At 50.2% G+C, this 279,801-nt stretch overlaps 9 protein-coding genes across 16 annotated transcripts in view; 7 read left to right on the top strand and 2 right to left on the bottom strand.

The window, feature by feature from the left end:
• CDHR5 (cadherin related family member 5) overlaps positions 1-10,580 on the top strand; it is a 12,344-nt gene extending 1,764 nt beyond the window's left edge. Inside the window, exons 4-14 of the mRNA XM_061371018.1 lie at positions 202-294; positions 412-510; positions 1,916-2,026; positions 2,353-2,529; positions 2,902-2,992; positions 3,842-3,939; positions 4,499-4,705; positions 5,716-5,832; positions 5,996-6,068; positions 8,433-8,590; positions 9,444-10,580. Coding sequence (XP_061227002.1) covers positions 202-294; positions 412-510; positions 1,916-2,026; positions 2,353-2,529; positions 2,902-2,992; positions 3,842-3,939; positions 4,499-4,705; positions 5,716-5,832; positions 5,996-6,068; positions 8,433-8,590; positions 9,444-9,941 — 1,722 coding nt within the window. The 3' untranslated portion in view covers positions 9,942-10,580. The remainder of the gene's footprint in view (positions 1-201; positions 295-411; positions 511-1,915; positions 2,027-2,352; positions 2,530-2,901; positions 2,993-3,841; positions 3,940-4,498; positions 4,706-5,715; positions 5,833-5,995; positions 6,069-8,432; positions 8,591-9,443) is intronic.
• Positions 10,581-17,609: 7,029 nt separating this feature from the next.
• On the top strand, positions 17,610-43,874 carry BUB1B (BUB1 mitotic checkpoint serine/threonine kinase B). Of its 2 annotated transcripts, none has more exons than XM_061370994.1 (22): positions 17,610-17,787; positions 19,275-19,334; positions 19,556-19,700; positions 20,517-20,713; positions 20,806-20,984; positions 21,090-21,283; positions 23,166-23,260; positions 26,513-26,739; positions 27,576-27,682; positions 29,022-29,119; positions 29,408-29,460; positions 30,103-30,187; positions 30,845-30,947; positions 31,616-31,899; positions 32,799-32,989; positions 35,353-35,499; positions 35,664-35,776; positions 36,053-36,214; positions 36,887-37,029; positions 38,987-39,158; positions 39,306-39,412; positions 43,399-43,874. In XM_061370994.1, the coding sequence occupies exons 1-22, from the start codon at positions 17,645-17,647 to the stop codon at positions 43,589-43,591; spliced, it is 3,198 nt and encodes a 1,065-aa protein (XP_061226978.1). In that variant the 5' UTR covers positions 17,610-17,644; the 3' UTR covers positions 43,592-43,874. The 2 variants fall into 2 exon arrangements, with proteins under 2 accessions (XP_061226978.1, XP_061226977.1); XM_061370993.1 differs by having other exon boundaries at positions 35,350-35,499.
• Positions 43,875-67,263: 23,389 nt separating this feature from the next.
• PAK6 (p21 (RAC1) activated kinase 6) lies at positions 67,264-95,252 on the top strand. Of its 4 annotated transcripts, none has more exons than XM_061370999.1 (12): positions 67,264-67,319; positions 67,581-67,779; positions 68,383-68,447; positions 73,682-73,869; positions 77,826-78,034; positions 82,925-83,542; positions 87,566-88,057; positions 88,626-88,759; positions 91,477-91,603; positions 91,838-91,963; positions 92,609-92,743; positions 94,962-95,252. In XM_061370999.1, the coding sequence occupies exons 5-12, from the start codon at positions 77,831-77,833 to the stop codon at positions 95,127-95,129; spliced, it is 2,004 nt and encodes a 667-aa protein (XP_061226983.1). In that variant the 5' UTR covers positions 67,264-67,319; positions 67,581-67,779; positions 68,383-68,447; positions 73,682-73,869; positions 77,826-77,830; the 3' UTR covers positions 95,130-95,252. The 4 variants fall into 4 exon arrangements, with proteins under 4 accessions (XP_061226983.1, XP_061226981.1, XP_061226982.1 ...); XM_061370997.1 differs by having other exon boundaries at positions 73,682-73,872; XM_061370998.1 differs by lacking the exon at positions 73,682-73,869.
• A 7,263-nt stretch (positions 95,253-102,515) lies between these two features.
• Positions 102,516-146,587, bottom strand: PLCB2 (phospholipase C beta 2). Of its 2 annotated transcripts, XM_061370992.1 has the most exons (32): positions 145,965-146,374; positions 141,572-141,649; positions 139,277-139,345; positions 129,152-129,292; positions 128,323-128,402; positions 127,667-127,720; positions 125,407-125,482; positions 124,695-124,795; positions 124,108-124,274; positions 123,783-123,929; positions 123,345-123,502; positions 121,381-121,463; positions 120,522-120,606; positions 119,139-119,310; positions 118,437-118,534; positions 117,238-117,334; positions 116,279-116,363; positions 115,649-115,773; positions 114,497-114,651; positions 113,912-114,076; positions 112,505-112,604; positions 111,919-112,023; positions 110,935-111,020; positions 110,768-110,861; positions 110,215-110,268; positions 108,244-108,454; positions 107,892-108,060; positions 106,014-106,090; positions 104,321-104,416; positions 103,804-103,861; positions 103,371-103,457; positions 102,516-102,810 (listed from the first exon to the last, which is right to left on the bottom strand). In XM_061370992.1, the coding sequence occupies exons 1-32, from the start codon at positions 146,046-146,048 to the stop codon at positions 102,538-102,540; spliced, it is 3,630 nt and encodes a 1,209-aa protein (XP_061226976.1). In that variant the 5' UTR covers positions 146,049-146,374; the 3' UTR covers positions 102,516-102,537. The 2 variants fall into 2 exon arrangements, 1 of the variants encoding a protein (XP_061226976.1); XR_009728074.1 differs by lacking the exons at positions 102,516-102,810; positions 103,371-103,457; positions 103,804-103,861; ... (14 more) ...; positions 118,437-118,534; positions 119,139-119,310 and having other exon boundaries at positions 121,255-121,463; positions 145,965-146,587.
• Positions 146,588-158,762: 12,175 nt separating this feature from the next.
• Positions 158,763-159,262, top strand: INAFM2 (InaF motif containing 2). The gene has a single exon (XM_061370966.1). It carries the CDS (start codon positions 158,861-158,863, stop codon positions 159,260-159,262), a length of 402 nt encoding a protein of 133 aa, XP_061226950.1. The 5' UTR covers positions 158,763-158,860.
• A 6,725-nt stretch (positions 159,263-165,987) lies between these two features.
• On the bottom strand, positions 165,988-245,218 carry CCDC9B (coiled-coil domain containing 9B). Of its 3 annotated transcripts, XM_061371001.1 has the most exons (15): positions 245,102-245,218; positions 229,203-229,682; positions 217,339-217,504; positions 207,489-207,602; positions 205,536-205,640; positions 204,234-204,398; positions 194,732-194,881; positions 186,021-186,095; positions 182,874-183,058; positions 181,505-181,554; positions 180,942-180,995; positions 180,410-180,503; positions 175,499-175,556; positions 174,346-175,148; positions 165,988-167,396 (listed from the first exon to the last, which is right to left on the bottom strand). In XM_061371001.1, the coding sequence occupies exons 3-14, from the start codon at positions 217,411-217,413 to the stop codon at positions 174,378-174,380; spliced, it is 1,896 nt and encodes a 631-aa protein (XP_061226985.1). In that variant the 5' UTR covers positions 217,414-217,504; positions 229,203-229,682; positions 245,102-245,218; the 3' UTR covers positions 165,988-167,396; positions 174,346-174,377. The 3 variants fall into 3 exon arrangements, with proteins under 3 accessions (XP_061226985.1, XP_061226987.1, XP_061226986.1); XM_061371003.1 differs by lacking the exons at positions 217,339-217,504; positions 229,203-229,682; positions 245,102-245,218 and adding exons at positions 204,790-204,852; positions 211,978-212,155; XM_061371002.1 differs by lacking the exons at positions 217,339-217,504; positions 229,203-229,682; positions 245,102-245,218 and adding an exon at positions 211,978-212,155.
• Positions 228,601-248,284, top strand: DISP2 (dispatched RND transporter family member 2). Its single transcript, XM_061370991.1, has 8 exons — positions 228,601-228,755; positions 235,903-236,349; positions 239,186-239,215; positions 241,203-241,326; positions 241,991-242,106; positions 242,531-242,649; positions 243,533-243,630; positions 244,506-248,284. The coding sequence occupies exons 1-8, from the start codon at positions 228,676-228,678 to the stop codon at positions 247,923-247,925; spliced, it is 4,434 nt and encodes a 1,477-aa protein (XP_061226975.1). The 5' UTR covers positions 228,601-228,675; the 3' UTR covers positions 247,926-248,284.
• A 1,453-nt stretch (positions 248,285-249,737) lies between these two features.
• KNSTRN (kinetochore localized astrin (SPAG5) binding protein) lies at positions 249,738-256,128 on the top strand. The gene is made up of 8 exons (XM_061370990.1): positions 249,738-249,821; positions 251,948-252,080; positions 252,231-252,287; positions 252,441-252,540; positions 254,184-254,298; positions 254,620-254,681; positions 254,817-254,891; positions 255,765-256,128. Exons 1-8 carry the CDS (start codon positions 249,758-249,760, stop codon positions 255,891-255,893), a joined length of 735 nt encoding a protein of 244 aa, XP_061226974.1. The 5' UTR covers positions 249,738-249,757; the 3' UTR covers positions 255,894-256,128.
• Positions 256,129-256,220: 92 nt separating this feature from the next.
• Positions 256,221-274,244, top strand: IVD (isovaleryl-CoA dehydrogenase). The gene is made up of 12 exons (XM_061371004.1): positions 256,221-256,382; positions 258,431-258,520; positions 260,431-260,482; positions 263,614-263,783; positions 265,921-266,014; positions 266,453-266,589; positions 267,490-267,586; positions 270,540-270,633; positions 271,981-272,062; positions 272,391-272,495; positions 273,305-273,377; positions 273,509-274,244. The coding sequence occupies exons 1-12, from the start codon at positions 256,251-256,253 to the stop codon at positions 273,640-273,642; spliced, it is 1,260 nt and encodes a 419-aa protein (XP_061226988.1). The 5' UTR covers positions 256,221-256,250; the 3' UTR covers positions 273,643-274,244.
• The last annotated feature ends 5,557 nt before the right edge of the window (positions 274,245-279,801 follow it).

Raw genomic sequence — 279,801 nt, 5'->3', positions numbered from 1 at the left:
AAACCATTCTATGAATGGGGAAAGGGTGGGAACAAGCCCCCTCCCTCTCTTCCCCCACTGTGGGTTGGCTGCAAACCCAAGCCCCATTCAGTCCTTCCCCAGATGTGCCCCTTGCACCATCCCCTCTGGTCACTCTTCAAAGCAGGATCTGCCCCAACAGTCTTATTTTTGTGTTTGACTCTTATTTTACCCTTTCTGCAGAGTAATTCCTTGGAAATTCTGGTGACCATTCTCAATGAGAATGACAACAGCCCCGTGTTCAAGCAAACCAACCTCACCCAAGTTGTTCCTGAGGTAAGCATCGCATGGAAGTGAAGAGGGAACTCAGTGCTGTGGGGCTAAGGAAGCATTAGCAGGGGGAAGTCTTCAGCCCATTTCACAGAGAGAATAACCACAGCAACTCTGTTGCAGGATACAAAAGTGAATGCAACCATCATAGCCCGTGGGGAGTTAACTGCCAGTGATGCTGACCTGGACACCATCTTCTATGAACTCACAACAACAGTGCAGGTGAGCATCAATGGGGGAAAATAGTAGCCCTAGAGAAGTTCTTGTGCTTAATTCAGAAGAGCCCAACTTTGGAGGCTCAGCTCACTGTACTGCATTAAGCTCTCTGACAGCTTCTGGAAGAGGTGCATCTTTTGCAGCACTCAGAAGGTTGGTTTGGATAGCAGGTGAGAGCATTCAGTATTTCAGGTATTAATCTTTTACTGCTTCTACTTTTATTCCATTGTACAGAGTCTGGGATGTTCTGAGCTGTGTCATCCGGGGAAGTGTTGTTGGGATGTTATGTGAACACGTTGGGTAGAGACCTTTGTACCTCACTGGGTTGAGGGTTGTGCCGAGTTGAACAGGGAAAGGAGGAGTCCTTGTCCTGTTTGCCAACAGTGTCCATGCAAAGTGGAGATAAATAGAGCTGCCCGAGATTCCACAAAGTGCCTTTGGCAAAGCCAAAAGCAGACTGCTTTGCCCTGCTTCTAGTTCAGTGAGTTTATCTGCTCTTTAGAGGTTTGCTTGGTAACCCTAGTCAAGGCATAAAGTTAAGGGAGAACCACAAGTGCAGGTGGTTCTGAAGTAAAATGCACTGGATGTTATTTCGATTTGGCTTTGTGGTGGCTTCCAAAGCTCTAGGCTAAGGCAGCTGACCTTGTCATCTCTGAGGCTGAGCCACCCTTCATCTGTCTTGAGCGTGGATGTGAGATTGCTTGGCTGTCATGGACCCAAACCAAAGGCAACATGTTGAGTGTAGGAATTAAATGAGGTAAAAGATGTCATCCAGTGCCTGCTGAGCAGGAAGGCAGGCAAAGCAAGGGGACTTGGAGAGGAACACTCGCAGGAGCATGAACAAACCTTTCTGACAAGACAGGATGAGGACACTGGGGCTGTTCAGTCTGGAGAAGAGAAACTCTGTGGAGACCTCAGAGCAGCTTCTGGTGTCTGAAGGGGCTACAGGGGTGCTGGAGGGGGACTCTTCATCAGGGACTGTAGTGATAGGACAAGGGGTGATGGGTTCAGACTGAAACAGGGTAAGTTCTGGTTAGATATAAAGCAGAAGCTCTTCCCTGTGAGGGTGCTGAGGCGCTGGCACAGGGTGCCCAGAGAAGCTGTGGCTGCCCAATCCCTGGCAGTGCTCAAGGCCAGGTTGGACACAGGGGCTTGGAGCAAGCTGTTCCAGTGGAAGGGGTCCCTGCCTGTGGCAGAGGATTGGACCTGGATGATCTTAATGTTCTTTCCAACCCAAACCATCCTGTGATTCTGACAAGCCAGGATCTGGCATTCTCACACTGCCCCTGTCCACGCACCTGGGTCCTCAGGACTAAAGGTCTGACTGGGATGACAAAGGCAGCAATGAGCAGTGTTTTGGTCGTGTATATGACTCAGTCTCCTAGTAAGGATTTTCCTTTCCCCCCACCAGGACACAGAAGGTTATTTTGCCATAAAAGGAATTAATAACCCAGAAATTTATTTAAGAAGAGCATTGGACTATGACAAATTTAAACTGACAACATTGCTGCTGTATGCACGGGTAAGTTCTTCAGGAGGACCAAAGAGCTTTGTTTGCTCCAGTGGCCCTTAGCTGAAGGATAAGTCTGAATGGGAGATGTCTGGGATGACAGGGGGAAGGTGGATACTGGGGTGGGGAATTTGGAGTAACCTTCCACCCTCCATAACTACACACTTGCAGTCAGTCCACCTTCATCAGCAGAATGAGATGACTCACTGCTTTAGCTACTCACTAAACTGCTAAGACTTAGAGTGGAGTTACAACAGCTAGAACCCCCTGGGCCACTGGCTTTTGCAGGTGGGCTCTTCTCTGGGCATCTCATGAGTCTGCTTTGCCTTTGGGTACAGGACAGGCCTGTGGGCAGCTCCGACACCACCCACACAGCTACTGCAACGATAAATATACTTATTGAGCAGTCGGACACCAAACCACCCTGGTTCCTACCCTGTACCTTCATTAACACGGACAACAACATCTGCATCAGCAGTCCCTACACTGGGAGGGTCAATATCTCCGAGGTGTCGGTAAGCAGCAGTGATCAAAATGTATCTTTAACACTCAGACAGTATCCAGATGCTGTTACCAGTGGATAGTGCCCAGTAACTTCCATGGGCTCATCCTGATCTTCAGTCATCAATGCAGCCTGACAGGGAGCCTTCCTCCTGGGAAGTGGAGGTTCCCCCACCCCAAGCAGCACTGCTGGTCCCTCCCCCTGCAGCACATCACAGTGAGAGGCAAGAGCTGGAAACCCCTTTGCTCTGGGCTGTCCCCCCTTTGCCCACTTACAGCCCTTTCCCAGCAATAGATGCCATCCTGCCCATACAAACCCACCAGAGCCATGCTGGGCTGGGAGGGTGCTGCAATGGGGTATGTAATGTTTTGCCTTGTTGTTGCAGAGAGAACCACTCATCCTGGAGCCGGGGCCTATCCACGCTATTGATCCTGACTACACTATAAATGAAAGGATTGTGTACAGTATTGTTGGTGGTGAGTAGAAGTTGCCACCTTCCTCAGACTGCATTGCTCATGTACTCCCTATGTTACCTGCCCAGAGCAGACCCCCTCCATGGCTGTCTAAACACACCCACAGTGCCTCAGAGTGAGGAAGAGAACTAAAGGTTTTACTTCTATGTTAACATATCTCCAACATCAGTGTTTTCATTATTCAAACACAGATTAGAGATGTAGGAAGCAATGTGTATCCCTACATCAACACAAGATGGTTTCTGTGTCTTTGCTCCTTCTGTAGTCAGAAAGAAATAAGCATTTCCAGATTGAAATGTGGCTCATATTGAGGCCAGCGTTCACAGTAAGTTGGATACATCATGCACTGAGATGCTGCTTTCTCTTCACATTATACATAACAAGTTCAGGTAGGAGATGTTTTCCCCTTAGATGCTTAGAGCTATTTGAGACTAATCTCCACCCAACTATTCTCTGTAGCTTGGTTTCTCACCTTTAAAATTGGAATAATTCTTCCCTTATCTCTCCTGAAATGCAGTTTGAGTTCAGGTTAGGGAACTGGAGACCTCAAATTGTACCAGAGGCTCTGGACATTTAGCACAATTGAAGCTGGTTATAGCTGGGCCTAGGCACTGGAAAGGCAAAGCTTTGCTGTTCTGCCTCATCCAGTTGGGTTTACATGCATCTCCTTAGTGCTTTTTGTCTGTTGAGTCCCTCTGAATCCCTGGCCAGCAGTCCCAGCCCTTGGAGCAGCCAGGCCAGGAAAGCTGCATGATGCCCTGGGGGTATGGTCACTAAGATGTGAAAGTCCATGAGTGCCAGGTGACTTGATGAAGGTATCTAATGATTGAATAGTCTTTCCATTTTCTTTAGGGGATACAGACAATGTATTCTCAGTGGATGCAGACACAGGGAATCTGACTATGAACAAAGCAGTCACTTCCCCAGATGGGTTCCTCCTGCAGGTCATGGTAAGTGTGATGGCACAGTAGACAAGAGCCCAGTGTAGCTGGCCTTCCAGGAGGCAGCAGTTTGATATCACAAGAGTCAATGACATTAATAATGATTCAGTTACACCCTTTCCTTTGGAAGGGCCTCTAGTATTTGACCAATCTTACATCAACTTACAAGCCTCTTGCAGAAGTTAAGAGGCATTTTCCCTATGTGTGGGTGCTACATCAAAGCAAATTTAACTGAACAGGGTCATCCTGCTGAGCTGAAAGTGTGGAGGAGCGTGCCTGGAAAGCTTTCTTTAGGAATGACTGGCACTTCTGTTACAGTAATTAACATTACCCTAGAGACAAGCTCCTCTTCTGGCTACAGCTCAAGAGGAAATGGGTGAGCTGAAAAGAACTGTGCGCAACATACCAAACACAAGGACTCCATAAGGCCCCTTATACAGGCCTGGCTCAAAGCTCACTGAAAGTGATGGGCAGAACCCTACGGATTGCAGTGGTCTTCAGATCAAGCCTACCCTTTTATTTCTCATCACTACTAGGAAATGGATAGCATCTCTCTCTTTCTGTCCAGGCCACACAGGTCAACAACATCCAGAAGTACTCCGTAGCCAGTGTAGAGATTAAGGTCGTCAATAAAAGTGAGCATCCACCATACTTCGAGAACAAGACCTACAGTGGGACTGCGTTCGTTGGTCTGGCCCCAAGAAACTTTGTCTTCCAAGCTGGTGATCCTTCAAGCCCCCTGATGATAACAGCAGTGGATGATGACTTCCCTGATGTAAGAAACTGAAAACACACCACATTCATTCTCATTGCTTCAGGAATAGGATCAGAAAACATGAGGAAGGGGAGGTGGGAGAGGAAACCACGTCTTTTCCTCTCGTGTTCTGTATTACATTTCCCTGGAAATTCCACCTGGATCAGAACTGCTTTTGGTGTGATATAATGTGGAGGACCTGCTGGAATACTGTGTTCTAAACCCCCAGATTTATGTAGGTGAGCTGGTTCACTGCAAAACAGAATGCAGAGTAAAGCCCAGGGTTAGGCAATGAATGGGAATGGGTCCAGGTCTGAATGAGGGCTGGGTGAAGTGTTTCCTAGAGTTTGTGGCAAGATCCCAGGAGGATGTGTCCTCCATGCCAGGTCAAACAGAGTTACCTGTGAACTGGCTTGGGAGGAGCCATCCCAAAGACAGCAGACTAGGAAGGACCTGCGGTCCTGGGCTGGGAGTTGTAACCTCCCTGCAAAGCCTCCTTTGGAGAGAGCCATTCTTGAGCAATGCACTGGGAGAAGGGACAGGAAGAGACTTCCTGATCAGCCATTCCCACCCCACTGAGTAAAGAAAAAGTTCTGGTTTTATTTCTCCAAAGGCTTCCATAACATGACTGAGGCTTAGCAGAGGAATAACAGCCTAGACACAAAGGAAGAAATGATGCAGCCCTCAGCACAGGTCTGTTCTCCACGTACATCCCTCTTTGGCACTGTTGTAAAGGCAGAACTGACCAGATTTACCAGGTTGCTTGGGCAAATGCTAAAGTTACCAGCAAAAGCTGGGTGAGACTTGGGTTGTTTTGGATGCAACACTTTGAGGATACATTCTTGACCTCTGAGCAGCAGAGTGAACACACTTGAGTTCAGCCTTTCCCACCTCCTCAGTCCAGATTCATTTACTGTTCTGCACCTTTCCTCATACTTCAGGTGTGTTTGACATGTCCTGCAAAGGCCTGTTACAAAGACATCCCCAAAGCCCAAACTGTGATTTAATCATTTACTCTTGTGGCTTTTCAGAAAGTCAACCCAAATATTGAGTACTACATAAAAAACAGCACTGACTTCATTGCAACCAGAGACGGATTCATCCTCACTAATGTGGTGCTGCAGTCCCCAGGAACTGTAACCATTGAGGTAGGGCAGCTTTCTTCATCTCTTGCTGGGGTCATGGAAGAGAGGGGTAGTGAGGTGAGGAGATGGATAAGGTATGTTGTCCACAAAGGGCCCACCGTGTACCTTGGGAGTGAGCTGGAGATCTGGGAAGTCCCTAAGCTTTCTCTTTGCCATGTCCATGCAGGCTGCTGGCAAAGACACGGTGAGCCTGCAGGAGGCAAGCACTGTGATTGTGGTGGAGGTCGTGCCTGCTGCAGGTAGGTTGAGTGTCTCTTCGGTTTCTGCTTTGTGGAGATAACTGGGGAGTCTTGTCTTCTTCTGTGGGCAAACCACCAAGGACAGGTCACCCACTGAAGTCTATGGACCTGGCCTGAGACCAACCCCCTACTTACAGGAGGTTCTACAGTGCCTGTGAGAGAAAACAACATCCTTAGGATGCGGTGAGCACATGCCTCAAAGCGCCTTCAGAGACTTTAAGTACTGCTGTGTATTGTAATGTCTTGTTATTCTAAAGCTAAATCTGGGGTTACTCCTGCTGTTCTGTGGGTCAGAAAGAACCCAGGATGTCTAATCATGGCAAAGGAGGGTTGTCCTGACACCTTGGTACACCATTGCTCCTTTTTAGCCAAATCCAGAGAAAGCTCCAATGTTATTGCCTATTTATACAAAGCAGACAGAAGCTGGCACAACCCCACAAAGCCAGGCTTCCTCATGAGGCTGGGCTCAGCTCAAGTCAAGTTTTATACTCCAGGATTTTAAGGTCTTAGCAGGAGAAATGACCCATGAGCAACAGGAGAAAGATGAGGCTCCAGACACAACCCTCCAGCTAACATCTGGCTTTGCTGATGTAAAAATCTCTCACTTCCAAGCTTCTTAGGAATAGGTCTTATGTAGGTCTTATAAATTAGTTAGATTTGAACTACTGCTTTGGATTAAGGTGGGCCAATATCACGCATTTTCACATCAGGATAGGCACTTAATGCCCAGACTCCATTGTTTTAGACAGGAATATGTGTGATTGAAGTTCCCACTTGCGTGTTCCCATTGCATCACTCTTTCATCACCACCATCATGGGGATTTCTGGAGGATAAAAATGTGGGTGCCTGGGTGTGAATTTGTCACTTCACAGCTAAAACCACTGGCTGTGTAAAAACCACCTAAAACCAATTTAAGGGTGCAGTCCAGCTCGCCCAGTTCAGGTGTCAGTACATGGAGATACAGCACTCCCAACAGATGTACCAACACCTCTATGGAACTTTTAAATGTTGCTCTTCTTATTTAAATCACATCAAGTTTGGTAACTATGCAAAAAAGTAGCTTGAAGTTGCACTGAAAAGCTCAGAGTCTGAGAGGAATTGTGCTTTATTCTATAGTCAGCATCCAGGAATGGCCTAAGCTGGGCTCAGTTCACCATTTGCCTGGCCAATCTGCAGGATATTTAACCCTGGACACTCAGAGGCAGTGCCAAGGAATGTGCATCCAACAGGTTGGAGAGTATGTTACTGAGTGTCCCGATATCCAGGGAGAAACTAGGGTTATTTTTAATATACTCTTCTTCTGGGAAGTGATAACTGTACATTGGCCTCTGGTTTGCCAGAGCAAAGCTCACGTGGATCTTGAGGTAAGTCATTCCCAAGGTGAGCCAGCTCTCACAGAGGCAGTGTGTGCTGTACAGCACAGGAGGAGTTAAGGGTGATGTAACTCCCCAGGAGGTATGATGAGGCATAGGTCCTAAACCATCACCAACTGTATTAAAGATAAACTGGGGGTGCAGTCAGATGTGGAGGGAATACTCAAAGTCCACTGTCACAAACAGGCCAGCATGAGAACAGAACTGTGATTCATTAATCATTAAACTTTCGAGACTCATTTACACTATGAAGTGAAGCTGGGACATGTAAATATGAAGAATCCAGAACCACCAAAGCTGTTTAACCCTGGGGAGGTTACTGTCTTTCCCCTGTCAGGTTGATCTCTCTGCAGATCTGCTTACACTGCTTGGTGGCTGAAAGCACAAGCTGCTCCTGAGAAGGCTGCTATATATTGCTGCAGCTACAAAAAGGCAGGGAAGGCTTTCCTGTCCTGGGGACCTTCTAGAGCTTTTCCTGCTTTTTGTGCCTCTTTATTTCTTATTTTAACATGCTCATCAGTATCAGAGGTGATGCTCTGGATTAAAGGAACTTTGGCATTTTCATATGTGTATAAACCTCACTTTGCATTCTGGTGTACATGGGTGAGGTGGGAAAGTAAAAGATGTACCTACCTTTACTTCATGTAACATCTGCTGGCTTTATACTGTCATGTGTCTATTAGGTTGGTTAAATGAGGGGGAAAAGTCATGTCCTGTGAATGGATGCTATTTCCACTTCATGTAACCTACTGGAAGTTGTAATATTCTGTGGGTGGTGACTTTAAAAACAAACCCTGTGCTTTTAGGACAGCAAATAAATGGCTTTCTGTGATATTAAATATATCCCTGCCGCATTCAGCAGCACAGGATGCTGCTTTGCCCTTCTAAAATTGGTTGGAGCATCTCCCACATTGGACTGTTATGTTAAAAAAGCTTCCATAAAAAGGTGCCATTTTTAGGCTTTGTAACACTGTTTTGTTTTTCTTGTAGCTGGAGCTGTAACCTCCTCTGATAAGGCATACACTGTTCAGGATATGGCTATCTTAGGTGGTATATTAGCAGCACTGCTATTACTTGCCTTAGTCTTCCTTGGAGTGATGATATATAAACAGTACAGAAACCCAGTCAAATACCTGATAAGGAAAAAGGTAAGTGCCTTTTTGTACCTGAATTTGAGTTACAAAGTGGGATTGAGGAGGTTTTAAGGATGGGATGGGCTGTCCAAATACTGTATGTCCATGTGAAGGTGATGAATTACTCCTGAGACACTGTTTGCAAAGGTAGCATCGCTTTGATGATGTTTGCTGTTCTTTTCTGCCCCAGAGGCTGGGGCTGTATGTAGGTAGGTGATGAGCAGACATGGGAAGATGAGGACCACGGCTCCATGGAGCACAAAATCTAGGATGAACGTGGCACATGAGAGGCAGTCTCTGAAAAACCTGTGTCTGTGGTTCATCCTCCCTCTGTGGTCAAAAGAGATAAAGGCCCCTTCACATCCTAAGCCTGGACTTAGACAGTTGTCTGTAGCTGATCTGTTTCCTTTTAGTGCTCTCGAGTCCATGGCAGGCTGGTTGCTTTGAAGTTAAGGAGATAATTCCTCTGACCAGATGCTGGTTGGTCTTTGCATTAGGATGGGAGTGTCAAGATCCTAGACCCCACTGACTACAACATGAGTCCAGAGCACATAGCTCAGATGAATACTTCATACCTCACCCGGAGTGAGTTAAGTCCCACTCCAGGGTAATACCCAAAGTGGATGGGTACAGCTCAGTACATGTTGCTGGTGTTCAGCCCTCCTGGAAAACATTCCCATGCTTATCTGAAAAATAATTCAGAAATGGGGTCGGTAGAAAATAGCTGTTCTAAGGAGCTATATCTCTCTCAGGCTTCAAATAAGTCTAACTGCAAAACAAGCAGTAGTAGCTCAGTCATTTCAGATACTCCCTCTTCCCCTGTGCCTTCTCCTTTCACTACAATCACAAGGTGTCTCTCTTTCCATAGTTCTCAAAGGAAATGCCTGGGGATTTCCAGAACCAAAGCTACAAGAACAATTCACTCCCAGATGTGAGCACCAAACAGCATGAGACACCAGAGAATGGCAGTGTTCGGTCAGTGACACATGTACTGAAGCAAACAGCATTTCCATTGCCCTTTTCCAATGAAGAAGAAATGAACAGTCCCCCAGAGCCCTCTGTAGCCTCCACCATCACCTTTGACCAGGAAGAGAAAGAGGAAGAAGTGGAAGAGACTGAGCCTAAGAAGGAAGTGAAGTCCATCCTCAAGACAGACAGGAATATGGCAGATGATGGTTACAAAGCTGTGTGGTTTAAGACCAGTGTGGATCCAGAAGCTAGAGAAACAGTTGAAGTGATTGAGGACAATGCAGTAGGTAGTGATGATGAGAGTGACCAAGATATGCAGGAGAAGGAGGAGGAGGAAGAGGAAGAAGATTATGACAAGAATGATGACCACAGAGGGCTGGGAGTGTCCTCAGCCTGAGAGCTCCCCGCCAGCTGCAGAAGTGATGATCAACAAGTCTCACACGGATGCAGTGACAGATGACAGTGACCTAGGATGGAAATAGGCCTGCACCCACTCTCCTGTCTCCTTCCCCAGAAAAAAGGGGGAGTCTAAGCTGCTTTGCTGACATGGAGCCCCTCTTTCTGCTCAGGGAAAAAGCTGGAATGCAGGAGGATGAGGTTGTCTGTCCTGCTTGCCTGAATGCAGTGCTTAAAGCCAGAAGAGATTATAGCTACTTCAACACTTTTGTGAGACCTCGAAGTATCACTTAGGATCTGGGGGATGGATGGATGTGTTTCATGGGAGCAATTGAGTTTCACAACCCAGTGCTCATCTCCTCTTGGTGGGTAAATAAGCCACCACTGACTCCTTGGCTGTTCCCTTTAGGGTGTTTGATGCCAACTGCAGGGTGTAAGGCAGGACAAGTCACCCTGACCCTGCTTCAGACTGTATCCAGAAGCTTGTTTCAGGGCTTGGCTCTGCTTTCCACCATGCCAGACTCTGCTCCAGCACCAGCAGCTGCTATGTGCCACCATTGTCCTTGTCCTGCCGGCAGCCAGGAATTCACATGCTGGGGAGCAGCTGTTTCCTCTGTCACTGATAAACGAAGGCTGATCATATGCTCTTTAGTGAAGGACTTTGTCATCAATTTTTCTCTGTCATAAAACCTGTAACTGTGCACTACTTCAGCTGTCAGGGAAAAGAAAAGCTCCTGCCAGGACCTGCCTACGAAATCCCAGGGTTATTTCATGCTCCCTGGGCTTTTGGCACAATGGGTATCATTCCAGAGGTGCTGAATGTGGGGACCAGCACGTTGTTTCCCTTTTTGACCTTGTCCAACAGGGCTCAAGGTGTTGTTTTTGCTGTGGTCCTGAAGGTGGAGGTCAGCATTGCCTCCAAGTGCCAGATGTCACCATCATTTCTCTGCTCCTCTCTTGGCTCAGATGCCAACCCCTTTGCATACCAACTTTCTCCATTCAGGAGGAGCACAGCAGGCTCTTTTGCTGGTAAAATACCATCTTTCAAGCTTACCTAGAGCCAAGATGTAACCTGAGGTGGTTCACTAAGAGCATATCAGCTCTGCTTATGAGTCCTGCACTTCAGTTAGAAAGCCTACTGACCTCTGGACTGACTTCATGTGACATTCCCAGAGCATGTTGGACCCTGCCTCTCTCAGTCCCCCCTCATCTTCAGCAATATTGTCTTCAATTATGGTCCTGCCATAGAGCCTCAGTTCAGCAAAGTGAGCATTTCCGTTTCCAGGTAGGATGGGGATTAAACTGTTTGATGGTCTGGGCTAGATTTACACCTCCCATCACCCAGTGTCTTCCCCAGCTGGCAACCAAATACTGGGGTGATTTCCACTTGTGAGAATATGCCTGTGTGCTCTGGGCCCCTCACTAAAAGAGACATTGATATAAACAATGGATCTAAGGAGGAAGTTCTTTCCTGTGAGGGTGGTGAGGCACTGGAATGGGTTGCCCAGGGAGGTTGTGAATGCTCCATCCCTGGCAGTGTTCAAGGCCAGGTTGGACAGAGCCTTGGGTGCCATGGTTTAGTGTGAGGTGTCCCTGCCCATGGCAGGGGGGTTGGAACTGGATGATCTTAAGGTCCTTTCCAACCCTGACTGTTCTATGATTGAGGTGCTGGAGTGGGGCCAGAAAAGGGCAATGGAGCTGGTAAAGGGCCTGGATGTCTCCCTGTCCCAGGGTTACCTAGTGCTCAGGTTTGCTTTCCTTTCTCCAAGGAGTGCTGGCCTTGCTGTGTGGACTTGAGCAGCTGAAGGCGGAGCCTGAGATGTGGAAAGCTTTCTTCCTTACTGTAATAAAGCTGTTTGCCCAGAAATTGCAAGTGCAGTTTGTCTGACAACAGAGGGTGGGGAGTGTGCCCTGTGTTTGCTGTGTAAGCATGGTTGCTCAGGGTTATCTTGTTGTGGTTTAAGCCCAGCCGGTAACTCAGAGCCTTGTAGCTGCTTGCTCACTCCCCCCCCCCCCCTCCACTCCCTGCTCCTGGAGGGATGGGGAGGAGAATGGAAAGCATGTAACCCCCATGGGTTGAGATAAGAGCAGCCCAGTACCTAAGGTATAACACAAACCACTGCTACCACCAATAATGATAAGGGAAATAACAAGGGAAGAGAATACAACCGCTCACCACCCACTGACTGATACCCAGCCTGACTGAGCAGTGATCTAACCCTTCTGGGTAACTGCCCTCAGCTTATAGAGTGGCCATGACGTGCTGTGCTATGGAATACCTCTTGGGCTAGTTTGGGTCAAGTGTCCTGTCTCTGCTTCCTCCCGGCTTCCCCTCCTCCCTGGCAGAGCATGAGGCTCACAAAGTCCTTGGTCAGAGTAAACATCACTGAGCAGCAGCTAAAACCATCGGTGTTATCAGCGCTGCTCCCAGGCTGGAAGTCAAAACCACAGCACTGCACCAGCTACTAAGAAGGAGAAAAGTGACTGCTACTGCTGAACCCAGGACATATCTACAGCAAATATTTCCCATGGGACTGTGAGAACTCTTCAGTAGTTGCTAACTGCCAGCATTAACACCTTAAAAGAGTGAGGGCAGAGCCTAGCTGCTGCCATGCTGATGCTACTCACTGGAAGATTGCTGATGTTGAGGGTGAAGCTGGGGGGGTTTCCTCCATGTATTTACTTTGTTCACCTCTAGCTAAAGGTCCAAAAATGAGCTACCAGCTTGCTTTGCAACAAGAATCAGCACTTATGAGGGTTCAGTGATGCTAAGAGATCATTTTGGCAATGCAGGATGGTGTCCCAAGCCAGTGAGTGGCATAACCCAGCTTCGATGGGACAAGGGCTGATGTCTGTGGAAGCAAAGCAGAAAGCTAAACTAAGAAGCGGATGTTCCACTAATGCAGCAGTGAGTGTTTGCCATCGGATGGGCTAAGGGAACACATACAGAACATGTGTTCTCTAACCCATGTGGGCATGGGAAGAGACTGGAAAGGACAGAGAAGGTGTCAGAGAAGGAGCAAAATGCAGGTAAAAGCAATAGGATGTTTACCAGCACCTCTGCCCCACCTTTCTGCAACTGGGACCAGTTACTCTTATCCCCAGTCATGTTACATGGATTGGGACTGGCAATTCCTGCCTCAGGAATTCCTGCATTAATAATGAGTTTTGAATTATTTTAAAGCATAATGACCTGCAAAGTGACTGCCTGGCATTGGGAAGGAGAACTGCTGATTGCCAGATCCCATCTGCCTTCCATGGACCAGGAAAAACATTCCTAAGAGAAATGCTGACACAGACAAACCTGGTTACTGAAAGCAAGGGACAAGTGACAGGCTCTGCTTAGTCCTGAGGCACTGGACATGTGCAGTCAGGTTCTGCTGGGCTGGTACCTACAGCAGGGTGGTGAATTTGGCCCCACTAGCTGTTACTGTGATGAAACAGGCACAGGTACACACAACACCCCTATACCAGCTGCCCTCTAAGTGTGTGAGAGCAGAAATACCTCCTGGTTTCCAGCAGCATTTTTTATAGCCTTGGAATTGCTTTAGGCACAGCTTTCCTTTCACTTTCACATTTAGAGGCTGTTCTCTGTGGCCTGTCCTTCTCTAACTCTTCCTTCTACACACTGGAAAAAGGAGAAATCCTTTTCTGCTTGTCCAGAAGCCTGTTTCATGATACCTGTGACCAATGACTGAACTGAATGGTTTCCAGCAAAAGGCAGGTCGTGTGGGCTACATTTCCCTCATTGCTGTGCCCTATGTGATCTGCTCCTGTCGTTGGCATACTGTTGTCAGCCTGTCTTCCTTTTGCTGCTGTATTTTTGGGGTCTCACATGCATTGGGACACTGATTTATGAGTTCCCTCCATTTGTAATCTGTCCCCATCTGTTGGTGCTTCACCTTCTCCTCACTGCCGTGCTTTCTCGTGCTTTTGGCCTTTTGTGTTTGTGTGAATCGTGAAATGAATTTGAATGGTGAGTACTCAGTCTGCAATTCATTGGCTATGGGTGCTCTGGCTTCCCACGCCTGTGTGTGATTGAAATCCCATCAATGTGGTGCTCACCTGCCAGGCTCCCTGCTGGCAGTTCCTCCTTCTGCAGCCCCAGCTGCTCAGTCTGCTCCCGCACAAGCTTTTGTGTTCTTTTATCCTGCAAAATTCCTACTGGAATTACCCAGAAGCTGGTACTTGCCAAGAGGAAAGTTAAACGGCAGCACTCACTAAGGCAAAAGTGCGTTCAGGTAGTGCCATCACATGGACAGCCAAAGCATCTGCCTTTTATCCTGCACAGCTTGAATAAGAAAACTGGAGCACCTCCCCTATGGAGACAGGCTGAGAAAGTTAGGGCTGTTCAGCCTGGAGAAGAGAAGCTGCATGGAGACCTCAGTATCCGAAGGGGGCCTACAAGGGTACTGGAGAGGATGCTTCAACAGGGACTGCGGTGACAGGACAAGGGGTGATGGGTTCAAACTGAAATAGGGGAAGTTCAGGTTAGATCTAAGGCAAAAGTTCTTCCCCGTGAGGGTGCTGAGGCGCTGGCACAGGGTGCCCAGAGAAGCTGTGGCTGCCCCATCCCTGTCAATGTTCAAAGCCAGGTTGTACAGGGCTTGTGTGACATGGTCTGGTGTGAAGCATCACTAGACCCCATGGCAGGGGGTTAGAACTGGATGATCTTAAGGTCCTTTCCAAACCAAACCATTCTATAATTCTATGCTCATCACAATTCTAAGGAATTAGTTCCTTCATTAGTATAACCCTGGCTTAAGAGGGTAGGAGAATATGCTCGCAGTTGTCAACAAACAACCGTCTGCGGGGGAAGAGTAGTTTCAGTGTGGCAGTGGTAGATCTGGGTTTGAGATTGCAGGTGGAAGCTGAAGGGAGACTGAAAGGGATTGCAGAGATGCCGCGGCTGCTAAAGTGATGCTTGTGACTTTTCTGAGCTTTGAGCACCCTCTTCTGGAGTAACCCACACGTAAGAAGTGACCATCTCATTGTTGGCCTCCACAGAGAAGAGCAGCAACGGCTCTTGACTGCCAGGGCAAACTGTAAAGCCGAGCTGAGAAGGTGCAAGCAGGGGGGTTGAAAAGTCAAGTAAAACACACGTTTTACCCTCAGGAAGTAACAGAAACAAACCAAACCAATTCCCAGGTGTCTGGAGGTTAATTTCTGCTAGCTCAAGTTCTGGCCCCATTTAGAACTGAAGAACCTCATTGAGTCTTCACTGACATAGCTGACATCAAGTGCATCCTTTCGTCTTGTTTGCCTCTAGGAGAGAAATGGCTTTGGCACATGGCTGATAAATGTGCAGAGGACACTTCAGGGTTTAGTTCTGAAGGGGTGGAAGATGCTTGGAGACCTATTCTGTTTGTATGCAGGAGAGCAGGAGCATCTAGCATTTATCTGAATCAATAGTGAACCCTGATCTCTGCAACCACATAATCCAGGTAATATTATTCTTAATCTCAAGGGACAACACCCAAATGATAGTCAACTGCAGAAGACTTGGTTTAACCTGATTTGCCTCGGATATACTGCGTCTTTAGCTCCAAAGGGATTCTTTTTCCTTCCAAAACAAGTCAATTTTATTCTGGTTTATACAATTTATTTGTTCATTACTTTGTTACTAAGCCCTTATAAAAGTAAAACTGACCTCAGCAGAGCGGTGAATGGAAACTTACAGAAATAGCATCAACCCCATCATGTGGATGTTGAGCGAACTATGGCCTTTGCTTTCTATAAATACATATTTTATCCAATCAATAGAAACAAAGCAGTCACCAAATAGATTCAAAGGAACAGATTTGGAACTGTGAGAGCAGTGACCCAGTAGTAATACATAGATAGACATTGTATTTCAGGGAGTATTTCGATGGTGTTCACAGCAGCAAAGGCAGTGGCTGAAGCAGAGTGGAAACAAGCACAAGATCCACATTCCTCAATAGTAAATGTCTGCTGTCTCCAAACATGTTAGAAGTTTTCCTTCCAAAGCCTCCTCCCAGTGCCTTTTTCCCCTGTTTGTGGCTCAGCAAAGTCAAATTTTACACTATAAAATCAGAAAGTTACATAAACTCACTGACCTGTGGTCAAGGTTTCACAAGATTTCCTTCACCACCATCTGACCACACACAAATACTGCGTCCTAAGACTTTTGTGTGGATGTGGTTAAAGAAGACAACTTTGATTCAACTCAAACTTGGAGGACTCTCCTTCAAGGCAGTCACTGGTGCAGAAAATCAGGATATTCATAAAATGGAAGCACTTGCTACCAGGTTTAGCTTTGGGTTATTACTTTCATCTCTGTTAACTGGCCATGATGCAGCATACATGTATGGCTCTATATCTGAGCCAGGATTCCAGAACAGAATCGAAACCAATTATCTAAAAGGGTATCTATGCTCAGAAATCTTATTCAGGGCAATCAGTAGTCAACAACAGGTGATTCACCACATAGGTTCAAAGTTTTAGAAGCACATGCTGGCCACAACATCTAAGGCTGCATGCAGACCTCAGAGCAGCTTCCAGTGTCTGAAGGGGGGCTATAGGGATGCTGGGGATGGACTCTTCATTAGGGACTGTAGTGACAGGACAAGGGGTAATGGGTTCAAACTGAAACAGGGGAAGTTTAGATTGGATCTAAGGAGGAAATTCTTTCCTGTGAGGGTGCTGAGGCACTGGAATGGGTGCCCAGGGAGGTTGTGAATGCTCCATCCCTGGCAGTGTTCAAGGCCAGGTTGAACAGAGCCTTGGGTGCCATGGTTTAGTGTGAGGTGTCCCTGCCCATGGCAGGGGGTTGGAACTGGATGATCTTAAGGTCCTTTCCAACCCTAACCGTTCTATGGATTCCATCTGCCTGAACCGTTCCTCTCGAGGCGCCTGAGGGAAACTCGCTTTCCCTTGACGCCGCGGGGCTGCGGGGCGGGCTCTGGGCGGAACCAATCAGGAAGGGCGTGGAGCAGGAGCTGGCCAATGGGGAGGAGGCTGGCGGCGGTTGGGGGTTCAAATTTTGAAGGGGGTTGGGACCGGTTCTGCCGTTACCACGCGGGGCTCCTCGGGACCTCCGCGCCCTGGCTGAGGGGAGAGGCGGGGAGGTGGCAGCGGCGAGCAGCTGGTCTGGAGCCGCTGGTCTGGAGCCGCTTCTCCGGAGCCGCTTCTCCGGAGCCGCTTCTCCGGAGCCGCTTCTCCTCCCGCTCGGTGCTAACGAGCAGCCTGCACGGGGTGGGGGAAAGGCTCCGCCGCGCTCCTCATCCCCGCCGTGCATCGCCTCAGCGCAGGGTCGAGACTCGCCTGTGCTCCCAGCCCGCTGCAACTGCTCGTAGGTGAGGAGCCAGAGGGGCCTGGCTCAGTTTACGCTGCTGCCGGGGCGCCCCTCGCCGGCCTCTGAGGGGGTGGTAGCCTCGGGGAGGGAAGGGAGCCCGCAGGTGAGGAGGAAAACGGTTTAATCTTAGTAGCCTTTGCTGCTAACATCACCTGCCTGAGGTTCCTGGGGGTAAAGAAGTGCTCGGCTCTTGTTCCGTGTAGTTCCCATGGAGGGAAGTTACGCGTGCCCAGTTGCCTCTGAAGGCTGGGGACCTGCCCGGTGTGCTGCTGGCTGCACAGAGGGAGTGTGGTGGATCGGCTAATTAAACCAGCTCTGCCGAAACTCGGTTTAGTACCCTACTAATGACTCAGTTCTGTGCTGTTTCTGTCCTTAAAACACAGGCCGTCATGTCACAGGACTGCAGCGATGAGTGGGAGCTCAGCAAGGAGAATGTGCAGCCCCTGCGGCAGGGCCGGGTCATGTCCACCTTGCAGGAAGCCCTGGCTCAGCAGGAGACCTCCATCCACACTGCTGTTCAGCTCAAAAAACAGTGAGTTGATATCTTTTGACACTTTTCCTGCCTCCTCCTCCTGTTTTATGTGTCTTATTTAACTGTACTAATACCGTAGGCATTAAGAAAAGTGTAAAAGAACTTGAGGATAGTCTGTGCTATTACTCTCCAGGTCTTTAGGACTAATGCTTGTGGGTGTTATAGACTACTGTTTGTATGTTTGTAACAGCATTCCAACAGCAAACACTAGGGAGATTCAGTTGTGTACTTTTAAATGTACTCATTAGTTAAAATAAAAGTTTACAAAGAGGAGAGTGGTTTTTTGTCTTTCCTATAGTATTCTATGGCAGCAGAGTCATTTTTAGAAGGTAATTATTTCCTACTATGAGAATCTAGACATAACACAGTTATCTCTGTATGTGTTGTCTGCATTGCAAAGGCTGAATGGCAAAGTCATCTTGGGTCTGATCTGTGTTGCACATAGTATTATATGGATACAACTGTATGACTTCAGGGGGCATCTGCATCCTAAAGCTATTCAGTTACAGTTGTATTGGCTGGTGCTCCAATGTGCATGCCCTGTGAAGGCCAAGCTGACTTTGTGAAGAGTCTGCATAGTTGTGTCTTTACTGTGTTGTCAGAATTGGAAGCACTGGTGCTTGTCATGCTGAACCATGTGGGTGATTTCCTGCAAAGTCAGCACTGTTTGTGAACACTTGTCAGCTGCTTCTGGATGTACTTTTCATGGAAAGCCATGGAAGAATTATTGTATAGGGGTTTTCAAGAGGGTTTGTCCAACTTGATTCATGTTTGTGAGGTGTGATGATTGAGCAGAGCTTTCCAGGAAGAAGGAACTGGGGAGCTCTACAGGATCAATTCAGAGTCAATGCTAAACACAAACTAGTGTTCTTATCTAACTCAAACTGCAAGGTGGTTTTATGCTTCCTGAAGGAGAAGTCATCATACTGTAGGGATGGAATGATGCACAGGATTTGAAGAATGAGACAAGATGATGGCTGCCAGTCTGGCCACTTAAATGTGTTTTCACTGTGTTCTCTGGTACAGTTCTATAGTTGTCTATCATCAGGCTTTTCCATCCATCTGTGTGTGTGTTCCAAGCTCCTTCTATGCTTAAATGAAAGATGCTTCATGCAGAAATTAACTTTCACAATATATGTCTACTACTAACGCTCCATAACAGAACATTCTGTCAAGGGAGACCATATAAGCTTTGTGATAATAAAAATTCTTGGGAATAACCTTTGGAAAGGTGCATATCTGTTTTTATTAAATACTGATACATTTCCCAGTACTTTCATTTTTGATGAAGGGTGAAAAAGTGGTTTTTTTAAATTATTTTTTTAATTATTCTAGTGTCAGTGAAAGCTCAAGTCTAAATATATGCTAACTCAGCCTTTAATACACCTACAAAGTGGTATAAGTGAGAGTGAAGATTTTAGCTTAGTGTATTAAAAGTCTCTGAATTCATACACCTGTATTTATTGGATTCATGTTTTCTTCTCTAGGGAGTTTGAATCTGAAGTCCGATTTTACTCTGGAGATGATCCACTGGATGTCTGGGACCGGTGAGTTCCCTTTTGTTTCAGAAGGAAGAATAGAAAGGTCAGATATCCTTGTACAAGGTTGGGGAAAATATTCTAGTTCAATATAAGATTTTATAACAGGCTTTTTACATCGTGTTTTAGTACTATGCCTAATTGTTTTCTAAATCTCCATGTGTTGCACAGAAACAGAAGCCTTGTGTCTTACTCAGAACTGACTTCCTATTTATATATCCCATCTGTAGGTACATCAAGTGGACAGAGCAAACCTTCCCCCAGGGTGGAAAGGAGAGCAATCTGTCTGCGTTACTGGAAAGGGCAGTGAAAGCTCTAAATGAACAGAAACAATATTACAAAGATCCCCGTTACCTTAAGCTGTGGCTCAAGTTTGTAAGTGTTTTGTTAATATTTTGGTGCTGCTTTTTCTTGATATTATGTCACTTGTACACAGTTAAGCTGGTTTTTGTAACAATAGAGTCAAAGTATATATTGTACAACTAGCTAAATATCAGAAGTATCTCTAAATGTTTACTCCTGAATTCCAGTTCTCTTTTTTAATATGATATTCAGTCCTTTTTAGGGCCATTCAGTTTGGACAGCTAGAAACTCCACAAAATTTGCTTTGGAAAACTAGTGTGAATGAGTAGATCTTGATTATTTAAGGATAAAAGTTATTAAAGATCCATTTCAGGTGCTGTATCTGCCCTACCAGGTATTTTAACTTCTGTTTTGTATCCACATCCTGGATTTAAGCAAAACCAAGCTGAGTGTGATCTGGTCTTGCCCTGTCTTGACTTTGCTATAGTTTTTGTTGTTGTTCTTGTCTTAAAGCAGCTTTTCTCCAGGTTTAGACTCCTGAGCTCATTTACCATTTCCAAAACTGCTAAGAAATATGTTGTACTTTGTCTAAAGCTGAAATAACTATTAGGAATACTAACATGATGGAGTTCAATCATAGAATTGTATCAGATAAAAAAAAAATTACTGACATCAGCTATGTAGGCTAAAATTAACAGATTGGTGATAACATTGATATAGGCATACAGACAGTCAGAGGTTTTTCTCGTTACTGTTCTTCTATGGAATACTTTTCCTTAGCCATATGTGCTGTACGTGTCCTGACCTTACAGCTGCTCCTGTAAGATTTGTATTGAAATTGGAATCCCTTGCAGTCCTCCAGTTACTAAAATACTTCACTTGTTTCAGGGAAATTACTGTAATGAGCCCTTGGATCTGTACAGTTACCTCCATAGCCAGGAAATTGGCACAACACTGGCACTACTCTACATCACATGGGCAGAAGTACTGGAGGCTAGAGGAAGCTTTAAGAAAGCAGACCTGATACTCCAGGAAGGCCTTCAGCGCAAGGCTGAGCCTCTGGACAGGCTCCAGTCCCATCACAGGTAAGCTCGCAGCTAAAGGGAAGAAGTTTTACGTGCTTCCATGAATTCCTGGTGCAGTGAAGCTGATGCTGACTTCTCCAATATGTTCTCAGACAGTTTCAGACCCGTGTTTCTCGTCAAACACTACTGGGCCTTGAGGAAACTCCTGATGAAGAAGAGACAGGTCTCCTGGGAGCTGCAGAACCTCAGAGAACCTCACTGGCAGATCTAAAAGGCAGGGGGAAGAAAAAAGTGAGAGCTCCCATCAGCCGTGTAGGAGATGCACTTAAAGGTATATTCAGTTCCTGAAGCAACATATTATTGGAAGAGTTGCATCTCTTTGTGGGATTTGCATTTGAGTGTGATAGTTAATTTGCATAAATCTTTCTGCTTATAGCCACAAACCAAAACAGAAGCTTCCAGACTCCGGCTTCTCAGCAGCTTTCCAGCAATCCAGGTTTTGCTGTGTTTGATGAAAATTCAACTTCTGGACCTGAGATTCCTGTTCTGACACCACAGCCATGGACAGCCCCTCCAGCACCAAGGGCCAAGGAGAATGAATTGAGTGCAGGACCTTGGAACTCTGGCAGGGTAAGGAGTGTCCAAATGGACTGGCAAAAAAAAGAGGAAAGTGTAAGCTGATGAATTCTGGTCCCTGAGACAAAAGTCATCTTCTTTCTCCTTTGCCTGGGGTTTGTGTCTATTTGTATGTGCACGTCTTCCTAGCTTTTTCCTGAAGAGTCTCTGGCTATGTGTAACCTGTTCAAGCTCAGCAAGCTGCTCTTGCTGGAGTAAGTTTAAAAACCTCTCTAGGGTTGTTACATCAAGAAATTATTGTTCTTGCTAACAAAGTAATAATTGGTGGAGTTGGTCTGCATGTCTAAGGGGAAGACAAGAAATAAATGTAAGAGGGAAAACATTAGTGAAAGAAAGGGAGAGAAGCCAGCCATTAGTTAATTCTGGAAGACGGAAGAGTTAAATTTGTATCTAAAATACAACCCAAAGGAAGAATTTGTTGCCTCTTCATATGAAAATAAGGCATGTACAGCATACTGTATGTCTGCTTTGAAGTGCAAGCAAGCAAAACAGAAGAGTGGAGATCAAAGAATTGGAGAACTACTGTATCAATGGAATATTTATCCTGACAGAAAAGTGATGGAAAGCAGGTTTCAGTGGTTTAAGCTAGTGCTGGAGACTTGAAAAGAAGCAGCTGTGCTAGAGGTGTTTAAACTGTTCTGGTGAAGTGGTCCAAGATGTTATCTGAAGGAGATGAATCCTATAAAGGCACTTGTTTCCTAGGCTCTTAGATAATCCCCAGTGTTCCCCTGTTCTTTGTAGATTAGAGAAGAATAGAAACTAATTAGATGATGAAAAATGTTTTAAGACTGTTGAATATATACGTTGTTGTAAGTGAAGCTTAGAAACAAAAACTAGGATGAAGGGAAGAAGGCAGATGGCTTGGAATTCATGGAAACTCCAGGAATAATTACTACCAGATCCAAAGCAATTTGATGAAGTGAATGGGAAAGTTCAGAAAGTCACAGGTTTAGTTTAGCTGAGAAGAATGAGGAGGAATTAGTGTGAAATTTCTTTTATCAGTTGCCTTGTTGAACTGCTTAACACATTCTTTCTGGTCTACCAGTTCTTCCATATCCTTTTGATGTCTGCCCTTAGAGTTGTCTCCATTCTCCCTTTAATTCAATTAGATTTTAATTAAAAGTAAAATAGGTTTGTAACTAGCAGAGAGCTGAGGATGTTCAGTGCCCCTTCACTGAGGCGTGGTGCTCATTCTGGCTTCTGTTACAGTCAAAGAATAACCTTTTCTGAATGCTTTGAGATACTGAAAGCTGCACAGAGGGAAGAGGCTTCACTTGGCCGTCTTTGCACTGGCAGTAAAAGGGACCAGTTTGAAAACTGGTGGAGAAAAGTCAGTTTGTGAAATATTCTTAGCATGTAACTTCTGCTTAAGAGTCTAGGGGAATAGTCAGGTGAGAGCAGCATGTTCTCAGACTGAATTCCATCTGTCTTCTCTCAAATAATGGACCACAGAAGATAGGGAGGTTTTGTGATATTGGAAAAGCCTCTTGAGAGGGAAATTGAGAAGTCTGGAGGTTCTTGGTGGCCAGCAGAGGGAACAGTGTCACAGAACTGGGACAGTCTTGGCTGAAAAGTGAGTACTACACCTGGAAAACAGACAGGAGCAACCAAGATTCCCAGCTTGACCAGCATTCCCTGAGAAACAGCAGCTAGGTACTGATAAGGACATGCAAGAGGCCTGTGTCTTGCTACTTTAGATGCTAGTGTTGGAAAAAAAAAGGTCTATCAGGTCTAATGTGTTTAAATAACAAAACCTGCGCCATGCAAAACCTGCGCCATGAGCCAAACCCTGAGAAAAGGGAGATTCAGAATATACAGGAATGTAGAGTCTAAAGATCAATCCTTAGGCTGTTAACACTGACTTTTCCTTCCCCAGCGTCCTCGCAGCAGTGTGAATTCTGGTCCAGAAGTGTCCTACCCACTGCCCAGTTTCACCCCATATGTGGAAGAGTCAGCTCAGCTACAAGTCATGTGAGTCTTTGCTTCAGTTTGCAGTGGGGATTGTGTTTGAGATTATCAAAGCTGCCTTGAAAACTTCCGACTCATTTTGCCAAGTAGTTAAGCCTCTAAATCTGCAAGAACTTAAAGATCTGTCAACCTGGAAGCTTTGTGCCTTAGCAGGTGACAGAGGCTTCAGTAGGGGATGCATAAGAACATGGGAAGCTGCCGATGACCTGGCTGCGCTTTGGGGAGTCCACTCCTGAAGTCCAGTGTCTGGCTCTAGGGCAAAAGCACAAGAGATTGGTGGAGCTGTTGGAGCGAGTCCAGAGGAGGCCATGGAGGTGGTGCGAGGGCTGGAGCAGCTCTGCTCTGGAGCCAGGCTGAGAGAGCTGGGCTGGGTCAGCCTGGAGAAGAGAAGGCTCCTGAAGGGGAGACCTTAGAGCAGCTCCAGTGCCTAAAGGGGCTGCAGGAAACCTGGAGAGAGGCTTGGGACAAGGGCCTGTAGGGCCAGGCCAAGGGGAATGGCTTGAACCTGCCCGAGGGGAGACTGCGCTGAGCTCTTAGGCAGAAGCTCTTCCCTGTGAGGGTGCTGAGGCGCTGGCACAAGGTGCCCAGAGAAGCTGTGGTTGCCCCATCCCTGGCAGTGCTCAAGGCCAGGTTGGACACAGGGGCTTGGAGCAAGGTGTCCCTGCCTATGGCAGGGGGTTGGAACTGGGTGAAATTTAAGTTCCCTTCTGAGCCAAACCCTTTTGTGACTCTGTGATTCTATTATTTTTTATTTTTGAGGGGGTGTGTGGAATGGTTCAGCCATGTTCATGAACAGCATAAACTCTGCCAGCAGAAGTGCTGCTTTGCCAGCACAGGTGCATATACTTCATGTTGCTGTTGAAGTAGCTTAATTAGGGATGTGACTTTTTCAGCTCCTTTTTGACATATCTTTGCTAGGAAAATATTACAGTATAGATGTGGTGTCAACTAGGTTTAGGACTTTTATTAACTACTTCGGTTTTCCACACTGACTTCTGAATTACTACAGTATTAATTCAGACTGCTAACAGCTGCAGATACCATAAGTTTTTATTCCTGCTCATTGATGAGCAGGAATACAGGCTAAGAAAGTTGGGGCTGTTCAGCCTGGAGAAGAGAAGCCTGTGTGGAAGCCTCGGAGCAGCTTCCAGTATCTGAAGGGGGGCTATAGGGATTCTGGGGAGGGACTATTCATTAGGGACTGCAGTGATATGACAAGGGGTAATGGGTTAAAACTGAAACAGGAAATTTAGACTGGATATAAGGAAGAAGTTCTTTTCTGCTAGGGTGCTGAGGCACTGGAATGGGTTGCCTAGGGAGCTTGTGAATGCTCCATCCCTGGCAGTGTTCAAGGCCAGGTTGGACAGAGCCTTGGGTGCCATGGTTTAGTGTGAGGTGTCCCTGCCCATGGCAGGGGGTTGGAACTGGATGATCTTAAGGTCCTTTCCAACCCTAACTATTCTATGATTCTATGGTTTGACTATTGCTGCTCATTATGTGGAAGCTTGTATGATAGTTATATATGCTAATTATCTTAATAGCTTAAGTTGGTATGTTTACATGAAAACACACTTACCTCTCTTATCCTAAGAGATATGTTTGCTATGAAAGCAGCCTCAAAGTGAGAGAGGCTTACTGCTGTTTTCTTGTACTTTTGCACTCACATCTATCCAGAGTTTTAGTCTGAAACAAGCTCTCCAGGTTTCCATGACAACAGTGTTGCTTAGGTCATGGACAAGTTTGCTGGTTTGCCTGAAATTCCCTTCCTGCTAGTGCAGCACTCACTGAAATGCAGATAAATCCCAGGAGATGCTCTGTGTTAGAGCAGGTGAAAAAAACATTATTTTGCAAAGCTGCTCCTCTTTTTCTGTGGCTGCTGATGGCTGTAGAATACACAGGTTCTTCCTAAGACAGAAATGGAAGAGAGTGTTTGCTGTTACAGCCAGCTTTTAGGGCTCTGCATTGTATATAATCAAAGAACATTGCAAGGTAGCGAACAGCATAGATTTTTCCTGTGGGTTTTGTATGCTGCATGTGGACTGCAGAATAGCCCTGGCCAAGAACACGGTAAAATACAGTTTAAGAATATGCAAAAGAAGTTTCTGTCTAAGCTATAACACTTTCTTACTCCTGAAAGTCAGTGATGCCATAGAATTGAATCTCTTGACATGCTGGTCTCTCAGATGAAAAGTTATTACTTACAGAAGGCAGCATCCTTATACCAGGGAAAAGGAAGGAGTGGGTGGGAACTGTGAGCATCATTCTAAATTAGCTGGAAGCAACTTGAGCAGAGAGTTTCCTTGTAGTTTTATCCATGTAGCTGGAAGTTTAAAAGCAGCTTATTTTTCTGATTGATTGCATTTCCTCATGATACCCCATAGTTGCCAAATCAAGTCTTGAAAGTGTTGAATTGAAGCTGTAAACGTGATGCAAATCATGCTGTCATTTGTCCTCAGATTTGGGTAGAAGGACCCTGGAGTGATCTTGGTAATAAACCCCTACTCACACAAGAAAAGCTTTAAAATATACCCACCCATTAGCCTTGTAACCTCCCCAATAATTTAGGGTTACGAGTCCCTTCACATGCAAAACAAACCAAATGTCCTGGAGCTGTGCACTGTTTTCTTCTGAATTAAGTATTTATCCAAACTACATCTAACACATGTTTTTAAGGCCAGTTGTTTAGATCATCTTTTATAAAGGTACAGATAATTGGTGGAGCCATCTGGATTACTGGTATGTATAATATTACAGATTCTGGTTCCTCTCTCCTGAAATTGGCTGTAGCACTTTTGAAAGCACTTTCAAGCTAAGGACTTAATGATTCTTTCCACTGTACAATGATGGGCTTTTAGTGCGTGGTTGTTTTTTGCAATAGGGCACTTAATTTCTGTTGCTCAGGATATAAAACATTCTGGTTGAGCAAATTCCCCCCTTATTGCATCTTAAATCTTCTTTTTTTCTTTTTTTTCTTTAACCTAAAATGCCAGGCTTAATCTAGTCCAAGATCTTCATTCTTTTAAGTCAGAATCATAGAATCATGTAATGGTTTGTGTTGGAAGGGAACTTAAAGCTCCTCCAGTTCCAGCTCCCTGCCATGGGCAGGGGCACCTTCCACTAGAGCAGGTTATTGCAAGCCCTGTCCAGCCTGGCCTTGAACACTGCCACTATCCTGCAATTAGCTTCTGAGATTAGCTGTGTTCTCTCCTATGCTTGCTTTTCTGTCTTACAGTGATAATAACTGTGTGTTTTCAGGACTCCCTGCAGAATTGAACCCAGCATAAATCGGGTTTTAAGTGCTCGCAAACCTGAGAAAGAGGAGGACCCACTGCAGCGAGTACAAAACTATCAGCAGGATACTCAAGAGAAGAAAGAGATGATGATGTACTGTAAAGATAAAGTTTATGCTGGAGTTGAAGAGTTTTCTTTGGAGGAGATCCGAGCTGAAATCTACAGAAAGAAAGCAAAAAAGAAAGCCGATGGTATGCTTCAGAATGGGATGACATAAAACTTTCTGGGGTGGAATCATCAAGTTGTATTTACTGCTACCAGCATAAAGATGTTGTAGGCTTAAATTTTAGGTTTAAACCAACAATCGTGTGTGCATGTCTTTTTAAACTAACATAGTAGAATAAGCAGACTGTAGAGAGAAAGGAACGTTCGGCTGGTGGGGAAGGAACATCATGGGACTGATAACAACTAAAGAGACGGTGAATAAGATCACTGTCTTCAGGATAGCAGAGTGGTGCCCAGCGTGGAGTAAGACTGAAACAGAACAGAAGCAAGGACGTATCAACTGCTAACTTAGCACTAGGACCTTGCGAGCGTGCACAAGCACTGAGGTCATTCAGTAAACACAGTGAGGAAGACTGTTGGTGACCACCAGAGACCCTCCCTCAGCAAGAAAGTGCATGCATAATTAGAATGCAAATATTATAATTAGTTCATGGAAAATTGATGAATGTGCATGAGCAATATGTGGCTGCTGTGATCAAGTAATGGGTGTGTTCACCTTTGTGAAATGATTTGTGTGCCCAGAGCTGCAGTAAAGAATGCTGCTTTCTAAAACTCCAAATTGAGACTTAAGAGTTTCTCTGACTGACTTCTATGGTAAGACTGTCTATTACTGCAGCTGCTTTTCTTTCTCTTTTTCCTGGGGCAGTTATTTAACTCTGAGGTGTAACATGTCTGACAGCTTTACATGTAAATGGGAAATGGGGAAAGAAACTGGAGGGTTTAGCACTTTTAAATGTATTTTAGGCTTTAGACACAGATGGCATGTGAAATGTGCTGTGCCATATAAGCTTTTCCTCCACAGAGGAGATACAAGCCATAACACAGGAGATGGATAAAATACAAAAGAAAATTCAGGAGCTGGAGAAGAAATTGAAAGAAGGTGATGAGCAGCAGCAACCTTGTGAACAGGTATTGTCCTCATTTAATTGATCTTTTCCAAGTAGCTACTCTTAAGTAAAAGTACAGAAGGATGAATAATACCTGGTACAGTTCTCTTTGGCTCCCACTTGTTAAACTTTTGAAAGGATGCTTCAGTGCGCTGTACACATACACCACCTAGTAAATGAATGCTTAGGGAAGTAATTCTTTAGATGTCCCCCACCTTGTCCCCAAGCCCTTTCCTTTCACTATAGGAATGTAAATCAAGGGCTTTCAGTTTTGCACTGTTACTTCACAAGTATTGTTGAGTTACTTAACTGGACAAGATCCCTTATGCTAAGGTATAAAGTTCTGAATTTTGGTAGGAAAGTTATGCCAAGTACTTAAGGGCAAATTGCTTTCTTAAGCTCTCTTCATGGGTGGCCTCCTTTAATAGAGAATCTGTAGTGCAAAAGAAGACTGGAGAAAAGCTGGAACTAAGGCAAGAAGTGAAGGGTTGTAAAGTGGTGTGGGGTAACCCCAGCAGGCAATTAAGCCACTTGCTCACTACCCTTCAGTGGGATGGGGGAGAGAATTGGAAGGGTAAAAGTGAGAAAGCTCATGCATTGAGATGAGGACAGGTCAATAGATAAACCAAAAGCTGTGCATGCAAGCAAAGCAGAATAAGAAGTTCATTGGCTACTTCCCACTGCAGCCATATGTTCAGCCATGTCTGGGAAGAAAAAAAAAAAGCAGTCTTTATCATGGTTAATGGTTATTTGGGAAGCCCAATGCCATAATTCCGAACATTCTCCCCTTCCTATGGATTTTATTGCTGAGCATGGTGTAGTACAGTGTGGAATATTCCTTTGGTCACTTGGGCTCAGCTGTCCAAGCTGTGACCCCTCCCAGCTTGTGCAACAACAGTTTTCTTACAGCTTACAAATAAAAAGTGAAAGTTAATTATTTAAAGCTTTTCCTTGCTCCCAACTTCATTAGTTGGGCTAATAAAGCATGTTCTCCTCCTCTCTCTCTCTCTTCCTTCCCCACTCCCAAAACAATGTCTTGGTAGAAAACATTTTAAATAATGAAATACAAAGCCTGAATTTAATACAAGTTATGTAACTGCTTACATATGTCTTAGTTGCAGTATAACTAAAGTCTGCTATAAGTTTTATATGGCAAAGAGAAAAATTATGCATTTTAACTACACTAAGCAGAAGAACTGACTTTTTTTTTTTCATGCAAGTGAAGTAAGTACAGATAAAAATGGCTGAAGACCACCAAGGCTTTAACAACCTACACAGAGTTATCACAATGTTCTTGGAACCTTGTTGCATGGCTTGGGATTCTATCACACTGGAACCAAAATACAGTTTTGTTTCTACAGCCACCAGAGGCAACTGAACCTTCACCTCCCTTGGAAGCGCAAGGATTTACTACTTCCAGCGAGACAGAAGTTGGGGAGAAACAGCCTCAGTTGCAAAGGTAATACAGGATTTTCTTTGCCAGCAGTGAGAATTAGTGGTTATGAGTAGTTATGAGTAACATGGATCACGAGCAGGCTATTCCTGTAGGCAGAATGGAATATACCCCTCAGCATCAGCCTGTAACCAGGATCAGTAATCTGTCTTTATGCATTTCCCTATTATTTGTGTGAGGGATCTTAACTTCTCCCAAGTATCATTGTCAGATTGCCTTGCCTTTTTACCAAGTTTACTTATGTTTCATGAAGGTGTATGAAATACAAGCAGCAACTTTGTGTCTCTTTCACAGTGAATTCCAGGTCCCTGAAGATGCTCAGCTCCAGAAGCCACCTTGTTCTGAGGGTAAATATTTCCTTTTGTTACCATTAAGGCGAAGGCCATGTTAAAGGAATTGCTCTTTCATATGAACAGCAAGATTGGAACAAACGAAACCCAAAAGTCAAGGTGGATTAGAAGAATGAAAATGAGAAGGGGCTAGTGGTGCATTTAACCGTATCTGGCAAAAAACTGAGCATCTGAGGTCACTCTGCAAGGACTTTGAAGCAGAAGAGCTTTTTTTTAATAACTGGAGAGGTTTCTTCACACTTGAATATATGCAGAATCACTGAAATCTGTAAGAGTTCAACATTAAGCTTGGTATTATCTTAGGTCCTCCTTTTACCTCTGAAGATTTGGTGGAGGAGTACAATCAGGAATTACATGTTCAGTTCTGTTGGGAAGGGTGTGTGCTGAAGAAGTTTTGCTTTTAGACTTAATTGACTACTGTTGCTGTTGACAGAGGTTATCCAGCCTCTTGATGTCTTGATGTATGCCTAGCCACATGAAAGGGAAGGGTGTTTTTTTAGTAGAGAGAGAATGTCATGTAGCAGGTCTTCATTGGCATGACAAAACCCAGCTCTTTTAACATCAATTCAGCAACTATTTCTTAATTCTATCATTTTAGGATTCTGTGATTAAATAGAGCCTCTTGGTTTTCCTTTACAGATGTTGGTTTCCTTCCCCCACAGGATCCTTCTATGTCCTTCACCATATTTGATGAATCCTCTACTTTGGCAAATCAGAATATAAGGTAGAATTATTCAAGGTTCAGATTTCAAAGGGAGGGAAACTGAAGTATCAAACCTCTTTGTGTGGCAGCTGAAATGCTGTGCAGTTTCTTATATCAGTATGGGATGGTTTTTTTGTTTATTGCTTTACTTCATTACTCTGCTTGCTAAGTCCATAATGAGGAAATACTTTCCTGTTGTTTCATAGAATAAAATCATAGAATAGTTAGGGTTGGAAAGGAGCTTAAGATCATCAAGTTCCAACCCCCCTGCCATGGGCAGGGACATGTCACGCTAAACCATCTCACCCAAGGCTTTGTCCAACCTGGCCTTGAACACTGCCAGGGATGGAGCATTCACAACCTCCCTGGGCAACCCATTCCAGTGCCTCACCCCCCTCACAGGGAAGAGTTTTCTCCTTAGATCCAATCTAAACTTGCCCTGTTTAAGTTTTAACCCATTATCCCTTGTCCTATCATTACAGTTTCTTCCCACTTAAAACTATTTAAGCTGCAATGTACATTTTTCATTCTGGAGAGCTGTACGCATTGCACATTACTGGTAGCTCTGTAGCAGAAAATGATAGACTGAAACTGTTGGTAAACTTAAATCTTGAGGATCTCTGTTGAAGATCAGAACCTTCTCCTATAAGTATTTAATGGACTGTAACTTTATCTTAGTCGTTCAGCAGATTGTGCACAGAAAAGTGCCCAGCGTCCTCTCGCTGTTCAGAAACCTTCTGATTCTCTACCTGCAAATGAAAATGTGTTGCCAGAAGCCTGTGTAAGGAAACAGTCTCTCCTACAGCAGATTTCCTGTCGCAGAGAAAACCAGCGTAGAATCTTCTACTATTGACCTGAGTGAGATTGGCTGGACAGACGTGGAGTGCCACAAGCAAGGATGTGCAGCTTCTGTCTGGCATGGCCATACTTGAATTGGGTGATGTTCAGTTTATGCTGGAAGCTTCACGGTCTTATTAGGGTTTAAGGTTGCCAATACACCAATTGCGTATCGTTCTGCTTTACATGTTCTGTGTGTCTTTGATGCCCAGCATTTTAGTTAATACTTTAATGGTTGGTCTTGGTCTTAAAGGTCTTTTGAACCTTGTTGATTCTGTAGTTCTGTTTGTTCTATGATTCTAATAATGAGCTTGTAATGGAACTGAAATAGACTTCTGCACTGCTCAGTACTAAGTAGCCTTTAGCAGTTTGTAACAGCTCTGCAGTGCTCTATAGGATAACAAAGCTACTCTTTCTAGTTGGGGAAAAAATGTGCAATTACAGTGAGGGTTTAATGACTCCATTTTAATGAGCGATGGAAGTAGAGTCTGAAGACTCTAGATCTATGTTGAAAGGTGCTGGGGTGGAAGAAAGGGGAGAGAATTGTTTAGCTTTTAAATGGAAGGAAGATTTGACAGAAAACTTTTTCACTGTCTTTCTGCTTTCTTTCAGGATGAGCTGAATGGAACTGAACATTTGGCTGAAGATGCAATTGTGACAGGCTCCTACAAGCACCAAACCATTTGTGCCAGCCCTGAGGACACGTGTGACTTTGTTACGGCTGCCCATTTGGCTTCAACACCCTTCCATGGGGTGGTAGCTCAGAGAATCCCAGATCCTGGTTTCTCCCAGAGTGTCCTGAAGGAAAACTGTCCAGCAGCTAAGAGCACACCCCCAAATCCAGAAATGGTGTGTGAGGGAGTGTACAGTGAAGCTCTGTGTGTAAATAAACTGAGGTAAGTAATAGCCAAGTATCTTAAGCCCCTTTTCCTGTCTTTGGTTGTGTTTTTAGTATTCTGTGGTTGAAGAAACAATTTCCTGAAGAGATCAGGATATACTGAGGACAGTCATTTCTCTAGCTCGGGGTCCATTTTGGCTCAAGCGGATTTAGGAGGCAATAGAAGCCTACTTGGCTTTCCAGCATTACTGCTGCAGGACTTCACTTCATGCTTTTCCTACCGAATAAATTGCAGAGAAAGTAATGAACACATTCTGTCTTTGGAACCAGAGATTAAAAGCAGACTCACCAGTTCCTTTTCTACCTGTGTGCTGCTGTCATTATTTTAGTATGTAAAATGCATCTGGTGATTATGGCTTAACTTCTACAGAGGAGAAAAGCTGGAGACAAGGGGAAAAACCTGTCAAGCAACCTGTTTCTTACTGTAAAGAAAATAGCATTCATTGGGTGGGGTTTTATCAATTTAGAACAGTTTGATTTGCTAGCTCTTGGTATGTACACACATAGACCATGCTGAAGGTGTTTGCTTACTTGGTAAGTTTCCTGACTATGACTGGAAAGAAAGAGCAAGAGTTATTTTCCCCCTCAGCTCTCCACTGCTTTAAAAGCACTGTAGGTCTGAGTTTTGGCAGTGAAGTAAGAAACAGTATTTCTTTTGTTGTAGCAGTTGTATTTAATGGGAAAGAAGATAAAATTCATCTGTAGACTAAGATTCTGAGTGTAAACAGTCAGCTAATAGGAAGCTCTGGTGTAACTATTGGTTTTCCACTTGGATAGGAAAGGACATTGTGCTAAAAAGGAGTCATGGGGTGCAGCGTATCCTTTCAGAATCATGAGGCTGGTGTTGTCTGGACATTGTATCTTCTGCAAATCTAACTAACTTGCCTTCATTTACAGCCCAATCATGGAAGCAAGCCTGGAAGATACTCGCTCGTCAGGTGGTTCTGTCTCCTCAGGATCATCTCTTTCCTCTGTTACCCAAACATCTACTATGAAATACCTGCATGTCCCTCAGAAACTGGAACTTGCACACAGCTTGCCTGCTGAAACAGCTGCTGACTCTGGAGGGGTCAGTGAAAACACTAGTGGTTAGTACAAAACTGAGTCAGACTCGCAATGAAGAAATGTTGCTGAACTATGGTGCTTTTCCTGTTTTTAGTATGTTCTGCTCTGCTTTCTGTGTATTTCCTGTTACTTTGACTTGTGACTAAGCTTGTGTCTCCATTGTCAGAGCAGCAGTGAGGTGTACAGTGAGCAAAAATACTTACATAGAAAAATTACACCCAAAATATGTCAATATTAAGGTGATGGAGAAGTTCCTTAAGGTGTTCAAGCAGGGGGGTGTAAGTGTAGTGAAGTTGAATTCTGAAGTAAAAAAGTTGGGCTGGAGAAGAGAAGGCTCAGGGGGGACCTTATTGCTCTCTACAACTGCCTGACAGGAGGATCTGGTGAGGTGGGGTTGGTCTCTTCTCCCAAAGAACCAAGAGATAGGACAAGAGGAAATGGCCTCAGGCTGCACCAGGAGAGGTTTAGACTGGAGATTAAGAACAGTTTCTTCCCCAGAAGTGCTGTCAAGCCTTGGAACAGGCTACCCAGGGCAGTGGTGGAGTCACCGTCCCTGGGGGAGGTATTAAAAGATGTGGCTTTTGGAGACATGGTTTAGTGGTGGCCTTGGCAGTGCTGGGTTTATGGTTGAACACTATGATCTTGCAGGTCTTTTTGAACCTAAACAATTCTATGACTGGACATTAGCGAACTTCTAAGACAGCTTTGTTTTGTCTTGATTGTTTCCTCTGTAATCGCACTGTGTGTTCTGGTAAGTGCCACACTGAAACAGGTGAATATGAATTTACAGAACTTATAGTGAAAGTTGCACCTTTGGCTTTACATTTGCATTCTTAACTTAGCTGTAAACTATCATGCCTACTTCACAGTATGTTTCTTTTTCCTATTGAAAGAAAACAATACTGGTATTTAAATAGTTAATGTCTTTATTTTTTCACTCTTTCTAGCCAAAGATATTTGTTCCTCTCTCTTATAAACCTTTATATTACAGTTAGAAAAGGAATGGTCATGGAAAGCCTTCAAAATCTGGCCTGTAGAATTAGGTTTGCATTGAATGATGGTTTTCAAGGTGTTTCACCTGCTTTAACTCCTTTGATTTTGGTTTATGATACCTTTGTTAGAATTGTGCATCTGATGAAGCGTGCTTGAGACCTGGCATGCAAATATGATTAGGAGAAGAGTTTTGTCACTGATACAGCAGAATTACTTTGGATAGATCTTACACTCATTTTCTTTATCATATGCTCTAATCTTTAGAGCAAAATGAAGGATCTTTACAGATTCTTTTCAGGAAAAGGCTTTTCTTCAGATGTTTTAATGGTCTTTTCTTAAACGTTTGATCATTTCTGTTGCTTTTTTATTTTGCTTTCTGCACAACTCCCTTGAACTGCAGTTCTCAGCCTGGAGGTAGTGTTTCTACTGAGGACTCCTTAATGCTGCATAGAGCAGGAAAATTACTTCAGATGTCTGTCAATGTATTCCGGTACAATAAGCCATTAATTTCAAAGGTTTAGGATGATAAGTTATTAGAACACCTATTTAGCCTTTACCCTACAGTGTTTTCTGGATACACTTTGATGGAATTACTTCCTGAGCAATATCTTGCTTGCAATGCTTTTCAAATAAATAAAGGAGTAGGTAATGACACTGATTCTCACTTTTGTAACTATGAAAGCTTGAAATGCTGTCACCCATTACTGGTCATAGTCTTTGGGAGAGGAGGGCAATAGAAGCCATCTAGTTCTGCTGTGGTTTACTCTGCCTGCTCATTTGAGGGAAGCACCTTTCTGACCACCTTGTACAGATGAACTCATCTACTGAAGGATTTTCTCTGTTCTGGCTCTTATGCAGAAAGATAAACCCAGATCTACATGTAATTATTTGTCTTCCAGGAGGTAAAAGCCATTAGATTCTTATTATTTCAGTGAGCAGCAGAGTTGGAGCCCTACTTTGTTTTCCTTTTCTAATGTAAATTCCCTGCTGTATTGAAAGCAGTAAGTTTTAATAAACCCCTTCATGTAAAAATCACAAACCGATCACTTACTCTGGACATGAGTTTAAATTCTGCCATGGCTGAGCAGATTTGCCTAATAGAAATCAGAGCTTTCTCTTGTGAAAGATAACATCTTGCATGACACCAGAGTAGAACCATTGAGACCTTAGAGGAGATGGTCTGGAAGGTTATTCCAGAGATGAGCATTATGTTCATTTCACGGAACAAGAAGCTATTGAAAAGAGATGAATTGACTTGCTGGAAGGTGATGCAGTAAATCAGTATGCAGATAGAAGGGTTCCAATACTCGAGTTATTTTTTTCTTGACAGATATAATCACCACAGAGTCTCAACACCTGGTTTCAGCTCATGTCTATTACTTGTCTTTAGTAGGTGATGATGCAACTCAGATCCTGTGGGGCACTGAACAGCGTAAGAAGCTTTTAGATCCTATGCCAGAATCACTGACTGCTTCTCCCTACTTCCATCTGGAGGCTGGCCCTCTGCCTGTCATGGAGCTTGAGAAAGACGCTGAGCTAGGTGGGTATGGCAGAACCACAGTGCAGGGGATCTGTTTGTGTTCTGCTGGCTTTGAAATATACTTCACCCTCACTCATTTTATGTGGTGTAGATGGGGAATAACTTGAGCATCCTGGGTACTTGTGTCTGCTGTGACAGCTCATGAATGTAAACTTTCATAACAGGGAATGACGCATACTGCCTCAAGTGGGAATATTGGACCAAGGAAGAAAACAAGATGTTTTTTGCCATTCCAGCTAACATTCCCCAGTTGGATACAAAGGGATTTGCAATAAAGGTAACACATGATGGTGTTATACAATGAGTGTGAAATGTTAAAATCTCCTCAGCCAATAGGAAGTAAAATATAGTAGGTTTTGTCTTAATTTCTGAATTGCATGCATGAAACTTGTTACTTCAAGTCCTCTTTCTCATTGTTTGTATAGATCAAAAAATTCTGACTGTGGAAAGTGTCATCGTTAGTAAAGTGAGGAGGAAAAAGAAGAGAATATGAAGATGAGCAATTCTCACTTTATTCCAAAAATAAATGTTCTTCTTCTGTGCCTTCTTCTAGGTGCATTCTCAGCCCATACCTTGGGATTTTTATATCACCCTTCAGTTACAGGAGCGTTTGAATGCTGACTTTGACCAGAACTTCAGTGAGAATTGCTGCTGTTACCTGTTCCAGGATGGCTGTGCTGTTTTGCACAGGGATATCAATCGCTTCACACTTGGGGTCAGTACAGCCAAAGGAAGTGCAGGTGTAGATGATATGAACTCTTGCATAGGTGCCATTAGTGAGTTGCTTGTCATTATGCTTATTGCTGAAGATGGGTTTAATCCTGCAGTCTAGATCCTCTGGCTTGTGCTTTACCTATACACAAGTTAGGAGTGTCCATTATAGCCTTAGTTGGAGCTGGTTTTGCATTCATGGATCCTGTGCTTCAGAGACAAACCTGAACCAGTTTTTCACATGTCCTCTATTCATGAGTGATAACCTGAACCAAGAGCTACATGTTATTCCACAACAATGGTTGCACCTAAAACTTGTTTAACTTGACATTAATCAGTGACCTACTATAGCCTGCTATTGTAAGGTTGTAGTGTCTTGCTGAAGGATTTACATTTTAAATAAAGCAAGAATATTTTGAGTTGTTGCATATAAGTAGGATACAAATTAAATAGTGATTTCAGTCTCCTCCTGATCTTTTGTCTACTTCTGAATAATAGTGTTTCCTAAGAGCTCATTCTGCTTCTAATTCTGGCTGGGCTGATCATAGGCAAAATCTGATTATACTGAATTTGGGGTAGGACTGTTATCTCTGTACAGATGAGTAAGAGGAAAAAAAGTGAGCTATAAATATTTCATCTAAGGCATAATAGATACATGTTTATTCCTTCCTTTCAGGATGTTATCCGTAGCTCTAAGACCGTCACAGAGGAAGTTATCCTACTGGTTGTTTATAATCTTCTTGGTGTGGTAGAGAAGCTCCACAACGCAGAGATTGTCCATGGAGATCTGAATCCAGATGTGTTCTTTCTGGGAGACAGGTTTGTCTCTTTGGATGAATGTGAGAGGAGATATAATACTCCCTTTGGCTACTTACTGCTCTTGTGCTTTTGTAACTTCCCCTCTTTAGCTGGGGAACTGGTATTGCAGTCCAGGGGTTTTTAGGCTACAGTGTGTCCTGAAGACAGTGAAGACTTTGCTTAGGAATTAACCTTTCTTGTTTATTTCTGTGGAAATAGTACACAGTGATGTTAGAAAACTTACACTACGAAAGTGGTTTGGCTATTGCCTGTGTTCTCAAGTTTAGTACTGGATTTTGGTAAATAACTTCCATTCTGGTTTTATATAGATGAAACGCAGGAGATTAGAAGACAAAAGGTAGGTGGGACTAGAATATGCAGGCATTCTGCAGCAGATTGCTCACCCTCCACTACAGTCCAGCTTGTAACGTGATGCACAGATTTAGCTTTCTTCTTCAATCAATTTCCCATAGTATGTTATTGAAGTCACATATCCCTTGGAATGTGATCTGTGAACTGAGCGTGGGAAGACAGGATCTTTTGATGCCTAATGATTCAGATAGAATTCCATTAGAAGAAATTCATTGTTCTTAGTCTTCACTGATAGATGAAAAATAGCTATTAACTTGAAATTACAGTCATCTAACAGGTATAGCAAATATATTCTACTTATAATGTACTTTATTTATATAATTTATTATATGTATGAAATATATATACTATATATAGTTAATTTATAAATTACACACATGTACTACTGAAGTTCTAATACTTTCCTCCCACACCCCAATGGACTGTCTTGCACAGCCCTCAGAGTCCTCTTTTGGAAGTCACTGATCTAACAGTGGCTGATGGGCTTTGGATACTTCCTGCTGGATTTCTCTGTAGTGAATACAAACCAAACTGAACTGCAGAAAGGGAGGATAATGCATAAACTATCCTGGGACAAGGGCACAGTGTAAGTGCAGTGCACTGTCACCATACAGATCATACAGTACCATACAGATACTCCTCACTGCCCTTCCTGTTTCTCCTTAGAGTTGGGGACTAAGGAAGGTTTATAAAAGTATTATGAAGCTTAATTCTTTCTTGTGTAAGTATTCTGAGATCTTGAGGGAGAGGGAGAGATGCTAAAGTTATGCTATTCTGTTGTACGAGCTAAGTTTTGGATAACTGACATATCAAAACAGCATCATCCTTAACCTTTTAATGCTTCCCCATTGCTTACTCTGTGTCCTGGGTTCAGCAGTAGCAGTCATTTTTCTCCTTCTTAGTAGCTGGTGCAGTGCTGTGTTTTTGACTTTCGGCCTAGGAACAGGGCTGATAACACTGATACTTTTAGTTACTGCTCAAATGTTTAGTCTGACCAAGGACTTTGTGAGCCTCATGCTCTGCCAGGGAGGAGGGAAGTCGGGAGGAAGCAGAGACAGGACACCTGACCCAAACTGACCCAAGAGGTATTCCATACCACAGCACGCCATGCCCAGGATGTAACTGAGAGTTGCCCAGAAGGGCTAGTTCACTGCTCGGTCAGGTGGGGTATCAATGGATGGTATTGTATTATCTTCCCTTGTTATTTCCCTTATCATTATTATTATTGGTGGTGGTAGCAGTGGCTTGTGTTATACCTTAGTTACTGGGCTGTTCTTATCTCAACCCGTGGGAGTTGCATGCTTTTGATCCTCCTCCCCATCCCTCCGGGAGCAGGGGAGGAAGAAGGGGAGCAGTGAGCGAGCGGGCTGCATGGATCTGAGTTACTGACTGCACTTAAACCATGACAGAGATACTGGTATGACCTCTAAACTTCAGGCTGTCACCTGGTTCTTCCCCGTCCAGGGGTAGTCCCTTCAGTAGTAGTTCTTAAGCTAACCATCAGAGGGGAGCATTGACATGGCTACGCCTCACCTGCACTACACTCACATTTCATTTCATAAACTTTGTCAGGTTGTCTTATGCTTCATTTGCTCCCTCTGCTCAGGATCTGTGATCCATTTGCTAACGAAGAGATGATGAGAGCTCTGAAGATGGTGGATTTCTCTCACAGTTTGGATCTGAGATTGCAGTCTCATGTAAGCTTGCCCAGCAGCTTTCCCATATTGCAAACTCCTCATGGACAACAGCTTCTGGCAAAATGTCCTTCTCTATACCAGGTGAGTCTGTATTTAGCAGGACATCTTAGTTTCTGTGTTTCCTTTACAAGATTTCTTATTTTCTTAAGTTACATTTTGCAAGTGCTGTGGAAAGCTCTGATCAATAAATATTGAATAAAGAAAAGTGCTTGTTTGTTGTGATTGCAGGTTGACTTGGTTGCCATTGCAGATATAGTCCATTTGATGCTGTTTGGGGATCATATGCAGGTCTATCAAGAGGATTGCACCTGGAAGATCAGCCAAAATATATCAAGGTAAGTCCTTTAGCAGGTAAAGCTGCTGGTAAAGAGACTCCTAACTTCTCTCACTTCCTTTACAAAGCTTATAAATCTGAACTTAGTGCTGTTGTTACCAAAAGCATTAGTTTTGTGGGGAGTGAAAATTTGAAGCTATTGGATATATTCCTTGTATAGTAGCATTAGTGCTCTGGAGGAGACAATTTTAAGCTGACTCTGGCCTAACAATCTAAATAATACTACTTTGCTTTTTTTGTCCTTTCAGACCAGACTGCTCTAGTCTGGTTTCACTTGTTAGACCAAGCTTGAAGTTTCTAATTTGGTGGATGCTGAGGAGGAATAAATTACATGAGCACGTTGCTTTAGAAATGGAGATTACTTTGTGTTCCTGCTTTTTTCAGTCTAGGCTCTGTTGAAGGGCTACTAAGACTGATGCTATGGTTCAGCCTGTAACACTTGCAGAAACAGCATACATGCACAAGAAGGAAAATAATTTAAATACTTGTATAATTTAAGATGCATCTGCAAGAAACTTCTTTTTTGGAAGCTGCTTTTTATCCTCAGATATTAATTTCTGCTGCTCTGTCTTAGCCACATGTTTCCTCTCCAAGGCTCTTCTGCCTTCATCTCACCTTTGTTTGTCCTTAGATGAAACACTTGTTCATTTTGTTAGTCACATCCTGCAGAGAATTTTCTGCCTTAAGGTTTCATAAGGATTTCCCAGAACACTCTCTTCATTCCAGAAGCTACTTGATGCATATCTGCATTTAGCTATATTCACATATCATAGTATATCAGCTTCAGCCACTGTGTGGATGTACTTCTATAACCATTGCTTGAAGAAAACCTACAGTTGGGGGTTGTCCAGTTCCCCACCAACCTGCACTGCTTCCACCTCCTAGTTTGTTGTATTCAACCTTTAAAGAAACAGTTCATTTTCTTAAACTGTGCACAGGGGAAAAATGCTTTTTTCTTTTCGGGCCATATATTTTTCTACTACAGCCAGTAGTTACAAGGCTCTAGTAGGCTTCTGCTGTGTACTAACTACACATGCTGTACTGTACCTGGTACCTTTTGGGTTTGCTTCCAATCAACTTACAGGACTGAACTGTGAAGAATAAAATCACCAGAAGGGATTGTTCTCTGAAGAGATGAATATCAGTGACTTACAGGTTGGCAGTAAATATGTACTTTATGCCACCTTTGTTTTAGAAATACTAAAGAAAAGGCAACTAAATCACTGATGGAGACTAATGGGTCATGGTAGTAGGTGACACTTTGCAACGTACTTTGAAAGGCCTTCATTCTCTATTGACAGATAAACTAGCATTCTCTGAGCTATGTAAATCTGACCTGCACTGAAAAATAAGACTCCTGTTTATTAATTTCCATCAGAACATGATCTGATGTTAATGATAGTTGGGTTAGAGAAGCAGGTTTCTGGCAAGAGTTGCCTTTTACTTTAAATATTATTTAATTCTACAAGTGATTACATTGAGCTGCTGCAGATCAGGCCACACAGGGCCTGAATTGGGAAGGTAGGAACAGGGTGCTGGGGACCTGATCAGGATGTGGGTATGGGAAAAGTAGCCTGGATAACTGGAGCAGGAGGAGCTGAGTAGCATGTATAGTAAGCCTGTGTTTGGAAGGATTGGGAAGGGGTCAGTTGGAAAGGAATTCTAATCCAAACTGGGGACACTGCATGGAAGGGAGACTTGGGTAGAAGGGGAGTAAGACCTGAGAAGGGCTTTGGGAGCCTAAGGAAGGAAGAAAGCAGAGCTTGGGCATGGGTTCTGTGTGGCTGGAGCCAGGCTCTAAGGGCTCATTGCTTTCTCCAGTACATCAGTGTGTAACTTTGCTTTGGAATTGAGAGTACAAACAAGGAATATCCATTTTCCATCCTGTTGTCTCCTTCACTTCTGAAGGCATGATAGGCTTAATACTCATCTTCTGTAGTTCTTTTTCAGTGCCAAGAAGCCCAAGACCTGCTTGTACAGTTGCTTTAATTACACGTTGTACTGAAGTATTATATCAGTGTAAATGGGGCATTTCTTTACATGAGAGTAAGGCATCTGCACTGAATCTTTTTTCCCTTCACACACAGATCTTTCAGTGTCTGGCTCTTATTAAGTTACATTTCTTCCAGTCAATTTGAAGCTTTCAATAAACTCAATCTCTGACAAGCAAGTTCCCTGCTGCAGGAATCTTCACCCCCCCAAAGGGGCTGCACAATGAAGCACTGCCCTGTGAGAAGAGTCAGCTCTTGTGCTTTATGTTTTCTATAGAGTGACACTTGCAACAGCCGCAGACACACAGGACTCTTTCCTGTTGCTTTTATGAGTTCTACTTTTCTCTGTAAAGCCCATGTTACTAATATCCCTTCTGCTCAAAGTGCTCTCCAAGTGACTTGTGAAGTGGCTTGCGGGTATTTTTCTGTTTCTTTAGGAGTTGGTTTGGGTTTGTTGAGGGTTGCATTGGGGAGAGAACTCTCTTAAAAGGATGGTATGAGAGTTTAGGCAGCGACAAGTAGAAAGAAGGCTTCTTGCTGACTGGTGTCAAATGTAACAACCACGACCACCTTATGTTAAGAAAGCTTTACAAAAGAGCCTTAATTATTTTCAAGCATTAAGCACATTTAAAGATGGAAGAATGACTGGTGGAGCCACTACTTTTACCACCAGTTCAACAGAATACCAAAACAGTGGAAATTGCAAGGCAAAGCACAATATAGTTCTTCTAGAGGCACTCAGTAAGCAGAACCCACTGATGGAATGAATGCAAACACTTACGCACTGTAGTAAGTACTCCTGGAAAGGCAGAATGTGAATTATGATCAAGTTTCTCTTTTCATCTTTAAGTATTACTATAATGTTGACACCCTGTTTTTCAAGGGAGGAGGTTTTAACATGTTTCCATTATTAAAGAAAGCATTTGGAGGTTTTTCAACTCCAGAAGTGTTCTTATTTTCACTATAGTATTTTGGGAAACTTCATCTGTGGAGGCTTATGTGAAGTACTATATAGAAGTTGTGTTTGCTTTTTTAGGACTCCTTTTGTCACTCATAACCTCTAAAGCATCTTTACCAACCTTTAACCTCCTCTGCTATGCCTCTTGTTTAAGTCCATGAGGAAAATGGCCTCAAGTCCTGTGTACTTAGTTTCTTGGTTAGGTGCTCTGACTTCATCATTTTTCAAAACATAAGAGTTTAATAGTGGAGGCCAGATTCCTTCTGAGACTGTGGCTGCTGCTCTGTCTGTGAGTCACACAGCAGAGGCAGATAACTTCTTCAAAAGCCTCTGTGACTCCTAGCTTGAGGGAGGGAGGAAAGCGCTTCAGTAGTCAGCAGCAGTGTGGTCTATGGACTTCAGTGTGAGACTGAAGAACAAAGGGTTAGCTCTGATATCACTTTTCTGATACTTTTCATACTGTAATGAGTCACTTAACCTTTTTATTCCTGTTGTGTGGGTATATGGGAGAGGGGATTTATTACTGTTAATTGCCTTTGAAATGTTATCTCTATGAGAGCTCTGGCAGATGGAAGGCGGGGAATAAAGGCAATAAAACTGACTGTAAACCCCTTTTCTTTCTTGCTTTCTCTCACAGCTTTCCTTTAATATTGACCTATGAACTTAGCTTGCAAATAGGGAAATAAGAGGTACCTCTATGCCTTATTCAGGAAAGGAGTCTGCCAACTTTTTTGTTTCAAAGAGTGCTCTTGATGACTCCTTTTAATTTAAAGTGTGGAAGTGATAATGGCCAGGTACACTAGAAGAGACAACCAAAAACACTTTTGATACCCCTGTGGCACAGCCCACCTCGTTAACTCTCCAGAATCCTACTGGAGAAAGGAACCTACATGTATAAACTTACCAACACATTCCTGGCTTTCCTTTATGTATACTCATGGGAGTGAAATTATTATTTCAGCCTTCCTTCTCCCAGGGTGTTTAGTGCTGAATATAAATGACATGTGTCATCCTTTTTCACTGCTCTGTTTGTTTCAGGACTTTTGACAGTGATTTCTGGAGTACACTTTTGGAAAGAATTGTGAATGCAGATGGTAAGTCCACAGTGCCTCTGCTGAGGGCATTAAAAGAGGAAATACGCGACATGTTTGACAGCAGCTTCCAAGGACGACTTTGTGAATCCTTAGCTGAACTGGGAGAAACTCTTGAAGAACTTCCTGGGATTTCCTAGAGGTCAAATCCATTTTGTGTTAGAGAGGAATTTGTTGTTAACTTCTTATTTATTTTCTTCCAAGCATGAACAGTGATTGTAGCTGGCTCTGCAAAGCTTCATTCACATTGGACATGCTAAAAGTTGTTGATGTTGCATTAGTGCACAGATAAGCTCCTAAGCCTGCCACGTGAACTGATCCATGTCTGACCAGTTTGCCAGAGCAAACTGGTTGTCACAGCTGGCCCCTCCCCTTTCTGTATAGTTTAAGAATGTGTTTTAATACCTGTTCACACCCCAATTTCTGAAATGTCTCTGCCTACATTTAGTTGGTCTTTTAATTGGTGGTTTTATAAATAAAGTTGTATTATAATAGTAACTCTGTTGTATTAAATGTTCCTGTGAGTTGGTCTCAAAGTTTTAATGTCCATGCTGGAGTGCTTCGGCCTGACTGGGAATTCATTGTGGCTGCTGGGTACAAACTTGGTGGCTGCTTTACGAACCACACAGGACTTCCTGGACACTTGAAGACAACCTGAGTGATTCTACTTGGAATATGCTTTCATGGATGATAAAAAGTAGATTGTCGTGAGTGGAAAGGATGCATGCTGAAATAATTGCTTCTCAGTGCAAGTATTCTGTTCACTTTTGCACAGGCTGCCCTTCCTGAATGGATTGAGCATCTTTCAGGGACCTGAAGTCTAAATCTGTTTGCAGGTTTTGTGGATAGATCTTTGTGTTAACCTTTTAGGCACTGTATTATTAGGGGGATTCATTAGGGACTGTAGTGACAGGACAAGGGGTAATGGGTTCAAACTGAAACAGGGGAAGTTTAGATTGGATCTAAGGAAGAAGTTCTTTCCTGTGAGGGTGGTGAGGCACTGCAATGGGTTGCCTAGGGAGGTTGTGAATGCTCTATCCCTGGCAGTGTTCAAGGCCAGGCTGGACAAAGCCTTGGGTGCCATGGTTTAGTGGGAGGTGTCCCTGGCCATGGCAGGGGATTGGAACTGGATGATCTTAAGGTCCTTTCCAACCCTGACTATTCTATGATTATTAAAATTAAAAAAGCTCCATTTTATTCAAGAGAACAGAATTTACAGGATTCAAACCCAAGATGCTGCATACCTCAAGTGTAGAGGCACTTCTTTGACTTGGGATTTACTTCCTTGCAACTTCTCTCATGCATCAAAATGAGAGTAGAAAAGTTCATCACTAGTAACTTCTTGTGCCTATAAAACTAAACTGGCTGTGTGTTTTCTTTGGTCAAGTTCTCCAGGTATGGTTCTTTGTTTGATTCTTCCCTGTTCGTGCTGCTCCAGAACTTCATTCTGTTTCTTTGAGTTGCTACAACCCATCTTCTTTCCTGTTCTTTCTTCATATGTCCCTTGCTACTCCTCTTGTTTTGACCTCTGTTTTTTTCTCTGCTTCCAGATACCCTGTGCCTTCTTTATAGTCCCTTCATGAAGGTTGTATACTCCTGTTATTCAGGAGTAGGGCCTGAATGCCCTGATTAGATATTAAAGCTTGCTTATGTAAACTGCTGCTGAAATTTGGCTGTTGCTGCCTCAAATAATGCTTCCTGTAGTACAAGGAATTAGTCAGCTGTTGAGCAAACAGATGAAATAATGATCTATCTCTAGCCAGAGTGGAAAGCAAAGATCACTGGTACATTACAGCTTCTTTAGCTCTAAAATGACTTGGGTGTCTGTTAGTGCTTTCCTTTAGCTGAAATTTGTTTTCTTTTGCTGATCTTCTACCTTCTTTTAGCCAAAGTCTGGGGGATCTCACTGTCCTCTTGCTTTCAGCTGCTTCAATTTATATCCTGCAACACTGATATGAAAACCAGCTAGCTTAGGAAGCAGATGCCCATAACAAAATATTGGTCATCCCAAGGACTTCCCAGGCAAGACATGTTTCCAGCCAATACAGAACAGCACTACCTCTTCTCCTGTTTCACAAACTTCATTCAGACAGAAAGCTTTTGAGAACAGTCTGAACACCCAGATGAGAGCTCTCAGCAGAAGTTCAGTGAAGGGAATTTGTCCTTCAGGTCTTAAACTCTATTATAGTGACTCTATTTCTCTTAAATGAAGTCTACTTTAAAGCCAAAATGCTCCATTATTACTCTTATGTTGACTTGGCATCCGTGTTCTTGTTGAGCAAAATGTGTGCTACTCTCCCCCAGTACTGTGAAATAACAAACACTTAGCAATGGCACTACACCCTTCTCCATAGACCTTACACACAAATAAAGAAGAGCAACTAGCAGCTGTAAAAAGAAAGAGCAGCATCTCCTATGCTGCTTGTTCCCAGTTCTACTCTGATGGAACTCCACATCTCTTCCACATAGGTTAATCTCTACCTGCCCTATCCTATGAGCTGGTTGCACCAATATGTAGAAAGGAGGGACATCTTTTTAGGACTTCCCTGTTGTATCTCTGTTCAAGTTTTGTTTTCCACCTAACTAGGTGCAACTATGATCCATTACATTTCTTGGACTTTCTTTCTTACACTCTTATACAGTATACTGACATTTGCAATAGCTCTGATTTGATCACCATATACTTCAATGATAACCTCAGCAGGTTTCTAGGCCTGGGCATCAGCCATGGTTTCACCCTACCCTCTACCACTTGTATTCTTTGTCATCCCTCCATCTATATATGCCTCTTCCTCTGAAGACAGGACAATTTTGACCTCTAAGCATCTTGTGGGCAAGGTTGGTCTTCTGTTTCATGACTGATCTATTACAATGCTGGCCTGTGAGGTCTTGAAGCATAAGTTTCTTTTATACAATGATTCAAGATGTGATGCTTAGGAGAAACTTGTCTAAAGTTGGAGGCAGATGCTTACTTTAAAAGGTTAAAGCAACCCACAGCATGGCTTCATGCCTGCAAATATGTGCTTAATAACAAAGGATAAATAGGTTTGATCATGTTCAGTTACCAGAAAGTAATACCATTGGCATCTGGAGAGGAAGGTGCCAACTTGACTAATGTTTCCTGGGGGAAGTGCCACACACTTGTAATCTTACACATCCCTTCTGCCTGTCTTTGGTATATGAGGAGAAAGCATTGAGCTCTTACTCAAATAAAAGTTACTTTGCCTAAGTAAATGGCTCTAAAAGCTTTCAACAGAAGGATGTTTCCTTCATTATACATCTTGGGGGTGCAACACAAGTTGTGTCGTGTCTGTCAATATGAATGTTAGTCAGACAAAGTGCCTACTGAATCTGGCAACTCTCTGGTTAACTTTCAGAGTTGGAAGAGCTCTATTGTGAATGTAGGAGATGACAGGCAGGATTCCAGCAGATGCACTATTTCAGTGTGCTAGAAAATGAATTATTCTTATAAGAGGGACTTTCTAATACATTTTTTAAATTGGAAAAAGGAATATATTTCATATAGCTGAAAGCAAGAAAAAAATCCTATCTGTGATGCCTGAGATGTTGCCATTCTTCCTCAGCCTGCTTTCCATTTGAACACAAAGATTGGTTTGCATCTGTATTACCCAGTGATACAGCAACAATATCCTGTTCTTTGGCTACTGTGGCAGTAGTGAAGTTTCTCCACTGGAATTAGTAATTTGATGCAATTTAAGTACAGTCTAATAATATGCATGATACTCCACTTGGAATAATATTATTGTCCAGATGATGCTTGTTCTGTTACCTGGGTAACCTGCAGAGGAAAGTGGTTATTTTTGATTTATGAGCAGCTTATTTCCCTGCTTCTGAAATGCTTCAGTAGCATCACAGCTGTTTGACAAGGAAGGTCAGAAGAATGGAGGTGATTTGTAACGCTGGAAATTGCTGGATCCTGCTTCTAAAGCCTGAGAATTTGGGGGTTTGCCACTTTTCTTATGATCCTTGTGCCAACAGCAGCAGTCTCAGCTTTAGATCTGTCCCTGGAGTTGTGATTGGGAAGAGCACAGGAGTCAAAGCCTGCCTCTAGTTGTTTTTTATTCCTTGCTAGGATCATGCTACAGTAAAATGTTCTTCAAAGGCTACAGGAAAGGGTAATGGTGCAGAAGAGCTGAGCTTCTAACTCGTTCAGGAATTAAGAGCAACTTGGCTGATGCTCTGAATGCCTTGAACTGCACTTCACAGAACAGCCCTGCATGCAGTAACCCACCCAAACCCCCTGATACTTTCACATGAGACCATGGAGCAGCTGGCTGCTGCTGTGGCTGTCGAAGGGTTGTGCTTTTGTTGGTACTCATAGGACACCCCCTTGCCTTTGTGTTGATGTAAACTGTCTGCTTTGCTTCCGAGATGAAGAGTTAAGTGCTATAATGTTGTCCACTTTTATATGGGCTTACAAGGATGCTGGAGAGAGACTCTTCATCAGGGACTATAGGGACAGGACAAGGGGTGTTGGGTTCAGACTGAAGCAGGGGAAGTTCAGGTTAGATGTAAGGAAGTTCTTCCCTGTGAGGGTGCTGAGGCGCTGGCACAGGGTGCCCAGAGAAGCTGTGGCTGCCCCATCCCTGGCAGTGCTCAAGGCCAGGTTGGACACAGGGGCTTGGAGCAAGCTGCTCCAGTGGAAGGGGTCCCTGCCCGTGGCAGGGCTTGGAGCTGGAGGAGCTTTAAGGTCCTTTCCAATACAAACCACTCTGGGATTCTGTGGTACTTGACTATGTCAGTGCAAATGATGAGAAAAAGCAGCTCTTGATAGTGAAGAACAGAAAAGTTATTAAAGAAGCTATAGAAGCAAAAAGGAAGAATCAGAGTTCTACAGCAATAACACTAAACCAGAACTTTTAAAAGAGAATCTACAGATAAATACAAAAAATGCTGCAAACTCTGGAACTAACTTGTTAATGTCACATCTTAAGAGATCACTTTAAAGAAGTGTGTCAGCTCCTTGTACTCATCCCCTGCTGTCCTCAAAAGGCATTTCATTTGTAGGGGCTTCAAACTCCCAAACCTAAGGTAAGTGGTAAGAGTATTTATCAGCTCAGATAGATGTATTCCAAATGCATTTATATCTGAGACTTCTCCTTGCCTGGGGACTGTATTAAATAGATTACGAAACCCACAGAGCACAAGTATGCATCTGTGACTGATACGTGATCAGAGGTGGAAGCTTGGGCTTGTGGAAGCAGGCGCTGTTACTTAACAGTAGATTGCCAGAATGAGCTAGAAGGGGCAGCAGCTCAGGAGGACAAGGAGATTGTGAGGTTCTACAGGGAGAGAATCAGAAGGGTCAGAACCCATCTAGAACTTAAATCTTCCTACTGCTGTAGAAGGTAATGGAAAGGGTTTCTCTAAATACACTGACAACAAAAGGAGGCCTACGGAGAAACATAATGGCAAAGGATGAGGATAAGATTGAGGTACTTAATGCCTTCTTTGCCCCAGTCTTTAATAACAAGACCCAGATGTTCTCCAGGTACCGAATCCCTGAGCAGAACGAAGCACCCCATAATCCAAGGGGAACGGTAAGCAACCTGCTACACCACTTAGACACACACAGGTCTATGGGGCCAGATGGGATCCACCCATGGGTACTGAGGGAGCTGGTGGAAGTGCTCAGCAAGCCCTTTCCTATCATTTATCAGCAGAGAGCTACAGGGCTGTCAGGCTGACCTCAGTCCCAGGGAAGCTCATGGAGCCAGATCATCTTGAGTGCCATCACACAGCACATATGGGACAACCAGGTGATCAGGCCCAGTCAGCATGTTTATCAGGTCCTGCTTGACCTGATCTCCTTCTATGACAACAGCATCCTGGCCTGTATCGGAAACAGTGTGGTCAGCAGGACTAGGGCAGAGATTGTCCCTCTGTACTGAGCACTGGTGAGGCTGCACCTCGAATCCTGTGCTCAGCTCTGGGCCCCTCACTACAGGAGAGACCTTGAGGGGCTGGAGCGGGGCCAGAGCAGGGCAATGGAGCTGGTGCAGGGCCTGGAGGCCAAGTGTGATGGGGAAGGGCCGAGGGACCTGGGGGGTTCAGTGTGGAGAAGAGAAGGCTCAGGGGGGACCTGATGGCTGCCTCCAACTGCCTGACAGGAGGATGGAGCCAGCAGGGGCTGGGCTCTGCTCCCAAGGAACAAGGGATGGGACAAGAGGAACCGGCCTCAAGCTGCACTAGGGATATCATTAAATTGGATATTTGGAACAATTCCTTCCCTAAAAGTGGTGTCAGGCACTGGAACAGGCTGCCCAGGGCAGTGCTGGAGCCACCATCCCTGGCGGGGGTTAAAAGGTATCTGGATGTGGCTCCTGGGGCCATGGTTTAGCGGTGGCCTTGGCAGTGCTGGGTTTACGGTTGAACACGGTGATCTTAAAGGTCTTTTTGAACCTAACCAATTCTCTGATTCTACGCAGACAGATTACACCTCCTGCATGAGCATCAGCAAATAATTCTAACCCTTTCCTCTGCGCTGCTGCTGATTTCCCAAAGAATAAATATTCCAAAACGGCTTTGGGCTAAACTGGAACTTGTGAGGTGTTGGCTTCTGCTTTGTATTAGTGATCTCCTCAGGGATGCTTCAGTGTACAACAGCTCAGTGTTCTTATTCTAAGTGAGCTATTTGTGGTCTTGAGAACCAGCGGTTAGAGGCTCTGGTTCAGCCTTGGGCTATGGGCACTGCAGTTAATGTGCTTGAGCTTAACCAGATTGTCCTTAAAGCTTATTGAAGCTCCTTTAACAGTTCCATTCTCTCAGTTCTTACTGGTTTACACTCGCTGCCCCTCTGCTTGGTTATGCCAGCAGAATGCTTCAAAACAAGGAGGTTTCATTTCCATTTGTTCTTTATCTGCTAGCATCTTCTGAATTATTGAACACTGAGTGAACACTGAGGTCAGTCAGAGCAGGGAGGAATCTGGTCCTCTCTGTTGGGTCCAGTAATACGTGTTCCCAGCTCTCCTCTTGTAATAAGTAGCATCCCAAGCTGTTTAATTATTGATCCTATGGCTCCAGCTGGTGTGGAAGTGGGATGTAGGGAGCAGGATCAGCAGCTAAGTGACACCATGCTGATGAAAGACAAACATCACTCTTCAGTTCAGTGTCTGTGCCTGCGCTTATGTGTGTTTTTCCAGTGCTTTGGATTCTCTTGATGCACAGCTCTTCAGTGTCTCTTGAATTGCACAGTTCCTTTCCTGAAGCTGAGCTACTAATGTGTTTTCATGGAGAGTAACACTTGAAACACTCATTCACTCAGGAATCATTTCGTAGGGAGAACAAGTGCTGGAGTATTGCAGAATTCAGTGGGTGCATTTCCTCGATATCCAGTCAGAATAGATCCAGTCAAAAGGCAGTTTGCACCATTCTGCCACACCTTAACTCTGCCTTCACCCCTCAGGAGCCGGCCTGGGTGAGTGCTTCACCTGCACTGTGAACCGGACTGGCTGCGACTTGTCCTTTCATTAGTCTGTTCCCATGGCTCCACAGTGCAGATCTGCTGATACCCTGCTTGAAGAGATAAGGATGGCAGGGACTACATCCAACTGTGAGCAGGCACCTATTGTGTAGTGGCACGTCCCCTGCTATGTTTGTAGGGGAGCCATGGAAGACTTCCCTTCATTACAGCTTTAGTGGAGAGTGCCATATTATTATATCATGGAAATCATCACTTAGCTCCTGTGCAGCTAAAAGCAGCAGTTTTTATATCAAGATGTAAAACCTAAGCGTCAGCTGAAAGTCTTGCTTAGCCTGAAACAGAAAACATTACTGGCAACCAGTGTGGGCAGCTGGAAAGATAAACTCTCATTTGCTTCACACGTGGGGAATGTGTAAGAGGAACAGGCCATTTGGATGCAATTATAAAAGTTATTATTCCTCCTCATCTCCTGGGAAAAGGGTATTTTTCAGCTGGAGAGCCAGACACCACCGGAAAACTCACTGGGATCCTCCTCATCCTTCAGCAGATAATTCCCACACAGCTCAACATTGGAGCCGTCTTATGGCTGCTGCTTTGGGAACGTTCACTTCTGCTACACATGCTCCATGCACCAAGACCAAAACATGGGCTTGCTTCCTAGCAGCTAAACTGCGGACAGTTTTATCTACATAAGCCATATATCCATCTACTTTTAGGCTGTCCACAAATCACTTCCTGACTTTCTCAATGACACGCTGCAGTTTCTGTGGCCTTTCACTACATGGTGTATTCTTCACTTTCTTTATGGTGTTTTCCACAGTCATCTTTCCTTAGGTCCTTTCTAGAGGATGTGTAGCAGTATGGATAGAGGGAAGGGGCAGAACAACAGGACCACGCTGTTGCATTGGAGAAGGAAAAGAGCCACAGTTTCCCTTGCTTCCTTAGGACATTCACACTGCTCCTTCTTAAAATGGGAGACAGCAAATTCCCAAATGGTGTTTGAGAAACTGGGCTTGTAAAGGCGAGGTGAGCAAACTGCTCCTCCTGAATCCTGCACTTTCATTATGGTAATAGCCAAGCTGCTGGGGCTTGTGCTGCAGAAGCTGTGGATGCATTGGCAAAGGCCTGCAAATGCTTCTGGCATCTGCAGCTTTGTTAAACTCCTCTCACTGAGACAAAGAGGGCTCCAGACTGAAGAGCCAGCAGTGCATGGGGTTCTGGGCAACTCCTTCAATTCCTGGAGCTTTCCCATTTCTAAAACAGGTATTCTACCTTGATGTCTATTTTCATATCTAAAGATACGTAATTGGGAATGTTTCGCGTCTGTGGAAGATAAATGATTGCTAAACCCAAGGTAACCCTTTGATACATGTAGTTTGCTGGTTCCCCCACTGGGATTAGTAATTTCTGTTGCACTCTATTGCTGTAGGGCTTCTGGGCAGTCATAGGGTACAACTCAACCAGTAACACTGCACCAAAACAGGTTTTGGTTTGGTATTAGTATCCAAAGAGTAAAATAGGGGAACCATCATTCTGATGCTGTTGTTTAAGTCAGGCTGTAGTTATTGTACCAGCTATGTGATGTAAGCTGTTGTCTTTGAAAACTAAGCTATTTTTTTAAACTCAGAACTGAATTTTGGACCTTGACCTGCATCTTGAACTAATTCTTTTTAGCAGCCAGCTTTTGGCCTTGTCAGATTTTGGTGTGATAAATGGTTGTGTGTTTAGTGCCATACCCAGAACACTCTTTTGACATCTCTGATAGCTTCCCTGTCACGTCCTTAAGCCATCCTTTATTCCTCCCAATTTATTCCCAATGCATTCTAAAATGATGGGGTTTGTTCATGTTTTAATTTATCATCTTCCCTGTCCTTTCTCTTCTGCTTTGCAGTTTTTATGTGCACTATATGCTTCATTACATGAAGGTTGTGTTAAAGTGCAATGGCACCCCAAAAAGTTAAGGCAAAGCCAACAGTCACAGTTCCTATTCAAAGTGATTATAAGCTGGGTGAAGCCTTTACATAAAGCAGGGCATCTGTCCCTTCTCTTTTGGTGACGTGCTATTGTCTTTCCTCTCAGAAGTGGCTGTATTTTGGGGATGCTGCAGAGATTTTGCAGCCTACAAGTTCCTACACAAACCTAAGTGGGAGATGACCTCAAAACTGGCTATGAGCTGGAAAGCAGCCTCCAGCTCTAATGAATGAAGTCCGAAAGCAATTTCACAGGCTCAGGAGCTTTTCTATCACAAAAATACATTGCTGAGACTTGTTGACAGAGACATCAAGAGCGGAACTGCTGCCTTTGCCTCCCCCCACCCCAGCAAAGAGGGGGGGGAGAAAAGCAGCTCTTTATAAATAGCTGTTCCTGTCGGATTTGTAAATTCGGTGCTTTTTGTGTCAATGACATCACCTTCTTCTCCATGGCAACTCCCTACGATGGCAAAACTGGAGGGCACCAGCGCTGAAACTTGAACCAGCAGATGAACAGGTTGATTCAAGATGAGTTAACCGAGAGAGGGTGCAGGGGGTGATGGAGGGGGTGGGAAACGTGAGCAAACAGGCTCCTGTCAGCTCTGCCTCTCTGGAAAGCTTGTGTCTGTAATGACTGCTCCTAAAACTCTGCCCCATCTCTTTCTATGAGGCCCTGTCAGGAGGAGGAGGAGGTGGGGGGGAGGAAGGCATCTTACTCTCCATCTCCGGTGTGTCTGGAGAGCAGCAAGCCCTACAGGTGACTAAGCAGGAGGAGCAGGACTGACTCACTCCTGAGTTATTTCTCCCTCCCCTTTTCTCCCCCCTTCCAGCTTTCCTGTTTGTTTTTGAGCTTTCACCCAACAGCTTGTATTTTCCCCCAGGCCCTGCTGAGAAAGAATCAGCAGCAGGTTTTCCCCTTCCCTAATGCTCACAAAACCGTGCTTGTGGTCCTCCAGGTGAGGAAAGGAAAGCCAAGTCTAAAAGCAAGAGAAACGAATTGGATGCATCCCCTTTATCTTCAAAACAAGGAAAAGGAAAAAGTGCTTCTCCTTTCTGAATGTTGTCCAGGAAATACTCCAGCGCCTGCCACGCCAGGAAGCTGTAAATAACTGGCTGCTTTATCAGACTACCTATGGAAAATACCTAATTGCCTCACTGGCAGCCCTGCTGGGTTTCACTTGATTTCTCAACCGACTGCAGTGGGGGGAAGCTATTCCACTTGCTGTCTTGATTACAGGATTGGATTCTGCTGGGTTCCATTTGGGACTCCGGTAGCAGGAACATAATGGTTACATCTGCAGAGTTTCAGCCAGCCTGAGCTGTCACTGCTTCAATCAGCTTAATAAACCCATCCTAATTTACATCCTTACGAAGTCTGAAGCCTTAGAACAGGTTCCCCCCCTCCTTCTGCGGGGATCTGTTGCTGAAATTGAGCCTGCAGAGTGTCAACCTGATGTTATATCGTGCATGGTTGGAATGGAGTGCCATGGGCTCAGGCAAGTTACGCAAGATCAGCACAACTCCCCCGGAGTTCTGCCGTCCAGAAAGGGCCATGGCACTGCATCCCAGATTGATCAGGAGCCCTTTGGTTTGCCTGAGCAATGCTCTTGGTCTGCAGGTTATACCTCTGTGGGGCAAAGAGCCTTTGATTCTCAGTGTGAGCGTTGTTATGTCTATGGACTCCCTCCCTGCCCCAGAGGGCAGCCTAAGTCAGCCCTGCTGTGATTTCCAGGCTCACTTGAGGGGAAATGCGTGTTAGCATCTCTATAGAGTAGGATCGTGATTAGGATCTTGCCTTTTGTGCAAAATGCCGCTCCACACACAGCCCCATCCTCTCTGCTGAGCTCACAGCCCACGATAAGAAAGGCCCCCGAAAACCCTGATTCACCGCATCGCAGCGTGTGCCTCCAGCGAGATCTCCGCGCTTCGGATGGGATTTAACCCTGGGCTTCCCTCCGGCCTCCAGGTGCGAGGACACCTCAGCTCGGTGGATGCCAGCAGGCGGCAGGAGGAGGAGTGTGTGGCACCGGGGCACTCCTCCACGGCAGCTGGCACTGGGGAGTGCTGGTGAGTAAGGGCTGCGCTTGCCGTGTTTGCATGAGGCTCAACGCAGGAGCTCTCGGAAGAAGCTTGGAGATGAAATCGCGGCGAGTTTCTGCCTGAAGCAAGGGATGTTTCCCGTGTCGGAGGCAAGCAGCGACCTGCACTCGCGCGGAAGGAGAGGCTCCATTCACTCCACAGGCGTTTCTCGGAGACGCTTTTTTTCAAGGTAAGACCTTTACTGCGGGAGGCGGATGGGGCAAAGGGTCCAGCATCGGGAGCTTGAAAACTGAGGTGACTCCGGCGATGCCTTTGTACCTCCCCAAGCTGCAGCACTGGGGGAAATGTGATGGCCCTGGCACTCCCTCTTTGGGCTGCGCATTTAAAACAGCCGGCAACAACTGATTTTCCGAGGTCTGAAGCTGTAAAGAAAGGGGTGAGGGGGATGCCTTTAACTCTGCCTTTTGCCTGCTTGTGTTCTAGTGGTGAATAAACGCTAGTGCCTGTGCTTCTAAATCGGGTACTTAAATAGTAGAATGACGGGTGTTGTAAGAGGGTGAATGAAAGGAAAATTGAGTAAATAGGCAGCTTGTGGTTTATTAATTTCATTTAGTGCTTTTAAACACTGATAGAGTATTTGCTCTTCTGTAGGAGGCCAAAGGGAGATGCCTCAAAGGGTTTTAATAGGTTTGGTTTGAAGACATGCGGTTGAAGCGAGCAAGGAGATAGGATATTTTTAAAGCGTCTGCTTGAAGTGCAGCTGAACAACCAGCTTACCACTGTTGAAAACTGTTTGTGCAGAGGCCAGAAAGTCGTAGAGAGCTCCTTGTCCCCGCCGCAGGCAGCTTGTTTGCAAAGGTGCAGAAAGTACCTTGAATGTCCAGAGATGGCTCTAGGAGAAGCTGCTAACACCTGAAAGTCTTCTATGGTCAATGTTCCTTCCTCCCCAGCATAACCCCAAACCTGAAACTCCTCCTCGTTGGGCACTGCAAGCTCAGGCTGTGGTCCCTGATGGAAGTCCAGCAGAGCAGGGATTTTGCAGAGGTGCTGGAACCAGGAAGGAATGCACTTGCTGAGCCTGGAAGTGCAGCGCAGGCTGTAGGCGCGAGTCCTCGCTGCCTCTTTGCACACTGATTGCATTCAGCTCCATGTTGCTCTTGGGAAAGGAGCAAGATGTGCTTGTGAAAGCAAAGCAATGTTATATGTAAGGAAGTAAAGTGTAGCTGGGAAACTTCTGCACCTCGAGCTGAGAAGGAGGTAAAAGCTTGTCGAGTCGGAGCAGTGGGATCAGGATGATCCCTGCCTTGGTGCCTCCCTTTCCCTGTGCAAGGTAAGGAATGGAGCGGTACCTGCAAGGGAAGCTGTGCTCTGGGGAGGGTGCAGAGTGGGTGGGTGAGATCACCCAGGGAAGGGTACCTGTGCCCAGTGCTCAGACAGGGAATGGTGGCCAGGAGGGTGCTTGGTGCCAGCAGTCAGTGCATAGCTTTGCTGCTGGCTTTGCCAGGCGCTGGAGCAGTTAACGCACTTGGATGCTGCTGTTGCTGCTGCAGTTTGATTCCACTTTGTAGAAGTAGTTGAGATGGGGATATTCCTGCCAGCTTCCCAGTCAGGAGTCATCAGTTCTGCCTCTGACACTTGGGGAGCATGAATGAATAACTCTCAAAACATTCATCTAGGGCAGCTTCCAAGAATCCTGTGTACTGAAGTCTGGAATACACTGTGCTCTGATTCATTATCCAGGCACAGCAAAGACTTTGAAGAGGTGTTTACCCAGCGTGGGGACACATTGAGCTTCAAACTCCCAAAGACAACCTGCCCTAGCAACTTGCAATAGGACAGCTGGAGAGGATAGACACAGCATCAGAGGGTAGGACAGCAGGGCAACCAAAGAGGGACAGCAGTAGCAGCGTGCTCTCTGCTGGTGCACAGCCAGAAGTATGGCTTGGGGGGTATGGAAGGTGCTGTTGCTTTTGGCAGTGTCACTTGACATCAATTTAAAATGGGATTCTGCATAACCAGTCTTAAGCACCATATTATCTTCCAGGCGATGGTTCTTGTATTCCTTCTTGCTGCTAGGGTTTGGTGGGATAGGGGCTTTTTGCCTTTCCTGAGAGAACAGTGGAAGAAGGGATGCACTGGAGGAAGCAAGTGGTGCTGCTGGAGAATACAAAGCGCAGCAAGCTAGCTAAAGGTGATCCTAATTGAGGAGGAGGAAGGAGGATTGGTATTTAATTAAAACTGCTGCTAAAACCCAGGCTCTTAGTAGTAAAATAAATAATAGCAGGACATGAATAATTCCTCTCGGGGGAACGGCGGAGGCAAAATTACACTAATGTAATAATAAAAGGGGCCTGGATGCTATTGCTCAGAGGAATAGTAACAGGATAGAATGATTTTTCACTGCTAAGAAGTTCAAATGTGGTTCAAGTCAAAAGGGACTGAAACCTGGTAAAGCTCCTCAGGGCTCTCAGGCTTTTTCAGGGGGCTGAGTTGTCTGAGTTACTGAACTGATGCTTTCCTTGGCAATCCCAGCAGGGGCAGGAGGCTGAACTCCTGTGCTCTAACAAATGACAGCAAATGACACTCAGTCAGTGTGCTTCCAGTGAATTAAGAATGAGTATTTCATGCCCAGGCTTGGAGGACTGAGCCATGTGTCATGCATCTGGGGGCAAGCAAGGACATTCAACCATCTTCTGCTTCCTCCTTTCCCTCCCACTCCTCATTTCAAATTGTGAAATCATTTCGGAGCTCTGTCTGCGTTCCTCAAGCTGTGATGCCCATTCTGGTAAGGTGCTTAAATAGCATCATTAACCATTCTCAACTGAGTAATATACAGTGACATGGGGTTTTTTTCCATAGCTGGCTTGCATAACGATGCACTGTGATTTTTGTGACTCTTTCCGCTTCATCCCTTTCATTTCCATGACGTCCATCTGTTTACCAGGCAAGGTTTAGGAAAAAAATGGGGAAAACCTCCCAGAGTGCAAAAAGAAAAACCCACACAAGTGACTGTAAAGGGCTTTAACAAGAGCAGAGGTACTGGGACACTGGAAGGAGAACTGCTGCTGCCCAAGGTAGGAAAGTGAGAGAAGATCCTGCTGCTCGGGGACCAGAAAAGCAGGGAGTAGAACCTGTTTCTTTTTATTTGTGTTCTCTTTTCTTTCCCCCTTGCCCCAAACTGCAAAAAGAACCCAACGAACCAAGCAACCATCCAAACCTCCCCCAAGAACCCACCAACCAACCTGAAACATCTGGCATTCTGGCTGTCTGAAAGCTGTCTGGTTTACAAGGACTGGCATGTGCTGCTCTAGTCAGGTATGGGTGACAAGATGTGCTTAAAAAAGCATCATTAACCAAGAATTCCTGTTCCTCTGGACTTGCTTAAAGTCAAGCAGGAATAGTGCTGCTTCAACCAGAGAGTACTGTGGAAACAGTGGAGGGATGCATTCTTGTTCCTGCAGGTTGCCAAGGGGAAGTAGGGAATCTGAGACATGCAGGGTACCATTTGCATCAGCAGTGCTCTGCAGGGAACAAGCACAGCCCCAAAACCCCCAAGTTTAGTCGCAGGGTAGAGTAAGGTAATAGTGGTTTGTGGTAGATATGGGAGGTAGCTCATAGGTTGCTCCAAAGAACCAGAGTGTAGCCATACAGCCCTGAGCAGTGTCATTTCTACTCAGCTGAGGCCCTGCTGTCAGCATCCTCTGGCCAGGGGCAGGTACCCTGCCAGTACGTGTGGAGATACTTGCCACACCACTGGCTAAAAAAGATGCTTTAGTTCTTAAACTGAAACACGCTGTTTCAAACTGGAAAGCAAACACGCTCAGCAGAGACAAGTGATAATGTCAGCTTGATGGCTCTGAGCTCAGTTCTTTCCCCCCTGTGAATCTGGTTCATTTGGGCTGTCTGTAGTGGCAGTGTTATCTTCCTGATGGCTCTCGAGTTTTCCTACTTTCCTCCCTATGCCTAATGGCTTACAAACAACTATGCTTTGCTTTTCTGACTCTCTGATGAAAATGTTCATAGATCACACTTATTAGTCTCTTCTAACTTTGATCATATTCATGTTACTGTGTCCAGAAGGCAGCACTAAATAGGCTGCAGAGCTTTGGTTGTGTTACTGAAAGCCTGCGGATCAGGCCACTGTCCTCTGTGTGTTTTACTCTCACCCATATCAACCTTTTGGTCTTCTTTCAAAGCTGTGACTTTTTGAGTCATTGCAGGAGCTGAAGAGCTGTGTTTAGATGGGGAGAACTGGTATGAAAGTCTTGCCTTAATCTGGCCCAGGAACAGACGGGTTAATTTGTGTAGTGGCCAGAAGGCACTACACAGAGCTTAAAATAACCAAGATGGGGATAATTTGGCTTTAAAAACCATCTGGGTCTTGATTCAGTGCTCATTAACATTCATAGTAGCCTTATGATTGGCTTCTGGAAGAATTAGGCAGGGTGTTACACTCCATAATGAGTACTTTGGGCCTTGTCCAAAGAAAGTACAAAACTGCATACAATAATGTTAGGAATTAACTCCTTTCCTGTAGCTGGGAATAAGAATCTTTCTAGGACTTGTGGAAGTCAGTGGAAAACCCCTGGTTTCCAGAGACTTTGGGCTGGATCTGAAGACCAGATGCTATAGGAGCAAGCCACCTTTGAGCTGTTGATGCCACAGCGAGCTGTTCGCTTTGGGTACACACCTAATTCATTTGTGGAGATCGGAGCTCCTGGGTGCGTAATGAAAGGTATGGAAAACCAGCCTGCAAACCTAGATGCTGTCATGGGCTATTTGGGCCATAAACTGAAAATGCATGCTGTGTTTATTTAATTAGAAACCTCACCGGATAAAGCAATGTCACAAGCAGTTTAGGTCTTGGACCACCTCATCAACCGCAGATGATGTTAGGAGACAAGACGCTCCTGTTTGGGACTGGTGCTGAGGAAGCGCCCTGATTTGTGACACTTGTCAAATATGCCCTGTTGGGTGTTAACAGGAAGAAAATACTAATTCTGCTGCTTACTCCCAAAGCAGGAATTTGCAAAGCTCTTGGGTCTTTTGTGCTCTCTTCCAAGTTCTAAATATGTTCTCCTGAAGCGTCTGCAAAATAGCAGCCGGAGTGACGTAAAGCTGAGCCAGGACCTTATTTAAAGAACACTGCCATTTATTTCTGTGTCATTGAAAGGCATGGGTTGAAACTCTCCCTTAGAACTTAGGGTCACCTGAATCACCTGCCTACTTCTCATTTGTGGTCACCTTCCTAATGGGTGGTGGCTGCTCTTGGGCTGAGATCGCTCCTTATTGAAAGAAGGGTATGGAAGAACATTCCAGATAACTCTCCGAGTCTTTCTGTAGGAAACCTTTGCTTGGGCACAACTGATAACCAGCGTGCATCAACGTTCTGAAGAACAAAGCAAGCAAATGCTCATTCTGAGTCTGAACAAGACTTGGATTTGGTTTTAAAGGTCACGTATGGAAATGAACCAAGTTAATGCTTTCTTGATTTGAACACATTTCTCTGAATTCATTTATTTATAGACTTTCTTTGGCACTGCAGAGAGCAGATGAGCAAGAAATGTGTTTTTGAATTAGGAGTTTGATGAATGATGATTAAGTAGAAGGTTAAGTGATATTTTTCACTTATTTTTATGATGCCATCTTCAGCATCTCTAGATCTGCAGAATAGGAGACATAAGACTTTATTAACAGCTCGAATGGCTGTGTCTTATGTTGCTCCTTTATAAAGTTACTTTATTATTATTATTCAGAATCTATTTCCTTTAATTAATTACTCACTTATATATATAGATGTACCAACAAGACAAGGGGAATGGCTTGAACCTGCCCGAGGGGAGACTGAGCTGAGCTCTTAGGCAGAAGCTCCTCCCTGTGAGGGTGCTGAGGCGCTGGCACAGGGTGCCCAGAGAAGCTGTGGCTGCCCCATCCCTGGCAGTGCTCAAGGCCAGGTTGGACACAGGGGCTTGGAGCAAGCTGCTCCAGTGGAAGGGGTTGGGCTTGGAGCTGGAGGAGCTTTCAGGTCCCTTCCAACCCAAACCAGGCTGGGATTCTATGCTATAAAGTGGATTGTTTTCTGGATTGCCTTGAAGAGGATTCCGGTTCAGTTGTTCCTCTATGCTTTCACCCACACAGCAGCCAGCAGGACCTAGACTTGCTCCCAAGGAAGGACATTTGCTCTGACTGCAGCCAAATGCCAGCAGGTCCATGTGGTCAGGTAGGCTGTGTGACTGTGTTCAGCTTGGACTCCATTAATCATGCAGTAGGGTTTTGGTATAAAAATGCTCTTGCAATACCAGGAACAGCGGCGTGTTTCAGTCCTTTGTAATGTGCATTGCCCGGCTGTGGGCACGTTCTAGTTCCTTATTGTGGGCTGACAGCATCTGGACAGGGACCTTTTTTCACAAGGGCCTGTAGGGCCAGGCCAAGGGGAATGGCTTGAACCTGCCCGAGGGGAGACTGAGCTGAGCTCTTAGGCAGAAGCTCTTCCCTGTGAGGGTGCTGAGGCGCTGGCACAGGGTGCCCAGAGAAGCTGTGGCTGCCCCAGCCCTGGCTGTGCTCAAGGACACAGGGGCTTGGAGCAAGCTGCTCCAGTGGAAGGGGTTGGAGTTGGAGCTGGAGGAGCCTTCAGGTCCCTTCCAACCCAACCCAGGCTGGGATTCTGTGGTTCTATAACAGCTGCACAAATGTTCTGGGTAGTTTACAGAGGCCTTTTTTAATGGAGAAAATGGTGCTTGGAAGCTTTATCATGTGCCTGGGTTCTGCTGAAACAGTGTGCTCTGTCTTGTGCTAGCATTTAGGCTGTTTAAACCTGCAGCCTGAATGAAGACTGGAGGAGAGAGCTGAGGATGAAGTAGACAAAACGCTTCTCTGACTCCTAGCAGGAAGGAGCAGAAATTACTCTTAGTGGAGGGCGCTGAGATAAACTTTGGACACTCATCCCCATTGCAGTGCTCCATGCTTCCCCTCTTCCTCACCTGCCATTCAAAGAGCTGCTCTCTACCTCTACCAGCCTTCCCCCAAAAGAAGCTTCCCATACACTGCCATAGTACAAAGCACCCTCCTGCACTTGCTGTAGGCTGGCTGCTGCTGGGAGGTGACTGTGCCACCCATTCCCTGGCTCTCAGAGATGAGCTCCATATACTCAGCTGCTTAAAGCTCTGTCATCTATGAGGGCAGTTGCTTCCTGCCTCCAGCAAGTGGGATGGGAGCTCCTGTGCTGTACAGAGCCACGTGCCTGGGGTTTGACAAGCACGAGCTTCAGCCCTCAAATTATTCTAGGCTCTTGAGCGTTGGGTTTGAGTGTCCTCAGATGTCGAGGGTGACTAATAACAGCAAACGGGGTTAGGCTTTTGCTACCTTTATTTTAGCCACCAGAAATACCCTGAATTCTGGTTAATACTTTTGCAATAGCTGCCTGACCTAGTTCTTCAGAACAAAAGCTGGAATCTCTATTCCTCTTGTGTCAGCCAGGGATTTCAATCTGCATTTCTATAGCATCTTTAAGGATTGCAGCATGCCTGAAAAACCAACAGATTAAGCCGCCTCTGTTCTGTGGGAGTTCAGTGTTGTCACAGTCATTTTGCCAGTGTGCAGAATGCCTTTCCCAAGGTGACCTGGCTACTGGAAAAGGTAGGATACGCTGAATTCCTGCTCTCACGCTGCCATGGATGGTCTGATAGTCCTGACTTTATGGGAAGCAGCACATACACCTCTTATGGAGGGTGGCACAGACTTGGCTGATGGAGCATGACGTTACCTCTATTATAACCTAATATGTCTGTGAATTTTTGCAAGTAAAAGATCTGGAAGGAGCAGGAGGTGGCTGGGAGCCAAGCTCTATTGATATTATCTGCAGGGAATGTCTCCCAAGCCACAGGAATTCAACCAGTAGCAAAAGAGCGTGTGCTGTGTGCAGGTCATCCTCTCCAGCATTAATTCCAACTCCTCATCACAGTGGGAGTGAAGGTTTTCAGAGGCTGCTGTTTTCTTGCTCTCTTTAAGCTTAATCTGCTTTCTTGCCTGTGTTCTCCATGCTCTGCTCCAGCCCAGAGGCCTCAGCCTGGCACAGTGCAGGTCCCAGTGCTGGCTCTCCTTTGCTCCACCATTGGAGTTGCCTGGTCCAGCAGAGCCTGGCTGTGGTTCTAGGAGCCTGAAGCAGCACAAACTTGCTTCTCTCATGTGACCCAGTGTAGGCTGCACTGGGTGATGTGCATAGGGTGAAAAGGGACTCTGAGCACTCCCTGCTCTGCCAGGTTGGAGTATGGGAACGTGCCCTCATCTAGAGCAGCCTGCAGTGCCCTGGCAGAGGGGATGGGCTTGCTAAAGCAATGTCCAGGGCTTCACGCTTGGTGCATTCGTTTCTTGTTTTGAATTGGGCCAGAAAAAATGGGAGCTGGATGAGACTGTAAAACCTTGGAGCCACTTCCCAGCACTGTGAAGGAGCTGCTGCAGTGGGAGTGCAGATGCAGCTGCCACAAAATCACAGAACCCCAGCCTGGTTTGGGTGGAAGGGACCTGAAAGCTCCTCCAGCTCCAGCCCCAACCCCTTCCACTGGAGCAGCTTGCTCCAAGCCCCTGTGTCCAACCTGGCCTTGAGCACTGCCAGGGATGGGGCAGCCACAGCTTCTCTGGGCACCCTGTGCCAGCGCCTCAGCACCCTCACAGGGAAGAGCTTCTGCCTAAGAGCTCAGCTCAGTCTCCCCTCGGGCAGGTTCAAGCCATTCCCCTTGGCCTGTCCCTACAGGCCCTTGTCCCAAGCCCCTCTCCAGGTTTCCTGCAGCCCCTTTAGGCACCGGAGCTGCTCTCAGGTCCCCCCTTCATGCAGCAGAAGGGGCGAATCCCCTCTCTGACCTCACGCTCTGGGGGTGCAGCCCTGCAGACAGGGGGGTTCAGGGCTCTGCTGGCTCATGGTGAGCTCCCCATCACCAGGACCCAGTGGATCCTAGTGGGATCTCCAGGACACTGCCTCTGTATTGTCAGCAATGCACAGTAAGCAGGAGGATACCCTGAACATGACAGCTAGCAATTCAAATAGTACTCTCAAAATGCTCTGCCCACCTCTGGATGCAGTAGCCTTGGGGAAGGTAGCTGAGCTGAAAGCACTTATTTAAAGCGAAACTGCCTCTGGATTGCTCCCTCCTTATCTCCAGTCCTGGCTCATGTCATGCATTGATGAGGAGACTTGCAGACTTGATTCCTATCTTGTGCTTCTTCCCACCAGTTGATGCTGATGCTTAGTGAATTTGCAACGCAGCCTTCCTCCTCACAGCCCCTTGGTCCCAGCTCTTGGTCTATGTTTTCCCTTCCCTGGCCAGCTTGCTCTGGACTTCAAGAGTTCTGAAAGAGAAGAGAAGAGGGACCACAGTTCTTTGATGGAAGTGCATTTGTGCTTCCTAGCAAATCCCAGCGCTCAGATGAGCACGGCTAGAAGGTCTGGCTCTGAACTCTGGCCTATCTCATGGATGAAATTGCCTTAGATCTTACTGGGACTTCCTGAGTGCCTCAGATTTGCTGTGCTTTGGTATTAGGCTTCTCTGGAAGCTTTGTTGAAGCAGGATACCTTTTCCCTAACGCTTTGCCCAGGTCCCACAAGCTCCAAAAGGTGCTCAAGTACGTTTCTCCTGACTAAGGTAGGACAAAGGCCATTTGTACATGGTAGAATTGGCCATCTGAAGACTGGAAGTGGCTGTTGGCACATTAAAATCTGAAAGGGGTTTTCTTTTCTCTCACAAAATTGTGTTCCAATAGAGAAGAAATGGGTTTAAATGGAATCAATCACAGCCACAGCACAGGACATGAGGTCCTGGTGCCCTCCTGGTGCAGTGACATGAATGGGCAGGGTGAGGAAAGAGGTGAGGTTTGCAGTTCTGAGTTTGCTCTGCTTTGTGTCTGGGGAGGGGACGTGGAGCATGGAATGGCCTTTGCTGTGCATGTAGATAAATCAGGCAGTCTGCAGTGCAAGCACTTAGTCAATGCACCCTGCAGCACTTCTTGCTTGCCAGTTCTGGCTGCCACAGCCAAGGCAGACAGGACCTGAATGAGCAGCATGGAGTAGAGCAGCCGTGGGAGGAGCAGGCTGTGCATGTGTGTGCTTATAGAGATGTGTGAGTAGCAGTACTTACATTACCTTGTGCGGCTCCCGAGGTAAGAAGGGCGCAGTGGGCAGGGGAAGGAGCAGAGAAATGTTTAATATTGGACAGTTGCTAAAGAGGAAAATTAGAAATGCATCACTTTTTGACTGGGAAATTTTTCTTCAAAGAGTGTAGGACTGCTGGGACCAAACTTGTGAATAAAACACCGGGAAGTGTCCTCGTTTTTCATGAAGCCTGTAGGCAGCAGAGGTTCACACCAACTCAAAGCTGCCTTGGTTTCCTCTAAACTTGGGTCTTGACAAGTAAAATCAGGCTCTTCCATTTATAAAGAACTCGTGTCTTGTTCTAGAAGGCTGCCTTAGCATGTAAGCCCATGAAATATAATCCTTATGCAAATCTGAAGCCAGTTCCAAGCCTGGGTGACTCCCTGGAGAATATAAATGACATTTCTTTGTGATGCTCCCAAAGCTATGGTGCTGTAGACATCTCCTCGCTGACTGGCACATCGGCAAAGCAGAGATGCAACAGATGACAGCGACTTTGCCCTTTCCTCCACACCTAGCAGGATTATGCTGTTTCCTCATCTCTGATCCTCCACCAGGCTGCTTCTGCCTTGCCAGTTCCATTCTTCTAGAGAAAGAATGTGTCCCCCTCTCTTGATTGTAGTTTATGTACTACTATTAACATGGACTTCTGATTACATCTGTGTACAGGGCCTGCCCTGTGGGAGACAAGCTCATCCCCAGACAGAAAGGAACCTGGCTACCTCTATTTCCTATACCCTAGGGATGCTGCTGTGAGGTAACAGGCAGGAAACCTTGGTCTCTTTGGCAGGCTGTGGCAGGCAGGGACCTGCTGTGTAATGTAGTAGTGGTGACAGCACTTGGAGGAAGCAGCTTTCCACAGCTTGGCTAGCAGGTCTGGAGACGGGGATTAGAACCTCAGACCACCAGCTACAATGCCAGGGTACCCTTTGTGTTCTCTGTATGAACCCCAGTTCTGTTCCGTCCCCGTGATACTGCTAGACCTGCGTTCCCAGTCCGTAGACCTGCATTCCCAGTCCGTAGACCTGCGTTCCCAATAGATCCGTGGCTCTGGCTGCTGTACAAAGACACTGCAGCCTAGTTAGGAGGGATGAACAGGTAGGAAGGGAAATGGGAATGGGGAAACTGGCTGAAAGGCCACTGGGCTGGCCCACCGCTGATGGACAAACCTCTCCCAGCACAAGTGGTGACAGCCTAATGGTTATCTGTAGCATGTCCTTTATTTATTTTAAGGGTGGTTCAGCAAAGGTGGCTTTTTAGGGCTTTTATCTCTGCTCTTTGGACCTAAAAGTATCCCAGGGTTAAGCCAGCATTGTCAGTTGTTTGCAGAGGCCAAGAATCCTCTCTATTTGCAGTGGAGCAGTGATGGGTTTGCTGACACGCACTCTGACCTCTCCCGGGTTGTAATCCCCAAAGCGTCCCCTAACGATGCCCCTTTCCACCCCTGCCCATCCCTCAGCGCTGCTGGTGGAGCTGCTGTCCCACTGAACGCGAGCTGCTGGTGGAACTGGCTGTTTCCAGGAGCCGGTGAGCCCCGAGGCACAGGGTGATAGCAGACATCAGCCCTCACAGCACTGACTCACGCCAAGCAGCGACAGGGGGGAAGTAAGAAGCACCAGGTCATGTGCTGCTCATCCGCAATGCAAACACATGGGTGAATTCTCCCATAGCCCGGCCATAGAGCAAGAAATCCAAGCCTCCCTGCCGGGAATGACACGGGGAGCGGGGCAGGTCCTCAAGTCTGCAGCCAGGCAACACTGGCGGAGATGCCGGATTCCTTAGAAGCTGCAGCAGCTCCAGGCCCTGGGGCTGTGGAGCAGAGAGAGAAGAGCTGACGAGCTCAGTAAGTCAGCAGGGAAGTGGGGGTGTACGAAGAGGATGGAGGGGAGCAGGAGGTGATCTCCGCAAGGCTCCGGCAAGACCTCAGTGCCCAGGTGTGACTCGGAGCTCTCTCTCATCCCTTCTAGGGACCAAAGAAGGAGAAGACGATGAGAAGGAGGCAAGGCGGTCCCAAGAGGCTCCGCTGTCGTTCGCCTTGGAAGAGGAGCCCGAGGTTTCCGTGCGCTGAGAGCCGTGTCCCGTGTGTTACCACGCCCTGAACTCCAGCTCGGCAGCTGAGGTGAAGCAGGCACTGCACGAACATGTCAGGCTTGCCTCCACCCCGTCTCCTCCTCCCGCTTGCTCCCGCCGGCTTTCCCCATCAAGTTTAGCGGCGGACCGGGGGCAGCGCGCTCGCACCTCACCTCTGCTTGCGGAGCAATGAGGAGCCGGGGGTAAGCTCCCTCCTGCAGCCCTGGGGCTCGACGTGGGCTCGCTCGCTTTAAAGCAGTAACGACCGTGCCCTAATGGCTGCTGTTCCCCTGTTTACAGGGGACTCGGGTTGTCGGTTTGAACTAACGTCTTCGCTCCCCGGTGGCTGTGCTGCTACGGCTTAACCCCTTCCCTCCGGAGCCAAGCCCGTGTTGGCAGTGCCAGCCTAGGGCAGAGCGAGAGGGGACGGGTTTCAGGGGGTCATAAACGTTTCTTCTCTCAAGGGATGGTCCTGGAAGGGAAGGAAAACCGGGAGCTGGATTCCTTTGGGAAGGACTTCACTTCATCTTTACTCCTATAGCCCAGCAACACCGTCCTCCAATCGGCTTTGCTGCATGACAGTGGGAGAGTTCCCCTCCAGACCCTTCTTTCTCCTCTCACTTGGAACTGGCCTCTACGGGCATTGTTGCAGCAGGACTGCCAGTAAGATCTTGTGGTTTTTACTTCCCAGTGTCTTTTAGGTGGACCAGCCTTTGTGTCTGGGGTGCCTGGGGTTTAGAGCCTATTGACCCTCAAGACTATGGGGAATATAGAAAGGAACATGCGTTGTTGAATCCTGCAGGGTGATGCTCTTAAAACGCCTCGATGAAGAAGGGGTTAAAAATTACCCTGGATGATGGTTGGGAAAGCAGACAGCATGTCAGGAGCATGAATGCTCATTGCCTTTATGGGAGACATAGCAGCATCTCCTCTGAGATCTCTTGTATCTGAAGGACCCTCATCATATCTTGTGAGGCCTTACTGGCTCCCTGGTTAAATCCTGCATGTGTGTACTCCTGACCTCTGGCTGCTGCACCCACCAGGAGCCTTCCAGCACGCCCACTAAAACTCACCCGCAGTACTCATGTGGGTATGGGTGCGTGAGTGGATTTTGGCTCCCTGAAAGCTGGCTCCCCTCCTCCTGGTTAAGCTACCCTGGGCATTTGTGCTGAATTATTTGTGCCAGGTAGTAACCAACATAAAGAGCAAGGTATTTACAGCTGCAGAAAGGAGCTTTGCTGATGCTTTTGCTTTTCTCTTTGCCAGGACACTAATGCTTTAATGTATTTGGGGACAGAGTACTGACAAACCAGAAGAGAAGTTTGTGGCTGGTAAGTGTGAGCTCTTGGGTGAGCTGGAGGGGGGATGTACATAGAGAAAAGGGTATTTGCTGAGTTTTCCTCTGCTTTTATGAGTTCTGTGCTTGGGTAAAACCTGAGTCAGCCCCTCCATTGGGGGAAGGATCCCTGCTGCATGACTCTCTCTGAACCCCTGTCCCACTGAAAAGTCTCATTCTCGACAGTGTGATGAAGCTGGGTATTGATTTGAATCCTCTACACTGCCTTGGTGTGTACATCCTCTGTGCTAAGTGTGAGCAATGGTTTATGTATCTAGTAGCAAAGCTGATCCAATAGGGGAAAGAGCTATTAGTAACTGGATTGGTAACCCTGCTTCCAGTCTGCTCCTTGTACAGGGGTATGCGTGTATCCGGGTCCTGCTGCCTAGGCTTGCAGAAGTGAGAAACATAACTCTTGCTTGGTCACAAAATGGTTTTGGTTGCCAGGGAGAAGCAACTATAAGAGTTTGCTGTCCTGCCTCCAATCAGAAGGAGAGCACTTCCTAACCTACTTCTCTCATGTGCTTAGGGAAATTCACGAGCAGAGGAAGGAGCGAAATATTTAGTGCAAATGGCTTAGAGCAGCTTGGACTTACCTACACCAACTGCAAGTAAAAACCCAGGCAGGTTCTGAGATCTGCAGCGCACGGCCTTTCTTGAGGGTGCTAATAGAGATGCTGGAGAAGAGAAGGCTGCGTGGAGACCTCAGAGCAGCCTTCCAGTGTCTGAAGGGGGCCTATAGGGATGCTGGGGATGGACTCTTCATTAGGGACTGTAGTGACAGGACAAGGGGTAATGGGTTAAAAGTGAAACAGGGGGAGTTTAGATTGGATCTAAGGAAGAAGTTCTTTCCTGTGAGGGTGGTGAGGCACTGGAATGGGTTGCCCAGGGAGGTTGTGAATGCTCCATCCCTGGCAGTGTTCAAGGCCAGGTTGGACAGAGCCTTGGGTAATATGGTTTAGAGCGAGGTGTCCCTGCCCATGGCAGGGGGTTGGAACTGGATGATCTTAAGGTCCTTTCCAACCCGAACTGTTCTATGGTTCTATGATTCTAAGTCTGATCACATCCAGAGCTGTGCATCAGTACATGGACAGGACCAGCAGCTCTGAAGTCACCAAGGGCAGCTGAAGCCTGACTAGCTGGTTGTGCTGCACAGCACTGATAGCTTGAGAGAGGACAGCAAGCTTCCAGGGAGGTTCTGGGTAGGAGACCTGCTTTCTTGTCTGTTGTACTAACCCTGCTCCTGCACCAGTATCGCTGGCTTTGAAGTTATAATGGACACAGCACAGTGGTGTCCAGAATTGGGACTTGGCTGATTTAAAGGATTAAAGCTCTGGTTTAAAGTATTTTCTCTGTCTGGTTTGAGAACTAACGCACTGGCATTTGGTCGTTAGTGATGATGATGTTTTGAGACCCACCTTCCATTTGTCTGGTGTAAGAGAGCAATGTGAATGTAGGGTGCTGAAAGAGATTTGAGCTTCGAGTTCAGAAAGCCCCTCAAAAATCTCAGGGAATTCCATTGCCCCTCAGGCTGAGCCATTTTAACTTAGTGTTAGTAATGAGATTCCTTTGGAATTAACTGATGAACAGCGTCACTGCAGACTACATTTATCTTTACTTGTGTTCTAAGTGCACCTCAGCTTTTAACATATGAAATGCTGTGTGAACGTTCATACTGATGGCAATGTTCTTCCTTTCCAAGCAGAACAGAGTAACTGATACTCCCAAGGAGAAGACTTGGCTGTTCTGATTTGGGTTTCCCTCTCGGGGTTGACAGCAGTGAGTAGGAAGGCACTGAGAGTCAGGCAGGTTGTGGGGTCTGAGCTCGTCTGTCTCCTCCGTGTTTGGGGCACACTGCCTGGGCTGCCGTTTTCCCATCAGTTATCCTGTGGGAATAACACGAGTAAACTGCCTCGCAGGCTGTTGACAGCAATTAAATATATCTGTGTCTCGCTTTGAGAGAACACGATGATCATAAATAAGGACGCAGATTGCTTCGTGTTGTTTGGAAGGAAGTTTAACTCTTGCATCTCTGTACTCGGGTGCTCCAGGGGATCACTGAGCTGTCTCTCCCAGCCCTTTGCTGTGCTGCTGCAGTGAGGACTGTGCGTGGCCACCGGTGCCTGTGCTGGGACAGGGCTGGGTGCAAGCCATCGGTGATGCTTGATGAGTGTGTGTGGCCACCGGTGCCTGTGCTGGGACAGGGCTGGGTGCAAGCCATCGGTGATGCTTGCTGAGTGCTTCCCTGCTGTAAGGTCTGTGCCGTGTACCCGTGCAGCTTCCCCCCATAACCAGCGTTCCAGAGGCAGCCAGGGCTGTGGTCCATGGTGTGGGAGGGAGCTCACAGAGAACTGCAGAGCGGGGCACCCCGCGTTTCAAAGTGCTTTGCTGGAAGGAGCGTGTCCACCAGATGCAGCCCAGTGCCTTGGCTCCTCCATGTGTCATATGACCCAGTATGCCAGATGTGGCCCCTTGCACTTGTCCCAACATAACCTCCTATCTGATATGTAAGATGCTGCTATTCACGTGGTTTTTCTTAGAGACAGAGCCTTAAATGTTCTTATTCTAATCTTGGTAGTATTTTGATGCTCATTTTGAATGGATCTGTCACACAAGACAGTGGAGTGAAGCCCCACAGCCTTTAATCCCTGTCTTGAAGCTTTTTGATATTCAGGATTAACAGCAAAATACAGCCACTTGTTTTTAACCCTAATGCATCCTTCATGGCAAAATGATGTCAGTAAGCCCATTGGAAATAATGTCAGTAAACCCATTGGAAACAATGGGCATGGAACAGTGAAGCGTGCATGGGTAAGGCACGTGTCAAAAGGTGCAGTGTTGCATGGTTTTTTCTCTCCAGAACAGGTCACAGCCACATTTAAAGGTATTTGAAAGGTGGGGGAAAAGGGTCACTGTTGTTTTAATGGCTGATGCCTCAGCTTTATGACTGCAGCACTCATCTTGCTGGCTGTGGGTGAGGAGGCTGTGATGAGCTGCAGCCCTCCCTGGGTGCTGCGGTGGTATTTGTTAGCTGTAACCCTCTAAAAACCCAAACCCAGATGGAAAAGGCTGATCTTATAATGAAGGAATTGGACTGCACTGGAGGTTTGGGAGTGATTTCTGGTTTCTGTCATGGTGTCAAGACCTGCGTGCTGGTGTCGAGATGAAACGTGTGGTCAGAGCACCTCTTGGCTCCCACCCATGCTATGCACCCACGTTTTCTCCCTGTGGAAGCCAGGGTGTGTTGGGCCTGGATCTGGCCTTGATATGGAGTTAAAAAGCAGCCAGGAGACATCCCTGGAAGCTGTTTTAGCTCTGCTAATCTAGATGTAGCTGGGAAGCAACTGAGCTACTCATTTCTGTCCTGTCTCGTCTGCAAATGAGCATAATAATAATTCCCTTTCCTTACCTTTAGTCTGGTCAGATGAAACCTGTGCAGGGTGGGGCCCAGCTTCAGAGACTGGCACCATGGGACAGTGACTTTGAGCTGGGATGGCGAAGGGACTGGAGAGAATGGAAAAACTAGGATTTGTCAAGGGAAAAAGCCCATTGGCATTCGGGACGCGCCTGTACTGGTTTGTGAAAGTTCAAGAGGTCTTTGCAAGTGCTGTTCTCTGTCCCGGAATGGATTTGGTCTAAAAACACACCTAAAAGTATGTCACTGAGCAGCGTCCAAAACAGGCTTTGCAAATAGGCGTTCACTGCGTTTCAGGCTTCGCTCCTAATTTATGAGCAAGGAAATGGAGCAGGAGGAAAAGAGGCAGCACCGTGGCCTTCAGACCCTGTTGAGAGCAAGCACAGCAGAAGCCATCCAGCAGCTGTGTTCTCGTGTGTCAAGCAGAAACCCACCAATATAACCAGTGTGTCTGCCCCTAAGCTCGTGTCTAATGTAATATTAATCTGTGCACTGGCATGTGTGTTTGGGCAGGATTTAGAGCATCCCATCAGTTTGCTGCGCTGCTGGTTTGCTCTAACACTGGTGGGGGCTGAGAGAGGAGGGAAAGGGAAGGACTCCACATTGGGGAAGTGACAGCACAGCAAGTGAATACCCACTCTTCCTTGAGCAGCAATGGAGGTTCCTAACCCAGGATTGCTAAGAGCAGAACTGCAGCCCGGTGTGGAAGGTGCCATGGTGCCAAGCACTCTGCTCTTAGATCCCATTTCAGATACCAGCTCATGCGCTTTCCCCCTTTTGCTCACCCTCTGTTCCCATTCCTCGCTGTGGGAAGTTGCATTGAGATCTGTGACTCCCCAGGGAATTAACCTGTCGTTTTCCTTGGTCTGCCCACTGCTCTGAACCTTTATGGCCTGTTAGAAACAGGAGTCATGTCAGAAACTTCAGGAGGGCAAGCATTAGGATTTGGGAGGTACCAAACACACTGAAGTACCCTGTGTGCATGTTCACACATACATAAGCGTGAGCACACGCATTGAGAGTGGCCTATTTAACTTGTGCTGCATTTGAAATGCATTATGTGACAGCGACCTGTGGCAGGGTATGGAAATGGTTTCCCGTTTAATTGGTGGCTTCTTTGGGATCTTCTTCATCTTCCTCCTCCAAACTCAACCTCCATAGCGCAGTCCCCCAGGTCCTGTCGGAAGGGTTGTCCTCCTCTCCCCATCCTCCTGTCGCTGTCCTGAGTGGTCTGACATATCAGCAATCAGGGGAATGGCTCCTCCAGCCCAGGGACCGACGTTATCTGCCGTGTGGGGAGGGAGGAATGCAGAGAGCAGCAGCATCGCGATCCGCGATAGCAGAGCCACAGGCACCGAGCAGCGCGGTGGGTTGCTGCAGCGAGCAGGGGGAGGGAAAGCTTATTTTTAACTGGGAACTACCCAACTGAGCTGGAGTAGCTCTGCTGCCTTGCTGTCAGCGAGGGGAGGTGTGGGGGAACACGGACAGGGATAAGTGCAGTGCATCTCTGCTAATGGTGTGTGTGACTGTATGGGGGGGTGGAGGCAGGTCGGGTGCGATGACAGTGCATGCTGCTTGCTGTGTGTGTTTGAACCCGCGTGTCTCAGCGAGCAATTCCTGCTAACGTTTATCTACTCCTGTTTTGCAGTGGGGTTGGCTCTTCCCTGTGCCCTGCTCCCCGGGTTGCCTGGCTCCCGGCCATTCCTCTTTCCCTTCCCAACTCTCAATCCCCTTTCCCTCTCCCATCCTCAATCTGCCCACCCCTTCCTCTCCTCCGAGCCTGACCCTTCTCTCTCCTTGCCCCTCCTTCCCAGCCGATCCCTCCCCTTGCTCTGGATCTGCTGGCTGGGGGATGTTTTCTCATGCTCCCTGGCAGATGTGACAGCTTTGGGAACTGTATCCTCTAGGAGCAGCTCTGTGTGGAGTTGAAAACCCAACGTGGTTTCCCAGGCAGCAGGAATGGATCGCTGAGAGAATCCCAATCTCCGACTGCTTTTGTCTTGTGGTAGTGACTTTTCTTATTTCTGTTTGTGCCATTTCGTACGGTGCAGTTGTCAGCAGTGAAGGAAAGACTAAAGTCTAGGAGAGGGTTATAAAATCAGTGTCACGGGATTTGTGCTGTTGTATTAAAGGGATGCTGTCTGCGTTTAAATACAGGTTTGGCTTGATTTACAAAACCTTCTCTGCATAAAATGTTGTTCTGCGTTTCTGACTGACTGAGAAAAGGCCTGATTTATGTATTGTATTGCAACATGCTTTAGCTGGCTATTGGAAATACAAGTAAACAGCTTGTGCATGAAAACCACAAGTGCAAGCAGACTGCTTAAATCCAGACCTTCTCAATGAAAGGCAAAACCTCCACCGATTATTGCAGTTCATTGGCTTTCAAGTAACTATTTTTAGTGTATTCCTTTCATTTGCTCTTAATGCAGTGGTACCTTTAAACCACCTGTCTGATACAGCAGCGTCTGTATAAGCAAAGATTGATGCTGACTCTATGGAACAAATGTCAGTGGATACCCTGGGGTGTGTTGGGTTTGGAGTTGATTACATTTTGCTGGTTTTAAGATGTCTGTTATAGGCAGAAGGTAGAGTCAGGCCATGTCAGCTCCTCACCCTCACACTGACCATGACATGAGTAGATGCTTCTGGCTGGGTTTAGGAAGCACGCTTTGTATAGAGGATCTAGGTGGAGTCCAGGTGTTGGCTGAATGTGAGTATACAAATGTAGTGTTTGTGCTTATGCAAACTGATGTGCTGGCACAGAGCCACTGCTCTCTTTGAGGCCAAAATATCACCTGGGCTTTCCAGATCTGCATCTTGAGTTAGTTGAGCCGGAATCGTTCTCCTTCAGGGGAAATGAGTGACATGGTCAGAGAACAGTTGATACTACAAGTGCTAATGGTTGTAACACCACATTTTACTGGCCACCTGAAGCAGATAAAGAGCAAACTTGGAAGGCACTGTGTGTTGTGCCCTGAATATCTTCTCTTTATGGAGATGAGGAATGAAGCTGTGAGACTTAGGAGCGAGAGAAGGGAGGGTACTGGTTGACATGGTACCATTTCTCTGTCTGGAAATACCCCTGTGCTGGTGGATCAAGTAGCTGTCAGGCCTGACATGTAGTCAATGATTCAGAACTGAAGCACTTGATGTAATACTACAGAGATATTTCCTGCTTTCCTTGGAGGCTGTGAAAGCTCCTCAGTAGCACCAGCTGTGGGTTTGAACAGTACTAACACCATGAGCTATTAGAATACCTTTCCTTTCCCGGGTTGTCTGTGCTTGGTTTTCCATACAGAATTGCCCTCTGTGTGTTCAAGGCCAGGTTGGATAGGGCTTGGAACAACCTGCTCTAGTGGAAGGTGTCCCTGCCCGTGGCAGGGGGTTGGAAGTGGGTGAGCTTTAAGTTCCCTTTCAACACAAACCACTCTGTGACTCTATGAATCACTGTGAGTAGCTGCAATCCAGACCTGGAGCACAGAGGCAGTTCCCATAATCTCTCCATTAAGATGTATTTGGGTTTTCATTGGAACATATTTTAAGCAAAGATTATCCTGGCTGTGAAACCTCTTCTGGGCAGAGCAGTTGCTTCCAGCATCTTCTGTAAGTGCTTTTTTACTTGCCTAACCTTTTGCTTTCCTTTTCAACTATAAGGTATCTTTAGTAGGCTTCTGCTTTAGTAGTGCAGTGGACATTGTCAGTGTGTGGTCTGTACTTTACCAAGTGGGTTTAGATGGTGTAAAGGTCCTTCTGCAACACACAAGCACTTCCCATCGCAGCCACTGCAGGCTCACGGTAACCAAACGTGAAGCCAGAGTGTCCGTGTTCTCAGGATCTCAGCCCAGCACTAGGAAGCAAGGTTGGCATTGACCTGGTGCCTGCACTTTGCTCCTTCAACAAGGTTCAAGTGGAGCAACCTGGACAGTCTTTGACATATTTCACTGTGGGGTAAAACCCTCGAGGTTTGCTGAGTTTTGAGACCAGTGTCCTCTAGAAGTGGGTCCGTGTGTCCACAATGCCTTATCTCTGTACATGTTCTGTGTCCCTGACCCCTGTGAGTATTTATTCAGCACAAACAGTGGGAAGCTGAGGTCCTGTACAGGGGAAGAGTGACCACTGCAGTGCTGAACATTACAGAGTTGAAGTGACAAAGCTTCTCTACCTGATGGCAAGCCAACATTCAGGACTTTAAGAGTATGAGTGAGAAGCAAGTGCTAAAATTAAAGCTGTCAGTGGAAAGGGAAGAGCACCTTACTGGTGGACATGATTTAAAGAAACCTGTCCAGGTTTTTCCCAAACTAGAGAGCTTTAGCACTGCACTACCTAAAAGTATTTTGGCACCGAGTCTGTTTTGTCCCATCTCTCTGATGGCTCCCATTGCCCAGTTCATCCTGTGCATTGGCAGCATCTTGAAGAGGAGATGAAGAGCTGGGGCCCATCACTTCCACTGCATCCATAGGACAGTAATACAGCAATCTGCCCATTAAATGTGTTTCTTCAACAGCAAATAGGAAAATGTAACTTGGAATACCTGTAACTTCAAAGCCATCAAACCAAGTGATAGAATAGAGAACAGCTCAGGGGAGAAGGGACCTCAAGAGACCTGGAGTCTGACCCAGTGCTCAAAGCAGGGTCTTCTTGGAGGGTCAGACCAGGTTGTTCAGGGCTTCGTCTGCAAGAGGAAACTTGCTCTTGAAAACCTCTGAGGATGGAGACTGCTCAATGCTGGACTGTCCTGTTCCTGGAACAAAGATGTTCTCCCTTCTATCCAGTTGGGACCTCTCTTGTTACGCCTCTCCTGTTGTCATCTCTGACTTCTACCACTCTCCCACTGAAAAGCCTGACTCTTCATAGGAAATCTCCCTACCTCTGAGCTGGGTCTTCATGGAAAGGGTAGCTTCCCCTCACCCCATCTTCCCTCTCTGTCTTTTATGAAGCCATTGTGCCTATCCATCGTAGCCCTCCAGTTACTCCAGCTTCCCCACCTCTGTGATTGCCTGCGGAGCTCTGGTTTTTCCTTTTCCTTTATATCTTCCCACTCTCAAAAAGCTCTAAACCTTTTGGATTTCTAGCCATCTACATCTCTTTTTTTTGGCTATAAAGTCTAGGTGCAGGTTTTTGTTGTCTCCTGTGTCAGGGTATATTTAAGTGTAGCTGCTTTTGGCTTGTTGCAGTTGTAATGGCTCTTCACACAAACTGTCTCTCTCAGCCCCCAAGGGAAAGGAGGCTTAGGTTTTAATTTTAGCTTCTTCAGCTACCTGCTGACAGGTTTGGTTTCCACCTCCCACCTCCTCCCTCTCCCAGACCCTCTGCCTTAGCTAGAAATACTGAGAGCCAGAAAGCACTCTTGTTGCCAAAGGAAGAGCTGCCCAACCCTGTTGTCTTTAAATGGGAATTCAATGTACTTTACTTAATTGGAGTAACCAGTGAGCCGACAGCCTGAGCCCTCATCATAACCACTCTGCATTCCAGGCTTGTAGTGGAATTAACACTGTTTAACTGGCTGGCCTTTAAAGCCATTTAACCCAGGTTCATATCACAGAATCAGAGAAGGGTTTGGCTTGAAAGGTCATCTAGTTCCAACCGTCCTGCGACGGGCATGGACCAGACCGTATCTCTTACAGGTATTTAAAATGCTTATATTGGGCAATATGAATTTGCAGAAGAAAGGGAAGCCAAGTGTAGGAGTTCAGCCATAGATACAGGTCTCTGTTCCTTGTCTGAAATGGGAGCACTGCTTCACAGTGGGCAGAGCATGAGAAAGGTCATGAGCTCTTGAGCAAGTCATTGCTCTCTCGTTGCCTCTATTTCCTCACCTGTAAAAACAGCTGATCAGCTCTGTTGTTAAGGTGCTTGTTCTTAGTATAGTGTAATTAACTGATACAATTGATATGTGATGTTACTGATGGGCCTATTGACGGACATGCACTGATGGCATCGCCTTCTCTGATTCAGGCACCATGTTCCGCAAGAAAAAGAAGAAACGCCCGGAGATCTCTGCTCCTCAGAACTTTGAGCACCGTGTCCACACTTCCTTCGACCCAAAGGAGGGCAAGTTTGTGGGCCTGCCACCTCAATGGCAGAACATTCTCGACACGCTAAGGCGCCCCAAGCCAGTGGTAGACCCTTCAAGGATCACAAGGATGCAACTCCAGCCGATGAAGGTAAGAAAGAAAGCCTACTCTTCCCTGTCCCTTGGGCTTCCCTGCTCCTTGGGGAGGCCCAGGTTGAGGCAATATGTATTTAACTGGGGCTAAGGGTGGGATCAGTAGGGAAATCAGTGGATAGCCAGGGCTGGGCTTGGATAACACCACCCTGAGGCAATAGTAGCTTCATGAGAAATAAGGACGGTGGTGTCCTTAGCTGGCATAGTGTCACTGTTCAAACAACCAGCTGGCTGCCTGTCACCCTACCAAGGACCTGTGAAAGCTCCCACGGTAGCTGACAGGGCCTGGGATGTGTTCAGCTGTTGTCCATGGAAGCAGAGAGGAGAATTCATGGAGAGAGCTGTTTAGCAAGTGTGTCATTCTGGTGGGTGAGCAAATCTGGCTGGTGCTGAAGTTAACAGGAAGCCTGAGTGGGATGGAGCGGGGCAGCACTAGCTGGCTGCTCATGGGTGGTGAAGTGAATGAGACACAACAGGGAGCAGGGCTAAACTAAGGTTAGGCTAAAAGGGTTTATAAACCAGTGTTTGGACACAAAGTGGGACATAGTAAATAGGAGAACGTCCTTCAAGCAAGTCCTTCAGGAAGGAGAAACAAGTTCCTGATCCCTGTATTGGTACGGGTGTATTTAGATGGCTGTTATAATGGCACCAGGAGACTGTGTTCGTAAGTGACTGCTGTGTGAGGAGAGGCAGAGTCATGATGCCCTCTTGGAAAGCGAAATGCAAGAGAGTGGCAGAGTTATTGTGCTTCAAGTCCTGCTAGCTTGTGGGAAGGTTTTGTTCCTGGTTAATAAAAACCCTACAGGGGCCTAAAATCTCAGTGGCAAGTTGTAAAATAGAGATGATGCTACTTGGATTTTAGGAGGGACATAAAAGAAAGTTTTCTGATGAATATATAGCTTTTCGTGTACAGAGGCTTAAGACATAGGGAATAAATGGGAGTGCATTTTAGTATAATGCATGCATTAATGCAAAATCAAACCTGCAATTTAAATGGCACACCAGGATCTCTGAGCAAAATGCTGGTTTAGAAAGGAAAAACTTACTCAGAAAGTGCAGGTAGAAGAAAAGAGGGAGGAGGTATTGCCTCCTGGTTTATGGTGTCCTGAATGTGCTTTGAGGTTCAAATGTAGTAGATAGGACCACGATCCAGAGAAGAGAGAAACTGTAATAAGAGACCAACTTGGTTAGATCAGGAGCTCTCTAATGAGCTTAAACTGCAGGAGGATTGCTCAGAAGGGTGGAAACTAGGTCAAGTTATAAAGGGCAGATAGAAATGTCTGTAGGAACAAAACGGGAAGGCCAAGGCACAAAAAGAGATGTTCTTCTCCGAGAACATAAAGGGCACTATGGAGCCATGGTAAGTACACAGAGGAGGAGGAGGAGGATGAAGGAAGGAATTTGTCCCTGCTCATTTTGGAAGGAAGTTAATAACAGATGACACCGTGAGGGATCTTCACACACGTTTAAGAAGTCTCCCTTAAATGTTTAATGCTCTTTCTCCAGTCTATTGAAAAAGTTACCAGTGATCAGTGGGGTCACACAATTAACACGAGCATGATGTGGTGGGAATGCAGGCTAGAGCAAAGACACGAACAGAAATGAGACTTCCTAGATGAGTCCCATGTTTTTGAGGCAGCTGGGCCTAATGAAATTCAAGGAATTGCAGATCAGTGGGAATAATTTCGACTTCCAGAAAAAGACTGGAACAAATAAGCAAGTAATCTATTTGCAAGCACTTCCTGAGCGATAGCAGGGTAATAGCCAGGAGCCAGCATGGATTTATTAAGAGCAAATCATGTCAAGCAACCCAATTTCCATCAATCACAGGGTATCGGGCTTTGGGTCAGGGAGAAATGAGAGCTCTCTCCTGTATCTTGGCTTCACTTAGGCTCCTGATACTGTACCTATGGCATTCCCAGAGTAAACTGAGGTCATTTCCTCATGTATTAGGAAAAGTCTACTCAGAAGGGTGAGATGTAACTGTCAGAATAGAAATGGGTACGAAGAGATTTATTGGAGTTCATCCGGAGTTTAATACGAGTCAGTACTTTCATGTCTGACTTCTTAAACGTGTGGATGGTAAAAGCTGAGGGGAAGTGCAAATCTTTGAGAGCAGAGATGGAATACCAGCAGTGTTGAACAACTTGAGAAGGATCTTAAACTGATACTGGGGTTCTTTACCCCACTAGGTCCAAGTGCAGATACTCTCCTAGACTGCATAGCTTAGTTGGTTATTTCTGGTAAACTCCATTTGAACAAATTCCCTTTGAATTATACCAATGAATTTAAGATTCTATATTTATTTAATTATTTATTTGAAGTGTTAATTGGCCCTATTAGGCAGAGCCCTTATACAGAGAGTTCTGGATTCAGCTATCATAGAATCCCAGACTGGTTTGGGTGGAAGGGACCTGAAAGCTCCTCCAGGTCCAACCCCAACCCCTTCCACTGGAGCAGCTTGCTCCAAGCCCCTGTGTCCAACCTGGCCTTGAGCACTGCCAGGGATGGGGCAGCCACAGCTTCTCTGGGCACCCTGTGCCAGCGCCTCAGCACCCTCACAGGGAAGAGCTTCTGCCTTACATCCAACCTGGATCCCCCCTGTTTCAGTCTGAACCCATCGCCCCTTGGCCTATTGCTCCGGTCCCTGATGAAAAGCCCCTCTTCAGCATCCTGCTGCATTAATCTGCTGCAGCCTTTGAACACAGCTGCAAAGTAGAGCCAGCTCTGGTCCTCTCTGTCCACTGAGGACTGACTTGATGGACTAGAAGGCAAGCAGGGTGACTACAGCCTCATTTTAGGAAGTTTTTAGCTAGGAGCTGGGGTGAGCACTGGAGTGGATTTTCTACAGAGGCCTTAGCATCTGCCTTGGAGACTTGTACTTGGAGAGCATGTTAGATAGAGGTCTTTACAGAAGGACTCTTGCCCATGTACTCTGGATTAACTGGCTCTGGGTGTTTGTTCCCAATTCATTTCAAGTTATCCTTTGTCCCAGTTTGCCTTAACACAGATTCATCAGTTGGAGGAGGGCCTCTTTCTCTCCCATCTGCCCATGCAAGCACGAGCAGGGGTGTGGAGGCATCCTGCTGTGTGTCCTGTGACTTGGGGGTGTGCAGATCACATTTGTCAGACTCGTTTCTGAATTAGTACTCCTAAGTGAGTGCTTTATTGCTGTAATGGATACCTCTGGCGTATCTAATGGATGGATTGGAGCTGACAGAAGCCTCTTGTCACCCCACTGATGGATCTCAGAGACGGGGTTTCTGACCATTTGCTTTTGCTATTATTTTCCCTTATCAAGTTTGGTGCAGAAGTGATGGAAAGAGTTTAAGGAGTAGTGTCCTCGGTTTGCTGTTTGCTTGACAGCAGCCATGGAGGAAGGGAGATACACGTGGTGAAGGAGGCGTATTGCTACCACAGGACTGAAGGAGAGCTGAATTCCCTGCTGCAGGTGATGGTGTGAATGCAGCGGTAGGAGTTGGACGGTCCTTTCTTCACCTTGTTTGACAGCATCTTCCCTTCTGCCTGTCACTCGCAGGGACTGATCCTCATTTTGTGCACTGCAGTGGCATTCTATTGAAATTACTGGAGCTGCTGTTTTGCACCAGCTAAGTATTAGGCTCCATGTAATTAATTCAGCATCTCTAGAAGATCCCTGGAGCTCAGTTAGCAAACAGGAGCTTGCCATCCCTCTAGGGAAGGACTTTCTTCAGGCAGAGATTCAGGAAAGAGTAGGAGTGATCTTATGCTGTGAATTTCTATGAAGAAATGAAGTATTTTGGTTCCCAGCACTAAAAAAGCTTCTGTAAGCTTTTCAGTTCCACAATAAACAAGGTAGAGCACTGCATAATACACCGGCAGGTTCAAGTGTCCTACTTGCGTTGTGCTGTTGCTTGCTTGGATGGAAGCCTTGCTCTTCATGGCTTGCTTACAAAGCGGTTGTGAGCTGCTGTGACCCTTTGTTCATCACTGTTCATTCCAATAGCTTGGCGGAGCAGAGGATGCAGTGCTGGAACAGTGTGGTCCTCACTGGTGAGGATGAGGATGCATTAGCAAAAATTGTTGAGAACCAGGCTAAGGGAAGCAGATTACAACACTGCTGAGAGGGCTTCAGGGGGAGCTGAGCCTTGTATTGGAATAGCAAGGTGATGCTTGCAGCTAGAGCATACAACATGCTGCAGAGCTTGGTGAGCCCAGGTTAGTGATGTAGCGGAGCACAGTCTCGGCCAGAAGAGTCAGGAGTGCTAAAATAACCCTGGCTAACGTTTTTAGGAGTGTTGTCCTTTATAACATGACTGCAGCAGCAGAATTCCCTGTTCCAGCTGAAAGCTCTGCTGCCTCTGACAGGAGGATGTAACCCAAAGATGCCTGGGTTTAATTCCCCTCAGTAAAGGACAGTGAAAAGAAGAAGACAGAAGAAGAGAGGCTGCGTGGAGGCCTCAGAGCAGCTTCCAGTGTCTAAAAGGGGCTACAAGGATGCTGTAGAGGGACTCATCAGGGACTGGAGCAATAGGTGATGGGTTCAGACTGAAACAGGGGAATTTCAGGTTAGATCTAAGGCAGAAGCTCTTCCCTGTGAGGGTGCTGAGGCGCTGGCACAGAGAAGCTGTGGCTGCCCCACCCCTGGCAGTGCTCAAGGCCAGGTTGGACACAGGGGCTTGGAGCAAGCTGCTCCAGTGGAAGGGGTCCCTGCCCTGGCAGGGGTTGGAGCTGGAGGAGCTTTAAGATCCCTCCCAACCCAACCCATCCCATGTTTCTATGAAAATTCTCTCTTTTCCTGTATTCCTTGAGTCTTCTTTGACCAGACCAACAAAATCCAACCTTTGCCAAGATAAACTGAGCCTGTTTTTCCAACCCTCCCTTTCCCCCCTCCCCATGTGTTTCACAGACCGTGGTGAGGGGCAGCACAGTGGAAGTGGAAGGTTACATCTCCGGGATACTCAACGACATCCAGAAGCTTTCTGCCATCAGCTCCAACACTCTGAGGGGCAGGAGCCCCACCAGCAGGAGGAGAGCGCAGTCCCTGGGGCTGCTGGGGGAGGACAGACCCCCCGACATGTACCTTCAGAGTCCTGAAGCAGACTGGGCAGACAAATATGGAAACTACCTCAATTGCAACGGTGGGGCCAAGGTGACCCGGAGGCAGACGATGTGGCCAGACTATAAACCCCGACTGGAAGGGCAGCCTCATCCCAATGGAATGGTAATGAAAGCCCAGTCCCTGGGGCCCTCCGAGTTCCAGGGTGCTGATGGCAGCTGCCTCCAGCGTGCCGCTGGGTTGCAGCCCATGCCGGCTCTGCCAGGGGACAGCGAGAAGGCAGGCAAGAAGAGCTCAGATGAGTGCTGGCCTCAGCCTTGTCTGGTCCGACAGGCAAACTCCAGGCCCTCAGGGGAGGGCAGCCCCAGCTCCAAATCAAGGGAGAACAGCTTGAAGAGGAGGCTCCTGCGCAGCGTGTTCCCCTCCTCCAGTGGCTCCAACAAGCCAGGCCCTGCCCTGCAGATGAAGGTAGAGTTTTTCAGTGGGGTTTGGTGAGGGCGATGTTGAATTCCCAGTTGCAGAGGTTGCTTTCACAGCTGCACAAATCTGATTGCAAACACCAGAGAATCATAGAATAGTTTGGGTTGGAAAGGACCTTAAGATCATCCAGTTCCAACCCCCTGCCATGGGCAGGGACACCTCGCTCTAAACCATATTACCCAAGGCCTCTTCCAACCTGGCCTTGAACACTGCCAGGGATGGAGCATTCACAACCTCCCTGGGCAACCCATTCCAGTGCCTCAGCACCCTCACAGGAAAGAATTTCCTCCTTATATCCAATCTAAACTTCCCCTGTTTCAGTTTGAACCCATTACCCCTTGTCCTGTCACTGCAGTCCCTAATGAAGAGTCCCTCCCCAGCATCCCTATAGGCCCCCTTCAGATACTGGAAGCTGCTCTGAGGTCTCCACACAGCCTTCTCTTCTCCAGGCTGAACAGCCCCAGCTTTCTCAGCCTATCTTCATATGGGACCATCTGTTATTGTTGTGATTAATGGTGGAATCAAACCAGACCTGGTCAAGGGGAATGTGTAGGGTGCCTAAGCATCACAGAACAGCAACCAGATCTACATGAGAAAGTCTCATCAGTGGAGCTGTGCTTGCAGGAGGCTGGGGACTTCCTTATTTTTGCCCCTCTATATAGTAAAGGCATAACTTAGATGCTTTGTGTGAGTGTAAATGTGCTTTTGCCATTTGGGGAATTGCCATCATTTACCATAGTAATGTATTCTTCTGCCTTTGCAAAACAGAACTGCCTCGGGAGAGCTTGCTGGCTGCAGCTCTATCTGCCAAGCTGCCTACGATAGGAACCCAGAGGACTGTCTATGGGATATCTGACCGTTGGGTTTTGGTGAGGGTGGGACAGCTCATAGCTCCATCTCCCCCAGGAAAGCTATCCTGAACGAGTGACTCACTTGAACTAGGAGAAAACCTCTGGTTCTTGTTACTGGATAGGAAATGCAGCCCTTGAGGCCACTGTTGTAATCCATCCCAGTCTAACCCAGCACTCCCTGTCCTTGCAGAGCTGTTGGGTGGTTTCAGAGGTTGGGCTGGTGCTTGGCCAGGCTCATTTCTAACAGATGTGGAGCTCCTGAACTCGGAGAGAGACAACAGGAACCAACAACACTGAGTGTTCCATAGTGTATTGTGGGGTGGGACTTGCTCCGACCTGGCTTCTTGCAGCGTGCATAAGGATCAGGCTCAAGGCTTTCAGACACAGCCTTCTCCCTGCTCATCCCCTTTCTGAGTGAGTGAGGTTTATAGGAATGCAGTTCTCGTGTAGCACAGACTGCACCCATTGCTCTTGGTGTCTCTGGGTGATCTATGCTGCTCAGAGGCCAGTCCTGAGTACTTAGAACTGACCCCTTCTTTCTTCTCTACAAGAGTGCCTTTGCCACAGCACTTTGATGAGGAAGAGCAGAGGTTACCAGTCAAACAGTGCGGGCTCCTGGGTGTTTGAATTCAACTGTGTGAGAGGAGAAGAGCAGCAAAGACCTTGAGGTTTTCCAGACCATCTCCCTGCTCCCGTGAGGGATCTCTGCTGTCACTGGCAATTGTTTCTTCTAAGCTGTTCTGATGAAAACCTTATTCTCCCCCCCAGATGGAGGCGGTGACATGTAATTGTGATGTATGAGAAACGCATCACTGGGGAGGAAACGCATGGGGGTACAGCTGGCTGAAAACGGGGAGGTGGGCGCCTTGACGCACTGCTTAGAGTCACCATGGGAAGGTCGGATGCTCTTTCCTTTCAGCTTAACACGAGGGAGGAGGAGTGGGAGGCCCAGTGACATCTCAGAGTGTCCAGACTGTGTCTCTACAGGGGCTGTCAAATGATGGGAGCAGGAAACGACGCCTGCACGTGGTTAGGCAAGCGTGTGTCAGCTCGCACGCGTGTTGTGTGCCCTCTGCGTGCTCTAGCTTACATAAACCCTTCTTTTCTTCCTCCTGCTCTGTTTTCCCTCTCCCTGCTGAGACAAAACAAGAGTTGGGAAATGAAGCCCTCGTTGCCATGAGCGTGTCTGTGCAGGCTGCAGGGGTGGAGCTGCTGAAGGAGGAGGAAGGAGGCAGGTTGTGCCTGTGCCCTCCCGCTCCGCAGGGCCAGGAGCTGCTCACTCAGGCTTCCAGGGCTCCTGTGTGCCTGTGGGAGAAGGAGCCCTGTGTGAGGCTTATGCAGATTTCACTGCTGACAGAAATCCTTGATTAAACCCAAAGTGCCTGGAATGAAACACTCTACAATTATTTTCTGTCTGAGACGGGCAGGATGAGAGCCCTTCAAGAGCTCTATCTGCTGGGAGGTTTCCGTTCCCATGTGCATATTATTAACTTTATTAATAATCTGTCTCAATTGTGAGAGAGAAAAAGCTGCTGCTTTGAAGTTTTTATTTTGCCCTATAATATAAATGATTGGCTGGCTCCTTCTGAAGTTGCTACTTTGGCAGACCCACCATTACTTTACATAGAGCTAAGTAGATAATGTAATTTAAACCTTGCTCCATGGTGTTGGAGTTTAAGCAGTTAACATTTCCAGCCCTTCAAGATTTATCCTCCTTAGGAGCCCTGTGCATAGTGTTAGCATGGGAATGTGTATCCCGAAGCCACATTGCTGCAGGCTGGGATCTTAGTGCATCTCCTCAACTAAGCAGGGCTGGGCCAGGTTGGTGCTTGAGTGGGAGGTCTCCCAAACCTGGAGTGCTTTGGGAAGGAGCACAGGTAACCCGAATTCATCACCAGTCAGTGCAGAGCCAATGGATGCCAAGGTGGATACTCCTCCATGGCTGAAGCCTCACACTGGATGCACACAGAGCTATCCTGGTTGAAGGCTCTTTCCCAAACCCCAGTGCTAATTCCATGCCTGATCGACAGGAATGCTCTGCAGGTACCAGTGGAAAGCGCAGGGGAAGTTTTCAGTAGGCAGAGCAGAATTACCCAAAGGGAATTAGGCCAAGACATCAAAGTGATTTACAGCTTTGGCACGGATCCTCTTTCCTTTTACATATAGGGAGATCAGAGGCGCAGAGGGATAAAGGATTTTTGCATTCTCTGCAGCACAGGTTGCCCTGAGCTCTGATGGCGAGCTCGGAATGCTTTAGAGCAGCTGGCTCTTCCTGGGGGTCTGGGGTTTATCTGGTATTTATTTTGAAGGTATGTGTTTTAAAAGGTCCCTTTTAAACTGCCTCCATCTGGGGGTCCTTAAAGCATAGCACCCATCCTGTAACTGATCCCTGAAAACCTGCATCCACGGGGCTTCCCCTAGTCATGCAGCCTATGTTCATAGACTCATAGAATGGTTTGGGTTGGAAAGGACCTTAAGATCATCCAGTTCCAACCCCCTGCCATGGGCAGAGATGCCCCACACTAGACCATGGTGCCCGGTGTTCAACCTGCCTTGAACACTGTCATGTCCTTATGCTGAGGACGCCAGAACCCCCTCCCCTGACCACTGGTCATGCTCTGGAGATGCAGCCTAGCACTTGGGTGGTTTCTTGGCTGTGAGTGCACGCTGAAGCCAGGCCAGGTTCAGTTTCTCATTGACCAAACGTTGGGCAGAACCCAACAGAAAGGAAAGAGCCCAGAGCTCTTGACTCCAATCTGCCACAAAACGCCCTTGGCCAGAGTGGGATAGCACCCAGCTGGTTCCTGACACTTCTTTCTTCTCAAGAATCTAGGGGCTGCAGTGACAGGACAAGGGGTAATGGGTTCAAACTGAAACAGGGGAAGTTTAGATTGGATCTAAGGAGGAAATTCTTTCCTGTGAGGGTGGTGAGGCACTGGAATGGGTGCCCAGGGAGGTTGTGAATGCTCCATCCCTGGCAGTGTTCAAGGCCAGGTTGGACAGAGCCTTGGGTGAGATGGTTTAGAGTGAGGTGTTCCTGCCCATGGCAGGGGGTTGGAACTGGATGATCTTAAGGTCCTTTCCAACCCTAACTATTCTATGATTCTATGAATCTAACCATTGCTTTTCCTTCCTTCCACTCCCTTTGCTCTCCTCAAAGCCTACCGCTCTCTTCAGGCCCCAGCACTGGGGTTCCCCGCGCAGCCCCGCAGCCAAGGCGCAGTCTCTTCCCCCGGACCAGCCTGCATCCGATTTCCCCAGGATGCTCTCAGAAGCTGGGACCCCACAGAAGTCCCCACCGGTGGAGAAGGCGACGGCAGTGCCACAGGGCAGGCCCTCCCCTGCTGGCTCTCCTCGGAACAGGCAGACGCAGACGAGCTCCAGCAACCTCCACCTTCCCCAGGACCCTGCTGGGAAGGGGCAGCTGGGCGGCGAGGACCCGGTGGTGGTGACGCACGAGCAGTTCAAGGCTGCCCTGAGGATGGTTGTGGACCAAGGGGATCCCCGGGCGCTGCTGGAGAACTACGTGAAGATTGGTGAAGGGTCCACGGGCATTGTGTGCATTGCTCGCGAGAAGCACTCGGGGCGGCAGGTGGCGGTGAAGATGATGGACCTGAGGAAGCAGCAGCGCCGGGAGCTCCTCTTTAATGAGGTGAGGGTGGAGATGGGAGCGGTTCTGCTGCCCACCGTGAAACCAGTGTGGTAAAGAGAAGGGGAGAGCAGGAGGCATCTCCTTGTAATGGCGTTATAGAATCATAGAACCACAGAATGGTTTGGGTTGGAAAGGAGCTTAAGATCATCCAGTTCCAACCCCCTGCCATGGGCAGGGACACCTCACAATAAACCATGGCACCCAAGGCTCTGTCCAACCTGGCCTTGAACACCGCCAGGGATGGAGCATTCACAGCCTCCCTGGGCAACCCATTCCAGTGCCTCACCACCCTCACAGGAAAGAATTTCCTCCTTATATCCAGTCTAAACTTCCCCTGTTTCAGTTTTAACCCATTACCCCTTGTCCTATCACTCCAGTCCCTAATGAAGAGTCCCTCCCCAGCATCCCTATAGGCCCCAAATGGCCTATATGCTGGAAGGGAAATGACTGGGGCGTGAAGGCTACTGTGTTGTACTCATAGGTACGGTTGTGCATACTTGCTTTGTTAGGTAAGACTAGATGTCGTTAGGGATTTGGTGGTGGTCAAGTGTTCACTGTGTTTTTACAGGTGGTGATCATGAGGGACTATCAACACGTCAACGTCGTGGAGATGTACAAGAGCTACCTGGTGGGAGAGGAGCTCTGGGTGCTCATGGAGTTCCTACAGGGGGGAGCCCTCACAGACATCGTGTCTCAGATCAGGTATGAAGCTGAATCCGACGCATCAGCGCCTGTGTTCCCAGCTGACAGGGAAAAGCAGGAGAGTGGAGAGCTCTGGGAAGAAGGGTTTCCCTCAGACCTTGTGTCTGCAGTGCTCTGAAACCACTACACTTCTTAATTGTCATTCATTTCAAGTATGGGATAATGCTTCTGATGTAGAAGGAGCCTCATTTACTGGACATCCCTTTCGATACTTGCTATTTATCTCCTTGATAACCTTCCCTGTGAAATACAGTACCCATAAAGAGGAGTGTTTACTATTTCTGTTGAATTCTGGCCAGGAAGCTCATTGAATACGTATTAAAGAGCACCCAGAAACAGTTGTCAGTGGTACAACCTCAGTGAGATTGAATTTGTGGCAAACTCCTCTGGAGAAGTGCAGCAGAGCCTGGAGAGCTGGACTCCTTCCCAAATTTCATTGCCTAAAGATAGCAACTACCGGACACTCTCCTAAATTTGTTTTCCCATCCACACCACTTCATATTCATTAAGGCCCCAAGTATTTCTGTAGGGCAAAGAAGCTGTTCTCAGATGGCCTTTAGAGTCCCAATCACAAGGTGCTCTGGTGCTGCAGTTATGATGTTTGTGTCTTACCCATGACCCTGGAGCACCCTTCTCCTGCTCCCAAGCAATCCTGCAAGACTGGTGCAGGGAACGCTGATGAAAAGACTGACCAAGGGAGTCTGTAAGATGAGCTTTCCTTCTTTGAACACTCAGAATCTGAATTGGGTTACAATTAGGCAGTATTGCTAACGCTAATTGTGTTTACTTCTTTTTAATCACAGTATGCCTTTAATTCGCTTACGTGCTTTGACTGGCCTGGCGTGGATTTAAGGCACATATCTTGCTCTGTTGGGTTTTGGCTTCTCTGCTTTGAAGTGTATCTGTGGTGTGTCTGGGAGCTGTAAAGAGCACCTTGTCCTCTGTAGCCTCTACAATCCCATGGATGAGGAGTGTCTTGGACACTTGGAGCTGGCCAGGCCCTCCAGCATTGAGTTCAGAGCCACATCTCCAGCGGCTCATAGCAGCCTTCCAGTGTCTGAAGGGGGCCTATAGGGATGCTGGGGATGGACTCTTCATTAGGGACTGCAGTGACAGGACAAGGGGTAACGGGTTAAAAGTGAAACAGGGGAAGTTTAGATTGGATCTAAGGAAGAAGTTCTTTCCTGTGAGGGTGCTGAGGCACTGGAATGGGTTGCCCAGGGAGGTTGTGAATGCTCCATCCCTGGCAGTGTTCAAGGCCAGGTTGGACAGAGCCTTGGGTGCCATGGTTTAGTGCGAGGTGTCCCTGCCCATGGCAGGGGGTTGGAACTGGATGATCTTGAGGTCCTTTCCAACCCGAACTAGTCTATGATTCTATGAGAAGTTTGGGAAGCAAAGGTTAAGCCTGCAGAGTGCTGAGTTGTGGCACTGCAGAGCCAGTGAAACTCCTGCAGCGCTCAGCTGGTATTAGGAGCAATGGAAGGAGAGAGAAATGTTCTGAAGAGGTTTATGGAGGGTCTGGGTGGTTTATACCCACCGATGGGACTGAATTCCATTGCGGGAGCTCAACCTAGATGTGAGTTACTTTATGAAGCCTTCCTTTGAAGCTTTTAATGAATGCTTGTTTTTCCACATAGTGGAAACAGGATCTGTTCTAAGCATAGCATTTATCAAAGGTAAGCTGCGAGCCTTTATCAGTTTTTCACAGGGAGGAAAATACCCTCATTGCACTCATTAAACACTTGCTGAGGCTGATAACTGATCTGCATCTCCAGGAGTGAGGTAATCCTCTAGTAATCTGGTTTGCACTATGTAATCACTTGACTGAAACCAAATTCCATACGTGACAAGCTGAAAGCATACTTCTCGTTATCTTCGAGAACCACAGAGCTCACTGTGAAATGAAGAGCACTGTTTCTATGCAGGTTAGGTTCTTTGTTGGGGTAGTCCCTCACTTAGCCTTTGCCCTTCTCCTTTTACAAGCTAAATGACAAGTAGCCCCTGCCATCCTTCCGATGTGTTTGCCATCAGCGTGGCACAGTGCAGCTACACGTAGGTGTCCTGGTGAGATGGTCAGTTTGGTAGAGTAAGGTATGGAATACCAACCAACCAATGGAAGGATACATTTGTCACTGCTTGTACTCAAGGTGTGCTAACAGAGAGAGTGGTAACTCTCAGGAGTGTCTTCCCTCCTTGTAGTCTGTGATGCCTTTAGTTGGATATAAGAGCATCCAAAGTATCTGGCTGCACGAAACCTGTAAAGGATCCCCATATTCACTCTCAAATGATGTGTTTAGGTGCTTGCTGGATAAAGTTGCACAATGAGCCCTGTGAATAATGGCTTTAATACATTGGCTTAAGAAAAAGCTGTCTCAACAGTTCCTATGGCACCTTGGCACAAAGAAGCAGGCTTTCCTATCAGAACTGCTTGAAACAGCATCTTCCAGAATGAATTGAGACAAGACTTTCAATGCAATTTCTCTCTATTAGACTTATGAAAACTTCAGATTGCTAACCATTGGGGCAGGGATGTTTTCAACAGTAAAAGGCAGTCATAGAAGAGCAGTAAAAGTGAGACAGTAATGGTCATGGAGAACCAAAGCATGTATCTGCAGCTCAACTTCAACATTGCACTATGCCTCCAAAGAGGACCTGTGGACGAGTACTGTCAACTGCCCAGTGCAATGCAGTTAACCCTCTGTATCCTCTCATTTCAGGCTAAATGAAGAGCAAATTGCCACAGTGTGTGAATCAGTGCTGCAGGCTCTCACCTATCTTCACTCTCAGGGGGTCATTCACCGAGACATTAAGAGCGACTCCATCCTTTTGACGCTGGATGGAAGGGTATGTTCCTCAGGCAGACGGTTTCCTGCCGCCTGCTGCTGCAGCCTCAGCCTGTCTCCTTGTGTCCTTTCTGTTCACAACCTCCTTTGTGAACAAGAGGCTCACAGACCTCTCACTCCCTTTTGTCTTTGTCTCTGGTGTTCCCCTCCAAGGTCCTTTCCAACCCTAACTATTCTATGATTCTATGTTGTTCCAAAAGTGTTTTTAAGCTTGGCTCCTTTTCTCTTTGCACAGGTCAAGCTCTCAGATTTTGGCTTCTGTGCTCAGATCAGTAAAGATGTACCCAAGAGGAAGTCCCTAGTAGGTACTCCCTACTGGATGGCTCCAGAAGTTATTGCAAGGATACCATACACTACCGAGGTAAGGGACCGCTTCCCCGATGCCGGAGGAGGTAGGAGATCGTATCCTGAAGTGTCACAGGAAAAGAACTGTTGGCTTTTCTAGGAAGAGCCTGTTTAAAATACCAATACAATCCTGACTCCATGCTTGATCGGGATGGTATCAATATTTATATCAATATTTCTGGAAACAGGAGCAGAACAGGTTGTTCTCCTTCCGGGAACGAGGCATAAACTTGCTCTATTCTTATACCTGAGGCTTGGCCTAGACTTGTACGTGCTCTCGTGTGGACAGATGCTGGCAGGGAGCAGCCTGTGGCATGATATGGATCAGTAAATCAGTGCCATCAAGGGAGGGGAGGAGAGGAGGGAAGGCACAGATGTGAGCTCTGGCTTTACAGGCAGTGGCAGCAGAATGACTAGTGCTGCTCACCAACCAACCAGCCAGGAGCAGCACAAGCAGTTGCTTGCAGACCTTTCCGTGTTGCAACATCAGCGAGGCTCAGTCCTAGCTGGAAAGCTCTTTGTTAACAGTCCAACGGCAGCAATGGGAATGGGTTAATGTTTTACTCTCAGGGCCGTTTGTCAGGGGTGGGTTGTTGGGGAAGCAGCAAAGCAAGGACCTGTTGCTCTGAATCGTGTGTTGACCTGACATGGGCTTCCGCAGGTGGATATCTGGTCTCTGGGGATCATGGTGATAGAGATGGTGGATGGAGAACCCCCCTATTTTAGTGACTCTCCAGTGCAGGCAATGAAGAGGCTCCGTGACAGTCCTCCTCCCAAGCTGAAGAACTTCCACAGGGTGAGCATACTGCCATGTGAACCTGATGGTGATCATGGGGAAACATCCCGATCCGATCATGTTCCCAGTAGAGCCCGTGTGAAAGTCATCCTGCTAGCACATGTTGGTGAACTTCTTTGGCCCTGGTGCCTCAGTGGCTGCAAGCTGGTGCTGACAGCTAGTGGCTGCTCTGGGAAATAGCCCTGATAATGTAAGGTCACTTGGGCATCAACCTGGTAATGCAAATCAAAGCTGCTTCAGGCGGACCCAAGAGTTAACATCTGGCTGAGGCTGATAGAGTAGCTCATCTTCTATGGAAGTAAATAGGAGGATTGCTCTTGAGAGTTTCCAGTTTCGTGGCTTTCAGGACTGCAAAGGTTGCATCATGGTTTGAACAGGAGAGCTCATGGAGATACTGCAGCCACTTTGAAGATGAGCTCAGCTTCATGATTCCATACGGCAGAGTAGCAGTGGCATAAGAAACACAGTGATTAGCTTTCATAGAATCATAGAACAGTCAGGGTTGGAAAGGACCTTAAGATCATCCAGTTCCAACCCCCTGCCATGGGCAGGGACACCTCACACTAAACCATGGCACCCAAGGTTCTGTCCAACCTGGCCTTGAACACTGCCAGGGATGGAGCATTCACAACCTCCCTGGGCAACCCATTCCAGTACCTCACTACCCTCACAGGAAAGAACTTCTCCCTTAGATCCAATCCCTGTTCCAGTTTTAACCCATTACCCCTTGTCCTGTCACTACAGTCCCTAATGAAGAGTCCATCCCCAGCATCCCTATAGGCCCCCTTCAGATACTGGAAGCTGCTCTGAGGTCTCCACGCAGCCTTCTCTTCTCCAGGCTGCCAGTCACCACTTAGAGCCAGTCCTCCTTCCATTTGAGCCCAAGGCTCTCAGATCACCCAGCTCTGCAGCATCCTGAGCTGTTGGGCCTTTCCAGTTCAGCAGAGGATGTGCAGCTGCTAAAAGTGACTTATTTAGCAGAGCAGACTGCAGAACTGACAGCAGACACTCACCATCCACAGCTGCTCTGCCCTCTTTCCAACAGGGATCTGCACTTCAAGGGCACATCCCGGACCCAGGGCTTGCACCCCTTGGCTGCGCTGGTTGGGATCACCCACCTTAGGTGGTGAGATGACCCTGCACAGGCTGTGAAAGCCAGAGGTGTTCAGAGGCTTGCTCTGCTCCACTTTGTCCTGGGGAGCAAACTGGCACCAGCAGAGCCCTGGGTTAGCAGGCCAGTGGCCGTGGTCCCCCCATCTCCCTGCTGTGTGAGCAGAGCTCAGCACCAGCTGTGGATCCATCCCGATTGCAGTTAATGGTGCACTGTGGTCAAGGACTCTAGGATGGGTAGAGCAGGTTGAACAGGCACCACCTGGGGTGATGTGTGCTGCGTTCCTAAAGTCAAAGTTGATTTATGGGCAGTGATCAATCCTGGTGCTCGTACTGAGCTCTGTTGTGCCTCCTCCCTCTAGCAATCACCATGAAACCGTTCAAAGCGCTTGTAAAATAAGCAGTGGCTCAGTGTGAAGAGCATTCCATGAGCTACGTCCACGTTAATCAGAGCTGGGAAACGCCCCCCAGTCTGAAGTGGGTGTAATTAGTGGCATTAAATTAAATACATGCCAGGCTGATTGTTTTATTCCATTTTAATGATGCAGAGGATTACCCCCAGCAAGAGATGCTCAGCCTTCGAGTGGCTCTTGGGGCTGGCTGCCCAATGGGCTTTTATACCTCTTGCAAAGCACGAAGCTGCTGGTGGTTTTAGGTACACTGTGCTTCAGCTTCTTGTACCTGCAGCATCAGGCCTCCAGGCTCCCAGCACCAGTTTGGGAATCCTGTTGAACTGCTCCATTTCCTCAGTCTGTGGCCAGTAAAAGAATGACCTGCTCACCAGTGATGTGATGGGCACTGGGGGCAGAAACCCGGTGAATTGTTGAGTTTAGAGGCAGGAAAGATTAAATAAGAAAATGGGAAATAGTTAACTGAGATGGAAGGGTCTGGCTGTTGGGTGTTAGCTTGCTGTGCCCCATTAAAACAAACCTTGTGCTACCAGTGACAGAAAGGCACTGCTGCAGCATGGGCGGATGCTTCCTCATGCTGTGTCCTATAGAGAAGCAGGGCTGCAAAGCTGGAAGCACAGGCTCTTTTACCCAAATCCCCCTCAGCAGCCTGTTGTTGCATGGTTCCTTGGGGGTTTGACCTGGTTGCTTTTCCACAGACCTCCCCAGTCCTAAGAGACTTCTTGGAGAGGATGCTGACCCGGGATCCGCTGGAAAGAGCAACGGCCCAAGAGCTTCTGGACCACCCCTTTCTGCTCCAGACAGGACTTCCCGAGTGCCTGGTCCCCCTCATCCAGCAGTACAGGAAGCGGACCTCTACCTGCTGACCTGCCCAAGGGAAATGGCAGGGCAAGTGATGGTTCCTAAACCCGGAGTCACCGGGATCAAGAGGTTTTGTTAATCCTGACACATGAGCAGGGCACTCTCGCCCCGGGAATGGTGCTTGGAACTTGTCACTTTAGAGGCTGAGCGGGAATCGCATCCTTGCATCCTCAGCCTGCTGTGGCTCCTCTTTTGCTGAAGACAATCAATGCAGCCTGGATCCGGATGGGAGCAAGAGTGTCTCAAGAGCAAAGCGGGTGTTTGATGGCGTCTGGATTGCTGCTTCTGAAGGGTGGCATTTTGAAGCTGCGTACCCGGGTCCCTGCAACCCTCGGCTGCTGACTACTGAACTGGAACGATATTTCCCCGTGGCAAATGTGATCTTCATGTCCTTGGTTGTGCACTGGAGCCCTGAGCTGACTCAGCTGCGCCCTATGGGGCACAGGCCCCTCGGACCCCTCAGACAATGCCCAAAGACGTGACAGGTTTTTGCCTCCGAGACCTTTTCATTTCCTTGCGTGAGATGTGGACCTCCAAAGCTGTGCGTGCATTCCTAAGGAGCAGATGGGATATGTATATACTGGGTTCTAAATGGCTTTCGTGCATCACCGTGCTTCTCTGTTGAGGAATGTGTATGCTTCAGTGGTCAATCCCGAATCCATTTCATGATCTTTAACTTCTGGAGGGGGAAACCCTCGGATACAGGCTTCAAACCAGACTCTGCCAACAGGGATTCCTACCAGCAGGATCTCGCGGTTGGAAGTTCACTACATGCAACACCTCCAAGTGCTGGTTGGAATGGGGGGGAGCAGTGAGAGCTGGCTCCTGTGTTTGATTTCCAGGCACCTTTCTCTCCCAGTCCTTTCTCCCTGGGACAGTCACTGGGGAGCACTTTAAGGATGCTCAAGGAGACTGAATGGGGAAGTTTCCGCTCTCCTGCGCATCCCAGAGGCAGTTTGGTGTTCACATGAGGTGCTTTTCTGAGCCTCTGTCTCCCCCCCTTGCTACTGCAGACAACGGGGAGCTGAGAACCCTTTGCTGTATGTTCCGTTCTTGGTGTGCCCCTTCCCCACCGTCCCTTTGCCGCTGCCTGTGGAAGGTTACCGGTTGTCTGAACTGCTCTTTTAGCTCTTTTCCAATAGCTGTAGCTGTGTGGTTGATACCCTTCCTGACCAGTGGGCTGGTCGAGGGTCGTTGGGCTCGAGGTCAGGATGTGACGTTGTACAGTGATGGTGCGTGGTGTTGTGAGGTCTCAAGAGTATAATGTTACACGGGGAGCTCAGATCCTCTTTGGAAACTCCAGATACAAACTGAGTGGGATTTAAGCTATTCCTGTCTCAAACGGAACCTCAGAGCTGCAGAAGCTGTCACTGAGCTCTGTCCTCTGCTACTGGCTCCAGTTCCAGACCCTGCTTCAGAACCGAAGCCGCAGTGGATTACTTGAAGTAATTTGGGATGGAATTCATCTGCACTGATGCCAGGCAGCAAATGGAGGGCACCCAGTCTGCGAGGCACACAGCTTGGCTCCAGAGACCACGGTGAGGGGAGCACCTGAGGTGTTCATCTCTGCTGGCTCAGATACCTGCTGAAGGACCATCGCTGTCTCTCACCCCACTCTGCCTGTGGCCAGTACAGGGATGGGGCTGGTTTGTCTGCGTCTGGGGCTGGTGAACTTGGTTGGAATGAATTCACCTGCCTCCTCTTTAGCTGCACTGGAAGGTTTTGATGTAAAATGTTTCTGTATTCCAGATCTCCTGCTTTTTTTATGCCGAAGAGCAGGGCTTTGAGAAGATTTCTAATTTGAAACAAAGGGCCCTGCTTGCCTGTAGTTGTGAATCCTTTGCACTCGTGTTTTAAATTAAAGTAGATCTTGATTTATTCATAACCCTGGTGCGGTGCTGAGATGCTTTAAAATACGTCTGTGCTGTGAAGGGAATCACAGAACCAACAGGTTGGAAAAGACCTTGAAGATCAAGTGGGAACCTCCAAGCTTGGTCTGACTTACCTGTTCCGTGGTGATGTGGCATTGAAAGCAAGAAGGGGCTGCAGCAGGAGCCTGGATCCTGAAACAAGCAGCTCTTGGAGGCAGGGGTGATGGGTTTAACGTTTACACCTTGGCTCAAGCCTGAGCCCAGCCAGGGCCCTGCATTCAAACAGCTTAGGAAGTTTTAAAACCTCATCATCGTGTTAGTGAAGGATGCGGAAAGCTTCCGTCCTTCAGCCCAACGTACCCTCAGACACCCGACTCTTGCGTTCCTCTCCTCACAGTCGGTGCATGGCACGTCACCACGGACCCGCTCCAGTACTTAGATGAGAGTGGAATCAAACATGAAGCCTGAATAAGCCTAGGTTAGGGAAAAGGCTGAAGAAGCATCTCCAGGGCGAGCAGCTCCCTCCCCGGGAGCAGGCAGGAGGAGCAGGGTAGGGTTGTGGTCTGCACTGCAGTGCCTTCAGGAGGGAGCGGTGGCTCACGCGGGGTGGTACCCAAGCATCCATCCATCTCTCTGCGGCACCCAGAGCCTGCTCCATGGGCAGCACGCTCCGAGGTGGTGCCTGCTCCAAGCTCCTTTGTGCAGTGGCTTTCAGCAGGGTTGAATGCAGGGGTTCTCTTGGTTCACCTCTGCTTTCACCAGAATCCTCCCCATTTAGGATCCCTTCCCTCAGCCCCGCAGGCATCCCGGCTCTTCCCCGCTGCCACAGCCCCGGCAGGCAGCGCATGGAGCCCTTGGAAGGTGCCTGGGTGGATTTATAGGAGCAATTTGCTGACTCCACCAGGGAGCCTGCTCCTGCTGGTGCCTGTCCTCAGTCAGGGCTCTGCTACCCACCGCAGCAGCGTATGAGCCCATCTATTCCAGAGCAGCCCAAATCTGTCTCCAGAAGCAGCGATCACAGAAGGGCCCTGCATCAAATGAACCCCCTGACTTCTCATTGTTCAGAAGGAGCCTGCACTTCCCCTGCAGCCTGGAGACACCGTTTTGCTGGGCCCTAGGGCCCAGTCTATAGATGGGGTAATAACAAGTGGTGAATCTTGCCCATGGGGGGTATGTGAGGGGCAGGGAGAGTGGCTCTAAAATACAGTAGCTGCAGCGCAGCCGTTCCTGCTGTGTAGCAATGGTTGTGTGTGCATTGCTTATCCTTATTAATGGAGATAGAAGGTAACTGTGGCTCATTCAGGACAAAGTGAGCCCCAGCCGTAGCTCTCACCTGGATCCAGTTTGTAGGAATATGTAAAGCAGCTGCTGGTCCAGCAGAGTGGCAGCTCAATGTCCGAAGGCAAAGTTCCCTCTAATGGCAAGGAAGGGAGCAGAGAACTGTCCCCATTGACCACTCCTCACTTACAGACTCGGGCATCACAGTTGTACAGACTGGAGGGAATGAGTTACTGCTTACAAAGGAGGAAAGCATGGCCAGGCATCGGTTTGGAGCTCTGAGGAGCCATCGAAGGCTCCTAAGTCCCTGACTGCCTTGGGAGTGGTGATGGAAACAAAGCTCAGCAACAGCCACATGCATTTGGTGGGGATTTGCCTCAGTGTTTGGTTGGCAGCATCCCATTCACAGGGATCTGCATCTGTTCACCGCAGCAAACTGCTCTGCTCAGGCTTCTACTGTGTCTGTACAGATCCCGGTGATGCCAAAGGGGCCAACAGCAAGGCAGGCCCAGGGGAGCGCTGCGGTCCCAGTGGCGTGGATGCTCCCACTGCCACCAGTTCCCAGTGGGTTGGGACGAGGCACCAAGAGGAAGCTTTCCCCTGGGCTGAGCTGCTCACCCCTGTGTGCCATGGCTGCCTATGGGGTTTTAGGAGCTTCCCTCTCTGTCAGTGCTGAGGTCTCCTCCACAGAACCAGAACAGAGCTCACCTGCTCTTTGTCAGCAATGCTCTTGTTTCAGTGCCTGGGGTCTGTATCCCTTCCTGTGCTCAGAGTTCTTTATGGCTTTAAGAACGTAGCACAAGCTGGGGCTCAGGAACAGAAGCATTTGGGCAAGAGAATGTGGTGGTGGGGAATGAGCTTTAGGATGGGCCCGATGGAAGAAGAAAGCGTGGGAAGGAGCTGAGGCTGTGCTCAGCCTGGTGCTGCTCCAGGCGCTGCTGTTGTCCCCTTCAGTTCGGTTTCTGTGTGTAGGAGCCTCATTACAGAGTCCTGTCTGATCCAGCTGCCAGATCCCCCTGCGGTCAGCAAGCATCCTATGGGAAGTAAAGCCAGAGGCAGGGCTGCCCAGCCACGGGAGGAGATGGAACCATGGGAGCATGGAAGGGTTTGGGTGGAAGGGACCTTAAAGCTCCTCCAGCTCCAACCCCTGCCACAGGCAGGGACCCCTTCCACTGGAGCAGCTTGCTCCAAGCCCCTGTGTCCAACCTGGCCTTGAGCACTGCCAGGGATGGGGCAGCCACAGCTTCTCTGGGCACCCTGTGCCAGCGCCTCAGCACCCTCACAGGGAAGAGCTTCTGCCTAAGAGCTCAGCTCAGGCTCCCAGTTCAGTTTAAACCTGTTCCCCTTGCCCTGCTGCTGCAGCCCCTGATGCAGAGTCCCTCTCTAGCATCTTTGTAGCCCCTTTCAGGCACTGGGAGGCCGCTGTATGTTGGAAGATCTTTAAGGATGTCTGCATCCTATGGGCAGAAGCAGTGCTGGAGAATCAGTGGTGGCATTTCTCCTCCCAGCAGGTAAGTGACCAAGTACCGGTGCTGGCGTGAGGCACGGTGCCGCAGGAGAGGTGGCTGTGTTACCCTGCAGTAACGGTTGGTTCGGTGCCATGAGCTGCTTGTGTCCATTTCCCCTCTCTCAGAAGGGGCACCGCAGTTTGTGTGGGGACAGAGGAGCACCAGGAGGCTGCTGCACTACAGAGGGCACGGTGGGGCTGCAGAACATGGGCTGTGCTCCCTCTGAGATGTGGCTTTGGTTACACGCATGCTTGGAAGAGGAGGTCTGAGCACGGAGATGTGATCTGGGTAGAACACCCCACCCGTTTGCCCCGCAGTTCTGCACGGATCTGATGAAGCTGGGCCAGGGCTTTGGGTTGCACAACAGCGACTGCAGGGGGAAAGGCCACGAGTCACCCTGGGGGGTTTCTGCCTCAAGTCCAGACCTCAGAGGGAATTAACACCAGGAATCCAAAGTGCTGAAGGCAGTTTTCTTCCCTCTGGGTCCTGCTAGAGCCGAGCTGGGATTGCTCCCTGAAACACCCACACCTATCCCAGTATCCCAGTATCCCAGTATGCTAGAGATTGGAAGGGACCTCAGAAGCTCATCCAGTCCAATCCCCCTGCAGAGCAGGAACACCCAGATAAGGTTACACAGGAACGTGTCCAGGCGGGTTTTGAATGTCTCCAGAGAAGGAGACTCCACAACCTCCCTGGGCAGCCTGGTCCAGTGTTCTGTCACCTCACTGAGAAGAAGTTTAAGTGGAACCTCTTGTGTTCCAGTTTGTACCCATTGCCCCTTGTCCTATCATTGTTTGCCACTGAGAAGAGCCTGGCTCCATCCTCGGGACACTCCCCCTTTATATATTTATATACACTAATAAGGTCACCCCTCAATCTCCTCTTCTCCAAACTATAGAGACCCAGCTCCCTCAGTCTCTCCTCATAAGGGAGATGCTCCACTCCCTTCATCATCTCAGTTGCCCTGCGCTGGACTCTCTCCAGCAGGTCCCTGTCCTTCTTGAACTGAGGGGCCCAGAACTGGACACAATATTCCAGACCTATAAAGGAGCCTTGTGAGGAGCGCTTTACTCTGGCTCTGTTTCAGCCCTTGCTTTGGCCACACTGTTTGTACAGCTCCAAGGCTGCCGGGGGCTGATGGTCGGACTGGAGATGGTGCAGAGAGAGCTAAGGAGGGCAGGAAAGGTGAGCACCGGGTTGAGGGGCCAGTGCTGACCCCAGAGTGCTCGCAGGCAGCAGGAGAGGGGCTGGGGGCTGGAGGACAAAGGGAATGGGGCTTTGTGAGAGGCAGTGCTGGGGCAGGCTGGAGGGAAGGGGCTGCAGTGGTGGTGGTGGTGCTCTGTGCTAGATGGGCTGCAGCTTGTGCCAGTGCTGGGGCAGGCTGGAGGGAAGGGGCTGCAGTGCTGGTGCTCTGTGTTAGATGGGCTGCAGCTTGTGCCAGTGCTGGGGCAGGCTGGAGGGAAGGGGCTGCAGTGCTGGTGCTCTGTGTTAGATGGGCTGCAGCTTGTGCCAGTGCTGGGGCAGGCTGGAGGGAAGGGGCTGCAGTGGTGGTGCTCTGTGTTAGATGGGCTGCAGCTTGTGCCAGTGCTGGGGCAGGCTGGAGGGAAGGGGCTGCAGTGGTGGTGCTCTGTGTTAGATGGGCTGCAGCTTGTGCCAGTGCTGTAGGTGGGAGCAGCCTTGTGGGGAGACCGAATGTGCCAGGCCTGGCTTAGAGCACTCCTGTTCTGTGCTGCGTGGAGGAAGAGAGCATCCCTGCAGTCACTGCAACTGCTGCTAGGCCTGACCCTGGCCCTGTGAAATGGGATCTTTGGGTGATGGTGTCAGGGCAGAGAGGAGTGAAAACATCCCTGGGTCAGGCCCTGCTGCTCTGCCTGGGCTTTACCCGTGTGAAATCATCACCAGAGGAGCTTTGACTCCTACTGAGGGCACTTCTGACCTGTGCTCCAGAGCAGGGGCAGCTGCTCTGTTACAGTGAGGCAACGTCACCCATGATGGAGTGGGATCGGAGGCAGCATCTGCACTGTGAGTAATGGGCTGTGCTGGATCTGGTTATTACACACAGTATGGAATGGGATGAACTAGTGCAGAGAGTGTGTGAGAGGGATGCTGTGTCTGAAACCCCTCACTGGGTACTTAATAGCTGAATTTGAGAACTTGGGCACCCAACATCCCTAGTGACCCATGGGTGCGCTGGGCACCATCTGGGACTCGTGCCCCTCCCCAGTAAGTGCAGCTACCCAAAGGTGAGCAGATGGTTAAGAAACGCCATGGTTTATTGCTTTAGAAAATAAATAAGTCAGAAATGTACAATCCCTAATTCCAGTGTCATGGTAACAGCATCCTGTCCCTCAGACCTACTTGAGCTGGGTTTGCTTCCTCTGGCAGCACTTTGTGCATTGGCAGTGCAGGCTCCAGGTGTAACTGTTCTTGCTGTAGGTTTGCCCTGACTCAGCTCACTTTTCCAGCAGCCAGAAACCTGAAGGACAAGCTGAGGAGTGAGGGGGGCTTCAGGTGAAGACACCTACAGCTCTGGGGAGAGGAGCAGGGCTCCTCTGGTGCTGTACTGACAAGAGGATGGAAGATGCTCCTGGTTTGGACCCTGCTCTCCCCCATTTCTCTCCTATGGCTGGATTACACTCTCTTTCCTGAAGGACTTCAGGGGCTCCCCAGGGAGGAAGGGACAGCAGTACTTTGTGAAGCTGGTCTTTAACTCCTCCAGGAGCCCTGACCCGGAGGGTGAGTGAGGGAAGTGTCTCTCAGAGTGCACTTTCCTCAATCTCAACCTCTGCTTCAGCTCGGGGGGGCCCAGCTGAGGCTGGTGGCAGCCTCGACGCCTCTCCCACTGGAGCCTGTTCTTCCCATTGGTGTGTAGGGCCTTGCTCTCCCTCAGGAAGGCTCTGCACTGGTTCCTTCGGCATCTCTGGCTCCCCAGGAAAACCGGCTTTTGTGTAGCTCCTCACCATCTCCTGCACCTCCATATTCAGGCTCTTCAGCTTCTCCTCATACTCAACCTGTGCCTCCTGCTGGAGCTGCAAACAGAGACCTCCGTTACCTCCAGACACTGAAGCTGAGCAGATGTGAGGCTGAGAATGGTGTAAAACCTGCTCTGAGGGAGACCAAGGGGCTGCTGAGATGCTGGTGCCGCACAGGTTGGTCTCAGCCTGTTCCCAAGGCTTTGCCTGCAGCCCCAGGCAATCCCTGCCTTCCCCAAAGGAGAGTGGGGAGAATTCCTGCTTTATGCACTGTGATGGGCGCTGCAGCTTGAAGCCTGCTCAATCAGCCTGGGAGGAACGGGAATGTGTCTGTGCTGTGGGAGTCTGAGGAGCTCAGGGATGAGACTCATCTCCTCCAGAGACTCGTTTCCATCACACTTTAAATGCAGGGGTTTGTATGATGAGCTGAAGGCTGGTGCAGGGGTGCTGCACCTCTGACTTCCATCAGTGCAGGCTCCTGCAGAGCCACCTCCTCAGCAGCCTGAGGGGTGAGTGAAGTGTGCATGGGGATGCATGGGGAAGTGTGCAGTGAGAGATGCTCCGGGAGGACTGATCCCTGCATTGTGCTGCATTTACTGAGCTTCCCTTGCCTTTACCTGGCTTTCCTTCTCCTTGATTGTCCTCAGGTTATCCGCCTGCTTCTCCTCCAGTTTCTGCTGGTACCTGGCTGTCTTCTCCGTCACCTTGCACAAGAACAAATAAACCCCCCCCGAATTTAAGCTTCTCTAAGCAAAAGCTTTGCAGCAGCAAGTCCCAGGCTGGCAGAGCACGTGCCACGCTGCCGTTCCCTCCTTCCCAGGCCTGAACAGTGTCTGCTGGCTCCCAAGGACTCTCTAGACCCTCACAGACCCATGGTTTAGTTAAGGGGAGCAGCTGCCTTCAGCTGCTCTTTGGCAGCCTGAGGCACTCAGAGCCAATTTAATGGCATTTAAATGCCTCAGAACTCAGGCCCTGGGAGCCCCACAGATGCTGGACATGAGGCACCCCCACTGCAGAGAACAGAGGGCAGAGAGCCAAGGCCAAACTCACCAGCTTGATGGTCTGCACCACTTCCTGAATGTGAGAGTTGTTGATTTCTTTCTTCAACCTTTAAAGAAAGGAAATGCTCAGACACCAAAACCCATCTGGTATCTTTACACAGAACCTATCAGTCCTCATAAAGCACCATAGACGAGGCCAGGGCTGCCTTGCCCACCCAGCACGGGTGAGTTACACTCTCAGCCTCCTCCCACACTGAGAGGCTGCTGTAATTTAACACAGGTAAAGAACAGCCCTTCAGTTCAAACTGAAGACATAAGCCAAGTGACTGGGTGCAAAATGCTATCTTCCAGTTAACAGCCAGCAGAAGGACCTTGCTGTGAGCTGGAAGCACAGGAGGTGCCGTGCCCTCTTGTGCATGTAGAGGAGGTGAAGCTGTCACAGCTGTGCAGTACTTGACTACACAGGCTCAGCAGCAGGGTATTGTATTGTAACAGCACATAATGTGTCTGGAGCAGGCCAGCTCGTGCCCTGCACAGCCACAGCTCAGTAACAGCTCCCCCAGTACCTCTCCTGAGCTGCCTTGTCACTGGTATTCCTCATCATGGTCTGGATTCGCTCCACTCTCTTTGCCTCCAGCCTCTTCTTAATCTCCTTAATGTTGCTGTGGAGAGAAGGGAGGAGGCTTGGGTACAACCCTGAGACCAAAGCAGCCCCAACGTGTGCTCTCATGAAAGCACAGTGTGAGGGAGTGTGCTGCAGAGAGCAGGACAGGAGGGGCACGTGCCATGGCACTGGGCTCTGTCCCTGCACTGGGCTCTGTCCCTGCACTGGGCTCTGTCCCTGCACTGGGCTCCTCTGGAGCAGCAAGAAACTTGCTGGAAGGGACACAGTGAAGGAGCTCCATGGTTGGCAGAGCTGAGGCAAGCACCTGAAGCCAGCAGAGGTGCAGGAGCTGTGGGCTGGGACTTGCAAAGCAGAAACCACAAACATTTTTCCCTCCTCCACCCTCCCAGTTTCTCCTCCAGCCTCTGCATTTCTCTGCCATGAATGGCTCCCACACCCTGGAGCTCAGTTTTCCTTTTGGACTCCAGAGCTCCCTGCTCCGAGAGGCCAAGAACTCAACTCTGCTGTGTGGCACAAGAGCAGCCACAGGGAGAAGCTCACTGGGTGCCCATATCTGTCTTCTGAGAAGCAGTAATCACTTCCCTGGCCTTCTTCTCCACAGCATTCATGGGTTTACACACTCATGGCACATCCCCTCTAGCATCTGCTCCCCACTGCACTGCTTTCATGCAGGAATGCCTCCTCACTGCTATCTGCCACCCCCTTCTTGCTCTTTGAAGGCTCAAGATCTTCCCTGGTGACAGAGTTCACCCCAGCTCCCAGTGACCCATGGCTGGCTTCTTCCATTCACATTATTCCCTCCATTGTTTATGCAGTCTCATTTTTATTGCCCGTTGCTCAAGAGCTTTAAATCCTGCTGCAGCTGTGACTGGGCCAAAGGCCATTGTATGGTGAGCAAACCATTAACCAGCTACTCAACCTGTTTGTCTTTGTCTTGTCTGCATGTGCTGATAGCTGAGCAAGAGGCTGTCTTGGTGGGGGACATGAAAAGGGGAAGTTTTGGCTGAGTTAGCAGCTAAAGACCAAGAGAGGATATAATGGGGAGGAGGAATGAGTGAGGATTTAGCTTCAGGATGAAGTTATTACAAGAACAAATGGATAAACGCCTGCCTAGAGACTGGTGAGATGATTCTGCCACTTCACTGAAGTACTGAAGCCAAGATGCTCAATTCACTCAGGAGCCTGAGCTCATCAGTGCCTGAAGGGATTATGTGTGATGTGATGTGATGCACTGACTGCAGCAGGCGCAGCACCCAGTGCCCAGCAGCTCTTACTGAATTAGTCAAGGCTCCTTCCTGCAGCTTGAACTCATGTCCTGTTTGTGCCCAGTGGCAGGACCACTGTTCTGGAGACAAGAGCTGGCTTCTTGCCACTGTGCAACTGTGAGGCCCTGTGTCACATCCCTCTGCCTCCACTTCTCACCAAAGCAGAATCAAAGAGCTTTAAGCTCATCCAGTCCAACCGTTCCCCAGCACTACCAAGGCTGGGCATCTTGACTAACCCATGTCAAGAACTGTTTCTCTTGCCCTGTATTCACTCCCTGGCTGTAGTCCAGTGCTTTGAGAGGTAGCAGCAAACACAACCCCAGACCAGAGCCATCCATTAGCAATTTGTTACCCAAATCCTAACTTTACCTTTCTGACGTCTCCTTCAGTGCCTTCAGCTCCGCTGTCTGCTTCTCTCGGGCCAGCTCTATTATCTTGGTCACTTGCTGGGCAAGGGATGAACACAAGATCAAAACCAAACCAACCAAGCTGGGCTGCAGCACATAGAACCATAGAATGGTTTGTGTTGGAAAGGACCTTAAGATCATCCAGTTCCAACCCCCCTGCCATGGGCAGGGACACCTCCCACTAAACCAGGGCACCCAATGCTCATCATCCAGATCTCATCCCACCAGCTCAGCTTCAGGCCTCCCTACACTCAGGTGCAGGGCCAGCGCATCCCTGAGGCGTTGTGCAAACCTGTGCACCACCGTGGGGAGTTGAGATGGGCACATGGGTAAGAGCAGAGCTCTGTGAGCCATGTCACACATTCCAGGTTATCCCCATGGACAGCTTCCCAGCTCTGTGTGCAGGAGGCAGCACTGGATTCACTGTGCTTGGGGGCAGGTGGGGAACAGCAGTTACCTTCTAAACAACAGGGGCTGCAGCAAGAGGATGGGACTTGTGCCTCATGTTTCCTCCTGCTCCTGGCAGGCCAGTGTGGTCAGCCTCAGGGGGAACCCCTGGCTGCTGCTCTGTGGGAACTCAGGCTGTGATTTCCTTCTCAGAGCCCTGCTCACTAAAGCTCAGACTTTGACAGCTTAGAATCATAGAATAGTCAGGGTTGGAAAGGACCTTAAGATCATCCAGTTCCAACCCCCTGCCATGGGCAGGGACACCTCGCTCTAACCCATGGCACCCAAGGCCTCGTCCAACCTGGCCTTGAACACTGCCAGGGATGGAGAGAATGTTTGAGACAAGAATGTTTCATTCCTTCAGCTTCTCCCTGGTGCTGAGCCTCATTTCAGGTAAGTGACTGCTCAAGAGGCAGGTTTTGTCTCCCCTTAGGGGTGGTGCAGGCTGGAGCAGCCAGTCCTGCAGAGAGCTTGCAAGGTGCTTGGCAAGCCAAAGTGTACCAGGGAACTTCGGATTTCACATATGTGATGCAAACTGCTCTGGAAAATCCTGATAGCAAAAGGCCTCCCAGTCCCGGATCATCGCCCTTCCATGGGGACAGATGGTGTACACTCTGTCACCACCACCTTATGGAGTGCACGTTGTCTCCAGGCCTTACCGTGTCTCTTGCTGGTGTTTGCTTAAGGTGGGGAGTCTGAGGGTGTGGGAGGCCCTGATGCACTTGCAGGACTCCTTACACAGACACTTACTTTGACTTCCACTAAGTCAAACACCAAAACCCTTCCCAGATCTCAAGAGGAAGGAGATCCTGCCCTGCTGGTGCTGCTGTGGGGTGGCTCTGTGAGTACAGGCCCTCACAAGGCTTTCGTTTTCTTAGCACCACAGGTACTGAGGGGCTGCTCTGTGTCACCTGCCCTGGCAGAGTGACAGTGGTGAGTGTGGCTGTCCCCAGTGTGTGTCCCCAGTGAACCTGCAGGCCTCCAACATAGACTCCTGTGCCACCAAGCTCTGAGGGCACAGCATCAAGCAGGGAGCTGTGATGTGATGCACCTGGAGCTGGCACCTGGGGTGTATGAAGCCAATAAACACCACGTTAAAGCCAAGCTGAGCTATCAGGAGAGTTTAAGCAGATGGAGCTGGGTGTGCTCCAGGGCAGCCCTCAATTCCTTTTCAATTGCAACCTATAAAAGGGTTTGTGCTGGACTTTTATAGCTTCTAACAAACAAGCAGTGCTACCTCCACCCTCCCTCACCTCACACAGCCCTGACCCTTGCTCTGAAGGGTGTTTCCTGCCCTGAGGCCACATTTCCAAGCTCATGGTTTAGTGAAGAACTTGGTTTTCAGGCAGGGGCTCTCCCAGACTGCATCATCTACTGCCACTGTGGCCCTTACCTCTGTGGCGTGCTGCTCCTTCTTCCTTCGGATGCCCTCGTGGTGTTCCTCCCCCAGGAGCACGAGGTCCATCTCCAGCCTCTCCCTCAGCTCCACAACTTGGCTGTCAGCACTCTCTGCCGTGTCTATAGGATGTGCACAGGTACCAACATCACCTCTTGTCAAGCTCCTGCAGAACAGATACAGCGGCTGTGCTGCTTCCAGAGCTGCGGGTACAATCCTGAGCTTCCTGCCAACCCCACAGGGGGAACGCTGGGAGCACTCCATAAACCCAGGGAGATGGGGATGCCTGCACCACCCCATGCTTCCCCCCGCGAAGGGGAGCCCCTGTTCCTCTTGGCCAGGCCCTTACCTCTTCTTCAGGGTTTTCCTGTTGTTCACCACCCTTTTCTTGCCTCCGTAGCAGACAGACTCCGAGAAGAGCACAGAGTATTTCTGCAGCAGCTCCTCCCTCCTTTTACTCCCTTTCCTCTCCAGCTCCCTCAGCTCCTTCTCCTGCTTCTTCAGCAGCTTGAGGAAGAGCTTCATCTGCTGCAGCTCTGTGAGGCTGGCTGTCTCTGGCTCTAAAACACAAAGGCAAGAGCCTGTTTTCTCTCCCGTACCTGTTGTGATGATGCCCGCAGCCTTTCCCACACTTCCAAGTATCTCAACTGTCAAGGGTGGCAGCTCCAGTGATAAGGGAAGAGCTTTGTTATTTCCCTGATGATTTTTCTGCAGAACTGAGTTAATGACAGGCACTTTCATCCCATTTCATGTCACATTTCTGCAGCTGTGAGGAATAAACGAAAGGGCTTTTGAGGTGAATGAAAGTGAGGGAGACCGTGTTATCTGGCAGCAGCAGAAGAGCTTATCTGGGGCAGAAAGGCCACAGGGAGTTGTCTGCTCAGGGCATTCTTTTTGCTTGGAAGGTGTAGAACTGAACAGCACTTGGGGGTTGTGCCTGCAGCTCAGCACTGGGCTGGCTCAGCTCCTGCTCAGGGGCTGGTGCTGAGGACAGGGAAGGGTACTGCTGGAATGCAAGGAGTCTGCTCCCAAACCAGAGCCCTCTGTGCCTCCATCCCTTGGGATGCCTCTCACCGGAGCTACAGCAACCACTGGGGAATGTTTCTTCAGGAGTAGCTGTTAAGAACAAAACTACTGTACACAACAGTTCCTTGGCAGCATGTCCTGAGTGCAGCAGTCTGCTCTTGGGCCTTCGGTTCAGCTTTGTGGCACACTCGTTACTAGCTGCTTGTATTGTGTCACACTGCACTAACACACAGATCTGGTGTCCTCAACATAAAAAGGACATGGAACTGTTGGAACAAGTCCAGAGGAGGCCACGAGGATGCTCAGGGGCTGGAGCAGCTCCTGTATGGAGATAGGCTGAGAAAGCTGGGGCTGTTCAGCCTGGAGAAGAGAAGCTGCGTGGAGACCTCAGAGCAGCTTCCAGTGTCTGAAGGGGGCTATAGGGATGCTGGGGAGGGACTCTTCATTAGGGACTGTAGTGACAGGACAAGGGGTTATGGGTTCAAACTGAAACAGGGGAAGTTTAGATTGGATCTAAGGAAGAAGCTCTTTACTGTGAGGGTGGTGAGGCACTGGAATGGGTTGCCCAGGGAGGTTGTGAATGCTCCATCCCTGGCAGTGTTCAAGGCCAGGTTGGACAGAGCCTTGGGTACCATGGTTTAGTGTGAGGTGTCCCTGCCCATGGCAGGGGGTTGGAACTGGATGATGTTAAGGTCCTTTCCAACCCTGACTATTCTATGATTCTATGAAAAGCAGGTGAACAACACTTACTACAAAGCGTGCGTGTGTGCTGAGGGCTCCCTGTGGCCGCATCACCTCTGCTTTAGTCAGCCCCTCAGCAAAGGCCCCATCAAACCTGGCCACAGCAGAACTCCCGTGGCAGCTCCAGCCTCCCCCCCTGCTATGAAGCTGCCCTGCTGCAGTCCTGCTGCAGCTGGTGCCCTCAGAGGGCTGAAAGCTCCCCTGCCCTACCCATGCAGGTGACAGTGGCCCAGCTCGCCTAAGCCGTGGGCCACAACTCCAAGCCTCTGCCTCCCTGAGACCTGCTGTGAGCTCCATCCCAGCCTGGTGCTGAGCACACACCATGGCACTTGTCCAACAGGGAAATGGTGCCACAGACAAGGCAACAGCTCCCTGAGCCCAGAGGTTCCTGTGCTGTGTGTGTAGTGCTGCCTGCTACAGGCAGGGGTGGCTCAGGTCTGATCTACTTGCAAACAGGCTTCATCTCTATCCTATCCCAGTGAGAAACTGGGCACAGGGGGAACATAAGATGCCCGACAGGGTCTCAGCCCACATGAACAGCACAAGCAGTTACCTGCCATCTGCAGCACCTCCACCACATTCTCATCCTTGGCAAATGCTGCTGCTCCTGGAATCACAAAAGAGGTTCCTGTTTATCTGGGATTTTCAGGTTGAAAACAGGCAGGGTAGGAGCTCACCAAGAACATGGGCCACATGTAGGATGTTGGTGTGAATACAAAGGCATTAATTAAGCTGCTGAGATGATTAAGTGCTTGGGAACACTTGTGCTTGTGTTAACAGGCACAGCAGAAAGGGAACAGGCTTCTCTGCCTTGCCAGAGGAAAAGGGCATTTGCTGTGTGTTAGGCTGAACATTGCTGGTGAGGATTTGGCACATGTAATGCTATTTTGATCAGGTGAGAAGGTCTGAAATAGGAGAATGATTTGATACCAGCATATCTGAAAGGACACTAATCCTTTGATACATATGGAAGAAATACTGATGACTCGTCAAGTACTGTAACACATAAGTGAAGAGAATGAGCCCATCTAAGGGTACAGTAGGGAGTATAGTAGGGAGTAGAGCTTCCCTTCTACTTTCAGCTCATCCCACACCCACAGCTTTACCTGCAGGCCCGTTGGAATGAGGCAGGCTGAATTTCCCACTGGAGTCTGGCATCCCATTCATTTCAGCAGACGCGTTCCTCTGTGCGCCCAGCCTCTAAAACAAAGAGCAGAAGTAAATCAAAGCTCAGTTATTCCAGGCTGAACCCATGGAACGTGGTAAAACTCACCTCCACTGAGCCATCTTGCAACTTCACTGATCTCTTGTCTTGCAGATTGAAGAACTTGATGGGGTTGGAGAGAGCAATAGTCAGATCTAGAAACAAGGAGGAAATCTCTGCTTGGATTATCACACAACTCACTGTAATCTGACTGCCTTCTGGCTCCCTTCTGGCCAAGGACAGAAAGTGGTGGAGAAGGGAAGTTTTGTATTCTCTATTTGGAACAAGGGATGGGAGTGTTTTCAGTCCCATTCTGAGGTGACAGCTCACGACTGATGCTCAGGGCAGCTGCAGGAAGGTGAAAAGAGCACACTGCTCCCAGACTCCAAAGCCAGGTCAAGATTTTCCTAACCTGCACAGTCCAGTCTGTATAAACCTGGTCTGTTTTAGGAGCATGTGTTTAAACCATCAATTTAATGGGGTTTTCCCCATAAATAAGGTTCATTTGTATGAACACAGAGAGACTAACACGGCCAGTACTCACAAGAACTTCTATTACATTCTGCATGGTTTTGTGCATAACTGTGTAAGGCTTTGCTGTTCACCTCCAGTGGGGCTTTTGTGATTCACCTCTCACTGTGTGACTATCCCCATTTTAAAGGAAGATCCCTGAATCTCAGTGTGAGGAAGCACCTCCTGCTCTTCAAACAGGGAGAAGAACGCTCCTATGCTCCCTAAACCCCTACTGTTGTCAGTCCCTGATAGCTGTCAACTCTTTACTCACAGGGACCTCTCTCTGCCTCTGAATAGAAGCAATAAAAGACTGACCCAGAGTCCCTTATGCGAGCACTGCACATCAGGCACGTGTGCCTCAATCCATATTGGACCCACGTGCTTCTGGTGAAAGCAAGGGTGTGACAGGATGCTGACAGCAACTCAAGGCCCATCCTGACAAGGAATTAAGGGTGCAGCAGGAAAGCACCCCCCAGGCTGGAAAAGTGCTTCTGGATCCCAGTTTGGCCAAAGCCAGAGCACCCCCCATGTGCACTCTACCTGCCCAAGCATCAGGAACGTAGTCCTTGATCTCCAGGTACACAAACAGGGAGGGCATGGTAAGGGGCATGTTGCTCTCGCTGCGGAGACAGATGTGGTGATAGCCTGAGAACAGAGAGCAGAAGAGGTGAGCTTGGATGCTCCAGCACAAAACCAGGAGGGCATGGTGAACACATCATGGAATTAAGCCAAGGCTGTAACAGGATGAATGTGAAGGCTCTACTGCCTACGGGAATGGTGATTAAGTAGGAAAACATACAGATCATAGAGCCACAGCCTGGTTTGGGTTGGAAGGGGCCTTGAAGCTCCTCCAGTCCCAACCCCTGCCATGGGCAGGGACCCCTTCCACTGGAGCAGCTTGCTCCAAGCCCCTGTGTCCAACCTGGCCTTGAGCACTGCCAGGGATGGGGCAGCCACAGCTTCTCTGGGCACCCTGTGCCAGCGCCTCAGCACCCTCACAGGGAAGAGCTTCTTCCTTCTACCTAACCTGAAATGCTTGGTAAGAAAAGACGTTTGTAGCTTCCTTTCAGCTTCCAGGGGACGGGTCTCAGGGTACAAAATCTGAAGGAATCTCCACAAAACTTACCCGAGTGCACTGCAATGATGGGAATGATGCGGTGACCAATGAACTTCCCTCCTTCCTCCCAGGCCACAATTTTGAGAGAAGCCAACTCGGGCATCATGATCTAAGGAAAAAACAGAGGAAGTCACCAGTGTCCTCCCCTCTACCTCGAACAGCATTTTAGCTTCACTAAGTAGGACCTTACTCTCCCCTCCTTCCAGCAAACCAGTGCCATGCATCCAAGGCTAGTTTCTCACAGACACAAGTGAATTCTCAGAATCACAGAATCAGCCAAGTTGGAAAAGCCCTTCAAGCTCATCCAGTCCAACCATTGCCCAGCACTGCCAAGGCCACCCCTAACCCACGGCACCGAGGCCTCATCTCCACGGGGTGTGAGCACTTGCAGGGCCGGTGCCTGCAGCCCTGCCCTGGGCAGCCTGTTCCAATGCCTGAGCACCCTCTGGGGCAGGAATTGTTCCTCAGCTCCATCTAACCCTGCCCTGGTGCAGCTTGAGGCCGGTTCCTCTTGTCCCATCCCTTGTTCCTTGGGAGCAGAGCCCAGCCCCTCCTGGCTCCATCCTCCTGTCAGGCAGTTGGAGGCAGCCATCAGGTCTCCCCTGAGCCTTCTCTTCTGCACACTGAACAGCCCCAAACTCCACAAACCAGGAGCTTCCCAGAGGAGAGGCTGCTCAGGATCACAGCAGGGCAGTTGCCTCAACAAACCCTCCAAACCACAGCTTCCAGGAAGCAATTCCCCAGGGAAGGGAATGAACTCCGAAGGCAATTTGGCAAACATGGAAACTTTGCCATAAGGGCTCCTGTCTCCCTCCTCCCCCATTCTGACATAACAGAAACTAAGGATTCTTCTGCCAGAACTGAAGCCTGGAAAGTGTTTCCTGAAAGGAGGATAATATTTATCTGCCACATCCCAACAGCCTGCAGATATCTGCTGCTATTTCAGTGTGTTTAACAGAGATGAATCCTGTAACGTGTGTTTTGCCTTTGTGACCTAATACAGAAAGGCCAAACACTCTCATGACCTTTATCTTAACTGCAGCTGGATCAGTGACCATGGACTTCTTGTGGACCAACAGAGCAGTTTTCCATATCCTGGCACCACTGTGAACCTCCCACTGGTGCCATCACTTCTCTAGTTTGTGTTTCCCATTCACAGTTTAACCACAGACATTCAGTTCCTGGTGCTCCATCAGTCAGCTCAGCCTGAAGTGCACTACAAATAGGAGGCTTTTGGTGCCTGTGATTTCCAGGAATGCTCCAGCTACCCCTTGTCTGTTCAGGGGAACAGCGATGGGGAGCTGCTTTGGATGCTGTTGCTTGGATTCTGTTGTCACTGACCTCTCAAGAGGCAGTGCTCGTGGCCAACAGGATCTTTAGGGATGCTCTGTCTGAATTCCAACCAACTGTTGGTACCTTTTCGAAAACAAAAGCCTCCTCTTTCCACACAGGGTTAATGGAGTTGGCCGTGGAGGTCAGCTTGGTTCTGTATTTGCGCTTCGTGTCCTTTGGCAACCCAAAGAGCTCCACTTCCACGTACGTCTTCACACTGCGGTCAGAGAGGAACTGACCAGAGAGTATCTACAAGGAGCAGAAACACAGTGATCAGCTACTGAAGAGAACAGAACAGAAGAGCTCAGCCAGCCCCACCTGCACCCTAGGGTCAGCCTCCCACCCCAAAACACCTCTCCTGCAGCAGCTTCCACCCATGTTCCTGGCTTTGGCACTTCCTCCAGCCTCCTCCCTCCCTCCCCATCAGCACAGCTTTGGCTTCTGCTGGGGAGCAGATGCTAATTTTTCATTTTCATGCCATTATGATTAATCTGAAGCAGTGAAAAGCCTGGGGGTTGCCATGGAAACACTCTCCCACAGGACTCCCCAGGTTCATTTGCCACTAAGAACCCTACTGGGTAAAAAACAGTGGGGACAGAGATGCCAGTTGTGTTGGTGGTGCCAGGAGCTGGCTGGCAGGGCAGGAGCAGCCCCGTGCTCTGTACTTGCCGTGACTGAGAGGGTACTGGCCACCACCACGTCAATGCGGTCCACGGAGAAGGGGTCAAACTGCTTGTCTGGCCGCCGCATGAACTCATGCTTGAGCAGATACCCACACTGGCCATTGAACTCAAACAGAGCCATGTTCTGCTGCATGGGGACATCTGAGACACAGAGGAACACAATGAGAAACATCTCTGCGGGAGCTCCTCAGGTGCTCGTATGCTATGAGCGAGCTGAAGGATGCTGTTACAGCCCCTGCGAGCCAAAGGCTCCCAAACCAATTCCAGAAACTAATTAAAGCCTCTCAGCACCCTACAGGGAAAGATATTGCAGCAGCTGCTGTAAGAAAGGCGAGTGCTTTGCTTATAATTGCACCCCAAGTCTTGGGCAGAGCTAAATTAAAGCCTCCTCTGAAGTACCCACTATTTCTGGTGTGAAGTCAACAGTTGTCTGAGCCCCCCTGCTCCTTCTGGGCCTCCTCTCAGTCCAGCTTCTCCTCTGCCACTGCTCTGTGAACACTGCCTGGTGCTTTCTGTGCCTGTCTCCAATACAATGCCCTCTTCATAGCCAACCTTTCACCCTCTCCCTTTTAAAGTTGCTTTGCTTTTTCTCCTCCTGACCCTACAGCTAGTCTCCTACACTCTCTCTATACTCCTCTGAGGAAGAAAGAGGGGTAAAGGACAGCATTCTCTGGAGGCTTTTTTTCCCTTCTCATGCTGGTTGTGCAGCAAGGGGAAAAGCTCTTCTTCCCTGCTCAGGTCAAAATACTGGAAGCAATAGCATAGAGGCCAGCCCTGCAGCCAGGTGGAGCTCTGCCCCTGCCTGGCAAAAGAGGAAGCAGCTCAGGGAAGTGGCAGCCTGTGATGGATTTGCACACAGTGTTTAGTCTGACACCATGTGATAGGATGGCCAGAGATGGTACCCAGTCACTGAGTGACAGGAAGCCCCTATCTGTGTGTATGCAGAAGTGGGAAGAACCAGGTGTGTGCTGGGCCTAGAAAAGTGCTTTTGGTCTGTGGGAGATGGATTCAAAGATGAGCACCACTCTGGAGAAGGCACATGGAATAAACCCACACATGGAGAGAGCAGGAAAGGAAGAGCCAGCGAACAGGCACAGAGCCTCACCCCTCAGGGGCTGGGGGTCAATGTGACACTCACCCATGGTCTGGAAGTTGAGTGCCACCATCTGACAGCCGACGTTCCAGAACATCTGGGGCAGGTAATTGGAGGAGTCCATCCGGGTGCCTTTGGGGTAAATCCGGCTCATCTGCCGCTTGTTGTATCTACAGATGTGCTATAGGAAACAAGTCCGAGCCCTCTGTGTGCACCCCGGGGCTACCTCATGTATCCAGGCTATGAGAACTAAGTGAGAGGTGTCCCTGCCCATGGCAGGAGGGTTGGAATTGGATGATCTTAAGGTCTTTTCCAATCCTAACTGTTCTATGATTCTATGAAGTTCTGCTACCAAATGGCCAGAGCCTTCTAGACAAGAAGTGAGAGAGGTCCTGGCAACACCAGGCTCCTCTCCCACACCCTTTCCACTTAAGGACAAGCATCTGGCAGCTGTGGTGTACACTACAGCTGGATGCATCCTGTCAAGAACCCCTCTGGACAGCTCCCAAGCCCCCCTGGAAGATCCCGCCTGCACGTTTTGTATCTCTGATGAATGGTTTACAAGGTACTGAACTCACAAACTAGCTGGAGATGCCTCAGCCTTACTCAAGCTTCAGGTTAGTCCTCACACCCTGTACCACCAACTGCTCTGGATAAAGGCTGCCAAAAGGATACTCCACAAACTGCATGGGGAACTTGGTCAGGAGATCATAAGCCTTCAGCTCCGTGAAGGAGGAGATGACATAACTGCGGTTCTTCTCTGGAAACAGACAAAAAGCATTCAGGAGGAAGGCATTCCCAGCCCCTTCCTATGCGTGAGGATCAATGGACCCATGTAGCCCTTGTCCTGCTCTCTCCCACCTTCTCCCAGGTACCAATTTCTATCAGGGCAATTTCCCTTTCCCTGCTCCCTTAAAAAGGGGCTGAAGAATAGGTGATAAAAGGTGATCCATGTTTACCAGGGTGACAATGCTTCTGTAGTGCAGGACAGGATGGGTGCCCAAAGCTTAACTGTGCTCACCTCTGTCTGGATGTCAGTGACATTTAGAGAACAGCTCCTGCCTGGGGTTTTAGTCCCAATAATCCAGATATTCAAAGCTCTTTATTTTGTCAGGTTTCCCTTTCTTCACTCTATTTTCTTCTTTTCCTTTTCTTTCTTCCATCAATCAAATCAGCTCACTCAAAGCTAGACCCAAATGTGGGAAGTGTTCAGAAGAACCCATTCTGTGCACAGAAATTGAGTGCATTTTCAGTGTTTCACACATTTCTGTGTCCAATCCCCATGGAAGAGGAAGGCCAGGCACATATATTAAGGAATGCTGGGCTCAATCCTGCCCCCAGAAGCAGCAAAGCAAGCTCAGAGATGTCACTGGCTTCTATGCTGCTGTTTTTCATTCTCACTTGTATAACTGGGAGCACTATCTGACATCTGTCTTCTCCATACCAGTACCTTACTACAGGGAGGAGGGCAGAAAGGAAGTGTTTGAGACCACGCACACGTTGTGAGAGAGACTGAACACAACAGAAAGTGGGTGAAGGCAAGTCCCAAAGGCAGGTGGAAGAGCAGCTGAAAGCGCTGCTCTCCTGGTGGAATGGAGATACTTGGCATTCTCAAGGGATTCACTCTGACTTACGGGCAGAGACTTCAAAGGAGTCAAATTTGATGGGCTGGATGTAGTTGACCAGGCTGGACATTTCCTCATAGGCTGTCACTTCCAAACCAGCAGTGCCCTGGGGAGAAGACAACATCCACGAGACAGCAGATGAAGGGACCTTGCCTGGAGGTGCAACAAACCCCACCTGGGCTTCACAGACAGCTCCAGTGGCTGCTCTGATCAGGGCACCAGTTGCTTTGGCTTCCTGGTCCTGCAGCTACAGTCAGCAGCATAGCCAGGGGCACAGAGTTTCAGTAGCTTGGCAAAAGCTGACACTGAGGCACACTGAGAGGCATCAGTCAGTATGTGAGAAGCCCAGGCACTCCTTAGCCTCTCAAAGCATCAAGTGTGGGACAAACAGGGACCTTGCTTTCCCTCCTCTCTGAGCGGCCCCAGGGAGATGGAAATGGAGTTTTTATTCAAGGGATGCTGATCACATTCCCCCTTCAGCAACAGCACTTCAGGTTTCGGTAACAACTTTTATCAGACTAAGGCTAAGCCTCTCCAAACACCCCAAAGGCAAATGACTACCTTCATATCATGAAGAATATCAAAGGCAGACTCTAACTCTTCTGCCATACCCCGTGCTTGCAATGTAATTTCTCTTATTCAGTTTCTCCTGCAAAAATCTTCTTGCATGGAGGAAGGATTGATCATAGAACAGTTCCTTCTCCTTTACATTTTGGGTTCATCTCTATTCAGTTCCTATAAAGACAAGCTGAGAAAGCTGGGCTGGTTCAACCTGGAGGATGCTCTGGGGAGACGTTAGAGCAGCTCCAGTGCCTAAAGGGGCTGCAGGAAACCTGGAGAGGGGCTTGGGACAAGGGCCTGTAGGGACAGGCCAAGGGGAATGGCTTGAACCTGCCCGAGGGGAGACTGAGCTGAGCTCTTAGGCAGAAGCTCTTCCCTGTGAGGGTGCTGAGGCGCTGGCACAGGGTGCCCAGAGAAGCTGTGGCTGCCCCATCCCTGGCAGTGCTCAAGGCCAGGTTGGACACAGGGGCTTGGAGCAAGCTGCTCCAGTGGAAGGGGTTGGGGTTGGAGCTGGAGGAGCTTTCAGGTCCCTTCCAAGACAAACCAGGCTGGGATTCTATGGATATGGTGAGGCTCTAGAGAAAACCTGAGGCCAGAAAAAGACCCAGCCAAACCCCAGAAAGGGACAGAACCAGCAGTGAAAGTACCTCGTCCGACTGCATCTTTTTAATTTCCTCTTCATCCAGGTTTCCAAGATGTTCATCCTCTTCCTCTGGTTCCTCTTCAGGCACATCACCTGCCCAGACTAAGCACACACAGCCCACATCAGTAGCACCCACGGGTAGCGCATTGAGACAAGGCATTGCAGATTGCTGGCCATGGAGAGCTCTGCAAACCCTCACTATCATCAGGAGCAATAAGTGGGGGACTCATGGACTTCATGTGCTCCTACCATGACAGGTACTGAAAATTCACTGTTCTACCACAGGTGCCCTGAGCCCAAGAGGTGACAGGCTTGAGGAAGGGAGGAGAGTGGGGCTGAAGGTCCTGTAAACCTTCATGGTGAAGAACTAGGCCATGGTGAATTTGTGGTTCTCAGAGAGCTACAAGCAGTAAAAGCTGCTTCCCTTCCATCAAACCAGTGTGTATCAATGAATGACTCATGGAGCCATATGGCTCAGTAGGCAGAAGAGCTGACTGATGGGCAGGGCACAAGTGGGTTGTCTATTTTGGTTGAAGTGTTTGAAAATATTCTGAGGATTTAATTTCTCTTCCAAGCTTGTGCTGCTTCTTGTGATGAGTGAATTAATGACTAGCACTGGCTTGCCTCAAGCTAGTGCTGGTGGTTTGGAAGGTCTCCAGTGGGCCAGACTTGCTCATCTAGCTATACTAGTCCCCTTCAGACATACCAGTATCTTCAGCATCCGTAGGGGTTGGCAGCTCAATGATTTCTGGTTCCACATTCCTCCCTTTCTTCAAAGAGTTCTGCCTCTTCCCACATACAGATTGGTTCTTTTTGTTCTTAATCAGGATCTTCCCTAAGAGATCCTTAGGACTTGGCAGAGGAACTCCTGGCTTCAGCTGCAACAGATCACCTTTCATCACAAAGAGTTCAAGCACCCATCTCTCCTGTCCCTCCCAGTACCATTCCTGTGGCCATTTACTGGTGCATGGACCCATCTCTCACCCACTGTACACTTTATTTTCTCCATCCATCCCACTATATGCAGATTTAAGACTTCACCTTTCATTCCAGGGCAGCATTTTGCACCTTACACATTTGCTACCTGCACACACCAGCCTGTTCCCAGCCACCTATCCTGCACCTCAGCTAAAACCCCATCCACATGGCCTGAAGCATCCACACACCTCTGGCTTTCACATGCCACCTATTTCTCTCATTCTCCCAGAGCCTCAGGCCTGGATCAGCACTCAGGCCATATTCAAACCCTCTGCCTGCAGCAGATCTGGAAATGATCCCAGAGGAGGTGGCTCAAGACAAGGACGTGTGACTCAGACTCTGCTTCCAGACCCACACTCCCTCTACAGACAGCAACAAGACTCAGCCAATACCCTGAACTGCTTCTCCCCACACACAGCCCCTGTTTCTCCCTGTTGCCTGGACAAGGACCTGGGTGTGGGCAGTGGCAATTGCTGCTTTGCTCACTGCTTCTTTTCAGCTCTTCTTTTGATCTCAGTGCTTTAAAACACAGGCACTGCCTGGTATTTGTAAATCCATGTGCATTCACAAGGCAGCTGGAGCAGCAATGGGCATGGAGACCACCAGGGTTGTCACTGTCCTGTTGTACCAGTAAGCTGACAACCAGGGTCAAGCAGATGAGGACATTTACTCAGCTATTCTGAGCACAAAGCTCTGTGTGTGCCTGAAAGGGAATATTTCCAGGGTGGAAGTAGGAAGTGAGAAGCATTGGTAGGAAGAGCCTGAAATGCTGCTAAGCCCTTGTTCCTGTTTCTTTCCAAAGCAAATGCTGGCAGAGATCTGAACCAGTACCATGTACAGAAATACACTTGGCTACCCAGAGCCCAGTTTCCCAAGTCACTGAAGTCACAGAGTGTTAAATGAGAGCAGAGCCAGCAAGTGCTTAGGAAAACCTCTGTGACTGAGAGATCTTCCATTCACTTACTGTTTGCTTACCCCTATGAACCAAGCTTATTTGTCCATGGCATCATCTTCTCTTTCACTGTCCCTGTATGCACTCTCCTACCCCCAGGAGTGACTGATTCCTTCAGAAAGACCTCTCCACTAAACCTCCCTCCCCAGCTTCACTTACTGGGTATTTCTCCAGTGGCTCTGTCAGCAGCATATCTCCAAATATAGTTCTGCAGTACTCAGCCATCTTCGCCTGCTGCTTGGGCCTGATGGAACAAAGAGACCAAAGCAGGAGTGAACAGGAAAGCAGATGCCCAAATCCAGACCTTAACATGAACAACCATCCCAAGACCCAAGTATGGTACATAGGAAATCATCTCTTGCCCTCGCTCACTATGCAGACCTTAAGGTCCCTTCCAGGCTGTCATAGAATCATAGAATCATAGAATAGTTAGGGTTGGAAAGGACCTTAAGATCATCCAGTTCCAACCCCCTGCCGTGGGCAGGGACACCTCGCTCTAAACCATCTCTGTCCAACCTGGCCTTGAACACTGCCAGGGATGGAGCATTCACAACCTCCCTGGGCACCCATTCCAGTGCCTCACCACCCTCACAGGAAAGAATTTCCTCCTTAGATCCAATCTAAACTTCCCCTGTTTCAGTTTGAACCCATTACCCCTTGTCCTATCACTGCAGTCCCTAATGAAGAGTCCCTCCCCAGCATCCCTATAGGCCCCCTTCAGACACTGGAAGCTGCTCTGAGGTCTCCACGCAGCCTTCTCTTCTCCAGGCTGAACAGCCCCAACTTTCTCCTTTCTTTTCTGTCCATACTCTGCCATCCCAAGCCAGAAGGCTGCACAACTGTGGTCCCTCTCACTCTGCAGCTTCTGGCTCATCTTTCAGCTCTGCCCCACCTTCAGTTGCTTGAGAAACCTCAAGTGATGTTTCAGATCTCAGGCACTCAAACCCAGCAGCTCTTGCCTGTACACTTTGTGCTCTGGACAACAAGAACACAGCTCTCCCAGTCACCGGATACTCACGAGTCCACGTGGTTCTCAAAGGACAGGATGACAGGGTAGAGAGATGTTTTAAAAGCACTTTCTGCAATGGCCTCAATGGCATCCTAAATGAGAGGCAATGGGCAGAGAAAGGATAAGCACTGGTTAGTAACAGAGGAATGCAGCTCAGCTCCCACTGAACAGACTCCAAACTGATCACTGCCAAGGGCTTCTCGTTAAAGCAACTTCTCCCAGTAAGAAGGTGGGAAGTATTTTTTCCTCCCTGCCTGGATTCCAGCTCCAGAGGACACAACATGCACCTAAACTCAACAGACTGCATAGAAAATGAAGCTGAAGATGTAGGAATATGAGTTTTGTAGTTCAGTGTACACGTAAATGAATGTGAAAGCACTTTGCCAGTGACAAGTCACTGCCACATGCACTTTGAATTGGTAGAGAAAGGTGTGTGCAGTCCCTCATCAAACTGCTTCAAACCCTGTTTAAACTTACCACTGAACCTGCCTTTTTCTATCCTATCACCTACAAAATCCTTCTGTCTAGCAGCAGGGAAACCTGGGATGTTCACAACCAGCTGTGCTGACACTCCAAATGCAAACACCATGGAAACCTTCTCAGCATTAGTGGTGTAAATAAAAATAACCATGTTTTCCCTGTTAAACTGCCACAGACTTTCCCCCCATTTTCTTTCCTTGTGACATGGTGAAAAGTGTCATTTGCTCCTTTGCAATGACAGTCCCCCTTGGTCCCCCAGGTCCTGGTTGATCTTAACACTGAGAGTCTTAGCACTGCCACAGCTGCTCCATGGACCACACGGATTCCCTACCACAGAACCCTGCAAGGCTCAGGGGAGGAGAAGCTACAGAAAAAGCTACTAAAAGGCCCGAGGCAATGGTAGGAAAGGGAGAGGTGGAGGGCACGATCCCCATGTTATGTAAAACTAATCCCTGGGCACACGCTGTGTTAACAGGTTCTCATTTCCTGGAGGAACATCACATGCTGCAGCAGAACTCTGCAATTACAGCACCTCCAGCTGCCATTGTGTCTCCTACCTGCAGTGAGCTGCTGTGCAAAGGCAGCAGTGCTGCTGCAGGAGGTGGGGAGCTACTGACAGCGAGTGTGACAATAGCTCGGATCTTAACGTTGGGGTTGGGTTTTTTTCCCATATAAATACATTAGGAATAGCGAAGCGTGGGAAGAGGGGGAAGAAATGGAACAGGAATAAAGAGCTTTAAAAAGAATCTGAATTGCCTCTGCCTGTTGGCAGCTGCTGAGGAAAGGAGTGCAGGGGAAATCAGTGTGATGCATTGCTTTGTAACCTGCTGTAACTTCTGTGGTTAAATGCTCTGGGTTCCCAAAGGACAAGTAGGCTTTGCCCAGTGCTTCTGAAGCCTGGGAGCTGGATCCTGAGGGAAGCCACCTGCCCAGCTGCTCCACTGAGCACATTCCACACACTCCTGTGATGAGGGAGTACCCAAAAGGTGTTCCTGCAAAGCACCACCATGAGGGGCTCTAAGCCACAGAAAGTGCTGCTCACCAGCTAGAAATAAACTCACTTTAACCACTTGTTTTCTAAGCCACCATTTGTTTCCTGCTTGTTTCTCTGATGTGCATCTATCCATAATGCACCTTTCTGTCCATACAGCCATCTCACTGCAGAGCCCTGCGTATGCAGGCATATCTACTCAACCACCTCTCCATCTACTACCTGCCTGCCTGCCTTTTTGCATTCATTCATCTTCATGCAGCCAGCAGCCTCTCTTCTGGTCCTCCTACGTCAAAAAACTTACACACACTCAACCTATTGCATGTTTGTTCATCTTTCACTCTGTGTGTTCATTCACTTGTCAGACTGCCATCAGTCTTTTCCTCCCAAACATCTCTGCCCTCAGCCAACCCATCTGACAGTTCCCTCAGCACCCTCCTCAGACAGAGATCAGTCTAAAGCCGAGCAGGGGAAGCATCGATGGAGCAAACTCTTTCCGTACCTTGAAGAGGATCTCGGTTGTCATGGTGAAGCCGTGGGTGATGATGGGCTCCTCCTCCGGGGGGCGGCCCTTCCAGCAGTCCAGCTCCACGCAGCGGCAGCCGCTCAGCAGCGTCTGCCGGTACATCTCGGGAGAGGAGATGCCGGAGAACTGACCAGCTGGAGGAGGGAGGCTCAGCATCAGCTACACTCACCTGCGGCAGCTTAGCACCAAGAGGAGCAGCAGAAACCTCTGCTGCCCTTCAGCACGTGCATGGGGCAGGCTGACACAGGGCTTCTCACACAGCACTGAAGGGCCAAGCCCCTCGGGGTGTATTACAGCCCTCAGACCAATGAACTTCAGGGCATACATCTGCCCACCTGACTGTCAGCATCACCCCTCCACCCCAGTGTGGTACCTGCACATGGGAGCTGAGGCAGCCTCTGGAACTGCCCGTACCTGTTAAATACGTGTTGTGGGACGAGTTGATGAAGTAGTGTGAGAGCGGTTGAGTCATGTCCTGGTACAGCAACAGTTTGTCCAGTGCTATCACATTGTTCTCAGGGCCACAGAGGAACCAGACCATCCCCTCTGGAGACAGCTGCCCTACATGGGAAGCAGGGCTGTTAACAGCACGGAAACAAAGTGGTTCTGACACCTCCTCACCAGCGCATTGCAACACTGGGATTGTGAGAATCAGGCTGATTGCTCCCCATGGGAAGCCAGGTAGCAGAAGGTGTGAGGCCCTCTGCTGTTTTCACACTCCCTCTAGAGCAAGACTCACCTCTCTGGATGTTGATCCCACTGGGCTCATACTTCTCTATGAGGCTCTGCACCTGCTCAGGTTTGGCTGGAGGGAAGAGGATGTCATTGAGGCGAGAGTCTCGCTGCTTCTTGTTGATGAACTTTGCCAAGTGCTCTTTGGTCATGTAGGGCTTTGCTTTTAAATGGCTGCAGTGAGAGAATGACAGAGGAGCAGCGGTAAGGCCTGTGTATTACCCACAAAACCCACTCACTAAAGAGAGACTGGTCCTTCCCCAGGCCAGCAATGGGTGTCCACAGCCCTGGACCCACAGGTTTCTCTGTTGTCTACATTCCTTCCTGTAAATGATCTTCCCACTGCTGTGGCCTTTCTTTTTCTTCACCAGTTCAATGCTGTGAAGAGTTCATACCGAGGGGAGCACAAAGAGTATTCTGAGCCACTGACTCAAACTCTAAAAGGACTTGAACTTCATTTTGTGACCTGGTTTCCTGCCCTCCTAAGGCCTGAAGCCAGACAAACCACAGAGCATTAAACCCCCTTGTCCCTCCTCTTGTCTATCTTTTGCCACAAGAGATCAGGTTCTCTGCTATGGCTTGAGGGAAACTTACTGTGAGGTAAATATCTCATCAATCTCAGGCCGTGGACACAGATTCATCAGGAAAGTTTTATAGACGGTCTCAGGGAAGTCCTCTGGGTTGATGGCATCATTCTGACAAATGCAATAAAGACAAGTGAGTACCACAACCCATCATCTCACTTCTCCATTTACACCCACAGCCCAGCACCTGCTTGTGACAATGCAAGTAAGAGACCAGACCATCTGGCAGGTGTTTAGGGAAGAACAGACGGAGTGGAGAAGCAGCACGATGCCCTATTGCGAAACAGTCATTTAGAATCACTGAATCAACTAGGTTGGAAAAGACCTTTAAGATCATCAAGTCCAACCATTTAAACTGTCCCTCGGTGCCTCTTGTGCTGATGCCTGATGCAGTGGTAGGAGCTGTCAGAGGCTGGACTGTTCTCTGTGGGTGGTAGAAGTGCCCAGATTAACCATCAGGTTTGTTGCTTCAAAAAGCAGACAGTGACAAGCTGAAGGGAACATGCTGCTTCTTGTGCCCCACAGTGCAAGGGATGGAGTCACAAGTGTTACAAGTACAAGCAGCAAGAACTGATCCTAGCAGGCCTGCAGCTGAGGCATGGCAGCTAGGGGTAAGGAAAAGGTTTCACAGCTGTTAGATGAGCAAGAACAGGACAGTCAGGGCAGGCAACAAGACTACTGTCAAACGAGTGAGGTCTGTGGCTACCAAGCAAACCCCTTACCTTGCCCTTTGGAAGGTGACAGGCACTTAATGCTGCTTCCACCCTCTTCCTGTCTGCAGGGAACATCTGAAAAATACTGAGCACACAGGGCAAAGGCAATCACCAGAGGGCGGCAGGAGTCAGGGAACTCTGGGTTCCGGTGCTGGGAGCTGCAGCCAGAGCCCAAGACACTCCAAATGCACAGCGAAGGAGGCTCCAGGAGGCTGCAAACACGAACCAGATAAAGCACGGATCCCATGCGGTAGCTGGCATTAGCAGGGAATAACTCTGTAGCCAAGACAACATTCAAAACAAGCAAACAGATATGGTGCATATTTGCTGCTTTGAAAGAAGGCAGCATTTTCTGGAACCAAAGGATTTCCATAAATTCAAGGCACAAAGTCATTACACAGGCAAAGAACCTGATGTGCTGCCTGATGGAAGCACTGAAGTTTGCTGTGCAGAAACCAAAGCTCACCTCCTGTTTAGGAAGCTGGGTAGTGATCTGCAGGGCAGAAAGCACTCGGTCAAGGCTTCAGCCTGAAGCAGCCCCTTTGCTGCACTATGGAATAGAACAACTGCACTTGCCCTGCTTTCAGAATACCCCAGTCAGCAGCTTTGAGGTCTCCTCATGGATAAATGTGGATGTCAGCTCTGCCAGCTCCTGGCATCCCAGCTGCTCACAGCCAGAAAGGGGAACAAAGAGCGCCCAGTGTGCCAGGTGGGAAAGTGTTCTGCTGCAGCGGACTTATGCAAACTCAGGGCACATCAGCTCCCTTTGCAAGGCAAAACTGTAGCACCCTTGTTATGATTCAAAGGGGATTTAAATGTCTAAAGGCAGATGCTCAGGGGAATTTTTAGAGGGATTCAGACATGAGCTTTGAAAGCCTGACATACACCTGCACCTGGAGAAAGGGAACAGGTTTATACATCTGGCTCTTAACTTGCACTATTTAATGGTCTAGTGCTTTACACAGTGGAGCATTTTACCACTCTGCAGGACAGACAGAGCAGAGCATTGCAGAGAGGTACAGCCTGTACCAGAGATTTTTTCCTAGCCTATTTCAGAAGAATAAGCTGGTTTGCCTCTGCAGCAATGCCACCTTGCTTGCATTTAAAGAGCAATTCAAAGCACTCTTCCCTAGTGTGAGTTATTAAAGCCCTATCCATTTTTAAAAGCCCTTTGATGAATACTCTGGTTTCTGCTGGTTGGTGGTTTCCAAAGCAAACAACAAAAAACGTGTTGTTGAGTAAGGCTCAACGAGCCAGGAGCCCATTGAGCCAGCACAGGCTTCATCTAGACCCATTATGCAGTATAACACACAGTAGGGAGTGTGTTTATTACAGGTGATTAGTGCTTGCCTCTTGTGATGCTGTAACACAGCAGAAACTAGAAGCAGAGTGGTTCAAAGCTTCCCAGTGAATACCCACTATCTGCAGGTCCTTCTTACAACAAGAGGTGATGTATGTGCCCAAAGCGAAGGCAGCCCTGGGTCACCCTCTGAGCTGAATCAACGTGGAGGAGACACAGCATCAGCCACGGGGTGTTTTACTGGGTGTCCTGGGTTCAGCAGTAGCAGTGGTTCTGGGTTGCCAGCTGGGTTTAAACCACGACACTGGGAAAGACTTTGAGTGGCATGAAAGCAAGTCCAGATTCATGCCATGCAGCACAGGGGAGAAGTACCAGGCTGGTCTCAGCTTCAGCAAAGCAGCCCTGGCTTACTGATGCACAAGGCCAACCCTGGGGACAGGGAAGGGCGAATCCCCACTGTTCTGTACATGAACCAGCACTAACCCTGGCCCAGAGCTCTGCTCTCAAAGGCTGGTTCCCTCTCATACACATCCAGAGGGAGCCAAGCGGGAGCAAGGAACCCCTATGTCAGGTTAGCTGAGGAGTCAGGCAAAAAGCTCTCCACGTTTTCTTTATGTGAAAGGTAAAATGAGTGCTACATCTGCTGCACCTTTCAATGTAGGTTGCAAATCAAGCTGTGATCAGAATTGCACCAAGGTTGGTTGGTTTTGTTGATTATTTCTTGGCAACAGCCAGCAAGTTAAAGCCGTGGCTGTTTATGGCCATAAAAGGTCTCCTTTCAAGACCCAAATTATGTCCCAGGCCCTTCCCTGGTGCAGCAGAGTCCTTTCATGGCCTGAATCCAGAATGATCTCTACCTCTTAGGTGCAGAAAGAGCAGGCAGCTGAAGCCACTGGGCAAGCATCCTCTCACCAGCTGCTCTGCCTTTAGTCTGACTGAACACACAATGAAACAATTATATGTACTCACTTCCTGACAGGAATCTTCCCCTCTGCATTAAGCTGCATCTTCAGCTTCACCAGGCTGGGAAAAATAGAAAGAGAACATGAAAATGCACTTGTATAACCCCAGACCTCCTATTAAGTAGAGAAAGAAAAAACATGCCATTTGGAAAACAAGCTTAACAGTTAACAGAATCAGGGTCCTACAGACCATCAGTCAACCTCAGACAGAACCTGTTCCTGTTTCTTGTAAAGGAGAAACAGGCAAACTGTAACAGCTTAGATAACAGGAAGATTCCTCTGAAACAGGATACAGATATGAGATAATGGTATCTCCTATTATTTAGCATTCCTCGATGATTCCAGGCTGCCAACCAAACAGTATTAGAGAGCACAGAGAGGCAGCACTCTGCTGGGGTGAGCTCTGGGACTGTGGAGGGAAACACGTCCCAGGCACAGCAGCTCAGTTTGTCCCATCCCACGTGTGTGTTTGGCTCCAGCAGTCCTGTGCCAGCCAGATGTCCTGCAGCACATGAGCCAAGTACCAAACCCCCTGGGCTGACACACGACTTGCTCTGGAGGCTGCCAGAGGACCTGGGTGCTAAAAGCCTTTTCTTTCTCGTACAGACAGAAGGGGCAGTACATGAATGTGTCAGAGGACAGCATCTGTCAGAAATCACTCACATTTTCTCTAGGAAGGTGTACCGAGAGGCGTTGTATGTGAGAGGGTTCCGAACGATGGCCAGAATATCCTCAGCCCAGCTCTGGGAACGAACACACACACAGGGCAGAGGCAGTTGGGCATTATGGAACTGCACCAAGAAGTACACAGCAACAAACATGGGAAGGGCAAAGAACCACAGACTGGTTCGGGTTGGAAGGGAGCTTAAAGCTGCTCCAGCTCCAACCCCTGCCATGGGCAGGGACCCCTTCCACTGGAGCAGCTTGCTCCAAGCCCCTGTGTCCAACCTGGCCTTGAGCACTGCCAGGGATGGGGCAGCCACAGCTTCTCTGGGCACCCTGTGCCTCAGCACTCTCATAGTAAAAACTTCCTTATATCCCCTCTAAATCTACCCTTTTCCAGTTTAAAGCCATTCCCCCTTGTCCTGCCACTATAAACCCTGGTAAAAAGGCCTGTTCTGACACTGCGAGGCTCCAGATCCCAATAACTGTGCCCTGGGCTTGGCTCTGTCACGTTTCTACTGCCTATATATATCAGCAGCTAAAACTTTTCCACTGAGTCTTCTCAGCTCTGTGTTTATCCACACAAAGCACATGAAGGACAGAAATGATGGACTAAATTTCTTCTATTGGTCCTTCTCCACGCAGGGCAGAAGCTTCTAGAACTGTGGAGGTAGCACACCTCACTGGAACACAAACCTGCTTGTTTCATACCTTGTCAGCTACACTGACAGGGTTCAGGTTCCCTTTCTTCCCCTCTCCCTTCCTGTTCCCCACTTGATGCCCCAGTCCTCACTGGTCCCAGTGCTTCCCTGTCCTCAGGACCCGTTACCTTTCCAACATTCTCCTTGTAGGACACGAAGTTATGGAAAGTGAGGTCAACCATGTCAGGGCCAGACACGATGGTCAGAGTCTTAAGCAGGAAGGTGCTGTGAGGGTAGTCCAGGTTAAACACCTCCCGGAGCTTCTGGCACTGCAAAAGAAATTAAACAGATGGGGAAGAAGGGAGATTGAGGCAAAACGTACCTGGACACACCAGGACCCAGTCCAAACATTGACCCAAATCCCCAGCAAGCTTCTCAAGGGTTGCACATTGTTTAATGCAATCTTCCTTTGCTTGCCTTTCCTGACTTTTCATCTTTGTTCTGGAGCCTGCATCCCCTGGATCCTCCATGGAACAAGACATTGTGACTAACATCACTGCACAGAAGTGCTGTTTGGGTCTGAAAACGTCCAAGTTGGAACAGACAGGAAATTCCTTCTGAAAGTTCAGCCTAAAGGTGCGGACAAGTCAAGAGGAGCATTAGAGGTGCACACACGAGGTGCACAATCAGGTTCCTGCAAGAGCCCTTTGTCAGAACACAGAAAGAAAGCCTTTCAGACTAGTGTGATAGCTTTTGCTGTAACCTCTCTGCACCACAAGGAAGATGCTGTTTGGGTCTGCAATGCCTACCAGCTCTAGAGCTGGGTCACTGGAGAGATGGGCTCTTGCCCTCCATCCACATTTCCTGCTGGTTGTCAGTTGCTATAAGGGGTTTTTCCACAGCAATCACAGCATCCTCCAGCAGTGGCTCACCAGAGATTTGGTTGAAGTCTAAGGCTCATCCCATTAGTGGTACTTGATTTCATCACCATCAAAGTATTTCTAGAATCCCTTTAGATGATTTAGCATTTTGTGTGTTCCTCCATAAGGCATCGCTAAGCTGAGCTGTCCTGGAGCTGTACTGGCGGTTGCTATTTAGCATGAAAAGATAAAATCCCCTATCCTGGAATGAAGCACAGCAATTCATTATCTAAAGCACAGGCTAAATCCACATCAAAGCAAAGAGGGAGGCTGCCAGAGCACCTGCTCCTTCCCAGACTAAGGGCAGAGCTCAGGATGGGGGACTGCTGGCAGCACAGGTCAGACCCAGAAGCTGAGCTCTCCTGTATGCACAAACCTACAGGTAGACACAGGGGTGAGTCCCTGCCTTTGAACAGCTTTAAAACCTTACTCACACTGTAACACAGCCCCCATTAACTCCACCCAAAGAGGTTTTAGCCCAATGACTTTACCTTTCTGTTTGCTATAGACAGACATTTCTCTACATTTGGACTCCAGACCAAGAGCCCTGGATGCTCCTACATCAGCCCCATGTCACAAACACAGCTGCAGATGTATTTTATCCCAAAGTCCACAGATTTTTCCCACTGCAGTTTTCCAATGGAGCATTTGCAATTTTGACACATCTGTAGCAAAGAGGCCCCTTTAGGAAGAACAGGATGGGCTGGATCCTAACCCAAGATCATTTGACTCCTGTCTCTCCCTTCATGAAAGCCACTCTCCTCATGGGTTAACTGAAACATGTCTGGAGGGAGAGAAGGGGAAAGCAGTCACCTGCCCAGGGGATTTGCCTGTTTTCTAATAGGGAATTTCTGAGATGGTTCATTCCTGCTTTATGAGCAACCTTCCTTTGCAGAAGGGAGCACCATGTACCCACCCCTTTCTGCGCTCACAGCAGCTTCTTGATGGAGCTTGAGTTTTCACTACGAGCAGCAAAGCGTTCGGATTTCAGCTTCAAACTTGACTTCATCTTGCAAAGCCACTGGTGTTTGTTCAGCTTCCTTACCTCCAGTGTTGTACATCAGACCAAGCTGAGACAATAGAGAACTTGTGGTTTATGCTGAACTCATTTCCTGTATTTGTTACAGAAGGCTCCTCCCAGCCCTTCCTTCTCTGCATGCTGGTGTCTCTTGGCTCACCATGTCCCAGTGAGATGGAGATCAGAGCCTCTGCCTTTCTCTAGCTGTGCTCCACCAGGCAAACCTGATACCTGTTACCTGTTGGTAACAGCCTGAGAGCTCATCACCTTCTCAGAAGCTGTTGTTCACCATTAGCCTTGGCTTGTGCTGCTTTTTCCATGCCATGACTTTCATCAGCATTGAATTACAGTGCCTCCTAACACCACAGGGAAGCTGATGGCTCCATGTCAGGAGAAGCAAACTGCAGCAGGGGAAGGATGCTCTTTTAGAGCCCAAGTGTGATGGGGAAGGGCTGAGGGACCTGGGGGGTTCAGATGGAGAAGAGAAGGCTCAGGGGGGACCTGATGGCTGCCTCCAACTGCCTGACAGGAGGATGGAGCCAGGAGGGGCTGGGCTCTGCTCCCAAGGAACAAGGGATGGGACAAGAGGAACCGGCCTCAAGCTGCACCAGGGCAGGGTTAGATGGAGCTGAGGAACAATTCCTGCCCCAGAGGGTGCTCAGGCATTGGAACAGGCTGCCCAGGGCAGGGCTGCAGGCACCGGCCCTGCAAGTGTTCACACATCCTATAGACGAGGCCCCAGTGCCATGGGTCAGTGGTGGCCTTGGCAGTGCTGGGCAATGGTTGGGTTTGATGAGCTGGAAGGGCTTTTCCAGCCTGGCTGATTCTCTGATCTTGTCAGGGATCTAAACTGGGTCATATTTTCCCAGTGACTGATTTCCTGCCTGGCATTAAGCGAGTCACTCGCCTGCTCCATGCTGCCTACTCCACATGGGGATCACGTCCCTTGTGGGACGAACGCAGTGCTGATGGTGTAACACTGAGTGAAGATGCTGAGAGGCAACCAAGGACTGTGGCCAAGAGCACGGAACCTGCTGCCACATCTTGGCTCTTTCACAACCTGCACTCCTTCAGCACCCCGTGCTGCAGCTTCAACCTTTTAATTACTCAGTGTCATGTTGCGGGTGGCCATAAAGGAAAAACAGGAATTGCTGTGTGAAAAGCAGGGTGACCATATTAGCCATGCAAATCTGCAGGGAAAGCATGCTGAGCAAATCCACTTAAACCCCCCAAACAGACAACAAGGCACGGGCAGAGCGGCTGACACACATTTCACTTCCCACCTTCCTCATTTCCCTAAAATCCTCATCTGGCCAAACCAGATCCACAGTCCAGAGAGAAGCAAATTCTCATGCAAAGATAAAGAGCCAGGCCTAATGCAAGAGACAGAGGCAGCCCTTTCACTGCTTGGAATGGGATACAGCCAAACCAGAACTGGGATTTGCCAAGCTCACTGCACGCTGACAGCTTTGTATCTTTATAAAACACGGTACATGATGTGCTGCTTGTGCTAGGAGAAGACAGGATGTGACCAGAAATCTTCTCTTTTGGAGAAGAAAAGGCTTGTTTGGTTGCCAGAAGGGAAAAGGAGCACTGAGGTTATCCAAACGCCTTTGGCTCTGCAGGTAACGCTCGTGTCCTCATTAGCAGCGCTGCTCGGTGGTGGGATTCAGCAGGGAGAGGCAGGAAAACCCCAGGCAGCTGAAGCACTCTCAGCTCTCACTGCTGCCTTATCTAAAGGAACCGGATAAACGCAGCAGCAGAGATTCACAGGCACAGAACAAGCCGCAGGCTCTGGAATCAAGCCGGAACTGACTGAGGGAGAGATGCAGGCTCTGCATCCACAGTTCCTCCTGTCCCTCTGGCCTAGGAGCTCACACTGCTGTGGGAAGATGGAAGAGACAGAAAGAGGGCCCAGCCTGGAAAAAGGCTGTTATTTGTATGTGATGCTCCCTTGCTCCACTGTTTATAGACCCTTTGCAGGCCACAGGCTTCTACCTGCTTTTCTGCTGCACACACACATAACCAGTTTGTCTCCATACAGCTTCTTGTTTTATTTGGAGGCCTGAACATCAGACTTTCTTTAGCTCCATCCTGTGCTCAGTCACATTGCTGGGTCCATGGCATAGCACTGAGATGATGCTCCAGCCTTCCCCCTGCAAAGCAGCAGAGTCACTGAGCACCCACACTGTGTTCAGAGTCCATGGCCCAGCCCTGGGCTCTGAGAGTGCTCTCTGCACTGTTCCTGAACACCACTCACCCCTGCTTTAGCATCTCGCTGTTATCATGACATGTGGAATACTCTGGTGTCATTTCCTCCCTTGTACACACCCAGAGTCTGCACCTCTGGCTCCGATAACAAAATGCAAGTGAAGGATGAAGCTGGTTTCTGATCATGACACAAAACACAGCTTCTGGGTGTATGAATAATTATGCTGGTGTCAAAGCCTGCTGCAGTGGCTAAACCAACCCCGAGATGAAGCCAACAGCCCAGCCTGGCCTAAACCATGGCATATTTTGGGCTCAGATATGACATTGTGTCAGTGGTCTTGGGTCCTGGTGCGTCACTAAAACAACGGTGGAGCAGCCATTACTGTTCATAGTTACTGAGAGGGAAACCCAGGATTGTGTTGTAACCAACATCTTGATGTGCTGAGGCAGGCTGCTGGGCTACGTTCAACAGCTCTTTATCTTGTCTCATTTCTGCTCAAAGTCTTATCTTTCTGGCTGCTGAGCATGTGCCCAAGCTCGTTCTGTCCTGTCTCTCAGAAACACTGCCATGGAGAAGAAACACTGCCAAACACTGAGCAGCTCCCAGAGAAAATACAGCAAAGGGGGTGAGAAGGGGAAACGTGGACAGGCACAGAGGAGGTCACAGGATGAGCTGAGGGCTGTGTGCATGCTTAGTGCTCATATGGCAGCCAGCAAAGGCTCGGGATACAGGCAGAAGAGAGAGGAGAGCACTCACAGGGAGAGCAGATCAGGGCCTGACTCCAGGCAGGGTCAGTTCCAGTTTCCTACTGGGCAAACAGCAGTGGCCTCCTCACCCCCCCGTGCTGGGCTCTGGTGAGGCCACAGCTTGTGCCCTGTGCTCAGCTCTGGGCTCCTCGCTCCAAGAGAGACCTTGAGGGGCTGGAGCGGGGCCAGAGCAGGGCAATGGAGCTGGGGCAGGACCTGGAGCCCAAGTATGATGGGGAAGGGCTGAGGGACCTGGGGGGTTCAGTGGGGAGAAGAGAAGGCTCAGGGGGGACCTGATGGCTGCCTCCAACTGCCTGACAGGAGGATGGAGCCAGGAGGGGCTGGGCTCTGCTCCCAAGGAACAAGGGATGGGACAAGAGGAACCGGCCTCAAGCTGCACCAGGGCAGGGTTAGATGGAGCTGAGGAACAATTCCTGCCCCAGAGGGTGCTCAGGCATTGGAACAGGCTGCCCAGGGCAGGGCTGCAGGCACCGGCCCTGGGGGTGCTTAGAGGATGTGTGGATGTGGCTCTTGGAGATAAGGGTTAGTAGTAGCCTTGTCAGTGCTGGGCAATGGTTGGACTCTGATGAGCTTAAAGGTCTTTTCCAATCTGGCTGATTCCATGATTGAGGGCTCCTACTGCTGCAACCCTTAGTGACTCGTCCCTTTTCAGTGTCCCACTCTCTGGGCCTTACAGGCTGACTCTTCCTCACTAAACACTTGGTGCTCAGGAAGGACATCCCACCACACCCTGCCTCCCAGCTCACAGGGACAATGCTGTGACAACACAGGAGTGCATCTGACAGCAGGTCTTCACAGAAGAGGCTTTTGTGTGGGTGCTGTGGTGTTATTCTTGCTGTGTAGAGAGGTTACAAAACCAAACTCCAAACCTCTTGCTTCGTAACTCCCAGCATCCACACTACAACCACCCATTAGCAGGGAGACTCATTTCACCTACATTGGTCTGAAAAGCTCTCAGCCTGTTCCACCCTCGTGCAGCCGGAAAGGGCTCTGTATCTTGCAGAGGAGAGGAGCAGGGCAGGTACTCTCAATAAAGCTCTTCTGTGTTAATTCCTTCAGCCACAATTCAGTGTGAAAAGCAGGACAAGCTCTGCCTCCCAGAAACAGTGGATTTACTGTGCCATCACTTGCAAGGAAGCAGAGGGGGGGAAAGGATGTGGAGAAGGGGAAAAGGATGCACAATTTGCTATTGGTACTGGCTAAAGCTCCCATCAGCTGAGGTCTTAAGTACCACCCACTAGCCCCTTCTCCTCCATTTCTAGCCAATGAAACAAGCAACAGTTTGTGTTCGTCTCAGCAGTTACATCCCACAAGCATCCCAAGCCATTGTTCTGTGATGGGAGGCAGCACCTTTTCATTCTCCCCCCCTCTCAGCTCCAACAGACCTGTTCGCTTCATCACACCGGTTTTCCATACCCTTTGTAATGGCCCACGGACACAGCTGCCCTGCCTGGAGATGTGATTCATGGGAACAACTTTCCCCTGCTTTCTGCATCCCTTCCAGAAAGTTCTGTTCCCAGGAAAGCCAGCTGGACACACAGGTGAGGGCAGGAGCATCCTGGATAGCTCAGCCATTGTAAATAAGACATTCCCAGCACATCTCTCCCACCATTTGGTTCAATGGCCATTTTGGTGCCCACACAGAATCATAGAATCATAGAATAGTTCGGGTTGGAAAGGACCTTAAGATCATCCAGTTCCAACCCCCCTGCCATGGGCAGGGACACCTCACTCTAAACCATATTACCCAAGGCCTCGTCCAACCTGGCCTTGAACACTGCCAGGGATGGAGCATTCACAACCTCCCTGGGCACCCATTCCAGTGCCTCACCACCCTCACAGGAAAGAACTTCTTCCTTAGATCCAATCTAAACTTCCCCTGTTTCAGTTTGAACCCATTACCCCTTGTCCTGTCACTACAGTCCCTAATGAAGAGTCCCTCCCCAGCATCCCTATAGGCCCCCTTCAGATACTGGAAGGCTGCTCTGAGGTCTCCACGCAGCCTTCTCCATCATCCCAGAACAGAATCATCAAATCCCAGACTGGTTTGGGTTGGAAGGGGCCTTACAGCTCCTCCATTTCCAACCCCCTGCCATGGGCAGGGCCCCCTTCCACTGGAGCAGCTTGCTCCAAGCCCCTGTGTCCAACCTGGCCTTGAGCACTGCCAGGGATGGGGCAGCCACAGCTTCTCTGGGCACCCTGTGCCAGCGCCTCAGCACCCTCACAGGGAAGAGCTTCTGCCTTATCTCCAACCTGAACTGCCCCTGTTTCAGTTTGAACCCATCTCCCCTTGTCCTGTCAGTACAATCCCTGATGAAGAGTCCCTCTCTAGCATGGATAGGAGGGATAAGGAGCCAGCTCAGTGCATTTTAATACCTGTTGTCATAGAAATGCCAGAAAACTGCCTGAAATGAAAAGGGAAATAAAACTTCTTTTAAAAGGGTCTCTGTGAAATGCCGAATTCAGAAAGCACTTGGGATTTGCACAGCAGAGGCTGTCATCAAGAGCACCGCTCTGCCTGTGGAGAATGCTTAATAAATCACTTGGTGCTTGACCTTTGTCTCTCTGTACAAAATGAGCTGTAGCCAATTCCCAGGCCTGTAAAATACTGTCTCTGGGCTATGGCAATGGATAGAACACAGCAGCTACCCCAGGGCAGACCATGGATCCAACCAGATGCCTGGGGAACAGTGATACTTCCCTGGCACATTTCTGCAGCTTCCTAAAGCAGAGGCATTATCTTGCCTTTAACCACCCTCAAATGGCAATTCCTTCTTGTCCTGACTTTCTACCTCCCATGTTTCTGGGACGTGTGCATCCCACAGCACAGTGACACGAGGTGTAAACCAGCAGCTCCTCCTCTGCTTGGGCTCAACCTGCCTTTGGAAAATTCCACTTGATGTGGAGCTCTCACACTGGAAGAAACTCTGAGTAACTGCTTTGTGCTCACCTTCTCCATCACTTCCACATCCCCCTCATCTTTCAGTCTTTGCCAGGCTCCAATCCCAGCCCACTCGGATCTCTTCCCACAGTAGCCATCCCATGCTGTCCTTATTCTTGCTGCTCTTCCCTACCTGTTTCAGCACTTGTCTCGTTAGACATGAGGACACTAGAGATGCACAGAAATACGGGTGCATTCAGTCTCCAGTGAGACTTTCTAATTATTTCCTTCTAATTCCTAACATAAAACTTACTCTTTTGAGCAAATCTTGCTCTGTTGCTATTTTACCACATCCTTATGATGTTGTTTCTGAACAGCAACAGTCAACTCAGAGCCTGTTGTTACACAAGGTTAGGATTGTTTTTTTCCTGTGTGCATCACCTGATTTCATCTGTATTAAACTGTATCACTTATTAGATTATGCAGTCAGTGAGTGCAAACCAGCGAGTCCTCATTTTATTACCCCAAATAACTCGGTACCATTGGTAAACCTTGGCTGGTCTCTCCACATCTCTTGTAGGTCACCCATGAACACCCCTTGGGATGCCACAGGCCCAAGCACTGGCAGACTGCTGGTTCTCTCTCTCAAAAGGCCTTTTCCTCCTTCTCCAATGCAAAGATGCCCCTTTTACTCTGTTCTTTAAGACCCTTTGCTTATGATGGGAATCACAGGGGCCACTTTCCAGTTTTACTGACAAGATTTAGAGCTCACAGCCACTGCTTCCCCTCTTCTGCTCTTGATACCTGCTGCTGCTCATCCATTTCCCCATTCTTTTCACAAACTTTGTGCTTTCACTAAAAATCTCTTTCTAAAGGCCATCAGTTTCTCCTCTGCACATGGAATGTGGTCACCCCCAAACTGTGGTTCACTCTTAAAAACTGGGGTTGGTCTTGTGCGTAGAGGCTCCTCACAGGAAGATGCTGTTGGAGGAGCAGTTCCTCTGTCTAAAGGCAGCTCTGACACTGTTTGTGCCAATAGGTTTCTCCTGGAAGTCTCCAATTAATCTTCCTTAACCAACTGCTCAAATCCAGGACATTTTTCTCTGGCCTGCCCATAGCCACCAGAAGGATCACCCCCTATGGCCTCAGCACGCACTTACACCATCAAGATATAACCCATAGCAAAGCTGAAGTCATTCTGTAAACAGGTTATTCCTGCAACTTCAACACCCTAGAAAACAGTGTCTCGTGTCTCTCCCGTATGTTGGCCTTTCCCTCAGTGCATTCTGCCTTGACTGCAGCACCCAGCTCTACCAGCTCTAAATGTTACACTCTCTCAAGTGAAAAACCCAAACCTTCCAAGAACATTTCTCAAACATTATTCCCACAAACCCAACTGCAGGCAAAGTCTGAGGCTCTTGAACCATTGGAGTTTTCATTTCAGTGCATTTCCAAGAAGGAAAACAGTTTCTCAGAAGGAATGATGACTTCTAAGAGTTGTATGAGCTGGGGGCTGTCCTGGAACTCTCTGTGCCTTGAGCACCCATCTCATTATGGTCCTTTGAGAACCACGAGGCTCAGGGAGCTCGGAATAGACACTTGCAGAGCAGTATTGAGCAAACACTCATCCTACTTACGCAAAGAGGCTGCTTGAGCCTCTCATTGCAAAACCTTCCCCTTTTGCATTCATCACCTGTGTTACCATGCACAGCCATTATCCGTACTCCCTTGTTTCCTTTTCATGCTCCAGCTTTCCTCTGGTTTTCTCCTTGCCTTTTTGCCATACATGGAAAAGTTAAAAACAACCAAAAACAGATGCAGAAAAAAAGTCCTAACAAGGACAACTTTGCTGCAGGAAGCCTGAATTACAGCTGAAAGCAAGAACAAAGCCATACTCATGTTCCTCCCTCAGTCTGCCCCCTGCAAGCAGACAATTGGAATTATTCAGACAGAAAAAGATAAAGAAACACTGGTTTTTCTGAAAGTGCATTTTCTTCCCTTTAAAGGGAAAAATTCCCCACCACACACTGTGCTGGAATCTCACTAACTACAGGTTTGTAGCTGCCTTGACTGGGTCTGGGCATCTTCACACAAGAGGGAAGCTCCGATGACTCAATGGAGAAGCATCACAAGTCTCCTGCAGAGCTTCCCAGTGTCCCAGGCCCACATCAAAGCTAGGCAGATGCAGGGCAGGGAGAGAATACAGCTGCTGTGTGCAAGAGAACTGAGCCTTTGGGCAGGCTTTTGGAAGGGGAGCTGTTGTGCACATTCTCCTCCCAAAGCTCATACACCACAGTCTGGAAGTGCCTTTCCTTTTGGTGCACAGAGGACCCCTGGGGGGTTCACAGGCAAGAGTAAAGACTGATGATCTGTATTTACATAGTTGTGATGGCAGAAGACAGGGACCTCTCCACCTTCGTGTACTAGGAAGGCAGATAAACTGCCTCAGCTTGTGCCAAAGGCAGCCTTGTCTTTCCCACATGAGCAAGCAGCAGAAGTGAAGCCATGCACTCACCTTGGGGATCTTGGCAAATCGCCCTACTCGAGTATCTCGGATACTGGTTAGATCCAAAATCTCCATCTCCTACAAGAGAACAGGGACAAGGAAGATGAGGAAAGAAAAAGCAGGGAAGAGACCCACTGCAGAGCTCCCAGAAGCTGCAAAGCAAGTCCCAGCACTGTTCACTGGGGAAGAGCTCTCCCACCAGAACAGTGCAGGCAGGGACACATCAGCCACTGATATCCAAGCTGGCCTGCAGCACTGTCCTCTTCAGGGTGAGGCCAGAGGCTTGGTGTGGGTCACCATGAGAAGGAGTGCATGCCATGTACGTGGGTTTATACAGGGAAACATTACCCCAGCTCATACAACCCACTCCTGTTCTCAGCTGTCTTTTGTCTCCGACACTCAACCTGGAGCAGCTGAGCTGGAAGGCAGACAGGACCACTCTGCCCAGTTCACTCCCAGCAGACCTTTACCTCATCTGTTCCAAAGCAACTCCCATGGAGGACATTCCCCAGCCTTCTCCAGGCAGCCCACTCCATGTCCTCACTGCTGGCTATTTGTCATGTTTGTGTTGCTTGTTCTTTTAATATCCAACCTGAATTTCCTTCCTCTGTTACTAATTTGCCTCACCATGGGTCTGGAGAACAAATTATACTTGTTGCAGCAGGCAATATTTTCCAAGATCACAATAAGGAACAATGTGGATACCATGTCTTCTGGCTGTAGCAACACTTTATTGTCAAGCAGGGTGGAAGTTTTACTCCCAATCCCACTCCTTTCTGAATCCCTAGTGCAAAAGAGGTGCAGTTTGTGTCTTGCTGTTCATGCCAAGCAGATCTTAGGATGAGTCAGCCAAAGATTAATAAAGCCACACAAACTCAACAGACAAACTGTTGCATATACCACATCATGGTCTGTATCAGCCCATCTCTTATCCCTCACAAGGCTCATGAAAGCCTGCACAAGACCTCCACAAGCCTGCCCTAGCCCCCCACTCCTGCTAGCTCACCCTGCCTGCAGATCCCCTCAGAGGATAGAAAAGATGCCAGACATGTGCTTCTCCAAGGATGTAGAGCAGGCTGCTGCTCCAGTGCACCTCTCTAATGTGTTAACAGTTTAGTTTAGATGATGATCAATGGCATTGCCAGGAAGATGAGGCCACTCAAGTCTGGATTTCCTCATGTGAGCTTTGCTTCCTTACCCCAGGCCCTTTCCCAGGTGAAATTTCTTCTACCACCAACCCAGGGAAGTATCCCACTTTTGATGGTGATAACAGCTCCTCTTGTCCCATTTTGTGCACCTCCCCCAGTGCTACCACTTCCCACTGTCTGGGGAACCTGTACTGCAAAAATCCTACTGCCAGGAGTGATCTTGAGAGGGGAATGAGAGTGATGGAGATGCCTGAGAAGAGGATGTGGCAGTCCCCAGCCTCGTGACAATGTTCTTGCACTGGGGCACATCTCCAGCAAAGGCAGAGCTCACCAAATCCCATCAGGTCTCCTGGCCAGGGTGCTGGACAGGACTAATGGCTCTGTCTCTTTATCTCCCATGCCCCTTGAGCATGTAGGTCACGAGGAGGAAGTAGAGCTGAACCACAGCCCTGCTCTGGAAAGCAGAAGTGAGCCCAGCCTTCCATCTCCAGGCAGCCAGATCTCTCCGCCACCCATTGCTACTCATCAGTGAGGAACTGAATTCTCTTTCCTCTGTTTGTGGCCTCCCTCTCTCCTCCAGCATCCTGTGGTGCACACATCACCCTGCCCCTAGAGGGGCACAACTTGCTTCTACACTTGATGTAGTCTCTGGAGCCCTATGCTCACTACCCTTTGCTAGATTAAAATGTCTAAAACCCCCAAGATATCAGTTTATAACATAGGCAGCATGAGGTACACATTAGCTGAAGCTGTATACATGTAATTGCATGTCCTGCCATGATCTTTCCAACTGTACCATTGAACTGGACGGGAGAACCCTTCAGGGTACTGGGTAACAGGGATACCAACTCTTCTGCTCTCCAAAGTCCTTGGAAGCACATCTAGTGAACTTTGCAGGTACAAGCTGCCAGCATGACAAGCACAGGAAGGCCACACATCTCTCTGGCCTGACAGCTTCATCTCCTGGTCTTTTCTGGGTATCTGAAGACAGACAAATCTGCCATGGAAGAAGCACAGGACTCCTAACTCCTCTGTAGGTGGAATGAGTGTGGCAGTCTGCTCCAGAGTGCAGAACTCAAGCACTTAGAGTGTTCTAATCTCACACAAACCTGACCTGGCTATTTGGAGACCAAGTGTGAATAGCCTTAGCACTTACCTTATTCTGATGGGTCCAGTATAAGTAAAAGCCCTTTGGATCCACTCGAAGAATCACAGGGGAAGCACTTCCTGTTTCCTGACAAGAAAAGGCAAACAGAAGGAAGCAGGTTAACACCTTATGTGACCTGGAGAGCCCATCATGGGATGCAAGTTTCCAGTTCAGATACAGACCCCGCTGGGTGAATCATCCTCTGGCTTATGGAAATGAACCAGATGATTTTAGCACATCTCCAGTGAGGCTATGGAACCTGATCTCTGCTGAAGCCTGAGTCTCACCTAACACCACCCATTTAGCTAAAAACTCTCTTGGAGCCTTCTATACAAGGAGTTAAGAAGAAAGTGGCTGTGGATGCAATTAACTGTTCATTTGAACTGCTTATCCCCCAAGGCACTGACGGGGTTCTACAAGCTCCCGAGTAGCCCAGGCAAAGCAGAGATACCATTCATCAGGGGCATCTTCACACGAGTTACCTGGGCTGTCTTTACAGGGAATGACCTGAGCCAGGAAGGGCTCAAGGATGAGTCCATCTCATACAGCAGATGAGGCTGCTTTAGGCAATGATTCAAACTCCAAGGACGAGCTCTCCACAGACTGGGAACAGCAGCAGTTATTTAAACACCCACACTCCAGGAGCAAAATTAGATGGATTTATTCAGCGCCAATCCTGACCCCAGTACAAGAGGGAGGCCCTCCAGATCAGAGCTGAGGCATGTACTGCACAGGAGGCTGTGCACTTCACCTCTGGATGATTGCTCTGCCCCTGCATTTTCAGTTAAAGCAGCTTCACAGCTATTCTCAAGGCAACACCCGTTCCCACCTCACATGCAAGCCTGTGTGAAGAGATGAATTAACACGAGCTCTTTGGAGAGTGAGATGAAGGATGCTTGGTGCTCTGCCTGGGTCCCAGCCCATTTGCTCATTCAGTCCTCACTGCACTTGACCCCTGGTGCAACACAAGACAGGATCACACGGTCTACCATCCATTTCTGGGAAAGCTTCAGATTCAATCCATGAAGGTGAAACACCCAGCTACTGAGATGAAACCAGCAGTGGGATTTGGAAGTTGTATCTGTTCCTTGTCCTTGGGCTCTCCAGGTTGTTACTGAACCCATACTTTGCTCCAGAGTGCATCTGTATTTCTCAGTTTTCAGACTGAGGATGCTCCACTACAGCAAACTGCCCATGGAACAGAGCTCTCTATGTTCTACTTTTACCCCCTGCTGCCTTCCTCATGCTGTACCAGGGACACTGTTGACCTGTTTGATCCTGCCCCTCTGCTCTGCTCGCGTGAGACCTCCCCTGGAGCATTGTGTGCAGTTCTGGTGTCCTCAACATAAAAAGGACATGGAACTGTTGGAACAAGTCCAGAGGAGGCCACGAGGATGCTCAGGGGCTGGAGCAGCTCCTGTATGGAGATAGGGTGAGAAAGTTGGGGCTGCTCAGCCTGGAGAAGAGAAGCTGCGTGGAGACCTCAGAGCAGCTTCCAGTGTCTGAAGGGGGGCTATAGGGATGCTGGGGAGGGACTCTTCATTAGGGACTGCAGTGACAGGACAAGGGGTAATGGGTTAAAACTGAAACAGGGGAAGTTTAGATTGGATCTAAGGAGGAAATTCTTTCCTGTGAGGGTGCTGAGGCACTGGAATGGGTTGCCCAGGGAGGTTGTGAATGCTCCATCCCTGGCAGTGTTCAAGGCCAGGTTGGACAGAGCCTTGGGTGCCATGGTTTAGTGTGAGGTGTCCCTGCCCATGGCAGGGGGCTGGAACTGGATGATCTGAAGGTCCTTTCCTACCCAAACCATTCTATGATTCCATCATGCCCATGTTCCCAGAGCTCCTGGTTAGCTCCCTGAGCACATGGCCACAAAAGCAGACCAGGCACTGCAGTACTGCTACCAAGTACTGGGCCGTGTTCTAGATTAACCTTATCTCCTGTGAAGCAGCTTTCCTGAAAGCAAGTGAGGGTACAGTGAGGACCGGTGAGAGCTGATCAGGGTGCCCCCTCCTGAGCAGGCACATGGATGGCTGTGGGGTACAGGTGGGCTCTCCTATGGGGAGGCTCCTGTAACAAAGGAAATAGGGAATTCTATGGAAGATGGTCTGGCAGCCAAACTGGCTGCTGCTCACACTGTAGAGTTCAAGTCCAGGGCAGAAAGCAAGCACTGTGTGGTAAAGTCATGTAACCCATAACCTCTGAGAGACAGAGGTTTCCTTCTACTATGAGGGCTGAGAGGCAGCATAGAGCCAAATCCACACATAACTGCTCTGATTAAGAGCTCAGCTACTATCCTGTGCCCTATCTCAGGTGGGAAAGTGTTCCCAAGCTGGTCCTTCAGATACATCACCATGCATGTGGTAGGACTTCACCCCTTTAGCCTGCTCAGCAACCCCAGCTTGGTGGCTGCTCAACCAAGCACAGCAGAGCTGCTCCTCACCCCGAGATGTTGGGACAGGTCAGAACAGCCCCACTGCACCCTGCTCTAAGCAGCACATTGCAGATGCTGCACGAGGTGAAGGCACTACACAAGGTGGCTTTGGTTTTCCTCAAGAAACTATCGGGTACAGTGAAGGCTCCAGTCCAGTCCCAAACTGGACAGAGTGATGTAAGGAGCCAGTCCCATCTACCTGCACTACTTGCCTCTCATACTGTGGAAGGAGTTCAAAACTGTTACCTACAGTAACATGGCCAGGTCAATTCAAGAAGTGGGACAAACCCCACAGGCCTGTGAGCCCTGAAGAGCAGCAATCCTGCAGCCTGGACCTCTTACACCATCCTTTGTAGCTTGCCCTAACTGTGGAGTGGGAAAGCACGAGGAGACAGAGCAATGCGACCAGAACAGAACACTTGTGGAAAAGGCTTTCCTCATCGTTGGAGGTCAGGTCTGTAAAGGACTAAGTCACCAGAGAGCACCTTCTAGGAACACTTAAAAATCCTTAAGCCATAGCAAAAAACCCACACAGGACTTGAGCTCCCTCAATCCTATCATTGCAGCAGCAAATAAAACACGTGGGGCTTGGAAGCCCAAGTTAACTCCGCTTGGGTTTCAAGGGAGCCTCACTGCCACTGAATTCCCAGCTTCAAGCTTTTGGGAAGGTGGTCCCCAAGGACTGGGCACAGAGCAACTGCAGACAAGTTTGGCTGCTGCTGTTCTCAGAAACCCAATCCCTGTTCAAATCCAAAGCAGCCACACATGCACTCTGCAGGCAGTGGGAGACTGGAAAGAATGGGAAGGCTGCACTTTCCACCATGCCCTGGTGTCCTCCTGTTCCTGTACAGCCAGTGCAGTAACTGCCTGGTGATATCCCATCCTGTATCCCTCAGCATCCACCCTTTCTGCTAGCTGTATGTGACATTGCTTTATGTCTCTGGACCACCTCTGCTTCCCATGCATATGAGTAACTGCCATCCCCCACATGCACTGCCTTGGGACTTAAAACTCTGTTCAAGCTTCACACCCACAAAAGCAGGCACTAATCCCTCCTATTTCCACTGAAAGCTCCTTCTAACACATCTCAGCTGCAATATCACATCACATGTTTCCCCCAGAGCTTGGTGAATAATCGTAACCTGGCATGCCCCCGTTTTATCAGCTCATGCTCCATAGCAGACAATTCACACTGCAGACAGAATGGATGGGCAGCTGCTGTCCCCTTGCTCAGGTACGTGGGGATTGGGGTAAATACTCTTTTGCCTTCTTAGAAAGTGAGGAGAGGGCTATCACATTCTGCTGTTCCCACTTTCTGCTCCTCACAATGAAAGGCACACAGACTGCAGAGATAAATGAGGACACTGAGTTGGAAAGCAGCAGCTTCTTGCAGCACCCTCCAGGGCTCTGGCCCTTTGCTACTCGGCCACTGCACACTCGACAGCTCACAGACCCACAGCCAGCAGGCACAGGAGGCCATGGCTCACCCTCTGTCCACTCCAACAGGGCCATAAGAGGAACCAACTTGGAGGCTGATTTCCTCTCTATCTGCAAGCACGGAGAGTCCTCTCAGTAAATCCTGCCCCTCAGGCTCCTCTGGACAGGTCCGAATGTGCCATTTGCCTCTCACCCCAAAGAGCTGCCACCAGTGACACCTTCCTGAGGGCTGGGACACAGACAGGACCCTGAGGTCCTACACCAGACCCAGTGGCACACTCTGTCTACTTCCACCCTCCACAGTAACAAGAGGTGCACAAGCCACTTCACCAACCCCCAACACATACACCCATTGGTTTTCCCCTCAGCTCTCCTCTTATCCAGACATCACTGTTCTCAGGTACAACACACCATGTCCCAACCCCAGCACTGAATACACGCTCCCAGCCTCCCCATAACCCCTGACCAAAACACAATGTCTGCCCCACCACCGTACATAAAACACAGTGCAGGAAAACCCATAGTACTCACATCATCCCATTTGATGAAGCGCTCACCCTTGGACAGATACTCCTTCACCTCCGGCGGCTGCAGGACAGGGGTAAGCATGGACATCCTGCCCTGCAGATGTGCTCCTCAGCCACCAGAAGCAATAGCTGCCGCACAGCTCGCTCCTCCTTGGCCCCCTCTCCTCTATCTCTGCCTCTCACGTGGCAGGGCTCTCTGCCATGGCCACTGTTGGCATCAGAAAGCAAACAGCCTCTTATATCCCAGCCAAATTCAGGAGGGGCAGGGACAGGCAGGCGAGGACCGATGAATCTGCATTGTAAATCAACAGCTCTCCAAGCAAGCGGGAGAAGCTGAGCCCAAGGTCACCCAGAGGGAAGGCTGGGCTGGGCTGGGATGCCCGTGTGGGCAGCCCCGCAGGCACGCTGCTGCTCCAGGAGGGACCTGCTCCTCGGGGTTGTGCTGGTGAAGCTCACGCTCCACAGCACTTCCGCAAGTGAACTTCCTTAACTGTTGTCTTGACGAAGCGCAGACATCCCCAGCCAACACACAAACTAGTTCAGCAGATGTGCTTACAGAACAAGTCAGGCTTTGGCTACAAGCAGACTGCCCCCTTCATGCAACAGCCCAAAGATCATGTAAAACAAACTCATTCGTTGCTCCCTACAGCCGCCGTTTCTGGGGCCACTTGGTGCACTTCCACTCTTTAACCTCCTTCCTTTCTCTCATGGGTTCTGCTGAATGTCAACCTGAAAAGTGAGGCAGAGGGAAACCCCACAGAGAGATGCAATAAAGCACTGACAGGAGTCCCGAGGACTGCATTATCCCCCAGACTCACTTGGGTCCACTGCAGATACTGTGGGAGCATGGAATGGGAGAGATGAGTTAAGGTGAGGGAAGTGACAGAAGCAGACAGAAGGTTAATGGCAAACAGGGCAAAACCGAATCCCTGCTCTTGACCTTGGCTCAAGGGAATTACATGTGAGCAGCAGAGGAGAAAAGGAGCTCTGGTGGCAGATGTGGCTAACAAGGGGGAGAATGGCTTGTGAAGAGGACTGACATGGGCAAGGTTAATTTTAGTCAAGAAGGCAGAGGCCCACGTTTAATTAGCAGTGGCAGTAACTGTGTTACCCGTGCTGTAATGGGATTCCCAGCCACATGGTGGGATTTCAGCCTTGTCTCCTTATAAAGGAGACAACAAGGTGTCAAGGGGTGGCACCTGCCACTGCTCAAGAGGGACAAGACATTGTCAGCAGCAGTGCAGATTCTCCCAAGGGTGGACAAAGCCTCCTGCTGTACAAAGGGAGGCAGCTGCAGGGAATACTCTCCAAGAACTGGCTATCCAGGCTGTCAGCTCTGTTTTACTGGGGCAGTGAACTGAGGTGGCCTACCCAAGGCTGTGCTTGCTCAGGGCCAAGACTAAGGACATGGAAACCCATCACCTCTGTTCCGATAACCAAGCCACATTTATGGTACTAAGCTCCCTCTGCATGTGTGACACGTGCTGCCAGAGCAGCCAACTGACAGAGCACTGGAGGATCCCAGGCCCAGCAAAGACAGCATCACCAGGAACACCATCCCACTATCCCCCCTGCAGGGGTTGCTGTTATTCCCAAGCAGCATCTGCCCAGATCTCAAGAGCTGAGCTGGAAGTGCTCAGGGATGCCAGCAGCATTTGGCATAAATGGCAGTGAAATGCCAGGCTCTGCAGGGCAGGTTTTGTTCTCCGTGCTCTTCTAAGGAACAAACCCTGAGGGGCAGGTATGCACACAGAAGCCACAGGAGCCTGCAGTTGGGGTGGAAGTTTTCTCTGCCCTCATCTGATCCCTCCTCTACACCAGAGCAGTTTCAGTGCTGCTCAGCTGTAACTCAGGGAATAGCTGTGTAAAGGCTAACGAGCATCAGCCTCGCTCGGAAGTGCTGCACTCCTCCCATCCTCCATTGCACAGAAAGCACCAAAGGAAGGCCATGGAGGTCACAGGGAGAAGCGAGAGGTGGGATGAGCTTTGCCACCTGGAACTGCAGGTGAGATCAGTCACAGCTACTGGTTCCAGGGGCCCAAATGGGATTTACCACAGTTAATACTGCTCTGTGAACTGTGCCTGTTTCCTGTCACAACCAGGGCCTCACAGACAGGCTGCTCCTGTCCTGCATTCTCTCAGACCTGGCTATTCAACAGCTTTCTGTGTGTCTCATCAACAGACCTAGAGCAAGCATGAATCCTGCCAGAGCTCCACTCCCTTGTCACTCAAAGTCAGCTTTCCCTAAGGAATAAATCAGTGAACTGAAACTAAAGGCACCATGAAGAGCAGCACCCAAGCCAGAGCTGTCCTGTGAGGCTGCACAGCACCAACGGCCAAGATCCCTGCTTGCATAAAGCTGGTCACAAAAGCTGAAGCTCGCTTCCTTCTGCATAACCCAACCTCCTTATCTTTCATTTCACACTCCTTGTGCTGTGTGGGAGCTGCTGCCCCTTGCATGAAGAGATGGCTGATGGAACAGTGATAGAAGAGAGCAGCAGTCCTGCCCTCTGCTGAGAGCTCTCATATCACAGCAGGCAGGACCAGCACGTTGAGCAGTATTATTCTACCACCCTGTATTTTCTCTCTCCTGCAAGGCCCATCACCCCATCTACACTCATGCACAGCCCCTCTGAGCAGGGCCCTGCACCTCCTTTGCTTTCAGCCCTTCACCGTGCACCCACCACCCTCCGTGAGGGTTTTGATAAGCAAAAACTTCCATTTTTTACCTTTTTTTCCCTGAAGACTTCCTTCTCCCCCTGCCCTGCCTCTTCAGCAGCCCCGACCTGCCACAGAGCCCATGCAGCAGCACAGTCAGCATCACCCTTCAGAGATTTGACACGGCAGGGTCTGTGGACAGTGATTTAAGCCCTGCTTTACTGAGCAGCCTTCACTGCATGGCTCCTGAGTTCTAGCACGTTATTGTGTAGCCTCAACCCCAACCTGCTCCCAGCACACACAGATCTGTAAGAAGCCCCTTCCAGCACTGTTCTGTTCCACGATAACTGGATCTTGCAGTGTGAAATGCTGTCCTCTAGTGAACAGCGATGACACTGCACACACAGCGTGAGCACTGCCCTCCAACGGTAGGGGTGAATCCAGAGCTATGCAAAGCTGAGGCCACCCCGCAGTTCCTTTTCCTGTTCTGCCCTCTGAGCCCCGGCTATCCTGAAAGGATTAATGGCACCATTAGGACCACAAGGCCAATTTTCTCACCACACTGGGGAGAAGAAGAGCTGAGGGTGTGTGTCAGAGCATACTGTGCCCTACTTTGAGCCCAAACCACAAAGCCACAGATTTATGACAGCTCTCAGCTGACAGCATGACTCCAACTCGACCTGCAGGAGTCAGAGGGCAGTGGACTACAGCACAGAAAGGCAAGTGGCCACAGATGCCACAATACCATATGAATGCCCCAGAGAGGGGCTCTTCATCAGGGATTGTACCGATAGGCCAAGGGGAATGGCTTGAACCTGCCCGAGGGGAGACTGAGCTGAGCTCTTAGGCAGAAGCTCTTCCCTGTGAGGGTGCTGAGGCGCTGGCACAGGGTGCCCAGAGAAGCTGTGGCTGCCCCATCCCTGGCAGTGCTCAAGGCCAGGTTGGACACAGGGGCTTGGAGCAAGCTGCTCCAGTGGAAGGGGTCCCTGCCCGTGGCAGGGGTTGGAGCTGGAGGAGCTTTAAGGTCCTTTCCAATGCAAACCAGGCTGGGATTCTGATGCTATGAAAAGCAGTGAGGTTTTGTGTTCATGCAAGTCCCCAAAACTCTGATCAAGCTCTGAGATATGGCTAGGTCACCATTAACTGCTCACTGCACGGGAATACACAGCAGGAGTATCTTTCACTCCTGGCTCTGATGGCTTTCTGTTTATGTCCAGACTGCACAGGTGAGTGATGGAAACAGGCTCATACACTGTTTAAACACCCTACACATCACTGCAGTACAAAGTAACTGCTGCCCAGGGATGACTGAACCATGCAGTTCCTAATGGCTAGCAAAGGAACAAAACTTTCCAAGATGGGTCATTAACAGAAGAGGAAGCAGGATGAAGGGCAGCAGCACACCAGACCATGTGCCCATCTCATGCTACCTCACAGTAACAGGAGCAAGGGCAGCAAAGAGACTTCTACCAAACCTGGAGATGGATCCATCTCACTGCCCACTGTGTTTACCCACAGTGTAAAATGCTGAACTGGGAAGCAGGATACTGGGAAGGAAGCCCCATTTAGCTCTTTTTCTTCCTGCTCTATCATCCCAACTCGTTCTAACCATAACCTGTCTTCTGTGGATGCATTTGCTGCTGCCACAGCAGATTCTGAGTCCTGATCTTGTCTTTGGGGCAGGATTGAATCCCTGCTTCCCCAAGGTAGGCATGTCCACACGTGCAGGTCGGGGAAGATGAGAGCTCTGCTGGCTGAGAAGCAAAGGGTATCAGCTTGGTTCCAGCACCACATTAAAGTGGGTAATGTGGCCATCCACCCACACTAGCATTTTGTCAGCACAAATGCACCAAGTTTTCTATGTGGATTTATATAACTGTGTGCATATACATGAGCCCCAGTGCACCGACTCTGAAAGGCAACACACCCCAGTGGATCCCATTCCAGAGACAGAGGCTCCCACTGCAGACTACACCCTGCTGCAGCACTATTCAGTTAGGGATGAAAGAGTAATAAAAACTAAAAAAGGCTTCTTTGCATTGTCCCTTCGTGCCAATTCCCACTGCCAGCAGCCTCGGACTGCTGCCCAGGAACCACTCTGCCTACTCACTAATGGAGCTGACCAGCCTTCAGCCATGGTCTCCAGTTCTCCAGGTGCTAGGCCAAGAATCTGCATGTGTAATACCCAGCTTCAACCTTCCAGGCATCCCGCTCCCTACTGCAAAGGCCTCTGCACATCATATTCCAAACTCCACCTCCTGGAGGTGCAATGCAGTTGTAAAGCAGTGATGTGTTCAAGTTTGGGTCTGCAGGAAAGAAGGCATTTTCCAATGGAGGCTGCTAAAGAAATGTCATGTAGGTTTTCAGGTAGGTCGACAGCCTCCACTGTTTTAGTGAATAGCACAAAATCACACATTCACAAGCTTTTCAAGCTAAGGACCACTTTCAACCTCCACAAGTTTCTCATTAACCTCATCATTGAAGCTATTGCTGACAACTCTCAAAAGGCAAAAGGGCTCCATAGCCCACGGAAGGCACCAAATGGAACTGATTTGCACCAGCTGATAGCCCCAGCAACTGGAAATATGAAGCTGAAGGGGCAAGATCTTATCTCAGCATTGTCCTTTGACATGGTCCAGTGTGAGTCATCCGTGCCCATGGGAGGGAGTTGGAACTGGATGTTATTAGGGTCCTTTCCAACCCAAACCATTCTATGATTCATGATAGTCACCTGTGGGTGGGATGAAGGTTTTATTTCAGATCCTAAAAAGATGATGAAACCCGGTTTTGTTCATTTTTGCTCTACTGACACATCACTGCTGTGGCAATATTGGCACGTACACAGGCAGCTAGAGTCAGCCCTGTGCCTTTAACTAGTGGGCACACAAATACACAGCCTGGCCATCGCTTCTCTCCACTGCTGCTCTCCAAGAGACTCATCTCACCAGAAAAGGCCCTTCCTGTTACCTTGGTTATGGTTATTTGTCACTTTGACATAGTTCTTCTAGCCCTGATGAGTGCAATCAGTGCAGGATATTTTAAATCATCTCCTGTCCTTCCAGAGGTCAAAATTAGATCTTGAAAATGATTTCTGTCAGCACATTATCAAGCAGGGAACATACACCACACACACATACACAGAACTACAGACTCTTAGAGAAGAGCTCTCTAGGAAATACTTAACCCTGCTGCAACTCCAGCCATTCTTTTGTTTTCGGAACAGGGAAAAGCAGCAAGTGCAATGGAAATAGCTACTGGAATCATAGAACCGGCCAAGTTGGAAAGGACCCTCAACAAACAGCCTCTCTCCAAGGACTCCACAGCTTCCTTTCCAGTCGCAGCCTGAAGCAGGATGGCAGAAGTGTGAACACAGTCGGATATGACAAGGAAGAACCAGCTCCAGCAGAACTGGAAGAGGTTGCAGGCTGCTATTTTAACTCAGTTAAACAACCCTCCCTTGCACAGGGTTACCAGGATGAGGCCAGCACATTTTTCTCATTCAGCTGCCAAAGCCAAGCACACACAAGAGGAGGAAGTCAAAACTTAACAGATCAGGAAGCACTACCACATGCAAAGCTCCATTATTTTAACTAAGGTGAAACCCCATGCTGACCTCATAAAAGAATCTATTTGCATCTTTAAAGCAGTTAAGCTTCATGTTGCTTTAGTGCACCTCAGCAAGGCCCCAAACCTGAGTCAAGCTCACTTTGAAGAATGAGCACATTGGTTGGTCTCATCAAGAGCTTGGCTGCATTAAGAGCCTGGAGCCATCATAAAATGAGCTACTGAATAAACACCCTTCTCCATCCACAGGGGGAGAAAACTAATGAAACTATCCCAGCCTGAAATCCAGACCAAACCAGGATCACTCTGGCTTCAGGGCTGCATCATGAGAGTGTGGACAAGGCTTTCCAAGGAAATCCTGTCCCAGTGCTTGTAAGGACAATCACGAGTTGGTGCAACTCTTTACTCAAGCTGTCACTCTGCAAACACTACAGGTTGTGTTTTCAGACAACCTATGTCAGTACTCTCCTGCAAACACCTGGGAGCAACTACTATATATTATATATCATAATAATACATATCATGTCATATATATATGAATCTGTGCACAGAAGGGAGAAGCACAACACATTCATTTTCCACATAAAGGCAACATCAGCTTCCTCACACCATGAAAACCAGGAGCAAAGATGCACTCAGACACCTCAACCATTAATCACTGCTGTTCCATCACTTAAGAAGTGGTGGTTATGTTTGAAATACAGCCCCCAGAACCCCATTTGGGTGTTCAGGGTGTGAACGTGCACATTTCCTCCTTGCAAGATGAACAATGCAGTGCTGATTTCTGACTCTAGATTCCTGCAGAGCCTGTGACTAGTCGCAGCCACAGACAGCACAGGCTCACACCCACAAAGAAACTTCTCATTAAACCCCACAAGATCCACCCTCCTGACATTCTGCACGGAGTGAAACAACTCTCCACAACCTGATGTGTGAAACCTATAGCTCAGGGTGCTGGGAACCTCTGGATTAGAGCAAATGGCAAAGAACCACTCTCCCCACTGCAGAGTCTGAACCAGTATCTACTTACTGGAGTTTCTGAACATTAACACCAAACCAATAAATCCTTTTCAGGCATACTTTTCACTCTCAAGAGTTTTCCCACCAAGGAAACAGTGTGCAGGGCTCTCCTGAAGGAAGGACACACTCTTTATACTATGCAATTGGTTCACAGGATAAGATGATGGTTCAAAACGAGCCTCACCAAACTGGTGATACAAAGATTGAAGCTGATGCACCACCCTATCAGAAGCTTTCTGCCCAAGGCCTCTGTCCTGAGTGAACCAGACCTTGCTGTCCCATCCCCAATTCAGCATCACTTTTGCTGTCTCCCCCACCCACGCACCCCATAATCTCTGCAGATCACTTTCCAAGTCAGCGCAAGACAGTGGGCTGTGCAAACTTCACTACCACCGCTAAGTCAGAAGCTGAAGGAATTAAAAGAACATCCCCAACCTCCCCCATCTGTTACTGGATTAACAAGAGAGACAGCACCTTCCCACGTACGACAGAGAGGACTGCAAAGCGTAAGAGGGAAGTGCCAGAGAAGAACAGAATCCGCTTCCCTCAGGCTCCAAACAGGAGATCGGAACAACAGTGTGGAATAAGGCATATTTCCTTTAGAAAGGCAGACGGGAGAGCACGAGAGACCGTCCCCTGTCAAGAGCAGAGACATCCTCTGTGATAGAAGACTCCAGCCTAGCAAAGCTCAAGGAGTGGAGCATCTCCCTTATGAGGAAAGACTGAGGGAGCTGGGTCTCTATAGTTTGGAGGAGACTGAGGGGTGACCTTATTAGTGTATATAAATATATAAAGGGGGAGTGTCATGAGGATGGAGCCAGGCTCTTCTCAGTGGCAAACAACGATAGGACAAGGGGCAATGGGTACAAACTGGAACACAAGAGGTTCCACTTAAACTTGAGAAGAAACTTCTTCTCAGTGAGGTGACGGAACACTGGACCAGGCTGCCCAGGGAGGTTGTGGAGTCTCCTTCTCTGGAGACATTCAAGACCTGCCTGGACACGTTCCTGTGTAACCTTATCTAGGTGTTCCTGCTCTGCAGGGGGATTGGACTGGATGAGCTTCTGAGGTCCCTTCCAATCTCTAACATACTGTGATACTGTGATACTGTGACTTCAGCCGAGAGAGAGAGATGAATTTAATAGTATCTATTCCATCCTTTGAACATTAGGAGGCAGGTGGAAAGGCCCCATCCATCCATCATCTCCCCCCTCCTCAGCACCAAGGAGACACTATAAAAGTTCAGAAAGCAACACACAGCTAATAAAGAAGTTACAATTCTTTATCAAGTCTATAAGCTGCCTGCAGAGGTCACACTGCTGGAGGCAGCCACCAAGAACAAAACCCAGGGTTCAGACAAGGCACTGTACGGCACCATGGCAGTGAGTGATGAGCTTGAGCGTTACACAGACTAACCCAAGTGGAGTAATCAAAGCACACACCTCGTGGAATGACCTGCTCATTCATAGAGTGTCACATGGAATTGCCTCCTAATGACAGGGCACAGGAAGGAAAAGGCTGAGTAGCTGCCTTTGCTGAATCACAGCAGAGGGGCAATGGGACTGAGGGAATCCATCCAGCCCACCCCATCCCAGGGCAGGATGAGCTGTGCCATGCCAGCTCTGACAGACAGCAGTCCAGACAGCCTCAGGAGGATCAAACAGTAGGGACTTGGCCACCTCGCAGGCAATGCAATCCAGCATCTCACTCCGAGAAGCAAGGGCTGCACAGAAGTAATGTCTTAGGCCAATAAGCTTTTTTAATTAAGTCTTCTCTGTCCTGAAGCACTGGATGCTCTCCACTCACTCCAAACATGGGAAATCAATAACACAGGTTTATTTAGCTCCATCCTTCGGGGGCCCTTGGAGAGCAAGCAAACATCCCACTGCAACAGGTAACAGCAGAATTCAAGCAGTGCTGTTCAGTCAGTGGGCAGAACACCCAATCTTCAACAATCTGCCTCAGCACCTGGGTTTTCAGCTACACACAGGGGGAAGGCAGGAACTAACAGGCTCATAAGGAAGTTTTCTAGCTGACCTTCAGGCCAAAGTTTATTACCAACAGGACCCTGAAGAATACAGTGTCTGGACAATTGTGGGAGGAAGGCTAGATGTTAAAGGGCTATACAGCTCCTCTTTGCTGGCAGGCCTGTGGTGCACCATGTGCCCTCAACTGCATTTGTCTCAGGTGAGCTGTCTCCTTTGTACTCCTTAGGAATGGAGTCTCCAAGAGGCCCAACTGGCAAGCTGTGTTTAGTGTGTGACACATTCAGTGGCTTTACAAGACCTCTGAGCTCTGCACCCCAGAGCTCTATTTCTGCACCACAGGAGCCTACTCAACACACAGCTCGGTATTTCTGCTAAAACCCAGATGACAAAGAAAATATCATTACAGCAGCTCTGGTTTCCTGGCTCTCATTTGCCTTTATGGATGGTTGTTAGCAAAGCACTAAAGTTTAGGAACAGAAGGCACACGCGTTCTGGCAGCTGCCTGCATGTGAACAAAAGGACCTGCAGCGAAACTCACACCCATCTGGTTGATCACAGTAGAAAGTAAAGCTTACACCTCACTTCAGCAAAAGCCAACAAGACTTAGCAGTTAATGAGTCTTGTCTGAAGCCTCTGAATGTCTTTAATACCACCACAGAACTGCCTTCTGTGAAGGGTAAGTCTACACCACAGCCAGGAGGCACACTGCAGCCCAAATAAGCAATGAGTAAGTGCAACAGGGAGATGAAGATGTCAGACCGAAGGCAGAACGTCTCTAGAACGGCACAGTGCAGTTTTAAGACAGCTACAGATCTGTAGTGCTGAGGATTAAAGGGGAGGGAGCAAGAGAGCTGGGAAGGCAGGAAGGAGAGTAACTCATGGAATCAGCTATTGCCACATTTTGTAGCTGGAGCATCTTTAGCTGCTCCTAGAGTTCAAATGGGTGAGCATGAGCTGCAGTGGGCTCTCAACCAGACCACACTCGCTACCTTTGCTGGGACCATTTCTACACCTCCAGTGCAAGCCCTTAGTCCACCCAGGCTGCCAGGACTCCACTGGTGCAAAGGAGTGCTATGAACTGTTGGATTTATCAACACCGCTTTGGTGAGCAGAGATAAAGGCAGCATCATGAAAGAGCAGCAGAGATTAAGAAGGATCGGCTTCCTTCCCAGGAGAGAAGAAACTAATTTGGGGAACACAGGACTGAGATCTGCAGCTATAATGGCTTTTTATCATATTGATCCCTATCACCCCCTGTTCCCTTCTGTGCCTATTTCCTGTATCGACTTGCTGACTCTTTTAAACACCCTTTATCAAACTCCTCATAATACCCATGTGAACACTGAGCAGCACTGGAGCTCTGATTGTGTCTGCCACCTTCTAGACACTACAACAGGGCAGAGTTCAGCAATAAAGCAGGACACAGCATCCCCAAGCACAGCCTTAAAATGTAGGAAAACGGCATGGACAGACAGCACCAGGCAAAAACTGCCAAGACCTCATTCAAGCCCAGAGGAACTGCCTGTATGTGCCAATTCCCCCAAATCCCAGAACAGGCACTGGGGAAGAGCGTAGGGAGGGGTTTGTGGGGGGGAGGAATTCATCATCCTTCAACCACAGACCATGAGAAACTGTACCAGTGGCAACATCAGAGAGCACAGCCAGCATAAGGAGCCCATTTCTGCAGAGATGATTTGAGGCAGAGCTGAGAGCAGACACACGCAGCAGCCAGCAAGGCTCTGCCTGCCCTGGCAGCATTCAACAGCAGGAAAACCAAGGCCAGAGAGAATGACTACAGACCTGGAACATCAGTAGGAAATCCATTGTGTAGGAATTGCTACAAATCCACACATCCACCGCCCAAGGGAATTTGTGTATAGAATCCTTACAGCACCACACACAATGCCTTCCTCTGACTCAGGAAGGCTTTGTCAGTGGGATGCCATCTGCTCACGCTGCTCAGGTGTGTGAAATCTGGCTTCAGTATGAATGCAGTCACCTGGAGCTCATCAGGCCAAGGGGTAAGGGGCAGCTCATGCTCTCCAGAGGCGTGAAACTTGACTTCAGCAAGAATACAGTCAGCTGTAATTAATGAGGGCAAGAGATTTAAGGGGGGGCACGGAAAGGTGGTAACACTACTAACAAATGTTTCCATGACACACAAAGTCAGCAATATTTCATGAAAATTGAGTATTTCAGGAGGACAGAGCATGTCATTGGCAGTAGCTCAGAATCATTTGCATGGGGAGGGAGCCTTAAGAATCCTTTAGTCCAGTCTCCCTACTGTGGAAAATACCCCCCCCACCTTAAAGAAGCAATGAAATCCCTGCTACCCTTACCAGTGTTGGCCAGAGAGCCACAAAGGGATCAGCTCACTATATACATATATATGTATGATGAACCTATAGATCAGGCTTGTGCTGAGGCCAAAACCCAGAGCACCTCCAACAGCACCACAATGCCCCACTCTTCAGCCCTTCCCTCCAGGCAAGGGCAGGATCTGGGTTCCAAACATCCCCCATGGGAACGGCTGCCCTTGGACCCCCAGATTCCTTTGCCCTTATAGGAACAACCCTGCAGGAGCCCCTCAAAGCCCCCTGCAGAAGAGACACGGGGAGCGCCATGCTCTGACACACGCATCCAGCAGCCCTGGAGCCTTCAGCCACCACAATCCACCCTTCCCAAGAGCTCCGGCTATTCCGGACTTACTCCCTTTCATTCCCCCTCTTCTCCCTCAGAGCTGCAAGCGCCATGAATCCTCCTGCAAGTGTCAGAGCTTTTCCCCTTTCTCTCCCACATTTTGCCTGCTATTGAGAGCCAAAGCAGAAGGTGCCCGAGAGCTCCATCACTCACTTCCTCCGGTGCCCGTGCAGGTGACGGTCATTCCTGCACTGCTCCGGGCCTCCTCAACTGCAGCTCCTTGCTTACGAGAGGCTTCCTGCCGCAGCGCACCTGAGATGGAAGGGAAGGGGGAAATGGCTGTATACGGAGCGACTAAACCACTCTCCGAAGGAAACACCTTGCACCGTAAGCAAAGGCTAGCCCAGCCTCTAGAACAGCGTTTTAGATGTTTCCTGCATTAGATGCAATGCCTTTGGGGGACACTTAACACATAGGGAATCATATCAACCCCTTCTCTAAAGGCCGCGTTAGGGAGGTCTGGGATCGGCCCGATTTGAAGGGAGTTGAACCCTCTGCTTTGGGAGGGCATCCCCCGAGCTCCACGGCAGTTACCAGCAGGGACGAACACAGAAGCGAGGCCCAGGAGAAGCGGGGGCAGCGCTGACCCCTCCTCAGGGGCTCCCTCCTCACGGAGCCCTCGGCTCTGCGGGTGCCGCCCGCCCCGCAGCCCCCACGGCCCCAGGGAGCCGCCGCCAGCCTCGCACCCACCCCGCGCCCGGGGGACGAGCGGCGGCCCCGGCCGGAGGTCCTGGAGCCATTCCCGCCCCGCGCGCCCCCTCAGGAGCGGACCCCGCTCCGCGCATGCGCGGGGGCCACGCGGGGTTGCCCCTGGCGCTCAGCCCCGCCCCTCACCCCCGCCCGCCGAGCAGCGCGGGCCGCGGCACGAGGCGGCGGCGGCATGTCCTGAGGCGGCGGCGCGGAGCCGGGCCCGCAGCCGGGCCCCACCACGGAGGGGTCGGTGGAGCAGCGGGCCAAGGGCCGGGCCCCCATGAAGGACAAGGAGGCGGGGGCGGAGCGGGGCAAGCCCGCCACTTACACCGGCGAGAAGAAGGCGCGCATGGCGGCCAAGACCAACAAGAAGTGGGTGCGCCTGGCCACCGTGCTGGCCTACGTCCTCTCCGTGTCGCTGGCCGCCATCGTCCTCGCCGTCTACTACAGCCTCATCTGGCAGCCGGTGCGCGGCGGCTCCGGCCCCGGCCCTGCCGCCGCCACCGCCTCGCAGCCCCGCGCCGCGCCGCCGGGCCCCGCCGCCAGCCCCGCGCCCGGCCCCCCGCGGGACGCGCCGCCGCCGCCGCCCCCCGGCCCCGGCCCCACGGACATGGACTCGGAGCGTCCGGACGCGTCCTCGCCGCCGCCCGGGGCCGAGGCGGGCGCTGCGGGAGGCCCCTGAGGCGGGGCCGGGCCGGGCTGGGGCTGGAGGCCGGCAGCGGGACCCCCGTGGCGGAGGACCCCGAGGAGCTCGGGCCGGGACTGTGCGCACCGGGCGGACTCTGCGGTACCTCCTTTCCCCCCCGTTTGTCCTCAGCAGGGGACTCTGTGGCTTCGGTTTTCCCCTCACCAGGGCTAGCGTCTCCCGTGGAACCTGCATCGAATTCCTGCGCTATTTATGCCCGTCTGTTACCTAGGAAGGGATCTCGGTGTCCGGAGCTCCTCACTGTTGACGGGACCAGCTGGGAACAACACGACTTTAGAGGCTGTAACCCATTGTTTCAGTAACCCCCGTTTTGTTTAACAACGAGCATAAACTTATTTAAAACCATGTGGCAGGTAAATTGACTTGTTTACTATATTAAAGTATTTTCCCAATATGAAAGTCTCTGTAAGGCAGTATGTTTGCGGGGCTGGGGGGTACCGCTGGGTACCAGAAACGGTTTGGTCACTGTAACGGGTCTGATGGTGATGGTTAATGTTGGTTGGTGTCCTTAGATGATGCTGGAGAAGCCTCCGTACGTGCTGAACTCCTGCTGATGGTCGTAACTACGCACTAGGGAGGTTTGCGCTGTGGGGACGAGCAGGTGAAGTGCTGGTGCTGATGGTGTGTGGTGCTTGTGGCTTGTTGCCCTCTGCTCCTGCCCATGAGGGATGGCAGAGCTCACAGACCATCCCTGGTGGCCTCTTGGGGCTGGTGCTTCAGGTGCATCCATGCCAGCCCTGATGCGACCCAGGGAGACTGCTCCCGGCTCAGTGTTCTTGTCCCTTGGAGCCTTCAGAGATGTTCTGTGTAGCAAAAACCTGGCCTTCAGTGGCTGTGGGCTGCAGGCGCTGAGCTAGGAACCATAAGCCTTGTGTCCTCCTGAGCAGCTGCTTGTCAGGTTGATGCTTTCGGTTGAATGCCTTAACTGGGAGGCTGCTGGGCTGTTCTGTTCTGTCCTGGTGAAATGACCCTGGGAGCTCAGCTTGCCCCTGCTGAGGGATAAAATGTGCTCTAACACAGCGTGCGTACTTCAGTGGTGCACATCATGAGCGTATTGTAACGCACAGCCTTGGCTTGTTTAAAGGTGGGGGGAGATACAGGTGTTTCAAACCTAAATCAGCTGCTTTGGACTGGTGGGGGGGGTGTGAAGCTTGTGTCATCAGCCGAGCATAGCCTCTGTTAAAGATCCAAACCGGGAGCAGGCTCCCAGAAGGAAGTTAGGAGGAAGGAGGGGGTGGTTTGGATTTGATCTTCCACCCTCTTTTCCAGTGTCCTGGAGAGCACACGGGATGGGATGCCTGTGTTCTCAGTGCGGCGCAGAGGAAAGCTGGTGGTGTCTGTTGTGTAGCAGCAGGCGATTGTGTGCTCTTGGTGGCTCTGCCTGCAGCTCCTGGGGCTGCCAGGTACCTGCAGTAGCTGCTCTTGCTGTCCTCAGCATACACCTCTGCTTGTAGGGGGAGAGTCCTGCAGCTCTCTGAGGGAGGACTGAGTAAAAGAGGAGCCAGGCTCACTGGTTGGTGCCAGCTGAGTTTAGGCTGTGCCTTGGCTCTGCTATTAAATACAGAACCAGTTGGGCAGTGTCTTGGGAGGCAGTTTCACTCCTAAAAGCTTTGAGGATAAACAGAAGCCGGGTGGAATCGCAGGTATTTCTGTGCTCCTGGCCTGCAGCTCAGACCTGGTGAGTCCATGGTGGCTTTGGTAGCACATCCTATACATGCTGGTGTGCCCGTGCTCCTGGCATTTGTCACTGTCAATACAATTGCTCTCAGAAGACTAATAGAGCATGGCTGCGTGGAGCAGATGGGAGAGGAAGTGAACTGAATTAAATGGGCTGCGTGGCCCTCTTCCAACCTCTCATGTAACTGCGGAGAGCCGGCTCCTCTTTGGGAGCAGGAGCAACCTCCAGCTCCTCTCCTGAGCAGGGCTTTGGTGGCAGAGGCTCCCTGGGACAGTGACCGAGTTGTCCAAGGGAACAGCCCCGCGGCTGATGCTCGCCTCCCTTTCTGCTGCTAAAAATAGCTGCTGAGCCCATCGGAAGATGGTTGTGGCTGTCTTGGGCCCTGCAGGCTTGAGGAGTTCCCAGGCTCTGCTTCTGCATCTCCTCTGCTTCCACTGAGGCTGACATGGAACGCTTCAGTGGCTGTACCTGTCACAGCTCGCTGTGGAGCATCCTGGCACTGCGCTGCTGCGGTGCTGAGCGTGCCAGGAAGGGGAAACTTGAGCTTGTAACGATGCAGAAGGGTCGTGGGCTGCTGGGCCTCACCGTGATGTGAGTGCATTGTTTGCCAGAGCCCTTGCGGAGCTCCATTCTCCAGCTAAAATCCCTGGTGCATCCCTTCCCTAGCCAGGAATCCCAGTCCTCCAGAGGGAGGTGTTCCCTCTGACATACTGTTGCCTGCCCGTGAGGAGCCAGGCCCTGTGCTTGTTCCTCTCTTTGTGGCAGACCACAGGGAATCAGTGACGAAGTGCACTGTGCAAACACTTCTGGTAACTAAACTAGCTCATGTGGACTGACTGAGGTGTAACTGGCTTTCAAATCCAGGGATTTCTTGGGCAGTAGATTGCCTGCAACAGGCAACGGCTGGATTGTCATCTCGGGCTGTCAAATGAGGCACAATGATGCTGTCACCTGCATCTGAACATCATCTTTTAGTGCCCTGAAATGGTGCAGTCCCCAGCCTCGGGTGAACCTGAGGTTTAAGAGGCAGACTTTGTTCGCTCCTGTATTACTTCAGCTCCAGTTCAGCCTTCCCCTTCATTGCTCTTCAGGAAAACAACTCAGTTTGCTTAGTGGGATATTGTGTTGCTTCCTAGATAGAAATCACTGTGACCAGTGTTCCTTCATAGAACCATAGAATGGTTTGGGTTGGAAAGGGCCTTAACATCATCCGGTTCCAACCCCCCTGCCATGGGCAGGGAAAACTCCTTCCTTGGAGTTGGTGCTGAGAGGGTTGTGAGTGCAGTATCTTAGGCCCTTGCCTTTGCATCTCAAACCTTCCAGCTGTGGGATGATCCCATAAAAACATGATCATTGTAAGAACAAAGCTGGAATAGTGGCATAGTGCTTCTGTGTTTTTATAGCAGTTTTTTATTGATAAAACACAACTCTGTGATGCCAAGTGCTCCCCCAAGCTTTGAGTCTCTGTATGAGTTAGGGCCTGGGTTCCAGAAGTCAATGTACATCAGCTTTGAGTTTTCCACTCCTAATCACAGTAATCACTTAAGAGGATGGAGAGAGGACCAGGCCATGTTCTGCTTCTCCTTTCTGACTGAGGAGAGTCTTGGGGAGGGATTCCAATTCCTCCTTGTGAGAAGCTTGGTGCTGATGCTGCCTTGTCCAGCTCTCAAGACAAGGCTGACCCTCCAGCCCTGTGTAATGTGGCCTTTGCTTAGATCACAGAATCCCAGCCTGGTTTGGGTTGGAAGGGACCTTAAATCTCATCCAGCTCCAACCCCAACCCCTTCCACTGGAGCAGCTTGCTCCAAGCCCCTGTGTCCAACCTGGCCTTGAGCACTGCCAGGGATGGGGCAGCCACAGCTTCTCTGGGCACCCTGTGCCAGCGCCTCAGCACCCTCACAGGGAAGAGCTTCTGCCCTATAGATCCTTACAAGAGGATTTGAGCTGCGAGCTCTCTCCATGGGAAGCATTCCCTGAAAGGAATAATGTGAGGATTTAACTGATGTCCGGTCAAAGGTGTACCTGGAGCAGAGAAACCTTGGTTCTTTCATGTAGGTGCCTCTGGGCTTACACCTATTTACTGACACACACCACTTGCCCTCTGCCTGCACATACTGGTCTTGTCGCACTGAGCGCAGTGAGTGCATGTGGTGTAACTCACGTGCAGAGGGACCAGGAGGAGGGGAAATAGCTGGGAAAGTTACTAGAGCATGTAATGCACTCCAGCAGCTGGCTCCTGCTTTCAGCTTCTAAAAGGCACCTTTCCCCATGCATGTTCTCTCATGGGTTCCGCTGATGTTGTGCGTCCCCTCTTCATGCTGGAATCCTGGGGCTGGGCTCTTTCTGACAAGGAATGTGATGGTACCTTTAGTCTTGCCTTTATTTGTGAGGGTGGCTTTGAAGCAGCCTCTTGGTATAGTGGTGGTGACAATCAATGGCTGCTTCTGGGCATCAGGGATCTCTTCATAGAATCATAGAAAAGTCAGGGTTGGAAAGGACCTTAAGATCATCCAGTTCCAACCCCCTGCCATGGGCAGGGACACCTCACACTAAACCATGGCACCCAAGGCTCTGTCCAACCTGGCCTTGAACACTGCCAGGGATGGAGCATTCACAACCTCCCTGGGCAAATTCCATTCCACCCTCACAGGACTTCTTCCTTAGATCCAATCTAAACTTCCCCTGTTTCAGTTTGAACCCATTACCCCTTGTCCTGTCACTACAGTCCCTAATGAAGAGTCCCTCCCCAGCATCCCTATAGGCCCCCTTCAGATACTGGAAGCTGCTCTGAGGTCTCCACGCAGCTTCTCTTCTCCAGGCTGAACAGCCCCAACTTTCTCAGCCTATCTCCATACAGGAGGTGCTCCAGGCCCTGAGCATCCTCGTGGCCTCCTCTGGCCTTGTTCCAACAGTTCCATGTCCTTTTTATGTTGAGGACACCAGAACTGCACACAGTGCTCTAGGGGAGGTCTCACGAGAGCAGAGCAGAGGGGCAGGATCAGCTCCTTGGACCTGCTGGTCACACTCCTTTGGATTCAGAGGAGTCAAAGCTCGTCTCAGTGGGCTGCTGTGGAAGGATCATGCACAGGGGTGTGGGGGGGCTGCCTGGCTGAGTCCTGCAGGTACCAAGTGCGTGCAGAGGGGAATGGGGTGAGAAACAGTCGTACCCGAGCTGGAGCATCAAGGTGAGGAGGTGCAGCTGGGCAGAGCTCAGACCCGGGGTCGCTGCACTAAGCTGGTGTGATGGATCCGGGAATGGCTGCAGCATTCCCAGTGCAGGAGCCCTGCACCAGTCGCTGCAGGGGCCGTGCAGGGGAGGCAGCAGGCAACATCTGGAACTTCCCCGCAGTCCTGTGCCTCTGGCTGACTTAGAAAGCTTCCACACAACATAAAAAGCACCAACTGCTGTATTGTGTGCTTTACATACAGACATTCCTGACTAAATGCCAGTTTAGATCCAGGCTCCTGCGTTAGCAACCACCTGAGCTGGAGGGGAGCTGGTGTGGAAAGCAGGGAACGCTGCTGTTATTCCTGCTTCCAGAGTCTGCATAGGCTCTCCCTGTGGTCTGCTGCTGGAGGGATGCGACTGCTGAGACAGGGCTGGAACTGCTGACAAGCTCCTGTGTGGTTGCCTCCTGCAGTGATTGTCTTGGTACAGCTTTGGAAACTCAAGTACCTCCAACTTTATCTGGATGTATTCTTTGTCCTTGGCTTGAGGGGTTTTGAATTGCTCTCTTCATACAAGAGTTGATTCGCTGCTATTGAAACCCATTTTGATAGGAGCATCCGCTGCAGAGCTGCTGCGCCCAACCTGGTGCTGAATTGTGCCAGGCAGAGGGGTGTCCAGCAGCAAGCGTTCACCTGCTGTAAAGAACAAGGTGTTCTGAGTGAGGTGCTGCTGCTTCCCTGTTGTCTGGAAGGGGGAATACCTTCCACAACATCCCTGAGCTCCCCGCTGCTGCTGGGAGCAATCAGGTGCCTCTGCAGGCTGATGACTCTGCACTCTGCAAGCTGCCATCATCCCGTTTGCCTGCAAGGAGAGTGCTGTGGCAGGGAGAAGTGCAGGTTCTCAGCTCCTGGGGTGGGTTAGGCCCTTTCCTAAAGGGGGAGCAGTCTGAATTGGAGCTGCTGCTCTACAAAAGCAGAGATGACTGATTCAGTGCAGAAACCTCGACGTGGGGGACTGAGAAACATGAAGAAACTGGAGCTTTTTACCTCATTATGACTTTTATTTCATATAAATAATCCTCTACATCAGCTTTCCAACCTTGCAGTCTCACTGCCAAGAAGAAACAGCCACAGTTCTCTGTGAAAATGCCAACCCAGGCACCAGCCAAAGTGCATTGAGCAAAGTAGGAACGAGCAGGAAAAATCCACTTGGAACAGGCACTACCTGTGCAGTCCCAGCCCTGGAGCTTGGTACGGACTTCCTAGGTGTCATTATATGCAAAGGTACTTGGATTTGTGGGAGAAAAAGGGGGGAAAGGGGGAAAAGTGATGGTTTTCCTTTCAGAAAGGAGCCTGTGGCAGTGAAGAGCTGCATCAGGGGCAGCATCAGTGCCTGTCTACCTGACTGTGTATCCAACTGTTGCCAAGGGGCAACAAGCTCTTCATCTGAGACTGTTTTGTGTGGACCACGAGGCAAAGCAGTTCTGGTGTGTGCTGGTAAGGACTTGCTCTGTCTGGACCAGGCTGAGGTCGGGGCCTGATGTAGAAATGAATAATAAATTAATATAAGCAATCTAAGCAGGTTTTTGAGCCAAACAGATAAGGAAAAGCAGCCTTTACCAGTGATGGAGCATCTCCAGGACCTGGAGCAGGTCTGCAATCTGTCTTCTTTCTATCTGTGCTTTTATCTGTTGGGGAGGTCCAAATAAACCCAGTCTGGATGAAGATGTTTCTCCTGGAAACACTCTGTTTCTTGATAATACCTGGTCTGAAGCCAGTAACCTCCCCTGAATCTGGCACGTCCAGGGAATTCCCATTGTCCTTTCTGAGATAGGTGCTGTGGAAAACCAGAACGTTTATCTGTGCAAACATAAGTTTATTAAACCAGCATACAGTGTTTCAGTCCACACGTGCCAGCCTTACCCCGAGGTCAGCAGATGCATCCTGCAGTGAACTCCAGTAAATCTTTGCATGTGTTTGCTCCTGCATCAAGCTTTAGAGCAGCATTTCCAAGTGAGGGTAAGATCCTGCTGTCGTATATAGCATTGTGTTATTCCTTGTGCCTGGCTTCTGCCTTCTCCTTAACCAGTACCCTTATTTCAGGTAGGACCCAGTTTGCTGGGAATCTCTTAGCTCGGGAATCCAAGCAGCTGGGATTCTTGCACATTTACGTTGGTTAATTCTCATCCAGATCCTTCCTTTGAAAGGTGTCTTTTAAGGCCAGGTCAAAACTGATGCCCTCTTAATTCAAGCACAAGGCTATGAAAGGCACAACCAGGAAGGTGAAAGCATTTGATTGGAAGCCTCAGACCTTCAGCTCCAGCTTGGCCTGGGCCCTGCTGCCATCTCCTTTGTGCAGGGTGGGGAGGGAAGATGATTGTGTTTGTGCTGTCCTCCTCCCAGCCCTGCCTGGCACAGAGAGCTGCAGGTACCTGCAGGTACTGCAGCCTGCCTGGTGTCAGGAAGCAGGCACAGGGTTGTGCTGAGCTGCCTGTGAGCCTGCTCCATTAGCAGCAGCCTCCCTTAGCAAAATCAGTCTCCTGATGTCCTGCTTCAGCCTCGCTGCCTTTGCCCTGCTACATCTAAGAGGAGGAGGAAAGTGACCAGTTAAAGGCTGATGCTGTGGTTGAGGTGTGCTTGTCGAAAGCACCCCACACGCAAGAACGCTCCATCCCCTTTGTGCCCCACGGCCCACACCACTGCCACACATCTCTGCCAACACTTCAACCACATACAAACCTCTAGCACAGGAGCTGCTCCCAACACTACCTGATCACCCACCTACTAACTACAACGTAACGCCCTTCACCCTGTCTCCTAAGGCTCTGCTTTGTCAGTCACCCACTCCCTGCCTGGCTGTGCTGGTACCGCAGTGCCCTGCCAGCCTTGGGGGGGAGAAAGGGGTGGTGTGCCCAGAAACCTAAATCTTAGCTCTAAACACAATTAGTTATTAAATAAGATAAAGTGCATCCAGTAGACATGTCATTGGCTTGCCACACAGCTGCGAGAGAGGCTAAATAAATACAGAAGGGGAGTGATGGTGTTTTCTTTGTTGCTGGGGAGTGTGTGTCCTTCCCTGCCCTTTGGCGTACGGCTGGGAAAGGGTGATGCCAAACCTGGGAGCAGGGAGTGGTGATGGGGACCCCGTGTGTTGTGAATGGGTGCTGAGGGGCCCAGGGCGGGTGCTGAAAGCTGATTTCATAGCAGGTAAAAGAGGGAGGACAAACTCGTGCTCTTCTCATCCACCACCTTCAGCACGTTCTCCTGTGAAACAAGAGCAGAGACAGCAGCGGGATTAGGAGCCTTTAGGGAGCTGCTGAGCAGTAAATTAAAGACATCTGAGTTTCAGCTTGCCCTTCCTGCACTGCTGGGACTGCTCCAGAAGCACCAGTGAACCACACTTACCCACCTGACAAGTCCAATGGGAGCGACAGTGCTCCACAGCCCCAGGGGGAACTGAATGTGTGAGGCTGGGTTAGACTGGAATACTTTACTCTCCTCTTGTCCCAGAACCCATCCTTACGTGTTCTCCCGTGTGCTGAACAGCACCTGGAGCAAGAAGAGAAGGGGCTGATTTGGGGCAGGGCTCTGTGGTCCTCCCCTGTGTCTGGGGTGCAGCGCTTCTGTTCTCCAAAGGCAAGCGGGTGCATCAGCTTTCCTCTAGTGAAGAAACCAGCCCCTGGGCAGAGCTGCCCTGTGGCTGCATCCAGACCCAGGTATGTTGGGTTTAACTGAGAACAGCAGACCCATTTTCCCCTCTGGTTGCCATATGCCTGGCTGCTGCTCAGAACTGCTGAGCTGGCGTTTTCCTGCATCCATGTTTAAATCCACAGGGCTGCCTTGTGCTGGGGCACATTTCTGCACCCAGAGCTCCCAGGAAAGGGCAAGAGGGAGGATGTAAAGTGAAAAACAGATGAAATACCACAAAGGCAGGTGAGGTGATAGCAAGCGTGGCTTGCACAGAAGGTTGGGGCTGTTCAGCCTGGAGAAGAGAAGGCTGTGTGGAGACCTCAGAGCAGCTTCCAGTGTCTGAAGGGGGCCTATAGGGATGCTGGGGATGGACTCTTCATTGGGGACTGTAGTGATAGGACAAGGGGTAATGGGTTCAAACTGAAACAGGGGAAGTTTAGATTGGATCTAAGGAAGAAGTTCTTTCCTGTGAGGGCAGTGAGGCACTGGAATGGGTGCCCAGGGAGGTTGTGAATGCTCCATCCCTGGCAGTGTTCAAGGCCAGGTTGGACAGAGCCTTGGGTAATATGGTTTAGTGTGAGGTGTCCCTGCCCATGGCAGGGGGTTGGACATTTCAAGACACAGCCACAGTTATCCAATGTGGAACTGCACTAAAATGATACCCGAGGTACTGAAGATTCCAAGGCTGTTCCTGGAGACATTTTTCATTGTCCTTATGTGTGCAGTGGATGGGGCTGCCTGTCTCCTGCTGCTGAGGGGCACTCAGTGTTGCAGCAGCACACTGCTGACAGTTAATGCTACTGGAAGCACCAGCACCACAGAGCTGCACTTGGGGTACAAAGCGTGTAACGTCCTCTGGTTTACAAGTCTGACCTGGCTCCAGAGCAGCTCTATGTGGGTTGCTGATGGTTTCAAGGGGCTGTTTGACAGCCCTGTGCTCTCAGTGCTGGTACCCAACTCTGGGTCCTGGTTTGCACTATCACCCTTTCACTGCAGACCTTTCACCTTCTCTCTCTGCAGGATGACAAGATACTGGTGGGCTTTAAAGTCATTACTTTAAACCTCCTCCTAAGAGCTCAGCTCAGTCTCCCCTCGGGCAGGTTCAAGCCATTCCCCTTGGCCTGGCCCTACAGGCCCTTGTCCCAAGCCCCTCTCCAGCTTTCCTGCAGCCCCTTTAGGCACTGGAGCTGCTCTCAGGTCTCCCCTAAAGGAGCCTTCTCTTCTCCAGGCTGAACCAGCCCAGCTCTCTTCAATACATTCTCTCTTCAATGCATTGATTCTTGCTCCATCACTTTCTGCCTTCATTTGCTAGACTAAACAACCATTCCCTGAACATTCCTGGAGTCCTTGCCCAGGTTCCTTCAGTCCAAGTACATTTCTCTTGATCCATTCTCACATAATCCCTCTCTTTTCCAATGTTAACAGTATTTGGCCATGTCGTGCCATGGCAAAGGCTTTCCATCACTCCAGAGGTATGAAGATAACTGTGTCAACTCCTATATTAAGGCACTAATTCTGCATGAGGACTAAACTCCCTGTTTTGGTGGTACTAAGATGTGCTCTGGGGATCTGAGATGCCCATAGCATGATGGTGGGCTCCACTTGGGGGTTGCAGGAAGGACCATGTAGGGTGATGCTATTTAAGTCAAGCCCTTGAGACCTCACCTTGCCAGTCCAAGGCAAATTTCCAAGCTGTAACAGCAGAGCATAGAATCAGAGAATCAACCAGGTTGGAAAAGACCTTTAGGATCCTCAGTCTCCAGCACTGCCAAGGCCACCACTAACCCATGATGCTGAGGGCCTCGTCTACAGGGGGTGTGAACACTGATGGCATCTCCTTGTCTCTTGAACCTTGAGGGAACAGGTATGTTCTTTGGTAGCTCCATAACCGCCCTGAGGAGTGCTGGTTTCTGCTTGTGCTCCTTCCTGTACCGACCTCCAGCACCGGTCTGCATCAGCAGCTGACCCCTTCCGACCTCCTCCGTCCTGCAGCACGCAGGCCCTGCTGACGTCAGCCGGAGCTGCAGGGTCAGGTCCCTGGAGCTGCTCTGGGAACCTCCCCAGCTGCAGCTGAACCTAAAGCCATGAAGCTGCAGTTCCTCAGGGGGCTGGCGGGGCGAGATGAGCTGAGCTGAGCTGAGCTGCGCTGAGCTGCACTGAGCTGAGCTGAGCTGAGCTGTGTGTGGAGCGGGCCCTCCTCTGCGCCTGCCTGGACGCTCTCCAGGGACCCCAGGCCTGCCCTTGGGGTAAACATTTGTCCCTTGTTACTCGAAGCAGAGGATGAAAGCCCCACCGCACTGCACTGCACTGCTCGGCATCCCCAGCGGCTCCAAGGTGCTGGAGGCTTTTAGTGCCATAAACAGAGGTTAGCGGTGGAAGCGGTGACACCCACCCGGTGGCTGCTGGCTGCAAGGCAAGTGCATGAGCAGCACCCACAGTGGGGAGGGAAATCGGGGTGTTCTTGTGTGGGGGACATGGGCTCCACAAAGCCCAGGAGCAGGGAAGGTGGGGATGTTGCGTCACTGATGTGCCCCTTTATTCTGCTCTCGTGAGACCTCCCCTGGAGCATTGTGTGCAGTTCTGGTGTCCTCAACATAAAAAGGACATGGAACTGTTGGAACAAGTCCAGAGGAGGCCACGAGGATGCTCAGGGGCTGGAGCAGCTCCTGTATGGAGATAGGCTGAGAAAGTTGGGGCTGTTCAGCCTGGAGAAGAGAAGCTGCGTGGAGACCTCAGAGCAGCTTCCAGTATCTGAAAGGGGGGCTATAGGGATGCTGGGGAGGGACTCTTCATTAGGGACTGCAGTGATAGGACAAGGGGTAACGGGTTCAAACTGAAACAGGGGAAGTTTAGATTGGATCTAAGGAAGAAGTTCTTTCCTGTTAGGGTGGTGAGGCACTGGAATGGGTTGCCCAGGGAGGTTGTGAATGCTCCATCCCTGGCAGTGTTCAAGGCCAGGTTGGACAGAGCTTTGTGTGCCATGGTTTAGTGTGAGGTGTCCCTGCCCATGGCAGGGGGTTGGAACTGGATGATCTTAAGGTCCTTTCCAACCCGAACTATTCTATGATTCTAAGGTGTCCCTGCCTGTGGCAGGGGTTGGAGCTGGAGGAGCTTTAAGGTCCCTTCATCCCAAACCATTCCATGATTAATCTGCCACACGCGGTGGCGTTCAGGGAGGGACTCCAGTTCATGCAGAGATGTTTCCCTTGAGGACGGCCGCACTTCCTAAGTCCCTCTGTGGGCCACATGCGGTGGCTTTGCTGAACTCAGGTTTCCTCTGGGTTATGTTCTGGGCAATCCTGTCCCTACAGCACCAGCTGCAGACATCAGGCTCAATAAGCCAAGAAACCTAAGAGAAAATCCCACCAAGGGTTCAAGCCACCCTCAGATGGGGGCAATCAGGGATCTGCTTCCAAAGCATCGCTGTGGGATAACACGTTAGGGAGAATTACAGGCAAATCAAGTAGAGCTGTGCAGCTTTCTGTGGTCTAGACCTAAGCTGTGTGTAGAGCACTAGGGAAGAGGAGCCAAGGGAGGAGGGAAGTGACTGTCACAGCCGTGGTTATTTCTGCCTGCCATCTGTGTCCCTGTGCAGCCTCTCCTGTTGATGTGGGAACTTCAAAGCAAGAGCAGGACCTTTCCAGTCCAAACCCTCTGACAACTTGCCCGACTTGAGCCAAATGAGCTTTTGCTTTGGTGCTTGCTGTTGTGGTGCTGAGGAGCCCTGCTGCCAGCCAGGCAGATGAGCTGGGCTGAGCTGGTGCGAGAGAGATCCAGGCTGTGTGCCAAGGGCTGGTCCTGACAAAAGGGACCCAGGGAGCAGAGAGTTAAAGGCAGTTTAAAGGCAGGTCTCCCTCCTCCTCTTGGCTCTTGTCCCCACTACAGATAAACCATGGCAGAACTCACTCTGTCTGCAAATGGTCTTGTTTGGGAAAGCCAGCCCTGACAGTGGCCTGTCACTGGTGCAGAGGGAGAGGTCACATTGCTTTGTGGTGACTTCAGCAGCCAGGAGGTGACAGTGATGCCCTAGAACAGCAATAAGGACCAACAGCCAAGCAGCACTCATGCTCTAAACGCTCTTGCAGTTCATGGAATGAAAAACAACCCTAACAAAGCACCAAGAGAAACCCACTGCTGAGATGGGGGCATGGACACTGCTGCACTGGCTCATCCTGGCACTGGGGAAAGCAGAGGCTTCGGAGGGGAACCTTCACAGAGCAGGATGCTCAGAGAGGAGAAGTCATTAGAGCTTTGCACTGAGTTTGTGATTGCTCTGAGGACTCAAAGGAATAAAAATGCATTCTCTTGGTGTAAGATTTGCCCATTCCTGTGATCCCAGCGCAGGTCAGCACTGGCACGTTGGTTAAAGGCTCACTCTGCCACCCATATCCATAAAGGGCTCCCCTGAAATCAGAAGCATCTCCTGAATTACAGGAAATGTCAAAAAGGAAAAGTATCTGCTTTAATTCATCTGCATCCAAAGGTGATGTCTGATGCTGACTGCGTAGCTTAGGCACACCTGGAAACTCATCCTGAACTGACTGGGAAGAGGGGAAAGTGAGGCAGGAACATGCTCTGGTGTGAGGGTACGATCAGGCATGGGAGAAAGAGCCCTGCAGCTAGGAAGGAGATAGGTGGGAAGGTGGGCTGAAATGGTAGAGGGTGACTGAGACACCAGTTAACCCCTCATTTCCCCTTGGCATCACTACACTTGGTGTTCCCAAGCAAGTATGTTCAGAGAGCAATACCAGCTCAAGTGCCAGGTTAAGCAGTCCCATACCTGCTTGGTTAAGTGCAAAGACCAGGCTAAGGCACCTTCTCTTCTCCAAGACATGGGGCTGTGTCATAATTAAGGCTTCCCTAATGAAATCCATGAGGAATGATGGAGTAAAGGGCCAGGCTGAAGCAGACTCTCTTACCAAACCATGGGTCTCACCAAACTGCTGAGGGTTAAACTACTCTAATTCATTGTTCCCTCTTAGTTGGTGTCTGATTCAAGTTATCCCCACAGAGAAAAGCAGTCATTAATTCCTTCCTCCTCTGCTTAGGGGGACTGGGGTAGATTAGAGGCATGGCCTGGGCAGTAGATTCCCACTATGTGCATCCAAGTGGCTCCTAAATGTCTTCCTAAATGCTGCTGGAATTAACTTCCCTCATCTGAAGGACCAGCTCCTGCTGGTTAGTTCTTGGGGGTTTCTCTTTTCTCCAGAGCTCTAACACTTGCCCTTCTCCATGCCTTTTGTATAGGACTGGATTAGAGTGAAAGTCCTTTGTTAGCAGCTTAACCACTCCATCCCTAAGCTCAATTGTACCCTGGGGATGAAAACTGAGCCATACCCAGTGAGAAGCTGCTGGGTTGGGGTCTGAAGGAAAGCCTGCTGGACCAGTGATCTGCCTGCCCAGCTTTGAGCAGCCTATTGCCTGAAGTGCCTACTTATGGACTAGAGCTGCTGCTGCTCTACTTAAAGGGTAAAGGCAGGAGTATCCTGAGAGTAATTCAAGTGTTAGGCAAGGTGGCCTGTGTGCTGGAGAGGCTCATCTCTCTCCTTTGAAGAGACATGAAGCCCAGATCGTAAGTGCCTCTGTGCTCAGCCTGAGTTAGATGGAGTGAATTGCCACCATTACTGCCTGAACTGGGGGCAGGATCCCAGCCTGATGTACTGGTCTGATCTGCTGCTGTGGATACATCCTGCTCTGAGGGTGACACTGCCTGGAAAACCCCATCTTGCAAAGGTACAAACAGAGCCAAAGAGCCCCTACCCTCCCTCCCTACAATTCCTCCTATTTCTGCCTTCCTTTTCTGCCTGGTTTGGTCTTTCTCCTGGCTTTGCTTGTTCTGCATTTCCTTCCTGGCAGAAACCTCTTTGCCTGTGTGAAACCTGGAGCATTGCTACACAACCAGAGCTCTTCTTCCTCCTCTCTGCTTAGTTCACAGACAGGCCTTTCCAACAGGAGCCATCTCACCCTTCGTATCTAGACACTGCCTTGCAGTTACCACAACTCCAAGTGTAGCATTCACACATCTTGTACTGGGAAGAGAATCCCACATGCAGCTGACCTTCAAACTACTGACCATAAGGCGGGCCTCTAAAGCTGTGCAAGTGGTCTGTAAGGGACCACACTGACCTCAAGCTATTATAGCTTGATCAGCCCAGAGACAGGCAAATTCATCCCAGTATCCTTGCTGAAGTGATCCCTTTCCAGGAACAGTTTCGGTTTGTGCCCCAGCTAATGCACATCATCAACCAGGCTCAGCAATCCAGTTCTGTCCACATTGTCCTGTTTGACTTTCCCTTGTTTCCCCACCCACTGCAGGGCAGCTCTTTGGGATGCACAGATTTAGAGTACCTGAGGGATCCATATCACTGCTATTCATCTGCTATCCTATATTAGTGAGTATTTCTGGATAGTTACCTGGTGTGATGCTGTTCTGGCCACAGCAGATGAAGCTGTGGACCTGGACTATGGCTGAGTGCATTAATGGGATTACAAACACACCATGGGAGCGGGGTCAGGAACTCACCTTCTGCCTCAGGCAAGCCAGTGCAGTCTCTGCTAGTTGAGAGGGTCCCCACTGTCCTTGTACTTGCAGTCCTCAGGCTGGTCCCCTTCCCTGGGCTGTGATGTTGCCGTGTCCTGCTCAGAGTCTACAGTCTTGTCAGAGCTGCCTTTCCCTGGGGGCAAAGGCTCTTTGTGCTCAGTGCCTTCAGCATCTTCACCTCCTTGCAGTGCAACTGCCTGCCCCTGCAGGGCAGTGTCTGGGCTCACTTCCTCCCCTCTTTCTCTCACCAGCTGTCTTTGACCTGCATCCAGTCTGTCTCCTGCTGCGTCCACCTCTCCCCCGTGGCTGTCTGCAGAGCCCTCAGTGGACTCCTGTTCTGAAGCTCTGCTTTTCTCTAAGGCAGCTCCATCTACATTCACTGCCCCAGGCAATGACAAGGTCTCCTCACTGCCATGCCTGGTGGCCTGCACGGTGCTTGGAAGGCTGCTCCGTGAAGGAGTGCTGTCAGTGCTCTCCTGAGGGATGTCAGCAGGGTCAGCCTTCCCATTGGCATCTTCCCCAGCCCCTTCATTACTTGGCTTGGGCCCTGGCTCCAAGTCTCCTGTGCTGGCCACAGACACCTCCACGCTGGAGCCCTTCACTCCTCTGCGCTCCTCCTTCCGACCACTGTGGGCAGAATGGACCTTTCCACCTTTGAGCCTTTGTGATGAGGAGGCCCCATGATCCTGGGGGTTTGGCTGTTTGAGCTCCTCCGGCTCAGCTGTGCAGTTCTCTTCCACTCCCTCCTCACCTCTGCTCTTCCGCTTCTCCACACCAAGGCTCTTCTGAGGAAAGAAGGAGGTATTTAGTTCAGCTTAGTCAAATACCAGGATATGGTATTCCTTGTCTATGATAGTTCTCAAAATGGGAGGAAATGCTTGCAGAGGCCACTAAAGGACGTAAAAGGATGCGGGTGGAGAAGTGTTCAGGTACCAGAATCAGTGGGGTTTGTTGTGCTGATAGAGGATCAATGCAGGAAGTGAAGCTGCTCTCACATCATCTGGTGAGTGCTCACAAGGGCACATTTACCCTATCACAGAGGTCTCCCAGCCCTGCCCTGGTTGAGAGCCCCAAGGGCACTGAAGGGGCATGTTCTGAGAGAACTCAGCAGCCAGCCTTCATCTCCTGAGCTCACCTGGCTGTCGAGGTCATCCTTCACAAACGCCATGTCCTCTCCTTCTTTTGCGTCCCATCTGTCAAGGAAATACATGAATGAAAGAATTCACAATTCAGGCCTTCAAGTTATAGAATCACAGAATGGTTTGGGCTGGAGGGACCTTAAAGCCCATCCAGTTCCAAGCCCCTGCCATGGGGGTCTAGTGATGCCTCACATCAGACCGTGTTGCTCCAAGCCCCTGTGTCCCACCTGGCCTTGAACACTGCCAGGGATGGGGCAGCCACAGCTTCTCTGGGCACCCTGTGCCAGCGCCTCAGCACCCTCACAGGGAAGAGCTTCTGCCTTATCTCCAACCTAAACTTCCCCTGTTTCAGTTTGAACCCGTTACCCCTTGTCCTATCACTACAGTCCTTGATGCAGTGTCCATCCCCAGCATCCCTATAGGCCCCCTTCAGACACTGGAAGCTGCTCTGAGGTCTCCACGCAGCTTCTCTTCTCCAGGCTGAACAGCCCCAACTTTCTCAGCCTGGCTCCATACAGGAGCTGCTCCAGCCCCTGAGCATCCTCGTGGCCTCCTCTGGACTTGCTCCAACAGCTCCATGCCCTTCTTATGCTGAACACCAGAACTGCACCCAGTGCTGCAAGTGGGGTCTCACCAGAGCAGAGTAGAGGGGCAGGATCACCTCCTTGGACCTGCTGCTCACACTCTCCTATGGCAAAGCCACTCTCCCTGCCTGATCCTTAGGAGGAATTCTGACCAGGGCCATGCATTCCTTGTCTGAGCCCCTTGACCAGGTAATGAGAGATAAAGGCAGCGGACAAACTGGTCCAGTTCCTTTTGGCACCTGCTACAGCACTCAGCCCTTCCAGACGCTCATCTGAGACCACTAAATCTTAATGAACTGGTTGTTATAGTCCTAAATGTAATGAAAACATAAAATCCAATTGCCAGAACAGACAGGGGCTGTTAGACTAATAAGATATGTATAAATTTGTTTATGCTGGTGTCTGCCACAGTCTCATCCTGCTGCCTGACAGGGCCCAAGTGTCCCACATCTCCACGGCAGCAGACAGAGGCACACAGCAAGGGATAAAATGGCTTTGGAGTAAGCAGCTTGGGAGATTGGAGACATGGACACGTGCAAGCAGATCGCAAGGATGCCATAGGATCAGCCTGAAGCTCTCTGCCCCTCTCAGCATCACTGGCAGATGCTTACGTTAGAGTTTGGAAAGGGGGTAAATGATTTAATGCCTCCCAGTACTCCCCCAGGTTCCAGAAACGTGCAGCTCTGGGATTCCCTGAGCCTGGATGGTCTCCCTGTGTTGAGTCATGCTTAGGAGACAACCTCTTCCAAGGATCTGTGCAAGTGCATTTTGACCCCAAATACATTTGCAGCAGCTACAGCATCCTGTGGACAGCTCAATGAAAGGCTGTGATGAACTGCTTGCTTTTATAGAATCACAGAACAGTTTGGGTCGGAGAGGACCTTAAGATCATCCAGTTCCAACCCCCTGCCATGGGCAGGGACACCTCACACTAAACCATGGCACCCAAGGCTCTGTCCAACCTGGCCTTGAACACTGCCAGGGATGGAGCATTCACAACCTCCCTGGGCACCCATTCCAGTGCCTCAGCACCCTCACAGTGTTGTTTGTATTTGCTAATGTGGCTATAGATCTGAATGTGCCCATGCAGTGCTATTGAGCAGGGAGGGATCTCAGTATCCCTTAGCTCTTGTATGTGTGCCTGGTGAGTGGTATCACACACAAACATGTATATAATACACACATTCCTCCCTGCCCCATACTCTTAAAGCACATGTGCAAAGGTGGGTGAGGTCTCATTCTTCTCTGCTGTTCTTACCAGCCTCTTCATATGGCAAATCTGGATCAAGACACAGACGCACATTGAGGTGACTGCAGTCAGGCGTTTCCAGAGGCCGGAGTGTTACAGGGACCCCTGTGCCCTTGTGGAAGTTGTGTGGGATTTACATCACAGGCTCCACCACACCATCACACTAAGCTGCTCCACACTGTCGCTGTATCTTGCACTGTCCTTAGGGCAGAAGTGAACTGCATTTACAAGCACCTCAAAGCTCTCAGAGCCAGAGGGGGAAGCAGCTTGGAGCAGTCCTACAGGGCTTGGAGACAGACCCAGCACCAAACCACAGCCGGGGGTCTTGTCCTGAATACACGAGGTCCCTGCCACTCCGTGTCCAGCTCAAACCACAAAAGGGACCCTTTCTTATAAGCAGTCCCCACCCCTGGTGTTCTATTTGCCATGGTGCCCTGTAGGGATTCTGAACATCAGCCTGTAGGAATAGAGCTCATCATACAGAGACAAGCATGTCCAATTCCAGCATGGGCTGCCCTGGTGATCAGTTCCCCTCTGCACGCAGCACTGATGCTGGTGGGACCAATGACTGCTCTCCCTGGATGGATATCTAAAGAGAGGAATTACAGGTTTCTGCCTCCCCCTGCTCCATCTGCTCTAGCACTGCATGGCTCCTGCAGAGCCAGCCCAGAACAGACCACCCACACAGGCCTAAAGATAGCCCACACTAGCTAGACAGCAATTCTGAAACACTCAGCATCTCCTCCCCATCATTACCATGAACACACCAGTGTTATTAATGACTATGAGGCAATGAAAATGCTCAGTGTGTTCCCTAGCATGGCCAGTGCTATCCATCACAGATGCTCAGAGGGGAGCTTGGCTTCAAATTCTTTATGGGCAAGATGCTGCTGGAAGTCACCACCAGATGCTCCAAAGGGGTCTTAGCACTGCTCTTGAGTTGCTTGGACCTAAACTGCAGAGGAATCTAAGTGATAAAGGGCAGATACAAGTGAAGGTAAGGGATACTCAGCACCTCAAGGACTCCCTGAGCTGAGGTTTGAAATTAGAGGAGAAGCTGCAGGAATGGCTCTTCCCAAAGAGAAGCAGTGGAGCAAAGGATGCTCTTCAGCTCATCAGCTGTTCTTTCCAAGTACATTTTATTGGGATGGAGCTGAGGGCAGCAAGGGATGGAATATACACACTAACAAAGATAACTGGATTATTTGCATGCTGCTGATCTCATTCTTCATTGATTATCAGATTTAAATTTAATTGTTAAAAGCGTGATTAACTGAGAGGGCTCAGGAAGGCACAAGACACCCCATCTTTATGCTGGAAGTGGATTCCCTGTCTGCAGCACAGCCAGCTGAGAGCTATGGCTGCTCGGGTGCATTTTCTCTATGTTCAGCCACTGCAAACAAAAGCAACGTAAGATCTTCAGCCTTAATGCAGTGCCAGGCTCTGCACAGTAGACCTGCTCCAAGAAACCTGGAGAGGGGCTTGGGACAAGGGCCTGTAGGGACAGGCCAAGGAGAATGGCTTGAACCTGCCTGAGGGGAGACTGAGCTGAGCTCTTAGGCAGAAGCTCTTCCCTGTGAGGGTGCTGAGGCGCTGGCACAGGGTGCCCAGAGAAGCTGTGGCTGCCCCATCCCTGGCAGTGCTCAAGGCCAGGTTGGACACAGGGGCTTGGAGCAAGCTGCTCCAGTGGAAGGGGTCCCTGCCTGTGGCAGGGGTTGGAGCTGGAGGAGCTTTAGGGTCCCTTCATCCCAAACCACTCTGGGATTCTATGATTAGGAGAAGGCTGTGTGGAGACCTCATAGCAGCCTTCCAGTGTCTGAAGGGGGCCTATAGGGATGCTGGGGAGGGACTCTTCATTAGGGACTGTAGTGACAGGACAAGGGGTAATGGGTTCAAACTGAAACAGGGGAAGTTTAAGGAAGAAGTTCTTTCCTGTGAGGGTGCTGAGGCACTGGAATGGGTTGCCCAGGGAGGCTGTGAATGCTCCATCCCTGGCAGTGTTCAAGGCCAGGTTGGACGAGGCCTTGGGTAATATGGTTTAGAGCGAGGTGTCCCTGCCCATGGCAGGGGGTTGGAACTGGATGATCTTAAGGTCCTTTCCAACCCTGACTATTCTCTGATTCTATGATTCTATTGTCCTGAAGCAGCAGAATCCTGCACACACAGACGCTGCCCAGCACTCTCCATGTCAGCCAGTAACATCAAGCAGCAGCTCACCTCCAGCTAACTCACTTCTGGTGGGCAACACTGTGAGTGCCCATGCAGCACATCTCTGCACATCATAGCTGCACGGTCACAACTGACCTGCATGGCTGAAGAATGCCAACGTTAAATGCTGCTGGAATGGTTTTATATGGATAAATGAAGAGGCTTGGGGTCTGTAATCAAGCCTTCACCCTGCTGTTGCCCACTAAAGGGATGGCAGTGCTGAGATGCCAGTCACTGTTATTAAACTGCTGGAAAGTGCACTCAAGTTTAATTATGAAGAGCAGCAGGGGAGGGGACCCCTGGGAGGATGTGGATGAACCTGTGAAGCACACTCTGCTCTGCTGATACTCTGAAATGAATTCAGTGCAAAGTAGTACATTGCTGTGTGCTGCCCACAGCAGGAGCAGGTCACCTCCTCCTCACCAGCCTGCGATCTTCAAGGACTGTTTAAGAAGGGGCATCTGTACCACAGCATCAATCCCAATCACTATCAGTTCAGCTGAGAACTATGTTTGGAGGCTGCTCCTTTATATCAGCAGTGACTGGAAGTCAGGTAAGATTAAGTGTTCAAGGCTAGGTTGGACAGGGACTTGAGCAAACTGCTCTAGGGGAAGGTGTCCCTGCCCATGACAGGGGGCTGGAGCTGGATAAGCCTTAAGGTCCCTTCCAGCACAAAGCAGTCTGATTCTAAGTGAAGTCCTGCTAGTCCTGCTCCCAGCCAACGTGAACTCACACAAACAGCTGCTGTTCAGATGGAACAATATCATTTCTTGCCTGTCCCTCTTCACAACTCAGCAAGGAATGAGGCCTAGATGTGTGTACCCCAGTCATCAGGTGGGATACTGCAGTGCTGCCATCCTCCTTACCTCCTGGCTCTGCCGGTCAGCCTGTCCTTGCCTTTGGCTCGGCTGCTCACTGCAGGTACCACTTTTGGACCAGGATTGCTCGCGTTTCCTCCACCTAGAAGACAGGTTGGAAATGCCATGGAGGAGCAGGCAGAAGCAGCTGGTGGACCACAGAAATGGCCAACATCCTTCTGTGACTGGGAAGCACCTCTGCTGGGGCAGCCTCTGAAGCTCTATGCATACAATACATATCTTATCTAAAATAATAAATACAAATTGAGAATTTAGGGGTGTTTTTTCTATATTTTCTATTCCAAATTCCAATTACAACTTCAAATCATGCCTTGGCTAGTCTGCCTGCTGCTGTTCTTGGAAGCCTTGTTCCTGTTCTCCCTTGCCACACAGCACAGACCGTACCACACAGCTACGAGGGCAGCCACATGGCATGTTCCCAAAAGGCACTCCAAATCCATGAGCATGCCTGGCAAGAACCCTCTCCATGAGGCGCTGACGTTCAGTGGGGTGACAGAACCGAGTCCTGTGCTTTACTCACCTCTCCCATCGGGAGGAAAGGATTTGTGCTGGAATTTCCTTGCGTTTCTTCCCCCTGAAAGGACAAAGCAAAGCATGCACAGAAGTGAGCGAGGCTCTGCAATGGACACGCAGCACAAAGCCTGGCATTCACATAGGGTGTCACAAGGGAAAGCTTTGTTCTGCCAGTCCATCTCCTGAGCAACAGGAGTCATGATGGACTTATGCTAGTAAAGAAGCCAGCAGGTGCCACAGGGATCAGAGGTGATGTGCTCTGGAACAGGACTGCCTCTCAACCCAGTGTCTGGGAAAGGAGGCAGCGCTGAGCCTCCCTCCGCACTGTGTCGTACAAGGTTACAGAAGCCACTGCTCTCCCTGGGGAGGTAAAAAGCACTAGCACCCAGCTGCTCAAACCCCTCCCCTGAGCACTCTGCAAAGCAGAGAGGGCTGAGACCCCAGCACTGCGCTCAGAGGCCCAGAAAGGCAGAGTGTCCCAACTGACAGCACGGCGGCTGCTGCGGCACTGGGATTGCAGGATCAGCGTTCACTAAGCGTCAGGACAGAGTCTGGGTGTCCCTTGCCAACCTTTCTTATTGCTGGGATTATCCAAGGCTGGCTCCCCATCCTCTTCAAACCTGCAGGTTAAAAACAGGCATTGTCAGACCTGAGCGTTCTCCTCCAGTGTGCAAAGCATGGGCAGGAGACCTCGAGACGACGCAGGCTCCAGCCTCGGCCCTTCTGCACCAGCCCACTGGTACATAGAGGTTTAGCAGCAGGAGCTGAAGCTGCATGCACCAACCAGGAGAAAGGAGGCTGTGAGGCAATACTACCCCAAAGGAGAACCTCCAAAACCTTTACATCAGTACCCAGTTGTATAGACTGACTTCCGTGAACATCCATGAAGCCTTGAGGTGCCTGTAGCACAGCTGTAGCATGCTCCAATGCAGCTTCCAAACACAACCTAAAGGAGCTTCAGGACTTGCCATCTCAGATCAGACTCTTTCAGTTGGTTTCTACTCCTGCTTGGTTTGTAGTATGGTGTTTCTCTTAAAAATGGATAGATGGGAGAACACAGGGCTCAAAGCTCTCTTGCCAGCAACACTCAGCACCTGCTTAAATCAATTCCCCTCTCTCAGCTGGGGTCTCAGGGACTGAAAATCTGTGTATTTGATCCTATTCCTCAGCCAAAACATCATCCCACCTATCTGCCCTGTACAAACTCCTACCAGCAAACCTACAGAGCACTCCCCAACTCCACACCCTACCAAAACCCGTCCTGCTGCAGGTGCCAGGTCATCCTCCAAAGCTCTCCAGCTGCTGACCCAGTGGAACAAGCACAGTTAGAGAGACTGTTTAAAGCAGGGAAGTGTCAGACCCCATTAGGAGCTCTCCCATAGTGTCTCCTGCATGTCCACATATCATACAGGCAGCTCTGAAGCGATCCCCTCACACTGCCGTGCCTGAACCAGCTCAGTTTATGAGGTGTGGAGGATTCAGGCATATTGGCCTGTCCTGTGATACAAAGAAGGAACAAGCAAGGCAGTGCCAAAGCCTGTGGACGAGCAATGTGAGTTTGTCCATCCCTGTTTCTAGAAGAGCACCTGCACCCTCCTGCCACTGGATTTGTCCATGTGGGGATAGAGAGAATCCTCCAGATGCTGACTGAGCGTTGACTCGTGCTCACCTCCCTCCCACAGTCCAAGTCCTGGCTGGACCCAAGGCAGGCAGTCTGTCAGCACACACTATTTCCTATGGGGTAGGAGCCCTCAGCTCAGACAGAACACGTGAGAGTCACTCTGATATCTGTTCCCACTGATCGACATGGTCAGGAGGAGGAAGAGCAGTGTGGGTTTGCTCAGGGAGAGGCACATGCAGCTCATCACTGCACACGAGCTCAGCACCGGCTGCAGGCGGCCTGGGGCAGACAAAGCACCCGGGACAGGGGAGGACCTACATGTGCTCTGACTTCTCCACATCCCAAGCCCGTCGCCACTCGCCCTTGGCGTTCTTGTGCCGTGCCACTCGCTCCAGGTCAATCTGGTCCCGCTCCCGCTTCCAGCGGAGGTACTCTGAGCGCTCCCGTCCCGTCATGGGGAAACTGAGGTCTGCAGGGCTCTTCGGGACTGACTTCCCAGCATCCTAACACAGGGGAGAGAGCTGCTCGTTAGTAACAGTGGCTGAAGGAGCTGCATTCCGGGCACTTTGTGCTGCCACCACCAGAGATGCTCAGCAACACCTGAAACGGGTCAGAGCAAGGTCAGCTTCTCTCTCTGAAGTGATGTGCACCCACACAGTGCTTTACCCACAGGCTGAACACACTGGTCCCAGTGCTGGCTGACTTTACAGGGAGGAGAAGAGAGGCAGAAGAGGTCACAAAGCTTGGAGGGAGTGCTGTTGTAAATCCATACTCAGATCAGAACAAGCCACCATTCCCTCCCAGGGGTATTCCACAATGAGAATCTGTGGCAGTGGGTTCCTGAGAAGTTGTCCCACTTCACCCAGACTACACAAAGAGTGCTTCATTTCAAAGGATTAACATTGCTTCCACATAACCCTTGTACTTTGCCATCTGCATACACTCCTGTTGCCTTAATGAGATGGGGCTTTGCTGCTGTTTCCCCCACCTGAACCACAACGGTTCTTTGGTTCTCACTGCACCAAACCTCCTGATGTGGGAGGCAGATGCCAGAAGATGCTGTTTTTCATTCTAGATACTCAATACCCAATTCCAAACTTTGAAAACATGCTTTAATTCCATGTGCAAATGGCCACAGGATCGATTCACCCCATCTGTACTTACAGTCACTTTAACTGCAGGCACAAACCTCACAGTGGCTGTGGCCTGCTGTGCTCCTGCTCACCTGAAGGTTTTCAGACCAAATGGTCTGAGGTTTTCCTGGAAGAGGCTCTTTGCTAAGGTTTGCTTATGGCACATAGCTCCTGGAGTGCCTGCTACACCTCCCAGCCGACTCTGAGAGCCTGAACTCTCATAGAAGATGCTGATTAATCCCCCTCCTTGAACACTTTGGTACACTTATATGCCTTTGAAATCCTTCATGCTCGTAGGGTCCTGAAGGAAGGCATCCTTCAGAGCTGCAGTTATGAGGCTGGGGTGAACCCTGCACCCAGGGGATGCAGTACTGTGGTGGCCAGGAGCAGCATCCTCAGAGCAAAGGGTCTCTGCCTTCACTGCCTTCAGCCTCTTGGTTTAGCCCTCCTCCTCATGACACACTAGTTAACTGCTGCCACTGTTCAAAACCTTAAAGCTTAATGAGGAGATAGCTCAGAGCTGATGGAGCATGGAGGGGCTGGGGGTAGCCCCGCTGTCAGGTTAATGGCCGTGGTGGAAACAGGAGCCAAGAGGCCATGGTGTGCTGTCAAGCAACACTGCACAGCAAATAGCTTAGTGCAGAGCTGAGTCCTGGGGTGCTAATTACCAGCAGCTAATTCATCACTTCCTACACGTGCCTTTCCCTCACCCCTTCCCCAACAGGGATTAACTCCTCGGTGTGGCAGCACGGATAAAAGCAGAGCAGGGAGGAAGGAGGGACCGAAAGCCCTGTTACCAAGGAGACCCACCCGCGTGGGCTGGAGATGGGGTGGCAGTAATTGCTCCTCCATTCGTTAGCTGGCAGGAGCTGGGGACCTGAACTGCATCCCCAAGGAGGGGGGGTGAGGTCTGCACAAAGGCAAACACACTGGGGTGAAGCCAGGTGAAGCACTGGTCCCTGGGCTGGGGCACAGGCCCAGGGATGCTCCCCGCAGCTTCCAGCCCCATGGTGTGGTAAGACGTGTCCTACCATGATGGATCCTGATGTACCAAAAAGGAGAAGCATGCAGAGCTGAGCATCACACAGCAGGGTTCAACCTCCAGAAGGTGGAGGATGAGGAAGGGGTCCTGAGCCATTACCTGGACCCTTTGCAAAGGAGAAACCAAAAGCAAAGGAAAGGCTGAGCCTGATGCCCCTGCTCATGGGTAGATGCAGAGGTGGCTGAGCAGAGCAGGGGGAGCTGGTCCCTGGCTGGGCTCCCCTTACCTGCAGCATAGCTCTGCTTAGCTGGACCACAAGGCTCTTGTGCTCCCCTTTCTTCTGCTCAAGGGGATCTCAGCTGGAATTAATGTTTAAGAGCCCATCTGTGTCCTCCTAATGAAGCACACTGAGGTGGGGCTATTCAATTTGTGCTCCATTAATTAAAGCATCTGCAGGCTCAGGGGAGCCACACGTCCTCCAGAGTCTGCATTCAACAGTGAGAGGGAAGCTCTGTGCTTTAATTTACCTCCATCCTAGCCAGCTTCTGCAGAAGTGAGGGGCTGAAGCTCAAACAGCCTGAGCCTTTCAACACACAAGCAAAAGGTTCTGGGAGAGAAACCAGCTTGGGCTGTGCTGCCACACGGGTGAGCTCCTTACCCTTTGTTAACAGCCCTGCTGCTGTGCTGGGGAATTAAGCAGCCATGACAAGGTGGGAAGGGCAGGTTCCCTGTCACCTCTTTCCAGTGCTGATGCTTCATAGAAACATAAAATCCCGGCCTGGTTTGGGTTGGAAAGGAGCTTAAAGCTCCTCCAGCTACAACCCCTGCCACAGGCAGGGACCCCTTCCACTGGAGCAGCTTGCTCCGAGCCCCTGTGTCCAACCTGCCCTTGAGCACTGCCAGGGATGGGGCAGCCACAGCTTCTCTGGGCACCCTGTGCCAGCGCCTCAGCACCCTCACAGGGAAGAGCTTCTGCCTAAGAGCTCAGCTCAGTCTCCCCTCGGGCAGGTTCAAGCCATTCCCCTTGGCCTGTCCCTACAGGCCCTTGTCCCAAGCCCCTCTCCAGGTTCCCTGCAGCCCCTTTAGGCACTGGAGCTGCTCTCAGGTCTCCCCTTCAGGAGCCTTCTCTTGTCCAGGCTGAACCAGCCCAGCTCTCCCAGCCTGGCTCCAGGTGTGTTATCTGCTCAGCAAAGCTTTGGATGATGAGAGGGCTGAATGGTGGGCACCACATCAGAGCACACAGATGCTTCCTTTAGGGCTGAGGCAGCTCTTACTGTCTGGGATGTGCATCCTACTGGTTTTCTCTTCCAACACAAGGATCCCCCCAGAGGGGCACAGGATCCCACTCACCTTCTGTCTGTGCTCACTTTCTGGGCCTCTGTCACTGTCTGATCTCCTCTTCTCTGCTGTTCTCCTCTCTTCTGCCTGCAAGAGCATGGACACAGGAATTATGTCAAGCATTAAGCAAGGCCTCCTGGCAGAGGTGTCACTGCCTGACCCTGTGCCCACCAGAACACATAAGAGCTGCCCTGGAAAGGTCAGAAAAAGAGGGAAGATTGGTTTCTGGCCAACAAGGTAAAGACTTCTGTCCCTGTGAACTGTGATGCTCGTCCACTGAGGTCCATCCCTGCTTCCTCAGGGTTTAGCCATGCTGCATGTTCTGCTCCGGTGTTCACAACCCCCAGCCTGGCAGGAGGTGAAAATCAGCCCCTTTGTCTTAATGAACCGCAGACACTAAACAGGAGGCAGGGCACAGGCCAGGCAGTTCTCTGCCCCTGTGTGGGACTGATCCTACAGGCAGGGCCATGCAGAGCCCAGGCTGGGACCACAGGGGGCTGAGCCCAACAGTCTGCAGAGCATGAATGCCTTTAAGAGAGGCTTTGTGCCCTGGCTGGGTAAGGCTGCTGGGTGCCACCAGGGGCTGCTTGTGGGCAGAAGAGGGCAGGGTACCAGCAGGTCCCTGATGCTGCGGAGCCCCCAGGCAGGGGCTGGTGTGTGCTGGGGGCTCTGCGCTGGGGCTGTGTCAGCCTCACACTAACACTGCCACAGCGAGAGGCTCGGGGGTGCTGCAGCAGCAGAGCCCCAGGTTCCCCTCCCTGTGAGCTGCTGCGGGGGGGGAGGCTGAGGTCACCACGGTGCCATTCTGCAGTGCCAAGCAAAACCAACACAAAGAGGAAACAGAGCACAAAGCCCAGCTCAGCGCTTCCAGAAAGCGGTGGTGCAGGGAGGGCCAGCGCGGGCTGGAACAGGGCTTTTAGCCCAGGCCTTTGCCAGCCCCAGGTTTAGCCCAGCATTACAGGGCTGGGTGTGGGGAGCTCAGGGGGGACCTGATGGCTGCCTTCAACTGCCTGACAGGAGGATGGAGCCAGGAGGGGCTGGGCTCTGCTCCCAAGGAACAAGGGATGGGACAAGAGGAACCGGCCTCAAGCTGCACCAGGGCAGGGTTAGATGGAGCTGAGGAACAATTCCTGCCCCAGAGGGTGCTCAGGCATTGGAACAGGCTGCCCAGGGCAGGGCTGCAGGCACCGGCCCTGCAAGTGCTCACACCCCGTGGAGATGAGGCCTCGGTGCCATGGGTTAGGGGTGGCCTTGGCAGTGCTGGGGTAGGGGTTGGACTGGATGAGCTTGAAGGGCTTTTCCAGCCTGGTTGATTCTGTGATTCTATGAAGCTCAGGATACCAGCCACAGTTCCTGCTGGCTCTGCCCAGCCTCCAAAGGCAGCTCATCCCACTGCAGCCCTTCCCATGTACCTGGTGGGACTGGCAGGGAGCAAGCTGGGGACAGTCTTTTGGGCATTGTCCACAGGGGCCAAGCCTGAGGCAGGTGGGAAATGTGACCGCAGAGCCAGTGCTCATGGCCATTGCACTCAGTGCATGACGGCTTCATGGGTCTGACTGGTGTGAAGCTTGTGTAAATAGACCCTTGGAAACAATGAGGAAGGTGTCAGCTGTATTGTCCTAGGGGTTCTCAGTGAACTTCCAGTGCCTAAAGGGGCTGCAGGGAACCTGGAGAGGGGCTTGGGACAAGGGCCTGTAGGGACAGGCCAAGGGGAATGGCTTGAACCTGCCCGAGGGGAGACTGAGCTGAGCTCTTAGGCAGAAGCTCTTCCCTGTGAGGGTGCTGAGGCGCTGGCACAGGGTGCCCAGAGAAGCTGTGGCTGCCCCATCCCTGGCAGTGCTCAAGGCCAGGTTGGACACAGGGGCTTGGAGCAAGCTGCTCCAGTGGAAGGGGTCCCTGCCCATGGCAGGGGTTGGAGCTGGAGGAGCTTTCAGGTCCCTTCCAACCCAAACCAGGCTGGGATTCTGTTTAGGGAGAGACTCAGCCAGCAGGAACCTGGGAACTTTGCTCATTGGAGGGGCTGGCTGGGGAGCAGGGTGCAGATGGATGCTCAGCCTCTAAGGCAGCTGTAAAAGAAACTCACAGTTTAGGAAGAGTCCAAAGGAATGAGCTGCTGTGGAAGAGCTGGAGCCCCTCTGTCCCTGGGGCACCCTGTGTGGGAGGAGGACTGGAGGCAAGGAGCCCTGATTGCCTCGGGAATGCCAAAGACAGCTCCTAATGAATGGGGAAACTGAGGCAGGGAGCTGCATGGGCGTGCTTATTGTTTCATTTCAGTCTGCATGCTTCTCATTCAAGCTCATGCATAATGTGATTCAGTCGGGATTCCTGACAATGCCTGATTGTGTTCCCGAAGACGGAAGCCGGAGCATCCGCAGAGCCCCAGCACTGAGCCAGGCTGTGAGTAACGGCGAGGGGAGCAGCGTGTGAGCCTCTGCCTGGCTGCAGCTCAGCTCCACTCCGGCCCTGCCTCTGCCGAGGGGCAGCAAAGGGAGAGCCTGCGCCCAGGAAAGGGGCCGGGAGGAGACCCAGCCCCTGTGTGTGCCTGCGTCCCGCTCCAGGCTGTCCCGTCCTGGGCACCAGCTCACGGGTGCACACCACAAACCCCTCCATCACAGGGACTCGGTGCCTCTCCATCCTTTTACACCCGTCACACCAAGCCAGGCTGCCTGTTCCCTTAGCCTGCTTCTGTTTCTGCTTCTCAAAGGGCCTGTGGAAAAGAGAGAGGAGCAGCAAAACGCTGTTCTTTCCTAGCAGGGATGCTGCTCTGCACTGGACGGGGTCAGCTCTGCTTTCACAGAACCAGCCAGCTTGGAGAAGCCCTTTAGGGTCGTTAAATCCAAGCATCACACTTTGCACGGGCTCAGCAGCAGATCCTCACACTGGCTCCGTGCTGCCCCAGCGCTGCTGGCAGCCTCCCCGGCACACCCAGGCCATGGGGAAGCAAAACATGTTTTTCCCCTCCTTCCTCCTCTCCGCCCCCCAAATGATGACATCTGACAATGGCATTGTCATGTCATGGTTTAACTGCTCCTGCTCAGCAGGGAGGAGACGGGAGGAGGGAGCAGAAACCCAAAGCAGGCAGAGATTATGTCTGTTTATCCTCAGATCTGGGCAAGGGCTTCTTGGTTTCTCAGCCGTGGAAGGGCTCTGGGTGGTGCAGAGCCTGCTCCTCACCAGGATACAGCCCTGGGATCCCAAATCCTTCCTGATGCTGGCTCTGTCTGACTTCCTGATACACCCAGCCTGTGTTAATGTGCAGTGGTGACAACGCTGATGCCATTACCCAGCCATCTTGAGGATTGTTTTAGACTAAGTTCTCCAAACCAAAAGCATTACCAGGCTTTGACATCTTGGGGCTTCTTCACTATGTTCTTGTTTTAAGCATAAAGACCAAGAGATGTGCTGAATTAACCTTCTGGTACCCGCTTCTCCAGGCATGTGGCAGCACCAGAACTGGCATTTCTCCTGCAGGAGGAGACTCTTTTAAGAGCTTGGAGCTGGTTCTCCAGTGCTTGGGTCCCCCACTGGGATCCATGGGGCAGGAGGTTTGAATCCAGTACATCAGAGGGTATTCTTCCTATCTCTTTTGGAAACTCTGCCTCCTGATAGTGCTGCTGAAGGGGGCTGAAGCCTTTTCAGCCCCTTTTCTGCCCATCTTCCCCTCCCACCTGCAATGTAAAAGCCACTGTTTCTCCAGCAATAGGTTTGCTTTCTCTCCTACACAAGCACAGGAGTCAGGCTCATCTGTGTCAGCCCCTGAAAGCTGCTTCTGTGTCTCTTGATTACAAACAGTCATTTCTGATACAGCATCTGGGAAACTCTGTTAATAAAAGGCCAGTTTAAAAGCCCTGAAGCCCTATCAACTGCCTGTTTAACAGATGATTTGTAACCTGCTAAGTAACCATTGTGCTCCACTGGTCCTGGGCTGCTGGCTCGCAGCTCTGATGCATCAGTGAGCCTGAAACGCTGCCAGAGCACGCAGTGGCTGGTAGGAAAACTGGTGCTAAACATCAGGCATTCCTGCTTGAAGAAAAAGCCCTGATGCAGACACAGGGGCAGCCAGGCAGAGGTGGGAAGAAAGGTCCCAGATGGGGCACCTCCAAGGCAGCAGCAGCACTGGAGGCTGTGGAGTTGCATCAGTTTCCATGGTAGAAGATGAGCAGGGGGTGCTGCTGGAACATGAACTGCTCAACATGCTCATAAATGGTCTGGAAAAGGAACAGGGAGATGACAGTTTGCCCACGATACTAAATCACCCAGGGCAGAGAAAGTTAGCTGCCAGAAGAGAGCTACAAAAGATGCCTTGACATTGAATGCCTGCATCATAAAATTACAGATGAAATTCAGTACCATAGAATCACAGAATCAATAGAAATAACACAAAATAACTCACATGGAGAAAAATGCTCCTTCTTACACACAGACACACAGGTCCTGAACTGTGATTGATGCCCAGGAATGAAACTGGGGTGTTCTGGTGACTGGTTCTCTGAAAACGTTAGCTCAATGATTTAGAAATAAAGCAAAGAAAGCACAGAGTTGTTAGGAAAAGAACAGAGAACAAGCCAGAAACGTTGTTCTGTCCCTGAGTACATCCACAGCTTGAATCCTTGTATTGAAAGAATACAGTAAAAGCAACAAAGGGTAATGAGAGCGATCAGGAACACAGAACAGGTTCCTCACCAGCCATGTCTAAATGGGGTGAGTCTCTTAAAGTGGATGGAGATGAGAAATGGGTCTGTAAAGCCATCTGTGCTGTGGGGACATGAGCAGAGGATGATTCATGCACTGCTTCCCACGACACAGAAACACCCAGTGGAGTGTGCAGGTAACAAGTGTGAAGAACAAGAAGGGATGGATGTTTCCACACAGGACATCACTTAACATTGCAGCTCCTGGCTGGAGATGTGGGGGACAAAGTTTAGGTGGACTCAGAACCAGAGAAAGATTAGAATTCAGGCAGGAAAAAGCCTGATGCTGGTTTTGGCAGGGGAGGTCCCTAACTTGGGTGGGTGTAGGAGGGGAGGGATGAGTGCTGGACCAACCTCCTTCAAGGCCAGGTTGGACACAGGGGCTTGGAGCAAGCTGCTCTAGCAGAAGGTGTCCCTGCCCATGGCAGGGGTTGGAACTGGTTGGTCCCTTCCAACACAACCCATTCCATGAGTCCATGATTCTCTGGTTTCCCCTGATGCTGTGCTGCTGGCTGCTGCTGCAGATACTCGGTGTTAGGGCAAAACCCTGCTGTGATAACACCAGTGCCTGGCCCACGATGGGAGGGACCCAGCTCTGCTGCAGTGCTGGGGTTGCTTGGGGCTGCAGAGCCACTGGACACAATTCCCTGTTCACCAGCTGCTTCCCTGTTTGCCACTTTCCCTGGAGGGAGGCTGTGCTGAGCCACCCAGGATTGCTCACACGCCTCTTGTCACCACACACACTATAACCCTGCTTACATGGCAAGGACCGACATCCAGGGCTGCCAGGGTTGGTGGATGCTGGGATCCCACCAGTGCTGCTGGGATTTGGCTTCTATTCCCCAAATGATTTGCTGTCTTCAACATCCCAGCTCAGCTCTGCAGGCTGAAGTCATTTAACAGAGGTTGTACAGAGTCGGGAATTACTGACTCTGATCTGCTCTTTGCAGTCTTCCAGCACCTCTTGGAGCTCATTGCTCTGAGGCACAGCATGAGACAGACTTAGAATCACTGAATCAACCAGGTTGGAAAAGAGCTTCAAGCTCATCCAGTCCAACCCCTACCCCAGCACTGCCAAGACCACCCCTAACCCATGGCACTGAGGCCTCGCCTCCACGGTATGTGAGCACTTGCAGGGCTGGTGCCTGCAGCCCTGCCCTGGGCAGCCTGTTCCAATGCCTGAGCACCCTCTGGGGCAGGAATTGTTCCTATTTTCCAGTCTAAAAACCTGCCTGGTTTCCATTTTGCAAGCACTGTCACCCTCAGAAGAAAGAAGCACTGCTTTCAAACACTAACCCTTAGGAGCAGCTAAGTGCCAGGATGGGCCAGACCAAACCTCCCTGGATTCAACCAGCCCAAGCTGGCATGAGGCTGGGATGCCAACGTGATCTGTCACTTCAGGCCCCATCTGCTTCTGTCACTGATCCTGGGAAAAGGTTGGCCAAGTGCAGATGGAAGAAAGTAGCTGGCAGAGGTGACTGTGGAATCCAAGCACGGAACTGCCTTACAGCCACATCCTGTTGCCTCACTGTAAGGTGCCTGCGTGCTGAGAGCTGGGTTTGGTCCAGGCTGTTGTAGCTCTTGTCTGAGGTTACATGCCTAAAGTGCCAATATGAAGATATCTTCATTAGCAAGGGATGGAACAGGGCCTGATCTGTCCAGGGAAATCACTGGGAACAAGGAAATCTGAGCTCAGCTCAGTTTTGCTGCACTGGCAAGAAGCACGATGCTATCTATCACTAAATGGGTGATGCTGGAGATGTTAGTCAAAGACTGCTGTTGAGCCAGGCTCTTTCCAGCCAGAAGACCAGAGGATCAAGCAAAACTAATCTTTCTGTTCAGTCTTAGTAATGCTGAGGGTATATGCTGCTCCTCAGTAGTGCTAGTCAATAGCTAGAGTTATATGAAGTCTCTGTGGCTTTCCTGTGCTCTGACAGAGATCCTCCTCTTGTCCAGCCAAGGAACCAAATGACTACTACACAGTCCTCTGTGTGGATGCTACACCAGCACCTAGCCTGCTGTTGCTAGATGAGTGCCTAAGCTTCAGTCCCACCCTCTGCCAACTGCACAACTGGGTTTGGATGAAGGGAGGAAACAAGGGAAGGCTTTAAATGAACTCTGGGATCTGAGGAGGAGCAGCAGAGTTGCTTGTGTTGCTGGGGATTATCAGGATTACCTCCTAGCCCAAGCTGTGTGAAGGAGACCACTGTGGTTAGGTACAATTGTATGCACAGGACAGGAGGGCTGACAGGGTTATGGGAGCTCCTTGCACTCTTACATGGAGATAATCAGTTTAAATGAATGAGCTCAAAGGAATGGTAGCACAGTGGGAGCTGGAAGTGGCAGGAGCAAGACCCAGGACACCAACCTCTGCTGAATGACCAACATCAAATGTGCCAGGCTTTAGGGACACCCTCTGTGCCAGCCTACAGGCTGAAGCATCAGCTCTTCAGTGGGTCAGGTACAAAGCTGTGGCTCTAAGCCAGTGCAGCTGTAGCCCTGCACTCTCATACACACCCTCAATCTTAACTGCTCTGGGATCAGTGGGAGCAAGGCATGGCCAAAACCACACACATGGACCCTCAGCCTTGCACTTCACATTCCATAATGAAAGCATATGAGAGATTACCTGTTTCAGGCTGCCCATGCACTTAAACCAGCACACAGGATCTGAAGCCAAAACCTAGGCACTCCTGCTGCTGTCTCCTAGCACAGTCCCCGGCCTGATGGCCTCAGAGACAAGTATTTAAACAAGGCCAGCGAGGGCAGAAGTGGAGATGCTTGCTCTGCACACTACAGAATTACATCTGAGAGCCTCAAGGATGCTTAGACTGAAATAGGTGCCATCTGCCCCATGGCCCTCTGGAGAATGGTCACTAGTGGCTCCATCAGGCAGCCTGCACGAGGTTTATGGCATTCAAAAAGCTGCTTGATAGCTATGAGAAAGGAGCACATGGGCTTTCAGAGCTTAGGTAAACCCTGGTGAGGAGGAGAAGCTAAGCTTAACGTAGGCAGATAGCAGATGGTTGGCTGCTGGCCCACAGAGGGTGCTGCATAGGTCTCCAGCATTCCTGGGTGTGTTTGGCAGCCACCCTAAGTGTTGTTTTCCTTCCTAGTCTTTGCTGACCCTGTTTGCTGCAGGCATTCCGACTTATCTGGGCAAACTCTCCAACAGGAAAGTATCCCATGCCTCCGTGTGTGTAAAGAGGAAGGTATTTGCAACGAAGTATTTGAAATATGCTTCAAAGATTAACAAAGTTCAGGCAGCTCAGCCTGTAGGTTACGGGCAGGCACAGCAGGGCTTGGGTCCAGAAGCAGATATTGCCCAGCTCGGTTAACTTTTAAGCTGTGCAGTGAGTGAAGAGAACAGTGCTCCTGACTCAATGTGTTGTATGGCCCTAAAAAGAAGCTGGTGAGAGACAGGAGGTGAGATTCATGCCCCATATCTGACAGTGCTGTCATCGATCATCCCAAAACAGCTATTACGTATGGACTAGTGTGTTTAAGAGCCTGCTGGCTCTAGCTAGGATCAGAGAGAAGGGAAAGGACTGTAGCCTTTCCTCTCTCACAGCGATGTAAGCCAGAATCTGAAGGGGGCCTATAGGGATGCTGGGGATAGACTCTTCATTAGGGACTGTACTGATAGGACAAGGGGTAATTGGTTAAAACTGAAACAGGGGAAGTTTAGATTGGATCTAAGGAGGAAATTCTTTCCTGTGAGGGTGGTGAGGCACTGGAATGGGTTGCCCAGGGAGGTTGTGAATGCTCCATCCCTGGCAGTGTTCAAGGCCAGGTTGGACGAGGCCTTGGGTGCCATGGTTTAGTGTGAGGTGTCCCTGCCCATGGCAGGGGGGTGGAACTGGATGATCTTAAGGTCCTTTCCAACCCTAACTATTCTATGATTCTATGGTGATAAGCTCCACACTATTAACATGCAGTGCCCTGTTGCTGGGCCAGCTCCTCATCTGTCTCCACAGCCCTTCTCACGGCAGCAGAACAAGCGGGTGACACCAGCACGTTGCAGTCACTTACTTTTTCCTTGTTATCCATGGTGATGGCAATCTGCATCCTCCTGCCCCGCCGGAAAGCCACCAAATGGTCTGCCTCCTCCTCACTGGGCTCTGGCACTCTGCCGGCGCCCGGGAAGCACTCGGAGCGCTTCTCACTGACGATGCGCTTGCCCTGGGAAGGACGGGATGAGTTAAGGACAATCCCACCAGCCCCAACCATGCAGTGCCCTTCCCAGGGGAGAGGCCAGCCCCAGCCCCACAGAACAGGGACAGGAGCCAGAGTCAGTCTTGCTGGCTTATAAAGCTGCCGCCCCACTTTAAGGGATATGTCATTTTACACAGACAGACAGGTTTAGCTGAGGTGGGATTTATCCTGCTCAGGTGCTTTGCAGCATGAACGCTCATGGTTTTATTTTAGACAGGCCACCCATCTTATAGTTGTGTCCTTGAAACAAATGGGAAGTTGTCCTCTCACCGAACAACAGGTCCCAGTACAGTGTGAGGCTACATTGGAGCAGAAGCCTTGAGACTGGAAGAGAAAGGGAACGCTGGTGCTCTCTCCATCCTTGCCCACAAAGCAGTTACTACCCTGAAGTGTACTAACGCTTGCTAATTTATCACCTTCATAGCCATGGTTTATTCAGTGGAATCGTGCAGAAAAGTGATCTATAAACTCCTTGCACAAGGGCAGTTTCCCCCTTCCTGTATTATTTCCAGCTGTCTGTATCAGTTCAGGGCTTTCCTGCATGGATTTACATCTGGTTCTTATTGTGGGAATGATGTCTGGAGCTGGCTGAACTCCTGGCAGTGCCCGGAGCCATCACTCCCACAACATGAGCACATCTTTTGTACAAAAATACATACTTCTCCTCATGTCAAAGGATCATCTTTCAGTTCCATCATGTGCCTTTTTATTGTTGCCTTACAAGGAAATGAGCAACTTCATAAATCATCTCCATCTTTATCACTGATCTTTTTCTCGCTCTCCATCTGTATGACTCCTCTGCTCCACTCTACCAGGGAGGAACAAACCCCAGAAGCTTCCTCTCTAAAGGATGGTGTGTTTTCCTGGTTTATTCCTTAGACTTCCACACCTCTGGAGCCTCGATTTCAAAGGAGCTCAATATCCCCAGATAAACTCAGTGAAACTTGGGAACTCTTTGCTGCTACGAACTTGCTTTCAAAAGCAAACAGCACCCACTGACCTCTGGTTTGTGAGGAAGCCTTGCAAGCACCAGTGAATTGCCATCACAGATGACATCAAAGATGTCTTGCATTAGCTTCATCTTCACTTGGCTCTGCCAGAAGTGCAGATGTGAGTGAGGAGGGAGCCTTGCTGCAGACAGCCTCCGTCAGCAAGGGCTTGTTTATGGCTTGTCCAGTCATCGAGCTTCCTAACACGTGATAAATGGTTCAGGAGGTGCTGGAGCACTTCCAGCAGCAAACCTTCAGTCCCTTGTTTATTCTTCCCTCCCATCTCTGTCATTCTGCTGTCTCAGCAGAGCCAGCTCTCGAGTTGGTCTGGTGCATGCGAGGGGAGGATGCTCTCCTGTGCTGCTGATGGCTCTGCCTGCCCGCACTGGGTGGACATGGTGGGAACCCTTCACACATTCCCTGAGCACACACAGCTCTGGGGTTAGGTTTCAGCTGTAGCTCCTGACAAGTTCCGCTGCCCTGAGTGGGAGCCTTGCTATTTCTGCTTGGCTTGAAATAAGTGAAGCCACATGTGTTCAAAGCAAGGATGTGCTGCCAATCTGTTCCACCCATTCTAGTACCTTCTGTGTTGTTCTCTATCTTTGTATCAATGCAGTCTCATACTCTGCCTGCTGCTGAGGACCAGCATCTGTGTGGGCCATCCCTAGAGATGTCAAGATCTTTTTCCTGAGAGCAAAATCTGATAGTCAAGAGACTAGGCAACCATTGAAATATAGAATGGCTTGGTTGGAAAGACGTTATAGATGGTGGGCAGGGACCCCTTCCACTGGAGCAGCTTGCTCCAAGCCCCTGTGTCCAACCTGGCCTTGAACACTGCCAGGGATGGGGCAGCCACAGCTTCTCTGGGCACCCTGTGCCAGTGCCTCAGCACTCTTACAAGCAATAGTTTCTTCCTTGTATCTAACCTGAACTTTAAACTTCCCCTGTTCCAGTTTGAACCCATCTCCCCTTGTCCTGTCTCTGCAGTTCCTGATAAAGAGTCCCTCTCCAGCACCCTTGCAACTCCCTTCAGATACTGGAAGCTGCTCTGAGGTCTCCACACAGCTTCTCTTCTATGGAGTACAAGTGTCTTAGCACCTACCAGAGCCAGACATTTTGGTGCACTTTTACCTGCAGCCAGGATCTATGTCCTGGAAAAGTCCCCATACCTATAAGTTGTGTGAGCCGTTTTGAAGGTTTTAGCCTCAGTATCTGTTTAAAGAAGGATATGGTTTTATCAGAGTGGGCAAAACCAGAAAGTTCAAACCAGAACCTAAACTGCTCTGAAACCTGAGCTTTACTCCCCCTCCATGAACAGGGCATTCAATGCTGTCCTTAGTTACACATCCCATTGCAGCCACAGCATTACAAGTGGCTGTGTTACTGCAGCTTAGCAGTGACTGCCTGATTACTAATCTCAGAGCTGAAGATGTGATGGTCAAAGGCAGCTTTGGCAGCAGTGCCCAGGAGACAGTGGATTTCAGGAGCCTGAGAACAGGAATTCAGGCAAGCAGCAGCCCAGAGACCATGGCCTTCAGGAGAGCAGATGTTGAGCTGTGCAGGGAACTGGCAGGCAGGATCCTGCAGGAAGCTGAGTGGAAGGGAAAAGGAGCCCAGGAGACCTGACTGATTTCCATGGACAAGGCACGGGCACGTAAGGAAGGACCTCCTGCTGTACAAGAACATGAGTATGGAGGGAAGAGGCCAGCTCGGCTGAGCAGGCTGCTCCTGGTTTAACCTCAATGCAAAAAGGGAGGTGGGAAGGAACAGGCTCCCAAGCAAGACGATGGGAACAGGACCTGAGCGAGCAGGGATGGAGCTGGGAAAGCCAAAGCTCACCTGGAGTTGGAACAAGTGGGAGATGTGAAGGTCAGCAAGGACTTGTGTAGACAGCAGCAAAGCAAGCTGTTGGCCTGCTGCTGAATGGGATGGGCAACTCAGTGGGACCAGGGCATGGAAAAGACTGGTCTGTGGGCCTCCAAAGATGGCATTATGGTTTGCTCTGAACCTCCTAAGTCCCCAGCTTAGCGGCAGTCAGAGAACTGCTTCACTCAGCACACTGGAAGATCCAGTTATGGACCATTGAAATCAGGAAGATGGGACTAGCTGGGCTGCATCCCTGTGCATGGTGCAGAGGTGTGCAGGTAATGAGTTTAATATGCAGGGAAGAATTGAGTGATTTTGCCTGCTTTCTGCAGCTCTGGCTGTTATCTGAGTGGAGCCAGGCAGTGCAGGCCAGGATTAGGGACCAGTCAGCCCTGAAGCTCACAAGCACTTAGGTCTTGGCTTTTAAGTGGCACCTGCTTCTGAGTGACTGAATCACATCATGGCCAAAGGTGACATATTTCCACTGCCAGAACTGTTAGCAAACACAGGATGTTTTAAAACACAAGGAATGTTCTGTGATACATCTGTTTTATTCCTAAATTTCACTCAAATTGGAGACTGGGATTAGAATGGCCAGCACAGGATTCCCACTTGCAGTTGAGGAAACCAATGTGGTTTCTCTTTATGTCCGAGTTAATGGATGTGGGTGGAAGAAAAATTGACCTTTTGAGTAGACTCTCCTGGTCTTGCATTTCAGACCACAGATTTGAAGCTGCAAATCTCTCCTGCCATTCCCTCCGGGTTCATGGGACAATGTCTGTGGCCACAAGAGTATCCTCTGGTCTCATTCCTATTGGCAGTGATACTGAGATGATGTAGTAGCTCACAAATACAGTATTAACATAGTCACTTTAGAACGTTGCTGTGCATCAGCACTAACAGGATGCAGAGGTGCTCCTCCTATGGAAATGGATCCCTCTTATAGAGCACCCTGCAAGGTTACACTACTGAATTGTGTCTTGCACATGTATGAACACCTCCCATCACAAAGAAAAGGTAGTGAACACTGAAACCTTGCCAGCTGCTCTGGAAACCTGAGCCTTCCCATTTCAGCTGCCTCCCAGAGCTAGAAAGGATGAAGCAGTGTCTGTGCCTCCCAGTTCCCCTTTACAAGGAAAACTAAACTCTGTCTTGTGCTGAGGCGCTGGCACAGGGTGCCCAGAGAAGCTGTGGCTGCCCCATCCCTGGCAGTGCTCAAGGCCAGGTTGGACACAGGGGCTTGGAGCAAGCTGCTCCAGTGGAAGGAGTTGGGGTTGGAGCTGGAGGAGCTCTGAGGTCCCTTCAACCCAAACCAGGCTGGGATTCTATGATTATGCATGGAAGACATGGAAGAGAAGGGCTTGCCCGTTTTTTTGAGGCCCCCTACACATCCTGGGGCTGTGACCTAACCCCAAAACTACCAGTGCAGTCACAACAGGGACAAGTACAGTCTCCCTACTTTGGAACTGGTGTATGTAAGACTGCACCTCTCTGCTTTCTCTCCCACACCAGCCCCTCTTCTCCTAAAGCCCTGCTCCTCTCCCATGTCTTTTGGGAAGGGCTCTATAGAGCAGTCTGAGCAACTGAACAAAGCAACCTGGAAAGCAGTCATCCACAAAAGGATCTCTCTTTTCTGCCTCCCTCCAGCCCACTGAGGAACTCCACAGCCCATGGAAGGTGCTGCTGTTGCCCCAGCATGCAAACAGTCCCCAGGGATGGTGCTCTCCCACCATCAGAGCAAAGCTTTGGGGCATCACAGGAATGACTCAAGTCCTGCACAGGGCCCAGTCCTGTGTGACTGGGATATGCCTGAGGAAGAACTGAGACCCACTGACACCCTCTGAAGGCAGCTGGACATGTTACACCTTGCAGAGTAGGCTCTTAACTGCGTGCTGTCCTATCTCCCTGCTCTGTTTCATAGAATCATAGAATAGTTCGGGTTGGAAAGGACCTTAAGATCATCCAGTTCCAACCCCCCTGCCATGGGCAGGGACACCTCACACTAAACCATGGCACCCAAGGCTCTGTCCAACCTGGCCTTGAACACTGCCAGGGATGGAGCATTCACAACCTCCCTGGGCAACCCATTCCACCCTCACAGGAAAGAATTTCCTCCTTAGATCCAATCTAAACTTCCCCTGTTTCAGTTTGAACCCATTACCCCTTGTCCTGTCACTGCAGTCCCTAATGAAGAGTCCATCCCCAGCATCCCTATAGGCCCCCTTCAGACACTGGAAGCTGCTCTGAGGTCTCCACGCAGCTTCTCTTCTCCAGGCTGAACAGCCCCAACTTTCTCAGCCTATCTCCATACAGGAGCTGCTCCAGCCCCTGAGCATCCTCGTGGCCTCCTCTGGACTTGTTCCAACAGTTCCATGTCCTTTTTATGTTGAGGACACCAGAACTGCACACAATGCTCCAGGGGAGGTCTCACGAGAGCAGAGCAGAGGGGCAGGATCAGCTCCTTGGACCTGCTGGTCACGCTCCTTTGGATGCAGCCCAGGATAGGGTTGGTTTCTGGGCTCAAGCGCACACTGAAGCCGGCTCATGTTCATTTTCTCATGGACCAGCACCCCCAAGTCCTTCTCCTTGGGCTGCTCTGAATCTCTTCTCTGCCCAGCCTGTAGCAGTGCCTGGGATTGCTCTGACCCAGGTGTAGGACCTTGCACTTGGCATGGTTGAACTCCTTGAGGTTGGCACCAGCCCACCTCACAGCGTGTCAAGGTCCCTCTGGATGGCATTCCTTCCCTCCAGCGGATCCACCGAACCTGTTTGCAGCATGATTCAGAGGCTGGTTCCAGCCTTGGAAGCGCTGCATTGCCTGAGCCTGATTGATAGATACTTTGGTGCTGAAGTTATTATTCCCAGGAAATGTCTTTGCTCCAGGGATAATCCTGAGCTTCCTCAAGCATTCAAGGCAATACATCCTCCCTCCTTTAAGCCCTGAGCAGGCACGTACAGGAAGCCTAGGTTAGGTAATGAACTGGAGAACTGGGCTTGCTCTGTCCTAAACAGAGTACTCAATGTAGGTAATACAATACAGTTGTTTAATTGAGAAAATAAGCCCAGTGATATCTTAGCAAGGGAATAGCAAGCTCCTAATCCATAGCTTTCACATCAAACATCAATTCTATCTGTTCCTTAGAGCTCTGCAGTGTTCAGGTGGTGATGGCCTCTCCTTTCCCCAATAACATGGTCACAAACGTCCCTTGCCAGGGTGGGTGTTTGAAGACAGCTTCATCCCTTACAACCTGACACAGTCCTTCCTGAGGAGGGACGTGGGTCCTGAGTGCAACAGCAAAGCCTCTACCTGAGAACCAATGTACCCAAACACACAGGACCCTGTGCCCAAACGCCATGAGCAGGAGGGAAGCCTCCAAGTAAAACACTGGATTTATGGGGCAGTGGCACCTTCCTTGGCCGTTAGATGTGAAAAGTCACATTGGGAAGGTTGGCAGTTGGCAATCCCATTAAACCCTGCAGTTTACTGAAGAGATGACAGGGAAGGCTCAGAGGATGATACAGGAAATCAGAGCTGTGATAGAGGGACCTATAGAGGCTGGGGGACCACCAGCTTTTCTATGTCATACCCTCTCCCCTTGCTCCCACAGTACTAAGACTGAGGCACCCGAAGGCACAGTCTGCACAGTGTGCCAACATGTGTCTTTCTTCCCTTGTTTCTTATTTTAACAGTACCAGTGATCTCCAGACTGCCTGTCCCACATTGGGAATTCCTGGTCCCTGGTTCCCAGCTCCCAAAGCAAGGGATGTCACATGAGGAAAGCTCCCATGCAGAGCCAACGGGAGCAGAGAGCAGGGCCCAAACAGCCACAGGGCCTGGCAGAGCCACCCTGTCCCCTCCCCAGGGCCTGTCCCAGCTCACTCACTGCCTGCAGGAGGACTCAGACTGGCACAAGCTCTGCAGCTACAGGCAAACAAAGCTACACTGCTGCCTTGTAGCAGCCCTGGGGAACTACATTGAGAAGTGCTCATCTTATGTTGGAGGCACGCTCCAGACTGCAAAGGTAGTGTCAGAAATACCCATCCGAGGAACAAAGGAAAGCTTCTGTCCAGTTCATGCAGTTTTCCACCTGCATTTCCTTTGGGGCATCTCATTTGCAAAGATTTGTGATGTTTAGGATTGAATGTAAACGGTTTTCAGCCCAGCCCAGCAATTCTTGCCATGGTCATAGGAAGGATGGCGATGGTCCATTCAGTCACCCCAGAATCACCAAGCAAGTGCCTCCGAGGACAAGTGGTGAAGCTCACTGGGATGCTGGAGCAAGCAACCTACCCCCTGGTGCCTTAACAGGGCAGCAGCAACAAATAAGCTTGTGCTTCACATGATACCAGATACAATGTTGTCCAAAATCCTACTCGTTTTTCCCTCTCACCCGTTACAGCCCCATGCTCCTCCTACTCATTCATGTTGAGAACTGTATTTAAAGGTTCTGGATTGATGCCAATGGAACATTCACCAATAAATCCGTCTTCCTCTGTCATCAAGTGAGGCCGCTGGGCTGTGCTTTACACCAACACCCCCAGAGACCCTGGGGGGCTCTAAGGCCTGTGAAAGGCTCTTAATGCAAAGGAAGTCACATATCCCATATAACAGGGAACTCATGGGGAGTTTCCACAGAGGTCTGTGTTAGCAGCATTAAAATCTCAGAGTTCTATGGAGTGGCCACGCTGACAAACACTGGCACAGAGGTTAAGGCAGCGCAGTGCTGTGTGCTACCACAGATCCCCATCTAGGGCTTGAATTCTGAGCTAAAGGAAGCAGCTGCAGGGGACAGGGCCTGTCTGCAAGAGGCACTCACTCTGCACATGTCATTGCTTCAGAGAGAAGCCCACACAGAGCTACAAAGCCAGGAGAGACCTTGGAGTATTTCACTGGCAGAGTTCAGTCCGTGATGAGGATGGGAAGGTTTCTGTGTACCCTCTGCTCTAGGAAAAGCAGAACGTTTCCCCTAGCATCAGGAGGTGGTTTGGCTGTGCTGGAATGAGATGGCATTAGAAGGGGATGTTCTTGCTACTGGTAATCTCTCTGGAACAAAGGAAATGAGAGGCTTCAGTCCCTTTCTCCTCAAACACCATTCTGAAAGGTGCATTATTTCCTGGATGATTCAGTTCCTCCGAGGTAACACATAATGACTTCAGAATGGCACAATCATTGCGGCCTAGTTGTTCATGGAAAGAAAAGGTAACTATGTCCTAGAGAGACAGCAGTGAAAAGGCACTGGAGGCCCAGCAACAGAGACATGTTTGCAAGCTGCTTCAGAGGGAGAGATTGTTCCCTGCCTCCTGTTTACAGCCAAGGCTCCAGCGCTCCTGCCCCAGGCAGCAGGAAGGGTGGGGTTTGCTTTGGGACCCTGGGGAATGTCTTTGGCTTGGCCTTCAGTTCAAACCCAGCCTCACTTTGTGCACAGAGCACGGTGCTGGGCCTCAAAGGGGACCCACGGGAGCACCATTTGCTGCCACCGCTTCCTTTTCCCAGTGCTACTGTGACAGGGGCTGGTCTCATCCACTCCAACATCCCAGCAAGGCTTCCCTGAGTCCCATACACCTGCACCTGCAGATACCACGCTTCCCAAAGAAGGTGGCACTTCTGATCCTTGTTCCTATTTATCCCTGTGGTTAAACTCACTGTGTGCAGGGAGAACAGGATCAGGGCCCTGAGATACACCCCAAGTGAAGAAAACCAGAGTGTGAAGCTCCTCCAGGCCCATCCTTCCTGGGATGTGCTGCCAATACCAACTGCCAAAGGTTCATCAAACCCCTCCTGGCAAGTAAGTCCTGACATGCCAAAGCTGCCATTGGATCATTAATCCTACATGCACAGATTCCACAGGGAACAGGGCAGTGCCCAGGATGTTCTGGGATTTAAGAAATGAAGCAGCATTTTCTCTTCCCTTTGCCTTTTTACATAGTTATTAATGAAGTCTGCAAGGATTGGGTTGCATTTTCTGCCCATCACACACTGGAGCTGCCACAGATACTCCTGTCACTGGTTTTTCTCCTGCATTTAGGACTGTCTGGAACTCATTAACAGGGAGAAATGATGCTGGTTTTACCACTGCTTCCCTGGGAATAGTAATGCAGCTCAATCTGTCTGAGCTTCCATCCCCTTTGCAGGCACAGCAACCCACTGGCGGTGCAGGAGGGCAACGAGTGGCTAATCTCTCTGAAAGGGAACTGGCCACACATGGCTGGATGGAGCCACTGGGGAGGGCCAGCAAGGCCTGGAGGCTGACTCCTCAATCAGATATAGGGAGGGAAGTGTGTGGCAACTTGAGATGAAGACTGAGGCTGTGCTGAAGGACTGAGAAATGAGAGAAAGGGTTTATCCCCTTTGGAGATGTGGCACCAGGGGCCATGCTGAGCAGCAAGCTCGAGTGAGAGGCAGAACAATGGTGCTTTGTAAGTCAAGGGGCTGCAGTGTAAGAGGGATCCTGTTCCCTACTCACCTTGGCTTTGTTGTCCATGGTGACAGCCAGCTGCATCCTCTTCCCCATCCTGAAGGTGAACATATGATCTGCTTCCTCCTCCTCCTCGTCTTCCTCACTGCCGATGCCGAACACAGGGCTCGTAGTGCAGGGGCTCACCCATTTCTCACTCACCACCCTTTTATCCTGGAAAGCAGAATCATTTCCATTAGGAAATCCAGACCCTTGGCTCAGTGATGGGATTCCCTTCCCCAGACACACCTGCACACGCATGGGGAGCCCAGCTACAGCCAAGGCAGCCTTGCCCCAAGGAGGCTTCCCGCGCCTGGCGCGGTGCCGTGACATTCCTTAGGGAACAAGGGGCTCCTTATCTGCTAAGCACCAAATCCCACAGTTACAGTGGGTCTGCAAAATCCTTTGCACTTACAAATCTGACATTTCAGGCTAAAATGCCAGAGTCATAGGAAACAAATGTCATCCTCATCTCTTTCTGCAGCTGAGTTAGATCGGGAATGCCTAAGTCCTGATGGAGACGGCCTTGGAAGCCAAGGGGATAGCTCCTGAGGGTGCTGCTCACCATCGAGAGGGCTGGGCTATCTTGTCCATAGTGTTCAGTCTGGGTAATTGCATCTTTCAGGTCCTGTATGAGAGAAAAATGTGTGCAACAGTGCACCTCTGGAGAGAGGCAGGGGCTGGGCACGGCTGAGACACGAGCACTGTGCTCGCCTGGATCCAGGAACCAGGAATGCTGATGGAAGGAGGGTGGGCTGCCCCAGTGAGCTCCACTCCAGCTCCAGCAAAGGAGGTTAGAGCAGGAGTGTTGGGTGGTTTACTGGTTCACCAAGCCCCACACTGCCAGGACAGGGCTGGTCAGACACAGGTTTGGTCCAGCTGGGAAGGAAGCCTGTGACCCACAGCCTCTGCCCCAAAGCAACCAAGGGCTGCTTGCTTTGCTCACCCACAAAGCCTAAGGAGTCCATGACCCTGCCCAGCCTACAAGCATTCCTAGAGGCATTCCTGACGCCTCCAGTGACACACATACACCTCATATGCTCTGCCTATGTATCTGCAGTGATGCTGACACCAGGGACACAGCCAGGGCCTGTGCACACACTGATTCATTCACCTGTGAATTCCATGTGCTTGGCTGCAGGTGCCTGGGCATGACTGGAAGCTTGCGTGCATCAGCTAAAACCACCCTGAGCACACCTCTGCAGAGGATTCCCACCCTTCTGCAAGGGTCTAGGACAGAGCTTTGGGGTGGCTCCTTCAGAAACGCTGCTGGAGTGAGAGCTGGCCCATGGTGACAGAGGCAGCACTTACATTGTGAGCTTTGGTGATGGTAATAGTGAGTCCATCCTGCTTGGGTCTCCTGGAGGTAACAGCCATTCCCTCCTGCTCAGCTCGCTTTTTGTCCTCTTCTATTTCCTGAAACACACATATACCCTTATCATCAGCCTGTACTGGCATGTCTACAGGTGGTGTCCCTTCTCCTGCTCATTACTCCTAAATGGTTCCACACCTCCACCTCTAAAAGGGAGTGGATCAACCTGTGTCCCATTTATGTGCCCTTGGAAGGGGCCACAGGTAGCTATGACCTGCTTTACCTGTCTCTGTGCCACAGGTAAACCTCCTGTTGGCTCAGAGCATTCACTGTGGTCTCAGCACAGGGCACAGGGGTCCCTTCCTGACACACAGAGATGATCAGTGTGGTATTCAGGACACACTGGGAACAGGATCTGTGGAAGACTCACCAGGCCTGCAGAAAGGGAGGGTGTGCACAGAAGCCATGGTCCCTAGGCCAGTGTGGGGCCAGAGCATCATCTGTGGCCATGGGAAGGTGGCTGAGATCTGGCCATCTATACAGCAGCCTCTTCTAGAAGCCAAGTGCTAGTGGCAGTATTTCATACAGGAGTGGGAGTTCCTCTCCCCCAGCTGCTTGTGACGTTCAACCAGAGCTTTCCACTGTGCACCAGGTTTTGCTGCCACCAAGGAAGGTCCAAAATGGCTCCTATGGTATCAAGGGAAACGCCTCCAAAGCAAGACCCAGCCCCAGCCCCACTCAGTCTCAGGCACGGCTCCAACACACAAAGTGTGCTCAGGGGTTCTGGGTTCTTTGCCAGACTCCAGGCTGCCCACCCAGCCAGCAAGGGCTGAAGAGCCCCTCATGCCAAGTGGCCTTGGGCAAGGCAGGAGAACATCCTAGACAAGCCAAGGGGAATCCTTCCACCAGGAGCATCCTCAGGCTGCCCTATTCTGTACTGACATTAAACAAGTCCAGAGAGAGCTCTGGGTTAGCACTGTGGCACCCAAACCAGCTCATAAAAGCCAGGCTGGGTATCCCCTGCATGCCTTGGCCAAGAGCTAGGGTTAGGGATCAGGCAGGATCAGAAACCAAGGGGTGTAGGTGGAGTACTTCCTCCTAATCCAGGGTAAAGGTGCAGTAACCAGCAGGCTGCTAAAGCCTTGATATGCCTTCACAGAATCATAGAATAGTTAGGGTTGGAAAGGACCTTAAGATCATCCAGTTCCAACCCCCTGCCATGGGCAGGGACACCTTGCTCTAAACCATGGCACCCAAGGCTCTGTCCAACCTGGCCTTGAACACTGCCAGGGATGGAGCATTCACAACCTCCCTGGGCAACCTATTCCAGTGCCTCAGCACCCTCACAGGAAAGAATTTCCTCCTTAGATCCAATCTAAACTTCCCCTGTTTCAGTTTGAACCCATTACCCCTTGTCCTGTCACTGCAGTCCCTAATGAAGAGTCCATCCCCAGCATCCCTATAGGCCCCCTTCAGACACTGGAAGCTGCTCTGAGGTCTCCACGCAGCCTTCTTGGAGACCTGTGCTCCACAGAAATGGCCAGGGAAGAGCTTCAGTGCATACTACTGCCCTGGCAGGGAAGATAAACCCATCAAATGTATTGGGGATGCAATCTCCTATGCATCCAAGAGGATAAACATGAGACATTGGAAAGGATAGATGTGGAAAAGTGAGGGGACCAGGAGATGGATGGCTGGGAAGTGTGGTGCAGGCAGAGGAAGACGGGAGGGTGAGAGGAGGTGCTGTAGCAGCAAGGTACACATTGGTGGCCCTGCTTTCCAATGCAATTCCAGAGCCGTGGCTCACGGAGCTCTGCCCACCTGCTCCAGATGCCTTCCCATGTAAACATGTCATCTATTGAGCAGTCACCACAACAGGGCTCACCATTTCCTCCACTGTGGGCTGGGGACTCCAAAACGGAGCTGGGGAAGGGCAGAGCCTGCAGACTCACCTGGTACCTTCGTATGAGCGCTTCGTTCTTCTTCCGCAGGGCCAAGATCTTCTTGTCGAGCTCCACATCTTTCTGCTCCTTCTTCCTGAGCACTGCATCCTCCACAGCTGCATCCTGCAACAGGAGCAGGAGAGCTCTCAGTCATCACAGCAACAGCGTGAAACCTGCTCCTTCTCTTTGTACAGGGGGGGCAGTGAAAGACTTTCCCCATCATTTCTCCCCTTGGTCCTCCATTAGAAAGAATATGGATGCTGCAAATAGACCTTTTCCTGACAGAATTGACCTTTCCTTTTGTTCAGCACTGAGACACTTAGGGCAAGAAGCTGATGTCCCTCTGATGGCTGGCAGTAGGCTCCAGAGTTAACACACTGCTTGGCTGCACGCAGTAACACCACCTCTGCCTGCTGCTGGTTCAGGTGCTCTCAGGCACATCAGTATCACATTTACACTCAGCCAGCACCTTGGTGACCACAGGGAAGAACAAACTGGAGCTTTTCAGTTCCAGTGACAGCAGTGTCTGGTGCTGATGAGGACGGACTCACTGCAGCAGCTGATCCACAGCATCCAGACTCTGCCTGGTGCTTCATGAGGAGCAAGAGGCAAGGCTGAGCTCTCCAAGGCACTACAGGTTTATTTTTAAACAGTGGGTTTGTGCTGGCCTTATCAGCATGGCATCTCCTTGAGGCAGAGAGCTCATGTTCCCTCTCCTTCGCTCACACAGAGCTGTGTAAAATGAAGTGAGACTGAGGAGGAGAGGAAAGGAACCCCAAATCTGAGCAGGATGCTTCGCTAGCATCTCAACTGGGACCACCAGCACGTTACCTCCATCTGCTGCCTTCACCACTGGGTGCTGAGCAGTGCATCTGCAGGGGCACTGCAGCAAATCCAGCTGCTGTGCACAATGCATATTGCCCACAGAGCCAGGGAAGTCTGGAGGAATCAAGATGCAAATGGAATGAAAGCATCACCCACCTGCCTACGACTGGATGCTGCTCCTGCAGGTCGTCTCCCTATGAAGTGGAACAGCCAGCGTGTGGTGGAGAGGCATACTGATGGTCCCAAGAGGTGGTGAAGATGTTCGTGTGCCCTAACATCCTCTGGGGTCAGCATTGCCTCCCCTGTGGCACTGCACATCCCAGCCCCATGGAGCTCTCAAGGTGCCTGGGGCTGGTATCAGACCCTGCTCCAGGACACCTCACCCCAGCCACAACACATGGGCATGGAGAGTGACCTGCCCAGGGGCAAGCTGTGCTGGCGATGCATTGGCAAGGCATGTTTTATGTCTATCCCTGTTGGCTTCCCATCAAATTCCTCATAAACCCACCAAGACCCTCAGGAGAATTGTTGGTTTCCCTGTTTCCACAGGAGCAAATCCCCACCACAGCCCTGTGAGTGAGCACTTCTGCTCCTGCTGTGCCCATCCCGAGGGCTAAAACCCTGCAGCATCCTCCATCCATCTATTGAATCCAATGCATTCAATGCTGGGAATAGCTTCTGCACAGGCAGGAGGGGTTTTTCCTTCATTAATCATGACATAGCATCTGTGACCTCCTTAGGGATGGATCTGTCAGGAGCCAGCAGTGGCACTTGGGGATGTGGGATCTGGTCTGACACTGCCATGCACTGGGTAAGGTAAGCCAGGAGCCAGGGGCCAGCCTCAGGCAGTAGTTAAGGGACTCACAAAGCCCTTCCCCTGGGGAGGGAGGGTTTCTCCTGGAGACCTCAGTTACCTTTTGCTCAGCCCTAATTGTGTCACCAGAGGGAAAAGTGGACAGCAGAGGTCCAGAGGATGGGATGGAGGGGCAGTGTCAAACCCAGCCCTTCTCAACCACGTCAAACATGCAGTGAGAAGCCCAAGGCTTGAAGGCAAAGAGTGAATGAAACCACAGAGGCTGTAGCCCAGGGGGAGGGAAAAGCTTTGACAGTGCTCTATGTTCCCAGCTACCTTTGTGAGCTCTATCCACTCATGTACAGGGGTTCCAGCCCCTCAAGATGTGTGTGTTCACTGGGCCAATGCATCAAGCAAGGTAGAATTAAGGGGTTGGGAACCTTCAATTACTTGTGTGTCAGGTAGCATTTTGCCAGGATGGGAACATCCTGCTCAAGATTTTAGATGAGCTGCAGGAATCACCTCCTTAACATGGGGAGGTGCTGAGCTACCTGGGAGATGGATGCCAAGGAAGAATGTGGCTCTGTCTGATCAGCTGCACTTCAGAAACTAATTCCAAATAGTGTGTGGGAATTCATTGGGGTTGGCATCCCTGCTCTTCCCAAAGCATCACAGGCTCCTGGGAATGAGGGCTGCAAACTGTCCCCTTGTGTGAATGGGATAGAGCCCTTCAAAGGAAGGGAACCAGCTGCTGGATGACAGCACATCCCTGCAATGCTGGGTCTGCCTTTTATAGCATCCCAGACTGGTTTGGGTTGAAGGGACCTGAAAGCTCCTCCAGCTCCAACCCCTGCCACGGGCAGGGACCCCTTCCACTGGAGCAGCTTGCTCCAAGCCCCTGTGTCCAACCTGGCCTTGAGCACTGCCAGGGATGGGGCAGGCTCATTTCCAGGGCTTTCCATTAAAAAAACCTCAAAGCTAAACAACATCAGCTGTGATCTGAGCTTCATCTGCACAAAATAAGGCCACGGATGGGGAGAAGCCTGCCTAGGTCATGTTCTTTGGAGGAAAGGGCCTGAAGGTTGCAGATGTGACACCAGCAGAGAGGATGTCGGAAGTCAGAGAGGGGAAAGGCAGAGGCACCAGTCTGCTGAAACAGCGTTCATATCTACACAAGCTCATCTTGCCTCGTGTCCCCAACAAGGGGTATTTAATCATAAAGAGAGCTGCCCTGCACGACACAGGCACTTGTGCTCCGGTGGGACATCAAAACCAGCACACATTCTCCTGCTGGACAATGGGATTTTGTCAAGGGCTGTGGGAGCAGGAAATGCACCCTTCCATTGCCATCGACCCCTGGGGTACAGGACAAGTGAGCGGGGTGTGCATGGGGCTGGGTACACTTCCACGGCCTCTTTGCAAGGCTGAGTAAAGCCGAGTTCAGTGTTTACCTGAACAGAAGCTATTCTGTGAGCACTAAATTGGCAGGTTTGCTGTTTGCTCAGTGCTGGGGTGTTGCCTGCTTGAGGGTGGGATCAAAGTGGTGCACGGCCTCAAACACACCCCTTTCATCTCCAGATTCCTTTGAAGGCACACCGACAGCGCTGCGGGCTCGGAGGGATTTCACAGTTCCTGCAGAGATTGTATTTGTGCTCTGCTCTTTCCGAAGGGAAGCGATGGCACAGACCTGTCAGGCTGCTCCCAACACACAGGGCTGCACTTTGTCAGCGTTTTGTCTATGCTGCAGCACAGCTCGTGCAGGGGGAGGGGGGGTCTTTCCATTCCCAGCTGGGAAGTTTTGCTGCTATTGAGCGCTCCTCCTGCCCTTTCCTAATGAAGACATTGAGGGATTCTCTGTGCATGAGCTGTTTCAGCAAACACTGGGAGCTGCGGGCAGGGATGGTCCCTTCCCATGCACCCCGAGCTAGAAGCAGCCGCTCTGCCTGCAGCAGCCCCATGTCCCAGGGGATCACCCATTGTATGCTTCAGCCAAGTCAGCGTTTGCTCACCCGCTGCCACCGCTCGGGGCCAGCTGATAACAGGGGACGTGCCCTGCTCTCTGCTTCTGGAACCAACCCGCTACCCCTGCCCAGGCTGAAGCTGATGCTCGGGGGGGTAAAGTGGCCACACTGTGCCCTCCCCAGAGCAAAGCTCTTCCGGGGAGCCAAGGTGCCCGTATGCCCCAGCCACAGGAGGGTTATAAATGGCTTTGGCAGCACAAGCGTTCGCTGGCTCTGAGAGCAGCCGAGCCCGCACAGAACGAGGCCTCCTTCTACTGCACCTCCAACTGTCACAAAAGGAGGAACGGAGAGAGAGGGCCTCGCGCTTCGATGGGCTGACGCCATCTCGTCCTGTCATGCCCCTCTCACGGGCGGTGCATACACACACAGCCGGGGCGCAGGAGGCCGCCCCGCTCTGGTTTCCCACGCTCTTCTCCCATCTCCTGCCTTCTTGGAGGCAGCAGGGGTGGGAAACCGAGGAAGGCAGCAGCAGGAGGCAGCGGAGAGGAGAGCGGAGCGGGGCCGGGCGCTAATGCTCCTCTGCGTAAGCAAACGCATCCGCTCTCTTTAAGGGACATCCTCCGGCTTGACAGCTGCTGCTGCGGGCTCTGCCAGGACTGGCACCGTCCCGCTCCGCCGCCGCTCGCCTCTGACACCGCTCCCGGCCTCCCCCCGTGTCCTGCGGCCCCCGCCATGGGCACACCGAGCTCAGCACCGCAAACCCCCCCACCCCCCACCCCCAGCACCCGGAGCCGGCCGGGAGCCAGCGAGGAGGGGACCAACAAAGGCGCAGGCAGGGGCACCCCCTCCCCCCCGAGGGCAGGCTCGGTGCGGCGGGGGCCCCCCGCACCCCTCCCAGGCCCCCAGCGGCAGCACTCACGGCTCGGTGCATGGTGGCCATCGGCGGCGGATTCCAGCGCAGAGCTAGAAGGGGAGAGCCATCAGCCGGCCTTTCTCCGCACTGGTTGCACAGCACACAGGATCATGTTTTGATTACAAAAGCCTGTCTGGGCTGGCAGCCAGGAGCACTGGCTGCCTAATATACCCAGCACAGACTGGGGCTGAGTGCGTGTCCTCCGCTCCAAGCTCGCTCTCTTTTTAAAAGAAACACTCCCCCTTTCCCCCCCCTCTTGGCTCCTTTTAACTTCCTGATGCCACAAGCCCCGGTTCAAAGTGGGAAAAGCTGGGCGGACAATGGGAAAGGGAGCAGGCAAACAGCTTGACTTCACCCGGTGGCCATTCACGGGCTCGGGGTATTTGTTATGCATGGCCGGTTGCACGCCTGGCGGGGGACAGGGATAATATCTGGGGTCCTGAATGGCTCCTGGGTGTGAGGATGTGCGTGGGGAAACACGAGCCGGGTTTGCCTTTTTCTGCTTCATTGCAGTATCCATTGGGAATGACTGCCCTGCTTTCCAAACCGTGCCTTTCCTGCAGGAGGGAGCAGAAGCAGGGCTCTGGGTGGGCATTGCCAGCCCGCACCGTGAAGCTTGTGGTCGAAGGAGTCCAGTGGTGAGTCCCCATCTGGAAGGTGCCAGGATGACCTCCAGCAAAGTAACAACGTGGGGCTTTGGGAGAGCAGGCAACGTTCATTTAATACACAGAATATAGAATATTAGATACATGATACTGTGGCTGCCCCATCCCTGGCAGTGCTCAAGGCCAGGCTGGACACAGGGGCTTGGAGCAAGCTGCTCCAGTGGAAGGGGTCCCTGCCCGTGGCGGGGGTTGGAACTGGGTGAGCATTAAGGTCCCTTCCAATGGAAACCACTCTGGGATTCTAGGATTCATCTGCTGCCTCTTGGGTTGCCACACTCAAACCTGCATCTGAGCACCATGTCCTGGCTGTGCCCTGTGTCCCCCCTCAATGCAGTCTGGCTGCCCCTTTCTTCAGCTTCCAATGGACCCAAGCAACACACAACCAGGAGGTGGAAGCACACAGGGGAATATTGTTGCCCAAGGAGTGATGCACACCCAGCCTTAGTGAGGGCTCTGCTGTGTTTGTTATGGGAAAACCAAAGGAGCAGGCCCACTGGTGGTACCTGTCCCCTCTAAGAGCTTTGAGCAGGACAGCTACTCACAAAATCCATGATGTTCAACCTGAAACCCAGCACGGTTCAAAGGAAGCCTTCAAAAGCCTTTGAAGAGCTCTGGATCTGATCCCTCTCCTGTGCATAGCTCTGGCTATGGGACCTCAGGGCTAAGGCACTAAAGGAGCTGGAAGGGTGGCTTGGTAAAGGAGCTTAGAGGAAAAGACTGACCCGTATGAATTAGCAGCTACTCAAGTGATGAAAGGAAATGGAACCCATCCCCCAGGCATTGCCTATGGGTTCAGGCTTGAGGAAGGACATGGAAGACCCTGCTGTGGATGGAAAACCAGGAAAAAGACACAAGAGCTTTGCTGGACCCCAAGTGCTTGTCAAGAGGTTTGTGATGGAGAAGCCTGTGCAGGAGGTGCAGAGCCATGAGGGGCTTTCCCTCACCGTGGGAGCACAGGAGGATGGTGTTGCTTTGGGGTTTCCAAGCTGGCATAGTCCCTAGCGAGGGTGGAGTGATGGCCCAGTTTTGGCTGTCTGGTGGCTGCAGGGAGAAGGTCAGCTCTGGGAGCTGCTGCTGGGCTGAGTCAGGGACTCAGTGTCCAGAGAAGGACATTTCCAGTGATGAGGCATTATCCTGATGGCCTCATCCTGGGGATTGCATCCCTGCACACGCTGCTAACACCCAGTCCAGTTAAAACAGACACCCACACAATCAACCCAAACCAAGGTCAGGTTCCTCGTGCAGTGCAGGGTAAACCCCATGTGCAGGGGAGTCTATTGGGCTCCCCATGGATCAGTACCTAAGGGACCACGTCATGCCCAAGATGTCAAGTGCTAAATGCTGCAAGGAGTTCCTACAGACCTCACAGCCATAGCATCCAAGGTCCCTGCTGTTACCAGTGGTGGGGACAACAGCAGTGCTATGAGCAGGTACAAAGAGCCCCAAAATACCTTTGCCTTTGCTAAGTAGAGCTGCAGTTCCCTCCAGGGCAGTGTCAGCTGTGCCACTGCCCTCAACACAAAGAGCTGACATTTCTCAGCTCTCTTTTTCCATGTCTGAGTGGTGTAAATGACAAACATCTACTTCTGCATCATCATCTGAGGTGAAGGAGGAGATGAATGCTCAGTGAGCACTGAGGACATGGAAACCCAGGGGCAAAAGGGCCCAATCAAGGGAACAGCATCTGCAGCTTCAGCACTGGGGCAAAACAGGCTGGTTTGGGGACCTGGTTGTGCTCTTGGGACTCTCCCAGGATGCAGAAAGCAGAACCTGCTGAGATTTATGGGGTTATATACATGCACATATATTTGCTTATTGCTGGTGTCCTGACCAGAAAGGGTTGCAATAACACCATGGCTGTCCTCAAATTGAGGGTTTGCTCTAAACTCAGTGCCAGTCCCAAGATGAGCACTGCCTTCCCATGGGATCTGTGCCTAACTCAGAGTAAGGACAATCCTCCAGAACCATCACCCTGGCACCAGGGAGCACCAAGACCCACATGTGTGCACTTGGGAAGGAGAGGACCATCTCCTCCAAGGATGGGTCCTGGTCTCCTGCTCCAGTGAGAAGGGTGTGCTGGATGGATGACGTGTCAGGGGTCCTGCAGGACCTCAGGACACACTGAGTACCTCACTTGGTGGCTGAAGCACATCAGTAGTGCTCTCTTGGGCAGTTGGTGGCAGCTCTCTCCCAGCATGCAGCATCTTGAGAGAGTCCTTCAGACACTGTCTATTACAAATGCAACAGGAAGGCCATTAGGAGAAAGCAGCTGAATTACTCACTAAGGAATTCGTCCACCACGTCTGGAGTTAATCCCTTTACTCTTCTAAAATCACTAAGTCTTTAATAGGCTGATGGCCTGATTCTGGGCTCTTTACTTGCTTCGGCTGCTGTGCACTGGCTGGTACCCTCCCTGACGCCTGCTCAGCACGGAAGCCACAGGGTGCACCCATGTGTGTGCCCCAGGTTGGCTCTGTGGTTTCCTCTGCATGGAAGGGGATGTGTGAGCTCTTGCTAAGTGTTGGCAGCCCTGAGGAGCAGTCCTGGGGCAGACAGCAGTTTGCCTGCAGGAAAGCCTGGAAGCTGGAGCAATCCAGAGGACTTAAGGGGGTTTTGCTGCTCTACGGGGGCTCAGCTGAGCTCCCTGAGCACAACATCCTGCTGCTTGCAGGCCCTGCTCTCCACTCAGGGCAAGGTTTGGTGGAGATTTCCTGAGGCAGAGGCAGGAAATGAGGGCAATGACCTGTCCATTCTGTGCCCGTGACAGTGACACAGCCCCTTTCTCTAGCTGGGAGCGGCAATGCCTCTCCCTTTCGGTTTCAGCACAAAGAACCACCTCTGACAAGAGTCTGCGCCCTCCCTGCTGCAGGGCGGCACCAGCAGCCTGCAGCATCACCCCTTGTTTTGACAGCAAGACTTTGCTCCTTACAAAGAAAGAATCTGAGTCCTCAACAAACTCAAACCTGACTGCCCCAAGCAGCATTCCTGGCACCCCTCCATCAGCCCTTCCACCAGCAAGAACCGCTGTGGCTTTCCAAAGGGAAGGGAAACCGTTCTTCCTTTCCCTTTGCACTCTACGAGACCCCTCCACAGCCCCAGTTCCACGCTGCCACTTCCCAAGGGCGCTTCACCCAGCTCCAGCTTGGCTTCTCTCCATTTGCTGCATGACGCTGTTCCAGCAGCAGATGGCACTCGGGAACCGCTGGGGCCCGGCTGCCAGAGCCCCACTGTGGGACAGGAGGGTGAAGTCCCTGGTTTGGGAGGCACGCTCTCTGCCGTGTAGGGCTGCAGGTAAGGTTCAGAAGCACTCCTGAGCACTGCTGTAAATCGAGATGCTGCTGCCTGAGGCTCCAGAGCAGAGCCAGCAGCTCCTCTCCAGGCTGGGGGACAGAGGGATGGGAACATGCACTGGATCAAAGAATCCCCATCCTATCAACCACAGAGCAAAGTTGCCTGCAATGAGCAAACTCCTCTTTGCTCACCCCTGCTCCGGTCCTGTCCCCAGCTCCAAGGGTGAAAAAGCATTTGAGGCGTTTCCTGCAGGAGAGAGGTCAGCAGATTCCCCAGACTGGGAGGAGGGAGCAGCCACAAACCTGACCCAGGCTTTAGGTGGAGACTCAGAGGGATCAAAGAGCTATGAGACAGTCGGGTTTAAATGTATCAATGGACAATTAAAATGAAAACTACCAAAGCTTGTTAAAGGACGTAAGAACAGCTTGGTCCTGCTTAACATCAGGTGTTGGTACCTCCCATAATGATACCAGCCACAGCACCGGCACAGAAGCTTCTCGGGACATGCAAAGCAGCCCTGTTCCCATCAGAGGACAAGGCTGTTTCCTCTTTTCCCCCTTCCTGCACACCAGAGAACCACAGACAGGTTTGGGTTGGAAGGGACCTTAAAGATGATCCAGTTCCAACCCCTGCCACAGGCATCATCCTGCAGGTTCTTGCCTCAAGTCCTGTGGGTGAAATCTGTGCCTACCCCTGTTTACTGCCACCCTGAATAACTCATGACCTCGCCACCTCATGGCATCTTTTCCTCCAGAAAAACTTGTATCTCTGGTGTAAGGCCCCTGAAGTAGAGACTGAGTGAATGGGGAGAGGATCTGCCCCATCTCCAGACAGGCACAGCAGGGCCAAGTGCAGGTTTGCTGACCCCATTAGCCAGCCTTTGGATGTAGGACACACGAGCCAGCCTTGGGAAAGGAGCCAGGCAGTGGAAAGTGGCTGGGACAGCTGGTCAGGCAGGTTCCTTTCATCCTTTATGGAAACATATTCCTTGGGGAAAGCATGGAGAGCTGCAGCCAGCGACTGCTTCACCCTGGCTGAAAGCTGCCATCAGCAGTGACCAAGGGAGGCTCCCATCCCAGCCCATGGCTTCAGCCCACATCTAGGAGGACATGGGCAGCCCAGCAGCCTTAACTTACAGCTCAGAAGCTGTACATGAAGATGCCAAGAGCCAGCTGGCTCCTGACACACTCCTGTGCCCTTTTGGAGCTACAAAACCTCCAAATTATTCTACACATGGCTGCTTTGGGGCTACTCGAGTGGCAGCACATTCCACTCCCACCCTGGTGCAAGAAGGAAGCGTCAAATTCAGCCCCATGTGCACCTCCCATCCCAGCCAAGCTTCATCCAAACCTAACAAAGCCTTTCACTCCCCTTTGCCAGCAGAACTGGAAAGCAAGCTCCAGACACCAACCTTGGCTCCAGGGTCTAAGCTGCACTGAAGACTCATCATGGGCTCCCTGGGTGTCGCATCACACTGATGCTGCATGGGTTCAGGTTGGGCTCTGCTCACAGCTGGGCTCCTCCTGTGCAGAGCTTGAGGTGTAGAGCTGGTGTGGACCACAAGTGCAAGGGACAGCCTGCAAGAGGAACAGAGGCACCTGAGAAGGGAGGAGATGAAAAGGGGAATCATGCTAGCAATTAGGTTTAAAGGACCAGTCCAACACTAATGAATACTTGGGTGGAGAGAAAGGGTGGAGGTGGCTGAGGTGCCTGTGGACACTCACTGTGCTGGGCCTGGCTGGCTCAGTGCTCCACTCAGGACGCAGGAAACTCTTGGAATTGCAGATAACCCATGCTCCAGTGGGTGGAAATCATGATTTGAGAGCATGAGTTAAAACCCAGCTGGAGACACTGGTCCTGCTCCCAGCTATGGTGAGAATTTCATAGAATCATAGAACAGTCAGGGTTAGAAAGGACCTTAAGATCATCCAGTGCCAACCCCCCCTGCCATGGGCAGGGACACCTCACACTAAACCATGGCACCCAAGGCTCTGTCCAACCTGGCCTTGAACACTGCCAGGGATGGAGCATCATAGAAAGATAGAATGGGTTGGGTTGGAAGGGACCTCAAAGCTCCTCCAGCTCCAACCCCTGCCAGGGCAGGGACCCCTTCCACTGGAGCAGCTTGCTCCAAGCCCCTGTGTCCAACCTGGCCTTGAGCACTGCCAGGGATGGGGCAGCCACAGCTTCTCTGGGCACCCTGTGCCAGCGCCTCAGCACCCTCACAGGGAAGAGCTTCTGCCTTATCTCCAACCTGAACTGCCCCTGTTTCAGTCTGAACCCATCACCCCTTGTCCCATCACTACAGTCCCTAATGAAGAGTCCCTCCCCAGCATCCTTGTAGCCCCCTTCAGACACTGGAAGCTGCTCTGAGCTCTCCACAGCTTCTCTTCTCCAGGCTGAACAGCCCCAGCTTGGCCTTATTTCATCCCTCGCACAAGCTCCCAGAGACTCAGCCTGTGATAAAGTAAGATCCCATTTCCTGAGGCCCAAGAAGAGAGCACCCGGGAGGTTTCCTGCCTTGACACATCCCATCCACTCCCAAAAACCCCTGCAGAGCACTTGGAGCCATCACACACTTGTTCTCTTCTTACTTGTCTCTGGGCATCTGTGTGAGGCCCCGATGGAGCTCCTGGGTAAGGTGGCCCTGCCCTGGGAATGGGGACATGCTGCTGGGCTACCTGACTGCTCCCTGCGTGTTGCTCAGGGCTGGGGGCACTGTGCAGCACAAACACATGGGATGAGGCAGGCTAAAGGTTTACAACCGGCTCTGTAAAAAGGAAGAATTCCATTTCCTGTCCCCCTGGAATACTGGGTTTCCTTCAGTTCCTTCAGAAGGAATTGATTAAACAACACCCTGCCTTTGACCTGTTGTTATTTAAACCTTTTTTATTGAGAAACGCTTGGAACAAGCATCCAAAGCTGCCTTTTTCTGGCAGCATCAGCTGCAATATTCGGAGCATTTTGGAAGCTCAGCTTGTAACCAAACAGAGCAGAAACATCTCAACAATTTGGGAGATGGAACCTTCCCCCTCCTGGGCCAAACCAACTGCTTTTCATCACCCCCCCTAGCTCTGATCCTCCTGAAAGGGGCCGTTTCAGCCAATTTCCTCTCCAAGACATCAGCTGGGCCATCCCTGGGTGACACTGACTCGCTGGCACTGATGCCATTGGGAGAGAAGAGCTTGGGTCTTGTTGAATAGGGACAGGACAAGAGGAACCGGCCTCAAGCTGCACCAGGGCAGGGTTAGATGGAGCTGAGGAACAATTCCTGGCCCAGAGGGTGCTCAGGCATTGGAACAGGCTGCCCAGGGCAGGGCTGCAGGCACCGGCCCTGCAAGTGCTCACAAACCCTATAGCTGAGGCCTCAGTGCCACGGGTTAGGGGTGGCCTTGGCAGTGCTGGGGTAGGGGTTGGACTGGATGAGCTTGAAGCTCTTTTCCAACCAGGTTGATTCAATGGTTCTGCAAGTCCCATGGGATGAGGATGTGTCTGGACAGGCAGGATCAGCAGCTTATGGCCAGCTCTGCTCACTCCAGTTTTCCTCCCATTGCAGGGGACCATGCAGGAGCCAGACCAGATGTGGTCTGTTGGGGTCCAGCTGTAAACTGCTTATCTGTGGCATGAGTAGGGTGAGGGCTGTTGTTATGAAGCAAAAAGGGCAAATTCATAGCTGGGTACAGGCTGAGGGATTGCTTTGTGGTTCATTCTCTGGTTGTGATGGCCCTGGGCATGCATTGGGTCTGGCTGGCATCAGCCTGTGTTGTATCAGTGAAGGCTCAGAGGGATGAGGAAATGGCTTGTACCAACAGCACTAAGTAGCTTATGGGAGGCAAGTTGAGAGCAGCTCAGCTCTGATCAGCAATTAAAACAGGATCAGGGATGGGGCTGACAGCTCAGCCCCGAGGGTGGGATGTCTCCATCTTTGCTGGGATCTGCCAGCCCTGTGGGCAGGAGGAGTTTCTCCTGGCAGAGGGAAAGACCTCGTCAGTGCGACCTGCAACAGCCAGGGTTAGGGCTGTGCTTCAGTGTTCTTCTGTCCTTCCTCACACCCGGTCCTATTCCCAACTGTGGCTCTGATCATGACTTCACAACGGTCCAGAACCCACCAGAGCCACCAAGCTGCCTTAGGGAAACCACCCTTGCTAGCTCTAGCGTTTCCCAATGAGCTTTTATGGCTGCATTTTAAACTCATCCTTGGCAAGGCTGTAACATTCCTGTTCTGAAGGTGTTGAGGCAAAGCTCAGGTTCACCAGGATGAGGAATGACACATGAAGGTTGTCAATAAAAAGGTCGCCCCGTGTTAAAACCTCCCAGTTAACCCCAGTGGTCATTCACATGGCTTTGTTTTCCTCGGTGTGGACAGACTTCTGCAGGCTGGGACTTTCTCTTATCCTTAAACCTGTTAACAGCACCTTACTGCACCCAAATGAGGATGAGGAGAGCAGGAACCCCTTAAATAGAGAGGAGATTCAGAGCAGCCCAAGGGGAAGGACTTGGGGGTGCTGGTCCATGAGAAAATGAACATGAGCCGGCTTCAGTGTGCGCTTGAGCCCAGAAACCAACCGTATCCTGGGCTGCATCCAAAGGAGCGTGACCAGCAGGGCCAAGGAGCTGATCCTGCCCCTCTGCTCTGCTCTCATGAGACCTCCCCTGGAGCATTGTGTGCAGTTCTGGTGTCCTCAGCATAAAAAGGACATGGAACTGTTGGAACAAGTCCAGAGGAGGCCACGAGGATGCTCAGGGGCTGGAGCAGCTCCTGTATGGAGATAGGCTGAGAAAGTTGGGGCTGCTTAGCCTGGAGAAGAGAAGCTGCGTGGGGACCTCAGAGCAGCTTCCAGTGTCTGAAGGGGGCCTATAGGGATGCTGGGGAGGGACTCTTCATTAGGGACTGCAGTGACAGGACAAGGGGTAATGGGTTAAAACTGAAACAGGGGAAGTTTAGATTGGATCTAAGGAGGAAATTCTTTACTGTGAGGGTGGTGAGGCACTGGAATGGGTTGCCCAGGGAGGTTGTGAATGTTCCATCCCTGGCAGTGTTAAAGACGGTTGGGTTGGGTGTGTTTGTGTGGGTGTTGTGGGGGGTTGGTGGGGGGGGGGGGTTTTGGTTTGGTGGGTGGTGGGTGCTTAAGGGAAGGGCACGGTGCATCTGCAAGGGGGAGGATCGCCAGCTCCCACCTTTCCAAACAGCCCCCATGTGGGATTAAACTCATCCTGTCTGTTGAGGGTCCCAGGGCTGGGTGAAGAGTCACACAGTCCCAGCTTGGTTTGGGTTGGAAGGGACCTTAAAGCTCCTCCAGCTCGAACCCCCTGCCATGGGCAAGGACCCCTTCCACTGGAGCAGCTTGCTCCAAGCCCCTGTGTCCAACCTGGCCTTGAGCACTGCCAGGGATGGGGCAGCCACAGCTTCTCTGGGCACCCAGTGCCAGCGCCTCAGCACCCTCACAGGGAAGAGCTTCTGCCTAAGAGCTCAGCTCAGTCTCCCCTCGGGCAGGTTCAAGCCATTCCCCTTGGCCTGGCCCTACAGGCCCTTGTCCCAAGCCCCTCTCCAGCTTTCCTGCAGCCCCTTTAGGCACTGGAGCTGCTCTAAGGTCTCCCCTTCAGGAGCCTTCTCTTCTCCAGGCTGCCCCAGCCCAGCTCTCTCAGCCTGGCTCCAGAGCAGAGCTGCTCCAGCCCTCGCAGCAGCTCCATGGCCTCCTCTGGCCTCGCTCCAACAGCTCCAGGTCCCCCTTGTGCTGCTGCCCCAGAGCTGGATCAGGGCTGCGGGGGGGGTCTCCCCTTCCCATAGCAGAGGGGCAGGATCCCCTCCCGGAGCTGCTGCTCATGCTCTGGGGGTGCAGCCCAGCACACGGGGGGGTTCTGGGCTCAAGCTCACACTGAAGCTGGGTCATGGGGAGCTGCTCCTCACCCAGCACCCTCACGTCCTTCTCCTCAGGGCTGCTCCATCCAGTCTCCCCCAGCCTTGGGATTGCCCCTTCCCTGGTGCAGGACTTGCTCCAAACTCTGCTTGGTTCTTGCCCCTGCACTGCAGCAGTGGGGTTGCTGCCTATGCCCATCAGCACACACCATCGGCCAGAAGCTGATGCTGTCTCCCTGTTGTCATTTAGGGCATTACCACTCTGTGACCTCTCTGTGCTTGGCCGGTTTGGGACTGGTGGAGCAGATCCTGGTGCTATTCCAGGAGAGTCCTGTGCTGATGCCGAGCTTTCATCCCCTTACAGAAAAACCCCAAGGGTGAGCAGGAAGGATGAGCAAATGGGCTCCCAAGCTGCTTTGATGCTCACAAGGCAATTCTTTCAAGCTGAGACCTTCCTTCATCCAGAGGAAGGTTTTCTTCCACAGTGCCTGGCAAAGCAGGATGGTGAGTCAGCAGGCTGGAGGCAGTGCTCTGCATCAATCTCTGGGGATAGGGATGAATCCCTGCCTCCCTTCCTGCAGGCAATGGGTCTTGGGAAGGCCTCTCTCAAAGCTGGCTGCTCTTGCAGTGGCCACACCGTGCTGGTTTGGACAGGTTGAGTCACTCATGTCATGAGGTGTGGGGACTCAGAGTCCCCATGGCCAGGGCTGTGAGCCCAGAGACTGCCTGGGGCTGCAGCAGGCTGCTGGTTTCCAAGCAGTGTGCCCTGTCTCTGTTCACCCTGGCCTGGCACTGCTCAGTGGAGCCGTAAAGCAGCAAGAGCATTTCAGTGCTCAGAGCCAGGGCCAGCGCACCAGGCACCGCCCGTGCTGGAGCATCTCCATGGGGACAGCAGCATCCTGGCCTCTTCTGCTTCACAAACCTGCTGCCTCAGCCCGTGAACTTGCTTCCTTTGCCAGAGCACAGGTCCAGCTGCTGTGTCAGCAAACCCAGCCCCAGCCACCTTCACTGCCCACATCCCATTGTACAGGTGAATGGAGCTACCCCGCTTCTGCAGCTTCGGGGGCTTTTATTTAGAGACAGAAATGTGCTCTAGTCATGGGTTGACACCCAGAATCCCAGTCTGGTTTGGGTTGGAAGGGACCTTAAATCCCAGCCAGCTCCAACCCCTGCCACAGGCAGGGACCCCTTCCACTGGAGCAGCTTGCTCCAAGCCCCTGTGTCCAACCTGGCCTTGAGCACTGCCAGGGATGGGGCAGCCACAGCTTCTCTGGGCACCCTGTGCCAGCGCCTCAGCACCCTCACAGGGAAGAGCTTCTGTTTTAGATCTTGGCCCCAAATGCCAAGACCTGAGTAGGACCTGTTCATCTGAACAGTCACACCTAGGCTGACACTTAGGCCAAACCCCTGGGTTCTGGTGCCTATGGAGAAAGCTCTGGATGCAATAAAAGTTTCCCTTTTAGAGCTCCTGGTCTGCGCACCCATCGCTTTCCTCCTTGCAACTCCAGTTACACGAGTCAGCTGAGCTGATCCAGGCTTGTAGCGGCACTGATGCTGTGAACCCTTAGAAAAGTAACTGCTGGAAAAGCAGATTTAGTGTCTATTGAAAGCCGTTAGTGACCACTCTGTCCTGGGCTGGGCTTGGAGGAGCTGTCACCTTCCAGGATTTGCAGAGTCCATAGGAAGCATCCTCCCCAGTGCAGGCATCAGTGTAAGACACATGATTTCAAAGGGACAGGAATCAGGCTCCCAGGGCAATTGGAATGGCCAGGTATTACTTCTGTGTGTGCTGGAGCATGGCCCATACCAGCACAGGGAGGAGAGGTCCATGCAGGGCCCTCCTCTGCTCCTCAGGGTGGTTCCTGCAGTGCTGGAACCTTGGGGTAGCTGCTGACAGACCACCATGGGCTAAGAAGGTAGCAGGTGTATGGCAATTAATGTTCTGGGCACCAGCACCCTGCAGACTGAAGCAGATAAGAGACGTGATGAGTTTGGTGTGTGTTTGAAGGGGCAGGAGACCCAATCCAGCACTATCTTGGCAGGGAAAATCTGGCTGGAGCTGTCTTGTACCACGTTGTGCGCTGCCTCGTGCTGGAAGCACAGCCACGTTTGCTTTAAGCAGCCCACATGTTCACACCATTGCCCAGTGTGACTGAGAGTGAGCCCTTCCCTCCGAGCATCCTCACGTATCCCACGCAGATTCATCCTTTGCAATAAATATTCTTCTTAGGAGAATCTGGGACATGAATCCTCAGCCTGGGGAAGGCCAGGGAAGACTTTGGGCTGTACCAACACATCTCCATTACCTGTGCCTGTTCCAGCGCCTGCCTTAGCTTCCAAGAGGGTTGAAAGTCATGGCTGAAACTCCTGCAAGCAGCCTGCACAGGGTGGTCCTGCAGGACTTGGCTGAGCCCTTGTATGAGACCAAACACTCAAAAAGCAGCCATTCATTTCCTGGGCTCCTGCAGCTCACCCAAGACCCACATTGGAAGATTGGTTCTGCAAACTGTGCTGTACCCAAACGTCTGAGAGCACAGGAAAGCCTGGCATTGCAATACCCCTGTGTGGAGCATAGGAAGGGAGATCTGCCCCTCTGCTGTGCTCTAGGGAGACCCCCCTGCAGACCTGCATCCAGCTCTGGGGAACAGCACAAGAGGGATGAGGAGATGGGTATGATTCTGGTTCTATGACTCTATGAAAGGCACTGCCTGCAGGAGGGTGTGAGCCCAAGCAGCAGGTCCAGGCACAGGTCTAGCAGCAGCTCCATGCCAGCCTTCTCCTTGGATGTGGCCAGCACGGCATGAACATAGCCATACTTGCAGCAATCTGTTGGTGTCGGCTGCCAGAGGACTGCAGGACCTGCTGGCTCTTTCTGTGTGCTGGCACTGGCTGCTCACAGAGCAGACACACACAGCAGAGCAGGGAAGCAGCAGAGCCGGTGTCTGGCAGAAGGGCAGGGCTTGGTTCAGAGCATCACTGAGCATGGCTGCTCTGGCTGGTGGGAATGCCTCCGCTGGGATAACCATGTGGTGTGTACACAGTCCTGCTGCTGCCTGTCAGTCGCTCCAGCCAGGGAAAAGAGCCCTGGGATTTGCCCTGACTGGAGGAGTACCAGTGTGTAGGAGTATTTCCATCTCCTTTTCCTGCCCAGGTGCTTGGGGTATCCACCCAACCACTTAAAGGTTTGGTTTAAAGCCCCAGGGCCCTAAGGGGATAGGGTGGCAGGAGAGCAGCACTTGCTGAACAGCAGAGCGTCTGCCTGTGGCACAGGGCTGGAGCTGGATGAGCTTTACAGTCCCTTCCAACACAAACCCCTCTATGATTCTATGATATCCCCCAGTCTGTGTGGATGTGGCACTGCCTGTTCCTGACAATCCAAAGAGGACCAGGTCTTCCTGGAAGCAGAAAGGGCAGCACACAGCAGGGATTCCTTGTGACAACATCAGTGGAGATGAACCAAAGTGATCTGAGCCAAAACAGCCAATGGCAAATGGTAGCCAAGAGACTACAAACCAGCACGAGCATGGGAGCACCGTGCTCCAGCCCTGCCCTGCTGCAGGATGGGCATCACGGAGCCAATGTGACCAGAGCATGGAACACTTGGCTCTGCCAGCAGGAGCCAGGACACTGTGAACCAAGCTCAGTTCTGCCCAAGGAAACACTGATTTACACTGAAGGGAAACAAATTAGTACTGTAGTGATAGCACAAGGGGTAATGGGTTCAAACTGAAACAGGGGAAGTTTAGATTGGATCTAAGGAGGAAATTCTTTCCTGTGAGGGTGCTGAGGCACTGGAATGGGCTGCCCAGGGAGGTTGTGAATGCTCCATCCCTGGCAGTGTTCAAGGCCAGGCTGGGCGAGGCCTTGGGTGCCATGGTTTAGTGTGAGGTGTCCCTGCCCATGGCAGGGGGTTGGAACTGGATGATCTTAAGGTCCTTTCCAACCCAAACTGTTCTATGGTTCTATGAAATTGTACTGAAGGTAACTTTGCTAAGAGAGGGCCCTGTGAAATGAGCCACACGCACTTTGGTGTAGAACAAATCCATCATGAAATGCCTTGGTCACATCTGCCAGCTCATCATGTTAAAGCCTTGGTGTGCCTCCTTAGAATTCACTAAGGATATGCTTGGCTTTGCACTCCTAAAGGGAGCCTTGCTGTTGACTTGGGTGCGAGAGGGAGAAGTGCAGACTGGGGGGCTCTGCACACACGCAGCAAGTGAAGTGCTCACTTCTGACTCAGACTTCTCACAAGACAGGAGAGCTGCAGAGGCCCTCTGCTTTCTGTCTGTGAAAGAAATGCAAGTGAGCAGGAGGGGTGGGAGAAGGAATGAGCTCTACAAAACCAAGGAAGAGATGCTTCAAGTAAAAGTGGATCAAGGCTCAAATACAAAGGTTTCTTCCCTTCTCTCTTTCACAGGTCAAGCAGGAGAGGCGAGATATCTGCAGCAGGAATTCATGTCTCCTCCAAGCTCTGTTCCACAGCCCCATGGCAGCCTTCCTCCCGTGCAGGTGAAAGGCAGGAGGTGCAGAGGAGGCCTGGGAGCAGTGCTTGCTGACCTTTGCCATGTGTGAATTGCTAAGCCTCTCACAAGCAGAGGTTTCCAGCCCTGCCTGAGGAGCTCAAGCCCTGACCCAGCAGGCTTCCTGCTCCGGGATGCTTTTCATGGACTGGGGAGCAGCTGGTGGATCCCTGAAGTTTCCCAGTGTCAGCAGCAGCAAACTGCTGTCTCAGATGACAGAGGGGCTTTTGCAGCACAGCAGCTCCACAGTCATAGAATCACAGAGCGGTTTGGCCTGCAAAGGACCTTAAAGCTCCTCCAGTTCCAACCCCTGCCATAGGCAGGGACACCTTCCATTAGACCAGGTTGCTCCAAGCCCTGTCCAACCTGGCCTCATTAACCTGCCTCACCCCTCAGCCACCTCCACATCACCCCCACAGCATCTCTGTGCCATCCACCTGCCCATAGATTTCCCTTCCCAGTCCCCCTCTCCCCTTTCTCTGCTCACCAGCCCTTTTCCTTTTTCCACATGTACCCATTGCTGTCTGTTGGGTTTTGACACTCCTGACCCTACACCTCCTCTGTTTGCTATTTTCCTCTTTGCTTCCACTTTCTTTGGTCACCTCACCGCCCTTCTCACTCACCCTCCCTCACTTCCTTTCACATCAGAGGGACACCAGGGACCAGCTGGACCCAATTGTTGCTGGCAGGTCTCAGATGCAGCTTGTTATGGCAAAGAGCCAGCTCCCAATCTGATGAAGAGCAGAATGAAGCCAACATGAGGTACCAACCAACTGCTGCAGCCCTGTGTAATAACAGCCCCAAGAGGGACGTGAAGCACTGCTTCACATCGAGCTGGGAGCATGATCTCCGCCTTAGACCCTGCTTAAGGATAATTAAAACCCCATTAATTCATGTGTTGAATTCTTTGCAGGGCCCAAAGGAAACTGCCAAGCTGTGGGAGTGAGGAAGTGTGATCACCCCCGCTTTGCAGACAAGGCACATGAGGCTGAGCCAAGCTCAAGGCTGTAAGATGTGGCTGTCTGTCAGAGCAGTGGGATGTTTGCAGTCCAGCCCATCCCACCATCCCTTCCTCTCCCAGGGATTTATAATTATCATCACTGTCACAAGTAGTATCATTTAGCATCGAAAGGAAAGGAAATAGCACCCAGGTCCTGTCAGCACGTTAATGCCAGCCAAGCTCTTCAGTAGATACCAGGTTTATGTCTTTCCCGTTGGGCCACATCATCCAGACTCCTCACACTGTACCTGACCCTCCCAGGCAAGCAGTGTTTCTGTGCAGGGTTCAGACAGAGGCTGGTCCCCACAGCCTCCAGCCTGCACTTGGAGCGTCACCCACCCTGGCATTAGGAAAAGCTTTCTGTTCTTTCAACTGTCTCAGGCATTTAAGTCTTTAAGGCAGGAAGGGCTTATTCTAAGCAGCTAGGGGATTACTGGGAGTTATAGGATACTTGCTGATCTAATACTTTTCCTTTTTGCTTCAGCTTTTATGTAGCATGAAGAGAAGCTGCGTGGAGACCTCAGAGCAGCCTTCCTATATCTGAAGGGGGCCTCCAAGGATGCTGGAGAAGGCCTTTTCCAGCATCAGCTCAGTTCTGGGCCCCTCACTGCAAGAGAGACCTTGAGGTGCTGGAGTGGGGCCAGAGAAGGGCACCGGAGCTGGTGCAGGACCTGGAACCCAAGTGTGATGGGGAAGGGCTGAGGGACCTGGGGGGTTCAGACGGAGAAGAGAAGGCTCAGGGGGGACCTGATGGCTGCCTCCAACTGCCTGACAGGAGGATGGAGCCAGGAGGGGCTGGGCTCTACTCCCAAGGAACAAGGGATGGGACAAGAGGAACCGGCCTCAAGCTGCACCAGGGCAGGGTTAGATGGAGCTGAGGAACAATTCCTGCCCCAGAGGGTGCTCAGGCATTGGAACAGGCTGCCCAGGGCAGGGCAGCAGGCACCGGCCCTGCAAGTGCTCACACCCCGTGGAGACGAGGCCTCAGTCCCATGGGTCAGTGGTGGCCTTGGCAGTCCCATGGGGCAGTGGTGGCCTCGGCAGTGCTGGGGTAGGGGTTGGACTGGATGAGCTTGAAGGGCTTTCCCAACCTGGGTGATTCCTGAGTCAATGATTCCATGCCCCGCGGTGCCCTGCGCAGCTCCAGCCCCCCGGGCCGGGCCGAGCAGAGGACGAGGGCTCGGCCTCGGTCCTGGTGCTCCCCCCTCTCCGCTCTCCGCGGGGCTGCCGGCAGCGCCCCCGCACCCGCCCCGCGGCCATTGGCCACCCGCGCCGGGCCCGCCTCCGCCTCCGCGGCCGCGCAAGCGCCGCCACCGCCGCCGCCGGCTCGGGAGCGTTCAGCACCGCGGGTGCGGACAGCGCCCCGCGGCCATGGAGGCCGCGCCGGGCTCCCCGCGCCGGGAGCAGCGGCCCGGGGGAACGCGCCGCGGCCGCCGGCCCGACTCGCCCAGGTACGAGAGCGGCGCGGACGGGGCACCGGGGCCGGGGGCACCGGGGCCGGGGGTTCCCTCCCTCGCAGGCAGCGCCGACGTACCCGGAGGGGCGGGCGGGCGGGAGGGCGAGGGTCCGGGCTGTGCCGGGTGCGGCGGAGCCGGTGCCCCGGCGGGTGGCAGCTCCGCCAGGGGTGCGGAGTCCTCCCACCGAGGGCGCGGCAAAGCCCCGAGCCGCTGCCGAGCCGCCTCCCCTTGCAGAGGTGCGTTACCGGGGCTGGGCTCGGTGCCCCCTGGCCGGCTTTCATCGGGGAGGCCCCCGGTGCCGCAAGGGGTGGGCTGCAGCTGGTGGTGAAGCCCCGGGTCCCCCCTGCGCTAGGCTAAGAGCAAGCGCGGTTTTCACTCCAAACATGTCTGTAAAGCCCTGCAGCCCCCACCGCCTCCCCCCTGTGCCATATGTTCCCTTACCTGGTGTCTCAAGCCAGGCTGGTGGCACAATCATTGTCATTGTCTGGAAACGTCAACAAGCCCATAATCATGGGCAAGGAGCCATCCCCGAATTTGCAAGCCCATTGCATTCGTTAGACCAGAGGAAACAGATCTGAGCTCCTCGGATTCTGTTTGACCAGAGCCTCCCCGAGGCCAACAGAACACAAATGCCTTCTGAAAGGCAGAGTTTCAGTGCAGCCTGGTGCAGGACATCGGTGCTGAGACATCTCCACCTGCCTGGGGAGCCAACAGGGCCATCCCTTCCCTTCACACAGCTCTGAAGAGCTCAGCCAGAGGCTGGTGCGTCTTGGTGCCGGCTGAGAGACTTCAGCACAATCCAGTGCTGGTTTCGATACTGGGCATTCCACAGGGTCGGGGCTATGTCGAGGCAACATCAGCTTTGTTCGCTGGGGTGGGCCCTGCTCAGTCAAACAGGTCTTTTGACATGGATGCTCCAGCCTGTAAGAGTTAAAGAGATGAGTTAAGCCACCTGAAACGGGGGTATTTTGAATTTCACCCATGCTCAAGAACTCTGATTTCTGGCAATAAAGCCCAGTAAAGCTGTCACTCCTGGGCTTGCCTATACCCAAATGCTCCTTTACTGAAGGCTCTTCATATGGCTGCCAAAGGGCTCTGCAGTCCCATCGCCTGCCCCCAGCCAGTGCTCTTCATCACCAAAGCTCAATCCATCATCAGAATAATACAGAGGTTTGAGAACACCCTTCCTGCAGGCCTGGGATGGGAGGTGGTGTTTCCCTTTTCATTACATTTCTTTATTCTTCAGAACAAGGCTTATCAACCATGGCTCTCCCAGTGCATCTTACACTGCCTGTGCAGGCAGCAAATACACCCAGAGCTGTCCTGATGCTGAAGGCTGGGCAGGGATCTTGGGTCCCTTGGAGCTGGGTGCTGGGTGAGGAGCAGCTCCCCATGACCCAGCTTCAGTGAGTGCTTGAGCCCAGAACCCCCCCGTGTGCTGGGTGCACCCCCAGAGTGTGAGCAGCAGCTCCAGGAGGGGATCCTGCCCCTCTGCTGAGTGAAGGGGCACCCTTCCCTGCAGTCCTGAGCCAGCTCTGGGCAGCAGCACAAGGGGGATGTGGAGCTGGTGGAGCGAGGACAGAGGAGGCCATGGAGCCACTGCAAGGGCTGGAGCAGCTCTGCTCTGGAGCCAGGCTGAGAGATCTGGGCTGGGGCAGCCTGGAGAAGAGAAGGCTCCTGAAGGGGAGACCTGAGAGCAGCTCCAGTGCCTAAAGGGGCTGCAGGGAACCTGGAGAGGGGCTTGGGACAAGGGCCTGTAGGGACAGGCCAAGGGGAATGGCTTGAACCTGCCCGAGGGGAGACTGAGCTGAGCTCTTAGGCAGAAGCTCTTCCCTGTGAGGGTGCTGAGGCGCTGGCACAGGGTGCCCAGAGAAGCTGTGGCTGCCCCATCCCTGGCAGTGCTCAAGGCCAGGTTGGACACAGGGGCTTGGAGCAAGCTGCTCCAGTGGAAGGGGTTGGGGTTGGAGCTGGAGGAGCTTTAAGATCCCTTCCAACCCAAACCACTTTGGGATTCTGTGATCCCGTCACACATACCTGTGCCTGCAGCAGCAACAGCTGCTGGGGAAGGGTAAAGCTGCTCAGAGCAGTCAATGGGAAGGGTTGTAAAACTAAACTCCTCTTGGCAGACTACGTGGGAAGCAGTTTTGCAGTCTCATTAATTTTTCATGCTGATTTAACGTACTCAAGAGCCTCATTAACAAAAGGATTTTAAGTCTGCTTAAGGATACACAACCAAAAAAGCCAAACAGACTGGAACCACACAGAAATGTTTCAGTGCACCACGGCTTGCCATAGCCCGGGGAGGAGGTGATGTGCCTGTCTCTCTCCATCAGCTGGACAGGGAGAGAGATACCGAGGTGAGGGAGAGGCACCGCAAACCCATCCCTCATCTCTGGACAGGGGCAGTCATCTCCCTAAAGAGCAGAAGCAAAGCAGCTCTTTTCCTCCAGAGCTCCACTGCTGCTTTGCTGTGGTGTGTTCCAAGAGAAAACCTCTATTTAAATCCCATTTAACCCCCCCCCCCCCCCCATTCTTAAAGTCATTTAGAGCTTTCAAAGAACAAGTCCTTAATCTAAGTGGAAGCTGCGCTATAGAACCAGAGAATCCCAGATTGGTTTGGATTGGAACGGACCTTAAAGCTCATCCAGTTCCATCCCCTGCCACGGGCAGGGACACCTTCCATTAGAGCAGCAAGCCCCATCCACACGGTTTTAATTCAGAGAGAATTTACATTTCTTCTTTTGGGAAGCCTGTAGAGCTGATACACAAGCAAAACCTTGCCGAAGAATGTAAAAGGGAAAGAAAATAAAACTACCTTCTTCTGTTATGAATTAGGTGTTGCAGCATTAGATTGAGCAAAGCTTCCTGGGGATGGGTTGTAGTCAAATACAAAGTCTTGCCCCTTCTACTGCTTGTTTTTCTACCGCTGAGATTCTCTGTCAACAGGAGGGGCTGTGGTTGTGGTTTGACTCAGGCATCAGAGTCCATTCACTCGGGAGGTGTTTCCCATCTTTCATATGCAAAGTGCTGCTTTCCTGAGCCTCTCCTTAGTATGCAAAGGGTGAGAGAACCTTTCTATTACAGAAAGAGAAGTGCTTACAGAAGTGGTTTTGGGGGTGACGGTGGAATTAGGCAGAGCAAGAAAAGAACCATCCTTTCAAAACACTGTGTATTTTGGGCTGTTTCTCTCAGAGACACACACGTTCTCCTGCTGTGTGGCTCAGAGGGAAGCAAGACCTGAGATGTGCCAAAGAAATGGAATGGCTGAATTAAAAATGACCAAATGTCATCATTCCCTGCCCTGCCAAGCTCCCTCCATCATTCCCTGCCCTGCCAAGCTCCCTCCATCACTCCCTGTCCTGCTGAGCTCCCTCCATCATTCCCTATCCTTCTGAGCTCCCTCCATCATTCCCTGTCCTGCCAAGCTCCTTCCATCATTCCCTGTCCTGCCAAGCTCCGTCCATCATTCCCTGTCCTGCCAAGCTCCCTCCATCATTCCCTATCCTTCTGAGCTCCCTCCATCATTCCCTGTCCTGCGAGCTCCCTCCATCATTCCCTGTCCTGCCAAGCTCCCTCCATCATTCCCTGTCCTGCCAAGCTCCCTCCATCATTCCCTGCCTGCCAAGCTGCCTCCATCATTCCCTATCCTTCTGAGCTCCCTCCGTCATTCCCTGTCCTGCGAGCTCCCTCCATCATTCCCTGTCCTGCCAAGCTCCTTCCATCATTCCCTGTCCTGCTGAGCTCCCTCCATAATTCCCTGTCCTGCCAAACTCCCTCCATCATTCCCTGTCCTGCGAAATCCCTCCATTATTCCCTGTCCTGCCAAGCTCCCTCCATCATTCCCTGTCCTTCTGAGCTCCCTCCATCATTCCCTATCCTTCTGAGCTCCCTCCATCATTCCCTGTCCTGCCAAGCTCCCTCCATCATTCCCTGTCCTGCCAAGCTCCCTCCATCATTCCCTATCCTTCTGAGCTCCCTCCATCATTCCCTGTCCTGCGAGCTCCCTCCATCATTCCCTGTCCTGCCAAGCTCCCTCCATCATTCCCTGTCCTGCCAAGCTCCTTCCATCATTCCCTGTCCTGCCAAGCTCCCTCCATCATTCCCTGTCCTTCTGAGCTCCCTCCATCATTCCCTGTCCTGCCAAGCTCCCTCCATCATTCCCTGTCCTGCCAAGCTCCCTCCATCATTCCCTATCCTTCTGAGCTCCCTCCATCATTCCCTGTCCTGCCAAGCTCCCTCCATCATTCCCTGTCCTGCCAAGCTCCCTCCATCATTCCCTATCCTTCTGAGCTCCCTCCATCATTCCCTGTCCTGCGAGCTCCCTCCATCATTCCCTGTCCTGCCAAGCTCCCTCCATCATTCCCTGTCCTGCCAAGCTCCTTCCATTATTCCCTGTCCTGCCAAGCTCCCTCCATCATTCCCTGTCCTGCCAAGCTCCTTCCATCATTCCCTGTCCTGCCGAGCTCCTTCCATTATTCCCTGTCCTGCCAAGCTCCTTCCATCATTCCCTGTCCTGCCAAGCTCCTTCCATTATTCCCTGTCCTGCCAAGCTCCTTCCATCATTCCCTGTCCTGCCAAGCTCCCTCCATCATTCCCTGCCCTGCCAAGCTCCTTCCATCATTCCCTGTCCTGCCAAGCTCCTTCCATTATTCCCTGTCCTGCCAAGCTCCCTCCATGTGGTGGCTGAGTCAAACCATCCCAGGGGAGCGAGCTGGGGCAGGCAGGAGCTCGGCACCTTGCCAACAGCCCTCTTGCTGGGGTGGGATGCTGAGGCAGGTAAAGCCATGTCTTGCTGAGGGGAGCAGTGTCCAAGCTTCCCAGTGGGATGCTGGTCTCTGCAGGGAGGGACACAGCCCATGGCTGAGGGTGCACTCTCTGCATTCAGCCCTTGGTGGCTCCCACTGCTCTGCATCCCAGCAGAGGTGGGATGGCAGAAAGGTGTCTCCTTGGGAATCTTGGCCCCTTTTCTGGTGGGAAGAAGCTTCTGGCCTTTTGCTGGTGCCCCACCTGAGATAGGCTGCCCATGCCCCGGTACTCGTGTCACGGCTGCACTTCAGTGGCTCAGGCAGTGTCATAAACTGGATTCTGGTGCTGTCCAGACATCTCAAGGGAAAAGATGGGGAAGCAAATCAGGAAAATCTGAGGAAAAGCCTGAGAAACACAACTCATTGCTGTGGGTAGCAGGAGCAGTTAACTCCAGCCTACCCCTTGCCTGCACCTCCCTATTCTCTCTTTGCCCAGCATCTCTTTGGTTGCATCCAGCTGAGCCTGAGGAATGAACTGGGGGGTGCCTGGCTGCCTCCATGAGCTTTTCTGTGGCTGAGACACCATTTCTGCCCACTTAACCCCCAAGATGCAAAACATCTGACATGGCCCAAACTGGGGCTGAACTTAGGTTTAATTGGGAATGTTAAAAGAACCCGTTTCTCTTCCCTGCTGTTAGTCTCAGCTAGTGTCAGTGCATCAAGCAGAGTCCAGTGTGGTGCTGTGCCCACCCGCTGGCCTGCCTGACAGTGAGCAGACAGCAGGAACTCCCCCAAACAATTTTCCAGCACAGTTGAGGGTCCTGTGGGCCCAGAACTGTAACAGCAACACGGCTGCAGGCAAAGAACCAGCCCACAGCGCTGGTGCAGAGCTCAGCACATCAAATGTTAAGCCCAGAAGCACTGTGGCTAATTGGGAACATAGCAAGTGAAGCCTTGCATCCTGCAGCACTGCCAGCAGTGATTACCCAAAGCCATCATTATCTGTGAGCTCCAGGTTTCCCTGGAGATTCTGGATAACCGAGGTCACATCGTCATGGAGCTGGAGAGAGATGAGCATAAGGCAGCTCCTATCCAGAGGGTGATTGACAGAGCTGTAACTGTTTGGTCTGGAAAGGAGATAATGAAGAGTCACAAGTGAAGGATTTGAAGTACCAAAGTTATCCTAAAATATGAAGTCACTGCAGGGGATTAAGAGACTGCATGGGAGGAAAGAGCAGAACTTGATGGTATTATGCAGAAAAGATGGTAAACAAGAAGAGTGGGCTTCATGGGAAGCATTAGAATCAAATACATTAGCATAAGTGCATAAAGACTGGAGGCAATGTGTGATATCCAGGAGTCTGGACCTGCTTCTCCCACCAGGTTTGGTAGCCGAGGGGCCTTTGCTGGAGGAATTTGTCACTTTGTGCTTCCTGCATCTCCCTGACCATCCTCAAAGCCCGTTTTGTGTTCCGTGCAGCATTACACTTTCCCCATCAGATGAGGCAGACCCAGCAGGACAGCCACCAGACTAACCCAGTTTGGAAGCCTCTGCTCCCACCTCCCTTGTGGGTCCAGCTGTTGAAATGAAAAGGAATGCTGGGTTTGCTTTGAAACAAAAAAGAACACAAATACTGTGCAGGTCTGGGAATACCAACAGCACAAATTGCCGGTGCAGCAGTGACATGGGAATTACGTATTATAGGAACCAACACCTGCCTAAAATGCACACAAATTAGGGAAGGATCAACAGGAATAAGGTAGAGGGAAAATAGGAACTCAGAGGCATCAAAAAGGGAGTGAGAAAAGGTCTAGACCTTGCCAAAGCACAACACTGCCACAAGCCCAGCTTGCTGGAGCCAGGACTACTAGTGCAGAGCCACAAACCGCAGGTAAGATGCACAGGCATGCCAGCCATTGGGAAGAGTGGGAGGAATTACACTTGAGGCTTGAGCATGGATTGAGGGACTCTCCAGGTCAGCTCCCCCAAACTAGCTCTGCCCTATGGCTCCCCAGAGCCAAGGGGATGTGCTCACGTGCAGCCTCCTTTGGTTTCCATTTCCCGGGATCTCTATAATCACTCTGGTGATGCCTTAGGACCCTGCCATTATCATCAGCCAGTGCCCCTCCACAGGAAAACATATTGGAGAATTATTTGAGGGGTTATTACCCAATTTTCCAAACTTTTGGAATAACATGCACAAGGATGTGTGTTGGAATCCCTGAGTGAATCATGGCTGGCTTTATAAACCCAGCTCAGCCCTGAGGCTGGCTCTTGCTACAGCAAGTACTGAGCGAGCTTTCCCACCCTGTGGTAGTCTCCTATGCGTAGGACACTTCCCTGCACAGCCTCCCTCCTGCTCTGCTGTTTCACCATGCCCTATTTTCCCTCACAGAGAAAAGCCAAATGCAGGACCTTGCCAGACCTGCCTCGCCATGCCAGAGATCGGGAACACCGAGCCCAGCTACAGCGGCACTTCCTGGGAAAGAATCTGCCCGGTTCATCACTGCCCTGTTCCTGCATCCCCCAGGCTGGGAGGAGATCATCTGCCCTCCTCCAGCCACACGCTGGGACCAGTCTCCACCCAGTCCAACGGCCAAGTGCCATCAAGCTCCCTGGACTCACAGCAGCATCACCTCTATTACCCCTGCAGCCAGCAGGAGCCTGGAGGCAGCTATGGCCTGCCCCCACTGCCTGGGCATGGTGAGAGGCCCATGCTGTGTTCCCACCTTTCCAGTGGTGATCCCGAGCCAGCTTCCCACCATGAGGCCTCGGAAACCCCCTGGAAACAGTGGTCCCCTGGGGAGCGACGGCCGGTGCAGCATCACGTTGTAACAGTCAGGTAAGAGGCATGTGGAGAGCAGCTCAGGGGCCTTCATAAAGCATCTCCTGAGCTTTGTGGTGGGAAGTGGGAGGATGGGAAGGAACTGGGTGGAGATGTACGAAACACAGGAATGCTCTTCAGCTTGGGGGATCTGCTGCCCTCACACCAGGGAGAGGCAGGACTGGCTTCTCAAGGGGACTCACTGGATAAAGCCAAGGTCCCTCTGTTCCTCCTAGATCATGCCTCTAAAATGATGCCCAAAGCCAAGGTCCCTCTGTTGCTCCTACATCATGCCTCTAAAATGATGCCCAAAGCCAAGGTCCCTCTGTTGCTCCTAGATCATGCCTCTAAAATGATGCCCATCTTCTTGGATCTGTTTTCGCCTTCTGCACTGTGACACATCCAGCTGCTAATCCTGTATCTTAACAGAGTTTCTCAGCAATAAGAGCAGTTAATCTCTCTCCCTGTCCCCACTGAAGCTGCTGCTTGTGCTGGAAGGGAGAGAGGCAGCAGAGGGTGAGCACTGGCTTCAGCCAAGCAGTGGGGACTACAGCAGCAGGGAAGATGGTTTAGGTTTCCAGGTTGGGCAGCACAAGGTTGTAAACTCTGTTGTCCATGAGGGTATCAGGCAAACTCCATCCGTGTGTGGAGCACTCCAGAGACTTGCTTGGCTGGTGGATGTTTCTTGGGCAGCACACACAGGATGGGTTTTCCCAGCAGCCTGAGTGAGCAGCTCTGCTCCATCCAGCCAGCACCACCCTCCTCTCTGTGCGTGCCTGCTGGAGTCCACTGCTGGCACTAAAGACCATAATCTCTTTGCTACCACAGCAGAAGCCACTGAGGTCTAATATAAGATGGCACCAGAATCCTTCCTTGCTTATGTACAGCACGGCAGGGTTAGGGACAAAAGCCCCTTCTGGTCTCTTTTTGAGGGATGTGGACCTGCTTGAGTGAGACCAGAGGAGGCCATGGAGATGCTGTGAGGGCTGGAGCCAGGCTGAGAGAGCTGGGCTGGGGCAGCCTAGAGAAGAGAAGGCTCCTGAAGAGGAGACCTTAGAGCAGCTCCAGTGCCTAAAGGGGCTGCAGGAAACCTGGAGAGGGGCTTGGGACAAGGGCCTGTAGGGACAGGCCAAGGGGAATGGCTTGAACCTGCCCGAGGGGAGACTGAGCTGAGCTCTTAGGCAGAAGCTCTTCCCTGTGAGGGTGCTGAGGCGCTGGCACAGGGTGCCCAGAGAAGCTGTGGCTGCCCCATCCCTGGCAGTGCTCAAGGCCAGGTTGGACACAGGGGCTTGGAGCAAGCTGCTCCAGTGGAAGGGGTCCCTGCCCGTGGCAGGGGGTTGGAACTGGAGGAGCTTTAAAGTCCCTTCCAACCCAAACCATTCCATGATTCTATGATTTTCTAGACATTAAGAGAGGATTTAATTTGCTTGTGTTTGAAGCATAGAGCAATTGCAATCAATCAGAAGAGTGGAGCTTGGATCCTTTTTAGCTCCTACACCACCAACAGGACTGTCAGATGCATTCTCTATAACAGGTTATTGGAGTAGGACAGGCAGCTGGATTGTGAATCCCTGGCAGAACGTGCAGCACTGGCAGACAGAAATGTGATAACATGATAGCACTAGAATGGGGCTTTTAATCCAAGCAAATCTGCTTGAGGAGCTATTGTGAGGGAATTAGCACAGGATAGGCACTGTGCTGCCAGAAAGAGACCTCTCTGTCATGATCTGGTGAGGATTTGTCTTTGCTCCTCTCTCCCAGATCTACAAAGCACTAGTGCAGTGAGGGACACATAATGTGTTACATGTGCCCCTGACTGACTCTTCCATGGGGAACTCTGCTCCAATGCTTTTTCCTTTCTTCCATCCACAACAACCTGCCAGGAAGGATGAGCTGCCACAATTCACAAGCTGGCTGCTGGGATGCAGCAGAGCATCTGCCCCATGCAGATACTGGCACGCAACAGGAACTTCTCCCAGTTTAAGCCAAGAACACAGAGGAAGGGTGAAGGGAGGAGGAGGAGCACTTGCTTAGCTCAGCTTGGCAAGGCTGTGGAGAGGAGGAAGCCAGGGTTGGGAGCAATTCACTGGAAGCTGCATTGCAAGGCAAGGCCATGCCAGGCTGGGGCAGATTTCAAGGGGGCATTTTAGTGTAACCAGAGAGAGGTCCTTCAGATGTGGTGAAGGACCACTGAGGTGTGGCCTTGCTGTTCAGTGTAAAGCTTGTGCAGCAAGGGACCCATTAACAAACATAACCTTGGATCCCTGGGGAAGGCTCATTTTGTTCCTCGGAGCCCTACAGGTAGGAATGACATGCTCCTCTGTGAAGGAAGCGCTGGTGAAATGCTTTGGCCTTCTGCTCCTCCAGGTTGGACACATGCTGTCTTTGGAAGGGACACGGAAACAATGGGACCCTCTTTCATGGAAAGCCCTTGCTGAGTGGAACAGGAAATAAAAGCTATCTATAGGCATTGCTAGCCCAGCTCATGAAATTCAATGAAGAGGTTTGCTTTTGTCAAGAAAGGATTGAAAAATTCAGAAGGAAAGCACTTAAACAAGAGAGGTTTTCATGGATAAGAGCTGCAGTGTGTTTTCTATGGGATTGCATTGCTCGTGTCTGTTACTTCCTATGGGGTTTTCTTAGAGGGGCAAAATGGAGGAGTGACTCCGTGTCTTCCCATCCCGTTTAGTTCAAACGCCAATGGGAGAGGAAAAGACCCTGTTACTCATTAAACTGCTCCATGTAGTGCCAGTCCTGTGGCAGCAATGGCTCAGCTTGGTGCTGTGCAGCCCCTGGCAGGGTTTCCTTGCAGAAAAGCAATAAATGAGCACATCTCTTTTCCTTCTGTCTGCAGACACGACAAAGCTTTCAGGATGCCAAAAAGGTACGTTTGCTCTCAAAAGCTTCCTGTCCTTCTCCCCTATTACCATTGCTCCCCTACCCTGCTATTAGGAGATGCAGAGGGTTATTGCTGGTGACATCCCAGCAGGCCCTGCTTCAGAGGCAAGGTCAGTGCTTCCCACTCAGGGCTTCCCATCCACCTGGAAAATCCCAGTTTGCATGTGGGATCAGTTTAACCTGCCTTAATGTATAGCAACAGTGTCGTGGTAGCTGTTCTTGGGCAGCGCCTGACTCTAGTCCACACAATAGCTTTATATACATATAATATTCCCATATGCATGTGTGTGTATATACATATATAGAATTAATCCAGCCTGACCCACCAGATGAGCAACCAGGACATAAAATTCCCATCCACAAAATAAGTTCCCCTATTTCAAAAGAGGATTTTAATGCATTTGCCCAAATTAATTTGTTTGCTTTCAACTGAGTTTTATAGGCCATATTTTCTGAAGGGTTTGGGTATCTTCTCTCAGCAGATACTGTAGTTCATTCTTCTTTTTCCTCTTTCTTTTTCTTCCTGGCAATTGGACATGGAATCACCCAAACCGGCCTCCAGAAATTAGCTATTCTAATATATGAAAGGGCAATTTTTGTTCATTTTCATAGCAAAGACTTTATCTCTGAAAACAAACTCAATAAGGCAATCTTACATTGAAAAGAATACCTGACCAAAAGTGATGTGGAAAGCTCTTTGAAGGGTTGTGATGATTTCTAGTGATGAGGAAGAGTGCATGATTTGACTCACTGAAGTTAGGAGCCAAAGAACAGGCAAGCAGGAACATCACACCTGAGGCAGATGCTCATAAATATTTCACTGCCCCATGAAGCTCAGATATTTGTCAACTATTTTGAACAAAGACTTTGCTGTATTTCAGAAGTAGATCAGAACACAGATGAGCTACCTGCAACCTGCCAAAGCAGAGCAGGAACCGTTCTGGTATCTTGTATCTCAACAGATATTTCTGAGGAAGACAAAAATCTCCCTGCAGTAAAACCTGCACTGGTAAAACATTGTAGGATAGGAACTTTGATAGATCATCTTATAGGAGAGACAGTTTGTCCCAGGAGAAAAACAGGACTTGGATGGAAACTTTTAAACTGGCTCTTAAGAAGTAACTGGTAAAAATACTTTCAGACAGAGTAAGGTGCTTCTCTGGAAGGGGTTTGTTTGTATGGAAATGGCATTATAAGTGTGTGCTGAGAGATATTCCAGGCAGAGCCAGGCCATGGGCTTGTGTGTGCTCTCCATACCCTGAAGGGTACCTGCTCTGCCACGTGTGCAGAAGCTCTTCTAGGTTCAGGGACTGGTTTTGAGGCTGAGATCAGGGGTCAGGATTCACTCACCAGGGTGCAGAAAGTGCCTGCCTGCTCTGTGACTGCTGTTGGCAATCCTCCCATCAGTTACACATCACCTCAGCAGCTTCCATCCTTTATTGCCATGCAGATGTCCACACAATTCCCTATGAAGTGAGGGAATTTAGCCCACTGACAATGGACTTGAGTTAGTTTTCTTTAAGGAACACTTCAGATTAGCACAAAGATTCCCCAGGGTCCACAGGTTGTGAATGTGCTGGCCAGTGTGTCAGCTACAAGCTTACACTGCAGAGCTAGGGGAAAAAAACGAAGAAGCTCTTTTTAAATGCAATCTGTTAAGTTAAATATGCAAAGCTTCATTTTGCCCTAGGATGCAAGAGTCTGGGTTTTATTATTTCTGATTGAAAAGGCAGGGAAATGTAGGGAGGCAAAATGTAATTCCCCAAGTTAATTACAATTGCCTGCACACATGCAGCTGGAGGTGTAACATGTTCATGAGTCACTGCACAAGAGCCTCTGAGCTTTGCGGTGGTCAAACCCAGAAAGCCCAAATTCTTTGACTTCCTTTTACTCACTGGTTGCCCACCAGCAGGTTTGTGCTGACAGCAGAACCACATTAACAGCTGTGTTTTCCCTTCTCCCGCTGGTTCCAGTTACTCCCAGGTGATGGCAGAGTGGCCGGTGGCTGTGCTGGTGCTGTGCTCAGTGGTGGCTGTGGTCTGCACGGTCACTGCTCTGCTGGTTGGGAATCTGCCTGACTTTTCAGAACCCTTACTGGTAAGTGCCTACAGATCATACATCAACATGAACATAAGGAAAATCCATGACCAAACTGATACATTCTTTCTGCCATGTAAAATGAGCCTTTAATTTCCTTTCCACACAAACCAGGATACTCCTCTTGCTCCCCTTCCACTGCTGGAAGGCTGGGGCTGCCCAAAAGGACTAGCTGGGCTGGTGGAGATGGGATGGAGGATCTGGCTTTGGCTCCTACAGCCTTTATGTGAGGCTCTTGAAATGGAGGGACTACCTCATTTGAGCACTGCTGCACAGGACCTTAGTTTCTGTGCAGGATTTCACATTTTCTAAAGTCATCCCTGTCTCTCATTAATGAAGAATCTGGGAAAAGTAAGAATAGACTAGAGTTTGTCCAGGAAGAGGAAAATTACTCCCATTTCTGTGAATGACTATTTTACTTGCAGAGAAGAAGAGTCTTAATGTTCTTGGGGAGAGAGAACTGTAACCATCCTTCCCTAGACAGGAAAGGGGATTTTTTTGTCCTGTCAGCTCTGGGAATGCAGTATTTCCAGAGGAAATTCAATTTGTGCCTCTCTCCAAGATGCAGTAATAATCTCATCCAGTTTCTGTGTCGAGGAGGAGGATTAAGGAAAGCTGAGCTAAACTAAAACGCTGATGACAAAACCCCTTTGCTTGGCTGCAGGGTTTCAAGCCACGGGATACTGACATTGGCAGAAAGCTCATTGTGTGGAGGAACATTGAGAGCCACACAGGCTACAAGAAGACCTTGTCCCTTTCTCCATATGCCAAAAAGAAAAGGTATGTGAGGTGGTTTGGAGAGATTGAGAAAGATGCTGGCTGTAATGATACTGATTCAATGTTGCAAGATACCTATGTGAGTTACAACATACATGCCTTTTAAAAGCAAGCAAGGCAGAGTTTCAAGTCTCTTTGCCTGCAGCAGACTTCCTATTCTGGAAAGCTGGAATTAGGCTCTGAGCTTTTCCTACCTTTAGTGCACTGATTAAGAGACTGCAGAGGCAACTGAGCACATCTGCACAAGGGGATGTGGTTTCCCACTCGGTCTCATGATACTAAAAATCTCCCACTCAAGCAATGCTCTTTGAGGGCTGTGAGGACCCTTAATGCTGCAGCAGTGTTGTGTGGCACCAGAGCCTTGTCAGTGAGTATAACCCAGAGCCAGACAATCCCTACTTACAACAATGATCTGATCTCTTGCTAGCTATGATGACATTGGCATTAGCAGAGGACAGAAAGCTGCTCAGGGAGAACAAGAAGTGAGGACACGGAGAATGGTGGAACAAATCTATGGAGCAGATGGTTTCTTTTGTGGTCCCCCAGGTGAGTGAAGTCTTACTGAGTATCACACCCCCAGAACTCGACAGCACCCAGAACTGTCAGAGTGGTTTAGGACACAAGGAAACGTTCTGAATATGCTCTAAGAAAGCAGCGTGTCCCAGCCCACCCTGTAAGAGCTGTGTCACCTTCCAGGTAGAACACACATAGATAGAAATAAACCTTATCTACACACATAGAAATACACCTTATATATCTACATAGAAATATACCTTAACAGCACCAATAAAAGGACTAATGTTTCCATCATATACCCATATCAAAACTGAATACTCTAAAAAAAAGGCACATGCCCACTCCCTCTCTGTTCACATTCCCTCACTGTTCTTTCTTTTCTTCTTAAGAAACATAAATGGCAGTAAAACCTGGGCAGAAAAGCAAAAAACTCCAGTACTCCCCAAATTTGTCCCAAAATGTGTGCTAGGAAGTAGAAAAAAGAGGAACAGCATGCAGATACTTTTACTCTCTTCCCTGCCTCTACTCCCCCTCTGAAACCAAACCCGAAACCTGCAGGTCCTTGGGAGATGCTGGCTGAACCCAAGCTCCTCACTTGGAGCAGGGATGCAGAACCAGACACCAGTCATCACTAGAAGCATGCTGACAGCACGGAGAGTGTGTTTGAAAACACCCAGTGCTGCTCTCCTGCTGCTGACAGATGGGAGAGGAGCAGAGGTCAGGTCACATCAGGCAGATGCTACCACTCACTACAAGTCTTTGTGACCTGGTTCCCATCAGGGATCCTCCACAGCAGTTATACAGACAGTGATATAGATGTATTTTTTTCCCTATGAACAGTCTACACAAGCAGCTTGGCTGATTCATCATTATCTAATCCTTTTTATATATATTTTTATTTTCTTTCTTTCAGAAAAGAGCTATTCCCAGCTGGTATTTATGTCCACAACTGCTGGGAGCTTATGGAACTTGCAAGCTATTCAGTCCATGTGCCAAATTGAACAAGACAAGGTTAGTAATGTCAGGAGGAACATAGATACATGCTGTCTCTTTTCCAATTGCTGTGATCTTTAATCTCTAGCTGAAAGGGAGCCAGACAAAAATAACAAAAGCTGCAGAGCAGGTTTCAGCCTAGAAGACTCCAAAGCATTGCACCTACTTAGCAATACACCTTCCAACCCAAAACATGCTGTGATTCTATGAGTCTATGATTCCACCTGCCACTAAAGTCCAGCTGCAAAGTAGCAGTTGCCATTAAACAGGAATAACCAGACACTGCACAAGCACTTGGTCCAGAAGCCAAAAGTGTCTGCCAGAAGCCACTGAGAATTTGGGGCAGCAGAACCTAATTACTAAAATGGAGCTATAATTTTGGAGGCTGTGACAGCAAGTTTTGTGAGTGGGAAGTTTAACTGGATTAGCTGTGTTTGCCATAGGATCCAAAGTTCCGCATTAGAGGTTACAGACTATAAATCATAGACTCACAGGGTGGTTTGGGTTGGAAGGGGCCTTAAAGCTCCTCCAGCTCCAGCCCCTGACAAGGGCAGGGACCCCTTCCACTGGAGCAGCTTGCTCCAAGCCCCTGTGTCCAATCTGGCCTTGAGCACTGCCAGGGATGGGGCAGCCACAGCTTCTCTGGGCACCCTGTGCCAGTGCCTCAGCACCCTCATAGGGAAGAGCTTCTGCCTAAGAGCTCAGCTCAGTCTCCCCTCAGGCAGGTTCAAGCCATTCCCCGTGGCCTGTCCCTACAGGCCCTTGTCCCAAGCCCCTCTCCAGAGGCATGACTGCCACACCTGGAGGGGAGGGCTGTGCAAGGAACAAGGAACACTGTGGCCCTGCATGCAGATGGGGCCTGACGTGACACTTCCCCCCCATCTGTTTTTCAGATACGCTCCCATGTTCACTTTAGAGACCTCTGCCAACGTACTGAAGCCAACGAATGCTGCCCAAGCTGGTCCCTGGGGAACTACATTGCTGTCCTGTACAACAGGTCTTCATGTCTGGAGATAACCCAAGGAGACATCTCCCATACCCTGGCCCTCCTTCGTGCCTGTGCTCCAGACTACCACAGAGGTATCCTCACTCCATCCTGCATAGGTCCTGAGCCTGTGAGACAGAAACACTCCCAGTGTGCCCAAGTCCCAGAAAAATGCACCCGTTTCAATGCCATCTACCAGCTTCTTCACTTTTTGGTTGACAGGGACTTTCTCAGTCCCCAGACAATGGAGTACCAAGTGCCATCTCTCAAATACAGCCTGCTGTTTCTGCCTACAAGGAAAGGTGCATCTATGATGGGGATCTACTTAGACAATCTTGAATCCTGGGATCTGTTTGATAACTATACATCGATCACTGGAATGGACCTGGGCCTTAAACAGAAACTATTCCAGCACTATCTTTTACTGGATACTAAGTATCCAGTCCTGGCAATAGTAGCTATTTTTCTAAGCATTTATTTTTATTTACGCTCAGTCTTTATTACCTTGATGGTCCTGCTCGCTGTTGTCAGCTCCTTAATGATCTCCTACTTCTTGTACAAGGTGGCCTTCAGATTCACCTATTTCCCTTTTGTAAACCTGACAGCAGTCATCATTCTCAGCAGCATTTGTGCCAACCACACCTTTGTCTTCTTCGACCTCTGGAACCTCAGCAAGAACCAGAACCCTTCTGCGGGCCTTTCTCAGTGGGTGAGTCAAACCATGCACCATTTTGCATATCTCATGCTGGCATCTTGCTTCACAACGGGCGCTGCCTTCTATGCCAGCTACATTAGCAACATAACCGCCATCCGCTGCTTCGCCATCTACATGGGCACCGCCGTGCTGGTGAACCTGGTGTTCGTGGTGACCTGGCTCCCTTCTTCAGCTGTGTTGTATGAGCGCTACATAGCAACCACCTGCATTTACAAGCCAGAAGACTACTGGAACAACAGCGGCCATAAGAGAGTCACTCTCTCCCTCCATTACGTTCTCAGGGGTCTCCAGAACACGCTGTCAGAAACCTCCAAGCTGCTCTTTGAGAAGCTTCTGCCTTGTGGGGTCATCAAGTTTCGGTACATCTGGATCTGCTGGTTTGCTGCCCTGGCAATAGGAGGTGCCTACATCTCCTGTTCCAATCCCAAACTCAAGCTTCCGACTCTGGAGACATCATCTCTCCAGGTGTTTAGACTGAGCCACCCCTTCGAGAGGTACGACTCTGAGTACTGCCACCAGTTCATGTTTGAGAGGCTGGAGCATGGAGAAGGGCAGCGCATGCCTGTCACCATAGTCTGGGGTGTTCTGCCTGTGGATAATGGGGACCATTTCAACCCTAAAAGCAATGGCACCCTGGTGACAGATGTCACCTTCACAATCCAAAACCCTGATGCCCAGAAGTGGCTCCTTGAATTCTGCCAAAAAGTGAAGAACAAAACTTTCTATTACCCTGATGCAGAGCAGAAATCTACTGTGTGCTTCATGGAGGAGTTTCTCAGGTGGATGAACAGTCGCCAGTGCTCCCAGCGAGACCACAGCTTTAACCTGTGCTGTAACCAGTTCTCTTTCCCTTATGGAAGCGAAGTTTTCCTGCACTGCATCAAAATGATGCTCCTGGAACAGGGCAGAGAAGGGGCAGAAACGTATGATCTGGGCCTCAGGTTTGATGGGGAGGGAAATCTTGCTGCCTTAGTACTGCAGTTTCAAACTATTTATCACTATAGCTTCAACTACAGCAAAGCCAAACAGTTCTATGAGGAGATCGACCTCTGGCTAACAGAGGAAATGAAAACTGCCCCCGTGGGGCTCCAGAATGGGTGGTTTACCAGTAAACTGGAGCTATACAACCTCCAGCACAGTCTCAGCACAGAAACGATGGTGGTCATGGGGCTCTCCATAGCCATTTCCTTCGTGGTGCTGCTGCTCACTACCTGGAATGTTCTCCTCAGTGTTTTCTCTGTTACTGCCATTGCGGGCACTGTCCTGGTAACCATTGGCCTTTTGGTCCTCTTGGAGTGGCAGCTCAATGCAGTGGAGTCTCTCTTCATTTCAGCTGCAGTAGGTCTCTCTGTGGACTTTACAGTCAACTACTGTATCTCCTACCATCTGTGCCCCCATTCGGACCGCCTGAGCCGTGTGGCCTTTTCCCTGAAGCAGATGAGCTGTGCCACAGCCATGGCAGCTTCTGCTCTCTTCTCTGCAGGGGTCATTATGCTGCCTGCTACAGTCCTGGCATACAGGAAGCTGGGTATATTCATCATGATGATCAAGTGCATCAGCTGTGGCTTTGCCAGTTTCTTCTTCCAGTCTCTGTGCTGCTTCTTTGGCCCAGAGAAGAACTGTGGGCAGATCCTTTGGCCTTGTGCCCACACCATGAAAGACTATTCTGATGACTCGGGGCTGAACGGGAGCTTTGCTTGTGGGGGGAGCGAGAAGCAAAACCGGTTGCGGAAGGTGCAGGAATCCAACACTGCAAACGAGCAATACGAGCTCCAGCCCTTGTCCAGGAAACTCAGCGACAGTTTTGACAACAGCACTTCCACAAGCAAGCTGTCCAACCGGCCCTCAGTGCTCTCAGAAGACACGCAGGTAGAAGACAACAGATGCCCCCGAACAGGAATGCACCCCTCCCTTGAGAGAGACAGACGGAACCTGCAGGACACCCTTGGAGAGCAGCAGGTTGGCCTGTGTCAGTGTCCTGCCTTGCAAACTTCCTCTCCTTACAAGCACAGCACTTCGGAAGCAGAAATTGAGAGGGAGAGGCTCTGCCGAGATTGTCGATGTCGAAAGTATGGCCTGAAAGCTTGGGATGGGGCTGGGCTGGACCACGTCCAGCCAGCTGCCATGAAAGAAGAAGGGCAGCTCAATAAATCACAGTGCTGTAGTGACACTGCCCAGCAGCAGCCAAATTATACCTCAGACAACAGCCATCTCCCTGCTGCTGACATCTACAAAAATCACAGATGCCTTTGTTCTCTTGGCAGCTCTTTCGACATGCTCAACATCTCCAGTGAGACGTCGATCAGTGATTTTGAGCAAGGCCTAAAGCTTGCTGAATCAGCCAGTTCTTGTCCTGATGTCTTAGAGCTGTCTGATTCGTACAGTCAAGCAGAGAGGGGTTACTTGAACGGGAAGAGAGATACCCTGCGGCTGGACCTGAGGGAGACTGTCTTTGATATCTCTCCAGCAGCATCGCAGCAGAACAGCTCTTCGTGGAAGAATCGATTTGGCTTAGGGAGTGAGAGTCCAGTTGTGCTACCAAACAGCCAGCCAGACATGCCTGACGTTTGGATCAAACGATCAAGTGCACAAAGCTCTGGTTACAACAGCTGAAACCTTGCAGAAAACAGAAGTGTACTCTGGGGAAAGAGGAAGTCGAAATCTTCCTGGAACTGTAAATATCAGTTTTTTCCTCCCACCTCTCCTGGAGCTGAGGCTATTTCTAAGTATTTCAGCTGTGCAATTACCTGTGTTTCCACAGAACCAGCAAATCTGATATTAGAGAGGATGTGAGATCAGTCTTGATGGAGTCCAAGCCCTTTGACCTTCCAGTGTCTGGTGCCATATTCACAGCTGTACTGCAAATGTTATTGAGTAAACCTGTGTTGTCATTCCTTACAAGGTGATTAGATTTTGTTTTCTTGTCAAGGTCACATAGGTGAGAAATAATGAATCTCCCCAGATATTTAATGTCAGAGAAAGAGAGCTTATGGGGGGGGAAAAGGGAAGAAAACCTGCAGCTATTGCAAACCTGGATATCAAGTGAAGAGGGTGTTGTTAATGAAGTTGTTTTCTAGTGAATCAGAAACTACTTTATGTGACGTGCAGGTTCACAGATCTCATCAGACAGTCCAGATGTTCTAAACCAACGTCTGAGTTGGCACAGTCTCTTCCTGACTGAGGGGGCTGCAGAACCCAGCCCTAACCTGTTCCCAGTAACACTGTCAGTCTGATTTATCAGCAGCAATTCCGGTACTGCCAAAGATGTTCAGTGTGAGCTTGCCCCTTTGAGAAGTGTCCTCGTGCCCTCGGTGGCTCGGGTGCTTCCTGTGTTGTCTTCACAGGCTGTTTCCACTTGAGGCATTCCCCACAGATGTGTAGCTCTCAATAAAGTTTATCTGGTGAAGCTTTACTTTTACTTTTCCTTCTTCTTTTATGAGAAACGAGCAGGGAAACAAACACTTCCTTGCCTTGCTCTATTGAACCACGGAAAACATTCTCTAGACAAGCTGATGTAAAATAAAGGCGTATGGCAAACTTTCCTAAACCTGAGTGATGCTTCATTTGCACCAACATCTTTCAATATATGTTCCAGTACAACCACCAACAGGAAAGCACAGATCTTAACAAGATTTGCTCCCTCTGACACCCACAGGTAGTTTTCAGTGCTCTGTGGGAGACAGCCACAGCTGCCTGATGTGCTTTGGGAATACACTTTCTTACAGCGAATAACTGTGTTTGAGGTACACGATGTGTTCTGTCTCACATTTCCATGGTGCAGCCTTACACTGGGTGTCCTGGTGCTCCCATACTGGGTGTTCTGGTGGGTGTTTGGCAGCCGGAGCTGCCCTCACGCCCTGAGCCACCCCTGCCGAACCCCGCTCCACACCAGAGCTGTTGCTATTTGCGGGGTTTCTCACCCGTTTTGAGCACTCTGCTGTAAACCACTACAAAAATCCCCAATAAAGCCCATAAACGTTTTAGACAGACCCCTCTTTTCCCCTTACAGCATGTGTGAGGGGTCATGTAACCGCCTCAGACACAAGCCGCACTCCTCACACCCTGAGGGCACAGGCGGGGAGGGCTCCACAGCCCAAAGTGTCCCCCAGGGGCCACAGAGCCCCTTGAGGGCTGCCCGAAGCCACAGTGCAAAGCAGCGGGAGGCCATCCCCGCCAGCAGCCGGCTCCCCTGAGGGCACATGTGAAGGGAAACAGCTTCATCCCGCCCAGGGATCCCGCCATGCCCGCGGCGCCTGCCCTGAGGTGACAGGCGATGAACCGCGCTCACCCCCACCGCACCGCGCCTGCGCGCACTGCCCGCTGTGCGCGGGCGGGGGGGGCGTAGGGAGGGGCGTTGGGTGGCTCTGCGCATGCGCAGCACCGCGGCCGTTTACGGCGGGCTCATTCAAACGGCGGCGGACGGCGGACGGCGGAGCGTGGCCGCCATGAGCGCGGAGCCCTCCCGCATCCCCGTGTACAGCGCGCTGCACCGCGCAGCCCCGCACGCAGGTGCGTACCCGCTCCGGGGGCACGGAGCGCCCTGCCCTGTTCGCCCCGGGCCGCTGGTGTCCGGTCAGGCCCACGCGGGAATGGGTGGAGGGGGGAGCGGTGCCGGTTGTGGAGCTCCGGTACTGCCTTGGCCTGGTGGCTGCGGTGAGGGCTGGTTGCAGGCTTTATTCAGGTGCCTTAAGGCTTCGGTTAATGCTTTTCTTGCTAAACGAGCACCTCCGATGTTGCTGCATCACAGCTCAGCCCCTTGAGCAAGCTCCAGAGCTGGGCCTAAGGAGTATGTGTCCCCACAGGGGATAAAGATGCGCCTTTGATACTGGTTACAGCGATTTAGAAACGTGAGGCACTCAGGTTTAATGTTAAAAACGCGGGGCTAGTCTGTGTTGGTGGAAACACCTCTGTTCCTGTAGTGTAACTTGTGTGCTTCAGAGGTCAGGACCCGTGATCCTTGGGGCCCTTCCAACCGGGTGTTCTGTGGTGCTATACGTGTGCTTATGGATAGGGCATTTGAATATACTTAACTGTGGGAGAGAAGCTTCCTATCCCTGCTATATGGACAAAGCTCAATACTCGATCAGGTGTGGTTTAAAACCAAACAAACTTCATATATAGAAAGCTTGTTCTCAGTAGTGTTATTTTAGGGGTATTATCTACTCCTAGTGAATTGAAATATAAAGCTCTCTTAACTGAGCTTCAAGTGGGTTATGGGTATTTTGCTTCCACTACTGAAAAACTTTGTTTAGAGCCCTTTGGCATGATGTCTGCTTGATGCTGACACTTCCTTTATTAACAGAGAATGACAGGATGGTTTGTATTGGAAGGGAGCTTAAAGCTCCTCCAGCTCCAACCCCTGCCACAGGCAGGGACCCCTTCCACTGGAGCAGCTTGCTCCAAGCCCCTGTGTCCAACCTGGCCTTGAGCACTACCAGGGATGGGGCAGCCACAGCTTCTCTGGGCACCCTGTGCCAGCGCCTCAGCACCCTCACAGGGAAGAGCTTCTGCCTAAGAGCTCAGCTCAGTCTCCCCTCGGGCAGGTTCAAGCCATTCCCCTTGGCCTGTCCCTACAGGCTGTTGTCCCAAGCCCCTCTCCAGGTTTCTTATAGCCCTTCCTTGGCTTAGCTGTAACAGTTATTTTTCTCCTTCATAGAAACTGGTGCAGTGCTGTGTTTTTTTGTTTAGTCTGAGAACAACACTGATAACACCGATGCTTTTAGTTGTTGCAAGTAATGTTTACTCTAATCAAGGACTTTTCAATCTCAAGCTTTGCAGTGAGGAGGACATAGGAAGCTGGGAGGAAGCAGAGACAAGATACCTGACCCAAACTAGCCAAAGGGGTATTCCATACCACAGCACATCATGCCCAGTATAGAAACAGGGGGGAGTTACCCATAAGGTCATACTGCCACGTTGGTCAGGCTGGGTATCAGTTGGCAGGTGGTGAGCAACTGTGTTGTGCACCACTTTTGTTCATTGTTTTCTTTTCCTTTCCCCCCTTTTAGTTTTATGTTTTCTTCCCTTGTTATTTCCCTTATAGTTATTATTGGTGGTTGCAGCAGTGGTTTGTGTTATACCTTAGTTACCGGGCTGTTCTTAATCTCAGTCTGTGGGATTTACATTCTTTTGATTCTTCTTCCCATCCCTGCATGGTTCTGATTTACAGGCTCGGCTTAAAACATGACAGGAACCTTTAGGCACTGGAGCTGCTTTCAGGTCTCTCCTTCAGGAGCCTCCTCTTCTCCAGGCTGCCCCAGCCCAGCTCTCTCAGCCTGGCTCCAGAGCAGAGCTGCTCCAGCCCAAGAAGCATCTCCATTGCCTCCTCTGGACTCGCTCAAACAGAGCCTGGATTATCACTTTCAAACTTTCCCTCACTATTGCTAGCCTGGTAACTGGGTTTTAACACTACTGTCTCACTTATCTGTGGCTTGTTCTGGACCCTTAATCCCATGTAACCTTTGAAGACTGCCCTTAGTTGTCACTACCTTAAAATATCCATTCTAGGCAGACGTAATTGTGATTCACCTCAGATTGAAGGTTTAAGAGATCCAGTAACTCTGTGTATTCTGGTGCCCTGTTTTCAGCCCTTGTTTGCAGGCCGTGGTGTTCTCACTGTTATCTTTTTCTTGCAGAAATGCAAATGGGGTTTTTTTCAAAGAAACAATGCGTCAGCAAAAGAACAGACCTGGAGTTCAACAAAGGTCCTGATTTTAACTTCAGCTCCAACATCCCAGCAGATGGTGTCTTCAAAGCGACAAGCCAAGGGTAAATAGAAGTAAAATACTGATGGATTTAGTACTTGGCAAATGTCCTAAAGCTGGCTGAGCATTTTGCAGAGCTTCTCAAACTAACAGACTTGGTAACGTGCAAGGATGCGGTGGCCTTCTGGTAACTGTATTTTACTCATCTTTTAAGGTTGCCTAAATCTGCCAAGAAAGGGGAGCCGCTTTTGAAGAAGCCAGCTACAAGAGGGTATGTTTCCTGTTAGTCTCCTCATGCAGTAATGCTCCCTTTTGGTCAGAAACAAGAGCAAATGCTTCAGCAAAGGGCATTTTTGTGGAAGTAGAGAGGAGGTGCGTACTACTGATAATTTTGCCCCTCAGTCTTTGATGTTTGACTCTACAGACCTCTCAACAGATACAAACTAGAAGCAGAGTTGAAGACCAAGAATCAGGTATTGGAAACAGCCAAGCAACAGCTACACTCCAAATTAACAGAAGCACAGGTAAGGAAAGGGGAAAATAAATCATTGAGGAAGTCTTACATTCTGATACCTATAGGGTCAGATCAAAGGGTTGTCTTGCTCCTTTTCCTCTCTCTATCAGAAGTCAGCAGAGTTTGGCTGGGTTTTCTCCTCTGACACCCATGGTTTCTGCTAGAACTTCTAGATCAGAATTGCTGCAGATGTGTTTGGATGGAGAGGGCATCCACATCAGTGATAAATAGTCATCAGAGCTCTAATTCCATTTTAAACTCATTGTGGGAGAGTATTTTAAGTTCACAACTATACACTTGATTCAAGTTTTATTAAAACAGCCTTGATATTGCCAGATGCTTCTTAGTTACACCAAGAGAAACCGCAAATAATCACTTGCCACTGATAGTCTGAGGTCTATTAGTTCTCTTTCTTATGTAGCTCCTAACATATGGTAGATAAACTATTCCATTTTCTTGTTCCTTTTGCCCCATGTCTCTCAGCTTCGTTAACCCATCACACAATATAGTGTGAGAGTGCATATGGTACTGAAGATGTGTGTTCAGGGATGGGTATGGTCTTGTTTTGGTACAGAAGAACATTCTACTTGGATTTTGGTCACTGCTGGGCACTAAGTTTTACAGACAGTGTTCTTATTCTCTTCTGAGTATGTAACACAGAGCTCAGTTTATATGAGCTTATGTTTCCTCACTTGCTATCGTGTCTATTGGTGCCTGACCTTTCATTGCATTTCTCCTGCAAGTTTTGTCATGTCTGCTCAGCACTAGTGAGGCCAAACCTGGACTGTTGTGTCTGGTTCTGGGCTCCTGGTGCTGTGGAGGGGGTCCAGCAAAGGGCCACTTTGATGATCAACGAACTGGAGGAAAGGCTGAAAGATCTGGGACTCTTCAGTGGCCTTTCTTGAATAGAGTTGAGATTGAGAATTAATGCCTCATTCTCTACCTCTTGCAGATTACTCTAGGACACTTAGCACAACTTCTGCCATGTGCAAGATGCCCAGCTGGTAACTTTCAGCCGTAAAAGCTCACTTTATTTCCTAGTTCTCAACCCGTTACTAATCCAGGAGATGATCATTCCTCTTATCTCACAGCTTGATTTCTTTAAGAGCCTTTGAGACCTCCTATGAAATGTTCCAAAAGCTTCTGACGCCATCAGCTGGATCAGCCTAATCCATGTGCTTATTGATTCTCCTGGAGAATTGCATTCCACTTGTGAGGTTGATCAGCTTAATCTGATTGCCTGGTAATACCTGAATTGTGTAAGGGCTAATGCTAGGGCTTAAAGAGTCTAAGAGGCCCTTTTCTTCCCAATGTTCATGTGCTCTTCAGTGCACCAAATGCCTGAATTATTTATAGATATGAGAGGGAGCATGAGAGCAGCTATGCCAGCGTTGCCTAAAAGGAATTTGTCTCTAGGATCCAATTTTTCCATTAATTATGATGACATGCGGACATGACAAATGTATTAATCCTGTCAAGAAGCAGGGGTAAGGATCTGCAAGAGACTAATATGCTGTGGTGCTTGGGACAAAGGGCAAGATCTGAGTCATGGTGGGAGTGGTATTGCCACTGGTGTCACACTCAGTGTTACTGACTAATGAGGAGACAATCTCCTTGGAAACATGATTCACTTACAACCTGTGTTAATGACAGCGCATCATAAAGGGCCTAAAGGATGAGAAGGAAGGCCTGGTACAAGAAGTTGAGAAGTTCAAGAAACTTCAGGAGACTTGCATGGTGATTTTGGAAAGCAGAAACATTGATCCTGGTAAGGACCATGTGTCTCACATGCCATTCTGGTACTCGTGCTTTGAAACACCTTTGGTTTTCCCCCTGTTGTGACTCTTCATGAGACATTTGGACCCTGCATCCTCATTAAGGGAATACCGTTGTAACTCCAGGGGACTTTTTTGGTTTTGCCCCCTGGCTTTAGAGAAAAAGCTGCTTCCTGGAGTAGACCATGTCCTGGATAAACTTGGAAAATAACTTAATCTTTTTTGCTGTAGAAAGCTCACTTTGCAAAGCTGTTAGTTCTTGCAGGCAAAGTTGCCTGTGTGTTAGAGGTTCACTAATGCATCTCATACCTTAGTTACAGGCAGCACCATTTTGGAGGAGGAAGAAAAGACTCGGGAATGCCAGAGGCAGACAGCGGTAAGAAACTTCTGAAGTAGCACTAGGAGTTAAATGGGCTTTGAGGGATCCATGTGCTGCTGCCCTTGTAGGAGCAGCTGCTGAGAGCTCTGTTTATTTGCATTGTATTAAATTATTTTCCTTTCTGCTCTTCAGCTGTTAACAGAGAAGCTCATAGAAGATTTGAGGCGATTTAATCAAATGGCTGCAAAAGAAAATGAGAAACTTCAGGTAAGATGGTGACTTTGACTTGATCAGGTAACAAGCACCTGGTGCTGAGTGAAATCCTGGAGGTGTTTTGCTCCTGATCCCATTCTAGTATCCAAATAACCAAGGCTGAAAGCCTGCAGTATTCAGCTTCTGGTGTAAATACATATTGAGAAGCTGTAGGTATTACTGCCCTTCCAAATAGAGAGTTTAAAGCTGAGTTTATGGTGGTGGGGCAATGTTAATTCTCATCCAAGTCACTTCAGGTTGAATAATCTATGATTGAACTTGGAACAAGTTAGAAGGTGAATGTATTACTAAAGCCTGAGAGCTTTCAAGTTAGACCCTGTCTGCTCTGAAGTGATGGATATCAGCACTGGAAAGGAGCTCGCTCTGCTTAGGCCAGCTCCTCTCAAGAGGGAGTTTCTTGAGGCTGTTTCAGGTGCTTGTAAGCACCCAGCAGAGCACTGGTCCCCTCAAGTCTAATTGTTACATGGGAATTCAGATTTGATCTAACTTGGAACCTGTTGCATACCAAAGACCTCAGGCTCCCTGGGAAATAAGAGGAATGTGAGCACACACAGCTTCAGTAGTATTGTCTATATACAGGACAAAATAGGCATTAAATTGCAGTTCTACAATCCTAGTAAGACTTTGAAGATCTAACCAGTGAAATCACTATTATACAAGACTGACAGAACTTCAATTAGAGATAAATTGCCACTTTCCTCAAGGAACTGAGGTAAAAGACCTGCCAGTCAAGGTGGATTAATCCCAGTTTAGCTGGGGCTAAGACCCCGCTGAGGAGTTAAAATTCTTTAGCTGGAGCTGTTTTACAACGTGGCTTTGCTGTTCAGTGCTTTGTTCATAAAACAGTGTACACTGACTTCTCTACAGACCGCAACAGTGAGGTGGAAAGCAGTGGAAGAAGAGAGGCAGTGCTCCCTGCAGCAGCATTCATCCTTCCAAGCATCCATGGAGTGTTCAGTGGTACTTGACAAGCTGGAGCTGCTCCTGGCTATGTGAGGAGTGAGGATGGACTATACTGTCCGGTTTTGCTGGTTTACTCCTAGTTCAGTGGGCTCTCCTTGTCAGCCCTCACTCTGACGTGGTGGTGAGAACTGATGCACCATCCCTGTTCCGGTGCCCCTCACGGTGTTCTCCACTGCTCCCCTCGCTGTTGAACGGCTCCTCCGTCCCGGGCTCCCGGCGTGTTGTGTCTATGTGTGTTTTTAATCCATTAAATACCGGCACGTTGCTGTCTGGCGCCTTTCCTCCCCGAGGCAGCTCTGCCCGCGGGGCGCCACCGGAGCGCAGGGGCGGTCGCTCCCCTCCTCCGGGGCTGGCCCGCGCTTGCGCGCCGGGGTCGGCCGGGGGGTGGCCATGGCGGCGGCGGTGCTCGGGCGGGCGGTGTCAGGTGCGGGGCTCCGGCAGAGGCTGCGGCTTTTGCGGCGGGGCTGCGCAGGGCTGGCGGTGGACGACACGGTGAACGGGCTGAGCGCCGAGCAGCGCCAGGTACGGGCCGCCGCCGCGGGTAACGGGGGCAAGCGCGCCATCCTGCGGGGGTGTGTCGGGGCTGGCGGGCGGTGATTGGCTGCGGCTGTGGGCAGCCCGCCTATCCGCGGGCGCGCAGAGGGGGCGCTGCGACGGTCAGGGCGCGCCTCGGCCACGTGTCAGCAGGGAGCCGGGGACAGAGGGAGCTGGGACCCGCTGGAAGGCAGAGCCGGGTGTCTCCGGCCTTTCCTCGTCTGAGAACGCAACTCTTCACGGTGAAATGCCACATAACGAAGCACCAGGGAAGTCCACTGCGTTCACGATGGGCCTGTTTGATCAGAAGTCATAGGGTCCGAGTGGTTTGGCGTGGAAGGGACCTTGAAGATCGTCTAGTTCCAATCCCCTGCCATGGGCAAGGGCACTTTCCACTACACCAGTCCCTTGTAGAAATATGATCAGCTATGAATATATTTGGTAATATAAGCAACCAGAAATACAGTCATCAAAGAAGAAAAATTAATTTGGCCTCATCAAATCCTCTCAGAAGAAGTGTTGCAGCTTGTCTAGCTTGTTCTCTTGACCAATAGACCTAAAGATTTAGGGTGATAGTTCACAGCTTTACTGTTCTCTTCTGTGTTCAGTAGCCACCTGGAGCTAGCTATTACACCACTTACTCCCTGCTGTCCATGGCATGGTGTGAAAGGCAGTGTCTTTCAAAGGACTGATCCAGACAGGCTCCCATGAAACTGTTTCTCTGGAGCTGTAGCCTTATTTTCCAGATAATTATAGCAGTGCAAGCATGGGGATGTACAAAATAAATGTAACCATTCTTACTTCTTTCATACTACAGATTTCGTCTTTGCCAGGTTTATCATCATGGTTTATAGCCTCAAATTAAGTTGATGTTTCTTTGTGGTCCTATATTCAGCATGTGTAAAAGGAGGAAAATATTCTTGTAGCTCATACCTGTCTGGTGGAAAAGCTAAAAAAGGATCAGAAATAGACCTTCAGTAATGTCAAACTGTGAATTAATGGTTAAAATCTGAATTGGCTGTTTTAAAATGGCTTAGAGTATCAGTGATGCCTGTGTCTGGCCATCAATCTTTAATTGATAAAGATATTTTAATTATGGCTTTTAAGCTTTATTCTCAAGTTTACTGCTATTAGATTTGTCATAATGGAAACAGATTTAATGTGGTTTGGTTTTGTTTAAAGCTTTTAAGTCTGTCAATGAGGGCAAAACTCATTCTTTGGTACCAGAACCCAAGGCCAGGGTAACCATAGAAATGAAGATATCCTGTTCATTGTGAAAAAGGGGATGCTTTGATTGTGGGGTTGGGAAGGGCAGAGAAGCTTGTGCATGTTTTGGATTGTTGCTTCTGCCCCTTCTACAGGTTCTGGTTAAGCAGCAGAGGGTTTCAGTCTCTAAAACTGTTCCTTCACCAGCATTAATCTGTGGGAATAAGGAACCAAAAGGGAAAAGGGGATTACTAAGCTCTACTTATAAAGCTCTAGGCAGAGTTTTTAAATCTTCATATGAAAACCACTTCAGCTATTGTGTGTAATTTCTTAGGATGTCTGCAGAATACACGTATGTAAGTGTTTAGACTTCAGAACTTAGAAAAAGATGTTAACATTTGGCATGCCTATTAGAGGCATCTGCTTATAATTAAATGAAACTATAAGCAGCTACTGGGTGCAGTTAATGCATTATAAACTCTGCTCATCAGCTTTCAAAGTCTCCTGCCCAAAAACATTCCCTAAAACTCTCATGTGGGCATTAGTTCAGTAGCATTTGCTCATGCTGGGGTAAGATTGTTAAGGTTAAATGCTGGGAATAACTTAAGTGCAGGAACTTAGTGCAGTACATCAGTATCTTCTCCTTAAAACACTAAAGGGCCTTTCAAATGGTCTAGAAACCTGCAGCACTGATTTCCTTATGGGCTCGTGCTTCTGGGTTTGGGATCCTGGACTTCCCTGGCGGGGAATGTTAGCAGTAACCTAGGGAAGAAGATGGCAATATATGGATGAGATATGACGTATGTGTTTCTCCTCATCTCTTTTCCCAGCTTAGACAGACCATGACAAAGTTCTGTCAAGAGCATTTGGCTCCCAAGGCCCAACAGATTGACCAGGAAAACGAATTCAAAGACATGCGGGCAAGTATTTCATGTGTGCATCTCCTACAGCTGGTAGTGAAAGGCTGTCTGTGCTTTGATCTGTACAGTGATCCAGACGCAGCATCCCAGCCACACCACAGGAACATGTGCAGGAACTTTTCAACTTTGGAAGTCATAGAAAACCCAGGTTTTGATTTCCTCTTTTGTTAACAACCTTCAGCAACCTGGGGCAGAACCCAGCCAGGGTGTGATTAAAAGGGATTGGTAATGGTCTTGTCTGGATTCTCATCATGGTATTCCTGCTTGGCTCTGCTCAGGCTCCCTCTCTGATGCATACTTTGTGTTCTCCTAGCCAGGAGCCTTTCTTGGCTGTCAGAGTTTCCTCTCAAATTCATGGTGAAAATCTTGTGTGCAAATGGTGAAATGCAGAGTTTGAGTCGAGCTGAACCTTGCCTTCCTGATAAACCCACCAGAGGCTGTGCCACGGGCTGCTTTGATTGATGAAAATGAGACATCTAACTATTGGGTTTCATAAGCTCCACAAGACTTGAAAAGCTCAGAACATCTGCTCGGATTTCCCAGGGCTCTGATGTTGACATTTTCAGGGCTGGATGTGCAGCTTTGAAGTGAAGTGTATAAATTTAGCCTGGTGCACCAGATGTCATCTGCAGCTATTAAATAATGCTTTTTGAAGTCTCTAGGGACTATTCACTGATAATTATCTTATTGCTGGACACCGGGCCCATCTGACAAGCATTTACTTGTGTGTCTATCGCATAGTGGAGGAGAGGCAGAGAGAGGTGGCCCCTCCAGCATGTGGTCCTCCCTGGTGACACCTTTTGCTACTGCATTACATCTTCCTTCCTACTCCGTGATGCCGTGTGCCAGGCGCAGCTGATGTGTGTGTCTCCCATCAGCTCTGTACCTCCATTGTGTGGGTGTCACCTGAGTGGTGGCATTGCCACTGATAAATCTGGGTAGTGGATAAATAGAGGAGTTGGCAGGCAAGGAGGACAGCTTGTCCTCTAGCAGTGAACTTTGTAGCATGTATGTTCAACCATGCAAAACTCAGTAGTGCTGTTCAATCCCTGTGTGTGTCCTGAGAACCTACGGGTCCTTGAGTGGCCCTTGTGGATTGATCTCCTTTAGCTTCACAAATCCAAGGTTCTCTGTTATGGTCACCTTTAGTGACTTCTCTAGTACCATCTCCAAGGAGGGAACCACCTCTATCTGCCCTGGCTGCAGCATTCCCCTTTTTAATCTCTCCTAAGAAGTCTTTCTGGGCTTTAGTTACCAGTTTCTGCTTTACTAGAAGAGTTTTAAAGTGCCAGCAAATAGCAACTCATACACACACACACACACACACACACATATATATATATATATATATGTGTGATTGCAGTCACTGTAATACATGTATATATCTCCAGGGTTTCATCCACGGATAGCTTCAGCTAACTGCTATTTGCAGCAACAGCAGGCTGATAGGCCTACGCAGTGCTGCTTAAACAGTGACAAGGATGTGTGGGGTAAAAGACAAGCATAAATTTAAGTCATAACATCCTAAAGAACCCTTAGCAAGAGATAGTCGATGAAAGCCAACGTGCTGGTTTTAAATTAATGGGAGGTTTTGAGTCATCAAAGTTCTCCTTAACCAGGGCAACCAGTTACATCTCAGGCCCTGTCCTTCCACAGTTAAGTTTAGGCTTGTGAATTTTCACTGAATTCAGCAGGCTCCTCTCCTGTGGAGTGTAACTGATGTCCTGACCTTTGCCTGGGCTCCTAGTCCTAAGTATGGAGGTGCTGATGCAGGAGGAATTGGGTATCAAAGCACTTATCTCTGAGATATCACAAGGATAAGATAAACTGGTGAGTCCAGTGAGTTACCTGGGACAGCTTCCTATGCCAGTGCCCTGAGCCTGCACTGATTGCTTGTTCTGTGTTTGTAGGAGTTTTGGAAGAAGCTCGGGGCACTGGGAGTTCTGGGGATCACGGCTCCTGGTAAGTCTGTTCTCACATTACTTCAAAACCAAGCAGATTGCTGTGGACTCACCCTTTCCAGTTCATAGCAACGTGTCTGTGATGGGATGTCCAGTTCATAGAATCATGGAATCACAGAATAGTTAGGGTTGGAAAGGACCTTAAGATCATCCAGTTCCAACCCCCTGCTATGAGCAGGGACACCTCACACTAAACCATGGCACCCAAGGCTCTGTCCAACCTGGCCTTGAACACTGCCAGGGATGGAGCTTTCACAACCTCCCTGGGCACCCATTCCAGTGCCTCAGCACCCTCACAGGAAAGAATTTCCTCCTTAGATCCAATCTTCATCCAGAAGCTCCCAGCTTTTTAAAAACTTTCCCACAACTTCTGTTATTCTTCACTGCCTCAGAGTCCTTGTTCCTGGATGAGTACAAAATGCCTCTTACCGTTGTAAAAGCACTCTTCAGGAGTGGTTTCTCCAGCTATAAGCCACTCAAATGCGTTTGCACCTCTCTACTATGAAGCATTTACTCAAGTTTTGAAGAACAAGAGCTAGAGATAAAGGTATCCTAGAGCAAGCATCCATCTCTAATGGGAGAAGTTAAAGGGTCTAAAACAACCCCCTGGAAAGCTGTGATAACTAATGGCGAGCCTACCACATCCAACCAGTCAGAAAGAATCAGGGTAAATCTTATTCAGCCTCACCCAGGTTAGCTGAAAAGTGTTTTGATTCATGTTAGAGCTGACGGAGGCTGCTGTGGTCATGCTGAATGCACTAACACAGTGTAATGAGGAGAAGCCCTTAGTGCAGAAAAGCGGGCAATGGGGCCTTTATTTCCCCATCGTAAAGTCTCTGCTTCTAGATGTGTGTGTGCAAAGGCTTGTGCAGCGGCAGGCTGAATAGCAATGCCTCCGAATAATGCCTCTGCCTTTCTTTCAGTGCCACTGAGTCTGCTTGAAAGAGTCTGGATTTCTGTTTGCCCAATTTACTGCTGCTCCTGTTTTTTCTCACTCTTACCTTCTTTCTTCTTTGATGTTGTGCCTGAGGCTCATGGCAGTTTCCCACACTATAAATAAGCTATCCCCTCCCGAGTCCTGTCCTGTTTGATTTCCTCCAAGATTTACCCCGCAAACCCTCCTATGCCCAGCAGTTTTGCCCTGGTTTTTGATTGTGGAGTTGTGTGCGCTTGCTTTATTGGCATTGGTTTTGTTGTAGGAGGTGGAGACTGGGATTTAGGATGTGAAGATAATGGGAAATCTTATGCAGGCATATGCTCAGTTAAATGGCTTGTTTGGGCACCAGTGGCTCGGGTCTGTTAAAGGAGCATTTTAAACAGCAGTGCTTTCTGTTTTCTTCTTAACACTAATAAAACTGTTGGTTTGTCATTTTACAGTTGTTTTATTAGGAGCTGTGTTAGGAAATGCGAATACTGAAGCTACCATGCAAAGATAATATAGGCATGTCATATAAAGTAGTTGTGAAAGAGCGGCATCGTTCTAAATCACACTGTGGTTTGTATTACACAAGAAGCTGTCTGGCAGGATTATTTTCTTGTACCTCTTGCAGTACAACATGATCCTAGGTCAGTATTGCTTATGGCAGGCAGTTACCTTTCCTATCTCGAGGCAATAGCACTAAGCTCATCATTCTGTAGGACTGGATTGAAAACTCTTGGTTTGGCATATGTAAGAAATTGTTAAACCTGTCAGTTAGGGCCTGGATAGTAAAAGCCTGAACTCTGATGTGTGATGGAGAGGTAATGTCAAAGGATAAAGAGCCCTGCAGATAAAGGCAGGAGTCAGAATGAGTGACATGGGAGGAAAGGTTGTGCTGATTTGATGCATTAGGGGCAGTAGCCCTCCCTGAGCCTGGTTACACACTCAGCTCTCTGATCACTCTAGACTTACAAACGTATTTGCTCTCACCATTGTTGCTGCTCACTCACAGCATTCACATTGATGACAAGTAAGTGCTCCCAGATGGACTCCCTGACTCCTTTGCGGTGTTTCTGTCCTCCTGGTTTAGTTCTCCTCTTAGCACTGCAACCGCTTGCTTCTTGCCTGTAGAACAAAGCTTTTACAGTAGGATATGCCTGTGTTTGTGTGTGTATCTCTGTATATACATGTATATATTTATGTAGGCTGTCAGCTGCTCAAAGCCATTCTTAAAACTGAAACAGGGGAAGTTTAGGTTGGATCTAAAGAGGAAGTTCTTTCCTGTGAGGGTGCTGAGGCACTGGAATGGGTTGCCCAGGGAGGTTGTGAATGCTCCATCCCTGGCAGTGTTCAAGGCCAGGTTGGAGGAGGCCTTGGGTGATATGGTTTAGAGCGAGGTGTCCCTGCCCATGGCAGGGGGTTGGAACTGGATGATCTTAAGGTCCTTTCCAACCCTGACTATTCTATGATTCTGCATTTCTCAGCCTCCTCTTTTTCTCCCTGCCTTCCCTCTCTCCCTGTTCTATTGTGTGCCTTAAATCTTCACCCCCAGTTTAAGCACTTGCCATGCCTAGCTAGATCCCAGCTACAATGCTGCTGCTGCTCTGTCTCACTTCGTCTTCTCTTGAAATGCACATCCTTGCTAGGGGTGAACTGCAGCAGTTACACTTATGGATCATTCTCCTTCTGAATCAGCCACCCATCAAAGAGCTGGTCTTCTGCACATTTAGGGGCTTAGAAAAGTCCCTGGTGCCCCACTTACTGAGCAGTTTGAGGGGTCCTTGTTATGACAGACATGCATGGACCTTTACAGATTTTGCTTGTGTTTTTTAGTCCTCTCACCTAATACAATTTGCCACTTGGTGATTTGATCTTGATGGTAATATGAAGGTTGCAAGAAGGACTCATTATTGTGCAAGTGTTGGCAGCATGTTTTAGGTGTATCCTACTGCACGTTTTGTGCAGAAAATGATGATGTACAAGTAAGTTACTGATTATACTGAAGAAATAACACCACTGTGCCTTCAAGATAAGGAAACTGAATCAGGGAAGATGGGGAAAGCCAGAGGTGCTCAGCTCAGAGACAGTGTCAGTCAAAGCCAAGAGCTCTCTTGTGTCTTGGATCTCATTCAGGACTGATCCCAACCTTGGGATCTTGTGCACATGTGACATACACCACAGTGCTTAACGTGAGGTTTCTCTCCTCTTTTCAGTGGAGTATGGTGGATCTGCTTTGGGGTACCTGGACCACGTGCTGGTGATGGAGGAGATCTCTCGTGCATCAGCGGCTGTTGGGCTCAGTTACGGTGCCCACTCAAACCTCTGCATCAACCAGCTCGTGCGGAACGGCAATGAGGCCCAGAAGGAGAAGTACTTGCCCAAGGTGTGTGGCTGGAAGGGGGGGAGGCTGGGAAGCATTTGGGTTTGGGCTTCATGCAAAGATGGGCCTCACTAACTGATTTCTGTCACCCACCCTTAGGGAATACACTACTTGCCAATTTTGCCCTTCGTTTTTGTCCTATTAATCCACATTATAGAATCATAGAATGGTTTGGGTTGGAAAGGACCTTAAGATCATCCAATTCCAACCCCCTGCCATGGGCAGGAGCACCTCACACCAAACCATGGCACCCAAGGCTCTGTCCAACCTGGCCTTGAACACTGCCAGGGATGGAGCATTCACAACCTCTCTGGGCACCCATTCCAGTGCCTCACCACCCTCACAGGAAAGAATTTCCTCCTTAGATCCAATCTAAACTTCCCCTGTTTCAGTTTGAACCCATTACCCCTTGTCCTGTCACTGCAGTCCCTAATGAAGAGTCCCTCCCCAGCATCCCTATAGGCCCCCTTCAGACACTGGAAGCTGCTCTGAGGTCTCCACGCAGCTTCTCTTCTCCAGGCTGAACAGCCCCAACTTTCTCAGCCTATCTCCATACAGGAGCTGCTCCAGCCCCTGAGCATCCTCGTGGCCTCCTCTGGACTTGTTCCAACAGTTCCATGTCCCTTTTATGTTGAGGACACCAGAACTGCACACAATGCTCCAGGGGAGGTCTCACGAGAGCAGAGCAGAGGGGCAGGATCAGCTCCTTGGACCTGCTGGTCACGCTCCTTTGGATGCAGCCCAGGATACGGTTGGTTTCTGGGCTCAAGCGCACACTGAAGCCGGCTCATGTTCATTTTCTCATGGACCAGCACCCCCAAGTCCTTCTCCTTGGGCTGCTCTGAATCTCTTCATCTGCCCAGCCTGTAGCTGGGCCTGGGATTGTTCCGACCCAGGTGTAGGACCTTGCACTTGGCATGGTTAAACTCCATAAGGTTGGCATGAGCCTATTCTGTGCTGAGGTCCATGTTGGCATCTCCCAGTCTGTGCTGAGGTCCATGTCTGTGGGCAGCATAGTCCAGCTCTCTGGAGCTGTGTTACTAAATGAGGCTTTGAGGTGACACTGGGTGATATTCTTCCAGATTCCAAAGCATTTTCAGAGTTCTGAATGAAAGTCACTGCTTTCCCATTGCCCAAATGCCTGGTTTGCCTGTGCTCCTTAACTGCACGTGGAACTTCATTTGGGCCAGTGATGTTTGTGACGTGTTAAACAGATTTCAGTTTTCAAATGCATGGAAACACTTAGCCAGTACATTGAATCCCAGCTACTGGAATTATCAGCACCAGAAACTTGATTTATACCACATGCAAAGTACAGTGGCACTTCCTCAAAGCAGCCTGTTCCTATGTAACCTTGAGGTGTCCTCATTGCTGCTCTGGTGGATGTTAATGCCCTCATTCCCTGCCTTTCAATGGGGTTTGTGGTCACCTTGGTTCTTGTCATGGTTCATGACAGACCACTGGTTTTGAGCAGATCATGGAGACTTCTGTAGGAGAGCACTGATGGATTGAGTTGGTTGAATGCGTATCTTGAGCATTGAGTCTGCTTTTAAAAAGCTAAGAGATCAAAAGGAGGAGAGGCTGGGTTAAAGTGCACAGGGAGGAAAAAAGAAGTAAGGAGGAAAGGGCAGGATGAAAGAACAGTGAAGAGAAAGCAACAGCTTGGTACGAGTAGGCACAGAAGGAAGGTGTCCAGACGCTATTGCAGCGTGAGTGTGGGAGGACTGGGCAGTGAGAACATTGCTAAGAACTTTGCAATCTCTCTTCATCCCCCTCCTTTTGTGTTTAACAGCTCTTGTTGGTGTAAAAGGGCAGTCATCAGATGCAGCACAAGGAGCTTGTGAAAGGCATATGGCTGCCTGCATGGTTCCCTGGCACCTTCCTGGAGGTGGTGTTGTGTAAGCAGGGCTCTGCTCGTCTCGCTCATCCTTCTCATCCCACTGGGCTCTGGATCTGTTCCCTCAGCACAGGGAGCTCTCTGCCTGGATCTGTCAGGACCAGCAGCTCTCACGTGTGGTTTTCACACAGAACAGCTACTGTGGAGATTCAGTGCAGTCAAAAACCACCCCAAACCAGGCTAAAGAGGGAACAGAAACACTGCTGCTTTCTCTCGTTCTTATATTTGTCTTTTTTCTTCCAGCTAATCAGTGGGGAGCACATTGGAGCCTTAGCAATGAGTGAACCCAATGCTGGATCTGATGTTGTGTCCATGAAGCTGAAGGCAGATAAGAAAGGTAAAGCCTGTCGAGTGCTGCCTGGACAGATAGCTGGTGTCAGTAATGGCCTCTGTAAACTCAGATTAACCTCCCCAGCATCACTGGGTTACAATGCTTAGCACTGGGTATAGCAGGTGGTGTGTGCAGGCTTCTGCTGCCTCCCAACAGGTTCAGTGTGGGATAGAGGCAGGGAGTGAAGGCACGAAGTGGATGGTTGAAGGACTTGTGGTTGTGGCAGTTGGTGGTGTGATGGAACCGGTGGTAGGTGCCTTGGTTTGTCAGGCATTTGTTAAACCAGGAACTAAAGAAATGAGTTTTCTTCAACCTGGGAAGGGTTTGTACATGGTGTTTGTGGGGCCTTAAAGAGCATCCTTGGAGCCTGCTTTGAAATAAGTGGAGGGAGGAGATAGGTGTTGCTCTTCCCTGAGCTAACAGGTTACTGCTCTTTGCTCCTAGGGGACTACTTTGTTTTGAATGGGAACAAGTTTTGGATCACCAATGGGCCAGATGCAGATGTTCTCATCGTTTATGCTAAAACTGATGTTAATGCTGTTCCGGCCTCCCGAGGTATAACAGCGTTCATTGTGGAGAGGGTAGGTCTGATAATGCTCACAAGCTTCTTGCAGTGTGCTTTGTGAACTTAACTCCTTCACCCTAACTGGCTCCTGTAGAAGCCACTTGGATTTCTTTCTATAGCTGGATTGCATAGACCCATATCCAAGCATGTAACCACTCTTTAGGGTCAGAAATGTAGAGAGAATGGACAAGATCCTAATATAAAAGGGTTTGCTTGTTGCCAAAAATTGTCAGAGCTATTCAGTCCTTGTCAGTATTGTCCTCCTATGCCTTTATCTAACTCAGTGTGTTTGGGGTTTAGGTTTGGTTTGGGGTATTTTTAAGCAAAGACATTAAAACAGCTTTATTCATTTCTTTCCCCCCATTTCCTTGCACTGCCCCCTTGGAAGCCAAAGCAGAGCCCATCAAAGGGAGCAGAAACAGGCTGTTCAGTAGAGAGCCCTTGGAAAACAGGGATCTATTGGGTTTTTTTCTTCCCTTCTAATTATTTGAGGCTATGCTACACACAGCTCTCACCACAGGGAAGATAGGAAGCTGTAATAAAGTAAATGGCACTTGAAATATAAAATCTCAGCGATCAGTGAACCATCTGATGGACTTAACGTGACTTAGAGATTGGAATGGCTGAGTTAGTGGCAAAATAGCCTTTACTCCAGGAGAGTCAGAGTTGGCTGCTGTGCACATAATTCATTTGTTTAATACTTATGCCCATTAGCAAATGGGTGCACTCAGCTCATATGTGCCCCCACGTGCACGTGCTTCTCTGCTCATCTGCTTCCTTTGCGCTTTGCTTCGACTCCTTGCTGGTGCCCTACACATGTCCCTGTAGTCAGGGCACTTTCACAGCTCTCTAGTGATTTTTATGGGGTCTCTCGGAACTCAGATCTCAAATGTGGTTTTACTGCTTGACTTGGCAGGGAATGCCAGGTTTCAGGACAGCCCAGAAGCTCGACAAGCTGGGGATGAGAGGCTCTAATACCTGTGAGCTCATCTTTGAAGACTGCAAGATCCCAGGTGAGCTGGGCTCCACTCAGGGCAGTAGGAGTGTGCTGGTTTCCTGTCTTCATCAGATAAACAGGAGCACTAATTGCAGGCCTGTTTGGGCTGTGACCTGGAGGGCTCTGCAGATGTTATCTGCTGGTTGGCAGCATTGCAGGAGAGCTGGTGAAACTGCACAAGTGCAGTCAATGAGCACATCCCGTGCTGGGTCACTCCTCATCCACCTGGCTCTCACCCACTGCTTCTGCAAAGCCTTGCTGAGCCTTCAGAGAAACTTGTTTCCATTAGAGCTCCTCATCTCCTGTCTAGGAGAGAGCTCATTTGCCTTGACATTCTCTCCCCAAATCACTGGAGATTATCCAACAGACTTTTGGGTTGCCTGCAACAACGGAGTCCTTGATGGGGTCAGTGCCGTTAGTTATTACAGCAGGAGCCACTGTAATGGCCATTTCTGTTACTCCAGTGGCTATTTTGTAGATAGAAGAATGACCTTCTCCATAGGGCAGGTGGAGGAGGCACCTTATCAGAGCTCAGGAAAATCCTAATGGCTTATCTGCAAAGCAAGTGACTCTCCAGCTCCCCGGGCACCAAAGGCTGCTCTGCAGGAAGTGGAAGAGTTTCAGCTGCAATCTGACATTCCTGACTTCACTGGGTCCCTCTGCTCTGAGATCAGTCTTCACATCATCTCCTGGGCAGTCACCATCCAGAGCAGCAGGTTCTCATAGTAACGGGATTTCCATTTCCTGATAACTCAGAGCAGCACATCACTGCACTGTTGGCTTTGCACTCCGGCTCTTAATGCTGCTTCTGATCTCCTGCCTTGGAAGCTGAGCCCGTTTGATGCCATCTCCTATGTCTGCAGGATGTTTCTTTCAGATCAAGGTGCCTCTAGTGCTGCAGTTCCATCTACTTCCACATGGGTTTTGCTGCCATCCTGTCCTGGGTTCAGCAGTTGCAGTCACTTTTCTCCTTCTTAGCAGCTGGTGCGGTGCTGTGGTTTTGACTTCCAGCCTGGGAGCAGCGCTGATAACACCGATGGTTTTAGTTGCTGCTCAGTAAAGTTTACTCTTACCAAGGACTTTGTGAGCCTCATGCTCTGCCAGGGAGGAGGGGAAGCCAGGAGGATGCAGAGACAGGACACCTGACCCAAACCGACCCAAGAGGTATTCCATACCACAGCACGTCATGGCCACTCTATAAACTGAGGGCAGTTACCCAGAAGGGTTAGATCACTGCTCGGTCAGGCTGGGTATCGGTCAGTGGGTGGTGAACGGTTGTATTCTCTTCCCTTGTTATTTCCCTTATCATTATCGGTGATAGCAGTGGTTTGTGTTATACCTTAGGTACTGGGCTGCTCTTATCTCAACCCATGGGGGTTACATGCTTTCCATTCTCCTCCCCATCCCTCCAGGAGCAGGGAGTGGAAGGGGAGGGAGTGAGTGAGCAGCTGCGTGGTTCTGGATTGCCGGCTGGCTTTAAACCACGACACAGCCACACTGCAGTGAGTGACTGGTGGCTTTCCCATCGGTGGTATTGCCCATGGTGTAGTCAGTTGTGTTGCACTGGTAAAGGTTCAGAGCCCCAGCAGTTCTATTTACTCACATTTTCTTGCTGTGATGCACAACCGGCAGCTCTGTCCCTCCTGTGCAGTCACCAGCTTGTCCTTCAGCTCACCATGTACCTACCCATCCCTTCTCCCTGGGATGCAGCAGAGTGTTCAGGCTCTTCAGAGCTTTAGCTGTGAGCTGTCATTACTCACCAACAGCTTTGTCACTTTATGATTACTGATGCTGGCGTTTATGTTCTGTTCCTCAAAGTAATGTTTGCTATTAGTGTTTTTCTTTCTTGTCTGGGGGCTTTGGAGCTTCATTCTTCTTCTTCCTACCTCCAGCACCATGATGCTGGCCCTGCAGAGGCTGCACTTCTCCATATGCTACATCAACGTGCTCTTCAACAAGCAGGAGATAATGTGGTCTGTGAGCTTCTGCCACTGAAAACCACATTATTTCTTTCAGGAGGCAGCCTGCATGTGTCCGTGTCCTGTCTCATTTTCACTTTGCATATCGCACCTCTCAGATCTCTCGTGATCAAAGCCTGAAGCGTGTGTCAGCTCTCCTGTGTGGCGTGATCAGTGCATAATCTGTCCATCTACAAAGCACAGTTGTGAGGCCTTAAGTTCTTCCCTGATTGGAAGAGTACAGCCTTGCTGAGATGAGCTCTCTGTTCCTGCTTCTCTCTGTATACTTGCTAACAGCAGCGTGTGCTTCAGCTCGTCCCAAAGTGAAGCAGTTTCTCAGCCCGTTATCTAATGTGGCCATTCTCAGGTCCCATTTTCACAGGAATAAGGCTTGTCTTTTAAACCCACTTATAACAACTGCAGTGTTCTGCTCACAGGAGGGGGGATAATGACTGTGCTCTCCCCTCTCAGACTCATACACATCGCTCTGATGTGGTAAGAGGTGAGCTTTGCCTGTGAAGCTTCAGTTCCTGTGCTGGGAATGCTGAGAGGTGACCCAGGCACATCAGAGCAGGATTTGCATTCATTTCAGAGCCACGCTCAGTAGTCATCAGCTGGCAACGCTGTCAGTTTGGGTTAGATACAAACCAATGGGATGGTGAAGGGGGTCCCAGGCTGTTAAGTCTCCTGTTCTTGTTGGCACCAATGCTGAGCTCTCCTCTGGAGAGCATCTCACTGTAGAAAACAGGCAAGAGAACAGCAGTGATTGCAGATGTGCTTCATAACCCTTTGCTGCCTTTTCCCTTCGGGCCTTGGTTGGATTGGGAAGACTTTGCAGTGGTAGGGAGTATACAGCCAGCTCAGTATCCATCCATCCTCAGCGTGTTTCCAGCCAAAAGGGAAGGTGAATCAGACTGAAGCTTGAATCTTCTTCCCGGTGACCACAGGCCTCCGACAACAGCAGAGCTTAGTTTTGCACATGAGTAAATCCCTTTCCTCTGCCAATTGCAGCTGAAAATGTCCTGGGAGCACTGAGCAAAGGAGTCTACGTTCTGATGAGCGGATTGGACCTGGAGAGGCTCGTGCTGTCCGGGGGGCCTCTGGGGTAAGGCTCTGTCATCTCTTGCAAGGCCGGATCCTTCAGTCACCCAGTGCAGGGTGTGAAGCTGGGGATGCAGCTCCCGGTAGGGTGCATCTTGGGGGGAGAGCTGGGGCACGGGGCAGCTTGTGAGGGGAGGGGAGAGGAGAGGAGAGGCTGGGAGGAGGTGGCTGGGTCAGGCAGGAGCAGGGAGATGCTGTGGCTGCTGAGTGCTCCAGCAGGGAGCTCAGCTCCGTGCTTGCTCTGGGTGGGCTCCACCTTCCCTGTTGCTTCCCCATGCAGCCTGGAAGCAGGGCTGTGGAGCACCCACTGAGGGGCAGGGGATGGAAGCAGCAAAGCCAGAAAGGCAGCTTAGAATCATAGAATAGAATCATAGAACAGTCAGGGTTGGAAAGGACCTTAAGATCATCAAGTTCCAACCCCCCTGCCATGGGCAGGGACACCTCACACTAAACCATATTACCCAAGGCCTCGTCCAACCTGGCCTTGAACACTGCCAGGGATGGAGCATTCACAACCTCCCTGGGCACCCATTCCAGTGCCTCAGCACCCTCACAGGAAAGAATTTCCTCCTTATATCCAATCTAAACTTCCCCTGTTTCAGTTTGAACCCATTACCCCTTGTGCTATCACTGCAGTCGCTAATGAAGAGTCCACTGCTTGCAGGCCTCTGCCTCGCAGTGCAGCACAAGGGGCTTTGGAATAGACTGGGCTTGATGTAAACCTTTCCGGAGGTGGTGGATCTGCCTTGGTCCCCAGCTGCTGGGGTGTGTGTGTGTCCCAGTGTGTTACCCAGGGGATAACCAGCTCATCTGTGCTACTGACTCCTTCAAAGCCAAAGCACTCTCCAGGTTGTCACATACCCCCGGCCTGGGTAAAGGCTTTGCTCTTCATTTACCCACTCCTTAAGCTTTTATTTTGACCCTACAGTCCTTTCATTTCCCCCCCTTTTGAGGGCTCTTTTGGGGCTCTGTCCTAATCCTCATGTGGAAAGACCATCTCCCACAAAGCAGAAGGAGGATTTTGTACCCTTCTTCTTCTTGCCCATGGCTAGCACTTGAGTTGGTGGCCTCTGCAGATGCAAAGCAGCACAGGGCTACAGCTGTGACAAAGCTCTGCACCTCAGTGCCCTGCATGAAGAAGGTAAGACCTTACCACAAGATGTCCCAAATGAGCAGCCTGTAGAGCACTAGGGGATAAAACAGGACCTTTGCATTTCACTCTTTGTGGAGCTCTAGGAAGGCAGCAGCATCTCAGTTTAGGGATGAGAAGCTTTTCGCCTTAGATGGTGCTTCCAAGGTTTAATTGTTATTAAGTAATAGTTGTGTTGTTTTCCTTTTCCTGTGCTTTTAGGCTCATGCAGGCTGTCCTTGACCACGCAATCCCATACCTGCATGTAAGGGAAGCCTTTGGGCAGAAAATTGGCCACTTCCAGGTGAGGCAGAAAGGGAATTGGATGGTTTTGTTGCCTTGCTCTTCTCTTTTACAATGAGAGCTCTGTCATGGGAGGCTTTGTATGGAGTTTGTGCTGGGGATGCGCTATGTGGTGAGAAGGTGAAAGCATCTCTGGGGTGGGTGAGGGACTGGGGCTGACACTGGGAGCTTGAGGATTGGCACAGCCTCCAGCTCCATCGTATGCCTGCTGAACCCGGGCCCTCTGAGCTCTCTGGTGTCTCTGGACAGAAAGGGGTGAGCCCCAGATGATGCCGAGGTCAATCTTGCCCTCGCTCCTGTTAGCATCCCTCTTGTCTCCCTCACTGCAGCTCATGCAGGGCAAGATGGCTGATATGTACACGCGCCTGATGGCCTGTCGGCAGTACGTCTACAACGTGGCCAAAGCCTGTGACCAGGGCCACTTCAACGCCAAGGTGAGCTCACCTCTGCCTGGGGCAGCCCCTTTCCCTTTAGTGCCACACCATGGGCAGGGTGGAAGCTCTGTGCTGGGGTTAAAATCACTCGCTTGCAGCAAAAAGTGCCTTTTTTTCACCCCAAAGGGAAAGAAAACCTTGTTCTACAGATTTAGCAGCTTCAGGAGGTGTTTATTGGAAGCCCAGTCACGGTATCAGGGCTGTTACAAGAGGCTGTAGCAGTCATGCCGAGGTGGTGTCATCTCCCCAACCAGCACTGTCACCGCATCTCTCAAAGGAGAGGACTGAGTGTTTAACAGAGCACAGAGCCCTGCATCCCAAGTCAGTTCACATCAGCCTCCTGTGGGTCTGATGTGGGAGCCCACAACATGCACTCCATTTATTTATTTGTTTCACTTCTTGTGTCTTCATGTGGCCTTTCCAGACCCGCCACGAGTGTTCTGGAGTGACAGAATGACCCCTGCAGCTTCTTGTTGCTGGGGAATGAATCCTGAACCTTTGTGATCCAGGGGTTGAACACAGGCTCCTTAGCAGATGCCTGTAGAGTAATGGCAAGGTCAGAGCAACGTTTAGATGGGACACAGGCAGGGTGCTGAGGCGCTGGCACAGGGTGCCCAGAGAAGCTGTGGCTGCCCCATCCCTGGCAGTGCTCAAGGCCAGGTTGGACACAGGGGCTTGGAGCAAGCTGCTCCAGTGGAAGGGGTTGGGCTTGGAGCTGGAGGAGCTTTAGGGTCTCTTCCACCGAAACCATTCTGTATGTCCATGAGGTGACAGCTTTCCTGCCTCTCATCACTGTGGTTCTCCTTTAGGACTGTGCTGGGGTGATCCTGTACTCGGCAGAGTGCGCTACGCAGGTGGCTCTGGATGGGATTCAGTGCCTGGGTAAGTCCCTGGCAGTGACTGCTTCTCTGAGTGATTGCTGGACAGAGCCAGGAGCAGTTCTGTGTCCTGTCCCACCTTCATCCCCTCAAAGCAGAGAGGAGAAGTGACTTCTGGCTTCTTTCTGCCTGCAGGTGGGAACGGTTACATCAATGACTATCCCATGGGGCGCTTCCTGCGGGACGCCAAGCTCTATGAGATAGGGGCAGGCACCAGTGAAGTGCGCAGGCTCATCATTGGCAGGGCTTTTAATGCCACTTTCAAGTAGCATCCACCAGTGGAGGCACAGCACCCTGACCACCACGAGGCCTTTGATTAGAGAGGCTGCAGCGCACAACTCTTCTTCCTCCTGCTTGTGATCCTGGGGTGGCCACTTGTGGACTCTCTTCTGCCTCATCTGCAGACAGATGCTGCTGGACTGGACTCTGACAAGTGAGTCAGATGGAAGGAAAAGTGTTTTTCCTCCTCTTGCAATCATCCTGACTCATCCTGGTCGTAAGCCATCCTATTCCTCAGCATCTCCAGGCTGAGCTTCATCCAGGAGACACGCCACAACCCAAGCAGGCTGGTGAGCACCGTGCCTGAAAGCAGAGGCACAGGAAGTCAACCCAAACCCCCCAGATGGACAATGAGGGGGTGATTTTGTTCTTGAAAACAACCAGTGCCATTTAATAGCAAGTGCTCAGCTGACTGCCACTGGGAGGTGAAATTGCCCATCGTGACCTTCCAAAGGGATTAATAACTTCTATTCTGGGAGCTTGACGGCAAGCACATCACGGGGGTGGCTGTCACGAACACTCACTCATCGATGCACAAGCAGTGGTTTAGGTGGTGAGCCCTAAAACCTTGTTAAAACACCACATCTGTTTCTTTCCTGCTGCCTTTCCTATCCCTCTGCCACAGCCACACAGCCCCGAGCTGCTGTGATTGACTGCCGCCCGCTGGGTTATTCAGCCAGAGGTGTCAGCATCCATCATTGTGGGAACGGTTAAACCTCAGACCCGCATTGTGACACCCGTGAATGGGGCAGGCAGGAGGAGGCTGACTTTTGGGGTTGGGGTTATTTGGTATTTTCCTTTCTGGTCGTTGTTCTTTTGGTACCAGCAGTGCTCACGCTCCAGCTGGGGTTGGCTGGAGTCGGGGCGAGCGCGGCCGGGGTTCAGGGTGTTCTCAGTGTGTGGTAGGAGCAGCAAATTGCAGTGGAGCTGGCTTGGGTAAAGCAAATGGCACAGCAGCGTGCTGGTGAATCACAGCAGGATGCTGGAAATATGGCACAACAATTAATTAAACACTTGCCACGTAGGCAACTTCCCAACAGCTTCAACAAACCCGAGCTTAAAGCTTTGTGTGGTTTTGGGCTGTAGGGGGGATCTCTCTGTACCAGGTGACAGCAGAGTGATGGAGGGGTTTGGCGTGCTGCAGATGGAAGGGAAATTCCTTTCCCAGGTCACCAGGTAGGTGACCAAGTGGTTATGGATGGTCCAGAGCTTCACCGGGAGCTGCTGAAGCCAGTGGTGGCATCGCCTTAATCTTGAAGCTTCACGTGGGCTGAGGCACGGTGCTGGCTCCCACCCTGGCAGTGTCCCTGGTTGGATTTCCAGCTGTAACCCCAGGCTGGAGGCAGCAGAGAGCGGGCAGAAGTGAGCTCATTGAGCTGCACCTGAGGATGCTGTGGAAACGAGCCTGGAAGCACAGGTGGGGTGCACCTCACATGAGTGCATTACTGGACACTGAGTTGATGGGCTCAGACACGTCTGCTTTATCACTGAATGATGCAGGTGTCATCTCCTCTATGTGCAGGTCACAAAGGCGCTGTGGTGGCTGTGCCCCAGGCCCATGTCCTGTGAGAGGCAGCATCTCCAGCCCCAGAAGCTCCTGTTTGACCTGTGGGTTCTTCAGCTCTTTAGTACAGGGGTGAACCCCTGCGCCTTTCCTTGAAGGCTCTCAAGGAAGGAGCTGGATCCCTGTGTCATGGTCTCTGGCCAGAGGAGCTTCCCTGGCAGTGCCAGAGCCACACCAGGATGTTGTGAGATCCAGGTTATCATAGAATCATAGAATGGGTTGGGTTGGAAAGGACCTTAAGATCATCCAGTTCCAACCCCCTGCCATGGGCAGGGACACCTCACACTAAACCATGGCACCCAACGCTCTGCCCAGCCTGGGCTTGAACATCACCAGGGATGGAGCATTCACAACCTCCCTGGACAACCCATTCCAGTGCCTCAGCACCCTCACAGGAAAGAGTTTCCTCCTTAGATCCAATCTAAACTTCCCCTGTTTCAGTTTGAACCCATTACCCCTTGTCCGGTTGTTAAAACCAGGCTTCCTAAGGTGTCCTCAAAGAGGGGAGAGCTCTGATTTCAATGCACCTGATACGTAGCACCTTCACTTCCCAGGTTGATCTGCACCTTGGAGCTAAAGGTGCAATGCCTCAGTGCCTAATTCATGACAGGACAGGGCTGAGGGAGAGGTTCATAAGTGTTAAGCAGGTTCATCTCAGCACTGCACTGCACAGGCTCCTTCCCCTTGCACCAAGAGGGCTTCACTGTGGAATCAAAGGAAGGACTGGGAGGGCTTTGCAGGGGAAAAGGGTTCAATCCTTCCAGGACACTGGTAAAAGCAGCTTCTGCTGGGGGGGCTGCGCTCCTGGGGGTGCTTCCCAGTGGTCCTTGCCTGGTCCCCAGTGCAGCACATCCCGGCCGGCGCAGCAATGCAAACAGCGCTGCTTCCCTTCCTGTCCCTCCCTCCCTCCCACCAACCCCAGCTTTCCCCTGACTCGTTCTTATCAGGGAGCCTATTTCCAGTGCTACACGAGGCTGTGCCCCTGGGGAGCAGCAGAGCTAACAGGGACAGCGGGGCCTTGTGCCCCTGGGCATGAGCTTAACAGCATCTGCTGTGGGGCTGTGATAGAAACTGGCCTGGGCTGATAAGGCCTGGGCTGGTGGTGGGGCAGGGTGAGATGTGCTGCAGCATTCCTGCTTTTCCAGATGCTTGCCCTGTTTGCAGGCTGGGGACTCGGCACAGAAAGGGAGGGAACAGTTGGGAAGGTAAATGTAGGGTTTATTTTAGCAGGGGGTGTGGAATGGGGGGATTTTGGATGAAGCAGGTGCATGAAGCAGCATCTCATAACTTACTGGGGATCCACAGATCCCAAGATCCCAGCCTGGTTTGGGTTGAAGGGACCTGAAAGCTCCTCCAGCTCCAACCCCTGCCAGGGCAGGGACCCCTTCCACTGGAGCAGCTTGCTCCAAGCCCCTGTGTCCAACCTGGCCTTGAGCACTGCCAGGGATGGGGCAGCCACAGCTTCTCTGGGCACCCTGTGCCAGCGCCTCAGCACCCTCACAGGGAAGAGCTTCTGCCTAAGAGCTCAGCTCAGTCTCCCCTCGGGCAGGTTCAAGCCATTCCCCTTGGCCTGGCCCTACAGGCCCTTGTCCCAAGCCCCTCTCCAGGTTTCCTGCAGCCCCTTTAGGCACTGGAGCTGCCTGACCTGCCCCGTTGGTAGCCACCACCTGAGCTTGGAGCTGCTCCCAGCACCAGTTCCTGTGTTCAAAGCCTCCATCCTGCAGCCTCTGGGGGGTTTCCCAGGTTTAGGGTTTCATTGAGCTCTTGGGGGCAGCTCCATGCCGGGTTCCATATGGAGGCTCCTGGAGCACCCAGCTCTCACTGTGAGTGATCAGAGCTGCTCTGTGCCTTGGTCCCTCGGCTTGAGTACCTATGGAAGAGCATCCCGAGCGTGCTGTGCTGATGGCAGCAGAGCTCTGGCTCCGTTTGCTCTCTTGCAGGTGAATGTTGCAGCTGAAGGCGTTCTGCTGAGGAGCAGGGGATGTGCTGGTCTCAGCTGGCTGCAGAGGGGTACGGGTGAGGCCGCAGCAGCTCTGAGCACTGGCAGGTCCCCTGCTGGCCTTGGATGCTGCAGCTCTGCTGTCTTCAAGCTGTGATGAGCACAGCACTTACCCCGGGAAGCTTGTTCCCGTCTGCAGGGGATGCCCCTTTGCTCTGTGCCCCCTCTGGGGCTGCAGCCTGTGGGAAAGCGGGGCCCCGGCAGGACAGGTACTGCAGCCTGTTTGATGCAGGCGCTCCTGTGGAGGGAAGGGGGAGGTGGAGCAGGGAAGCCGGGCTCTCCCATCACTGCTGCCCTGCCCCGTGCTCTTCCAAACTATGTCCAAAACTGGGGTTCACACAGAGGCTTGGGGGGGGGGGGGGGGTGATGCCACAGCGTGAACGTGAGGTTTGCTTCATAAACTCACCGAGCACCTTTGGGTTAATGTCTGTCTGCAAGGGAAGGACTGCTGCAGAGGGTTTGGGTGCAGTGGGGCCGGCTCTGCCCCGTGCTGAGCGCTCTTTGCCCAGGGAGGTATGGCCACGGTGTGGGGCTGAGCTGCGGTTAAAGCAAATCTCCTTTAACCTGGCAAGGTCAAACCGCGCTGGGATGGTCAGGATGCAGGAGAGGACCCCGTGTTTGGGCAGCATCCCCGGCAGGGACGTGCTGGTCCCCAGTTCACAGCAGGGACCTGTGTGCGGTGTTTCCCTCCCCAGATTGTCTCCCAGTTCCCTCAGGTGCCTGCTCCAGCCTGCTGGGGTGCTGTAGGGTGACCTGCTTGCTTGCAGCAGCCCCTTGGATGCCCCTGTGCCCCCTGCTCCATCCCATGCGTGCCCTGGAGAAGGCAGGAGCCATCACGCCACTTCAGTGGCAGCAGGGACCGGGTGTGCATGTGCATGGCAGAGGATGCGGTTTCTTACCCGTGGGGCTGCTCTGTGAGGGGAAGGGAGGCTTTGATAACCCGTGGGGAGGAGGATGTTTCCCTCCTGCATCGGGCTTTGCTGAGTCATTTCGGTACAGGGTGACACATAACACAAGTGCCTTGAGTCCCATTTTCACCATGCAGAGATGTGCTGAGGCTGAGCCCCGTGAGCATCCTGCAGCTCACTGCTCCATCCCTGTTCCGGAGCATCCCTCCTGCTCCTGCCTGCCGCTTGCAGCACAGAGCAACGCGGTATTCGAAACCTCTGCTTGCTCGGGCTCTCGCTTGCCTTACACCCTTCCCAAGGCAGAGAAACCGAATCAGATGAACCATTCCCTCCTCCTGGCAGAGCTCCCTGTGGCTCAGCACGGGTGATGGAGCAGAGCCCCGCTGCTCTGTCCCCCCCGTGTCTCCCCCATGTGCCTGAGCCGCTTTCTCTGCAGGGTGAGCTCCGGTGCATCCCCGTGCTCCTGCTGCCAGGATGCAGGGGGCGAGGGCAGGATCGCTCCATCCCCACCGCGCTCGGGAAGGCTGCGGGCAGCTGCCGAGGAGGGAGCGGATCCTCCCCTTGCAGCGCGGCTCCCGCTCGGCCCCGGCCCGGCCCGGCCCGGCCCGGCCATTGGGGAGAGATTTGTATTCACTCTATAAAAGAATTCACAACTGTGAAGGGGAGACAAAAACATTCTTGCGCCGAGGGGACAATATTGAGCCAGGGGGGCCGGGGGGAGCGGGGATCGCGCCCGCACCGCCTGCACCTGCTGTTGGCTGAAAGGCTGATGCTGAGCAACCAGCAGCTGATGCTGAGGCCCCGTTGTCAGCTTGAATGGGCGGAATAAAGCCCCCGAGCGGCGCTCGCCAAAGGGGATGGCAGGCGGCCCAGCGCGGCCGGCGGGGGCCGAGGAGCCGGGGCCGCGGCACGTGGAGCGCCCGGAGCAGCGGCTCCAGCGCAGGGGTCACCGGTTCGAAGGGGTCCGGGAGAACCGGGAGCCCCTGAGCAGCTCAGCCCCCGCTGAGCCACGGCTGCTCCAGGCCCGGGGAGCGGGGCGGCGGTGATGCCCCCGCAGAGCCTTTGCGGCAGGGCTGCTGCAGGACATGCGGCCCTTCGCCACCAGCATCACCCAGGGAGGATCCTGCTGCTCCTGGGCACCCTCGCTGTTAGGGACGGACCTGGGTGGTACTTGCATCCCTCAGCGTCATCACCCAGAGGTGCCTTGGGGCAAGCCTGGATCCCTGTGGGCTCTATGATGAGCACCGAGGCACCCCACTCACACAGACCCCGTTGGAGCATCGCTGTTGTCCAAGCTTGAAGCAGGGCAGAGAGGGAAGATGGGGTTTCAGTGGCCCTGCCCAAGCCCCATCCTGTGCGGGCACATCCAGTGTTGGAGCTGGGGCAATTCCAGCCCTCAGGAGCGCCCCTGCAGCGGCTCCCTTCAGGGCAGGGTCTCCCTGCAGCTGCTGAAGGACCGAGCATCACTGCTGCGCTCCGGGGGTCTGCAGGGACACGGGGCTTGTGCTGCATCGAGCTCCCCATGAGCCACCCCCCCGGGGCCGGCTCTGCGGGCACTGGGTAACACAGCCCCTGCCCTCCCCATCCCTCGCTGCCGAGCACGGAGCTTCCCCGGAGCCAGAGCAAGCCTGGAGGAGCTCCAGGCCCCAGGACAGGGAAAAGCAGCAGCAGCCTCCTG

This window comes from Neopsephotus bourkii, unplaced genomic scaffold (assembly GCF_033783945.1).
Source record: "Neopsephotus bourkii isolate Nb327-2 ecotype Australia unplaced genomic scaffold, CSIRO-AGI_Nbou_v1 NB_1557, whole genome shotgun sequence".
Taxonomy (NCBI): domain Eukaryota; kingdom Metazoa; phylum Chordata; class Aves; order Psittaciformes; family Psittacidae; genus Neopsephotus; species Neopsephotus bourkii.
Note: the sequence above shows the minus strand (reverse complement) of the source record. Positions and strands in the feature narration are given on the sequence as shown.

Coding starts and splice junctions, on each gene's coding strand:
- BUB1B (XM_061370993.1), top strand. CDS start 17,645: ATGTCACAGGACTGCAGCGATGAGTGGGAGCTCAGCAAGGAGAATGTG. Junction 20,985..21,089: donor TGTAGGAGATGCACTTAAAG/GTATATTCAGTT, acceptor TTCTGCTTATAG/CCACAAACCAAAACAGAAGC. Junction 23,261..26,512: donor TCAGCTCAGCTACAAGTCAT/GTGAGTCTTTGC, acceptor GTGTGTTTTCAG/GACTCCCTGCAGAATTGAAC.
- PAK6 (XM_061370998.1), top strand. CDS start 77,831: ATGTTCCGCAAGAAAAAGAAGAAACGCCCGGAGATCTCTGCTCCTCAG. Junction 78,035..82,924: donor TGCAACTCCAGCCGATGAAG/GTAAGAAAGAAA, acceptor TGTGTTTCACAG/ACCGTGGTGAGGGGCAGCAC. Junction 88,760..91,476: donor GACATCGTGTCTCAGATCAG/GTATGAAGCTGA, acceptor CTCTCATTTCAG/GCTAAATGAAGAGCAAATTG.
- PLCB2 (XM_061370992.1), bottom strand. CDS start 146,048: ATGTCCATGCTTACCCCTGTCCTGCAGCCGCCGGAGGTGAAGGAGTAT. Junction 123,503..123,782: donor CCACAACACGTATTTAACAG/GTACGGGCAGTT, acceptor TCCCTCCTCCAG/CTGGTCAGTTCTCCGGCATC. Junction 114,652..115,648: donor ACTCAACTTCCAGACCATGG/GTGAGTGTCACA, acceptor TCTGTGTCTCAG/ATGTCCCCATGCAGCAGAAC.
- INAFM2 (XM_061370966.1), top strand. CDS start 158,861: ATGAAGGACAAGGAGGCGGGGGCGGAGCGGGGCAAGCCCGCCACTTAC.
- CCDC9B (XM_061371003.1), bottom strand. CDS start 211,998: ATGGCCACCATGCACCGAGCC. Junction 204,853..205,535: donor CCATCACCAAAGCTCACAAT/GTAAGTGCTGCC, acceptor TCTCTCATACAG/GACCTGAAAGATGCAATTAC. Junction 186,096..194,731: donor CCATGGATAACAAGGAAAAA/GTAAGTGACTGC, acceptor ATGCTCTTGCAG/GCAGAAGAGAGGAGAACAGC.
- DISP2 (XM_061370991.1), top strand. CDS start 228,676: ATGGAGGCCGCGCCGGGCTCCCCGCGCCGGGAGCAGCGGCCCGGGGGA. Junction 242,107..242,530: donor CCATATGCCAAAAAGAAAAG/GTATGTGAGGTG, acceptor ATCTCTTGCTAG/CTATGATGACATTGGCATTA. Junction 242,650..243,532: donor TTTCTTTTGTGGTCCCCCAG/GTGAGTGAAGTC, acceptor TCTTTCTTTCAG/AAAAGAGCTATTCCCAGCTG.
- KNSTRN (XM_061370990.1), top strand. CDS start 249,758: ATGAGCGCGGAGCCCTCCCGCATCCCCGTGTACAGCGCGCTGCACCGC. Junction 252,288..252,440: donor AAGAAGCCAGCTACAAGAGG/GTATGTTTCCTG, acceptor TTGACTCTACAG/ACCTCTCAACAGATACAAAC. Junction 254,892..255,764: donor AAGAAAATGAGAAACTTCAG/GTAAGATGGTGA, acceptor ACTTCTCTACAG/ACCGCAACAGTGAGGTGGAA.
- IVD (XM_061371004.1), top strand. CDS start 256,251: ATGGCGGCGGCGGTGCTCGGGCGGGCGGTGTCAGGTGCGGGGCTCCGG. Junction 272,063..272,390: donor AGAAAATTGGCCACTTCCAG/GTGAGGCAGAAA, acceptor CCCTCACTGCAG/CTCATGCAGGGCAAGATGGC. Junction 272,496..273,304: donor AGGGCCACTTCAACGCCAAG/GTGAGCTCACCT, acceptor GTTCTCCTTTAG/GACTGTGCTGGGGTGATCCT.